The sequence below is a fragment of the Mustelus asterias genome, chromosome 3 (genome assembly GCF_964213995.1).
Source record: "Mustelus asterias chromosome 3, sMusAst1.hap1.1, whole genome shotgun sequence".
Classification (NCBI taxonomy): Eukaryota; Metazoa; Chordata; class Chondrichthyes; order Carcharhiniformes; family Triakidae; genus Mustelus; species Mustelus asterias.
The window spans coordinates 157764614-158052971 of NC_135803.1; the positions used below are offsets into that span (position 1 = coordinate 157764614).

Below are 288358 nucleotides of genomic sequence, written 5' to 3' on the forward strand. Positions count from 1 at the left end.
GTGGAGAGAGCATTAAGACAGGTTGAAGAGATGTGTATTGTCTCCAGACAGGACACCTGTGACTGGAAGCTCCAAAGGACACCTGTCTGGAGGCAATACACATCTCTTTAACCTGTCTTAATGCTCTCTCCACTCACATTGTTTGTACCTTTTAAGACTTGATTAGCTGTAAGTATTCGCATCCCAACCATTATTCTGTAAATTGAGTTTGTGTCTTTATATGCCCTGTTTGTGAACAGAATTCCCACTCACCTGAAGAAGGAGCTTAAGGCTCTGAAAGCTTGTGTGGCTTTTGCTACCAAATAAACCTGTTGGGACTTTAACCTGGTGTTGTTAAACTTCTTACAATGTTGAGATGGACAGATTTTTGATCAGTGAAGGAATCCTGGGTTATGGGGGTAAGGTGGGAAAGTAGAGTTGAGGATTATATCTTCTGTCATATAGTCTATGATGAGTGGCTAAGTAAATTGGGCTTGTATTCTGCGGTGTTTCGCAGAATAAGAGGCAATCTCAGTGAAATTTACAAAATTCAGGATGGGCTTGATCGGGTCGGCGCTGAGATTGTTTCCACAAGTTGGGGAATCTAAAACACGGGCAGTCTCAGGATAAGGGACAGATCGTTTAGGACTGAGATGAGGAGAAACTGTTTCACTCAAAGGGTTATGAATCTTTGGAATTCTCTAGCTGAGGGAGTTCTGTGGATGCTCTATCATTGAATATATTTAAGGCTGGGATAAACAGATTGTCCGTGTCTCAGAATGAAGGAATATGGGGAGCGGATGGGAGAATGGAGTTGTAACCTAAATTAGCCATGATCGTGCAGGCTTAGCAGCCACATGGTCATCTCTCCCTATTGCTTGTGTTCTTGTGTCATTGAAAACAGATGTCCCGAGATTAACTCACTGTTTCTGGGACCTCCCTGTATCCTGGCTGCCATGTTTCCTGTATTACAGCAATGACAGTACTATAGAACATACTCATTTATCGTAGGGTGCTTTGGTCATCCTGAACCTGTGAAGGGTGTTACTGAATTTCTTTTGGAGTCGCATGTAGTGCCAGGTAGGTAATGCACAAAGCTGCAGCAGCCTGTTTGATGCAGCAATTTACAAATTCCTGTATCTTGGAAACTAGGAATGGTCACTATTCTGTGAATCTGTACAGTGGTATGATTTGCCATTCAAGTTATTAAAATCTTGGAAGTGCAGTCTTGTACCTAACCCTGAAATGCTGTTGTAAGTTCCAGCAAGTTTGGAATGGTGATTTTAACAGTTTATAAAGTATTTGAATAAAAGATTCAGTCTAAAGTCTAGGAAATTGAGTTAGGGGAATGTGCCAGAATTTATGCTGCTGTTAGAAGCTGCATCTTTACCCAATGAACAGGGAATGTGGAGACTTGTTTATTCCTTATATAACAGTAGGTGGCAACATTCTGCAAAAATTACTGCTTTAAACCGAGGTAAAGATTTAAAGAACAAATATTTATGCAGAGCCTTTAATGTAGTAAAAAGCACTTCACAGTAGCATCGTAAAACAAAGTGCAACTCCCACCCCCAGAATATTAGGCCAGGTGACTAAAGACTTGGTCAAAGGTGGTTTTAAAGAGTGCGAGAGGGGTTTAGGGAGGGAATTCCAGAAATTGCTGAAGGCACGGCCACCAGTGGTGAGTTTGATTTAAATGAGCGATGCTCAAGAGGTCAGAATTGGAGCAACTCTGAGGATTTGTGGCAGTGGAGGAGGTTTGAAATATGGAGGGATGAGGCATGGACAGATGTGAAAATAAGAATAAATCAAGGCCATGTCTCCTGGTCTACTTCAATTAGTCTTACATCTGGGAGAGCAGAGAGGGGCTTGGTTTAACAGCTCATGCTAAAGGGCAAGCACTTCCTCAGAAGGCAATGTGTCAGCTTGGATTATGGGGTCAAGTGTTGAAATAACTGCAGAGAAGGGCAGAGAATGCAGGGATAGTGATGGAAAGGAGGTGCTGCTTTTTGCCTCAACGGTTCCAAATGATCGAAATTCAAATCAGACAGAGTTGGAAGTTTCCTGGCTGTTAGCATCGCAAGTAAAGTGGGCTTGGGTCAGTCTTTAAAAAAAAAACTGGTGTCAACTGTGATCCAAGTCCCTCCTGCTGAGAGGGCCTGTCAGGGTACATGTGAGAGTTGAGAATATCTTAGCGGTGCAGTGGGAGTTGGGGAGAGGGAGCTTTGCTTTGCAACCTATACCTGACCAAGGAGCACTTAATCCTGCAAACATCAGCAGTGTTGACCATGGCTGTTTTTCCATGGCACGTCTTGAACACCGTGTTGCTGGAGTCTTGTTGCTGTGACTGGAGCGGTCCCTAATTTGATTCAATTATTAGTAAGACTCTCCTCCACGTGAGGCCTCAGTCTCTCGCGTGAATTTGAATGCAGTTTCAGCAGAGAAGGGCCTGTTAATTGAACATCAGAAAACTATGATCAAAGCAAAATATTGTGGATGCTGGAATCTGAAAGAGTATGGCCTGTTTCCACTTGTACTTTTTCCCCCCTCTTTTCTGTCACTCTCTGTTCTCTTTGCCACTCTGCATCTCACCCTCTTTCTATTGTACCCTGACACTTGCTGGAATGCTTCATGTTGTTACTATCTCAGTTGAAAGTTCTGTTTTCCAGGTGTCGATCACGTTCGATCCTTTCCTCTATCTTTCCGTCCCCCTACCGCAGAAGCAGAAGGTGTTGACTGTTTACTTTTTTGCCAAGGAGCCTCATAAGAAGCCAGTAAAGGTAAGGATTGCTAGTTTCTATTAGCTGCTGCAGTCGCTATGTAAGGGACTCGACAAACCCGAGCGGGAGTAGTATCTGCCATTCAGCACACACCCACTCCCTTTGGGTGAGCAATGAAAATCACCCTTATGTTGGAAATTTAAGTAATAAGAATAAACAAAATGTAGGTTGTATTTTCTCTGGGAAAGAGACCGTTTTTAACATTAAGTTGTCAGAATTAGACCGTTATTATGGTTACTAACCACACATCTTCCACCTCCACATCATCATGCAACACTGTTCATATACTTCATATACTTCGAACGTCTCCGAGCGCTTTACAGACACTGAACTTGTTTAATTGTCATCACTTGTAATGAGAGAAATATGGCAGCCAATAAATGCACAGCAAGTTTCCCAAATAATAGTGAAACAAACAGCAGTTTGTATGTTCCCTGTGTTAATGGGAGCAGTTCTGGACAAAACAACAGTAGTGACTATCAACTCTTGGTAACGTGGCGAATGCTGACTTTCCTCCAAAGGAGATTGCCAAACCCAATTTCCAGACCTCCAGTGTTGTGATACTGAGGTCATATTTTTTATAAACCTGTGTTCCATTTTGAGACATCTCCTGAATTGTCTCGTGCTGTGTTCTCCGTAACAATAATCCTGAAACCATTGTTGATTGTCATGAAAAAGGATGTTCACTAATGTCCTTTAGGGAAGGACATCTGCTGTCCTTACCTGCTCTGGCCTGCATGTGATTCCAACCCCACAGCAATGTGATTGCTTTTAACTGCCCTTGGTCCTAGGCGCAAGCTTCTACAGCTGCTTCATCAATGACCTTTCTGCTATCATAAGGCCAGAAGTGGGGATGTTCCCTGATTGCACCATTCGTGACCGACTTGGATACTGCAGCAGTCCATGTCCAAAATCAGCATGACCGAGACAATATCCAGCTTGGGCTGACAAGTAGCAAATAACATTTGTCCCATGCGAGTATCAGGCAATGACCATCTCGAACAAAAAGGAATCTGCCCATCTTTCCTTGATATTCAATGACATTATCATCGCTAAATCCCCTACAATCAACATCCTGGGGTTTACTGTTGATTAGAAAGTGAACTGGACTGGCCGTATAGTGTGGATACAGAAGTAGGTTAGAGGCTAAGAATCTTGCAGCGAGTAACTCATTTCTGAATCCCCAAAGCCTGTCCACCATCGAGAAAGCACCAGTCAGGAGTGTGATGGAATACTGCCCACTTGCCTGGATATGTGCAGCTCCAATAACACTCGAAGCCCAAAATCATCCAATACAAAGCAACTGCTTGATTGACACCATTTCCACAAACATTCACTGTCTCCACCACCGACGCACAGTGGCAGCAGTGAACACCACCTACAAGATGCACTGTAGAAAATCACCAGGGCTCCTTCCAAACCCACAACCATTACCATCTAGAAGGACAAGGGCAGCGGACACATTCCGTTTTGATTTCCTAGGAACCGTGTCTCTGTAATGGCTATAATATCATACCCATTAACCTCAGTTTGTGTTAATAATTCATTTAGTTCATGCTGAATACGACAGAGGCATTAATTTTACCTTATCGTTTTTTTTCTTTCAAACCCTATTTGTTGTTGTTTCTGTAATGCTCCTGCGAAGCACCATAGGGCATTTTAAAGGACACTAAATAATGTAAGTTGTTGTTGAATGGATTTTCCCTTTCTTCTTGCTGCTGCCAGATCTTAGTGAGTGTCAGTAAGGAGAATGCTAGCGCCGGCGATGTCCTTGATGCTATCTCCCGGAATATGAAGGTGAAAGCTGATGCACTGCGACTGACTGAGGTTAGTCTCTCAAACTAACAGGTGGCATGGCTTCGAAACACCAGCAGGACAGGTGGCTGGGGCATGGATTTGAGGCTGGCCTTTACCAAACTGTAATTACAGCCTTGAGTATAGAGGTGCCAACCCACCGAGATTGCCCTGGAGCCTCCAGAAATGAGAGTAATGTCCAGGACACACCTGTGAGTAAAATATCAGAGAGGCTCATTGAAAAATTATTCTCATTTTCTTTGAAGACTTAAAAGGTTGAGTTGAAAAATTCGGCAGTCAGGAGGAAGTGGGAATGAGCGGCAGGAAGTGATGTAATGAAACTTAGTAAAATATGTCCAAACAGAGTTTGAGAGATGGGATAAAAGTCTAAATGGAATTCATTTAAGTAATGTCCTCTTGCTAGTGAGCATGGGATGTTAACACAGCACTGCATTTACCATCTCGCTCATAACGCAGGATAAAAGGGAACAACGGATACCATTGAAGGTCGCAGTTGAGACACATTGGGAGCAATAGAAGGAGCTTTACTCTGTATCTAACCCCGTGCTGTACCTGTCCTGGGAGTGTTTGATGGGGACGGTGTAGAAGGAGCTTTACTCTGTATCTAACCCCGTGCTGTACCTGTCCTGGGACTGTTTGATGGGGACAGTGTAGAGGGAGCTTTATTCTGTATCTAACCCCATGCTGTACCTGCCCTGGGACTGTTTGATGGAGGACAGTTTAGGGGGAGCTTTACTCTATCTCTGTACCATGTTGAGATTAAAAAGGAGGAGGTATTGGGGTTCTTGAGAAACATTAGGGTAGACAAGTCACCAGGGTCTGATGGGATATATCCCAGAATACTGAGAGAGGCAAGGGAGGAAATTGCTGGGGCCTTGAGAGAAATCCTTGTATCCTCACTGGCTATAGGGGAGGTCCCAGAGAATTGAAAAATAGCCAATATTGTTCCTTTGTTTACGAAGGGTAGCAAGAATAACCCAGGTAATTACAGGCCGATGAGCCTTACATCAGTGGTAGGGAAATTATTGGAGCGGATTCTTCGAGACAAGATTTACTCCCACTTGGAAATAAGTGAATGTATTAACGAGAGGCAACATGGTTTTGTGAAGGGGAGGTCGTGTCTCACTAACTTGATCGAGTTTTTCAAGGAAGTGACGAAGACGATTGATGAGGGTAGGGCAGTGGATGTTGTCTACATGGACTTCAGTAAGGCCTTTGACAAGGTCCCTCATGGCAGACTAGTGCAGAAGGTGAGGTTGCATGGGATCAGAGGTGCACTGGCAAGGTGGATACAGAACTGGCTCAGTCATAGAAGACAGAAGGTAGCAGTGGAAGGGTGTGTTTCGGAATGGAGGGCTGTGACAAGTGGCGTTCCTCGGGGATCAGTGCTGGGACCTTTGCTGTTCGTAATATTTATGAATGATTTGGAAGAAAATGTAGCTGGTTTGATGAGTAAGTTTGCGGATGACACACAGGTAGGTGGATTTGCGGATAGCGATGATGACCGTCAGAGGATACAACAAGATATAGATCGGTTGGAGACTTGGGCGGAGAGATGGCAGACGGAGTTTAATCCGGACAAATGTGAAGTAATGCATTTTGGAAGGTCTAATACAGATAGGAAATATACAGTAAATGGCAGAACCCTTACGAGTATTGATAGGCAAAGGGATCTGGGTGTACAGGTACACAGGTCACTGAAAGTGGCAATGCAGGTGGAGAAGGTAGTCAAGAAGGCATACGGCATGCTTGCCTTCATCGGCCGGGGCACTGAGTTTAAAAATTAACAAGTCATGTTGCAGGTTAATAGAACCTTAGTTAGGTCGCACTTGGAATATAGTGTTCAATTCCGGTCGCCACACTACCAAAAAGATGTGGAGGCTTTGGAGAGGGTACAGAAAAGATTTACCAGGATGTTGCCTGGTATGGAGGGCATTAGCTCTGAGAAGAGGTTGGAGAAACTTGCTTTGTTCTCACTGGAACGACGGAGGTTCAGGGGCGACCTGATAGAAGTCTACAAGATTGAGGGACGTGGACAGAGTGGATAGTCAAGCTTTTTCCCAGGTGGAAGAGTCAATTACGAGGGGACGTAGGTTTAAGGTGCGAGGGGCAAGGTTTAAAGGAGATGTACGAGGCATGTTTTTTATACAGTGGGTGGTGGGTGCCTGGAACTCGCTGCCGGGGGAGGTAGTTGAAGCAGATACGGTAGTGACTTTTAAGGGGCGTCTTGACAAATACACGAATAGGATGGGAATGTTGGAAAAAATTATAAGGGATAGGATTTATAGTTATTTGGAGAGTAATGAATTGATAGGTGATAGTCAGCATGGTTTTGTGGCAGGTAGGTCGTGCCTTACTAACCTTATTGAGTTTTTTGAGAAAGTGACCAAGGAGGTGGATGGGGGCAAGGCAGTGGACGTGGTATATATGGATTTTAGTAAGGCGTTTGATAAGGTTCACCATGGTAGGCTTCTGCAGAAAATGCAGATGTATGGGATTGGGGGTGATCTAGGAAATTGGATCAGGAATTGGCTAGCGGATAGGAAACAGAGGGTGGTGGTTGATAGTAAATATTCATCATGGAGTGCGGTTACAAGTGGTGTACCTCAGGGATCTGTTTTGGGGCCACTGCTGTTTGTAATATTTATTAATGATCTGGATGAGGGTATAGTTGGGTGGATTAGCAAATTTGCTGATGACACCAAAGTCGGTGGTGTGGTAGACAGTGAGGAAGGGTGTTGTAGTTTGCAGGAAGACTTAGACAGGTTGCAAAGTTGGGCCGAGAGGTGGCGGATGGAGTTTAATGCGGAGAAGTGTGAGGTAATTCACTTTGGTAGGAATAACAGATGTGTTGAGTATAGGGCTAACGGGAGGACTTTGAATAGTGTGGAGGAGCAGAGGGATCTAGGTGTATGTGTGCATAGATCCCTGAAAGTTGGGAATCAAGTAGATAAGGTTGTTAAGAAGGCATATGGTGTCTTGGCGTTTATTGGTAGGGGGATTGAATTTAGGAGTCGTAGCGTTATGTTGCAACTGTACACAACTCTGGTGCGGCCGCACTTGGAGTACTGTGTGCAGTTCTGGTCCCCACATTACAGGAAGGATGTGGAGGCTTTGGAGAGGGTGCAGAGGAGGTTTACCAGGATGTTGCCTGGTATGGAGGGGAGATCCTATGAGGAGAGGCTGAGGGATTTGGGATTGTTTTCGCTGGAAAGGCGGCGGCTAAGAGGGGATCTTATTGAAACATATAAGATGATTAGAGGTTTAGATAGGGTGGATAGTGATAGCCTTTTTCCTCTGATGGAGAAATCCAGCACGAGGGGGCATGGCTTTAAATTGAGGGGGGGTAGTTATAGAACCGATGTCAGGGGTAGGTTCTTTACCCAGAGGGTGGTGAGGGATTGGAATGCCCTGCCAGCATCAGTAGTAAATGCGCCTAGTTTGGGGGCGTTTAAGAGATCCGTAGATAGGTTCATGGACGAAAAGAAATTGGTTTAGGTTGGAGGGTCACAGTTTTTTTTTTTAACTGGTCGGTGCAACATCGTGGGCCGAAGGGCCTGTTCTGCGCTGTAATGTTCTATGTTCTATGTTCTATGAATAGAGGGATATGGTCCTCGGAAGGGTAGGGGGTTTTATTTCAATTGGGCAGCATGGTCGGTGCAGGCTTGGAGGGTCGAAGGGCCTGTTCCTGTGCTGTAATTTTCTTTGTTCTTTGATCTAACCCCGTGCTGTGTGTGTGGGAGTGTTTGATGGGACAGTGTAGAGGGAGCTTTACTCTGTATCTAACCCCGTGCTGTACCTGTCCTGGGAGTGTTTGATGGGACAGTGTAGAGGGAGCTTTACTCTGTATCTTACCCCGTGCTGTACCTGTCCTGGGAGTGTTTGATGGGACAGTGTAGAGGGAGCTTTACTCTGTATCTAACCCCGTGCTGTACCTGTCCTGGGAGTGTTTGATGGAGACAGTGTGGAGACCCTAAAAGGATTTAAAGCAGTAGGCATCCACTTAAAAGGAGAAATGCATTTTCCAGGCAGATGGGGTTGCAGACCTTGGCTTCAAGGTCTCCAGCCCCCAGAGGACAAGATGAAACTATCTAAGAAGTACCACAGCCTAAGTTTTAAAGTTTATTTATTAGTGTCACAAGTAGGCTTACATTAACACTGCAATGAAGTTACTTTGAAAATCCCCTAGTCGCCACACTCTGGCACCTGTTTGGGTACACTGAGGGAGAATTCAGCACGGCCAGTGCATCTAACCAGCATGTCTTTCAGACTGTGGGAGGAAACCGGAGCACCCGGAGGAAGCCCACGGGGAACGTGCAGACTCCGCACAGACAGTGACCCAAACCGGAAATAGAACCCGGCTGGGTCCCTGGTGCTGTGAAGCAGCAGTGCTTGCCACAGTGCCCCGGGAATGGAACCCGGGTCCCTGGTGCTGTGAAGCAGCAGTGCTTGCCACAGTGCCCCGGGAATGGAACCCGGGTCCCTGGTGCTGTGAAGCAGCAGTGCTTGCCACCGTGCTGCCCAGGACACGACGGAGTTAAAATTGTTCCTAGGGATGGTAAATTATTACGGCCCCAGTACGGTCCAGTGACTCCAGCTTCGACATTGTGCCATTGTGGACATTGAGTAGTGGCCTGGCCTCGGTGAGATGCTTCACGTGTCGAATGACCTACTAATCCTCATTTAATTAGGGTTGCATTTATAAAAAGCCCTGGATTGTATACTGATTTCTGATCTCTGATTTTTCCTTGACTTGTTCGATGATTTTTTCCCTCCTGTAGGTTGTAAGGAGTAGGTTCCATCGGATATTTATATCATCTCAGTCCTTGGATACAGTGACACCCAGTGATACACTCTTCTGCTTTGAGGTGCTGACTAAAGACCTTGCAAAGGAGAAGGTGCTTGAACTGAATGTGCAACAGGTACTTCCTTCACTTCTTGCTGTTTGGCTCTGCCTTTAATACTGGCTGGTCAGCATTCATGAAATGTCTGTAGGTTTGCACTTTGTCAGACATTGCACTCCGTCCCTGGGTTTCATAGGCACCAGTCTGAGGGTGCCATTTAAGCACTTGTATGTCGGCTGGCTGTGGTCATGGTTGTTACTGGACTAGTGATCCAGAGGCTTAAACTGGTAACCAGGAGAATGAGAGTTCAAATCCCACCACGGCATATTGAGAACTCAGTTTTGTGTAAAAACCTGGTATCAGTAAAAACAGTAAGAAGTTTAACAACACCAGGTTAAAGTCCAACAGGTTTATTTGGTAGCAAAAGCCACACAAGCTTTCGGAGCTGCAAGCACCTTCTTCAGGTGAGTGGGAATTCTGTTCACAAACAGAGCATATAAAGACACAAACTCAATTTACATGAATAATGGTTGGAATGCGAATCTGCTTTCTTGCATCTTTGTAGAAACTTGATGTCTGTGTCGATATGCGCGATCTTCTTGGAGATCCTCTCCACTTGGAGCCGGCAGTTTGCGGTGTCTCTGGTAGTCATGATGTGGAGATGCCGGCATTGGACTGGGGTAAACACAGTAAGAAGTTTAACAACACCAGGTTAAAGTCCAACAGGTTTATTTGGTAGCAAAAGCCACCCACTGCCGGCTCCAAGTGGGGAGGGGCTCCAAGTGGAGAGGATCTCCAAGAAGATCGCGCATATCGACACAGACATCAAGTTTCTACAAAGATGCAAGAAAGCAGATTCGCATTCCAACCATTATTCATGTAAATTGAGTCTGTGTCTTTATATGCCCTGTTTGTGAACAGAATTCCCACTCACCTGAAGAAGGGGCTTGCAGCTCCGAAAGCTTGTGTGGCTTTTGCTACCAAATAAACCTGTTGGACTTTAACCTGGTGTTGTTAAACTTCTTACTGTGTTTACCCCAGTCCAACGCCGGCATCTCCACATCAGTAAAAACAGCCATGATGATTTTGGATTGTGATTAAAACCCCAACTGATTTTCCTAGTTAAAATAATTTGTTGAGCTGAGTTGTACTAACCGTGGAACAGATTCAGTTCTCATTGTTAAAGCTTTGTTAAAGACTGTTAACCAGGCTGATTTTTGTCTGCTCTTGTGACCATTCTCAATCTTAATGATTACTGAATATGATACATTTTTTAATCTTGCCCAATAATGACCTTTGAACGCATTAGCTGTTCTCGGTTGCTGTTCTTGTTACTTGTGATTTTTAATTGTGTATTGAGTGTCTCCCCAGCTGGGATACATGTCTGACTTGCTGCCTCTTTCTGTCTATAGCGGCTGTTAATCCCCAACATCCCAATCAACAAGTGTGCCGCCTGTCAGAAACCACAGCAGCCCGATGAAAAGCTGCGGCGTTGCACCAGTTGTTACCGCGTCGCCTACTGCAACCAGTGAGTCAGCTCTTCAAATCCACACGATACTGATATAAGCACCAAATGTGGCCGCGGATTTTCTTTCTCATTTTCGTGTCTGCTCACTCTTCTCTGGTGGAATAGCGATCGCTTGACCCCAGTGATGGCAGCTCTCACAATGCAAAACTTCTGCACAGGACTGTGCTCAAAATAGCATAAACCTCCTTCCCATTCTTCCCCTGTGAGCACTACCAGCAAGGCTAGCATTTATTGCCCATATCTAGTTGCTCTATATAAGTTTGGTACAACTTGCTAGATTGAATCGAGGACAGTTAAAAGAGTAAATCGCTAAACGTTGTGGGGATGGAGTCAGACTGGGGAACGAAGCAGGGCAAGTTTCCTTCACTAAAGGACATTAGTGAACCAGTTGGGCTTTTATTGAACAGATTAACAGCTTCTTGGTCACTTTTACAGAAACCAGTGTTTCATACCTGGCTCAGAAGGAGGCCATTTGGCCCATTGTGCTAGTGTCGATTCTATGAAAAAGTTCTTATATTGTGTACAAGATTATGAAGGGGATAGATAGGGTGAACGGTGGGAAGCTTTTTCCCAGATCAGAAGTGACGTTCACGAGGGTTCACGGGCTCAAGATGAGAGGGGCGAAGTATAACTCAGATATTAGAGGGATGTTTTTTTACACAGAGGGTGGTGGGGGCCTGGAATCCGCTGCCAAGTAGGGTGGTGGAGGCAGGCACGCTGACATCGTTTAAGACTTACCTGGATAGTCACATGAGCAGCCTGGGAATGGAGGGATACAAACGATTGGTCGAGTTGGACCAAGGAGCGGCACAGGCTTGGAGGGCCGAAGGGCCTGTTTCCTGTGCTGTACTGTTCTTTGTTCTTTGTTAGTTAAGCTCCTCTCTCTAAAAATAATCCAATTACCTTTTGAAAGTTATTTCCAGATTTTCTTTTTAAAACAGAATTCAAATTCTGAAACTGCACAGTGGGAATTGAACTCCTGTTCACTGGATAAATAATCCAGGTCTCTGGGATGCGGATTCAATAATATAGCCACTACACCACTGAAGCCCCCATGGACAGCCAATTGGGTCAAAGTGTGAGCTGATCTGCCCCGTGAGAAAATACTATCAATCTCCCAACCAAATTAGGGCTCCTTGGAAGAAAAGTTATTTTAAACATTGCAAAGAATTTTTTTGAGTCGCTTGGTAGTGCAGAACTTGAATATTGATGGAATGTTGCCAAAGCTTTTTGCATTACACATCAGGACAAATGCAAGAATGCCAAACTTCAAACGATCACAACAATTTATACAGCAGGAGAAAAGCCTGCTGATTGGTTGGCAAAGCTGGCTGATTGGCTGAGGTGTTGCTTTGGAGAAAGCAGTCAGGAACCTGGCGCTGCTGGGCAATTCAAAAAGGACACGAGGCTTGACCGTGTTCCTTTTGTTTGCAAAGAATGGCTCCCTGCATAATTGAGCCACGTAACAAAAAGCTTTGGCAGCATGACACACTCAGTACTAATTTGGAATGGAAAGCTTTGTGTCAAGACTCTAATGCACTGGCAGTGAGAATTGGCCATTTGGTAACATAGGACTCGTGCTTTAGAAGCCGTTTGGAATTACTTTCTCTCTCTCTCTCTCTTCCCCACCCCACCATACCTGCAGGACTTGTCAAATGAACCATTGGTCAGATCATAAAAACCAGTGCAGAGCAGAGAACATCGGCTGCCCCTTCATAATCAGTGTCCCTGAGTCACGACTCACCTACTCCAGACTCTCCCAGCTGCTGGAGGGATATTCCAGGTACTGTGCTTTTAAAAATGTAAATGAGCTGTACAGATTAACGCAACACTGGCTTCAAGTAACAGCTGCCCCATACTCCCACTGACTCGGGAAACAAAAGTTTTAACACACTCGCATGCCTTTCACATTATCTCAACATTGCTGAGGAGTTTTGTGAATCATTTGGATAGTGACAATACAAGAAGGCTTTTAGTGACTGGGATTTTTTTTTGACCCACTAGTCATGTGGCAGGCTGCTGATTTCATTGTTCCACCAACGCCTGGACTTTGTGGTGTGAATTTAAATGCCCTGTGAACTATGTACGGTCTGTGCTGAGTTAGCTGATCATCATCGATAGAGGAGTGGGTTGCTGTGCTGCCATTGGACTTGGTGTCCCTGGGCTGGGAGCAAATAACTGTGATGTTGAAGAGCAGTGTGTACTGACCAGGATTAAAGATCCGTGCTGATCCTCACCGTCACAATGAAGCAGATGGAAGGAGCTACACTGCATCCAGCTTCTCTCCTGATACACACCTTTCTGGGATTTACTCAGTCTGAAAACAAATATAATGTACTTGCTGTTCTGACATCGCCCTGATTGGTTTATAACCACCCAGCTGGCAGAGTCAGCTTAGTAAGTGACCCCCCTACCCCCCTGCCCCCAGCAATTTGGCTATAGTCCACCCCCACTCTGCATCCGATAAACTCACATGAGCAGCTATACATGCACGTTCAGATCTGTCTGAAGCACTCCAACAACATGGGGCTTATGCCTCCAGCTTCAAACAAACTAAACAGGAGCAGAAGTAGGCCATTCAGCCCCTTGAAGCAGCTGCTCCATTATTCAATAAGATCATGCTGATCTGTACGCTGCGTTCCACATGCCCCCCCTCCCCTGACAATCTTTTGATTCCTTTCCCTAATATGAATCTATCTACCTCCGCCTTAAAAATATTCAGTGATCCCACTTCCACCAGAGTTCCAAAGTCAGAATTTAACGGCACCATTCGGCCCATCGTGTTGGTGCCAGCTATCAAGCACCTATCTATTCTAATCCCATTTTCCAGCATTGGTCTGCAGCCTTGTATGCTATGGCATTTGAAGTGTTCATGTAAGTGCTCCGTGAATGTTGAGGGTTCCCGCCTCCATCACCCTTTCAGGCGGAGAGTTCGCACAACTGAGTAAAAAACAAAAATCTCATCTCTGTCCTATAAGGGTGATCCCTAATTTTAAAACCGTGCCCCTTAGTGCTGGACTCACGCACAAGAGGAATCATCCTTTCAATGTCTACCTTGTCAATACCAATGTGCTAACAAAATAAACCTGTTAGGCTTTAACCTAGTGTTGTGAGACTTCTTACTGTGCTTCAATCCAGTCCGCCCTCACTCTTCCAAACTCCAGTGAAAAGAAGCCCAGCCTTTACAACCTATCCTCAAAACAACCTGCTCATTCCAGGTATCAATTTGCAAACCCCCTTCGAGCAGCCTCCTGCGGTAAATAAAGAGACCAAAACTGCACACAGTATTCGAGGTGCTGTCTCACCAGTGAGGAGGAACTCTCATTTACTTGTAGGACAAGCAAATGTTGCTGGCAGGAAACTGTCCACCTCCCACAGAACACAGCACTGAGGAAATTGAGACTAAATAAGAAATGTTCCTCTGACAGGATGGTGGGCCACCAGAGGGGACAGATTTCAGATAATTAGCAAAAAAACAGACAGGAAATGAAAAATCTTTTTACGTAAATCTGTGATCGCCATAAAGGATGGTGGAAGCTGATTCAATTTAAGGAATAACTAGATAAATACTTAAAAAGAAGAAACTTGCAGGGTTAAGGGAAAAACAGCAGAATGAGACTCATTGCCCACTTGAAAGAGCCAGCAGAAACATGGTGGGCTGCATGACCACAGTGGGTGTGATTACATGTGTCCCTGTTGCACATGGTGAGATTGATATTCTTGTATTCTGTGACAGGTATTCAGTCAATGTGTTCCAGCCCCCGTTTCAGCCAGGCCGAATCTCACCAGACCCACCCCCTTGTAAGATGGAAAATGTTCAGCCCAACCCCGGAAACATTACCAGCTGTGAGACTGGCGATGGAAAGATGTCCTCGGAGGTCCAGGAAAGAGACTTCACGCCCGTGCACCGCACCCACTTAAGCAGCTCTGTTTCTGAGCCACTGCTGGCCTCTGCTTTCTCGAAGGGGATGAGTATGCCAGGCAGAGACAAAGATTCCATTCACAGCTACGACTCCGGATTCTCAGAATTGAGGCCACTGTCACAGGAGGACACTGGAAGTGAGAAGGAAACCTCGTACGAAAAAGCTCCTAAGCCTGAAGGTGATGAGACTTTTCCCTCTTGGTAAAGCAGAATTCTACACACGTCTCAGATAAAAATAATTGGAACCTCTTGTCTATCCATACACGGTTCCACCTCCAGGGTAAGACACAAGAGCGCGAGGAAAGGCTGTTCATGAAGCACTGCTTATCTCTGCAGTGGAGATGGCCAGTTTTTACAATGTTGCTCCTCCCTGAATCTGGGCGCAGAGGTTGTCTTAGTGATTTTTACCATGGGAATATAATGCAAAGTCTTAATTGGGTTTCCTCCAGGTACTCTGGTTTCCTCCCACACTCCAAAGATGTGCGGGTTAGGTTGATTGGCCATGCTAAATTGACCCTAGTGTCAGGGGATTGGCAAGGTAAATATGAGGGGTTATGGGAATAGAGCCTGGGTGGGATTGTGGTCAGTGCAGACTCGATGGGCCGAATGGTCTCCTTCTGCGCTGTACGGATTCTATGAGCCTATGAATTAGTGGGGGAAAAAACCAATGGTCAACCAGTTAGGCACCATCTTTGAAGAGAGAGGGAGAGCACCAATGTTTCCACTCTATATCCTTTCAACAGAAAATGCCAAAATGATTATGATTATCTGAAATTAGCCATGGCATTCAATTTATTACGTTCCTGCACTACACCAACTCAATACCCGCACTACACCAACTCAATACCCGCACTACACCAACTCAATACCCGCACTACACCAACTCAATACCCGCACTACACCAACTCAATACCCGCACTACACCAACTCAATACCCGCACTACACCAACTCAATACCCGCACTACACCAACTCAATACCCGCACTACACCAACTCAATACCCGCACTACACCAACTCAATACCCGCACTACACCAACTCAATACCCGCACTACACCAACTCAATACCCGCACTACACCAACTCAATACCCGCACTACACCAACTCAATACCCGCACTACACCAACTCAATACCCGCACTACACCAACTCAATACCCGCACTACACCAACTCAATACCCGCACTACACCAACTCAATACCCGCACTACACCAACTCAATACCCGCACTACACCAACTCAATACCCGCACTACACCAACTCAATACCCGCACTACACCAACTCAATACCCGCACTACACCAACTCAATACCCGCACTACACCAACTCAATACCCGCACTACACCAACTCAATACCCGCACTACACCAACTCAATACCCGCACTACACCAACTCAATACCCGCACTACACCAACTCAATACCCGCACTACACCAACTCAATACCCGCACTACACCAACTCAATACCCACCCCTGGTATGTTGAAGTAGAATTTTGTACTGTGCTGAATTTGTTGCTCTTGGCTATGGAATTCCCCATATGGACTTGAAGCCTCTGAGGGAATGGTTATCAGTCCAGGGCAAGATCAGCTAAACCAGTTCCTCATTTGACCAGTCACCTTATTCTGCATTTTTTCATTGCAGTATTTAAATGCAATCTGAACCACGTAAACCTTCAGTGCTGACCTGAACACTCTATCTGGTTATAGTATGTAGCAATTGGAGGTGACAAACGTGCCTTCACTCCCAGCACACTCTTGCTGATATAAATCAGAAAGTGCTGGAAGCTGCCAACATAAATGGAGAGAGAAACAGAGTTAATGTTCCAGGTTAATGACTTTTCATCTGGACCCAATGAAAGTCCTCCACTAATTCAATCCCAGTTGTTGTCTATTTTTGATGCCTCTCTAATACTCTACAATTACCAAAAGACTGCACTCATCTGTGCAATTACATATCGTTTTTCACAAATCTTGTGCTGCTTTTATCTGTGTCCAGCTCTCATTTTAGATAGCACATTTTATCAAGTTACTTTTGATCTCTACAACCAACTAATGAAAATAGATTTGTAAATACAGGGTGCAGCACTCACCCTTGGAAACTTTGGCCATCCTCCTAACTCCACAATCACACCAATAACCCTCGCTTGCAGCAACTTTTACTTTGACTATAAGGTTTTTCCTTGAGCTTCAAAACGATATTCGACATAGTTGCACAGTCAATTTTATCTGATGTGTTTGAAACTGAGGTGATTTTTATCAGACCGGCTGCTTTGATAACTAAAAATCTTTATAAGGCAAGCAATTGTACAGTTAATGGTTTTTGCACACTTTAATCACTTGCAGTGTTCTTTTCCCCCCTCCCACCCACCCATAGCGGCAGTTCCTGGTTACCAGCAGCCTGCTGAGTCTGTGCATTTCCACACACCGCAGTTTTACCTCAAGATCATTGACTGTTCAAACAAAGAGCAGAAAATGGAAGACAAAGGTGAGGCTGACACTATGACCAGGTCTGAATCTCGCAGTGAGGCATAGTTTATTTTATTTATTTGCAGTATTGTCAGCTGCTACTCAAAGCCAGGTTGCAAAACAACATTGCCTGTTTTTAAATGTAGGGCAGTTGCAGCTATTTTTGGGGATATTGGCCACTGAGTATCTCTCGATTAATGTAGTTACTTTGAAATCCTTCTGCACAGGTTGCACAGCACCTGGGCCTTGCTGAAACAGTATAACCCTTTCAAAACACGCACTCCGTTATCTGGTATGGTGAGAAGGGGGAAGTAGTGGTGGGCAGGACATTTGCACAATTACTTGTTGTCAGGCACATTATGTAACTGACCACAAGCAGGACTTACTGTCGGCCCGTTGTTGGAAAAATACAAACAAGTAAGGTAGGCTGTCCAAATGGTCAGTGACACCTGCTGCAGCAATCACTGCCAGAACCAGGAAACAGCTTCAGAAGAGCTCTACAATGCAACTGTTCCACAAGGCAAGCCTGCAGTGTACACATTCAAAGGGTGCTGCCATCTGTTAACTGAAGTGTTCTGTGTCTGGCTAAGAACATGAAATAATTCTGAGTAAACTGTCCCTATTTCATCAGAATTTATATGTTGGGAGACTGTGTGATGAGGCAAAGAATAAACCAAGCACCCCCCCCCCCCACCCACCCCCAATCCATGTCCCCATTTACAGCCAGACAGCAGGGAGACAAAAACACAAAATGCTGGAAAATCTCAGCAGGTCTGACAGCGTCTGTAGAGAGGGAATAGAGCCAATGTTTCAAGTCTAGATGACCCTTCATTCCAGCATCCACAGTATTTTGCTTTTATTTTAGACAGCAGGGAGCATTGGCGTGCTGGCAAGTACCTGCATCGTGGCGACGTATTGGAGGATGATGGTATATTCAAATGCATCAAAGATTTAGACGGAACAAGAAATGATTTTTATTTTACTTTTGTCACAATCACAGTGGATGTCATTTGTAACTCTGAAGTACTGAGGGAGCACTGCACTGTCAGAGGGCCAGTACCGCGGGTGCGCTGTGCCGGAGAGTCAGTACTGAGGGAGCAGCGCACTGTTGAAGGGTCAGTGCAGAGAGTGCGCTGTGTCAGAGGGTCAGTACTGAGGGAGCAGCGCACTGTTGAAGGGTCAGTGCTGAGAGTGCGCTGTGTCAGAGGGTTAGTACTGAGGGAGCAGCGCACTGTTGAAGGGTCAGTGCTGAGAGTGCGCTGTGTCAGAGGGTCAGTACTGATGGTGCAGTGTGTTGGAGGTCAGTACTGAGGGAGTAGCGCACTGTCGGAGGGTCAGTGCTGAGGGGGCTACACTAAGGGCATGTTGCACTGTTGGAGAGGCCATCTCTTTGAGTGAGATTTTAAACCAAGGCCTGAACTTCTCCTCAGATCAGTAACTTTGAAAGGGAGCAAGGGGATTTTCCTAAACCAGCTTTAGGTTGAACAGTGAATTTCGTATTGCAAACATTTCATATCAAGCCACTCTGATTTATTGATGGCGTTTCCATCAGGGTGCCTGTCTTTGCAGGGCTACGTACAGCAATCTTTCGGATGTTTGGTATACAACCCAGATCATTTGATATCTTTGGGTCGTTCTGGCTTCTCTCCTGCACAGGTGATGCTCCATTGGAGCTCCCAGATGGTGTGTCTCTGGCAATGGTCTGGAAAAATAATGAGCGACAGAAGGAGTACGTGCTTGTGGAATCCAAGGAGCTGGAATATGTCGAAGATCCCAGTTCAGCCAACGAAGCAGCCAGAGCAGGCTACTTCACACTGGAGCAGTGCCTGAATCTCTTCACCAAACCTGAGGTGCTGGCGCCTGAGGAAGCTTGGTAAGATTTTGTCTCCTCTCCCTCACCACAGCTTTATCTCTCCCTTTCCTGCCCAAACTGAATCTTAACTGTGGGTTAGGACTCTTGCCTCCAAGTCAGTAGGTTGTGGTTTCGAATCTTATTCTGGTAATTTGGGAACTTTATCCATTCTGTCCCAGTGGCAGTGCCGAAGGAATGCTACACTGTCAGAGGATTAGGCATTAGTCTGCCCACTCAGTTGGACATGAAGGATCCCCTGGCTGCTATTCCAGTGTGCTGGCCAATATTTACTCCTCAACCAATATCCCTAAAACAAATTATCTGCACATTTATCTCCTTGCTGTTTGTGGGATTGTGTGGTTTTTAATTGGTTGCCATTTCCCTCTTTTCAGAAAGGGTCATCATTGGCTGTAGCACGCTGTGGGTTATTCCTAAAATACTGGAAGGTGCTGGGTGCTCACCACCTGAAGGGTTAAATGAGGGTCAGTAGTGAATGAGCTCTGCCAGGAACGCCCACATCCCGAGAATTAATTCCTGAAAGTAGTGTTTGATTTCAGTATCCAGAGTTGCTTCACCTGTTTTTATTGAGCTGAACCGAGATGAATGCAAGAGCTGGGTTGGCCAACGCGATCTCCTCTGTCTCCAACACTGATTTATTTTGTGCATGCGGATTTGGAACTGACAGCTGCTTCTGACCCATTGCAGGTATTGTCCTAAATGTAAGCAGCACAGAGAGGCATCCAAACAGTTGATGCTGTGGTGGCTTCCGAATGTCCTCATCATTCAGCTGAAACGCTTCTCCTTCCGGAACTTCATTTGGAGAGACAAGATCAATGATATGGTGGAGTTTCCCATCAGGTGTGCAGCGCAGACTAAAACCTCTCCGCAGTTTATTTTGTTGCATTAGGCGCAGGGTCGCCTGCTTGGATTTGTGTTCTAATTTATCGCCTTGTAAAACCATACAGCACAGAAGCAGGTCATTTAACCTGTTGAGCTTTTTCCAGCTCTTTGGGCGGGGGAGGGAGGGAGGGAATGTAGTAACAAAGGTCAATTCTGACTACTTAACCTGAGAGGAAATCATCTCAGTCCAGTCGGGGCTATATGATAAGTGGTGGGAATGTAGGAATTAAGAGCAGGAGTAGGCCACTCAGCCCTTTGAGCCTGTTCTGCCATTCAATCCATGATGATCTGATTGCAACCTTCTGCTGACCCCTTATAACCTTTCACCCCCTTGTTTATCAAGAATCTGTCTAGCTCTGCCTTAAAAATATTCAAAGCCTCTGTTTCCACTGCCTTTTGCGGAAGAGAGTTCCAAAAACACTCGACCCTCAGAATAAAAAATTCTCCTCATCTCTGTCTTAAATGGGCAACCTCTTATTTGTAAATTCTCCCATAAAAAGAAACGTCCTCACCACAGCCACCCTGTCAGTACTCTTCAGGTTGTTAAAGGATTTGATCAAGTCGCCTCTTACTCTTCTAAACTCCAGTAGATACAAACCTAACCCCGCAAAACTTTCCTCATATCAACCCTTTCATTCCAAGTATTTGTCTGGTAAACTTTCTCTCAACTAACATATTTGCCTCTTTCCTTAAATAAGGAGACCAATCCTGTACACAATACTCCAGATGTGGACTCGCCAATGTCCTGGACAACTTTTCTATTCAGTTCCGCTCGCAGTAAATGATAGTGTTCTATTAGCTTTTCAAATTATTTGCTGTATCTGCGTACTAGTCTTTTGTGATTCATGCACTAGGACACCCAGGTCTCTGAGCTCTGCAAACTCTCGCCATTTAGATAACCTAAAGGAGTGGCACAGTGGTTAGCACTGCTGCCTCACAGTGCCAGGGACCCGGGTTCAATTCCCGACTTGGGTCACAGGCTGTGTGGAGTTTGCACATTCTCCCATGTCTGCATGGATTTCCCCCAGGTGCTCCGGTTTCCTCCCACAGTCCAAAAGACGTGCTGGTTAGGTGCGTTGGCCATGCTAAATTCTCCCTCAGTGTACCCGAACAGGCGCCGGAGTGTGGCAACTGGGGGATTTTCACAGTAACTTCATTGCAGTGTTAATGTAAACTGACTTGTGACACTAATAAATAATCTTCCTTTTTATTTTATGGGGCGGCACGGTAGCACAGTGGTTAGCACTGCTGCTTCACAGCTCCAGGGACCTGGGTTCGATTCCCGGCTTGGGTCACTGTCTGTGTGGAGTTTGCACATTCTCCCCGTGTCTGCGTGGGTTTCCTCCGGGTGCTCCGGTTTCCTCCCACAGTCCAAAGATGTGCGGGTTAGGTTGATTGGCCGTGCTAAAATTGCCCCTTAGTGTCCTGAGATGTGTTGGTTAAAGGGATTAGTGGGTAAATGTGTAGGGATATGGGGGTAGGGCCTGTGTGGGATTGTGGTCGGTGCAGACTCGATGGCCTCTTTCTGCACTGTAGGGTTTCTATGACTTCTATGATATTCTCCCTGCTAAAGTAGGCAATTTCACATTTTCCCACATTATGTTCCATCTGACGGATCTTTGCCCATTCACTTAACCTATCCATATCCCTTTGTAGCCTCCTTGTACCCTCTTCGCAACTTGCCTTCTTATTAATGCAGTTGGGATGAGCTTAATTGAGGCATTCACTCTCTCTACCTGTCTGAGGGGTGTTTAATAATTTGATAACATAAACAGAAACCAGGGTAAACCATTAAGCCCTTGAGTCTACTCTGCCATTCAGTGCAATCCTGGCTGATCCTTGGCTTCCATTTCACTTTCCTACTCTCTCTCTCTCATCCCTTAATTCCCTGTGAGATAAAAATCTATCTTTCCCAGCCTTGGATATTCCTAGCGCTAAAGCATCCACAACTCTTTGGGGTGGAGAATTCCAAAGATTCGCAATCCAATTTCCCTTCATCTCAGCCTCTTATCCTGTGATTGTGTCCCCGTGTTCTAGATTTCCCAGCCTTTGTGTCTACCTTGTCAAGGCCCTTGAATCTTGATGTGGGATAGTGCAAAGGAAACTTTATATCTAATTTGTTTTGTACCTCTCCTGGGAGTGTTTGATGGAGACGATGTAATCATAGAAACCCTACAGTGCAGAAAGAGGCCATTCGGCCCATCGAGTCTGCACCGACCACAATCCCATCCAGGCCCTACCCCCATATCCCTACATATTTTACCCGCCAATCCCTCTAATCTACGCATCCCAGGACACTAAGGGGCAATTTTTAGCATGTAGAGGAAGCTTTGTTCTATATCCAACCCATGCTGTGCCTGCCCTGAAAGCATTTGAGGGGAATCTCAATTTTGAACATTTCCATGAAAATCAGAGAGACGGGATTACTCGAGAATGAGATTTTTTTCATTAAATGCTTTGTTCATCGCTTTTTCCCTTAAAAGAAATCTGGACCTGAGCAAGTTCTGCATTGGTGTGAAGGATGTTCGACAGCCCCCTGTCTACGATCTGTATGCAGTAATCAATCACTATGGTGGGATGATTGGGGGACACTACACAGCCTACGCACGTCTGCCCAATGACAAAAACAGCCAGCGCAGTGATGTGGGTGAGTTGGTATTCGGCAGGCATGCTGCTCGAACCACAAGCTCCTGTTTTCTTCCTGTCCAGGTCGTTGGGTCAATGCGAGAGCAGCAATTGGTTGTCATTGTTATCCCCACCTTTCAACTGCACTTTTAAAAAACTATTCTTTCATGGAATGTGGGTGTCGCTGGCAAGGCCAGCATTTGTTGCCCTAATTTCCCTTAAACTGTGTGACTTGGCCATTCCAGAGCGCAGTTAAGAGTCACCCACAAGTCGCATGTAGGCTAGACCAGGTAAGAATGGCAGATGTCACTCCCTGTTGGGCATTAGTTAACTAGATGGGTTTTAATGACAGGTGATGTTTTCGGGGTCAGCTTCATCAGTTGTGGAGAAATGATGTCGTGGTAATGTCATTGGACCAGTAATCCAGATGCTCATGCTCTGGGGTCACAGGTTCAAATCCCACCATAGCAGTTGGTGGAATTTAAATTCAATTAATAATTCTTGAATGTAAAGATAGTCATAGATCGTAGAATGCTACAGTGCAGAAGGAGGGCACTTGGCCCATCGAGTCTGCACCGACCACAATCCCACCCAGGCCCTATCCCCACAACCCCACCTATTTATACTGCTAGTCCCCTTGAAACTAAGGGGCAACTTACTGTGGCCAATCAACCTAACTGCACATCTTTGGAGTGGGAGGAAACTGGAGCACCCGGAGGAAATTCATGCAGACACCTGGGGGAACATGCAAACTCCACACAGACAGTCACCTGAAGTCAGAATTGAACCCAGGTCCCTGGCGCTGTGAGGCAGCATCACTGTGCTGTCATCGTAATGCTGACCATTACTATCATTGAATGTTATTAAAATCCAGCTGGTTCACTGATGCTTAGCTTTCACTTCCAGATTTTATTAATTGAATTTAAATTCCACCAGTTGCTGTGGTGGGATTTGAACTCATGTCACCTGAGCATTATTAGCCTCTGGATTATGAGTCTAGTGACATTACTACAACGCCACCAACCCCCGTTGCACCAATAATTCAGAAAACGTGAATTTAAATTCCACTAAAGCAGTTTTGAGAATTACAATTTGTTTTTAAAAATCCAGACATAAAAAGCTGGCATTTAAATCATGGAGTGTCAAATTGTTGTGAAATTATAGTGGTGTTGCTAATATCTTTTAGGAATTCTGCCGTCCTTGCTTTGTCTGTGTCTGTTTGAATCCAGTCCTATACCAACTGGTTGACTCTTAACTACCTTCTGAAGTGGCCACTCATTTGTATCAAAATCAGTAGCAGCAGTTCAAGATGAAGCACCATCTTAGGGCAATTAGGGGAGGGCAGGAACTTTTAGCCCAAGCCTTTGACATCCACAAGAGTGACTTTTATTTCAAAATAGGTTGCATAGAAACTTGAAGTTGAGTTTATATTAAATGTTTAAAGGTTAGTCTCAAATCTGGCTAAAGAGTCACATTGCAAGAAGCTAAAGAGTGAGTTAGTTCAGTTGCTGTTAGCTGCTACATCCTCTGGAGACCGGTCGGATATTTTTGACTCCCCGGCTGATAGAATATTTATTAAGGGATTTTGCTTCTAGAAGCTTTCAAAGAAAGGGCAGCTTCCTCACTTGATCAGGGAAAGACATTGATCAATCACGTAATAGGATATACAGACCAGCAGGCTCCAAACCCTGTACTGAGAGAACTGGCCTGGAGCCAGACTTTCCAATTGGAGTGCTACCATTTTCTTTGCAGCTTCTGGGTCAGTGAGGGACATAGAAACAGGAGGAGGTCATTCAGGTATTCGTGCCCATTAGAGGAACAGGAGGAGGCTGTCAGCTCCTCGGGCCTGTTCCCATTCTACTTGTTTGTGGCAAACCTGTATCTTAAATTCAGTTTTCTATCTGTGTGCTCCATCCCTCGACACTCTTAAAATCAAAAATCTGTTGGTGCCTGTCATTAATACTCTTAATTGGTCCCAGCATCTACAGAGGGAAGGGAGATCCAGAGTTCCACAACCCTTTCTGGGAAGAATAGCTTCCTATCATCAGCCTTGAACGGCATGGTTCTAATTTTAATGTGGTGTCCACACCTCCACCTCCCCTTGTCCTGACCTCCCCCACCAGAGGCAATAGTTTCTCTTTATATACCTCTTTTTAAACATCGCAATCCCGCCTCTCCTCCATCGTGTGTATTCAAGGGGATATAAGTTAAGCGTGCCCTTGCATTTTAATCATCGAAACCCCAGCCTAAATAAAAGCAAATTACTGCAGATGCTGGAATCTGAAGCCAAAAGAGAGAACGCTGGAAAATCTCAGCGGGTCTGGCAGCATCTGTAAGGAGAGAAAAGAGCTGACGTTTCGAGTCCGGACGACCCTTTGTCAAAGCTAAAAGGCATCGAAAGTGGGAGATATTTATACTGCAGGGGGAGGGAATGAAAGATGAGTCATAGCCACAGAAACCAGGGAAAGGCTGCTAATGGCTGAAACCCCAGCATCTTTCTGGTGAACTTGCGTTGCTGAAGCTGAACACTGCTCAAGATGACATCTAACCAAGGATCTTAACTACTGAAGCAGCACTTCCTCCCATTTGGGTTCACTCCCCTTGAGAGAAAGGCCAGTGTTTCATTAACCTTCTCTGATTTCTTTTTGTACCTGTCCACTAGATTTTAATGATTTGTGTATTTGGACTCGCATTGTCTGCAATTCATAGTTTCTCACCATTCCAATAAAATCAGCCTGAGTTCCACTTTTAATTGTTGCTGCCGGCCTGCAGGTGCTGCATGTGAAGGAGTCCCTTTATCCATTTACCCCGGAAATTACTTGAAGAATGGTGCAGGAGTGAGCTTTTCTGATCTCTGGAAGTTTGCTCCAGCGGGCATTTAAAGGGCAGGTGAAAATAGAAAACTTTAATAAAATAATAAAAATGTAGTCATTATTTTCCTTGCTTTCCTCATATAATTAGTAAGGGATGTTTACAAAAAGCATAATTTCAGTGTTTTTGCCTGTAAAATAATCACTTTAGTAATGTTGCAACATGCAATAAGGTGAAGGATTCTCATTGCCCACTCCCCCCAACCCCTTCCACCAATCATCCACTGTGTGTTCCTCAGTTCACAATGTCTTCAAATACCAGTTTTTGCTCGGCTCTTCCTCTGCGGTGACCACCACCTTCTTTTGCAGGTTGGCGTCTCTTTGATGACAGCACTGTCACGACGGTCGACGAAAGCCAGGTAGTCGCACGACATGCATACGTACTGTTCTACCGTCGCCGCAACTCTCCGGTGGTCAGGCCTTCGCGGACGAGAGCAGCAACACGTGGAACAGAGTGTACAGCTGATGCAGAAGGAACAGCCTCCCAGGTTTGTAGTGAGGGTGGAGATTCTCGTCCCTAGCTCTTCAGCCTTTCGTAACAGAGAGAGAAACGATGTATTGTTTGCAGTTATCTCTACACTGCTAGAAAAGTTACCAAAGCTCTTGGTGCAATCACTGTTCTCTTCCTCCCTGCATATTCAGGAATGTGCAGATATCTGATTGCCATTTCTGTTGAGTTGCCAGTTGATGCCTCAGCACGAATGCTTCCCCTACCCCCCCCAAAGATGTTGCATAAGAAATGTCTTTTTTCTGGAGTTGGCCAAGGTGCTTGAGGTGACAAGTTCAAATGACATGTGATACACCATCCAGCAATGCCTGTTTTTGGTGACTTGCTCTGCTTCTGAAATTGCCAGCTCAGCTAGTTTTGTGACCACATCACTGAAGCAGTTTCAAATGCACTGGGCTCCCAAAGGGACATGTGCTACATTTCCTGCTGATTTTGTCCTGAAAATACTTCCCCTCTGTATTTTGCCCTGTCTTTCTGGACATGGATTCGTGTCCCAGGAAGGCATGCTGCTTTGTAACAGAAATTCCCATTGGTGGATTGAACTGTTTGTGCACTGCTGCTTGAATCCAGTCCATGGCTTGGAGCATCCCTGCTAACCTGATGCCCTCTCCTCATTCAGTGCACTCATGCACGCACTTTCCAGCAAAAATCACTGAGTTACTAAAGTCCTTTTATTCCCAGCCCGGTGACGGGCAAATCCAGTCTAGTCGCTCTCGCTACCCCAATCTGCAAACCCGGCACAGCCTGGCAAAGTTTCATCTCTCCAACACATTTTTGCTAGTGTCTTAGACTTGGTGCCGTGGTTAACACCTGATGGAGTCAACATTCAGGCCGAGAGTTATAGTTCTGAACTGAGGGGATTAACAGGGCATTTGATCAGTGTTGAAAGGAATGGGAGATGTAAACGGATTATTCTGAAAAGAGAGACATTGCTGAAGCTTTCCGTTTTGCCCTCGTCAGGACAAACGCAAGAATATCAAATTTCAAACAATCAATTTCTACTGTAGAAGAAGAGGGTACTGATTGGTTGGCAAGTCTATTCTGGCTGAGGTGTTGCCATGGAGAAAGCAGCTTTTTAGAAACTACCTTTTCTGAGGCATGGAACCCAAAATTGAACACAGTTACACCAACAGGGCCAACCGGCGCTTATCCGCACTTTAACATAACTCCTGTCCTTTTGTATTTCTTTGAGATAAAGACCAATGTTTCATTTATCTTAATTTTTTAAAGTTATTTCTGTACTTAGATCTCTAAATCTCTTCACTTGTGCACATTTCTTAGCTCCTCATAATTTGGAGAACGCTTTGATAATTTTTTCTTGGTTCAAAGTGGACTGAAGTCCTTTGCCGTAGTTCTGTCCATCCAATCTGTCATTGCTCCCTTGAATCATTCTGCTTCCACCTATGCTGCTTATTGTGCAACAGAACCCTCACCAGCAAGCTTGAACGTTGGTTCGTTATTTCTTCTTCTAAGTCAGTGTCCTGTTACCACTTTGAAACATCACTGCTTGTTTTAAATCTTTCCAATTTGATTTAAGGGTCAGTTTAGCATCTTGCACCTTAATGTGATGTCTGACATTCAACCAGGTGACAAATCAACACAGTTCCCTTTCATGTACCTCCTTTGTTGGGTTGAATTCTCCAGCCAGTCTGCCTAGGAGGCCAAAATGGTATGCCAAGTGTGGTCTTGCCAACGCCCTGTACAACACTAACAAAACAGTTATGCTTTTATATTCCAGTGGGAGCTGGAATGTATAAACCAGATGAACCTAAAACCAAAAGCCAGTTTTGCAACTTTGGCGCGGTTAATAAAGTTAAATGTCTGAAAATGCAGAAATTAAAGTGACATTGTCTGCAAATCTGCTTTAGTATAATTTGAATGACAAAATGGTTCATTGTCATGCTTCTCTCTCTGACATCTTGAATGAATATTCCAAGATAAAGCCTTGAAATGACCTTGCCCTTGAACAGTTGCAATTAGAAATTTAAATTAAACGTTTTCAAATGAAGTTTGGCTCAGTTGACTCGCTATCTTCTTGCTACTCTGAAATTCTTTTGCTGAAATATGAATTCTTGTGTCGCTCTGCTTCTAAAACCATTTCTAACACCACCAGCTGAATGGAAAGGATTCTTTTGGAACAGGTGAAGAGGCAGGAGACGACTGGGGCTGGGTGGGGCGCGGGAGTGTTGAAGGCTTTGGGCTTCAGTGACACCATTTGGAGGTTTTAGATTGTTGGCAAAAGGCAAGACGGGAGCAAGTATGGAGTTGCTGAGAAACTGAGTTGGAGCAATAGATTGCAAAGAGTTTTGATTGCAACAGTGAGAGCAAACAGCCTGAGTGCAAACAGCTTCTTCCCAAAGGTGCATTTTTATTTGTTCCTGGAAAATGGGTCTCTCTGGAAGGCAGTATTTCCCCTTTGTTACACCATGGGCATTAAGAGTGTGGGACCAGAGTTATGTGGTTCCACGACCAGGCTGGCTGACATGCCCTATCCCTGAAGGATCTGTATGAACACATTTGGATTTTTACACTGACCAATTGTCCCTGATTACTAAAAACAAGCACGCCCTGCATTAAAACAAGAGATTTCAGGAAGGCGTTAATAGACCAGTCAGGTGGCTAGAACTGTGGCATATGAAATTCAGTCTGGAGAAGCATAATGCAAACAGGACAGGGACAAATGGGAGGATTCTGAGAAGTCTGGAGAAACAGGGCTTCAAAGTGCATGTCTACAGATTGCTGAAGGTAGCAGGATAGCTGGAGAAGATGTTTAACAAGGCAGACAGGATCTTTTCCTCTGGCTGAGACCTAGACAGGGTGATAAGCTAGAACTGTATTAAACGCCAGTTCGTTCACAGCTAGAGTACTGAGTACAGGTCTGGTCAGTGCATTGCAGGAAGTATGTGATTGCACCAGAGATGGAGCAGGAAAGATTTATAAGAATGTGGCTAGGAGTGGGGAGTTTTAATTGAGGAAAGATTGTACAGGCTGGGGTTGTTTTCTTGCTGTCTTAAAAATATTTAATGATCCTGCCTCTATACCGCTCTGGAGTGGAGTTCCACAGACTCTGGGTCCTCTGAAAGAAGCATTTCTTCTCACCTCCGTTTTAAATGGAAGACCTCTTATTTTTAAATTGTGTGGCCCCTAGATTGAGCGCCTCTCGAGGAGAAACATCCTCGCAGCATTCACTCTGTCAGGTCTCCTCAGGATCTTTTGAGCTCTGACGAAGGGTCATCCAGACTTGAAACATTGGCTCCATTCTCTCTCCACAGATGCTGTCAGACCTGCTGATATTTTCCAGCATTTTCTGTTTTTGTTTCTGATTCCAGCATCCTGAGTATTTTGCTTTTATTCCGTCAGGATCTTGTATGTTTCCATATGATCACCTCTCATTGTTCTAAACTCCAGTGGATACAGGTCCAAGCTTTCTATCCTTTCTTGATAAGACAGCCCTTTAATTCCAGGAATCAGCTGAATGAGTCTTTTCTGCATGATTTCCAATGCAATAATATAATTTAAGTAAGGAGGCCAAAATGGTGTGCCAAGTGCCAACGCCCTGTACAACACTAACAAAACAGCTATGCTTTTATATTCCATTCCCTTTTCAATGAACAATAAATTCCATTTGCCTTCCTAATCATTTGCTCTACCTGCAAACTAACTTCTTGTCCAAAGATGTGTAGGTTAGGAGAATTGGCCATTGTAAATGTGTGGGGTTACAGGGATAGGGTGGGACAGAGGGACTGGTTAAGATACTCTGTCAGAAAGTCGGTGTGGACTCGGGCTGAATGGCCTCTTCTGCACTGTAGGGATTATATGATTCATGTACCAGGCCACCCAGGTCCCCCTCCATTTAAATATGCTTTTTATAATCCCTGCCAAAGTGGACAAGTTCACATTTTTCCCACGTTATTTCCATCTGCCTTCCTCTGTCTAACCTTCCCTCAGAAGATAACCTGGCCATTCCAGGTATTAGTCCAGTCAACCTTCTCTGGACTGCTTCCAATGCATTTATATCCTTCCTTAGATAAGGAGACCAATACTGTACACAATACTTCAGTTGTAGCCTCACCAATGTCCTGGACAATTGAAGTATAACCTGCCTATTATCCTGTTCTGTTCCCCTCACGATAAATTATGTTGTTCTAGTTTTTTTTAATTAATTGCCGTGCCTGTGTATTGGTCTTTTGTGAGTTATGAAGTTGGGCACCCAGATCTCTCTGCATCTCAGCGCTCTGCAATCTCTCATCATTTAGATAATGTGCTTTTTATTCCTGCTAAAATTGACATTTTTGTATTTTCCCAGACTGCCCGATTTGCCAGATCTTCGCCCATTCACTTAGAAACATAGAAACTAGACGCAGGAGTAGGCCATTCGGCCCTTCGAGCCTGCTCCGCCATTAATTTTGATCATGGCTGATCATCGAATTCAATATCCTGATCCCCCCTTCCTCCCATATCTCTTGATCCCTTTAGTCCCAAGAGCTATATCTAATTTCTTCCTGAATTCTCAACATTTTTGCTTTAGCTACGTTCTGTGGTAGTGAATTCCACACATTCACCACCCTCTGGGTGAAGAAATTTCTCCTCACCTCATTTCTAAAAGGCTTAGCCCTTATCCTCAAACTATGACCCCTAGTTCTGGACCCTGTTAGAATTTTATAAGTTTCTATGAGATCCCCTCTCGCTCTTCTAAACTCCAGTGAATATAATCCTAACCGACTTAGTCACTCCTCATATGACAGACCTGCCATCCCAGGAATCTGCCTGGTAAACCTTCGCTGCACTCCCTCTATAGCAAGGACATCCTTCCTCAGATAAGGACAAGAAAACTGCACACAATACTCCAGGTGTGACCTCACCAACACCCTATACAATTGCAGCAAAACATCCCTATCCCTATACTCAAATCCTCTCGCTATGAAGGCCAACATACCATTTGCCTTCTTTACTGCCTGCTGTACCTGCGCGCTTACTTTCAGCGATTGGTGCACGAGGACACCAAGGTCTCGTTGAGTATCCACCTCTCTCAATTTACACCCATTCAAATAATAATCTGTCTCCCTATTATTGCTACCAAAGTGGATAACCTCACATTTATCCACATTATACTGCATCTGCCATGCAGATACCCACACACTCAGCCTGTCCAAATCACGCTGAAGCATCTCTGCATCCTCCTCACAGCTCACCCTCCCACCCAACTTTGTATCATCTGCAAATTTGAAGATAACATATTTAGTTCCCTCTTCCAAATCATTAATATATATTGTGAACAGTTGGGGTCCCAGCACAGACACAGAACCCCACTAACCACTGACTGCCAATCAGAAAAAGACCTATTTATGAAAACTCTCTGCTTCCTATCTGCTAACCAGCTCTCTATCCATCTCAAGACATTACCTGCATGCCCACTCTTGCCGGAAGTATTCATTCTAGCCCTTGTTCTTTCTCTAGAGCTCTGCAACTTTTTCCGTTCCAAATATTTATCAGATTCCCATTGCAAGTTCCTGTTGACTGTGCTTCACTTTCAAGGTGTCCATTCCTGACCACCATAAATTGCCTCTGGTTCTTTTCCCAGTCACTCTGAACCTGTTTCTTCTCATTATTAATATCCAACCTTGGAAACAGTTCCTCCATCTCTACTATGTGGAAATCCTTGCATCTGAGCACACCCTGCTTCTGGCTATCACAGAACATTTCCTTGTTTTAATGGTTGAGCCCCACTAGAGTGACAATTTCCAATAATATCAGAAAGTGCTGGAAATATGCAGCAGCTCAGGCAGCATCTGTGGAGAGAGAAAGAGAACATTTGAGCTTGATGATCTCCCATTGGAACAACATCAGATGAAAGATCACCATCTGGAAAGGTTATCTCTGTTTCTCTGCCAGAGCTGCTGAATATTTCCAGCATTTTCTGGTTTTATTTCAGATTTGCAGCATATGCAGTATTTGCTTTTATACAAACGCTCAAAATGGGACAGCAATAGGCAATTCACCCCTCGAGCCTGCGCTGCTATGCAGCCAGATCATAGGTGATTGGTTTGTCTTTTGAGTTGTACATTCCCATCAACCCCCTGATAATTTCAACTATGCCGTTTAATTGTGGACTGGATTGGCAATGGGCTCTGGGGAGGACAGTGCATCTTTCTAGCACAGCCTGCCCCCAAGGTTTAGTGAGACCATGACCGTCTGAATCTGCAAAGCTCCCAACAGAATAATACTCCGCAGCCAGACAGCGTTGAAATTCCACGCTCGCTGCTTCCAATGTTAACCCCCAGTTTGCTCTTGTTACTGAGTTTGAAAGAGTGACACAGTCTCCTTTTTCAGGGCTCTGTCGTTCCTCATCCATGTGTAGGTGGGGGTGTGCATGCATCCTGCTAACTTGTTTACTGAAGGCTCTTTAAAATTACTCTGTCTGCAACTATCTCCTTTCTGTGTCTGCTGTTTAAAAAAATTATCGCTATTTACAAATAATATTGCTTTTTCCTGAAAACTTCATACTTTGTGCTCAAAGGTGACCTTTCTTTACATAACCTCCTGCTGCTGCTTCCTTTTATTTGATTTGTTTCAGTAATATCCCTGCAAGCACTGCTCCAGCTGTGTGTGCCATAGCTCCTCCAGCATCTAGAGTATGTCAGGGCTGCGGGATGAGGGTGGTTAAATATAGAATCGAGGAAACTGAAATTAAAACAAGAAATGCTGCAACTAAACAGAATAGTCCGTGTGAAGGGAAAAAGAGCATAATTAGGTTCAAATTTCTGAAGAAGCCACCCAAGATTTAACCTGCCTCAACATTCCTTTCCCTAGCATTGGCTGGGTCCCCAGTAACATGATGCAACTCTCTCCCCTCACTCTGATGTAGCCTGAGTCAATCTCCAGGTAATTTGCAGGGCAGCACGGTGACTGTTTTCAAACCACACTCTGCTCCATTTTGTAGAGGTGAATGATCCTTCGTGTAGTCTCGGGCTGAGAGAGGATTTTATCCTGCATGACCTTGGAGGATTTGTAAATGCTTCAGGAAACTCTTGGGCTGAAATTGCGGTGCTCCAAGATGCTCCAGCCTCCCTCTGTTCACTTACAGGATATACGTGTCTCTGGCTAGACCAACATTTATTACCCATCCCTAATTGCCCCTTGAGCAGTGGTGGTGAGCTGCCACCTTGAACCACTGCAGTCCATGTGGTGTAGGTCCACCCGCGGTGCTGTTAGGGAGGGAGTTCCAGGATTTTGATCCAGTGACAGTGAAGGAACGGCGATATATTTCCAAGTCAGGATGGTGAGTGACTTGGATGGGAAACTTCAGCTGGTGGTGTTCCAGGTATCTGCTGCTCTTACCCTACTAGATGGTAGCAGCCATGGGTTTGGAAGGTGCTTCCTAAGGAGCCTTGGTGAATTCCTGCAGTGCATCTTGTAGATGGTACACATGACTGCCACTGTTCATCAGTGGTGGAGGGAGTGGATGTTTGTCGAAGGGGTAGCAATCAAGCGGGCTGCTTTGTCCTGAATGGTATAAAGTTTCTTGAGTGTTGTTGGCGCTGCACCCATCCAGGCAAGTGGAGAATATTTCATCACACTCCTGCCTTGTGCCTTCTGGACGATGGGCAGCTGTTTGGGAGTCAGGAGGTGAGTTACTTGCCACAGAATTCCTAACCCCTTAACCTGCTCTTGCAGCCACTGATTTCTCAGTGACTTTGGTGAAATTGTAATCTGGAAACTTTTCCCCAGGGCAGAAATGGTAATTACAAGGAGGCACAAGTTCAAGATAAGGGGGGAAAGGTTCAGTGGAGATGTGCAGGAGGAGTTTTTTTACACAGAGGGCGGTGGGGGCCTGGAATGCGCTGCCAAATGAGGTGGTTGAAGCAGTTGTGTTAGCGACATTTAAGACTTATCTTGATAGGCACACGAGCAAATGGGGAATAGAGGGATATAAGCAGTTAGTTCAGATAGGTAAACGTGATTGGCGGAGGCTTGGAGGGCCGATGGGCCTGTTCCTGTGCTGTAGAATCATAGAGGTTTACAGCATGGAAACGAGCCCTTCGGCCCAACTTGTCCATGCCGCCCTTTTTTTTTTAAACCCCTAAACTAATCCCAATTGTCCGCGTTTGGCCCAAATCTCTCTATACCCATCTTACCCATAGAACATAGAACAGTACAGCACAGAACCCATGTAACTGCCTAAACGCTTTTTAAAAGACAAAATTGTACCCGCCTCTACTACTACCTCTGGCTGCTTGTTCCAGACACTCACCACCCTCTGTGTGAAAAAATTGCCTTTCTGGACCCTTTTGTATCTCTCCCCTCTCACCTTAAACCGATGCCCTCTAGTTTTAGACTCCTCTACCTTTGGGAAAAGATATTGACTATCTACCTTGTCTATGCCCCTCATTATTTTATAGACCTCTATAAGGTCACCCCTCAGCCTCCTACGCTCCAGAGAGAAAAATCCCAGAATTTTCAGCCTCTCCTTATAACTGTTCTTAAATAAAAATATATATGATTTTACTACAAACAGTCTCACTGGAACTGTGGCCATAATTGGCAGTGCCTGCTCCATAAATATCTATTCACCTGTTCCCTCCCAATCCCTAAAATTGCCAATGGATTGGGCATTAGCTCCATTCTGACACCTGGTGCAAGACCCTCTTTTTTCCCAGATGGTGAGTGTTGTTTATTCAGCAGAAAGAGGGCGTTTGATTCAAGCCCCATGCTGTTCCACCCTGGCATTCAAACACCCGCACTGTCCAGCAGCATTACCCTGTGCTGCTCAGGCTCACCATTTTCCCCACAGTGCCACAGCCCAGGGCCTGCTGCGCATAACCAGAGGAAAGCAGCTGCTGACTAACCACAGTCCTATCCCATCGGACATTGTCCCCTCATTTATCTCTGAGATTAGCAGGCAAATAGAAAACCTTTCAATGACTTTAAGCATGTGTTTAATATTTTAATATTGTGTATATAGTTCTTGTTGACTGAATCACAGTGATAATTGAATATATTTAATCCTGTTGTATTTACAAAGTTCTGTTTTTCTCTGTTTTGATGCAGTGTCTTCTGGTAATTTAAAACAAGCTAACTTGAGAGTAGTGCTGCTTTTTGAACTCTTCTGATTTGGTGTAAGTTGTGGTAGGGAGTGGGGAAAGACTAAACACAACTAGCTCAAAGTAAAAGAAAAGCAGATTATTGCGGATGCTGGAATCTGAAACAAAAACACAAAATGCTGGAAAATCTCAGCAGGTCTGACAGCATCTGTGGGGAGAGAATAGAACCAATGTTTCGAGTCTGGATGTCCCTTCATCAGCTCTGACAGAGTAATACAGACTCAATGTTAGCTCTATTCTCTCTCCAGTTAAAAGTAAACTTGCAGCATCAGCCTGTGACACTTTATTCACTTGGTTCATTAGATGAGCCTGTTCTCAAGTATGCTTGTCCTAAATTTAGTCCGAGCATTTAGTCAGTTGCAACTTGGAATGTGCAAAATGTTCTGGGGTAACAGCTTACATTGAGTATCCTGTAAATTGTCCCATTCATTTAATATGGCCTATATTAAAATTATTCTTCAGAAAACCACTGTTTTTCAGTTTCACCCAGTCTTTGCCAAAGCTACACCACTCTGAAATCTGTGCCTACACCGACTGTGAAAGGCATCTGTTCTGAGGCCAATCCTGTGTCGGTGACAATGTAGCACCCACTCTGATTCTGAAATGCTGGTTAAGAATTTTTAAGCTGCAGAATGGAGATTGCTGTTTTAAAGTAATTCAGTGCATGTCCGGTATTTCACGTTGTGTGAGAGTGCTCAATAAAGAGCAGACATGCTGAAAATGCCACCAGCTGCCTCCCTCTGGGCCAGAGCTGCTTTCTGAGCACAGATTAGAGATGGAAAGTGGAACCTTCTGTACTGCACAGCTCATTACTAACTCTCAGGCAGAGTAGGAAACATTACCTTTATCCACAAAACTCTTCCCCTTCATTTGGTTCAAATGTTAATTCTTCTGGACAGTCTTTAACACCGTCCACCCACCCATCACACTAGTGCGCACACACTCATTCTCACACATATGCTCTCTCACACGCGTGCACATGCAGATGTGCGCACACATTCTTGCGCGCGCACACAGATGTGCACACTCGCGTGCGTGCACACTCACATGCGCACACGCAGATGTGCACACACCCATTTGCGAGTGCGCTCACACAAGTATTGTGTTCACCTACTCATGTTCACATATCACACCTCGTAGTTTACCTATCATTTGCACTTCAACATGAGCGCATGCTCTTCCAATTTTTCCTAAAGTATAAATATTCAACCTCAACCCATCACTTTGTTGCTATTCTTGTCTGTTATTGCCCCAGACCTCTTGCACATCCCTTGCTTACTGGTCCTAAAGGCAGTTTTGTGTTTAATCGGGAGCTTTGAGTTAGAGAAGGCCTGTATTACACTGTTCTTTTGCGAGAGGCTGACGGGAGTTTCCACAAATCGCAGGCTTCTCTAATATGGCAGGAGTTGGAGGCAGAAGAGACTGGGGAAGAGGCACCACGCACACCAGGCAGGCATAATCAGGGACTTAGGCCACTGCAGTCTCGGATCAACGAGGATTTCTCAGGAACTCAGCTCACAGACTACTCAGACCAAGACTGCATCCGATACTTTGTTCTCAGCACTTTAGCTGCAATACTAGCTCTCTTTGTAAATGTCCTGTACCCACTGATCATTTAGGGCATGTAGATCATAGCAGTAGAGGACGACACTGCTTGTACACACAGCTGCCCAACAAATCCGCAAAACTAGTCCTTCATTACTTCTCAATGTGTCTGTTTCCCCCTTTTGGTGTAACCATTTCTTTTTTTAAGATATATGACAGACTCGCCCTGTAAGTGCCTGGGGCTTTTTTTGTGTACTCCATATTCCACAGCACACTGTTATCTTATTCATCAACAAATTATTAACTTTTTTAAAGCAAAACTTTAATGTGAATAAATTGCAGACATTGCATGTTCCATCCAGGATATTTTCCTACGGGAAGGTTGGAGGTAGCGATAACTTTTTACTGCTTCTTAAATCTAATTCCGTATTGGTTCTTACAAATGAAAAATAAAAGTTTAATACTAGTAGTCTTGGACCTCTGGCTGTTGTTTGATCTTAATGCTTCTTTAATTTTGAATAATTTATTTATTAAGAATTTCCAGTTAACCCCAAAAATAAACACTCAAAAGCAATGCAGGTTTTTTGAAATGTCAGCGAACTGGCTTGTTTCTGCTGCAGAGAGACCAGGGCACAGGTACCCTTGCAGTCTGAATCTCACCTATGTAGTTGAAGCAACCAACACGGTTTAATTTTCCAAAGGAAGGGAGGAGTAGTCCAGATAAAGCTAACTCCAACGCTGTCTTCGAGGCAATACAGGCAGTGATTCAGAGAGCAGCATCGCTATCTCTATCTCTTCCTCACTCTTTCTTTCTCTCGAGACCAGGGAAATTTTAAAATGAAGGGATCGAAAATTGAAAACTATGTCAGAACAAGAGAATGCATTAATTATGTCAACTGTGTTTTTGCAAATTGAGCCAGCATTACCCATGTAATCCTTTTGTTATCTTTCACAAACTGAAATGTGTTGACTGTATCTTTGCAGGATGTTACAAATCTAATACTATTAGGATTAAAAATCCTTTGTCCATTCATACCCTGTTGTTTTTTTTATAAAGGTTCTAACATTGTATCTGAAATGTTACTGTGTAAAGATTCTTAGGGTATTGATTTGTTATTGTACAGAGACGAAGTTACAAAGGGCCCTCCCCCTCCCTGCAGACTGTACATTTTTTTAAAAGATTGAAAACATTGCAATGTTCTTGTGTTTTAAATGTGTAAAACTTGAGAGTTTAAACCTCATTTGCAATTTTGAATACTTGAAGATTCATTTGATCTCACTGACGCTTGAGATTTAAATATGATGAGCAGAGTTTACTGGTGCAGTTTTAAAAAGAGAAATATAATAAATTTTTATTGTACTTTTTCAGCCGATTTTGAGTTGAGCGGCACTTTTGTACCTTTTTTTTGTCCTAAATTTTGGGATTGATATATTTGCAGGCTTCTAGTCAGACAGCACGGGGAGCAGATCTGGAGCCCGAAGAAGCTCCCCAGCTGAGTGCGGATTCGGTGTCTAACTTGTTCACATGTCCTGCGGACCACTGCGCTCCAGCCTATGGAAACGTGGAAGAAGTAGACTGATGATTGGTCTGATCATGGGGACTGTGATTAAACTGCATGTCGCAGCAAGAAACCTGGCACTTTGGACAAAAGTTGCATATGTACAACCCCTCAAATCAGAAAACTAATTTATTCCCCACCTCCCTCCACAACACACCTTCCTCCCCTCCCCTCTCCTCTCTCTGCTGGGTCCTTGAATTGTAGTCACTAGGAATGAGATGGCTGGGAACGACGTGTTGGTGTTTTTGTATCATTAATGCCATTCTGGGAGTGACTCTGCTGCTGAAATGGGCTTTTAAAGGTGATGTGAACAAATGTATTTGATTCTGTTGCTGTTGTGAGTATTATGGATCGATGAGCACCTGGATGTACTCATGATTGTGGCAATAACACCTGGGCCACCTGTTTGCAATTGTTGTACCTCCTTATTTTTTAAAATAGATCTCACTCCAAATCTGCTTTATATAAAATAAGTCCTTGGATTTGTGTAACATCTCCTGAATCTTTTCCAGAAAAAATATACAAATGGAAATAAGTTTTTGTCACTTTGCAAATGAAGGTGATGGTAAGTTGTGGGGGAGGAGCTTTGTCACAAGTTCTGTAGTGTTCAGCAGTATCTGCTTCGAGCACTGGATTCACTGGCTGATATCGTAGTGTGAATAAGGAGAATGGGCTCTGAGGAGTCATATCTCTCGGGTGGAGGATGTTGGAGTTGAGAGGATGTATCAATTAAATGACTTGCTGGATGAGGATAAAGTGGAGTGGGGTTTTTTTTGGGCCTCTGTGCTCTGGGAGCTGATATGTTTTGAATGAGAGCTCATTTCTTTTCCATACCCGCCTCGGTAAACTTCATTTACTTTACGCTGGTCACTAACTCAGTGGTGTGTTTGGTATTGGCAATGTCTTGTGTCAGTGGCACAGGGACTGTGTCAGTGTGCCTGTGTGCGTGTGTCTAAGACTGCAACTGATAGATGATTTGAGATCCTCACAATAGACTGACTGTACTCCATATCTCCTGACACTATTCCATGTTTTAACAAATTTTAAATGGAATCATTTAGGGATTTCTTGGAGTGCCGTTACCCCCAAAAATGAGCATGCATCTCTCATGGTCAACATCTCAATGATTCTTGGCTAGTACCCGGAAATCCAACTGGTTGAAAGCTGCTGCCATTATAAAGTCTGTGACATCTTACTGTCTGCTGAAGACCAGGATCAGAAGATTATGAAGTGGAGTGTTTACAGCCGATAAAGACAGCGCCTTCAATAGCTGCTCAGTTTTTGCTCTCTGCTGCTGCATGCAAAGCCCATTAAACCCATACATTCCCCAAACAATAACTCTGTTCATTGAGGGATGTACCCCACACACATCATTCAGTCTACTTCATTATCTATAGGTTATTTTGGAAGGCTAGATTTGGCCAATGGGACAAGCCCTGGATGGGTGAGACCGGTACAGGTAGATCACACTGAACCATTTTGCCTCATTGTTGGAGGCTTCAGGGTCAGAGTTTCTTTGTTGGTAACAATAAACTTGTCCACAAGTTCAATTATTTTGCTCTGAATTGTTTGCTAGTAACCCAATGCTAAAGTAGTTACCAGAATTACTGGAGGGGGAAGCATCAGAAAATCCTGAGATACCTCTTAAATCTGACGCAAAAGCAAATTGTTGCAGATGCTGGAAATCTGAAATTAAAAGTTAGAAATGCTGGAACTCAGCAGATCTGTCAGCATCTGTGGCGAGAGAGTGAATTTTCAAGTCACAGGTTGATGACCATTCATAACAGGTAGAATTTTGTAAGTTAACCTGACGTACCTTATATACTCAAGGAGATTGATCAAGTCAACCGCATTATTGCAGTTTCGTAATGTTACTGATGCAGGAGCTGTACCTCAGAACAACCACAGCCTTAAAAGTGCAGATTATACAGGTTTAACTCTGCCCGAACTGGCATCCTCATAATACGAGCATGGGTTAGCAAGTAACAGACAGAAGCTAAACTCCATAGACAGCAAATCACAGCAACAGAACCTGTGTAGGTGAGCTGGACGTACATACTGACTCTTCAGATCAGGTGTGTACAATTATCTACTGGATCCAAAGCTGTCAGAGTTGAAAATCTGTTCATGAAAACTGCCGGGTGCTGTGGCCAGTATCCCAGTGCAACTGTATCGAGTACAAGTTCCATTTGCATTTCAGTTTTGTTCAACTCCTACCATTCAAAGTTATTCAGTGTGTTGCTGAGTGTGAAAAGCCACTTTATATCCCCCCCCCCCCCCCAGCCCACCTTCAGGTACCACAAAATAAAGGAGTTTCATTTTACCTTGGGGGAGTCTGAACCAAGGAGCAGAAAGCAAGGTGACTCCCGCTAGTATGTGTGCATGTACTGAGCTAGGGTAGATTTAGTTTGGCTTAGACATACTGGTAAAACTTTGCTCTTGTGCCAAAAGGCAAGTAGTGCCAATGGCACCAAACCCAGTCAGAAATCAATATAGCCAGGGACAGAGAGAATACTTCTCCATCCCTTTATTCGAGTGTCCAGCACTCAAGCACATTTCCATTAGATAATCACGTAACTGTCTTCAATACAAAGGCTGAAATAATGGAATAATATGTCAGGATGAGACATGTCAATGTGGATGTGATCAGCACATCATTCTCCCAATGGTAGAAATTTGTCTTTGACGGGTCTCCATTTAACAAGTTCACACCAAGGTGAGGTTTGACTATTTTGCATATGTCTCAGTTTTCTATTGGTGTTTTAAAACTCAACTTTCAGTCACTGTCCATACAGCGGCATCGTATTCTCAGCTGCAGAGAAACTTAATACCTCATCGCTCTATTGGAAACTACACTGTTCACATCACCTTTAAGTGTGTGTTAATACTAAATAGCAGGCTGATTCTACGTATTGCTTTCGCCTTTCTGATATAATTTGGTCCAAAGACCTTTTCCTTCTTTGAGTTGCTTTTCTATTGGATTATTGGAATTGATTTGCCATTAATATATTACACACCAAACTCCAGAGGGTTTGGCTTCTGTCTCATTATTTGTGCCCAGTTGCAATCTGTCTCAGTGAGTGGATCCATTTAAGTCTACTTGACTTCTCCCACTGTTTATCCATTGGGCAGAGGAACGGTATAAACTCGTACAGGTACCATGTCTATGCTGGTCTAAACTGGGTGCCAAAATTAGATTTCACCCTTCCTGCCAACTCTATTATCAGGATGTGGGTGTCGTGTATGCAGGCAACAATTGTTGCCCATTGCCCTAGATGTCCTTGAGAAGGTTCTTGAACCACTGCAGTCTGTTTGGTATGAGTGCTCCCACACTGCCGTCAGGCGAGGAGTTCCAGGAACCTGTCCCTGTCTCAGTTTTCTCTGCGATTGGGAGGGGATTCTTAATATCTTGTATACCATGTATGCACATGACTTACCTGTGAAGACATCATGGGGCTTGGTTGTGATTGTGTCTCCTCTCTTCCAACCTTGCTAATGACCTCATTAATCATTGGGAATCTTCCTGAATGATGAACCAGATCGAATCAATGCCTTTGGGTGAAGCGGGAAAATGGGAAGGCTGGCTGGAGCAATGATGTAGAGCTCAAATATTCCAACATGCTGTGCAGAAACCCACTTGTATGGCTGTGTTTGAAATTGAGAAAGTGAATGAGTGAAATGCTTTTCCATTTTTAAGAAATGCAAGTTTACATTGTTTAAAAATGCTGCAATCTCATAAACTACAGGGCACATCCTGAAGTCTGTCCTCTGCAGACAAGTGATGGAACCTGGGAATGGGTTACAGCTAAGGACCGGCTGACACTATCCCTAAAGTACACTTGGGCTATTAAAAACATCTAACTAAATGTTGCTATTCGAGTTCTTTGAATAGGAAGATTGGTAATCTGAAGGTATATGCTTTAGTGAGTGAATATTTTGTAAGCTTTCTCTCTCACGCCTCTCTTGCCTTTCACTGGCTCACATCATCGCTTTCCCCAGTCCTCTGCTTTTTTTTAAAGTCTCTCACTTTCTCCACTTTCTCTCTTGCTCTGTTCTCTTTCAGTATCTCTCTCTGCCTCTCTCTTCCCCTCTCTCCTTCCACCTAACCATCCCCTTGCTCTCAATCCAGCACCATCTTTGTTGCGACCTTTTTCAATCACTGTCTCAAAACAAATTTGTTGTGAAATGTGAAGTGAAATGATTGCATTTCAGTTTGTTAATTTCACCATAATTAAAAACAAGACCGTTTTGTTTTTGTCTCGGCTGTGCTGCATTTTGTTGGTTGAAGTCCATGCTTTGTAGGAATTTTCTTTTTTAAACCACATCTAGAGGTTCAAGGGTCCTGGTGCTATGTTCCCAACTGCCGTTTGACCCCCCTCAAGTTTCTTAGGTTAATGCTGACACTACCTCTGTCTGGAGCTCCAGTGCAAATCTGCTGGAACTCCAAGGCTAAGTAGGAAGGGTGGTTTCTGTCTGCTGGGATTTTGGTGTAATTGTGGCTGTCCCAAACTGAAAATCAGCCCGAACTGTTCTAATGTCTCTGAACAGTTATCCTGTTCTGTCCTTGCTTACTATCAGCTGCTCTGTAAGTAACAAATGTTTCTTTTAGCTTGAAATTTGGATTTAATCTAAAAACACTGACCTTCAATAATTTCCATTTCTCATTAACTGAATTGTACTTTGATTTGCTCCTTTCCCAACTCCTGTTTCAATATTTCTCACTGTTGATCTTTGGATCTGTTTCTTTGCATATTTTTCCTTCTATTTATTTGTTATTTTTATCTTGCTTAAATTCCATTTTGTGCCCATCGGCCATTCTCCATAGCCTTGCACATTTTCCTTTTATAGCATTTATCCAATTACTCTATGGAAATTACTATCGAATCTTCTCTGGCCAATATTTATTTGTTAATCAACATTAAAGAAATAGTCAGGAGAATGAGGGAGTTGCTTGTTCAGAGAGCTAGCATAGACACAATGGGCCAAATGGCCTCCTGTGCTGTAACAATTCTGAGATTAAACATTAACATTTTATTATTGATGGGATCTTACTGTTTGCATTGGTGACTGTGTTGTCTATATTATAATAGTGTTTAGTCAATGAAGTATATTTTTTAAGCATACAGAGACTGCTGCCTCACAGGGCCAGGGACCTGCCTTCAATTCCAGGCTTGGGTCACTGCGGAGTTTGCACATTCTCCCTGTGTCTGCCTAATTTTAAAGTTTTCTGCTCTCAAATGAATTAACGCAAAAAAGCTAAGAACCAGGACTTGCATTTTCCTAGGATCTTTCACACCACCGGAACATCCCAAACTGCTGTACATCCAATGAATTGTTTTTGGAAGCATAGTCACTTGTAATGAAATGTGGCAGCCAATTTACACACAGCAAGATCTCACGAGCAATGCTCTGATGATGACCTGATAAGACTTCTTTCTCCTGCGCTTTGAACAGTGCTAGATATTTTACATCCCCCTGCAAGGCAGATGATGCCCTTGGCTTATCTCATCTGAAAGATAGCACCTCCACCAGGGCCGTGCTCCCTCAGTATTGTACTGGACTGTTAGCAACTGGAGCGCACAACCCTAGCTGTGTTTGGCAGCTTGAACTTTCAACTTTCCACCTCAGAGACAAGACAGTGCTGCTCACTGAGCCTTGCCTGACATCTCTGCAGTCTGATGCTAATCTCCTGTGGCCACTGCTAAGATCAAATGTCCTGTTCCTCCCATTGCACCAACAACTCAAGTATTTCACTGTCGAGAAAACACCTTGATACTTCTGGTGATAGAACTGGGGCATTCTGCCTAACTCTTGGCACCACATTTCAGGAAGAATATGAAGGCATGGGAGAGATGTGGAAAATATTTTTGAAAATGGTTCCAAGGATAAATTAGGGTGGCTGAGGCTCTTTAGAGAAGAGGGCAAGGGATAATTAGAGGTATTCAAAATCATGAGAAGTCTGAGTAGAGTACATTATGGAGAAACTGTTTGAGTTGGCAGAAAGAGCGAGAATCAGAGGGCAGTGATTTGAGATGATTCGCAAAAGAACCAGAGGACAATCTCTCTCACAGCGGATGGTTAGGACCTGGAATGCACTGACTGATGGTGTGTAGTGAAGCAGATTTAATCATGGCTTTCCAAAGGAAATTGGATAATTATTTGGGAGAAAGCATTTGCAAAACAAGGGAAAGAGTAGGGTGTGGGACTAGCTGAGTTACCCTTGCAGAGAGCTGGCATGGACATGAACGATGGGCTGAATGGGCTCCTGTGTTGCAACCTGTGCAAATGTCAGCACTTTCCCTTGAAGCTTCGACTCTTCACACGGATGGCCACTCTTCCAGTTTACAGAATAACACTGTGTTTTCAGTCACACACTACCAGCTCCAATCTGGCTGAGACACTCCCTTCATCACCTCCATCTTCCACATGTTCATCTTCAAATTGCCTATTGTTATCGGATTTGCTCTTTAAGAGCAGAGTTAGAATAGTCAATACTTTTATATCTGTGGGTGTGTGTATTTTGTTTCAGCTTTACTCCATTTCCCATTGGGAGAGTGTGAATGGTTCCAGATAATAAGATAGCTTAAATACAATCTAACTGAGCTGTCCAAAAACATTCCCTGACAACACTCTGGAGTTTCAGACCTGAATGATAACAAAGTGTTTTATGGCGCCTACCTGAATCATAAGTTCTGCACTTTGAATTTGGTTAGGATAAGCATGAGGTGTTTCACTTCAGATATGATTCAACTGACCCACTAGGGAGCTTTTATCAAATAAAGTTTATTTAAGAATATAATTAACATGTAAGGAAAGAAAATTAGCAGAAACTTTTATCAATTACAAACAAAAAACTACCACGGTAAAGTATAACTCTTAACAAATCTTATCTAAAATGTTCCAATCAAACAAAACCTCCCATAAGCACAAAAAACCCTTTACACAGGATTAACCCAGCAAAGACTAATGTTCATGTGATACTGGGACGGAGTCCTTTGGATGAATGCTGCAGTTCTCTTGAGGCAGACACAAACAAGCTAGGAGTCAGAACAGCTTTCCAGAACCCCAGGGAGAGACTCTGGTCGAGCCACCAACAGCAGATTCTCTACTATAGGAAGGCAAGAAGCCTTGCTTTCAGCTAACCAGCAGAACTTCCAAAACCAGGGAGGGAAAGACTCCTTTTCAGCTTGATGTCCCTTCTAAACTAACACTGCTTACAGCTGCAGAGAACATTTCTTAAAGGTACACTAATGGCACAACTCTCCCAACATTCCCAAATAATCTTGGAATTTGACCATTTTCATTTTAATTCAATCCTCCTGTTAATGATTGATAATTTTACAAGTAAAGTTCTTTTACAGATAACCAGCACTGTAGATAACCAGGGAGTCTGTCTGCAGTTTCTCAGCTTCATAGTCTGAACGCCAATAACCATTTTGATGGCTATTAAATACTTGAAGGAGAAACATTTTCAGGGTTATGGGTAAAGGGAAGTGGGATGAATTGGACTGCTCTTTCAAAAAACCAACAGTGGCATGATGAACCCAGTACATAGAACAGTACAGCATAGAACAGGCCCTTCGGCCCACGATGTTGTGCCGAGCTTTATCTGAAACCAAGATCAAGCTATCCCACTCCCTATCATCCTGGTGTGCTCCATATGCCTATCCAATAACCGCTTAAATGTTCCTAAAGTGTCTGATTCCACTATCACTGCAGGAAGTCCATTCCACACCCCAACCACTCTCTGCGTAAAGAACCTACCTCTGATATCCTTTCTATATCTCTCACCATGAACCCTATAGTTATGCCCCCTTGTAATAGCTCCATCCACCCGAGGAAATAATCTTTGAACGTTCACTCTATCTATCCCCTTCATCATTTTATAAACCTCTATTAAGTCTCCCCTCAGCCTCCTCTGCTCCAGAGAGAACAGCCCTAGCTCCCTCAACCTTTCCTCATAAGACCTACCCTCCAAACCAGGCAGCATCCTGGTAAATCTCCTCTGCACTCTTTCCAGCGCTTCCACATCCTTCTTATAGTGAGGTGACCAGAACTGCACACAATATTCCAAATGTGGTCTCACCAAGGTCCTGTACAGTTGCAGCATAACCCCACGGCTCTTAAACTCCAACCCCCTGTTAATAAAAGCTCTATCCACTTGAGTGGCAACCTTTAGAGATCTGTGGATATGGACCCCAAGATCTCTCTGTTCCTCCACAGTCTTCAGAACCCTACCTTTGACCCTGTAATCCACAGAGTCCCTCTCTGTGCTGTATGATTCTCAAGTACCAAGGAACATGAGGCAATCCATTCATTTCTTCCACTGTCATCTGTCCAGAGTGAGATTTCTGATCCTGATGGCACTATTGCATCCAGCAGATTGCTGTTCTCCACAGCTCTGCTGTTGTGACAGGCTCATTTTATCTCTGGATTGTTTCCCTGAGATTAACAAGTCTTTAGTCTGACTCTCAACGCTGTCTTTCTGGCTTGGGTAGCCCAATCAGGGGTTATACTTCCTAACAACCCAACTCTGTGGGTCATATGGGCCAGACCCGTGCTACGTACACCAACTCCGAGAGTACTTCACACCGGATGGCCAGGTTTTTCCCAGCAATGGAGAGAGAGCGTTGTTCCCACATGCCCAGTTTCTGCTGTACCATGGCAATATGCTCCTCCCAGTTTTTGGCACATGCCGCAGACACTCTGAACCATATCCCCAGCACCTTCAGGTAATCTAACATGATGGTGAAGGGGCCAAAGTATTGGCCAGCCCAGTTTCCAAAGAACTTGTACCTCAAAGTTTTGCAATTTCTCTCCATTTAAATAATGTTCTGCTTTTCTATTTTTCCTGCTAAACTGCGCCACATTACACTCATCTGTCAATGATTTGCCCACTCACAATCTACCTATAACGCTTTGCGGTCTCTATCCTCCTTGACTCCTTTTCTTACCTATTTTTATATCATCGGCAAATGTGGCTACCATACACTTAGTCACTTATTCTAAGTTATGAATGCAGATAGTTCGCCATCACCTACACGAGGACAAGAGAATGGCTGATCTGGTCTAAAGCCACTCTCATCCTGTGAATGAATTTTTAAAAACGACCACAGAAAATTCGACAGCGTTCCCAGGAGGACGAGTGTAATTAAAGGTGAGGAACAGTTATTAGCAGATTTCTTTTCAGATTTGTTCTCTTCCCATCTGCCTTGAAGGTGCTAACTCTGGCAGGGACACTTTTCCAAGTGTGCTAACAGTCTCTGGGTTACCAAGCAACTAATCAGTTTGCCAGTGCTGGGGTGGGGAACCTGATTTTATTCTGTTAACCTGCACTGGGCGGCACTCGACAGCTCCACTTCCAGAGCAGTCCAGCAGAGGGGGGCAGTGTCGCTACCCTGTGACACTGAAAGTGCATTTAGCACAGTCCCTGTGACTTGTCCACATATCTGCCTTTCTATCTCTCCCTGCCTGATTGAGGGTCTAAAGTTCATTCCCAGAAACGTGATCGCCCCATTTTTGTTTTTAAGTTCCACCCACACGGTCTGAATTGAGGAGCTTGCTGAGATACATCCCTTCTCACTGCAGCCATTGACTCTGATCATTATTGCTACACCACCTCCTCTGTTACACCTTGCCTGCAGATTCTATACCTCCAAATATTGAGCTGCCAGTCCTGCCCCTCCCTCAACCATGTCTCTGTGACAGAAATATCATACTCCCATGTGTTTATCAACACTCTCAACTCCTGTGCCTTACTCGCAAAACTCCTTGCATTAAAATAAATGCCATCCAGCCTGGCTATACTACTCCCTTGCGTCTTACCGTGTCTGTAATCACTCTGCCTTCCAGACTCATGAGTTTTGTCTTCTACATTTGGCTGTGAATCACCCCCTACTGGACCTCCAGGCCACATCCCACCCCCCGCCAAATCAGTTTAAACCCCCAACAGCAGTGACAACACTCTGCAAGGATGTTGGTGCCATTCTGGTTTCGGTACAACTTGTACCTTACCCAGAAATGGATCCAGGGAACTAAAGCCCTCCCTCCTGCACCATCTCTTCAGCCACACACATTGATTTGCTCTGCCTTCCCATTCTTATACTCACTGGCACGTGGCACTGGGAGTAAATCCAGAGATTACAACCTATGAGGTGCTGCTTGCAGTCTGCTGCCTAGTTCCCTAAACTCCTGTTGCAGGATCCCATCTTTCCACCTTTCTCATTGGTACCAATGTGAACCATGACCTCTGACTGACCCCTTCAGAATGCTGTACAGCTGCTTAGGAACACCCTTGACCCTGGCACCAGGGAGGCAGTGCACCTTCCTGGAGTCACGTCTGTGGTCACAGAAATGCCTATCTACAGCCCTCATTATCGAGTCTCCGTTCACTATTGCTTTTCCACTCTCCCCCCCCCCCCCCCCCCTCCCCCCCTGTACAGCTGAGCCCCCCACAGTGCGGTGAACGTGGCTCCTGGCTGCACTCCCCACAGGAACCATCTCACTGTTTTCGATCCGTGAATGTTACACCATTATTTAAAAAGAGCGCGAGGAAAGTTATCAGTCAACCTGACAGAGTGGATGGAGCTGCTGCTTCACAGCGCCAGGGACCCGGGTTCGATTCCCGGCTCGGGTCACTGTCTGTGTGAAGTTTGCACGTTCTCCCCGTGTCTGCGTGGGTTTCCTCTGAACATGGTTTGGGTGAAAGCCGTCCCAATGGTACAACACCACTTTCCCCAGGGCTGGTGCCGGTTATTTGTGAATCATTGCTGACCGGAGCTGGGGCTGCAGGAAGGGGGGGGGGTGGTGGATTGGGAATGTGGTGTTTGGAGTTGGGGCTGCAGGAAGGGGGGGTGGATTGGGAATGTGGTGTTTGGAGTTGGGGCTGCAGGAAGGGGGGGGGGGGGTGGATTGGGAATGTGGTGTTTGGAGTTGGGGCTGCAGGAAGGGGGGGTGGATTGGGAATGTGGTGTTTGGAGTTGGGGCTGCAGGAAGGGGGGGGGGGTGGATTGGGAATGTGGTGTTTGGAGTTGGGGCTGCAGGAAGGGGGGGGGGGTGGATTGGGAATGTGGTGTTTGGAGTTGAGGCTGCAGGAAGGGGGGGTGTGGATTGGGAATGTGGTGTTTGGAGTTGGGGCTGCAGGGAGGGGGGGGGGTGGATTGGGAATGTGGTGTTTGGAGTTGGGGCTGCAGGAAGGGAGGGTGGATTGGGAATGTGGTGTTTGGAGTTGGGGCTGCAGGAAGGGGCGGTGGATTGGGAATGTGGTGTTTGGAGTTGGGGCTGCAGGAAGGGGGGGGGGGTGGATTGGGAATGTGGTGTTTGGAGCTGGGGCTGCAGGAAGGGGGGGGGGTGGATTGGGAATGTGGTGTTTGGAGTTGGGGCTGCAGGAAGAGGGGGGTGGATTGGGAATGTGGTGTTTGGAGTTGGGGCTGCAGGGAGGGGGGGGTGGATTGGGAATGTGGTGTTTGGAGCTGGGGCTGCAGGAAGGGGGGGGGTGGATTGGGAATGTGGTGTTTGGAGTTGGGGCTGCAGGGAGGGGGGGGTGGATTGGGAATGTGGTGTTTGGAGTTGGGGCTGCAGGGAGGGGGGGGTGGATTGGGAATGTGGTGTTTGGAGTTGGGGAATTGTTGGGGTTCTGACCCTAACAGCAATGTGGTGACTGACCTGCGTTCCCTGAGCCTGAAGGAAGGATTGAGTGTTTGCCTCAGTGTTAATCTGGTATGAAATGGTTATTGGGTTGTTATAAAGCTCTGAGCTTTACAAGTTGCAGAGGTTTTGTTATCCTGAGTGAGAGACCGGCAGTAAACAGGGTTCCAGAAAGGGTTAAACTCTGCAGCTCGGCGGGGAATGGATTGATTTGAAACAGAAAGGGGAATGTGTGGTCTGGACTGAAATACCTGAAGAGATTGCGTTTGGATTTGAATTTGAATAAAGTCTCGGAGCAGCCGACCGAGATGAATGGCGGTTTGTCGGTATGGCTCGTTGCCATGACGCCGGCTTCCCCACCATTGACTGCTGCTGCCAAAGAAACGCTCATTGTGAAACGACAAAGGACTTGTTCATGGGGCTGTTCAGGTCAGAGTGAAACTGTGCCCAACAGACCCAACTCCCCAATCATCCCGAATCCTCTTTCTGTGGAGATGTGTGGGAGAGAACCAGGATGATTCTACACTCTGTCTCTGTCTGCCTGTCTGTCTGACTCTATCTCACTCTGTCTGACCCTTTCTCTGTCTGAGTCTGCCTGTCTGCCTGACATTGAGTCTGCCTGACTCTGTGTCTGACCCTGTGTCTGACCCTGTCTCTGTCTGACCCTGTGTCTGCTTGTCTCTGTCTGATTGTCTCTGTCTGACTCTGTTTCTGTTTGACTCTGTCTGTCTTTTCATCTCTCGCTCTCTGTCTGCCTCTCTCTCTCTGCGTCCTGTCCTCTCTTTCTCTCTGTCCCCCGTCCTTTATCTCTCCTTCTGTGACTCTGTATCCATCTCTGGGGCAAAATCCTGGAACTCTCTCCCTATCAGCACTGTGAGTGTACCTTCAAGAAGGCAGCTCACCGCCACCTTCTAAAGGGCAGCTATAAATGGGGAATAATTACTAGCCAGCCAGCGACACCCCCATCCCATAAAGAATAAAAATATGATCTATTGGACGCTCTGGCTCACACTGTCTCGTTTCTCCAGCCTCTCTCTCTCCTCCTCCTCCTGTGCCTGTACCCATGTTGCTGGGCTCGGTTTCCGTCAGACCCAACCAATCGCCAGGTTCTGAGGCTGGCCGGTGAGTGATGAAAGCCTATTTGACCATGGAAGCATCACCTGCAGGATCTGCCAGCCCCACACCCACACCTTGAAGTGCCTGGGCAAGTCACAGGAACACAAACCACTATTCACCTCTCTGATTCCCAGCATGGGGTCCGGAGCTGTCCATGACTGGGGAAGCTGAGCAGAGAAGAGGAACAAAGAACAAAGAACAGTACAGCACAGGAAACAGGCCCTTCGGCCCTCCAAGCCTGTGCCGCTCCTTGGTCCAACTAGGCCAATCGTTTGTATCCCTCCATTCCCAGGCTGCTCATGTGACTATCCAGGTAAGTCTTAAATGATGTCAGCATGCCTGCTTCCACCACCCTACTTGGCAGCGCATTCCAGGCCCCCACCACCCTCTGTGTAAAAAACGTCCCTCTGATGTCTGAGTTATACTTCGCCCCTCTCAGCTTGAGCCCGTGACCCCTCGTGATCGTCACCTCCGACCTGGGAAAAAGCTTCCCACTGTTCACCCTATCTATACCCTTCATACTTTGGGACTTTGATCGAGGTGTTCAAAATCATGAAGATTGAGTAAATAAATCTGCTGCTGCCCGGTGGATCCAGAACTGGCTTGCCCAAAGGAGGCAGAGAGTGGGTATATCTATATCTAATGGTCAAAACCGGGTGGCATGGACAAGTTGGGCCGAAGGGCCTTTCTCCATGCTGTAAACCTCTATGACTCTTGATCAGGATAAAACTGTGAGCACACGGCCCCATGGGGCACTCCCTCCTCCACAGGTTAACAGGGATAAAACTGCACAATATACCAGATCACATATGGGATAATCTGCAACTAACCAGGATCTAACTCAACATCCCAGGACCACCCAGTAATGAAAGGATAACCCAGTGAAAGGGGAATCTCAGGATATGGGTACAGAATGCGATGTGGCAATGTACGTTCTCATGCAGAGGAACCAGAAAGCCATGGATTCTTACATCTCGCCTAGCCTCACAAACACAGCCTCTCCAGCCACATCACAGGCACTGATCAGACTCCCCATCATCGGAAAAAACCCAGGAAACCCAACTGACAAGGAGAAGAATTATCAAGACACCCATCGACTGAATATCTCAGGGAGAGATAAGACCCTCCTCCTCCCAAGACAAGACAAGTGAAACTCTCCAAGTTTAACTGTATCAACACCCCACCCACCTGGCTAAAGAAAGGAAACCCCAGAGAGAGAGAAGCATCAGGATTATCCAATCGATGCCAGACATAGTTTGTCCGCCTACACTTTTGCAAGAAGAATACCAAGAGTGGAACAGCACCACCTCAGGAGGAACAGGGCACTACGCCCCCAGGGGAGCCCAAACCTTGAGGTCGGACAATCTGGAAGTCTCCATATAAGATATTTAGAGGAGGTAACCTTCTCCTCCAACCAGCCTAATCTCCAACTGAAGAAAGACTCCATCAACACTGAACTGAAACCCCCAGACCCCCAGCCAGGCCCCGCAGCCAATTGGGCACTAAATCCCCAGGAACCAAATCTCAGTAGAGAGAGCCAGAAGGTCGAACACACAAAGGGCCAAGGATGTGGAGGCTTTGGAGAGGTTACAGAAACGATTTACCAGGATGTTGCCTGTTTTGGAGGGCATTAGCTATGAGGAGAGGTTGGAGAAACTTGGTTTGTTCTCACTGGAACAACGGAGGTTGAGGGGAGACCTGATAGAAGTCTACAAGATTATGAGCGGCATGGACAGAGGGGATAGTCAGAACCTTTTTCCCAGGGTGGAAGAGTCAATTACTAGGGGGCACAGGTTTAAGGTGCGAGGGGCAAGGTTTAAAGGAGATGTACGAGGCAAGTCTTTTACACAGAGGGGTGGTGGGTGCCTGGAACCCGTTGCCGGGGGAGGGAGTGGAAGCAGATACGATAGTGAGTCTTAAGGGGCATCTTGACAAATACATGAATAGGATGGGAATAGAGGGATATGGTCCCCAGAAAGGTAGGGGGTTTTAGTTCAGTCGGGCAGCATGGTTGGTGCAGGCTTGGAGGGCCGAAGGACCTGTTCCTGTGCTGCAAACTATCTTGTCTTTAGGCACCCCAATGGTGCCATTTAGGCCCCGCTATCAATGTGATTCAATGCATTTCCCCCATCAGAGAAACCCCAGCAACCAGTTAATCTGCCCCACCTACATTCCATGTGCTCAGTAATCAAGTTACCAGTGTCACCACCCATGCAGCTAAATCAAAATAGAAGACCAACCTAACAAAGTTCGATGTCCAAGGATAAATCAACCATGCCCGGAGGAATTATGTTCTGATCAACCAGAACATCATTCCTCCGCGCACAACACCAGAGACGCCAACAGCAAAAAAACCCAAGGATTTGGTTTTGGTCCCTTTAAAATCAATCTGCAGAATAAGGGTCACATGATCCAAGGAACCAATCAGGAAGCAGGAAGGGTATCACCTGGTAAGCAAGGAACCTTCTGGGGAGCTGGCTGCAGCCATGAGGCTGCTAGGCTCTGTATAGCCTTTCCCTGTCAATAAATCTTGTTGTTTTTTTTCCTTAAACTGATGAACAAGGATCATTACATAGTCTTTCCCAGGATGAATGATCTGTCTGCACTTTCTCAGGAAACAAAGATTCCTAAATCCCAGAACAGCAAAATTACAAATGAAAAATGTGGTCCCAATGGTTCAAACCTCCACAATGAGGGATAATCAGGCTATACTGACCATCACTGCACCAAACCTCCCTCTCACCACCCTGCTGTGACATTAATCAGCTCAAATATAAAGTGAAGGGTAGTAAAAGTGTCTCCCTCGGTGTAAACCCAAGGTTCACAGCACACAAAAATACAAACCGGGCAATTACTGCACCACCCTCAAGTCACACAACCAACCAGCCTGATCCCCAATGGGAGAAAAGAGACCCACAAACTCCAGCCTCCCTCATTCCATCATTGAAGAAAGCTGGGGGACAAATACTATCAAACAAAATAGACAATCCTGATTTTCACAGTAGCGACAACACGCCTCCGTGTTCATCTATCATCCACCCTCATCAGGACAAAATCAGGATTAGTGTCTCAAGGGAGCAAAGTTCAGGATTAATGATGAACTACAGGAGAATCTAACCTTTCTTGAGAAAGGATATACTGGCACTGGAGGGGGTGCAGAGGAGATTCACTAGGTTGATTCCGGAGTTGAGAGGGTTGGCTTATGAGGAGAGACTGAGTAGACTGGGGCTATACTCATTGGAATTCAGAAGAATGAGGGGAGATCTTATAGAAACATATAAGATTATGAAGGGAATAGATAAGATAGAAGCGGGGAAGTTGTTTCCACTGGCGGGTGAAACTAGAACTAGGGGGCATGGCCTCAAAATAAGGGGGTGCGGATTTAGGACTGAGTTGAGGAGGAACTTCTTCACACAAAGGGTTGTGAATCTGTGGAATTCCCTGCCCAGTGAAGCAGTTGAGGCTTCCTCATTGAATGTTTTTAACGCAAGGATAGATAAATTTTTGAACAGTAAAGGAATTAAGGGTTATGGTGAGCGGGCGGGTAAGTGGAGCTGAGTCCACGAAAAGATCAGCCATGATCTTATTGAATGGCGGGGCAGGCTCGAGGGGCCAGATGGCCTACTCCTGCTCCTAGTTCTTATGTTCTTATGTTCATCCATAGAGCTGGAAAAGGCCAAAGCCATGACAGGATCATCAAGCAATATCCAGGATCCATCCAGAGTTTCACTGAAGTCTCGACATTTCCGCCATGTCATCGTCCTGAAGCCCTGGCAAAGGAAAGCCTCAGTCCCGGGGGGTGGTCACATCCGGCCACCTCCAGCTCTCCCCGACAAGCACCAAGGACAAGACAATGTAAGACCAGCAGTTGGAGTTGTCGACCAACCCCAGGCCTCAATGACTGGATACAATGTGTTCCATCAATCCCGAGACTCACAGCCCTCAGATTGTGAAAGCTTGGCGATCAGTTCTCAAATTCAGGGAATTCATCCCCAGCAATTCCTCGGGAGATCGGACACACGGATATTCCTTCTCCGGCCACTTCTCCCTGAGTCAACCAAGATGTTCGACACACCATGCAGCAGGATTTCCAAGAACACAAGAAATAGAAGCAGGAGGCGGCCACCACGCTCTCCAAGCCTGCCTGCCACGCAATACAATCATGGCTGAACTATGCCGGCCTCAACTCCTTTTCTCTGCCATTTCCCCATAATCCTCTATTCCTCAATCTATCAAATATTTATCCACCTCCACTTTAAATACTCCTAATGATCCAGCCTCCACCACCCTTTGGGGCGCTGAATTCCAGACATGCACCACTCTCTGAGAGAAGAAATTTCTACACACCTCAGTTTTAAATGACCAGCCCTTTATCTTGTAGTTATGTCCCCTTGTTCGCGACTCTCCCATTAGTGAAAATATCTCTCCATCTACCCTGTCAAGCCCCCTCACATCTTATGTTTGGATAAGGTCATCCCTCACTCTTCTAAACGCCAAGGATACGCATCCAGACTACTTAGTCTCTCTCTCAATAGGACACCCCTCTCCTTCCAGGAATTAGCCGTTGGACTGCTTCCAATGCGACTATATTCATTTTTAAGTAAGGGGACCAAAACCGCGCGCAGTATTCCAGGCGGGGACTCACCAACACCTGACTTAACTTAGCTTCCGTCAGCAAAGTGCAGCCAGGACTGTGCAGGAACCTGGCACAGACTGTACACATCAGCATCGGGTAGTTACAGGTTGTGCATTAAGATTAAAAAACAGACTAAAAGATGAGTAGCCCCAGAGCTCGCAGGAACGCAGCCAGTTCTGCACTTACATCACGTGACCCCCTCCCCTCACACCCCCCCCTCACACCCCCCTCTCTTCGATGAGCAGAGAACAGGTCAGGAAGCTGGGAATTCCGATCCTTAGCCTAGTGCAGCATTCAGCAACGTCCCTGCTACATAAATCATTGAAGCTTTCAAATACCTTCCCTTCACTGCTGTATCAAAAGGCTGTATGCATAATCAACATAACTATTCATCAAAGTTCCCAGTTTATGAATCGACTAAAATCAAAACAGGAGGAGTCCATTCAGCCCATCATTCCAACTCTTTGAAAATCTGGTTCTCCCCCCATTGCCTTATAGTCTGTTCCCCCTTCAACTATTTCCCCAATTCCCTTTTGAAAGTTTTTACTCAATCTGCTCCCACCAGCCTTACAAGCAGCGGCTGGGAACGACGCCACTAAGAGCCATGAGGTCGCCTCTTGGAGTATGAGCTCCCTGATTGAGGTCATAATTGCCTGTCCAATCAGGGAGCTTATACTTCAAGAACCCAACCTCATGGCTCTCGGTGGAGTCATTACACCTCCCAGATCACAGCAACTCGCTGGTGAAACATTCTCCTCATCTTCCCTCTGGACCTTTCACTGATTCTCAAATCCATGACCTCTGACCCCCTGCCTCTGGAAACTGTTCCTCCTTCTCTATTTTGTCAAAACCCCTTCTTGATTTTGAACATAATATTCTCTATAATAAAGAGCTTGATCACAGTTTCTCTAATTTCTTTCAACATTCACAGTGAAGGAAACTGTACAGGCCTCTGGGGATCGAGTGACATTAATTGGACAGCTCTCTCAGAGATTGTGTGCATACAATGATGGGCTGAATGGCCTGTGCTGTATGATTCTACCACACCTGGAGCTGGCTGCTGGTTGTTGAGCAGTTAATGCCTTTGGGTGTGACAGTCACAAGGTGTCTCCTTCATGGAGCAATGTATTTTTTTGAATGGTCTATGTTCTGCTCATTAACTGAATGGAGTTAATGAACACACAACTTGACATCTATCCCTGGCCACTGCACTGAAATAACTGCCTCTCTGGAGCAGATTCCTGTCAGCCCTGGTGCAGTTACTGCCCTCCCCTGTTACCATGGCAGCCTGGACTCTATCCCAGCGGTCTCTGTGTGCCCAAGGGTAATACAATCTCAATGCACATGAGCCACAGCTGTTTAATGAAATCACTCTGTGATGCAGCCAAGGCCAACATTTATTGCCCATCCCTCGGTACATTGAAAAGATGATTTGATGCAGCCGAGTGTCTCATTTGGGAACCTTTCAGAGGGTCAGTACGTGTCAAACACATTGACCTGAGGACTGGAGTTACATCCAGGCCTGGATGGGGTAAGGACGGCAGGTTTCCTTCCCTAAAGGGATATTAATGAACCAGTGGATTTTTAAGGTGGTTTTTACTGATCCCAGCTTTTCATTTCCAGATGTTATTCTGGGAATTGCAAAGTTCACGTTGAATAGGAGAGATTTAGGCTCAGGATGATTGGTGCGTCAACTGAAAGACTGCACTGCTGCACACCAGTGTAACATTTCAAACTATAACACGGGGAATTCAGGCAACATCCAATTCTTACATTACCACAGAAACTGACAGCACTGAGGGAGGCCTTTCAGCCCATTGTATCTGTGCTAGCTCTTTGAAAGAGCAATCTAATTAGTCCCACTCCCTGCCTGCTCTTCTCTATAAGTTTACAAATGAGTCCACTCCAAGTAAATGTCCAATTATCTTTTCAAAGTGTTTATGAAATCTGATTCCACCGACTTTTCAGATCCTTTTTGCAAAGGTATCTTTCCACATCTTCCCATATTTGTGTGATAATTATTTTAATTCTGTGAGTACTGACTTGTGCAAGTGGGAACAGTTTCTTAATTGTTTTATCAAAACCCCTTCTAATGTGAACAAATCTATTAAATCTCCTCGTCACCTTCGCTACTCTAAGGAGAACATTCCCAGCTTCTCCAGGCTCTCCAAAGCCCCTGAGACTTGTTCCCATTCCGGTAAATCTCCCTTCCAAACCTTGACATTCTCCCGAAAGTATCCAGCGCGGAACAGGGCCCAGTTCTCATGCTGAGGCCCCGAAATGATTTGTCAAGGTTTAACATAAATTCCTTGTTTTTCTATTTATAAAGTCCAATGTCCCAAACACTTTAACCCCTGCTCTTTCTCAGTATTATCCTCCTCAACGTTTCCAACTTTCCCAACTTCTTCATTGTCCACATTGTGCTCCCTGTGTCCGAGGCCTGATTGTTGATCTAGATTCTAGAACATGTTGGTCAGGTTAATAAACTGGTTTAAACAGCTTTCGAGACACAGAGCTCCTTTAACAGAGGCCCAGAGAACAGCAGCAAGAAATTAATGATGATCCTTAAGCAAACACTGTCCTAGCCTCACCTGGAATATTGTGTCCAGTTTCTGGCAGTGTATTTTGTAGAGGATGTGAAGACTTTCGAGAGAATGCATTAAAAATTCACCAGGATTCTGGGCTGGGAAACTATGGGCCGGATTCTCGGGCCTTGCCTGCAGCAGGGATTCTCCAGTCCCGTTGCAGTGAATGGAGATCAGGATGAGGGCCTGATTCTCCATTCTCGCTGGCAGTAGTCATTGGCTGTGAACGGCCGGAGAATTCCAGCCCACACTTACTGAAGCGACAGCTGTTCTCCCTGGAGAGGAGACGCTGAAAGGAGATCTGATTGAAGAGTTCAAAATAATGAGAGGTCTGGCCGGAGTCGACTGGGAGAAACTGTTCCCATTGGTGGAATGGTTGAGAATGAAAGCATGTGACTTAACAGGAATGGCAAAAAAGCAAAGGCGACTGGAGAAGAAACTTTCACCCAGCGAGTGGTTAGGATCTGGAATGCACTGTCTGAGAGTGTGGTGGAGACAGATTCACACAGTGAGTGGTTAGGATCTGGAATGCACTGTCTGAGAGTGTGGTGGAGACAGATTCACACAGCGAGTGGTTAGGATCTGGAATACACTGTCTGAGAGTGTGGTGGAGACAGATTCACACAGCGAGTGGTTAGGATCTGGAATGCACTGTCTGAGAGTGTGGTGGAGACCAGATTCAATCGAGGTTTTCAAAAGAAATTGGATAAACACCTGGAGAGAAAACAATTTTTGGAGCTACAGGGCTGATTACCCCCCCGAGCTGCCGGTTTCCCCCCCTCTCCCACCCCCAGTTGCTGCCGGTCCCCTCTGTGTCTCTGATGAAACTTTTTTGATAACACGGAGTCCAATGGAATTGGGGATTGTGGAAAATCAGAGTCTATCCCGTTGCTGCCTCATTATGATTGGGGTTCCAGTGCTCTGGAACATTCCATGGAGACCTCCATTCACACACTCAGCCTTTACCCTTCATTCACACATTTACCAAGAAACTGGAGCCAAGACTGTCTGGGCCAGATTGCATTTAGCTCACTCTCAGGGTCCACTTTACCAGCTTGTCTAAACCTAGATAAATCACATCAAAATACTGCAGATGCTGGAAATCTGAAATAAAAACAGAATGTGCTTGAAGCATTTAGCAGGTCTTGCATTTTCATTTAGTGCCCATCCCTAATTGCCCCTCGAGAGAGTGAAGGTGAGCTGCCTTCTTGAACCACTGCAGTCCATGTGGTGTAGGTACACCCACAGTGCTGTTAGGGAGGGAGTTCCAGGATTTTGACCCAGTGACAGTGAAGGAACTGTGATATATTTCCAAGTCAGGATGGTGAGTGACTCGGAGAGGAACCTCCAGGTGGGGTGTTCCCAGGTATCTGCTGCCCTTGTCCTTCTAGATGGAAGTGGTCGTGTGTTTGGAAGGTGCTGCCTAAGGAGCCTTGGTGAATTTCAGCAGTGCATCTTGCTGATGGTACACACTGCTGCTACTGAGCATCGGCGGTGGAGGGAGTGAGTGTTTGTGGAAGGGGTAACAATCAAGCGGGGCTGCTTTGTTCTGGATGGTGTCGAACTTCTTGAGTGTTGTTGGAGCTGCACCCATCCAGGCAAGTGGGGAGTGTTCCATCACACTCCTGACTTGTGCCTTGTAGATGGTGGAAAGGCTTTGGGGAGTCAGGAGGTGAGTTACTCGTCGCAGGATTCCCAGCCTCTGACCTGCTCTGGTAATTGTGGAGATAATGTTTTGGGTTCATTACAACTTTTCTTCAGAGAAGTAGATAATTCAGTTTCAGTAAATTAGTCTCTTCATTCGCACCTTTCAGTTCTGACCTGAACTCTGCCATCGGCTCCGCAAGTCCAATTATCAAATCAACCAATTATTTCCCTGGATTTGCCTGTGAGATTTATTCTTCCTTCTAAACTCTCTCCTCCGCACAGAGCCGCTCTCGTTCCCAAAGGGCATATGTCTTCCAGAGACAAAACCATGTCGGGTTGTTCAGTCCCTGGGAAAATCTGCTTCCACCACATTGCACAGGAGCAGGAAGGGGATGTGAATCAGGAGAATCTCTCGAGTCCTGACCTCCAGAAATATCAGAGGATCAGCAATAGGCCTGAGGATTGAAACCACAATTTCATGTCCTGGAAAGAATTGGCATTTCAGTTTGACCTTTCACAGCCTCAGCAATGACCCAACATCCATCACAGCTGATTATTGACTTTGCAAAGTGCAGCTACTGTCATAATGTGGGAAATATGGCAACACACAGTGCACAGCAGGATCCCACAGACAGCACTATGTTAATGAGTGGACAATCTGTTTGTAGTGATGTTGGTTCAAGAACTCCCCCATTCCTCTTCAAAATCACACTTTGGAATCTCTTCCATCTTCTTAAAATAGAAAAAAGTCATCAGTTCAAGATAAGGGGAGCAATTCTCCCATTTTTCCCATTTTTGAGAATAAAGATGAAATAAATTCTGGGTGCGATCTTACTGGCTGGTTGATCATGCAGTGAGCTGGTAAGATAGGGAGAGAGGTGAAAAATTGGGTTTGTGTCTGGTTTCTCACTCTTGTGGTCTAATCGGCACGGTTTTCCTGGTGAAATCAGCCTTGAACCCAGAAAGGGGCGATGGGGAGGGGAATGTCCATGGCGGTGGGAGTGATGGTGGGGGGGAATGACAGGAGATCTCCCAGTATACTGTGTACATTGCGCACTGGGAGATCAGGGTGCCTGCGCAATGGCGCCCCAAGAGCTCGGCAGCCGGCTTCCTGGTGAAATTAGGCTCTGCCCTGCCCCCTGCTGGCGAGAATTGCATTGTGACTGTTTTTTGGTTGTGTCAACAGATTGCATTTCTCAACTCTCTGAACCAACGATTCTGAAACTCTCCCGATAAAAACAAAATACTGCTGGAATCTGAAACAAAAACAGGAAATGCTGGAAAATCTCAGCCAGCCTGACAGCATCTGTGGAGAGAGAATAGTTATAGTTGGCATGGTGGCACGGTGGTTAGCACTGCTGCTGCACAGCGCCAGGGATCGGGGTTCGATTCCTGGCTTGGGTCACTGTCTGTGTGGAGTTTGCACATTCTCCCCGTGTCTGCGTGGGTTTCCTCCGGGTGCTCCTCTCACAGTCTGAAAGACGTGCTGGTTAGGTATAACAGGCGTCGGAGTGTGGCAATGAGGGGAATTTCACAGTAACTTCATTGCAGTGTGAATGTAAGCCTTACTTGTAACTCATAAATAAACTTTAACTTTTAACTTTAGAACCAAAGTTTCGAGTGAGTCACCCAGGCTCGAAACATTGGTTCCATTCTCTCTCCACAGATTCTGTCAGATCCGCTGAGATTTTCCAGCATTTTCTGTCTTTGTTCCTGAATCTGTCCCATTTACTTGCTCATTCAGCACTTAAAATGTATTTGGTGAGACCGCGCCTTTAGAATATTTTTGAGAGAATTCCACGCTCTAAGTGCCGAATGAGTGAGAAAACGGGAGAGAATTGCGACGGTTTTTTTCGGCGTACTAAAAGTCGCAATCGTATCTGGATGGGTCCCTGAATAGGGAGGGAATAGAGGGATACGGACCCAGTAAGGACAGAAGGTTCTTCTTAGCTTATTGGGGCATCATGATTGGCACAGGCCTGGAGGGCTGAAGGGCCTGATCCTGAGGTGTACTTTTCTTTGTTTTTCTTTGTTCTTTGGCACTCAAAAGTTTATTTATTATTGTCACAAGTAGGCTTACATTAACACTGCAAAGAAGTTATTGTGAAAATCCCCTAGTCGCCACACTCCGGCGCCTGTTCGGGTACACTGAGAGAGAATTTAGCACGGCCAATGCACCCTAACCCGCACGTCTTTGGACTGTGGGAGGAAACCGGAGCACCCGGAGGAAACCCACGCAGACATGGGGAGAACGTGCAGACTCCGCACGGACAGTGACCCAAGCCGGGAATAGAACCTGGGTCCCGGGCGCTGTGAGGCAGCAGCACTGACAACTGTGCCACCGTGCTGCCCACAGTGCAAACAAAAGAGCCAGGGTGTGATTCTTGCCAGAAGTGGGGGCGGAGCCTAAGCTCATTGGTGAAGACACTAACCCTGCCACCTGCCCCCCACCCTGCCGATCTCTCCCTGTGCCCCTCCCCTGGTACAGATATAGTGCCTGGTGGGCAGTGTCAGAGTGCCAGGTGGGCACTGCCTGACTGCACTGTCCCATGGGCACTGCCCAGCTCCACCACGAACCACCCAGGGATTTCAATGGCCCCCAATCCCCCCGTGAGGCCATCATGTCTGGACCCCGTTGGTGAAGATTCTCGCCAATGGGAAGCTGGACAGGGTTAATGCAAGTGACCCCGGACACAAGTGTCTGGGGCTCATTAATGACACGTAAAACATGTGATAAATATTTAAATCTGCTTTGCACCCATTGCCGGCAGAATGGAGCCAGTAAGATCAGGAGAGGTGAGAGAGCAGGCCCCAACCCAATATTCCACCTCTCACCCGATCGCAGCACCTCACTTCACTGATCGATGGCTGGGCTGAGGTTGTAGGATCGCCCCCTAAGAGCCCGTGTGAAAATGGGAGTCTTAATAGTCGGCACCATTGTCCACTTGGGATTCACCCACCTGGAAGATGCTAATGAGTTCATTGTGATCCACACCCTGGCCAGCCCCACCACCCCGAACCCAGGCTGCCCACACTTGGACACAGGCCCTCCCTCCCTCACAAAGAAACGGTGCCCTCCCCCCCCCCACCCCCCGTCCTTCCCCGGCCAGGAGAGTGGCATCAGCCCCTCACCAAAGAGGGGCACCCCCCCCCCTCCCACCACACATACAGGCATGAGGGTGACCCAGCTCAACCCCCTCCACTCAGGCCTCCCCCTCAGCCCCCCTCCCGCCTCAGAGCCCCCTCCCCAGGCTGGCACAGGGTACAATGGGCTGAATGGCTTCCTCATGCTGTCAGATTCTCTGGAATTGTGTGTGAGATTTTCTGAGTCGGGCACCTGCTGTGGTTTCACTGAGCGCAGCTCCCAAAACCCACAGCCCTGAAAGTACATCAAAATCTCACAGCTGTGTTAGATTTGAGTTGGAAGATCAGATAGGTTTATGCTCTGCTGGTTTGTGTTGTGCTGGTTTGTGCGAGGCTGTGCTGGTTTGTGTTGTGCTGGTTTGTGTTGTGCTGGTTTGTGCGAGGCTGTGCTGGTTTGTGTTGTGCTGGGTTGTGTTGTGCTGGGTTGTGCTCTGCTGGGTTGTGTTGTGCTGGGTTGTTCTCTGCTGGGTTGTGTTGTGCTGGGTTGTGCTCTGCTGGGTTGTGTTGTGCTGCTTTTTGCTGGTTTGTGTTGTGTTCTGCTGGGTTGTGTTGTGCTGGTTTTTGCTGGCTTGTGCTGGTTTGTGTTGTACTCTGCTGGGTTGTGTTGTGCTGGTTTTTGCGGTGCTGGTTTGTGCTGGGTTGTATTGTGCTGATTTGTGCTGGTTTATGTTGTGCTGGTTTGTGTTGTGCTGGTTTGTGTTGTGCTGGTTTTTGCTGTGCTGGGTTGTGCTCTGCTGGGTTGTGCTCTGCTGGGTTGTGCTGGCTGTGGATAGTTGTGGCGGGGCAGCTGCTGGGTTTGGGGCTCAGTATCCTTGCTGCTTTTGTTCTGAAGCTGATTCCAGTCTGGGCCAGTCAGAGGGACAGGCTGCCAGTTACGGAGAGCAGCGGAAGCGAATGGGCGGCCCTGGGGGTGGATCCTGAGCCGGGGTTGGTGATATGAGAGGCGGCCTGAGCTGTGTGTGTGTCTGGGGGAGTGAGAGAGCAGTAACAGCGGCTGATGGAGAACAGTAACTGCGGCTCTGCTTCACCTCTGCCCATCCTGAGTGACATTCTCGCTGTGTCGAGCATTCTCTCTCACCCCAGACTCCAGCTTCGATGAGATTCTTCAGGCTCACCTTCAAGTGTTTTGTGGATTGTTTCTGAGATCTCCGGAGCCGCTTGTTTTGTGTGTAAATCATCTCAGACTCATCTTTGCACCATGTTATCACCTCCAAAGCAGCTTCACTCAGGTAGGTGAATGGCAGAGATTCTCAATGTCCCCTCGCTTTGTTTCTGTGGGAGGGGAATGTGTACATTTATAAATCTGAATGTAAGCAGCAATTCTGCAAATACTGCAGCCGAGCTGTGGGTGATTTAACCGGCTGTGGGCAGTGAATCTGCTGCTTAATATGGGGCTGCCTCTGGAGAAATCACAGAGAGGGTGAGTGTGAGAGGGACATTAAAGAGCTGGCAACCCAACCTCTCTCTCTCTGAAATTAATCAAACCAGCAAGCCAGTGAGATCCTGACATTGGGCGAATTTTAATTTGAAAACAATCTCTCCCCATCAGGGCTGCTGTGTTAATGCTGAGAATGTTGCAGCAATTGGGGCTTTATCCATTCCCTGATCTGGGAATGTGGCTGGACCCCCCGCTCCAGGACACAGCAGCACTGGCCGGGCTGCACCGTCTCCCATTCATTCCCTACTCCCTCCTCCCCATTCCCATCTCATCCCCATGGAGATCATTCCCGATTCTTTGGGAGGGAAGGTCCACTGATGATGTCATCAGTCAATGACGCAATTTTCCTTCCAGGAATTTTGGGGAATTGTAGATCTGGAATGTGGGGGTGAGGGTCCATTCTGGAGCTTTGTCTCCAGCTGCTCCTGTGCCTGGAGGGAGTGTCGGTCTCTCAGCTCGGATACCCTCCAAACTCTTCAAAACCCAATTGTTCAGGGACCAAGATTCCAGGATTGCAAATGGTCCATGCTTCCCTACTGCCATCAGACTTTTGAATGGACCTAACTTATAGAATCATAGAATCCCTACAGTGCAGAAGGAGGCCATTCAGCCCATCGAGTCTGCACAGACCACAATCCCACCCATGCCCCATCCCCATAACCCCACCTATTTACCCTGCTAATCCCCCTGAAACTAGAGTTAATTTAACGTGGCCAATCAACGTAATCTGTACATCTTTGGACTGTGGGAGGAAACAGGAGTATCCGGAGGAAACCCGCGCAGACATGGGGAGAACATGCAGACTCTGCACAGACAGTGACCCAAACCGGGAATTGAACCTGGCTCCCTGGTGCTGTGAAGCAGCAGTGCTAACCACTGTGCCACCGTGCCGCCCCTTTAAGTTGATCTTTCTCTACATCCTACATTCTGTAACACTACATTCTGCATTCTCCCCTTTCCTTCTCTATGAACGGTATGTTTTGTCTGTATAGCGCGCAAAAAAACAATACTTTTCACTGTATGTTAATACATGTGACAATAATAAATCAAATCAAAAGCCAGAAACAGAGAGAGGTTGGGCCCAATCACAAATCTTTAACAATGGCAAGACAGAGTGAGAAAGTTGTTTCAGAAACAGCAGGCGGGATCCTCAGTGACGCGGCACCAAGTACAAGACCAAGTTGTGGTGAACAAGACACTGGGTTAGGCCTTCTCTGGAGGAATGTGTCTAATCCTGGGCTCCATGCAACAGGGGGGATATCATGGCCTTGGTGAGGGTGCGAATGGTCTCCAGGGTGAGAGAATGAGGAAGATGGCATTCTTCTCCTCGGGGTGGAGAGATTGGAGGGAAATTGGACAGAGATGTTGAAAATGACACAGGGTTTTGATTGAGTGGAGGAATTGTCGGGAGAGATAACTGGAAAAAAGCACCAGGGCGGGGGGAGGAGCAGAATGTTTTTTAACAGTGAGTTGTGATCTGGGAGGCGCTGCTTGGAAGGGCGGTGGAAGCAGATCCAACAATAACTTTCAAAAGAGAATTGCAGCAATAATGAAAAAGGAAGGATTGACAGGATGATGGGGAAGTCCGAGGGAGTGGGATTAATTGGATAACTTGCTGTCTATGCTTCCACCTCCTGGGCAGTTCAATCTATGATTCATTGTTAAAGATTCTAAATGAGAATTCAGAGAGAGCGAGACTGTTTCCTCTGTGCGGGGGCTGTGGGGAGTCCAGAGGAATTGGAACTTTCTCCCCTAAAAAGCTGTTGATAGTTGGGGAGTCAATTAACGTGTCAAAACAAAGTGTGATGATAAAGATCAAAATAGCATAAACCAACTAAAACTGAGAAACAGAGAGTGAGTTTGACAAATTCACACAGAAACTCCACAGGTTCATGACTTTAGGAAGAAGAAAGTGGAAGGTTAGTTATAGAAAAGAAGACAGAATCAGAAATTAGCAACATTTTAGAGGCATCTGGACAGTGCATGAACAGGGAGGGATACGGACCGAGTCAGGGCAGAAGGTATTTTTTCAGTTTAGTTAGGGCATCATGGTCAGCACGGGCTGGGAGGGCCGAAGGGCCTGTTCCTGTGCTGTACTTTTCTTTGTTTTTCGTTCTTTGTAATTCTACAGTGCAGAAAGAGGCCATTCAGCCCATCGGGTCTGCACTGACATTCCGAAAGAACATCCAACCCAAGCCATTGCTTCCACCCTATCCCTGCACATTTAGCATGGCCAATCCATCGAACCTGCACATCCTTGGAAAGTGGGAGGAAACCTGAGCACCTGACGTAAACCCACGCAGACATGGGGAGAATGTGCAAATTCCACACAGACACTGACCCAAGGCTGGAATTGAACCCAGGTCCCTGGTGCTTTGATGCAGCAGTGCTAACCACTGTGCCACCGTGCCGCCCCACTGTGCCACCGTGCCGCCCCACTGTGTCACCGTGCCGCCCCACTGTGCCACCGTGCCGCCCCACTGTGTCACCCCACTGTGTCACCCCACTGTGTCACCCCACTGTGTCACCCCACTGTGTCACCCCACTGTGGCACCCCACTGTGTCACCCCACTGTGTCACCGTGCCACCCCACTGTGCCACCGTGCCGCCCCACTGTGTCACCCCACTGTGTCACCCCACTGTGTCACCCCACTGTGTCACCCCACTGTGTCACCCCACTGTGGCACCCCACTGTGTCACCCCACTGTGTCACCGTGCCACCCCACTGTGCCACCGTGCCGCCCCACTGTGTCACCCCACTGTGTCACCCCACTGTGTCACCCCACTGTGTCACCCCACTGTGTCACCCCACTGTGTCACCCCACTGTGTCACCCCACTGTGTCACCGTGCCACCCCACCGTGCCGCCCCACTGTGCCACTGTGCCACCCCACTGTGTCACCGTGCCGCCCCACTGTGTCACTGTGCCACCCCACTGTGTCACTGTGCCGCCCCACTGTGCCACCCCACTGTGTCACCGTGCCGCCCCACTGTGTCACTGTGCCACCCCACTGTGTCACCGTGCCACCCCACCGTGCCGCCCCACTGTGTCACCGTGCCACCCCACCGTGCCGCCCCACTGTGCCACTGTGCCACCCCACTGTGTCACCGTGCCGCCCCACTGTGTCACTGTGCCACCCCACTGTGTCACCGTGCCGCCCCACTGTGTCACTGTGCCACCCCACTGTGTCACCGTGCCGCCCCACTGTGCCACTGTGCCACCCCACTGTGTCACCGTGCCGCCCCACTGTGTCACTGTGCCACCCCACTGTGTCACTGTGCCGCCCCACTGTGTCACCGTGCCACCCCACCGTGCCGCCCCACTGTGTCACCGTGCCACCCCACTGTGTCACCGTGCCACCCCACCGTGCCGCCCCACTGTGCCACCGTGCCACCCCACTGTGTCACCGTGCCGCCCCACTGTGCCGCCCCACTGTGTCACCGTGCCGCCCCACTGTGCCGCCCCACTGTGTCACCGTGCCGCCCCACCGTGCCACCCCACTGTGTCACCGTGCCGCCCCACTGTGCCGCCCCACTGTGTCACCGTGCCGCCCCACTGTGCCGCCCCACTGTGCCGCCCCACTGTGTCACCGTGCCACCCCACTGTGTCACCCCACTGTGTCACCGTGCTGCCCCACTGTGCCGCCCCACTGTGCCGCCCCACTGTGCCACCCCACCGTGCCGCCCCACTGTGTCACCGTGCCACCCCACTGTGCCGCCCCACTGTGCCACCCCACTGTGTCACCCCACTGTGTCACCCCACTGTGCCGCCCCACTGTGTCACCGTGCCACCCCACTGTGCCACCCCACCGTGCCACCCCACTGTGCCGCCCCACTGTGCCACCCCACTGTGCCACCCCACCGTGCCACCCCACTGTGCCACCCCACCGTGCCACCCCACTGTGTCACCCCACTGTGTCACCCCACCGTGCCGCCCCACTGTGCCGCCCCACTGTGCCACCCCACCGTGCCACCCCACTGTGCCACCCCACCGTGCCACCCCACTGTGTCACCCCACTGTGTCACCCCACTGTGCCACCCCACTGTGTCACCGTGCCGCCCCACTGTGCCACCCCACTGTGTCACCCCACCGTGCCACCCCACCGTGCCACCCCACTGTGCCACCCCACCGTGCCACCCCACTGTGTCACCCCACTGTGTCACCCCACTGTGCCACCCCACTGTGTCACCGTGCCGCCCCACTGTGCCACCCCACTGTGTCACCCCACCGTGCCGCCCCACTGTGCCACCCCACTGTGCCACCCCACCGTGCCACCCCACTGTGTCACCCCACTGTGTCACCCCACTGTGCCACCCCACTGTGTCACCGTGCCGCCCCACTGTGCCACCCCACTGTGTCACCCCACCGTGCCACCCCACTGTGCCACCCCACTGTGTCACCCCACTGTGTCACCGTGCCGCCCCACTGTGCCGCCCCACTGTGCTGCCCCACCGTGCCACCCCACTGTACCACTGTGCCACCCCACTGTGCCACCCCACTGTGTCACCCCACTGTGTCACCGTGCCGCCCCACTGTGCCACCCCACTGTGCCACCCCACTGTGTCACCCCACTGTGTCACCGTGCCGCCCCAATGTGCCACCCCACTGTGTCACCGTGCCGCCCCACTGTGCCACCCCACTGTGTCACCCCACTGTGTCACCGTGCCACCCCACTGTGCCACCCCACTGTGTCACCGTGCCGCCCCACTGTGCCACCGTGCCGCCCCACTGTGCCGCCCCACTGTGCCACCCCACTGTGTCACCGTGCCACCCCACTGTGCCACCCCACTGTGCCGCCCCACTGTGTCACCGTGCCACCCCACTGTGCCGCCCCACTGTGCCACCGTGCCACCCCACTGTGCCACCCCACTGTGTCACCGTGCCACCCCACCGTGCCGCCCCACTGTGCCACCCCACTGTGTCACCGTGCCACCCCACTGTGCCACCCCACTGTGTCACCGTGCCACCCCACTGTGTCACCGTGCTGACCATTTATATCAGTTTCAGCTGAGATACAAAGTTTGCACAACAAGGGGCTTCCTTCTTCAATAAATTGACACAACTCCCAAGCTGGCAGGGACAGTGTAGAGGGAGCTTTACTCTGTATCTAACCCCGTGCTGTACCTGTCCTGGGAGTGTTTGATGGAGACAGTGTAGAGGGAGCTTTACTCTGTATCTAACCCCGTGCTGTACCTGTCCTGGGAGTGTTTGATGGGGACAGTGTAGAGGGAGCTTTACTCTGTATCTAACCCCGTGCTGTACCTGTCCTGGGAGTGTTTGATGGGGGACAGTGTAGAGGGAGCTTTACTCTGTATCTAACCCCGTGCTGTACCTGTCCTGGGAGTGTTTGATGGGGGACAGTGTAGAGGGAGCTTTACTCTGTATCTAACCCCGTGCTGTACCTGTCCTGGGAGTGTTTGATGGGGGACAGTGTAGAGGGAGCTTAACTCTGTATCTAACCCCGTGCTGTACCTGTCCTGGGAGTGTTTGATGGGAACAGTGTAGAGGGAGCTTTACTCTGTATCTAACCCCGTGCTGTACCTGTCCTGGGAGTGTTTGATGGGGGACAGTGTAGAGGGAGCTTAACTCTGTATCTAACCCCGTGCTGTACCTGTCCTGGGAGTGTTTGATGGGAACAGTGTAGAGGGAGCTTTACTCTGTATCTAACCCCGTGCTGTACCTGTCCTGGGAGTGTTTGATGGGAATGGTGTAGAGGGAGCTTTACTCTGTATCTAACCCTGTGCTGTACCTGTCCTGGGAGTGTTTGATGGGAACAGTGTAGAGGGAGCTTTACTCTGTATCTAACCCTGTGCTGTACCTGTCCTGGGAGTGTTTGATGGGGGCAGTGTAGAGGGAGCTTTACTCTGTATCTAACCCTGTGCTGTACCTGTCCTGGGAGTGTTTGATGGGGACAGTGTAGAGGGAGCTTTACTCTGTATCTAACCCCGTGCTGTACCTGTGCTGGGAGTGTTTGATGGGGACAGTGTAGAGGGAGCTTTACTCTGTATCTAACCCCGTGCTGTCCCTGTCCTGGGAGTGTTTGATGGGGGACAGTGTAGAGGGAGCTTTGCTCTGTATCTAACCCTGTGCTGTACCTGTCCTGGGAGTGTTTGATGGGGACAGTGTAGAGTGAGCTTTACTCTGTATCGAACCCCATGCTGTACCTGTCCTGGGAGTGTTTGATGGGGACAGTGTAGAGGGAGCTTTACTCTGTATCTAACCCCATGCTGTACCTGTCCTGGGAGTGTTTGATGGGGACAGTGTAGAGGGAGCTTTACTCTGTATCTAAACCCGTGCTGTCCCTGTCCTGGGAGTGTTTGATGGGGGACAGTGTAGAGGGAGCTTTACTCTGTATCTAACCCCGTGCTGTATCTGTCCTGGGAGTGTTTGATGGGGACAGTGTAGAGGGAGCTTTACTCTGTATCTAACTCCGTGCTGTACCTGTCCTGGGAGTGTTTGATGGGGACAGTGTAGAGGGAGCTTTACTCTGTATCTAACCCCGTGCTGTACCTGTCCTGGGAGTGTTTGATGGGGACAGTGTAGAGGGAGCTTTACTCTGTATCTAACCCCGTGCTGTATCTGTCCTGGGAGTGTTTGATGGGGACAGTGTAGAGGGAGCTTTACTCTGTATCTAACCCCGTGCTGTACCTGTCCTGGGAGTGTTTGATGGGGACAGTGTAGAGGGAGCTTTACTCTGTATCTAACCCCATGCTGTACCTGTCCTGGGAGTGTTTGATGGGGACAGTGTAGAGGGAGCTTTACTCCGTATCAAACCCCGTGCTGTACCTGTCCTGGGAGTGTTTGATGGGGACAGTGTAGAGGGAGCTTTACTCTGTATCTAACCCCATGCTGTACCTGTCCTGGGAGTGTTTGATGGGGACAGTGTAGAGGGAGCTTTACTCTGTATCTAACCCCGTGCTGTACCTGTCCTGGGAGTGTTTGATGGGGACAGTGTAGAGGGAGCTTTACTCCGTATCAAACCCCGTGCTGTACCTGTCCTGGGAGTGTTTGATGGGGACAGTGTAGAGGGAGCTTTACTCCGTATCAAACCCCGTGCTGTACCTGTCCTGGGAGTGTTTGATGGGGGACAGTGTAGAGGGAGCTTTACTCTGTATCTAACCCCGTGCTGTACCTGTCCTGGGAGTGTTTGATGGGGACAGTGTAGAGGGAGCTTTACTCTGTATCTAACCCCGTGCTGTACCTGTCCTGGGAGTGTTTGATGGGGGACAGTGTACAGGGAGCTTTACTCTGTATCTAACCCCGTGCTGTACCTGTCCTGGGAGTGTTTGATGGGGGACAGTGTAGAGGGAGCTTTACTCTGTATCTAACCCCGTGCTGTACCTGTCCTGGGTGTGTTTGATGGGGACAGTGTAGAGAGAGCTTTACTCTGTATCTAACCCCGTGCTGTACCTGTCCTGGGAGTGTTTGATGGGGACAGTGTAGAGAGAGCTTTACTCTGTATCTAACCCCATGCTGTACCTGTCCTGGGAGTGTTTGATGGGGACAGTGTAGAGGGAGCTTTACTCTGTATCTAACCCCGTGCTGTAGCTGTCCTGGGAGTGTTTGATGGGGGACAGTGTAGAGGGAGCTTTACTCTGTATCTAACCCCGTGCTGTACCTGTCCTGGGAGTGTTTGATGGGGACAGTGTTCCTTTTCCAGTGTTTGTGTTTCCGGGCTGTGGCCAATGGTGCTGTTTTATTATTGTCCTGGGCTGGGGCAGTTGTTTACTGGGATGAGGAGTTTGGTGCCGATGGGCACGGGGTCTCAGATCTCCGTCACTGCGGTGGGATTGCCACCATTGGCTCAGCATCTCAATTCTCAATGTGACATTCCCTATAATCGGCATTGGAGGAAAGAAGCACCATTTGCAGACGTCATGTGTGACGTGTGTTTGTGTGTGTCGCAGTGTTCTGTCTGCTTCTCCCAGTATCTTGCTGCTCTGATTTGAATTCACTCAGGGTAAACCTCTCCATCCATCCCTCTCTCTCTCTCGCTCTGTCCTGCTGCTGCTTAGAAGTGATGTTAATAATGATTACTGGGACATTCTCTGGTAGTCGGGTCAGTCGCTGCCAGGAGGAGCAGCCTCCTTCAGGGAAGCGGCTTCAATTCCAGTCTGGATTCAGACTGGTCTCTGCATTCTCTCCAGACCAGTGAACAGAGCAGAACAATGAGTCAGAGGCTGCCTCTGCCTTCTGTCCATTCACAATGTGGCCTCACAGCTGCCAGACACACTCTGTGAAGCATTCTCAGAGGCCGCAGCACGATAGATTCAGTCTCCAAATCTCTCAATGAATGGACGGCGAGATAGTAAGTGTCTCAGGAAACAAAGATTTGTTCCAATGTCAGGATAGCTCATGCACCCATACAGAGTGAATAAATCCCGATGAATCGCTGAATTATTTATCGAGCAGAGAGTCTCAACAAGTACACTTTCAGTTGAGTGAGAGAGAGAATGGAAAGGAAAGTGGAAGTGAAGGAAACAGTGGGTTGATGCAGACGGTGTTGAGAAGAGATTGGGGTTTCCATTCAGTGATCATTTTACCGGTGGTAACTGTTCCCTGACTGAGATCTTCAATACACCCAGACTCCCCGTGCTGTCTGCTCGTCACCTCTGTAACTTCCTTCTTCATCAGATAAGAAACAAAACCCAGTCCATGGAGGTGTTCAGTGAAACAATGGAACTGTTCCACTCGACTGAGCTATCAACCAACACCTACAGAAACAGAGAGAGAGAGAGAGAGAGAATTACAGAGGGAGAGAACCCTGGGGGGAGACAGAGAAAACAGCGCGGGAACTCAGGGGCAGAAACTTTGCCCTGGTTGAAAATATTTTTGGAATTTAAACTGAAGTCAGCAGCTTTTTAAATCATCGAGTATTCTATTATTTTGGGTAGTTTGAGTGAGGTCAGGTTACTGACTTTATGGATGAGAGAATCACTGCAACTTCTTCATTGTTCAAACAATAAACTCCTGTTTGTGCTGAGATTGCAGCCATAGCCTCAAACTCCAAACCACCCGCACATAGGACAGAGTGATGGGGAGTGGGAGTGGGCGTGTGTGTGGGGGGGGTGTGTGTGAGGGGGGGGGGGAGGGGTGTGGGGGTGTATGTGTGTGAGTGAGTGTGGGGTGTGACTGTGGGAGGGGTGTGGGTGTGTGTGTGTGGGGGGTGTGTGTGTGAGGGGGGGGGAGGGGGGAGGGGTGTGGGGGGGTGTGTGTGAGTGAGTGTGGGGTGTGACTGTGGGAGGGGTGTGGGTGTGTGTGTGTGGGGGGGGTGTGTGTGAGGGGAGGGGGGAGGGGTGTGGTGGTGTATGTGTGTGAGTGAGTGTGGGGTGTGACTGTGGGAGGGGTGTGGGTGTGGGGGTGTGTGTGTGGGGGGGGGAGGGGTGTGGGTGTGTGTGTGTGAGTGAGTGTGGGGTGTGACTGTGGGAGGGGTGTGGGTGTGTGTGTGTGGGGGGGGTGTGTGTGAGGGGAGGGGGGAGGGTTGTGGGTGTGTGTGTGAGTGAGTGTGGTGTGTGAGTGAGTGTGGGGTGTGACTGGGAGGGGTGTGGGTGGGTGTGTGGGGGGTGTGACTGGGAGGGGTGTGGGTGTGTGTGTGTCGGGGGGGGTGTGTATGAGGGGAGGGGGGAGAGGGGAGGGGTGTGGGTGTGTGTGTGGGGGGTGTGTGTGTCTGTGTGTGGGGGGTAGTTGTGCTGTAAGGTTCAATGTTGGCTGGAACAGTCGGGGTTTGACACTGCGTCTCTCCCGCAGTCCCTCTCGATCTGGCACGTCAGCAAGCTGCATGTGACTGCACTGCAGCATTGTTCCACTTCCTGATTTATAATGTTCCCCAAGCAGCTTTCATCACAGACTGATCCGAGAAAGGTTACACTGCAAAGGAGGCCATTCAGCCTACTGTGACTATACTACCTTTCTGAAAAATGTATTTACCAAGTCCCATTCCCCAACCTTTTACCCAGAATCCTGCACGTTCCCTATTTCAAATCACTTGAAAGGCACAATTGAATCTGTCTCCACCACACTCTCAGACAGTACATTCCAGATCCTGACCACTCGCTGTGTGAATCTGTCTCCACCACACTCTCAGACAGTACATTCCAGATCCTAACCACTCGCTGTGTGAATCTGTCTCCACCACACTCTCAGACAGTACATTCCAGATCCTAACCACTCGCTGGGTGAATCTGCCTCCACCACACCCTCAGACAGTGCATTCCAGATCCTAACCACTCGCTGTGTGAATCTGCCTCCACCACACTCTCAGACAGTACATTCCAGATCCTAACCACTCGCTGTGTGAATCTGTCTCCACCACACTCTCAGACAGTACATTCCAGATCCTAACCACTCGCTGGGTGAATCTGCCTCCACCACACCCTCAGACAGTGCATTCCAGATCCTAACCACTCACTGTGTGAATCTGTCTCCACCACACTCTCAGACAGTGTATCCCAGATCCTAACCACTCACTGTGTGAAGACATTTCTCCTCATGCCGCCATCACTTCTTTTGCAAGTGACAGAATTATGGACAGCTAACGCAACTAGCTCTGTGACCCTGCACCCTGTGACCCTGCACCCTGTGACCCTGCACCCTGTGACCCCAGGCTCTGTGACTCCGTGCTTCCTGACCTCACGGTCCATGGCACCACATTCCGTGACTCTAGAGGGTGCTGTGAGGGATGGACATGGTAATCATGAGAGCGTTGGGGCATTGTTCACGAGATGCGAGGGGATGGGGAAGGGAGGTCTGAGACCATAATAGCGGAAGTAGGGGAGAGGGTTCAACATCAATAAAACTTCCAGTTGAGTTACAACATTATCATCTTTCTACTTGACGACTCACTCATTTCAGTTGCACTCAAATTCACCCTGGACACTCTCCGGATCGTTACGCCCGCCTGGAAATACAGGACAAGGGACGTTCCTAAAGGGCCATTGGACCAATAATTGAACTACGAGGCAGTTGGTCACCCTGATCTGAGCAGCAATGACTTGTGGCAAACTTTGGCATCGAATCTGGGGCTTTTATTGAATGAGCTACTGGAGTTTAATTTTGTTCTAATATTTTTTGAACGGAAGCAACAGACGGATTTCCTTAACAGTTTTAGAAATTGTGCTTTTCCAGACGATAAAAGAGTTGCTGCAATCTGAAAGCCGGATAGTCTGGGATGAGGGATGACAAAATGGCCGCCCTAGCAACGCAGAGAGGAAATGGAAGCCAATTAAAAGTTGCTTAGCGAGAGTCACAGTGAGTGGGATGGTGTTCCTTATTGACATGGATTGTTCAGGCAGTGCCTAATATTCACATCCAATCCAGTTTGAGTGATTTTAATTAAACTGTACAGCACCTCAGGCCACTACACCTGCTGGTTTTAGCTGGCTTTGCTCAAGTGACCCAGGACAGCTCTCGGGGGTGGGGGGCACAGCTCTCGGGGGTGGGTGGCGGGGGTGGGGGGCTGCCAGTAAACAGGGAATGGCCTCGTTGCTATGACTTTAAAATGTTTACATGTTTGAACTTGAACAGCATTAGAACTCGCCCCACACTCAGGCATGTGTCATCATTCACCTTGATCCATCCTGAGGGTGCATATTGATGGGGAGAGGTTGGATGATTGGCTCTGGGGAGGGGTGATGGGGCTCTTTGAATGCTTTGCCTTTAACAATCCCCCCAGTCCTTGCTCCTTGTGTATCCCTTTGGTGACTGTGTTTTCAAACTGCTTTGTCTTTAGACTCTGATTCCCTCCCTAAACCTTGCTGAGTAACTTTCCTGCTGTCACCCCCGTTAAAGCCTACACCTTTCACTTGGCCAAACATCTCCTTTGGCTTCATGTAACTGTTTTCCCAGTTATGTTCCTGTGAAGCATCTTGCAATGTTTTTCTATGTCCAAGGCACTATATAAATGCAGATACTTATATCATCAAAGAGTCATTGGGGCTCAGAAATAGGCCATTCAGCCCATTGAATTCATGCTGGCTCTCTGTAGAGCAATCCGATTCCCCCACTTTATCCTCATAATGCTGCCAGTTTATTACCAAACACACACATTGAGTTTCAAGTCTGGTGACCAGATGTGTTAATGAAGGATGACATTAGTATCACAGAGAAAGATTAGCTTTGCCTGGAGATTAAGATTTCGGGCACGTTTCACTTGGATTGTCTCTCGGTGTCCATGCCAGCGGGAAAGCTGGAGCTTTTCACTGTGGGCATTAGCAAGGACTGTGAGCTGGGATTCACCCACCTTAACCATTGTACAGAGTGTGAAACCGCTCTTCAGAGATCGGGGCCTTTTATAAAGGGCCCCCCTCCCCCGCACAAAGGAAATAATGCCCCCCCCCCCCCACCTTTTGAAAAGCCTGGTTTCCATTCAATTTCAGTCCAGTCCGTTTAACTCTCTCTTGATTGACAGCTTCATGTTTTTTAGACAGAATGCAGTCAGATTTAAAGTCATAGAGGTTTACAGCATGGAAACAGGCCCTTCAACCCAACTTGTCCATGCTGCCCAGTTTGTAACCACTAAGCTAGTCCTAATTGCCCGCATTTGGCCCATATCCCTCTATACCCATCGTACCCATGTAACTGTCTAAATGCTTTTTAAAAGACAAAATTGTACCCGCCTCTACTACTACCTCTGGCAGCTTGTTCCAGACACTTACCACCCTCTGTGTGAAGAAATTGCCCCTCTGGACCCTTTTGTATCTCTCCCCTCTCACCTTAAACCTATGCCCTCTAGTTTTAGACTCCCCTACCTTTGGGAAAAGATATTGACTATCTAGCTGATCTGTGCCCCTCATTATTTTATAGACCTCTATAAGATCACCCCTCAGCCTCCTACGCTCCAGAGAAAAAAAGTCCCAGCCTCTCCTTATGGTTCAAGCCATCAAGTCTCGGTGGCATTTGTTTGTTCATCTTTCCCTTCACGGTTGAATGTGGCCCCCACCTCCCCATTGTTCCAAACCTCAATGTTTACACAAAGAGGAACTGAAAGCACTTAGCTGCATTTGAAGTTGCCTGTAGCTGTTTGTGGGATCTTTCTGTGCACCAGTTTCCAACATTACAACAGTGACTGCACAGTAAACGATGCGTGATTGACTGTGAAGCTCTTTGGAAGGCCCTGGGATTGTGATCAATGTTTTACAGATGCGCATTCATTCTTCATCTCCTTGTTGCCCGTTTTTTCCAGGTGGAAATGGCTGTCCCCGTGCCCCTGAAACAGAAAGCACTGAACTGGTTGGTGACCCCGAGTCTGTTCATGAAGATAAATCAGTATTGACTCCTCTTGTTGTGACAAATGGTTGTGTTAAGGATCCAGTGGCAGAACGAGAGACCTGGACACGCCAGATGGATTTCATCATGTCCTGTGTGGGCTTTGCAGTGGGCCTGGGGAATGTCTGGCGATTTCCTTACCTGTGTTATAAGAATGGAGGTGGTGAGTATGACTCGAGCTTCAGCCATTACGACAATTCCATCTAAATTCCGATTGCTCTCAGTGGAAATCCCAGTATTCACACAACAGGATTTTTAACGAAGCCTGAAATTGGAGAACTTTAATGATGAGGAAAGGTCGGACACGCTGGGATTGTTTTCCTTGGAACGGAGGAGGCTGAGATTTATTTGAGGAAAATTATGAGGGGCTTGAAGAGGGTGGATGGGCAGAATGTCATTCCCTTAGCACAGAGGCCAATGACCATGGGGTAGAAAATTGTAAATATTAGTGTAAGGATTGGAGGAGAGGTGAGTGCTTTCTTTGCCAGAGGGTGATAGACATCTGAACCTCACTTCCTGAAAGTGGGAGAGGCAGAAACCCTCAACTCATTTATAAATGACTCAGAAATGTTCCTGTGCTGCAGTAACACACAGGTCCGAAACGGGAGGGTGGGATTAGACTGAGTCATTCTTCAGCTAACACAGACAGGATAGGTGTGAATACCTTCTCTGCCTCCATGCTCCATTTTCCCCAGGTATTAACTCAGAATCAATCCACGTGAATTAGAGATATAATTCTGGGATATCGGGATCTGACCCCGTGCTGTACCTGTCCTGGGAGTGTTTGATGGGTACAGTGTAGAGGGAGCTTTACTCTGTATCTAACCCCGTGCTGTACCTGTCCTGGGAGTGTTTGATGGGGACAGTGTAGAGGGAGCTTTACTCTGTATCTAACCCCATGCTGTACCTGTCCTGGGAGTGTTTGATGGGGGACAGTGTAGAGGGAGCTTTACTCTGTATCTAACCCCGTGCTGTACCTGTCCTGGGAGTGTTTGATGGGGTCAGTGTAGAGGGAGCTTTACTCTGTATCTAACCCCGTGCTGTACCTGTCCTGGGAGTGTTTGATGGGGTCAGTGTAGAGGGAGCTTTACTCTGTATCTAACCCCGTGCTGTACCTGTCCTGGGAGTGTTTGATGGGGTCAGTGTAGAGGGAGCTTTACTCTGTATCTAACCCCGTGCTGTACCTGTCCTGGGAGTGTTTGATGGGGACAGTGTAGAGGGAGCTTTACTCTGTATCTAACCCCGTGCTGTACCTGTCCTGGGAGTGTTTGATGGGGTCAGTGTAGAGGGAGCTTTACTCTGTATCTAACCCCGTGCTGTACCTGTCCTGGGAGTGTTTGATGGGGTCAGTGTAGAGGGAGCTTTACTCTGTATCTAACCCCGTGCTGTACCTGTCCTGGGAGTGTTTGATGGGGAAAGTGTCGCGGGAGCTTTACTCTGTATCTAACCCCGTGCTGTACCTGTCCTGGGAGTGTTTGATGGGGAAAGTGTCGTAGAAATCATCATAGAAATCATAGAAACCCTACAGTACAGAAAGAGGCCATTCGGCCCATCGAGTCTGCACCGACCACAATCCCACCCAGGCCCTACCCCCATATCTACCCACTAATCCCTCCAACCTACGCATCTCAGGACACTAAGGGCAATTTGTAGCATAGCCAATCAACCTAACCCGCACATCTTTGAACTGTGGGAGGAAACCGGAGCACCCGGAGGAAACCCACGCAGACATGAGGAGAATGTGCAAACTCCACACAGACAGTGACCCAAGCCGGGAATCGAACCCAGGTCCCTGGAGCTGTGAAGCAGCAGTGCTAACCACTGTGCTACCGTGCCGCCACGTGGGAGCTTTACTCTGTATCTAACCCCGTGCTGTACCTGTCCTGAGAGTGTTTGATGGGGACAGTGTAGAGGGAGCTTTACTCTGTATCTAACCCCGTGCTGTACCTGTCCTGGGAGTGTTTGATCGGGACAGTGTAGAAGGAGCTTTACTCTGTATCTAACCCCGTGCTGTACCTGTCCTCGGACTGTTTGATGGGGGACAGTGTAGAGGGAGCTTTACTCTGTATCTAACCCCGTGCTGTACCTGGCCTGGGAGTGTTTGATGGGGAAAGTGTCGCGGGAGCTTTACTCTGTATCTAACCCCGTGCTGTACCTGTCCTGGGAGTGTTTGATGGGGGACAGTGTAGAGGGAGCTTTACTCTGTATCTAACCCTGTGCTGTACCTGTCCTGGGAGTGTTTGATCGAGACAGTGTAGAGGGAGCTTTACTCTGTATCTAACCCCGTGCTGTGCAAATGCAGAATTGATCTGGATCAGTCTCCCAGTCTGTGCCTCATTCTCTCTGTCCGGTTTTCCTGGATATCTTTGGTTGTCGGCAATTTTCCAACAGCTGCTGAAATGCAAACCATTCCGTTAATGAAACCACAAACAATGACGGAGATACACCATCCACCAATTCACCCTCCCGGGGTCTGCCTTGATCAGCTTTGTTGTGCTAACTTTTGACCCACTTGTGATTGGCAAAAGCACAGAACATTTCAAATTCCAATCGCGCCTCCCTCTTCAAGGCTGTTATTGACGATGTTTTACTAGGTCAGGAGGTTTGGGAGGTTAGGGAATCCGGATAATGTATTCTCCTCCTGCCTTATCTTTCTTAATTGTTGAGATGGTCTTAACCTTTTTATCAGAAAAGGAGCCGCATTCTGTTCCAATCATTCCTCACTTTCACAAACCCATTTCCTTGTAAACATCGAAAACCAAAAGCCCCACTCGCTTTCCCTCCCACTCGCTCTCCCTCCCCACTCGCTTTCCCTCCCACTCGCTCTCCCTCCCCACTCGCTCTCCCTCCCCACTCGCTCTCCCTCCCCACTCGCTCTCCCTCCCCACTCGCTCTCCCTCCCCACTCGCTCTCCCTCCCCACTCGCTCTCCCTCCCCACTCGCTCTCCCTCCCCACTCGCTCTCCCTCCCCACTCGCTCTCCCTCCCCACTCGCTCTCCCTCCCCACTCGCTCTCCCTCCCCACTCGCTCTCCCTCCCCACTCGCTCTCCCTCCCCACTCGCTCTCCCTCCCCACTCGCTCTCCCTCCCCACTCGCTCTCCCTCCCCACTCGCTCTCCCTCCCCACTCGCTCTCCCTCCCCACTCGCTCTCCCTCCCCACTCGCTCTCCCTCCCCACTCGCTCTCCCTCCCCACTCGCTCTCCCTCCCCACTCGCTCTCCCTCCCCACTCGCTCTCCCTCCCCACTCGCTCTCCCTCCCCACTCGCTCTCCCTCCCCACTGCCCCTTACACACTCCCCTCTATCGCAGACTCGACCCACCCATTCAACCATAGGACATTGGAGCAGGAGTAGGCCATTTGGCCAATCGAGTCTGCTCTGCCATTCAATTAGATTATGACTGATCTAACATCATCCTCAACTCCACTTCCCCGCCTTACACTTCAGTCAGTGAGACACTGCTAACACTTTACCGGAATGACTCAGATGTTGTTAGGATGGTTATGTATGTGTGAGAGAGTGTATTTTATTACAGAATGGCAGTGGCAGACTGGTATTGTCACTGGACGAGTAATCCAGAGCCCAGGTAATGCTCTGGGGCCCAGGTTCAAATCCCACCATAGTAGATGGCTATATTTAATAACTATCTGGAATGAAGGATCTGCTGCTGACCCTGAAACCAGTGTCGATTCTCATAAAACCCATCGGGTCACTAATGTTCTTTAGGGAAGGAAATCTGCCATCCTTACCCGGTCTGGCTTCCACGTGACTGCAGAGCCACAGCAATGTGGTTGGCTCAGCGAGCCACTCTGTTGTATTCAACAACTACAGATGAAATTGGACGAACCACTCAGCATCGACCTGGACACTAGAAAAGACGATGGCAAATCCAGCCTCTGCCGACCCTCCAAAATCCTCCTTGTGCCAAAATTGGGAGAGCTGTCTCACAGACAAGTCAAACAGTAGCCTGACGCAGTCATTCTCATAGAATCATACCGTACAGATAATGTCCCAGACACCATGAGCATCCCTGGGGATGTTCTGTGTCACTGGCAGGATAGACAGTAAAGGTGGCAGCAGCACAGTGCTGTACAGTCAGAAGGGAGTTGCACTGGGAGCCCTCAACATTGACTCTGGATCCAATGAAGTCTCATGGCACCAGGTCAAACATGACCCATCATCCTGCTCTCGATCATCAGTAAAGTGATGGAAGGCGTCATTAACAGCGCTATCAATCAGCACTTAGCAATAACCAGTTCACAAAATTATAGAATCCCTACAGTGCAGAAGGAGGCCATTCTGCCCATCGAGTCTGCCCTCCTGTCTGAGATCATCCCACCCAGGCCCTTTCCCCATTACCCCCAGATTTACCTGGCTAATCCCCCGTAACCTGCACATCTCTGGATCTCATGGCTGATCTTTGCACATTGATGCCACCTGGATGGAATATGAAAGGCCAAAACACGGTGGCTGTGTCAGGAACTGGAGGAATAACATTTCCAATTTTAACGGGTGAACAGAGCAAGCTTGAACTGGTGGTAACACACTGGCAGCGGGATACAATCAGAATGTGACCTTTCAAATTAGACACCGTGAAAAACCTTCATATCATCTTTCTGGGAAAGTATTTGACGAACATTTAGTTTGGGGAGAGAGAAAATAATTTAAAGTCTCTTGAGTCACATTTAAGTTCAAAATAGACAAATTTATTATCTGTTTAAGTTGTCAGCCGTGTCAGAGTGCCGCACTGTCAGAGAGAGAATCAGTACTGAGAGAGTGCCGCACTGTCAGAGAGAGAGTCAGTACTGAGGGAGTGCTGCACTGTCAGAGAGAGAGTCAGTTCTGAGAGAGTGCCGCACTGTCAGAGAGAGAATCAGTACTGAGGGAGTGCCGCACTGTCAGAGAGAGAGTCAGTACTGAGGGAGTGCCGCACTGTCAGAGAGAGAGTCAGTACTGAGGGAGTGCCGCACTGTCAGAGAGAGAGTCAGTACTGAGGGAGTGCCGCACTGTCAGAGAGAGAGTCAGTACTGAGGGAGTGCTGCACTGTCAGAGAGAGAATCAGTACTGAGGGAGTGCCGCACTGTCAGAGAGAGAGTCAGTACTGAGGGAGTGCTGCACTGTCAGAGAGAGAGTCAGTACTGAGGGAGTGCCGCACTGTCAGAGAGAGAGTCAGTACTGAGGGAGTGCCGCACTGTCAGAGAGAGAGTCAGTACTGAGGGAGTGCTGCACTGTCAGAGAGAGAGTCAGTACTGAGGGAGTGCTGCACTGTCAGAGAGAGAGTCAGTACTGAGGGAGTGCCGCACTGTCAGAGAGAGAGTCAGTACTGAGGGAGTGCTGCACTGTCAGAGGGTCAGTGCTGAGGGAGTGCTGCACTGTCAGAGGGTCAGTACTGAGGGAGTGCCGCACTGTCAGAGGGTCAGTGCTGTGGGAGTGCCGCACTGTCAGAGGGTCAGTGGGAGGAAACCGGAGCATCCGGAGGAAACCCATGCAGACACGAGGAGAATGTGCAAACTCCACACAGACAGTGACCCAAGTCGGGAATCGAACCCAGGTCCCTGGAGCTGTGAAGCAGCAGTGCTAACCACTATGCTACCGTGCCGCCCGCCGTGCCATCCTTCCTATAATGTGGTGACCAGAACTGCACACAGTGCTCCAGCTGTGGCCTCACCAAAGTTCTATACAACTCCAACATGACTTTCCTGCTTTTGTAATCTATGCCTCGATTGATAAAGGCAAGTGTCCCATGTGCCTTTTCACCATCCTACTAACATGTCCTTCCGACTTCAGAGATCTGTGGACAAACACGCCAAGGTCCCTTTGCTCCACAGAACTTCCTCGTGTCCTAACATTCACTGAATACTTCCTTGTCAAATTACTTCTTCCAAAGTGCATCACCTCACACTTTTCAGGGTTAAATTCCATCTGCCACTTATCCGCCCATTTGACCATTCCGTCTATATTTTCTTGCAGCCCAAGACACCCAACCTCACTGTTAACCACCCGTCCAATCTTTGTGTCATCCACAAACTTACTAATCCTACCCCCCCCCCATTGTCAATGTCATTTATAATTGGATTCAAAATTGGCTCGATGGTGGGAAACAGCGGGCAATGGTTGAAGGTTGTTTCTCGGACTGGAGGTCTGTGCCTCAGGGTCGGTGTTGGGAACCTTGTTATTTGTTATTTATTTAAATGATTTGGATGTGAATGGTTAAGAAGTTTGCAGCTGATACTATATTATGAGGTGTTGTTGACAGCGAAGAAGGTTATCAAAGATTACAGGGGGATCTTGATCAGTTGGGGAAGTGGACCGAGGGTTGGTAAATGGATTTCAAAACAGATCAGTGTGAGGTGTTACATTTTAGAAAGTCAAACCAGGGTAGGGCAGGTCAGACCCTGAGGGGTGTTGCAGAACAGAGGGACCTGGAAGTACACGTACATAGTTCATTGACAGCGGCGTCACAGGTAGACAGGGTGATGGAGAAGGTGTTTAGCGCACTGGCCTTCATCAGTCAGGGGACTGAGTGTAGGAGTTGGGACATTATGTTACAGTTGTGTAAGTCGTTGGTGAGGCGCTACTTGGAGTATTGTGCACAGTTTTGGTCACCCTGTTATAGGAAAGACATTGCTAACCTGGAAAGAGTGCAGAGATGGTTTATGAGGAGGTTGCCAGGATAGTGAGCCTGAGTTATAGGGAGCAGTTGGCCACGCTGGGGCTTTATTCCTTGGAATGTAGGAGAATGAGGAGTGACCTCACTGAGGTGGATAAAATCATGAGGGACACAGATAGGATGAACGCACATAGCCTTTTCCCAGTTGCCTAAGGGGCAACTTCTTCACGCAGAGGGTGGTGCGTGTATGGAATGAGCTGCCAGATAAAGTGGAAGAGGGAGGTTCAATCGCAACATTTAAAAAGCATTTGGATAAGTACATGGATGGAAAAGAGCGATATGGACCAAACACGGGTAATGGGACTAGCTGGGAGGGCAGCATGGTCGGCATGGACTGGTTGGGCCGAAGGGCCTGTTTGCGAGCTGTATTGCTCTATGACTCTATCACTCTGATAATGTCTGAATGGTTTCTTTGTGTTGGTTGTGTAACAATTCAAGGTCTGGGAGAGCAGGGAGAACTCCTCTGCATCTCCTCAAAGTAATGGCCAAAGGATATTGGAGTGCAGACAGGGTCTCAGTTTCTCATCTCATGTAAAGACAGCCGCTATGGCAGTGCAGCACTCCTCCAGTACTCCAGTGCGACTATCAGCCTGGATTCTTGTGCAATGCGTCTTGAAGCATCGCCACTTTGTTCAGGAGAGAGGGAACAGAAGACATACTCTCCACTGTGTCTTGGGGCAAACTGTAACTCCTTAAATAACATCACTAAAATAGATGATTCTGTATTGATCACATTGCTGATTGTGGGATCTTGCTGTGTGTAAATTGCTTTCTGGGCTTTGCTGTATTACAACGGTGAGTAACTGGACATTACTGGCTCGGTGGGTTGGATTTCCTGAGGTTCTGAAAAGAATTGCAAGAACTTTCCAGCTTTTATTGAGTTGATTCCTGGTTCATCATCAAACTCATCGATAGCGATAGAAATTCTCTTTGAACCGGCTGCTGGTGTGAAGATATTTTCTTATAGTCCGAGATTGTGATCAAACAGGACTGGCTTTGTGGAGCCGAATGTGTTTCTGACAATATGTAAACCTCAACCAGCCCTGAATCACACTGTAAGATATCAATCATGTTGAATTTGAATGAGAATCCAATGATTATTAAGCGAATGACAGGAATCCTTTGAGTGAACAGGTTTGTTAACTCAATACACTCAACGATTTATAAATAACCTATTCACTCGTTTATTGCTAATATCGTAATGGCTGGCGTTAACCCTTTACCCGCTCAGCACATGTTCAAACCAGTGTTTATTACACTTGCTCCATGTGTTGTGAGGTTGTAACTTTACGTTAGTAATGAGTGACTGATCATTACTCCAGGTGCAGACAGGAAACAACAACTATTTCTCCCAAACCACAGAACACATTCCGTCCACATCAAACTCCCTCAGTTATTCAGCTTGGCTTCTGAGGGACAGCAACATTAATCGATGACTCAGATTTCGGCGGATACAACCACCCAAACATGAATCCACAAGTGAATCTAATCTTATTCAGCAAGAGCTCATCTTGTCGGCCGTTGAGCTTATCTCCAATCTCAAAGTGATTATTGAGGATAAAACTCTTGTGTTACATTTCAGAGACCTGCATTTAGTTCCAGCGGGAGTGCAAACTTTAACCCGTGAAATACCCGAGTTCTGACAGTTACTGTGAACCCCACTGATCTTTAAAGTGAGGGAGGGTCCCTAAACCCAGAGGAAGCATCGCTTCTGAGTGGTTTATGTGGATTTTTTAGTATAATGTGAGGAACAATGTACAACCCAGCGAGGAACAGTCCAATCATTGTGTCAACAATTAGTAAAGAATATTTCTTAACTTAAAATAAAAACACCCTTGACAAGAAGGATTCTATTACAATACAACCCTTGCATACACTGACTATACTTAATTTTACATAAAACTAACCCGTGATCTCCAGCTACCAAATCACCTGAATTCTGAGACGCCCCTTTTCCCAAACAACATCCGATATGAAGTAAACTCGGAGCTAAATCCAGGTTAATGTGACCATGTCTGGGAAATAGTTTTTTGGTTTAGGAAAGGCAGACAATGAATTCTTCTTTCAGGAGGATTGTCGCTGAAAATCTCCACCCTCACGTGGCTGGGACTCTCTGATTTTCACCAGAGAATCCCAGAGAATCCCGGCGAGTCCCAGCCAGTCCCGGAGGAGAAGCCAAAGTCGGATGTAGAACATAGAACATAGAACATAGAACATTACAGCGCAGAACAGGCCCTTCGGCCCACGATGTTGCACCGACCAGTTAAAAAAAAAACTGTGACCCTCCAACCTAAACCAATTTCTTTTCGTCCATGAACCTATCTACGGATCTCTTAAACGCCCCCAAACTAGGCGCATTTACTACTGATGCTGGCAGGGCATTCCAATCCCTCACCACCCTCTGGGTAAAGAACCTACCCCTGACATCGGTTCTATAACTACCCCCCCTCAATTTAAAGCCATGCCCCCTCGTGCTGGATTTCTCCATCAGAGGAAAAAGGCTATCACTATCCACCCTATCTAAACCTCTAATCATCTTATATGTTTCAATAAGATCCCCTCTTAGCCGCCGCCTTTCCAGCGAAAACAATCCCAAATCCCTCAGCCTCTCCTCATAGGATCTCCCCTCCATACCAGGCAACATCCTGGTAAACCTCCTCTGCACCCTCTCCAAAGCCTCCACATCCTTCCTGTAATGTGGGGACCAGAACTGCACACAGTACTCCAAGTGCGGCCGCACCAGAGTAGCGGATGTTTTTTTAACTGGTCCTCTGCACCCTCTCCAAAGCCTCCACATCCTTCCTGTAATGTGGGGACCAGAACTGCACACAGTACTCCAAGTGCGGCCGCACCAGATGTTGTTTGAGAAAAGCTCTGCATCGCCAAATTCCCTGTTCTCAGTGACAGCAGGGTGGGCACGGATGAGTTTGGAGAATCCTGCCCAATATTTGCAACTGCTGTAGTTCTGATGTTAGCTGTGTCTCCGCTCCTCCCCTTAGTGTTCGACAGTTATACCGTTTCTTACCCTTTGATGTTACCCACCCTGTAGATTCGGCTTTTGGCAGGTATCTGTCAATTTCCTTAGCTCCCTAGGAGTTACCACTTTCATAGCCCCATTGTTTTCTGCAGTCACATATATAAACACTTGTTTTTCCACTGCTAGGCTAATTCACATCTCATCATTTCTCCAGACATCTCCCTCTAATCAACTCCCTTTTTATTTTCTTTTATCCATTTTCCATTTTGTTTTTAATCTTAATTTTCCCCAATTCTTTACATACTATTCCTCACATTACTGGACTCGTAATCTGGCAGATTTTGAATAACACTTCAGGGAATTGAAGGTTCAAAGCTCATTACAGCAGGTTGACAATTTGAGTTTCCTGTTTTTAAATCTGTTTTTGAGATGTTGGTATCACTGGCTAAATCAGTACTTACTGCCCAACCCTAATTGCCCCTTGGAAAGGTGGTGGTGAGCTGCCTTCTTGAACCGCTGGAGGTCCTGTGGTGTAGGTCCACCCACAGTGCTGTTAGGAAGGGAATTCCAGAATTTTGACCCAGTGACAGTGAAGGAACGGCGATATATTTCCAAGTCAGGACGGCGAGTGACTTGGAGGGGAACCTCCAGGTGGTGGTGTTCCCAGGTATCTTCTACTCTTGTCCTTTATAGTTGGTAATGGTTGTGGGTTTGGAAGGTGCTGCCTAAGGATCTTTGGTGAATTTCTGCAGTGAATCCTGTAGATGGTACACACGGCTGCTAATGTTGGTGGAGGGAGTGAAGGTTGAAGATGGCAAACGGATTGCCATCCTGCAGGGCTGCTTTGTCCTGGATGGTGTTGAGCTTCTCGAGTGTTGTTGGAGCTGCACCCATCCAGGCAAGTGGGGAGTATTCCATCACACTCCTGACTTGTGCCGTGTAGATGGTGGACAGGCTTTGAGGAGTCTGGAGGTGAGTTACTCACCGCAGAATTCCCAGCCTCTGACTGAAGTATCTGGAAATTAAGCTGCTCGAGATAAAAATGACCATGAAAAGCTGTCAGATTGTTATAAAACCCATTTTCATGTCCCTTTATGGAAGGGAATCTCCCATCCTTACCCCACCTGGGCCGAGACGTGACTTCAGACCCACACCAAAGCGATTAAATCTAACTGCGATAAGGACAGCTCGGGATTGGCTTTAAATAACAACGTTTCCCACATCCTGAGAATGAATTTAGAAATGTAAATTAGAACTGAGCATTGGGGTAGGTGTTGCCTCTGCGATTGTATTAAATAAAAGTAAAGATCATGTGATCCACTGACTCACTCACTGCCTTCCCACAATCACAAAATCCAATCCAATCAGACTGAAGCCAGAGCTCGGAGCAAGCAGAAAGTGGATTTAAATGTTTAATAATTGAATATCCGTGCTGCTGGTGATGTGCACGGGAAACAGGAGGAGGCCATTCTGCCCCTCCAGCCTGTTCCACTATTCAGTGAGATCATGGCTGATTCTCTACCTCGAAGCCATTTCCCCACCCTCTCTCTGTGTCTTAAAGATTTGGAAATAATCTGGTAACTTCCCCTGATTATTCAGCAAGTTAAGGCCGTGGGCAGTTGAGATCTCTGAAAAAGCAATGGCCAAAATCCCACGTTAACTCGACTGCCATCTCTGAGGGAGGCTCAAAAATCTCAAAAAGGCTCGCAACAAACTCGATTGGAACTTGCGTGTGGGTGTTGTAATTGACAGCGCAGTTTATTAGCCAGATATTGTCCATAGCAACACCACACAGCAGCAAGGACACGCGAGGAACATGGTTAGTTATCTGAATATCAGCACAGCCCTCACTGTAAACTGAGTGGCATCGATGGAATGAAATACACTGTGAACTTTCCAAACGCTCCCAATGGAAGTGATTGAAGCATCAACAGGATAGGGAGTCAGGGACTGTACCCCAGTGAGAGTCAGTGTGTGTGGGACCCATACCCCAGTGAGAGTCAGTGTGTGTGGGACCCGTACCCCAGTGAGAGTCAGTGTGTGTGGGACCCGTACCCCAGTGAGAGTCAGTGTGTGTGGAACCCGTACACCAGTGAGAGTCAGTGTGTGTGTGGAACCCGTACACCAGTGAGAGTCAGTGTGTGTGTGGAACCCGTACACCAGTGAGAGTCAGTGTGTGTGGGACCTGTACCCCAGTGAGAGTCAGTGTGTGTGTGGAACCCGTACACCAGTGAGAGTCAGTGTGTGTGGGACCCGTACCCCAGTGAGAGTCAATGTGTGTGTGGAACCCGTACCCCAGTGAGAGTCAGTGTGTGTGGGACCCGTACCCCATGAGAGTCAGTGTGTGTGGAACCCGTACCCCAGTGAAAGTCAATGTGTGTGGAACCCGTACCCCAGTGAGAGTCAGTGTGTGGGACCCGTACCCCAGTGAGAGTCAGTGTGTGTGGAACCTGTATCCCAGTGAGAGTCAGTGTGTGTGGAACCCGTACCCCAGTGAGAGTCAGTGTGTGTGGAACCCGTACCCCAGTGAGAGTCAGTGTGTGTGGAACCCGTACCCCAGCGAGAGTCAGTGTGTGTGTGGAACCCGTACACCAGTGAGAGTCAGTGTGTGTGTGGGACCCGTACCCCAGTGAAAGTCAATGTGTGTGGAACCCGTACCCCAGTGAGAGTCAGTGTGTGGGACCCGTACCCCAGTGAGAGTCAGTGTGTGTGGAACCCGTACCCCACTGAGAGTCAGTGTGTGTGGAACCCGTACCCCACTGAGAGTCAGTGTGCGTGTAACCTGTATCCCAGTGAGAGTCAGTGTGTGTGGGACCCGTACCCCACTGAGAGTCAGTGTGCGTGTAACCTGTATCCCAGTGAGTGTCAGTGTGTGTGGAACCCGTACCCCACTGAGAGTCAGTGTGTGTGGGACCCGTACCCCAGTGAGAGTCAGTGTGTGTGGGACCCGTACCCCAGTGAGAGTCAGTGTGTGTTGGACCCGTACCCCAGTGAGAGTCAGTGTGTGTGTGGAACCCGTACCCCAGCGAGAGTCAGTGTGTGTGTGGAACCCGTACACCAGTGAGAGTCAGTGTGTGTGTGGAACCCGTACCCCAGTGAGGGTCAGTGTGTGTGGGACCCATACCCCAGTGAGAGTCAGTGTGTGTGGGACCCGTACCCCAGTGAGAGTCAGTGTGTGTGGGACCCGTACCCCAGTGAGAGTCAGTGTGTGTGGAACCCGTACACCAGTGAGAGTCAGTGTGTGTGTGGAACCCGTACACCAGTGAGAGTCAGTGTGTGTGTGGAACCCGTACACCAGTGAGAGTCAGTGTGTGTGGGACCTGTACCCCAGTGAGAGTCAGTGTGTGTGGAACCCGTACCCCAGCGAGAGTCAGTGTGTGTGTGGAACCCGTACACCAGTGAGAGTCAGTGTGTGTGTGGAACCCGTACACCAGTGAGAGTCAGTGTGTGTGGGACCCGTACCCCAGTGAGAGTCAATGTGTGTGTGGAACCCGTACCCCAGTGAGAGTCAGTGTGTGTGGGACCCGTACCCCATGAGAGTCAGTGTGTGTGGAACCCGTACCCCAGTGAAAGTCAATGTGTGTGGAACCCGTACCCGAGTGAGAGTCAGTGTGTGGGACCCGTACCCCAGTGAGAGTCAGTGTGTGTGGAACCTGTATCCCAGTGAGAGTCAGTGTGTGTGGAACCCGTACCCCAGTGAGAGTCAGTGTGTGTGGAACCCGTACCCCAGTGAGAGTCAGTGTGTGTGGAACCCGTACCCCAGCGAGAGTCAGTGTGTGTGTGGAACCCGTACACCAGTGAGAGTCAGTGTGTGTGTGGGACCCGTACCCCAGTGAGAGTCAGTGTGTGTGGAACCCGTACCCCAGCGAGAGTCAGTGTGTGTGTGGAACCCGTACACCAGTGGGAGTCAGTGTGTGTGGGACCCGTACCCCAGTGAGAGTCAGTGTGTGTGTGGAACCCGTACACCAGTGAGAGTCAGTGTGTGTGTGGAACCAGTACCCCAGTGAGAGTCAGTGTGTGTGGAACCCGTACCCCAGCGAGAGTCAGTATGTGTGTGGAACCCGTACCCCAGTGAGAGTCAGTGTGTGTGTGGGACCCGTACCCCAGTGAGAGTCAGTGTGTGTGGGACCCGTACCCCAGTGAGAGTCAATGTGTGTGTGGAACCCGTACCCCAGTGAGAGTCAGTGTGTGTGGAACCCGTACCCCAGTGAGATGCAGTGGGTGTCGAACTCTACCCCAGTGAGAGTCAGTGTGTGTGGAACCCATACCCCAGCGAGAGTTAGTGTGTGTGGAACCCGTACCTCAGTGAGAGTCAGTGTGTGTGGGACCCATACCCCAGTGAGAGTCAGTGTGTGTGGGACCCGTACCCCAGTGAGAGTCAATGTGTGTGTGGAACCCGTATCCCAGCGAGAGTCAGTGTGTGTGGGACCCGTACCCCAGTGGGAGTCAGTGTGTGTGGAACCCGTACCCCAGTGAGAGTCAGTGTGTGTGGAACCCGTACCCCAGTGAGAGTTAGTGTGTGTGGAACCCGTACCCCAGTGAGAGTCAGTGTGTGTGGAACCCGTACCCCAGTGAGAGTCAGTGTGTGTGGAACCCGTACCCCAGTGAGAGTCAGTGTGTGTGGGACCCGTACCCCAGTGAGAGTCAGTGTGTGTGGGACCCGTACCCCAGTGAGAGTCAGTGTGTGTGGGTTCCGTACCCCAGTGAGAGTCAGTGTGTGTGGGACCCGTATCCCAGTGAGAGTCAGTGTGTGTGGGACCTGTATCCCAGTGAGAGTCAGTGTGTGTGGGACCCGTACCCCAGTGAGAGTCAGTGTCTGTGGAACCCATACCCCAGTGAGAGTCAGTGACTGCAGGAGAGGTGGAAAATATATTTGTGATTAGGTCATCATGGTGGCACAGTGGTTAGCACCTGCTGCCTCACAGAGCCAGGAACCCAGGTTCAATTCCGGCCTCCACACTCTGTGTGGAGTCTGCACGTTCTCCCCGTGTCTGCGTGGGTTTCCTCCGGGTGCAACGGTTTCCTCCCACAGTCCAAAGATGTGCGGGTTAAGTTGATTGGCTGTGCTAAATTGCCCCTTAGTTCTAGGGGATTTAGCAGGGTAAATACGGGGATAGGATCTGGGTGGGATTGTTGTCGGTGCAGGCTCAATGGGCCGAATGGTCTCCCACTGGACTGCAGGGATTCTATGCAAGGCCTTCACTCAGCCTATCCGCTTGTTGCATCTCCTTTAATTGTAATTTGATATGTTTGCTGCTGTTATCTCGTGTTGTCTCTTACCTGTGAGTGTCTCCTTCACTCAGTTTATCAAATGTTTCAAATAATAACTCCTAATCTTTGCTGAAACAATTAGCTTCCGTCTGTTTTGCTGTCAGCCTCTCAAGGTTGCTATGAATAGGACCTGCTCAATCACACATTGTCCTATCATCTGCGCACAGATCAAACACTCACTGATGTTTTTAATTAGCTTTGTGTGTGTGTAGCTTATACAGACCGTTATTGGCAATCTGCACTCACAGCATTACTCTCCATGGGAAAGATTCTGCCAGAATTACAGCTGAAATTCTAACATCTTCACCAATCTCAGACACTCAATAAACAGGTGATTGGATCTTTCCCCCGTCTGTCTGACAGATGTTGGGGGTGTGGTTCTGTGCTCCCTTTTCCTGCCGCAGCTGTTGTGGATTCTTGTTCACAGTACGCTTGCATAACTCTGCTTTCTCCTTCCTGACATCAGCCCCCAGTGTCCTGTTGGAATCGGAAGGTTCTACCTCCCTCCCCTCTCCCGCCATGCTCTGTACACCTTCTCAAGAGGAAGCTGTTTTTCTCGATCTGAACTGTTGTTGATGTTAATCTGGACAAGTCCACATCCCAGGGTGACGCCTGGCTTGATAGGTCCTCACGCTTATTTTATTTTGAAACAATGGAGGAGAGTTACTGAACACATTCACAGGAATCTGCTGATGAATCTTTAACATAAAGAATAAATATTTATTAAACACGAAAAATGAATGATATTACCCCAGACAAAAAGGTTGAAAAGATCTCAATTGAAACACAAGAAAATGATTCTATTTCTTCACCCCAGCTATATCGTTACATAAACATTTGGAGAGATGCACAATTTACCACATCCACCTCATAATCGAAAATTCAGGGTGAATATGAGAGATATGTGAGCTACCTGGTGAACTGCAGTCAGACACGCCACACACCAAAGTAAATGACAGATGCAGCCAAAACATTCCATGAATTTCTCAACAATCCACCCAGACGCTTCTCACACCATCAGCCAACCAGTTTCACTGAAACTTTGTCTTTCGTACCAAAGAATTTGCCTTGGAATTTTCTCAAAATGCCACTCCCACTCAGACAGCATGAACAAGAATCCACCTCCAGGGTTTCACTCTCACCTCCTGAGATTACTTTCCCCTGGTTCTCCACTACAGTCAAGCTTCACCTTCCGAACATAATTTCAGACCTTAAGCTGTGGCAAGCAGGACACCACTGCTCACACAGCCAGCAACACGGAGTCATCAACCTTAGCTGCTCTCTCACATCTTCAGAGCTTCTCTCTTGAGCCTGCTTTGCTTCATGTCTACTCCTCGCAGCTTTCTCTCCGATTAACTGGGAGCCTACTGCTCCTTTCTCTCAACTTTGCTGAACAGAATCTGTTCCTGATCTCCATCCTTGTCCCTTACCTGGAGCTGTCTGCTGGGACCTCTTTCTGCCCCACTCCCTGGTTTGGGACCTTCTCCCTGTCCGCCTTCCCATGCCTTGCTCCCTAAGACACCTCCTCTGCAATGGCGCTCTGCATCAGGTCACCTGACCTTCAGTTTTACGCTGTTTCACTTTCCTACTGTGCATACATTCAGTCTCCTGCCTGATGGACTGAACACATGCCGCCTTTTCCCAACTAGCTCATGTACAAAAGTCCTGAGGCATGCTGGGAACTGTTGTTCTTGAACTCCGAGGTAAGTATTTGAGTTTTGCAAAACAATAAAATACTTTATTCATTTCGAAAACCTCAGTCCGTTCACCTTGTTCTGATATTACAATCCTCGTCTTTACAACCTGTCTTCATAACTTAATCCATTCCAGGAATCTATGCTACCCCCTCCGAGGTCAATCAGTGACCTGGATTCAATTACTGCCACTGGAATCTGAGTAAAGACATATACAATAATCAGGAGAAGGAAACTGGTGGAGACAGTGTGAAAACCCAGCGCAAGGTGAACTCTGGCCCAATGTCATAGCTTTTGGTCAATGTCTATTTTCACTGCTTACACCCGGTGTGATTCAGGACCCAATGTGAAATCCTGTTTCTAATCAACTCTCATTTTTAACTTTAATATGGAAATGACAAAAAACATTGTAAATTGCATTTATAGAACAGCATCAACATAGTAACACATCCCAACGCATTCCACAGGAGTGAAAACACACACATCATGAGATTATTGCATCACAGAATTGTCAGAGTACGGAAGGAGGCCATTTGGCCCATCATGTCTGTGCCTGCTCGCTGAACAATCTGTGCTATTCCCCCACCTTCTCTCCCGAGCTCTGCACATTCTGCCTTTAGTACAGGTCAGCACAAGATTGTTCAGACAGGTATGAGTGTCACAAAGTGAGGAGAGACTGGGAGAGTCCCAGAGTCAGGCGAGTGGCCCGTGTGCCCGTGAGTGAGAACATCAACAGGCCGACAGCTTGTTGTGGGGCTTGTGAGGATCTGGCATCCGCCTGACGTCACCTTAATCCCTGTCAAATGAAAACCTCGTGACAGTTGCCAGTTGTGACGTAGGCTGAACTCAGTAAACCTCTCAGACAGCTAATCTTCCAGGACAACTTAGTGCATTTGCAATGAATCACAGTCCAAACCATCTCCCTGCTCCATCGTCAATACCCTCACAGGCCCTAAATAGTTAATGGGCCTGTGCTAGTGAAAGGGACTTTAACATCAGCAGATCCTACCCTTCTCCTCACTCCCACCCAAACCCCACAGAAACACCTGGCACAGCACATGGTTAGATACAGAGTAAAGCTCCCTCTACACTGTCCCCATCAAACACTCCCAGGACAGGTACAGCACGGGGTTAGATACAGAGTAAACCTCCCTGAACACTGTCCCCATCAAACACTCCCAGGACAGGTACAGCATGGGGTTAGATACAGAGTAAAGCTCCCTCTACACTGTCCCCATCTGACACTCCCAGGACAGGTACAGCACGGGGTTAGATACAGAGTAAAGCTCCCTCTACACTGTCCCCATCTGACACTCCCAGGACAGATACAGCACTGGGTTAGATACAGAGTAAAGCTCCCTCTACACTGTCCCCATCAAACACTCCCAGGGCAGGTACAGCGCGGAGTTAGATACAGAGTAAAGCTCCCTCTGCACTGTCCCCATCAAACACTCCCAGGACAGGTACAGCACGTGGTTAGATGCAGAGTAAAGCTCCCTCTACACTGTCCCCCATCAAACACTCCCAGGACAGGTACAGCACGGGGTTAGATACAGAGTAAAGCTCCCTCTACACTGTCCCCCATCAAACACTCCCAGGACAGGTACAGCACGGGGTTAGATACAGAGTAAAGCTCCCTCTGCACTGTCCCCATCAAACACTCCCAGGATAGGTACAGCACGGGGTTAGATACAGAGTAAAGCTCCCTCTACACTGTCCCCATCAAACACTCCCAGGACAGGTACAGCACAGGGTTAGATACAGAGTAAAGCTCCCTCTACACTGTCCCCATCAAACACACCCAGGACAGGTACAGCACGGGGTTAGATACAGAGTAAAGCTCCCTCTACACTGTCCCCATCAAACACTCCCAGGACAGGTACAGCACGGGGTTAGATACAGAGTAAAGTTCCCTCGACACTGTCCCCATCAAACACTCCCAGGACAGGTACAGCACGGGGTTAGATACAGAGTAAAGCTCCCTCTACACTGTCCCCATCAAACACTCCCAGGACAGGGGCAGCACGGGGTTAGATACAGAGTAAAGTTCCCTCGACACTGTCCCCATCAAACACTCTCAGGGCAGGTACAGCACGGGGTTAGATACAGAGTAAAGCTCCCTCTACACTGTCCCCCATCAAACACTCCCAGGACTAGTACAGCACGGAGTTAGATACAGAGTAAAGCTCCCTCTACACTGTCCCCATCAAACACACCCAGGACAGGTACAGCACGGGGTTAGATACAGAGTAAAGCTCCCTCTACACTGTCCCCACCAAACACTCCCAGGACAGGTACAGCATGGGGTCAGATACAGAGTAAAGCCCCCTCTACACTGTCACCCATCAACAACTCCCAGGACAGGTACAGCATGGGGTTGGATACAGAGTAAAGCTCCCTCTGCACTGTCCCCATCAAACACTCCCAGGACAGGTACAGCATGGGGTTAGATACAGAGTAAAGCTCCCTCGACACTGTCCCCACCAAACTCTCCCAGGACAGGTACAGCATGGGGTCAGATACAGACTAAAGCCCCCTCTACACTGTCACCTATCAAACACTCCCAGGACAGGTACAGCGCGGAGTTAGATACAGAGTAAAGCTCCCTCTACACTGTCCCCATCAAACACTCCCAGGACAGGGACAGCACGGGGTTAGATACAGAGTAAAGCCCCCTCTACACTGTCACCTATCAAACACTCCCAGGACAGGTACAGCGCGGAGTTAGATACAGAGTAAAGCTCCCTCTACACTGTCCCCATCAAACACTCCCAGGACAGGGACAGCACGGGGTTAGATACAGAGTAAAGCCCCCTCTACACTGTCACCTATCAAACACTCCCAGGACAGGTACAGCGCGGAGTTAGATACAGAGTAAAGCTCCCTCTACACCAGGGGTCTCCAAACCTTTCAGTATGAGGGAGTGCCACATCGTATATTTTACACATTTCCGGGGGCCAAAGAAAATAAATTAGTTTTATAAATGAACTGGCGATGATTCAGCCTGTGAGATTGAACAAAATTCACTGTTGAAACAACAGGTTTCAGAACGCAAGACATAGAAACATAGAAAAACTACAGCACAAACAGGCCCTTCGGCCCCACAAGTTGTGCTGAACACATCCCTACCTTCTAGACCTACCTATAACCCTCCATCCTATTAAGCTCCATGTACTCATCCAGGAGTCTCTTAAAAGACCCTATTGAGTTCGCCTCCACCACCACTGACGGCAGCCGATTCCACTCGCCCACCACCCTCTGTGTGAAAAACTTCCCCCTAACATTTCCCCTGTACCTACCCCCCAGCACCTTAAACCTGTGTCCTCTCGTAGCAGACATTTCCACCCTGGGAAAAAACCTCTGAGAGTCCACCCGATCTATGCCTCTCAACATCTTATATACCTCTATTAGGTCTCCTCTCATCCTTCATCTCTCCAAGGAGAAAAGACCGAGCTCCCTCAGCCTATCCTCATAAGGCATGCCACTCAATCCAGGCAACATCCTTGTAAATCTCCTCTGCACCCTTTCAATCTTTTCCACATCCTTCCTGTATCCACATATTTTCCGCACAATGCTTGTTGATGGATAATGCAATGCAGAAACATGGGCTTTGAGAATCCACCAACCTCACAAGCTTTTGTGATTTGTCCAACCAAACCTTTCTTCACCCCAGACATGTTCTTTCCTCCATCAATTGTCACGCATTGCAGTTTATTCCACTCCAGGTTATATTCTAACACAGTTTTTTGCAATTCTTTGAAGATGTCTTCTCCAGTTACTGTGCTGTGCATGCTATGCACTGATGCTAATTCTTGTGTCACATTAAATTCACTGTCGACGCCACGGATGAATACTAGGAGTTGTGATCTGTCACATGTGTCCATTCTGTCAAGCCAGCTTCTTTCTCAAGCTTCCCCAAACTGCAAACCTCCCGCTGCCTGGAGCCCAGGAACCCTCCGGAATCTCCAGCTCTCACTCTCTCTCTCACTTTGCTGCTTAAAACCCACCTCGCTGACTAGGCCTTGGCTGGAAGGTGACTCTGAACCACCTCCTTGGGTAGTTTCCAAATGTCACTTGTCTCTTTGACCAGCCTGGACATGAACATTTTCCTGTCCCGTTAATATCCAGAGTTTAGATTCAGAAATTCCCGTCTTTCCTGGTTTTCATCCTGAGAGCCGATGTTCTGAAGATGAGATTCTCTTCCTGCGAAGATCCGGCACCACCGTGAGTTCAAGGCTCTCGTTCCCAATCACCTTCCGCAGACCAGCAGATAGAACAAAGAACAATACAGCACAGGAACAGGCCCTTCGGCCCTCCAAGCCCGTGCCGCTCCCTGGTCCAAACTAGACCATTCTTTTGTATCCCTCCATTCCCACTCCGTTCATATGGCTGTCTAGATAAGTCTTAAACGTTCCCAGTGTGTCCGCCTCCACCACCTTGCCTGGCAGCGCATTCCAGGCCCCCCCCACCCTCTGTGTAAAATACGTCCTTCTGATATCCGTGTTAAACCTCCCCCCCTTCACCTTGAACCTATGACCCCTCGTGAACGTCACCACCGACCTGGGAAAAAGCTTCCCACCGTTCACCCTATCTATGCCTTTCATAATTTTATACACCTCTATTAGGTCACCCCTCATCCTCCGTCTTTCCAGTGAGAACAACCCCAGTTTACCCAATCTCTCCTCATAGCTAAGCCCTTCCATACCAGGCAACATCCTGGTAAACCTCCTCTGCACTCTCTCTAAAGCCTCCACGTCCTTCTGGTAGTGTGGCGACCAGAACTGGACGCAGTATTCCAAATGCGGCCGAACCAACGTTCTATACATCTGCAACATCAGACTCCAACTTTTATACTCTATGCCCCGGGGATGTGGAGGAGAAGAGGTGAAAGAGGTCACCATCATTCCCAGGGAAGATAGAATGGGTGAGAGGGCAAAGGGCAGAATCACAATTACAATGTTGTTCAAGGAGTTAGGGGTCAGAGTGAATAAATCAGAGACAGGAGAGAGCGGAGGGATTTCAATGAGGAACTATTCGCGATGGGAATGTATCTGGATTACCAGAACGACACACCCAGAGAGCTGTGAGGAGGGTGAGTGAGTGAGGGTGTGTGAATGAGTGAGTGTGGGTGAGTGAGGGTGTGTGAGTGAGGTTGTGTGAATGAGTGAGTGTGGGTGAGTGAGGGTGTGTGAGTGAGGTTGTGTGAATGAGTGAGCGAGGGGGTGTGCGAGCGAGGGTGTGTGTGAGCGAGGGTGTGTGCGAGCGAGGGTGTGTGCGAGCGAAGGTGTGCGAGCGAGGGAGAGTGCGAGCGAGAGAGAGTGCGAGCGAGGGAGAGTGAGCGCGAGGGTGAGTGCGAGCGAGGGTGAGGGAGTGAGTGAGGATGAGTGAATGAGGGTGAGGGTGAGTGAGGGTGAGTGTGTGAGTGAGGGTGAGTGTGACAGTGAGTGTGAGTGAGGGTGAGTGAGCGAGGGTGTGAGTGTGTGCGAGCGAGTGCTAGTGTGAGCGAGGGCGAGTGCGAGCGAGGGTGAGTGAACGAGGGTGAGTGAGTGAGGGTGAGTGAGTGAGTGAGGGTGAGTGAGTGAGCGAGGGTGAGTAAACGAGGGTGAGTGAGCGAGGGTGAGTGAGCGAGGGTGAGTGAGCGAGGGTGAGTGAGCGAGGGTGAGTGTGTGAGTGAGGGTGAGTGTGTGAGCGAGGGTGAGTGTGTGAGCGAGGGTGAGTGTGTTGGCGAGGGTGAGTGTTGGCGAGGGTGAGTGTGTTGGCGAGGGTGAGTGTGAGAGCAAGGGTGAGCGCGAGGGTGAGTGTGAGCGCGAGGGTGAGTGTGAGCGCGAGGGTGAGTGTGTGCGCCAGGGTGAGTGTGCACCAGAGTGAGTGTGAGCCAGGGTGAGTGTGCGCCAGGGTGAGTGTGAGCACGAGGGTGAGTGTGAGCCAGGGTGAGTATGGGCGCGAGGCTGAGTGTGAGCGCGAGGGTGAGGGTGAGTGTGAGAGCGAGGGTGAGTGTGCGCGTGAGGGTGTGTGTGAGCGCGAGGGAGAGTGTGCGAGCGAGGGTGAGTGTGCGAGCGAGGGTGAGTGTGCGAGCGAGAGTGAGTGTGAGTGCGAGGGTGTGTGTGAGCGCGAGGGAGAGTGAGCGCGAGGGAGAGTGTGAGCGCGAGGGTGAGTGTGCGAGCGAGGGTGAGTGTGCGAGCGAGGGTGAGTGTGCGAGCGAGGGTGTGTGCGAGCGAGGGTGAGTGTGCGAGCGAGGGTGAGTGTGCGAGCGAGGGTGAGTGTGAGTGAGTGAGGGTGAGTGTGAGTGAGGGTGAGTGTGAGTGAGGGTGAGTGTGAGCGAGGGTGACTGTGAGCGCGAGGATGTGTGTGAGCGTGAGGCTGCGTGTGTGACCGAGGGTGAGTGTGAGAGCGAGAGTGAGTGTGAGAGCGAGAGTGAGTGTGAAAGCGAGAGTGAGTGTGAGCGCGAGAGTGAGTGTGAGCGCGAGAGTGAGTGTGAGCGCCAGGGTGAGTGTGAGCGCCAGGGTGAGTGTGAGCGCCAGGGTGTGTGTGTGAGCGAGGGTGTGTGTGTGAGCGAGGGTGTGTGTGTGAGTGAGGGTGTGTGTGCGAGCGAGGGTGAGTGTGCGAGCGAGGGTGAGTGTGCGAGCGAGGGTGAGTGTGCGAGCGCCAGGGTGTGTGTGCGAGCGCCAGGGTGTGTGTGTGAGCGAGGGTGTGTGTGTGAGCGCCAGGGTGTGTGTGAGCGCCAGGGTGTGTGTGTGAGCGAGGGTGTGTGTGTGAGCGAGGGTGAGTGTGCGAGCGAGGGTGTGTGTGTGAGCGCCAGGGTGTGTGTGTGAGCGCCAGGGTGTGTGTGTGAGCGAGGGTGTGTGTGTGAGCGAGGGTGAGTGTGCGAGCGAGTGTGAGTGCGAGGGTGTGTGTGAGCGCGAGGGAGAGTGAGCGCGAGGGTGTGTGCGAGCAAGGGTGAGTGTGCGAGCGAGGGTGAGTGTGCGAGCGAGGGTGAGCGTGCGAGCGAGAGTGAGTGTGCGAGCGAGGGTGAGTGTGCGAGCGAGGGTGAGTGTGCGAGCGAGGGTGAGTGTGAGTGAGTGAGGGTGAGTGTGAGTGAGGGTGAGTGTGAGCCAGGGAGACTGTGAGCGCGAGGATGAGTGTGAGCGCGAGGGTGCGTGTGTGACCGAGGGTGTGTGAGAGCGAGAGTGAGTGTGAGCGCGAGAGTGAGTGTGAGCGCGAGAGTGAGTGTGAGTGTGAGTGTGAGCGTGAGCGTGAGAGTGAGTGTGAGCGCGAGAGTGAGTGTGAGCGCGAGAGTGAGTGTGAGCGCGAGAGTGAGTGTGAGCGCCAGGCTGAGTGTGAGCGCCAGGGTGAGTGTGAGCGCCAGGGTGAGTGTGAGCGCCAGGGTGAGTGTGAGCGCCAGGGTGTGTGTGTGAGCGCCAGGGTGTGTGTGTGAGCGAGGGTGTGTGTGTGAGCGAGGGTGTGTGTGCGAGCGAGGGTGTGTGTGCGAGCGAGGGTGAGTGTGAGAGCGAGGGTGTGTGTGTGAGCGAGGGTGAGTGTGAGCGAGGGTGAGGGTGAGAGCGAGGGTGAGTGACAGCGAGGGTGAGTGAGAGCGCGAGGGTGAGTGTTAGAGCGAGGGTGAGTGTGAGAGCGAGAGTGAGTGTGAGAGCGAGAGTGAGTGTGAGCGCCAGGGTGAGTGTGAACGCCAGGGTGAGTGTGAGCGCCAGGGTGAGTGCGAGCGCCAGGGTGAGTGCGAGCGCCAGGGTGAGTGCGAGCGCCAGGGTGAGTGCGAGCGCCAGAGTGAGTGCGAGCGCCAGGGTGAGTGCGAGCGAGGGTGAGTGCGAGCGAGGGTGAGCGCGAGCCAGGGTGAGCGCGAGCCAGGGTGAGCGCGAGGGTGAGTGTGTGAGCGCGAGGTTGAGTGTGTGAGCGCGAGGTTGAGTGTGTGAGCGCGAGGTTGAGTGTGTGAGCGCGAGGTTGAGTGTGTGAGCGCGACGTTGAGTGTGTGAGCGCGAGGGTGAGTGTGTGAGCGCGAGGGTGAGTGTGAACATGAGGGTGAGTGTGTGAGCGAGGGTGAGTGTGTGAGCGAGGGTGAGGGTGAGTGTGTGGGTGAGGGTGAGTGTGTGAGCGAGGGTGAGAGTGAGTGTGTGAGCGAGGGTGAGTGTGAGAGCGAGAGTGAGTGTGAGAGCGAGGGTGAGTGTGAGAGCGAGGGTGAGTGTGAGAGCGAGGGTGAGTGTGAGTGCCAGGGTGAGTGCGTGAGCGAGGGTGAGGGCGTGAGCGAGGGTGAGTGCGTGAGCGGGGGTGAGTGTGTGAGCGGCAGGGTGAGTGTGTGAGCGCAAGTGTGAGTGTGTGAGCGCGAGTGTGAGTGTGTGAGCGCGAGGGTGAGTGTGTGAGCGCGAGGGTGAGTGTGTGAGCGCGAGGGTGAGTGTGAACGTGAGGGTGAGTGTGTGAGCGAGGGTGAGTATGTGAGCGAGTGTGAGCGTGAGCGCGAGGGTGTGTGAGCGTGAGCGCGAGGGTGTGTGAGCGTGAGCGCGAGGGTGAGTGTGAGCGCGAGGGTGAGTGTGAGCGCGAGGGTGAGTGTGAGCGCGAGGGTGTGTGTGAGCGCGAGGGTGTGTGTGAGCGCGAGGGTGAGTGTGAGCGCGAGGGTGAGTGTGAGCGCGAGGGTGAGTGTGAGCGCGAGGGTGAGTGTGAGCGCGAGGGTGAGCGTGAGGGTGAGTGTGAGAGCCAGGGTGAGTGTGCGCCAGGGTGAGTGTGCACCAGGGTGAGTGTGAGCGCGAGGGTCGGTGTGAGCCAGGGTGAGTATGAGCGCGAGTGGGAGTGTGAGCGCGAGTGGGAGTGTGAGAGCGAGTGTGAGTGTGTGAGCGAGGGTGAGTGTGTGAGCGAGGGTGAGTGTGCGAGCGAGTGTGAGTGTGTGAGCGAGGGTGAGTGTGTGAGCGAGGGTGAGTGTGAGAGCGAGGGTGAGTGCGTGAGCGAGGGTGTGTGCGTGAGCGAGGCTGAGTGCGAGCGGCAGGGTGAGTGCGAGCGGCAGGGTGAGTGTGAGAGCGAGGGTGAGTGCGAGCGCGAGGGTGAGTGCGAGCGCGAGGGTGAGTGTGAGAGCGAGGGTGAGTGCGAGCGCGAGGGTGAGTGCGAGCGCAAGGGTGAGTGTGTGAGCGCGAGGGTGAGTGTGTGAGCGCGAGGGTGAGTGTGTGAGCGTGAGGATGAGTGTGTGAGCGCGAGGGTGAGTGTGTGAGCGCGAGGGTGAGTGTGAGAGCCAGGGTGAGTGTGAGCCAGGGTGAGCGCGAGGGTGAGTTTGTGAGCGCGAGGGTGAGAGTGAGAGCGAGGGTGAGTGTGAGAGCGAGGGTGAGTGTGTGAGCGAGGGTGAGTGTGAGAGCGAGGGTGAGTGAGAGCGCAAGGGTGAGTGTGAGAGCGAGGGTGAGTGTGAGCGCCAGGGTGAGTGTGAGCGCCAGGGTGAGTGTGAGCGCCAGGGTTAGGGTGAGCGCCAGGGTGAGGGTGACTGTGAGCGCCAGCCAGGGTGGGTGCGAGCCAGGGTGAGTGTGTGAGCACGAGGGTGAGTGTGTGAGCACGAGGGTGTGTGTGCGCGAATGTGAGTGTGTGATCACGAGGGTGAGTGTGAGTGTGAGTGTGAGCCAGGGTGAGTGTGAGCCAGGGTGAGTGTGAGCACGAGGGTGAGTGTGAACGCGAGTGCGAGCGCGAGGGTGAGTGTGAGCGCGAGGGTGAGTGTGAGCGCGAGGGTGAGTGTGAGCGCGAGGGTGAATGTGAGCGCGAGGGTGAGTGTGAGCGTGAAGGTGTGTGCGTGAGCGAGGGTGTGTGCGTGAGCGAGGGTGAGTGCGAGCGCGAGGGTGAGTGTGTGAGCGCGAGGGTGAGTATGTGAGCGAGGGTGTGTGCGTGAGCGAGGGTGTGTGCGTGAGCGAGGGTGTGTGCGTGAGCGAGGGTGTGTGCGTGAGCGCGAGGGTGAGTGCGTGAGCGAGGGTGTGTGCGTGAGCAAGGGTGTGTGCGTGAGCGAGGGTGAGTGCGAGCGGCAGGGTGAGTGCGAGCGGCAGGGTGAGTGCGAGCGGCAGGGTGAGTGTGAGCGCAAGGGTGAGAGTGAGCGCGAGGGTGAGTGTGAGCGCGAGGGTGAGTGTGAGCGCGGGGGTGAGTGTGAGCGCGGGGGTGAATGTGAGCGCGAGGGTGAGTGTGAGCGCGAGGGTGAGTGTTAGCGCGAGGGTGGGTGTGAGCCAGGGTGAATGTGAGCGCGAGGCTGAGTGTGAGTGTGAGCGCGAGTGTGAGTGTGTGAGCGAGGGTGAGTGTGTGAGCGAGGGTGTGTGTGAGAGCGATGGTGAGTGCGTGAGCGATGGTGAGTGCGTGAGCGAGGGTGAGTGCGTGAGCGAGGGTGAGTGCGTGAGCGAGGGTGAGTGTGCGAGCGGCAGGGTGTGTGTGAGCGCGAGGGTGAGTGTGAGAGCGAGGGTGAGTGCGTGAGCGAGGGTGAGTGCGTGAGCGAGGGTGAGTGCCTGAGCTAGGGTGAGTGCGAGCGGCAGGGTGAGTGTGTGAGCGCGAGGGTGAGTGTGTGAGCGCGAGGGTGAGTGTGGGAGAGCGAGGGTGAGTGCGAGCGAGGGTGAGTGCGAGCGAGGGTGAGTGCGAGCGAGGGTGAGTGCGAGCGAGGGTGAGTGTGTGAGCGCGAGGGTGTGTGTGAGAGCGAGGGTGAGTGCGAGCGAGGGTGAGTGCGAGCGAGGGTGAGTGCGAGCGAGGGTGAGTGCGAGCGAGGGTGAGTGCGAGCGAGGGTGAGTGCGAGCGAGGGTGAGTGTGTGAGCGCGAGGGTGAGTGTGTGAGAGCGAGTGTGAGGGTGAGCCAGGGTGAGTGTGAGCGAGGGTGAGTGCGAGCCAGGGTGAGTGTGAGCGAGGGTGAGTGCGAGCCAGGGTGAGTGCGAGCCAGGGTGAGTGCGAGCGAGTGTGAGTGTGAGCCAGGGTGAGTGCGAGCCAGGGTGAGTGCGAGCCAGGGTGAGTGCGAGCGAGGGTGAGTGCGAGCGAGGGTGAGTGCGAGCGAGGGTGAGTGCGAGCGAGGGTGAGTGCGAGCGAGGGTGAGTGCGAGCGAGGGTGAGTGCGAGCCAGGGTGAGTGCGAGCCAGGGTGAGTGCGAGCGAGGGTGAGTGCGAGCGAGGGTGAGTGCGAGCGAGGGTGAGTGCGAGCGAGGGTGATTGCGAGCGAGGGTGAGTGCGAGCGAGGGTGAGTGCGAGCGAGGTTGGGTGTGAGCCAGGGTGAGCGCAAGGGTGAGTGTGTGAGCACGAGGGTGAGTGTGTGAGCGCGAGGGTGAGTGTGTGAGCGCGAGGGTGAGTGTGTGAGCGCGAGGGTGAGTGTGAGAGCGAGGTTGAGTGCGTGAGCGAGGGTGTGTGTGTGAGCGAGGCTGAGTGCGAGCGGCAGGGTGAGTGCGAGCGGCAGGGTGAGTGTGAGAGCGAGGGTGAGTGTGAGCGCGAGGGTGAGTGCGAGCGCGAGGGTGAGTGCGAGAGCGAGGGTGAGTGTGAGAGCGAGGGTGAGTGCGAGCGCGAGGGTGAGTGCGAGCGCGAGGGTGAGTGTGCGAGCGCGAGGGTGAGTGTGCGAGCGCGAGGGTGAGTGTGTGAGCGTGAGGATGTGTGTGTGAGCGCGAGGGTGAGTGTGTGGGCGCGAGGGTGAGAGCCAGGATGAGTGTGAGCCAGTGTGAGCGCGAGGGTGAGTGTGTGAGCGCGAGGGTGAGTGTGAGAGCGAGGGTGAGTGTGAGAGCGAGGGTGAGTGTGTGAGCGAGGGTGAGTGTGAGCGCGAGGGTGAGTGTGAGCGCGAGGGTGAGTGTGTGAGCGCGAGGGTGAGTGTGAGCGCGAGGGTGAGTGTGTGAGCGCGAGGGTGAGTGTGAGAGCGAGGGTGAGTGTGAGAGCGAGGGTGAGTGTGAGAGCGAGGGTGAGTGTGAGAGCGAGGGTGAGTGTGAGCGCCAGGGTGAGTGTGAGCGCCAGGGTGAGTGTGAGCGCCAGGGTTAGGGTGAGCGCCAGGGTGAGGGTGACTGTGAGCGCCAGCCAGGGTGAGTGCGAGCCAGGGTGAGTGCGAGCCAGGGTGAGTGTGTGAGCACGAGGGTGAGTGTGTGAGCGCGAATGTGAGTGTGTGATCACGAGGGTGAGTGTGAGTGTGAGCCAGGGTGAGTGTGAGCACGAGGGTGAGTGTGAACGCGAGTGCGAGCGCGAGGGTGAGTGTGTGCACGAGGCTGAGTGTGAGCGCGAGGGTGAGTGTGAGCGCGAGGGTGAGTGTGAGCGCGAGGGTGAATGTGAGCGCGAGGGTGAGTGTGAGCGTGAGGGTGTGCGTGAGCGAGGGTGTGTGCGTGAGCGAGGGTGTGTGCGTGAGCGAGGGTGTGTGCGTGAGCGAGGGTGTGTGCGTGTGCGAGGGTGTGTGCGTGAGCGCGAGGGTGAGTGCATGAGCGAGGGTGTGTGCGTGAGCAAGGGTGTGTGCGTGAGCGAGGGTGAGTGCGAGCGGCAGGGTGAGTGCGAGCGGCAGGGTGAGTGCGAGCGGCAGGGTGAGTGTGAGCGCGAGGGTGAGTGTGAGCGCGAGGGTGAGTGTGAGCGCGGGGCTGAGTGTGAGCGCGAGGCTGAGTGTGAGCGCGGGGCTGAGTGTGTGAGCGAGGGTGAGTGTGTGAGCGAGGGTGAGTGTGTGAGCGAGGGTGAGTGTGTGAGCGAGGGTGAGTGAGCGTGAGGGCGAGCGTGAGTGTGAGCGTGAACACTAGGGTGAGTGAGCGCAAGGGTGAGAGTGAGCGCGAGGGTGAGTGTGAGCGCGAGGGTGAGTGTGAGCGCGAGGGTGAGTGTGAGCGCGGGGGTGAGTGTGAGCGCGGGGGTGAATGTGAGCGCGAGGGTGAGTGTGAGCGCGAGTGTGAGTGTTAGCGCGAGGGTGGCTGTGAGCCAGGGTGAGTGTGAGCGCGAGGCTGAGTGTTAGCGCGAGGCTGAGTGTGAGTGTGAGCGCGAGTGTGTGTGTGAGCGAGGGTGAGTGTGTGAGCGAGGGTGAGTGTGTGAGCGAGGGTGAGTGTGAGAGCGAGGGTGAGTGTGAGAGCGAGGGTGAGTGCGTGAGCGAGGGTGAGTGCGTGAGCGAGGGTGAGTGCGTGAGCGAGGGTGAGTGCGAGCGGCAGGGTGTGTATGAGCGCGAGGGTGAGTGTGAGAGCGAGGGTGAGTGCGAGAGCGAGGGTGAGTGCGAGCGCGAGGGTGAGTGCGAGCGCGAGGGTGAGTGTGTGAGCGCGAGGGTGAGTGTGTGAGCGTGAGGATGTGTGTGTGAGCGCGAGGGTGAGTGTGTGAGCGCGAGGGTGAGTGTGAGAGCCAGGATGAGTGTGAGCCAGCGTGAGCGCGAGGGTGAGTGTGTGAGAGCGAGTGTGAGGGTGAGCCAGGGTGAGTGCGAGCGAGGGTGAGTGCGAGCCAGGGTGAGTGCGAGCCAGGGTGAGTGCGAGCCAGGGTGAGTGCGAGCCAGGGTGAGTGTGAGCGAGGGTGAGTGCGAGCGAGGGTGAGTGCGAGCGAGGGTGAGTGCGAGCGAGGGTGAGTGCGAGCCAGGGTGAGTGCGAGCCAGGGTGAGTGCGAGCGAGGGTGAGTGCGAGCGAGGGTGAGTGCGAGCGAGGGTGAGTGCGAGCCAGGGTGAGTGCGAGCCAGGGTGAGTGCGAGCGAGGGTGAGTGCGAGCGAGGGTGGGTGCGAGCGAGGTTGGGTGTGAGCCAGGGTGAGCGCAAGGGTGAGTGTGTGAGCACGAGGGTGAGTGTGTGAGCGCGAGGGTGAGTGTGTGAGCGCGAGGGTGAGTGTGTGAGCGCGAGGGTGAGTGTGAGAGCGAGGTTGAGTGCGTGAGCGAGGGTGTGTGTGTGAGCGAGGCTGAGTGCGAGCGGCAGGGTGAGTGCGAGCGGCAGGGTGAGTGTGAGAGCGAGGGTGAGTGCGAGCGCGAGGGTGAGTGCGAGCGCGAGGGTGAGTGCGAGAGCGAGGGTGAGTGTGAGAGCGAGGGTGAGTGCGAGCGCGAGGGTGAGTGCGAGCGCGAGGGTGAGTGTGTGAGCGCGAGGGTGAGTGTGTGAGCGTGAGGATGTGTGTGTGAGCGCGAGGGTGAGTGTGTGAGCGCGAGGGTGAGTGTGAGAGCCAGGATGAGTGTGAGCCAGTGTGAGCGCGAGGGTGAGTGTGTGAGCGCGAGGGTGAGTGTGAGAGCGAGGGTGAGTGTGAGAGCGAGGGTGAGTGTGTGAGCGAGGGTGAGTGTGAGCGCGAGGGTGAGTGTGAGCGCGAGGGTGAGTGTGTGAGCGCGAGGGTGAGTGTGAGAGCGAGGGTGAGTGTGAGCGCGAGGGTGAGTGTGTGAGCGCGAGGGTGAGTGTGAGAGCGAGGGTGAGTGTGAGAGCGAGGGTGAGTGTGAGAGCGAGGGTGAGTGTGAGCGCCAGGGTGAGTGTGAGCGCCAGGGTGAGTGTGAGCGCCAGGGTTAGGGTGAGCGCCAGGGTGAGGGTGACTGTGAGCGCCAGCCAGGGTGAGTGCGAGCCAGGGTGAGTGCGAGCCAGGGTGAGTGTGTGAGCACGAGGGTGAGTGTGTGAGCGCGAATGTGAGTGTGTGATCACGAGGGTGAGTGTGAGTGTGAGCCAGGGTAAGTGTGAGCACGAGGGTGAGTGTGAACGCGAGTGCGAGCGCGAGGGTGAGTGTGTGCACGAGGGTGAGTGTGAGCGCGAGGGTGAGTGTGAGCGCGAGGGTGTGTGTGAGCGCGAGGGTGAATGTGAGCGCGAGGGTGAGTGTGAGCGTGAGGGTGTGTGCGTGAGCGAGGGTGTGTGCGTGAGCGAGGGTGAGTGCGAGCGCGAGGGTGAGTGTGTGAGCGCGAGGGTGAGTATGTGAGCGAGGGTGTGTGCGTGAGCGAGGGTGTGTGCGTGAGCGAGGGTGTGTGCGTGAGCGAGGGTGTGTGCGTGTGCGAGGGTGTGTGCGTGAGTGCGAGGGTGAGTGCGTGAGCGAGGGTGTGTGCCTGAGCAAGGGTGTGTGCGTGAGCGAGGGTGAGTGCGAGCGGCAGGGTGAGTGCGAGCGGCAGGGTGAGTGCGAGCGGCAGGGTGAGTGTGAGCGCGAGGGTGAGTGTGAGCGCGAGGGTGAGTGCGAGCGCGAGGGTGAGTGTGTGAGCGCGAGGGTGAGTATGTGAGCGAGGGTGTGTGCGTGAGCGAGGGTGTGTGCGTGAGCGAGGGTGTGTGCGTGAGCGAGGGTGTGTGCGTGTGCGAGGGTGTGTGCGTGAGCGCGAGGGTGAGTGCGTGAGCGAGGGTGTGTGCGTGAGCGAGGGTGTGTGCGTGAGCAAGGGTGTGTGCGTGAGCGAGGGTGAGTGCGAGCGGCAGGGTGAGTGCGAGCGGCAGGGTGAGTGCGAGCGGCAGGGTGAGTGTGAGCGCGAGGGTGAGTGTGAGCGCGAGGGTGAGTGTGAGCGGGGGGCTGAGTGTGAGCGCGAGGCTGAGTGTGAGCGCGGGGCTGAGTGTGAGCGAGGGTGAGTGTGTGAGCGAGGGTGAGTGTGTGAGCGAGGGTGAGTGTGTGAGCGAGGGTGAGTGAGCGTGAGGGCGAGCGTGAGTGTGAGCGTGAACACTAGGGTGAGTGAGCGCAAGGGTGAGAGTGAGCGCGAGGGTGAGTGTGAGCGCGAGGGTGAGTGTGAGCGCGAGGGTGAGTGTGAGCGCGGGGGTGAGTGTGAGCGCGGGGGTGAATGTGAGCGCGAGGGTGAGTGTGAGCGCGAGTGTGAGTGTTAGCGCGAGGGTGGCTGTGAGCCAGGGTGAGTGTGAGCGCGAGGCTGAGTGTTAGCGCGAGGCTGAGTGTGAGTGTGAGCGCGAGTGTGTGTGTGAGCGAGGGTGAGTGTGTGAGCGAGGGTGAGTGTGTGAGCGAGGGTGAGTGTGAGAGCGAGGGTGAGTGTGAGAGCGAGGGTGAGTGCGTGAGCGAGGGTGAGTGCGTGAGCGAGGGTGAGTGCGAGCGGCAGGGTGTGTATGAGCGCGAGGGTGAGTGTGAGAGCGAGGGTGAGTGCGAGCGCGAGGGTGAGTGCGAGCGCGAGGGTGAGTGCGAGAGCGAGGGTGAGTGTGAGAGCGAGGGTGAGTGCGAGCGCGAGGGTGAGTGCGAGCGCGAGGGTGAGTGCGAGCGCGAGGGTGAGTGTGTGAGCGCGAGGGTGAGTGTGTGAGCGTGAGGATGTGTGTGTGAGCGCGAGGGTGAGTGTGTGAGCGCGAGGGTGAGTGTGAGAGCCAGGATGAGTGTGAGCCAGTGTGAGCGCGAGGGTGAGTGTGTGAGCGCGAGGGTGAGTGTGAGAGCGAGGGTGAGTGTGAGAGCGAGGGTGAGTGTGTGAGCGAGGGTGAGTGTGAGCGCGAGGGTGAGTGTGAGCGCGAGGGTGAGTGTGTGAGCGCGAGGGTGAGTGTGAGAGCGAGGGTGAGTGTGAGAGCGAGGGTGAGTGTGTGAGCGCGAGGGTGAGTGTGAGAGCGAGGGTGAGTGTGAGAGCGAGGGTGAGTGTGAGAGCGAGGGTGAGTGTGAGCGCCAGGGTGAGTGTGAGCGCCAGGGTTAGGGTGAGCGCCAGGGTGAGGGTGACTGTGAGCGCCAGCCAGGGTGAGTGCGAGCCAGGGTGAGTGCGAGCCAGGGTGAGTGTGTGAGCACGAGGGTGAGTGTGTGAGCGCGAATGTGAGTGTGTGATCACGAGGGTGAGTGTGAGCCAGGGTAAGTGTGAGCACGAGGGTGAGTGTGAACGCGAGTGCGAGCGCGAGGGTGAGTGTGTGCACGAGGGTGAGTGTGAGCGCGAGGGTGAGTGTGAGCGCGAGGGTGAGTGTGAGCGCGAGGGTGAATGTGAGCGCGAGGGTGAGTGTGAGCGCGAGGGTGAGTGTGAGCGTGAGGGTGTGTGCGTGAGCGAGGGTGTGTGCGTGAGCGAGGGTGAGTGCGAGCGCGAGGGTGAGTGTGTGAGCGCGAGGGTGAGTATGTGAGCGAGGGTGTGTGCGTGAGCGAGGGTGTGTGCGTGAGCGAGGGTGTGTGCGTGAGCGAGGGTGTGTGCGTGTGCGAGGGTGTGTGCGTGAGCGCGAGGGTGAGTGCGTGAGCGAGGGTGTGTGCGTGAGCAAGGGTGTGTGCGAGAGCGAGGGTGAGTGCGAGCGGCAGGGTGAGTGCGAGCGGCAGGGTGAGTGCGAGCGGCAGGGTGAGTGTGAGCGCGAGGGTGAGTGTGAGCGCGAGGGTGAGTGAGCGCGGGGCTGAGTGTGAGCGCGAGGCTGAGTGTGAGCGCGGGGCTGAGTGTGTGAGCGAGGGTGAGTGTGTGAGCGAGGGTGAGTGTGTGAGCGAGGGTGAGTGTGTGAGCGAGGGTGAGTGTGAGCGTGAGGGCGAGCGTGAGTGTGAGCGTGAACACTAGGGTGAGTGAGCGCAAGGGTGAGAGTGAGCGCGAGGGTGAGTGTGAGCGCGAGGGTGAGTGTGAGCGCGAGGGTGAGTGTGAGCGCGGGGGTGAGTGTGAGCGCGGGGGTGAATGTGAGCGCGAGGGTGAGTGTGAGCGCGAGTGTGAGTGTTAGCGCGAGGGTGGCTGTGAGCCAGGGTGAGTGTGAGCGCGAGGCTGAGTGTTAGCGCGAGGCTGAGTGTGAGTGTGAGCGCGAGTGTGAGTGTGTGAGCGAGGGTGAGTGTGTGAGCGAGGGTGAGTGTGAGAGCGAGGGTGAGTGTGAGAGCGAGGGTGAGTGCGTGAGCGAGGGTGAGTGCGTGAGCGAGGGTGAGTGCGTGAGCGAGGGTGAGTGCGAGCGGCAGGGTGTGTATGAGCGCGAGGGTGAGTGCGAGAGCGAGGGTGAGTGCGAGAGCGAGGGTGAGTGCGAGCGCGAGGGTGAGTGCGAGCGCGAGGGTGAGTGTGTGAGCGCGAGGGTGAGTGTGTGAGCGTGAGGATGTGTGTGTGAGCGCGAGGGTGAGTGTGTGAGCGCGAGGGTGAGTGTGAGAGCCAGGATGAGTGTGAGCCAGCGTGAGCGCGAGGGTGAGTGTGTGAGCGCGAGGGTGAGTGTGAGAGCGAGGGTGAGTGTGAGAGCGAGGGTGAGTGTGTGAGCGAGGGTGAGTGTGAGCGCGAGGGTGAGTGTGAGCGCGAGGGTGAGTGTGAGCGCGAGGGTGAGTGTGTGAGCGCGAGGGTGAGTGTGAGAGCGAGGGTGAGTGTGAGCGCGAGGGTGAGTGTGTGAGCGCGAGGGTGAGTGTGAGAGCGAGGGTGAGTGTGAGAGCGAGGGTGAGTGTGAGAGCGAGGGTGAGTGTGAGCGCCAGGGTGAGTGTGAGCGCCAGGGTGAGTGTGAGCGCCAGGGTGAGTGTGAGCGCCAGGGTTAGGGTGAGCGCCAGGGTGAGGGTGACTGTGAGCGCCAGCCAGGGTGAGTGCGAGCCAGGGTGAATGCGAGCCAGGGTGAGTGTGTGAGCACGAGGGTGAGTGTGTGAGCGCGAATGTGAGTGTGTGATCACGAGGGTGAGTGTGAGCCAGGGTGAGTGTGAGCCAGGGTGAGTGTGAGCACGAGGGTGAGTGTGAACGCGAGTGCGAGGGTGAGTGTGTGCGCGAGGGTGAGTGTGAGCGCGAGGGTGAGTGTGAGCGCGAGAGTGAGTGTGAGCGCGAGGGTGAATGTGAGCGCGAGGGTGAGTGTGAGCGTGAGGGTGTGTGCGTGAGCGAGGGTGTGTGCGTGAGCGAGGGTGAGTGCGAGCGCGAGGGTGAGTGTGTGAGCGCGAGGGTGAGTATGTGAGCGAGGGTGTGTGCGTGAGCGAGGGTGTGTGCGTGAGCGAGGGTGTGTGCGTGAGCGAGGGTGTGTGCGTGTGCGAGGGTGTGTGCGTGAGTGCGAGGGTGAGTGCGTGAGCGAGGGTGTGTGCCTGAGCAAGGGTGTGTGCGTGAGCGAGGGTGAGTGCGAGCGGCAGGGTGAGTGCGAGCGGCAGGGTGAGTGCGAGCGGCAGGGTGAGTGTGAGCGCGAGGGTGAGGGTGAGCGCGAGGGTGAGTGCGAGCGCGAGGGTGAGTGTGTGAGCGCGAGGGTGAGTATGTGAGCGAGGGTGTGTGCGTGAGCGAGGGTGTGTGCGTGAGCGAGGGTGTGTGCGTGAGCGAGGGTGTGTGCGTGTGCGAGGGTGTGTGCGTGAGCGCGAGGGTGAGTGCGTGAGCGAGGGTGTGTGCGTGAGCAAGGGTGTGTGCGTGAGCGAGGGTGAGTGCGAGCGGCAGGGTGAGTGCGAGCGGCAGGGTGAGTGTGAGCGCGAGGGTGAGTGTGAGCGCGAGGGTGAGTGTGAGCGCGGGGCTGAGTGTGAGCGCGAGGCTGAGTGTAAGCGCGGGGCTGAGTGTGTGAGCGAGGGTGAGTGTGTGAGCGAGGGTGAGTGTGTGAGCGAGGGTGAGTGTGTGAGCGAGGGTGAGTGTGAGCGTGAGGGCGAGCGTGAGTGTGAGCGTGAACACTAGGGTGAGTGAGCGCAAGGGTGAGAGTGAGCGCGAGGGTGAGTGTGAGCGCGAGGGTGAGTGTGAGCGCGAGGGTGAGTGTGAGCGCGGGGGTGAGTGTGAGCGCGGGGGTGAATGTGAGCGCGAGGGTGAGTGTGAGCGCGAGTGTGAGTGTTAGCGCGAGGGTGGCTGTGAGCCAGGGTGAGTGTGAGCGCGAGGCTGAGTGTTAGCGCGAGGCTGAGTGTGAGTGTGAGCGCGAGTGTGAGTGTGTGAGCGAGGGTGAGTGTGTGAGCGAGGGTGAGTGTGAGAGCGAGGGTGAGTGTGAGAGCGAGGGTGAGTGCGTGAGCGAGGGTGTGTGCGTAGCGAGCTGAGTGCGAGTGCGAGGGTGAGTGCGTGAGCGAGGGTTTGTGCGTGAGCGAGGGCGTGTGCGTGAGCGAGGGTGTGTGCGTGAGCGAGGGTGTGTGCGTGAGCGAGGGTGTGTGCGTGAGCGAGGGTGTGCGTGAGCGAGGGTGTGTGCGTGAGCGAGGGTGTGTGCGTGAGCGAGGGTGTGTGCGTGAGCGAGGGTGAGCGCGAGCGAGGGTGAGTGCGAGCGCGAGGGTGAGTGCGGGCGGCAGGGTGAGTGCGAGCGGCAGGGTGAGTGTGTGAGCGCGTGGGTGAGTGTGAGCGCCAGGTGAGTGTGAGCGCCAGGGTGAGTGTGAGCGCCAGGGTGAGTGTGTGAGAGCGAGGGTGTGTGTGAGAGCGAGGATGTGTGTGAGAGCGAGGGTGAGTGTGAGAGCGAGGGTGAGTGCGTGAGCGAGGGTTTGTGCGTGAGCGAGGGTTTGTGCGTAAGCGAGGGTTTGTGCGTGAGCGAGGGTGTGTGCGTGAGCGAGGGTGTGTGCGTGAGCGATTGTGAGTGTGAGCGAGGGTGAGTGTGAGCGAGGGTGAGTGTGTGAGCAAAGGTGAGTGCGTGAGCGAGGGTGAGTGCGTGAGCGAGGGTGAGTGCGTGAGCGAGGGTGAGTGTGAGCGAGGGTGAGTGTGAGCGAGTGAGTGTGAGCGAGGGTGAGTGTGAGCGAGTGAGTGTGAGCGAGTGCGAGTGCGAGCGAGTGCGAGTGCGAGCGAGTGCGAGTGCGAGCGAGTGCGAGTGCGAGCGAGGGTGAGTGCGAGCGAGGGTGAGTGCGAGCCAGGGTGAGTGCGAGCCAGGGTGAGTGCGAGCCAGGGTGAGTGCGAGCCAGTGGGTGAGTGTGTGAGAGCGAGGGTGAGTGTGTGAGTGCGAGGGTGTGTGTGAGCGCGAGGGTGAGTGTGAGCCAGAGTGAGTGTGAGCCAGGGTGAGCGCGAGGGTGAGTGTGTGAGCGCTAGGGTGAGTGTGAGTGTGAGCCAGGATGAGTGTGAGCATGAGTGTGAGCGTGAGCGCGAGGCTGAGTGTGAGCGCGAGGCTGAGTGTGAGCGCGAGGCTGAGTGTGAGCGCGAGGGTGTGTGTGAGTGCGAGCGAGGGTGAGTGCGAGCATGAGTGTGAGCGCGAGGGTGAGAGTGAGCGCGAGGGTGTGTGAGCACGAGGGTGAGTGTGAGCGCGAGGGTGAGTGTGAGCGCGAGGGTGAGTATGAGCACGAGGCTGAGTGTGAGCGCGAGGGTGAGTGTGAGCGCGAGGGTGAGCGTGAGCGCGAGGCTGAGTGTGAGCGCGAGGCTGAGTGTGAGCGCGAGGCTGAGTGTGAGCGCGAGGGTGTGTGTGAGTGCGAGCGAGGGTGAGTGCGAGCATGAGTGTGAGCGCGAGGGTGAGAGTGAGCGCGAGGGTGTGTGAGCACGAGGGTGAGTGTGAGCGCGAGGGTGAGTGTGAGCGCGAGGGTGAGTATGAGCACGAGGCTGAGTGTGAGCGCGAGGGTGAGTGTGAGCGCGAGGGTGAGTGTGAGCGCGAGGGTGAGTGTGAGCGCCAGGGTGAGTGTGAGCGCCAGGGTGAGTGCGAGCGCCAGGGTGAGTGCGAGGGTGAGTGTGCGAGAGTGAGGGTGAGTGTGCGAGAGCGAGGGTGAGTGTGAGCGCGAGGGTGAATGTGCGCGCGAGGGTGAGTGCGAGCGCCATGGTGAGTGCGAGCGCCAGAGTGAGTGCGAGCGCCAGGGTGAGTGCGAGCGAGGGTGAGTGCGAGCGAGGGTGGGTGCGAGCGAGGGTGGGTGCGAGCGAGGGTGAGCGCGAGCCAGGGTGGGCGCGAGCCAGGGTGAGCGCGAGGGTGAGTGTGTGAGCGCGAGGGTGAGTGTGTGAGCGCGAGGGTGAGTGTGTGAGCGCGATGTTGAGTGTGTGAGCGCGAGGTTGAGTGTGTGAGCGCGATGTTGAGTGTGTGAGCGCGAGGGTGAGTGTGTGAGCGCGAGGGTGAGTGTGAACATGAGGGTGAGTGTGTGAGTGAGGGTGAGTGTGTGAGCGAGGGTGAGGGTGAGTGTGTGAGCGAGGGTGAGGGTGAGTGTGTGAGCGAGGGTGAGTGTGTGAGCGAGGGTGAGGGTGTGAGCGAGGGTGAGTGTGAGAGCGAGGGTGTGTGTGAGAGCGAGGGTGTGTGTGAGAGCGAGGGTGAGTGTGAGAGCGAGGGTGAGTGTGAGTGCCAGGGTGAGTGCGTGAGCGAGGGTGAGTGCGTGAGCGAGGGTGAGTGCGTGAGCGAGGGTGAGTGCGTGAGCGGCAGGGTGAGTGTGTGAGCGCGAGGGTGAGTGTGTGAGCGCGAGGGTGAGTGTGTGAGCGCGAGGGTGAGTGTGAACGTGAGGGTGAGTGTGTGAGCGAGGGTGAGTGTGAGCGAGTGTGAGCGTGAGCGCGAGGGTGTGTGAGCGCGAGGGTGTGTGAGCGTGAGCGCAAGGGTGAGTGTGAGCGCGAGGGTGAGTGTGAGCGCGAGGGTGAGTGTGAGCGCGAGGGTGTGTGTGAGCGCGAGGGTGAGTGTGAGCGCGAGGGTGAGTGTGAGCGCGAGGTGAGTGTGAGCACGAGGGTGAGTGTGAGCGCGAGGGTGAGTGTGAGAGCCAGGGTGAGTGTGCGCCAGGGTGAGTGTGCACCAGGGTGAGTGTGAGCGCGAGGGTGTGTGTGAGCCAGGGTGAGTATGAGCGCGAGTGGGAGTGTGAGTGCGAGTGTGAGTGTGAGGGCGAGTGTGAGTGTGAGAGCGAGTGTGAGTGTGTGAGCGAGGGTGAGTGTGTGAGCGAGGGTGAGTGTGTGAGCGAGTGTGAGTGTGTGAGCGAGGGTGAGTGTGTGAGCCAGGGTGAGTATGAGCGCGAGTGGGAGTGTGAGTGCGAGTGGGAGTGTGAGGGCGAGTGTGAGTGTGTGAGCGAGGGTGAGTGTGTGAGCGAGGGTGAGTGTGTGAGCGAGTGTGAGTGTGTGAGCGAGGGTGAGTGTGTGAGCGAGGGTGAGTGTGTGAGCGAGGGTGAGTGTGAGAGCGAGGGTGAGTGCGTGAGCGAGGGTGTGTGTGGGAGCGAGGCTGAGTGCGAGCGCGAGGGTGAGTGTGAGCGCGAGGGTGAGTGCGAGCGCGAGGGTGAGTGCGAGAGCGAGGGTGAGTGCGAGTGCGAGGGTGAGTGCGAGCACGAGGGTGAGTGTGAGCGCGAGGGTGAGTGTGAGAGCCAGGGTGAGTGTGCGCCAGGGTGAGTGTGCAGCAGGGTGAGTGTGAGCGCGAGGGTGGGTGTGAGCCAGGGTGAGTATGAGCGCGAGTGGGAGTGTGAGTGCGAGTGGGAGTGTGAGGGCGAGTGTGAGTGTGAGAGCGAGTGTGAGTGTGTGAGCGAGGGTGAGTGTGTGAGCGAGGGTGAGTGTGTGAGCGAGTGTGAGTGTGTGAGCGAGGGTGAGTGTGTGAGCGAGGGTGAGTGTGAGAGCGAGGGTGAGTGCGTGAGCGAGGGTGTGTGCGTGAGCGAGGCTGAGTGCGAGCGCGAGGGTGAGTGCGAGCGGCAGGGTGAGTGCGAGAGCGAGGCTGAGTGCTAGCGCGAGGGTGAGTGCGAGAGCGAGGGTGTGTGCGTGAGCGAGGGTGAGTGCGAGAGCGAGGGTGTGTGCGTGAGCGAGGGTGAGTGCGAGCGCGAGGGTGAGTGCGAGCGCGAGGGTGAGTGCGAGAGCGAGGGTGAGTGCGAGAGCGAGGGTGAGTGCGAGCGCGAGGGTGAGTGCGAGAGCGAGGGTGAGTGCGAGTGCGAGGGTGAGTGCGAGCGCAAGGGTGAGTGTGTGAGCGCGAGGGTGAGTGTGTGAGCGCGAGAGTGAGTATGTGAGCGCGAGGGTGAGTGTGAGAGCCAGGGTGAGTGTGAGCCAGGGTGAGCGCGAGGGTGAGTGTGTGAGCGCGAGGGTGAGTGTGAGAGCGAGGGTGAGTGTGTGAGCGAGGGTGAGTGAGTGAGCGAGGGTAAGTGTGAGAGCGAGGGTGAGTGAGTGAGCGAGGGTAAGTGTGAGAGCGAGGGTGAGTGAGTGAGCGAGGGTAAGTGTGAGAGCGAGGGTGAGTGAGTGAGCGAGGGTAAGTGTGAGAGCGAGGGTGAGTGTGAGAGCGAGGGTGAGTGTGAGAGCGAGGGTGAGAGCGAGGGTGAGTGTGAGCGCCAGGGTGAGTGTGAGCGCCAGGGTGAGTGTGAGCGCCAGCGTGAGTGTGGGCGCCAGGGTTAGGGTGAGCGCCAGGGTGAGGGTGACTGTGAGCGCCAGCCAGGGTGAGTGCGAGCCAGGGTGAGTGTGTGAGCACGAGGGTGAGTGTGTGAGCGCGGGTGTGAGTGTGTGATCACGAGGGTGAGTGTGAGTGTGAGCCAGGGTGAGTGTGAGCACGAGGCTGAGTGTGAACGCGAGTGCGAGCGCGAGGGTGAGTGCGAGCGCGAGGGTGAGTGTGAGCACGAGGGTGAGTGTGAGCGCGAGGGTGAGTGTGAGCGCGAGGGTGAATGTGAGCGCGAGGGTGAGTGTGAGCGTGAGGGTGTGTGCGTGAGCGAGGGTGTGTGCGTGAGCGAGGGTGAGTGCGAGCGCGAGGGTGAGTGTGTGAGCGCGAGGGTGAGTATGTGAGCGAGGGTGTGTGCGTGAGCGAGGGTGTGTGCGTGAGCGAGGGTGTGTGCGTGAGCGCGAGGGTGAGTGCGTGAACGAGGGTGTGTGCGTGAGCAAGGGTGTGTGCGTGAGCGAGGGTGAGTGCGAGCGGCAGGGTGAGTGCGAGCGGCAGGGTGAGTGCGAGCGGCAGGGTGAGTGCAAGCGCGGGGGTGAGTGTGAGCGCGAGGGTGAGTGTGAGTGTGAGTGTGAGCGCGGGGCTGAGTGTGAGCGCGGGGCTGAGTGTGAGCGCGGGGCTGAGTGTGAGCGCGGGGCTGAGTGTGTGAGCGAGGTTGAGTGTGTGAGCAAGGGTGAGTGTGAGCGAGGGTGAGTGTGAGCGCGAGGGTGAGTGTGAGCGTGAGGGTGAGCGTGAGTGTGAGCGTGAACACTAGGGTGAGTGAGCGCAAGGGTGAGAGTGAGCGCGAGGGTGAGTGTGAGCGCGAGGGTGAGTGTGAGCGCGAGGGTGAGTGTGAGCGCGAGGGTGAGTGTGAGCTCGAGGTTGAGCGTGCGCAAGGGTGAGCGTGCGCCAGGGTGAGTGTGAGCGCGAGGGTGGGTGTGAGCCAGGGTGAGTGTGAGCGCGAGGCTGAGTGTGAGCGCGAGGCTGAGTGTGAGCGCGAGGCTGAGTGTGAGTGTGAGTGTGTGAGCGAGGGTGAGTGTGTGAGCGAGGGTGAGTGTGTGAGCGAGGGTGAGTGTGAGAGCGAGGGTGAGTGTGAGAGCGAGGGTGAGTGCGTGAGCGAGGGTGAGTGCGAGCGACAGGGTGAGTGTGTGAGCGCGAGGGTGAGTGTGAGAGCGAGGGTGAGTGCGTGAGCGAGGGTGAGTGCGTGAGCGAGGGTGAGTGCGTGAGCGAGGGTGAGTGCGTGAGCGAGGGTGAGTGCGAGCGGCAGGGTGAGTGTGTGAGCGCGAGGGTGAGTGTGTGAGCGTGAGGGTGAGTGTGTGAGCGCGAGGGTGAGTGTGAGCGCGAGGGTGAGTGTGAGAGCCAGGGTGAGTGTGAGCCAGGGTGAGCGCGAGGGTGAGTGTGTGAGTGCGAGAGTGAGTGTGAGGGTGAGTGTGAGCGCGAGGGTGAGTGTGAGCGCGAGGGTGAGTGTGAGCGCGAGGGTGAGTGTGAGCGCGAGGGTGAGTGTGAGAGCGAGGGTGAGTGAGAGCGCGAGGGTGAGTGAGAGCGCGAGGGTGTGAGAGCACGAGGGTGAGTGTGAGAGCGAGGGTGAGTGTGAGAGTGAGGGTGAGTGTGAGAGCGAGGGTGAGTGTGAGAGCGAGGGTGAGTGTGAACGCCAGGGTGAGTGCGAGCGAGGGTGAGTGCGAGCGAGGGTGAGTGCGAGCGAGGGTGAGTGCGAGCGAGGGTGAGTGCGAGCCAGGGTGAGTGCGAGCCAGGGTGAGTGCGAGCCAGGGTGAGTGCGAGCCAGGGTGAGTGCGAGCGAGGGTGAGTGCGAGCCAGGGTGAGTGCGAGCCAGGGTGAGTGCGAGCCAGGGTGAGTGCGAGCGAGGGTGAGTGCGAGCCAGGGTGAGTGCGACCCAGGGTGGGTGCGAGCGAGGTTGGGTGTGAGCCAGGGTGAGCGCAAGGGTGAGTGTGTGAGCGCGAGGGTGAGTGTGTGAGCGCGAGGGTGAGTGTGTGAGTGGAGGGGGAGTGTGTGATCACGAGGGTGAGTGTGAGTGTGAGCCAGGGTGAGTGTGAGCACGAGAGTGAGTGTGAACGCGAGGGTGAGTGTGAACGCGAGGGTGAGTGTGAACGCGAGGGTGAGTGTGAGCGTGAGGGTGAGTATGTGAGCGAGTGTGAGTGTGAGCGCGAGGGTGAGTGTGAGCGCGAGGGTGAGTGTGAGCGCGAGGGTTTGTGCGTGAGCGAGGGTGTGTGCGTAGCGAGAGTGAGTGCGAGTGCGAGGGTGTGTGCGTGAGCGAGGGTGTGTGCGTGAGCGAGGGTGTGCGTGAGCGAGGGTGAGCGCGAGCGAGGGTGAGTGCGAGCGCGAGGGTGAGTGCGGGCGGCAGGGTGAGTGCGAGCGGCAGAGTGAGTGTGTGAGCGCGTGGGTGAGTGTGAGCACCAGGGTGAGTGTGAGCGCCAGGGTGAGTGCGAGCGCGAGGGTGTGTGTGAGCGCGAGGGTGAGTATGTGAGCGAGGGTGTGTGCGTGAGCGAGGGTGTGTGCGTGAGCGAGGGTGTGTGCGTGAGCGAGGGTGTGTGCGTGAGCGAGGGTGTGTGCGTGAGCGCGAGGGTGAGTGCGTGAGCGAGGGTGTGTGCGTGAGCAAGGGTGTGTGCGTGAGCGAGGGTGAGTGCGAGCGGCAGGGTGAGTGCGAGCGGCAGGGTGAGTGTGAGAGCGAGGGTGAGTGCGAGCGCGAGCGCGAGGGTGAGTGCGAGCGCGAGGGTGAGTGCGAGAGCGAGGGTGAGTGCGAGAGCGAGGGTGAGTGCGAGTGCGAGGGTGAGTGCGAGGGCAAGGGTGAGTGTGTGAGCGCGAGGGTGAGTGTGTGAGCGCGAGGATGAGTGTGTGAGCGCGAGGGTGAGTGTGTGAGCGCGAGGGTGAGTGTGAGAGCCAGGGTGAGTGTGAGCCAGGGTGAGCGCGAGGGTGAGTGTGTGAGCGCGAGGGTGAGTGTGAGAGCGAGGGTGAGTGTGTGAGCGAGGGTGAGTGTGTGAGCGAGGGTGAGTGTGAGAGCGAGGGTGAGTGAGAGCGCGAGGGTGAGTGTGAGAGCGAGGGTGAGTGTGAGAGCGAGGGTGAGTGTGAGAGCGAGGGTGAGTGTGAGCGCCAGGGTGAGTGTGAGCGCCAGGGTGAGTGTGAGCGCCAGGGTGAGTGTGAGCGCCAGCGTGAGTGTGAGCGCCAGGGTTAGGGTGAGCGCCAGGGTGAGGGTGACTGTGAGCGCCAGCCAGGGTGAGTGCGAGCCAGGGTGAGTGCGAGCCAGGGTGAGTGCGAGCCAGGGTGAGTGTGTGAGCACGAGGGTGAGTGTGTGAGCGCGAGTGTGAGTGTGTGATCACGAGGGTGAGTGTGAGTGTGAGCCAGGGTGAGTGTGAGCACGAGGGTGAGTGTGAACGCGAGTGCGAGCGCGAGGGTGAGTGTGAGCGCGAGGGTGAGTGTGAGCGCGAGGGTGAGTGTGAGCGCGAGGGTGAGTGTGAGCGCGAGGTTGAGCGTGCGCCAGGGTGAGCGTGCGCCACGGTGAGTGTGAGCGCGAGGGTGGGTGTGAGCCAGGGTGAGTGTGAGCGCGAGGCTGAGTGTGAGCGCGAGGCTGAGTGTGAGCGCGAGGCTGAGTGTGAGTGTGAGCGCGAGTGTGAGTGTGTGAGCGAGGGTGAGTGTGTGAGCGAGGGTGAGTGTGTGAGCGAGGGTGAGTGTGAGAGCGAGGGTGAGTGTGAGAGCGAGGGTGAGTGCGTGAGCGAGGGTGAGTGCGTGAGCGCGAGGGTGAGTGTGTGAGCGATGGTGAGTGTGAGAGCGAGAGTGAGTGCGTGAGCGAGGGTGAGTGCGTGAGCGAGGGTGAGTGCGTGAGCGAGGGTGAGTGCGTGAGCGAGGGTGAGTGCGTGAGCGAGGGTGAGTGCGAGCGGCAGGGTGAGTGTGTGAGCGCGAGGGTGAGTGTGTGAGCGCGAGGGTGAGTGTGTGAGCGCGAGGGTGAGTGTGTGAGCGCGAGGGTGAGTGTGAGAGCCAGGGTGAGTGTGAGCCAGGGTGAGCGCGAGGGTGAGTGTGTGAGCGCGAGAGTGAGTGTGAGGGTGAGTGTGAGCGCGAGGGTGAGTGTGAGCGCGAGGGTGAGTGTGAGCGCGAGGGTGAGTGTGAGCGCGAGGGTGAGTGTGAGAGCGAGGGTGAGGGTGTGAGCGAGGGTGAGTGAGAGCGCGAGGGTGAGTGAGAGCGCGAGGGTGTGAGAGCACGAGGGTGAGTGTGAGAGCGAGGGTGAGTGTGAGAGCGAGGGTGAGTGTGAGAGCGAGGGTGAGTGCGAGCCATGGTGAGTGCGAGCCAGGGTGGGTGCGAGCGAGGTTGGGTGTGAGCCAGGGTGAGCGCAAGGGTGAGTGTGTGAGCACGAGGGTGAGTGTGAACGCGAGGGTGAGTGTGAGCGTGAGGGTGAGTATGTGAGCGAGGGTGAGTGTGAGCGCGAGGGTGAGTGTGAGCGCGAGGGTGAGTGTGAGCGCGAGGGTTTGTGCGTGAGCGAGGGTGTGTGCGTAGCGAGGGTGAGTGCGAGTGCGAGGGTGTGTGCGTGAGCGAGGGTGTGTGCGTGAGCGAGGGTGTGCGTGAGCGAGGGTGAGCGCGAGCGAGGGTGAGTGCGAGCGCGAGGGTGAGTGCGTGCGGCAGGGTGAGTGCGAGCGGCAGGGTGAGTGTGTGAGCGCGTGGGTGAGTGTGAGCGCCAGGGTGAGTGTGAGCGCCAGGGTGAGTGTGAGCGCCAGGGTGAGTGTGTGAGCGCGAGGGTGTGTGTGAGCGCGAGGGTGTGTGTGAGAGCGAGGGTGTGTGTGAGAGCGAGGGTGTGTGTGAGAGCGAGGGTGTGTGTGAGAGCGAGGGTGAGTGCGTGAGCGAGGGTTTGTGCGTGAGCGAGGGTTTGTGCGTGAGCGAGGGTGTGTGCGTGAGCGAGGGTGTGTGCGTGAGCGAGGGTGTGTGCGGGAGCGAGGGTGTGTGCGGGAGCGAGGGTGTGCGTGAGCGAGGGTGAGCGCGAGCGAGGGTGAGCGCGAGCGCGAGGGTGAGTGCGGGCGGCAGGGTGAGTGTGTGAGCGCGAGGGTGAGTGTGAGCGCGAGGGTGTGTGTGTGAGCGCAAGGGTGAGTGTGAGCGCGAGGGTGAGTGTGTGAGCGCGAGGGTGAGTGTGTGAGCGCGAGGGTGAGTGTGTGAGCGCGAGAGTGAGTGTGTGAGCGCGAGGGTGAGTGTGTGAGCGCGAGGGTGAGTGTGTGAGCGCGAGGGTGAGTGTGTGAGCGCGAGGGTGAGTGTGAGAGCCAGGGTGAGTATGAGCCAGGGTGAGCGCGAGGGTGAGTGTGAGCGCGAGGGTGAGTGTGAGCGCGAGGGTGAGTGTGTGAGCGCGAGGGTGAGTGTGTGAGCGCGAGGGTGAGTGTGTGAGCGCGAGGGTGAGTGTGTGAGCGCGAGGGTGAGTGTGAGAGCGAGAGTGAGTGTGAGAGCGAGGGTGAGTGAGAGCGAGGGTGAGTGTTAGAGCGAGGGTGAGTGTTAGAGCGAGGGTGAGTGAGAGCGAGGGTGAGTGTTAGAGCGAGGGTGAGTGTGTGAGCGCGAGGGTGTGTGTGTGTGAGCCAGGGTGAGTGTGAGCGCGAGGCTGAGTGTGAGCGCGAAGCTGAGTGTGAGCGCGAAGCTGAGTGTGAGCGCGAAGCTGAGTGTGAGCGCGAGGCTGAGTGTGAGCGCGAGGCTGAGTGTGAGGGCGAGGCTGAGTGTGAGCGCGAGGGTGTGTGTGAGTGCGAGCGAGGGTGAGTGCGAGCATGAGTGTGAGCGCGAGGGTGAGTGTGAGCGTGAGGGTGAATGTGAGCGCGAGGGTGAGTGTGAGCGTGAGGGTGTGTACGTGAGCGAGGGTGTGTGCGTGAGCGAGGGTGTGTGCGTGAGCGAGGGTGAGTGCGTGAGCGAGGGTGTGTGCGTGAGCAAGGGTGTGTGCGTGAGCGAGGGTGAGTGCGAGCGGCAGGTGAGTGCGAGCGGCAGGGTGAGTGCGAGCGGCAGGGTGAGTGCGAGCGCGAGGGTGAGTGTGAGCGCGAGGGTGAGTGTGAGCGCGGGGCTGAGTGTGAGTGCGAGGCTGAGTGTGAGCGCAGGGCTGAGTGTGTGAGCGAGGGTGAGTGTGTGAGCGAGGGTGAGTGTGTGAGCGAGGGTGAGTGTGAGCGCGAGGGTGAGTGTGAGCGTGAGGGCGAGCGTGAGTGTGAGCGTGAACACTAGGGTGAGTGAGCGCGAGGGTGAGTGAGCGCGAGGGTGAGTGTGAGCGCGAGGGTGAGTGTGAGCGCGAGGGTGAGTGTGAGCGCGAGGGTGAGTGTGAGCGCGAGGGTGAGTGTGAGCGCGAGAGTGAGTGAGCGCGAGGTTGAGCGTGCGCCAGGGTGAGCGTGCGCCAGGGTGAGTGTGAGCGCGAGGGTGGGTGTGAGCCAGGGTGAGTGTGAGCGCGAGGCTGAGTGTGAGCGCGAGGCTGAGTGTGAGCGTGAGCGCGAGTGTGAGTGTGTGAGCGAGGGTGAGTGTGTGAGCGAGGGTGAGTGTGAGAGCGAGGGTGAGTGTGAGAGCGAGGGTGAGTGCGAGAGCGAGGGTGAGTGCGTGAGCGAGGGTGAGTGCGTGAGCGAGAGTGAGTGCGAGCGGCAGGGTGAGTGTGTGAGCGCGAGGGTGAGTGTGAGAGCGAGGGTGAGTGCGTGAGCGAGGGTGAGTGCGTGAGCGAGGGTGAGTGCGTGAGCGAGGGTGAGTGCGAGCGGCAGGGTGAGTGTGTGAGGGTGAGTGTGTGAGCGCGAGGGTGAGTGTGTGAGCGCGAGGGTGAGTGTGTGAGCGCGAGGGTGAGTGTGAGAGCCAGGGTGAGTGTGAGCCAGGGTGATCGCGAGGGTGAGTGTGTGAGCGGAGAGTGAGTGTGAGGGTGAGTGTGAGCGCGAGGGTGAGTGTGAACGCGAGGGTGAGTGTGAGCGCGAGGGTGAGTGTGAGAGCGAGGGTGAGGGTGAGAGCGAGGGTGAGTGAGAGCGCGAGGGTGAGTGAGAGCGCGAGGGTGTGAGAGCACGAGGGTGAGTGTGAGAGCGAGGGTGAGTGTGAGAGCGAGGGTGAGTGTGAGAGCGAGGGTGAGTGTGAGAGCGAGGGTGAGTGTGAGCGCCAGGGTGAGTGCGAGCGAGGGTGAGTGCGAGCGAGGGTGATTGCGAGCGAGGGTGAGTGCAGGCCAGGGTGAGTGCGAGCGAGGTTGGGTGTGAGCCAGGGTGAGCGCAAGGGTGAGTGTGTGAGCACGAGGGTGAGTGTGTGAGCGCGAGGGTGAGTGTGTGAGCGCGAGGGTGAGTGTGTGAGCGCGAGGGTGAGTGTGTGAGGGTGAGTGTGTGAGCGGAGGGGGAGTGTGTGATCACGAGGGTGAGTGTGAGTGTGAGCCAGGGTGAGTGTGAGCACGAGAGTGAGTGTGAACACGAGGGTGAGTGTGAACGCGAGGGTGAGTGTGAACGCGAGGGTGACTGTGAGGGTGAGTATGTGAGCGAGGGTGAGTGTGAGCGCGAGGGTGAGTGTGAGCGCGAGGGTGAGTGTGAGCGCGAGGGTGTGTGCGTGAGCGAGGGTGTGTGCGTAGCGAGGGTGAGTGCGAGTGCGAGGGTGAATGCGTGAGCGAGGGTTTGTGCGTGAGCGAGGGTGTGTGCGTGAGCGAGGGTGTGTGCGTGAGCGAGGGTGTGCGTGAGCGAGGGTGAGCGCGAGCGCGAGGGTGAGTGCGAGCGCGAGGGTGAGTGCGGGCGGCAGGGTGAGTGCGAGCGGCAGGGTGAGTGTGAGCGCCAGGGTGAGTGTGAGCGCCAGGGTGAGTGTGAGCGCCAGGGTGAGTGTGAGCGCCAGGGTGAGTGTGTGAGCGCGAGGGTGTGTGTGAGAGCGAGGGTGTGTGTGAGAGCGAGGGTGTGTGTGAGAGCGAGGGTGTGTGTGAGAGCGAGGGTGAGTGCGTGAGCGAGGGTTTGTGCGTGAGCGAGGGTTTGTGCGCGAGCGAGGGTGTGTGCGGGAGCGAGGGTGTGTGCGTGAGCGAGGGTGTGCGTGAGCGAGGGTGAGCGCGAGCGAGGGTGAGCGCGAGCGCGAGGGTGAGTGCGGGCGGCAGGGTGAGTGTGTGAGCGCGAGGGTGAGTGTGAGCACGAGGGTGTGTGTGTGAGCGCGAGGGTGTGTGTGTGAGCGCAAGGGTGAGTGTGAGCGCGAGGGTGAGTGTGTGAGCGCGAGGGTGAGTGTGTGAGCGCGAGGGTGAGTGTGTGAGCGCGAGGGTGAGTGTGTGAGCGCGAGGTTGAGCGTGAGAGCCAGGGTGAGTGTGTGAGCGCGAGGGTGAGTGTGTGAGCGCGAGGGTGAGTGTGTGAGCGCGAGGGTGAGTGTGAGAGCGAGAGTGAGTGTGAGAGCGAGAGTGAGTGTGAGAGCGAGGGTGAGTGAGAGCGAGGGTGAGTGAGAGCGAGGGTGAGTGTTAGAGCGAGGGTGAGTGAGAGCGAGGGTGAGTGAGAGCGAGGGTGAGTGTTAGAGCGAGGGTGAGTGTGAGAGCGAGAGTGAGTGTGAGAGCGAGGGTAGGTGAGAGCGAGGGTGCGTGAGAGCGAGGGTGAGTGCTAGAGCGAGGGTGAGTGTTAGAGCGAGGGTGAGTGAGAGCGAGGGTGAGTGTGAGAGCCAGGGTGAGTGTGAGCGCCAGGGTGAGTGTGAGCGCCAGATTGAGTGTGAGCGCCAAGGTGAGTGTGAGCGCCAGGGTGAGTGTTAGAGCGAGGGTGAGTGTGAGAGCGAGAGTGAGTGTGAGAGCGAGGGTGAGTGAGAGCGAGGGTGCGTGAGAGCGAGGGTGAGTGTTAGAGCGAGGGTGAGTGCTAGAGCGAGGGTGAGTGTTAGAGCGAGGGTGAGTGTTAGAGCGAGGGTGAGTGTTAGAGCGAGGGTGAGTGTTAGAGCGAGGGTGAGTGAGAGCGAGGGTGAGTGTTAGAGCGAGGGTGAGTGCTAGAGCGAGGGTGAGTGTGAGAGCCAGGGTGAGTGTGAGCGCCAGGGTGAGTGTGAGCGCCAGGGTGAGTGTGAGCGCCAGGGTGAGTGTGAGTGCGAGCGAGGGTGAGTGCCAGCGAGGGTGAGTGCCAGCGAGGGTGAGTGCGAGCGAGGGTGAGTGCGAGCGAGGGTGAGTGCGAGCGAGGGTGAGTGCGAGCGAGTGAGTGTGAGCGAGGGTGAGTGTGAGCGAGTGAGTGTGAGCGAGTGACTGTGAACAACTAAGTGTGAGCGAGTGAGGGAGTGGGTGTGAGGGAGTGGGTGTGAGGGAGTGGGTGTGAGGGAGTGGGTGTGAGGGAGTGGGTGTGAGGGAGTGGGTGTGAGGGAGTGAGGGTGAGGGAGTGAGGGTGAGGGAGTGAGGGTGAGGGAGTGAGGGTGAGGGAGTGAGGGTGAGGGAGTGAGGGTAAGGGAGTGAGGGTGAGGGAGTGAGGGTGTGTGTGAGCGAGGGTGAGTGAGGGTGAGGGAGTGAGTGTGAGTGAGGATGTGAGGGTGAGTGAGGATGGAGTGTGAGTGGGTGTGAGGGAGTGAGGGTGAGTGAGGGAGTGAGTGTGAGTGAGGGTGAGGGAGTGAGGGTGAGTGAGAGGGTGTGGGAGTGAGGGTGTGAGGGAGTGAGGGAGTGAGGGTGAGGGGGTGAGGGTGAGGGAGTGAGGGTGAGGGAGTGAGGGTGAGGGGGTGAGGGTGAGGGTGAGGGAGTGAGGGTGAGGGAGTGAGGGTGAGGGAGTGAGGGTGAGGGAGTGAGGGTGAGGGGGTGAGGGAGTGAGGGTGAGGGAGTGAGGGTGAGGGAGTAAGGGTGAGTGAGTGTGAGTGAGTGAGAGTGAGTGAGTGAGGATGGAGTGTGAGTGGGTGTGAGGGAGTGAGGGTGAGGGAGTGAGGGTGAGGGAATGAGGGTGTGAGGGTGAGTGAGTATGGAGTGTGAGTGGGAGTGAGGGAGTGAGTGAAGGTGAGGGAGTGAGGGTGAGTGAGTGAGTGAGAGTGTGAGGGAGTGAGGATGGAGTGTGAGTGGGTGTGAGGGAGTGAGGGAGTGAGTGTGAGTGAGGGAGTGAGTGTGAGTGAGTGTGAGTGAGTGAGGATGGAGTGTGAGTGGGGGTGAGGGAGTGAGTGTGAGTGAGGGAGTGAGTGTGAGTGAGTGTGAGTGAGTGAGGATGGAGTGTGAGTGGGGGTGAGGGAGTGAGTGTGAGTGAGGGAGTGAGTGTGAGTGAGTGTGAGTGAGTGTGAGTGAGTGAGGATGGAGTGTGAGTGGGGGTGAGGGAGTGAGGGTGAGTGAGTGTGAGTGAGTGAGGATGGAGTGTGAGTGGGGGTGAGGGAGTGAGGGTGAGGGTGAGTGAGACTGTCTCACTGTTAACTCCTGGAAGAAGACTAAAAATTGCCCATTGGCATGAGAGAAACGGGGATTGGGATCTTGCTGTGCAGCAGGTTGCTCCCGGTGACTGGTTGCGGGCACTGCACTCCCTGCACCTAGATTGAATTCTGACACCTTTACACTGTCAGAAAATCACCACCTTTAAAAAAAGCTTGAATTTATATAGTGCCTTTCCCATCCTCAGGACTCTTCCAGAGTAGTTCCTGTTCAAAGTGAACCCACTGCTGTTACACAAAGCATCCCATAAACAGCAATGTTAGTCCATTAGAACATAACAGCCCCTCGGTCCTGCTCCATCATTCAGTGAGACCATGGCTGATCCAGTGTGGCCTTAACTCCACTTTCCTGCCTGTTCCCCATAACCCCCGACCCCCTTGTCTGTCTCAGCCTGGAATATATCCAGTGTCCCAGTCTCCGCTGTTTTCTGGGGGAGAGAATTCCAAACACTAACAGCCCTCGGAGAAGAGATTCCTCCTCATCTCTCTCTTAAATGAGAGTCCCTCTGTCATTAAACTGTGTCCCTGGTTCCAGATCCCCCCGTAAGAAGTCTCACAACACCAGGTTAAAGTCCAACAGGTTTATTTGGTAGCACGAGCTTTCGGAGCGCTGCCCCTTCTTCAGGTGAATGGCCTGCACCTGGATTGAATAGATAGATTCCCCCATAAGGGGAAACATTCTCTCAGCATCCACTCTGTCAAAGCACCTCAGAATCTGATAGGTTTCAATAAGATCACCTTTCAATCGTCTAAACTCCAATGAGTACCGGCCTAACCTGCTCAAACCATTCTGTGCTGTGAGGGAGGGAGTTCCAGGATTTTGACCCAGCCACAGTGAAGGAATAGCCAATATAGTTCCAAGTCAGGATGGTGAGTCACTCGGAGGGGAACTTCCAAGCGGTGGAGTTCCCATGTATCTGCTGACCACGTTCTCCGAGATGGTAGTGACTGTGGGTTGGAAAAACTTGCTCACAACCTGTTTCCTATTTTGGTAACATCAGCATATTTGGCCAACATTACAGTCAGGCCATAGAGTCATAGAATCCTGCAGTGCAGAAGGAACCATTCTGCCCATCGAGTCTGCTCCGACACAAGAAGAAACACTTCATCCAAGTCATTGATAGAATCATAAATAGAATCATAGAATCCTGCAGTGCAGAAGGAGCCATTCGGCCCATCAAGTCTGCACCGACCACAATCCCACCCTTGCCCTATCCCCGTAACTCCATGCATTTACCCTAGCTAGTCCCTTGACACTAAGGGGCAATTTAGCATGGCCAATCCATCTAACCCGCACATCTTTGGAGTGTGGGAGGAAACCAGAGCACCCGGAGGAAACCCACGCAGACACGGGGAGAATGTGCAAACTCCACACAGACAGTGACCCAAGCCGGGAATCGAGCCCGGGTCCCTGGCGCTGTGAGGCAGCAGTGCTAACCACTGTGCTACCGTGCCACCCCTAACACGTGGCAGAAACAGAAACTAGAAGCAGGAGTAGGCCATTCGGCCCTTCGAGCCTGCTGCACCATTCATCTTGATCATAGCTGATCATAGAATTCAATATCCTGATCCCCCCCTTTCCCCCCATATCTCTTGATCTCTTTAAATAATAGTGGCCCCGGCATTGATCCCTGAGACACTCCACCAGTTACAGGTTGCCAAGTTGCAAATGAACCATTTATCCCGACTCTATTTCCTGTTAGCTCTCTTCGAGGAGAGGCAATGACCTAGTGGTATTATCGCTGGACTGTTAATCTAGAAACTCAACTAATGTTCTGGGGACCCGGGTTCGAATCCCACCACAGCAGATGGTGGAATTTGAATTCAATTTAAAAAAAATCTGGAATGAGGAATCTACTGATGATCATGAAACCATTGTCAATTGTCGGAAAAACCCATTGGTTCACTAATGTCCTTGAGGGAAGGGAATCTGCTGTCCTTACCCGGTCTGGCCTACATGTGACTCCAGAGCCACAGTAATGCGCTTGAACATAAGAACTAGGAGCAGGAGTAGGCCATCTGGCCCCTCGAGCCTGCTCCACCATTCAATAAGATCATGGCTGATCTTTTCATGGACTCAGCTCCACTTACCCGCCCGCTCACCATAACCCTTAATTCTTTTACTGTTCAAAAATTTATCTATCCTTGCCTTAAAAACATTCAATGAGGTAGCCTCAACTGCTTCACTGGGCAGGGAATTCCACAGATTCACAACCCTTTGTGTGAAGAAGTTCCTCCTCAACTCGGTCCTAAATCCGCACCCCCTTATTTTGAGGCTATACCCCCTCGTTCTAGTTTCACCCGCCAGTGGAAACAACTTCCCTGCTTCTAACTTATCTATTCCCTTCATAATCTTATATGTTTCTATAAGATATTCCCTCATCTGAATTCCAATGAGAATAGCCCCAGTCTACTCAGTCTCTCCTCATAAGCCAACCCTCTCAACTCCGGAATCAACCTAGTGAATCTCCTCTGCACCCCCTCCAGTGCCAGTATATCCTTTCTCAAGTAAGGAGACCAAAACTGTACACAGTACTCCAGGTGTGGCCTCACCAGCACCTTATACAGCTGCACCATAACCTCGCTGTTTGTAAACTCCATCCCTCTCGCAATGAAGGACAAAATTCCATTTGCCTTCTTAATTACCTGCTGCACCTGCAAACCAACTCCTTGAGATTCCTGCACAAGGACACCCAGGTCCCTCTGCACAGCAGCATGCTGCAATTTTTTACCATTTAAATAATAGTCCATTTTGCAGGTATTCCTACCAAAATGGATGACCTCACATTTACCAACATTGTACTCCATCTGCCAGACCCTCGCCCACTCACTCAGACTATCTATATCCCTTTGCAGACTTTCAGCATCCTCTGCACACTTTGCTCTGCACTCATCTTAGTGTCACCTGCGAATTTTGACACACTACACTTGGTCCCCAACTCCATATCATCTATGTAAATCGTAAACAATTGCGGTCCCAACACTGATCCCTGAGGCACACCACTAGTCACTGATCGCCAACCAGAAAAACACCCATTTACCCCCACTCTTTGCTTTCTGTTAGTTAACCAATCCTCTATCCATGCTAATACATTACCCGTAACACCGTGCACCTTTATCTTATGTAGCAGTCTTTGGTGCAGCACCTTGTCGAATGCCTTCTGGAAATCCAGATACACCACATCCACAGGTTCCCCATTGTCCACTGCACATGTAATGTTCTCAAAGAATTTCACCAAATTAGTCAAACATGACCTGCCCTTCATGAACCCATGCTGCGTCTTACCAATGGGACAATTTATATCCAGATGTCTCTCAAATGCCGTTGGGCAACTAGGGATAGGCAATAAACGCTGGCCAGCGATGCCCATGTCCCACGAATGAATAAAAAAAGCCTATCCTCTCTCCACATGCATATATCACTCCCAACACCGCAAACTCTTATTCTGTATGAGTGACCATTTGTATGGCACCTTATCGAATGCCCTTTGGAAATCCAGATGCACTGTATCGACAGGTCCCCCTTTATCCAGCCTATTTTGTTACATCCCCAAAGATCTCGAATAAATTTGTTAAATACTTTCACCATCCCACATTGACTCTCCCTGATTGAATTAGGATTTTCTAAATGTCTTGATATCACCTCCTCGATAATGGATTTGAGCATTCGGGGCAGCACGTTGGCACAGTGGTTAACACTGCTGCCTCACAGCACCAGGGACCTGGGTTCAATTCCGGCCTCGGGTCACTATCTGGATGGAGTTTGCGTGTTCTTCCCGTGTCTGCGTGGGTTTCTTCTGGGTGCTCCGGATTCCTCCCACAATCCAAAGGTTGATTGGCTATGATAAATTAACTCTAGTGTCAGGACTAGTAGGATAAATATGTGGGGTTACGGGAACAAGATCTGGGTGGGATTGTGGTCGATGCAGACTCGATGGGCCGAATGGCCTCCTTCTGCACTGCAGATTCTATGATTCTATGATTTGTCTTTGGCAGATGTAGGGCTAACTGGCCGAGAGATTCCAGTTTTCTGTTTCTCATCTTTCTTTGAGAGAGGTGTTACATTTTGCATTTTCCATTCCCTGGGCCTTTCCCAAATGGAGGGAATTTTGGAACCACAGTCTCCAGTTTCTCTGCAGCCATTTGTTCTCAGACCTGAGGATGCCGGCGTCAGGCCCAGCTTCCAGAGCCGTGAATTTTCTGGTTGAAGGGACAGTATTGGCCGAGACATCAGGGAGAGGTTTGCTGCTGTTCCCCCAATAGCAAATCCACCAGAGAGGGACGATTGGCCTGAACCTCTCCTCGAAAGTGACTTGCTTCTTAATTCCTGGAGCTGGAGATAGTTGATTCTTACTGAGGATTGTGATTATACAGAGTATCTGGCGAGCATTGTGTAAACTAATCCTGCGCACAGAGTCATGACAACCAGAAGCTGAGCCTGACACCATTGTGAAGCAGCCAGTAGATCTCCCTCAGTTGCTGCCTGACTTGGCTTCACTTGCTAAACCTGATCCCTGTTAATCTCTCTCTCTGCCTCTCGGAGGCCGCGACCCGATTGTTGCAGCAGCTGTGGTTACAGACTGACGCTGCTGCATCGCAGTCACTTTGCAGTGACTCACTGACATTAGATTATTGTAAACCGACTCTATATGACAAAAGGGAGAGGCTTCTCACTAACTCAAACAGCCTTCCTCATTTACCTGGAAAGTAAAACCTATCAGCCTGAACTAAAGGAACCTAGATTTCACTTCTAACAGTACTCTTCTAACAGCCCTCCCTCAGCACTGACCCTCTGACAGTGCGGCACTCCCTCAGCACTGACCCTCTGTCAGTGCGGCACTCCCTCAGCACTGACCCTCTGACAGTGCGGCGCTCCCTCAGCACTGACCCTCTGACAGTGCGGCACTCCCTCAGTACTGACCCTCTGACAGTGCGGCACTCGAAAAGTAATGACCCTCTGACAGTGCGGCACTCCCTCAGCACTGACCCTCTGACAGTGCGGCACTCCCTCAGTACTGACCCTCTGACAGTGCGGCACTCCCTCAGTACTGACCCTCTGACAGTGCGGCACTCCCTCAGTACTGATCCTCTGACAGTGCGGCACTCCCTCCGCACTGGCCCTCTGACAGTGCGGCACTCCCTCAGCACTGACCCTCTGACAGTGCGGCACTCCCTCAGTACTGACCCTCTGACAGTGCAGCACTCCCTCAGCACTGACCCTCTGACAGTGCGGCACTCCCTCAGCACTGACCCTCTGACAGTGCAGCACTCCCTCAGTACTGACCCTCTGACAGTGCGGCACTCCCTCAGTACTGACCCTCTGACAGTGCGGCACTCCCTCAGTACTGACCCTCTGACAGTGCGGCACTCCCTCAGTACTGACCCTCTGACAGTGCGGCACGCCCTCAGTACTGACCCTCTGACAGTGCGGCACTCCCTCAGTACTGACCCTCTGACAGTGCGGCACTCCCTCAGTACTGACCCTCTGACAGTGCGGCACTCCCTCAGTACTGACCCTCTGACAGTGTTTTTAGTTGATGCTAACCATTGATGTACAAGTGGTGCAGAGTCTGATTGGTCAGTAAGATTCCAGCAAGGAACCGGTTCTGAATTGAATCTTTTTTCCCCACTTTAGTGCTTGACATTTTCATCCGAGTGACTGTGAAAGGGTGAATGGGAGGCACTTTCCAGAGCGGGTGGTGGGGCGGGGCGGGGGGGGGCAGGGAGGGGAGCGTGTGTGGGGCGGGGCGGGGGCAGGGGGGTGCGTGTGTGTGGGGCGGGGCGGGGGCAGGGGGGGTGCGTGTGTGGGGCGGGGCGGGGCGGGGGCAGGGGGAGCGTGTGTGTGGGGCGGGGTGGGGCAGGGGGGGAGCGTGTGTGTGGGGCGGGGCGGGGCAGGGGGGGAGCGTGTGTGTGGGGCGGGGCGGGGGGTGCGTGTGTGAGGGGCGGGGCGGGTCGGGGCAGGGGGGGAGCGTGTGTGTGGGGCGGGGCGGGGGGGGTGCGTGTGTGTGGGGCGGGGCGGGGCAGGGGGGAGCGTGTGTGTGGGGCGGGGCGGGGGGGTGCGTGTGTGTGGGGCGGGGCGGGGCAGGGGGGAGCGTGTGTGTGGGGCGGGGCGGGGGGGTGGGGGCAGGGGGTGGAGCGTGTGTGTGGGGCGGGGGCGGGGGGGCAGGGGGGGAGCGTGTGTGTGGGGCGGGGGCGGGGGGGCAGGGGGAGAGCGTGTGTGTGGGGCGGGGCGGGGGCGGGGGCAGGGGGGGGACCGTGTATGTGGGGCGGGGGGGGCAGGGGGGGGAGCTGGTGTGTGGGGCGGGGGAGGGGGAGGTGGCCGGCACCGTGGGGCCACAGACAATCACATTTTTTAATTTATTCACAAAAGTGCCCAGGGTCTGAAATCTGTAGCTTTGATTTTGTTGGATTATTTCTCAAGGTAGATCCTCTGAGGCGATTACTTGTTGGTTGTGCAAGTTAAAAATCAGATGAAAGGATGGGATTAAGATGAATTAAAATTTTCCCTGTAATAATGGGCAGCCAAAGCTGTTAACCCTTCACAGTCTCTGGGCGAGTCTGGGCTTCAGTCTGAGTCAAAAGCATTGGGAATTTAGTAAGAAGTCTCACAACCTCAGATTAAAGTCCAACAGGTTTGATTCCTCAAGTCACCAGATTCCAAATGAACCTGTTGGACTGTAACCTGGTGTTGTGAGACTTCTTACTGTGCCCAGCCCAGTCCAACGCCGGCATCTCCACATCATTGGGAATTTAGTGAGCAGGATAACTGAGCCTTCCATAGCCTCCCATCCATTGACTCTGTCTACGCTTCCCACTGCCTCGGCAAAGCAGCCAGCATAATTAAGGACCCCACGCACCCCGGACATTCTCTCTTCCACCTTCTTCCATCGGGAAAAAGATACAAAAGTCTGAGGTCACGTACCAACCGACTCAAGAACAGCTTCTTCCCTGCTGCTATCAGACTTTTGAATGGACCTACCTCGCATTAAGTTGATCTTTCTCTGCACCCTAGCTATTGCTGTGACACTACATTTTGCACTCTCTCCTTTCCTTCTCTATGAACGGTATGTTTTGTCTGTATAGCGCGCAGGAAACAATACTTTTCACTCTATGTTAATACATGTGACAATAATAAATGAGGATCTAATGAAATGAGCTGGCGAATGATTGGTGCAATGGGGCGGACCCGGTTTTTCATCTCTGGATTCCACCAGAGTTCAGAGATCGGGCGATTACTCCATGGGATAAAGTCAGAGAGCTTGTGGTGAGGCTGAGAATACTGGAGACAAGGTTTTATTTATAAAGTCCCAAATTACAATCTTACTGAGAACAGCCAGCCAATCGTGTACCTTGCCAGCTCACTGACTTCCTCTGCATTTAATCTTGGAGCGATTGCCATGTCAAACTGTGGCTGCCGAACCACAACCCACAGCCACAGGGTGCAGGTTCAGTGGATTGGCCATGGTAAATGTGTGTAATGACGGGGAGAGGGCGGGGCAGGGGGCCTGGGTGAAATACTCTGTCAGAGAGGCAGTGCTGACTCAATGGGCCAAATGGCCTCTGCTGCACTGTAGGGATTCTGTGATTCTGTGAAGTTTAACAGACCACCACCTCTGAGATAAAAGGCTGTTAAATGAATGACATTGCATATTGTGAATGGCAGACAACAAAACACCTTTCGCTCTGAGCGATATCTCTTTATGGTAATTGCCCCTTTAAGGGGAACACAGCAGAGTAAGGGTCACCTGGCCAGGGTGACCAATCAGGACTCAGAGCAGGGAAACACCCCAGGGGAGGAGTTCTCTTAGGCAGAGTCTTGCCTGAACTGGCTGCAGACATGATGCTGCTCCTGTAGATCCTTATAAACAAATCCTTTATTGTTCACTTGTGAATTCTCTGAAAGTGCATTGTTACAGTTTTCTTTGTAAGAAGTCTCACAACACCAGGTTAAAGTCCAACAGGTTTATTTGGTAGCAAATACCATAAGCTTTCGGAGCGCTGCTCCTTCGTCGGATGGAGTGGAAATATGCTCTCAAACAGTGCACAGACACAAAATCAAGTTACAGAATACTGATGAGAATGCGAAACCCTACAACCAGCCAGGTCTTAAAGGTACAGACAATGTGGGTGGAGGGAGCATTAAACACAGGTTAAAGAGATGTGTATTGTCTCCAGACAGAACAGCTAGTGAGATTCTGCAAGCCCAGGAGGCAAGCTGTGGGGGTTACTGATAATGTGACATAAATCCAACATCCCGGTTTAGGCCGTCCTCATGTGTGCGGAACTTGGCTATCAGTTTCTGCTCAGCGACTCTGCGCTGTCGTGTGTCGTGAAGGCCGCCTTGGAGAACGCTTACCTGAAGATCCAAGGCTGAATGCCCGTGACTGCTGAAGTGCTCCCCCACAGGAAGAGAACAGTCTTGCCTGGTTATTGTCGAGCGGTGTTCATTCATCCGTTGTCATAGCGTCTGCATGGTTTCCCCAATGTACCATGCCTCGGGACATCCTTTCCTGCAGCGTATCAGGTAGACAATGTTGGCCGAGTTGCAAGAGTATGTACTGTGTACCTGGTGGATGGTGTTCTCACGTGAGATGATGGCATCCATGTCGATGATCCGGCACGTCTTGCAGAGGTCACTGTGGCAGGGTTGTGTGGTGTCGTGGTCACTGTTCTCCTGAAGGCTGGGTAGTTTGCTGCGGACAATGGTCTGTTTGAGGTTGCGCGGTTGTTTGAAGGCAAGAAGTGGGGGTGTGGGGATGGCCTTGGCGAGATGTTCGTCTTCATCAATGACATGTTGAAGGCTCCGGAGGATCTGGAGACAATACACATCTCTTTAACCTGTGTTTAATGCTCCCTCCACCCACATTGTCTGTACCTTTAAAACCTGGTTGGCTGTAGGTATTCGCATTCTAATCAGTATTCTGTAACTTGATTTTGTGTCTCTGTGCACTGTTTGAGAGCACGTTTCCACTCCATCTGACGAAGGGGCAGCGCTCCGAAAGCTAGAGGCTTGTGCTACCAAATATACCTGTTGGACTTTAACCTGGTGTTGTGAGACTTCTTACTGTGTTCACCCCAGTCCAACGCCGGCATCTCCACATCACAGTTTTCTTTGGCAGGCCCCTGGGATTGAGGATGCTTTTACTCCGGTTCAGTGGCTCTGAGATGGTGATATTCCTCTGCACAATCTGTAGATTCTAGCACGCGTTTGAAGGATTGGGTCAATGGGGAGTTGGGAGGTTGCAGGGATGTCTGGTCTTTTACGGGATGCTTTGAGGACGTCCCAGAGCATTTTGACTGTCCTCTCGCGGCAGAGCTCCGCCCAGAGTGGATATTTTGGGATTCTGGTATCAGGGATGTGAGCGACGGGTCACGCCCACTGGAATTGGCTCTTGGGATCAGCTTCTCATTGCTGGACAGGTTGGTTGGGAGAGGGCAATGCGATTGGACCATTTTTCTTGCCAGTGTATTTGGTGGGTCTTGCTCTGGTGACGGTGCTGGTTTAGGTCAGGCCTGCCGACACCATGCACGCGCTGTCACCTTATTCTGTCACATCACTGCGAGTGACAGAGTTCCTCACTTTACTGATTGGCCCTCTGGTCACAGTCTTCACAGATTAGCACAAAATAATCACAGCAAATTAACTGGGACACACACCGACAGCCGGGTTAATATTGCAGACTGCCCCCTGCTGCTTAAACACCAAGAACTAATGGGGAGGATCCCATTGATCACAATGTTGCTACTGACCCACTGACACAAATCAATATAGATTCATGATTTGGATGAGGGAACAAAATGTAACATCTCAAAGTTTGTAGACGATATTAAGTTGGGTGGGAGGGTGAACTGTGACGAGGATGCAGAGATCCTTCAGAATGATCTGGACAGGCTGGGTGAGTGGGAAAATCAATGGCAGATGCAGTATAATTTGGATAAGTGTGAGGTTATTCACTTTGGAAGCAAAAACTAGAAGACAGATCACTACCTGAATGGCTATAAATTGGGAGAGGGGAGTGTGCAGCGGGATCTGGGTGTCCTTGTGCACCAGTCACTGAAGGTAAGCATGCAGGCGCAGCAGGCGGTAAAGGCGGCAAATGGTATGTAGGCCTTCATTGCGAGAGGTTTCGAGTACAGGAGCAGGGATGTGTTGTTGCGATTATACAGGGCCTTGGTGAGGTCACACCTAGAGTATTGTGTGCAGTTTTGGTCTCCTTTTCTGAGGAAGGATGTTCTTGCTCTCGAGGGAGGACGGCGAAGGTTTACCAGGCTGATTCCGGGGATGGCGGGACTGATGTATGAGGAGAGATTGACTAGGGTTAGGATTGTTTTCGCTGGAGTTCAGACGAATGAGGAGGGATCTCATAGAGACTTATAAAATTCTAACAGGACTGGACAGGGTAAATGCAGGGAGGATGTTCCCGATGGTGGGAGTGTCCAAAACCAGGGGTCACAGTCTGAGGATTCAGGGTAGGTCATTTAGGATGGAGGTGAGGAGACATTTCTTCACCCATATAGTAGTCTGCAGGGAGCGGTCGGAGGGCGGAGCTGAGTGTAACTGTGAGTATAAAACTAACTTACCGGCGAAGGTGATTGGTGGTTGCAGGTCACATTTGCGTAAGTGCAGTCACTGTGACCAGAAGGTGGTTTGTGGAGGAGCTGCTGTGAAGGGACAGTTAAACCCCAAACACTACTTCAGTGTTTCCCTCCCTCACTCCTCCTCTAACCAAAAAAAAAGTCGGCAGGAGGACCACAAGCAAGGGAGAGGTGAGTTGCAATTTTTTTTATCCGTATAAGGGCAATATGGCAGCGAGGGCAGTGGCATGCTCCTCCTGTCAGATGTGGGCAATGAGGGAGCAATCTAGTCTCCCTGACTGTCTGCAGGAAGTGTGTCCAGCTGCAGCTCCTCACAGACTGCATTGTTTGGTTGGAGCGGCAGGTGGATGCACTGCGGAGCATACAGGAGGCAGAGAGTGTGATAGACACTAGATACAGGGAGGTTGTCACACCACAGGTTCAGACAGGTAGATGGGTGACTGCCAGGAGAGGCAGGCAGGTGGTGCAGGAGTCTCCTGTGTCTATTCCCTTTTCAAACAGGTATACCATTTTGGATGCCGTTAAGTGGGATAGCCTGTCAGGGGGAGATACCAGCAGCAGCCAGGCCTGTGAAACCACAGCTGTGGGACAGGATCAGTCAAAGAGCAAGCGAGCAGTAGTAATAGGGGACTCGCCAGTTAGAGGCACAGACAGGCGTTTCTGTGGCCACAATCGAGACTCCAGGATGGTGTGTTGCCTCCCTGGTGCCAGGGTCAAGGACGTCTCTGAGCGGTTGCAGGACATTCTTAAGGGGGAGGGTGAGCAGCCAGAGGTCGTTGTACATATTGGTACCAACGACATAGGTAGGAAAAGGGATGAGGTCCTGAAATGTGAATATAGAGAGTTAGGCAGAGGGCTGAAGTGCAGGACCTCGAAGGTAGTAATTTCAGGACTACTACTGGTGCCATGTGCTAGTGAGAGTAGGAATAGGAGGATTAGGCAGATAAATGCGTGGCTTGAGAGCTGGTGCAGGGGGCAGGGATTTAGATTTTTGGATCATTAGGATCTTTTCTGGGGAAGGGCTGATCTGTTCAAGAGGTGGAGATGCCGGCGTTGGACTGGGGTAAGCACAGTAAGAAGTCTCACAACACCAGGTTAAAGTCCAACAGGTTTATTTGGTAGCAAATACCATAAGCTTTCGGAGCGCTGCTCCTTCGTCAGATCTGACGAAGGAGCAGCGCTCCGAAAGCTTATGGTATTTGCTACCAAATAAACCTGTTGGACTTTAACCTGGTGTTGTGAGACTTCTTACTGTTCAAGAGGGACGGGTTACACCTGAACTGGAGGGCGACTAACATCCTGGTGGGGAGATTTGCTAGAGCCACTCGGGAGGGTTTAAACTAGTTTGGCAGGGGGGTGGGACCCAAAGCAGTAGGGAGACTGAAGAGAAGTTTGAGGCCAGCACGGAAGTTAAAGAGAGCACATTAAGTAGTAAAGGCAGTGTCAGTAATCCTAGTACCAGACAGATCAGGCAAAAGCAAGACAGAGAGCAAGGGAAGTCCAGATTAAACTGCATTTATTTCAATGCAAGAGGCCTGACGGGCAAGGCAGATGAACTCAGGGCATGGATGGGTACGTGGGACTGGGATATTATAGCAATTACTGAAACATGGCTAAGGGAGGGACAGGACTGGCAGCTCAATGTTCCAGGGTACAGATGCTATAGGAAAGATAGAACAGGAGGTAAGAGAGGAGGGGGAGTTGCACTTTGGATTAGGGAAAGCATCACTGCCATACTGAGAGGGGATATATCCGAGGGTTCGGCCACTGAGTCTATATGGGTAGAACTGAGAAATAAGAAGGGGGAAATCACTTTGATAGGGTTGTACTATAGGCCCCCAAATAGTCAGCGGGAAATTGAGGAGCAAATATGTAAGGAGATTACAGATAGCTCCAAGAAAAATAGGATGGTAATAGTCGGAGATTTTAACTTTCCCAACATTGACTGGGACAGCCATAGTATTAGAGGGTTGGATGGAGAGAAATTTGTTGAGTGTATTCAGGAGGAATTTCTCATTCAGTATGTGGATGGCCCGACGAGAGAGGGGGCAAAACTTGACCTCCTCTTGGGAAATAAGGAAGGGCAGGTGACAGAAGTGTGAGTGAGGGATCACTTTGGGACCAGTGACCATAATTCTATTAGTTTTAAGATAGCTATGGAGAATGATAGGTCTGTCCCAAAAGTTAATATTCTAAATTGGGGCAAGGCCAATTTTGATGGTGTCAGGCAGGAACTTTCAAAAGTTAATTGTGGGAGTCTGTGGGAAGGCAAAGGGATGTCTGGTAAGTGGCAGGCTTTCAAAAGTGTGTTAACCAGGGTTCAGGGTAAACACATTCCTCTTAGAGTGAAAGGCAAGGCTGGCAGAAGTCGGGAACCCTGGATGACTCGGGATATTGAGGCCCTGGTCAAGAAGAAGAAGGAGGCACATGACATGCATAGGCAACTGGGATCAAGTGAATCTCTTGAAGAGTATAGGGGGTGTAGGAGCAGAGTTAAGAGAGAAATCAGGAGGGCAAAAAGGGGACATGAAATTGTTTTGGCAGATAAGGCAAAGGAGAATCCAAAGATCTTCCACAAATACATAAAGGGCAAAAGAGTAACAAGGGAGAGAGTAAGGCCTTTTAAGGATCAACAAAGTCATCTATGTGTGGATGGACAAGAGATGGGTGAGATCCTAAATGAATATTTCTCATCAGTATTTACTGTTGAGAAAAGCATGGATGTTAGGGAACTTGGGGAAATAAATATTGATGTTTTGAGGAGTGTACACATTACAGAGAAGGAGGTGCTGGAAGTCTTAAAGCGCATCAAGGTAGATAAATCTGCGGGATCTGATGAAGTGTATCCCAGGACATTGTGGGAGGCTAGGGAGGAAATTGCAGGTCCCCGAGCCGAGATATTTGAATCATCGATAGTCACGGATGAGGTGCCTGAAGATTGGAGAGTGGCAAATGTTGTGCCTTTGTTTAAAAAGGACTGCAGGGAAAAGCCTGGGAACTACAGGCCAGTGAGCCTCACATCTGTGGTGGGTAAATTGTTGGAAGGTATTTTGAGAGACAGGATCTACAGGCATTTAGAGACGCAAGGACTGATTAGGGACAGTCAGCATGGCTTTGTGAGTGGAAAATCATGTCTCACAAATTTAATTGATTTTTTTGAAGGGGTAACCAAGAAGGTAGATGAGGGCAGTGCAGTTGATGTTGTCTACATGGACTTTAGCAAGGCCTTTGACAAGGTACCGCATGGGAGGTTGTTGCATAAAGTTAAATCTCACGGGGATCCAGGGTGAGGTATCTAAATGGATACAAAATTGGCTTCTTGACAGAAGCCAGAGGGTGGTTGGAGAGAGTTATTTTTCAAACTGGAGGCCTGTGACCAGTGGTGTGCCTCAGGGATCAGTGCTGAGCCCACTGTTGTTTGTCATTTATATTAATGATTTGGATGAGAATATAGGGGGCATGGTTAGTAAGTTTGCAGATGACACCAAGATTGGTGGCATGGTGGACAGTGAGGAAGGTTATCTCCAAATGCAGCGGGATCTTGATCAATTGGGCCAGTGGGCTGACGAATGGCAGATGGAGTTTAATTTAGACAAATGCGAGGTAATGCATTTTGGTAGATTGAACCAGGGCGGGACTTACTCAATTAACGGTAGGGCGTTGGGGAGGGTTACAGAACAAAGAGATCGAGGGGTGCATGTTCAAAGCTCCTTGAAAGTGGAGTTCACAGGTGGACAGAGTGGTGAAGAAGGCATTCGGCATGCTTGGTTTCATCAGTCAGAACATTGAATACAGGAGTTGGAATGTCTTGTTGAAGTTGTACAAGACATTGGTAAGGCCACACTCGGAATACTGTGTGCAATTCTGGTCACCCTATTATAGAAAGGATATTATTAAACTAGAATGCAGAAAAGATTTACTGGGATGCTACCGGGACTTGATGGATTGAGTTATAAGGAGAGGCTGAATAGACTGGGACTTTTTTCTCTGGAGCGTAGGAGGCTGAGGGGTGAACTTATAGAGGTCTATAAAATAATGAGAGGTATAGACAAGGTAGATAGTCAATATCTTTTCCCAAAGGTGGGGGAGTCTAAAACTAGAGGGCATAGGTTTAAGGTGAGAGGGGAGAGATACAAAAGTGTCCAGAGGGGCAATTTTTTCACACAGAGGGTGGTGAGTGTCTGGAACAAGCTGCCAGAGGTAGTAGTAGAGGCGGATACAATTTTATCTTTTAAAAAGCATTTAGACAGTTACATGGGTATGATGGGTATAGAGGGATATGGGCCAAATGCGGGCAATTGGGATTAGTTTAGGGGATTAAAAAAACAGGGTGGCATGGACAAGTTGGGCCAAAGGGCCTGTTTCCATGCTGTAAACCTTTATGACTCTGTGACTCTAGTGGTGAGTCTGTGGAATTCGTTACCACAGGAAGTAGTTGATGCCAAAGCATTGAATGTATTCAAGTGGCGGCTGGATATAGCACTTGCGGCGAATGGGATCAAAGGTTACGGGGAGAAAGCAGGATTAGGCTATTGAGTTGGACGATCAGCCATGATCGTAATGAATGGTGGAGCAGGCTCAAAGGGCCGAATGGCCTCCTCCTGCTCCTATCTTCTATGTTTCTATGATACACTGCCACAGAGTCAGTACTGAGGGAGTGCCGCACTGTCAGAGGGCCAGTACTGAGGGAGTGCCGCACTGTCAGAGGGTCAGTACTGAGGGAGTGCTACACTGTCAGAGAGTCTGTACTGAGGGAGCGCCGCACTGCCAGAGGGTCATTATTGAAGGAGTGCCGCAATGTCAGAGGGTCAGTACTGAGGGAGTGCCGCACTGTCAGAGGGTCAGTACTGAGGGAGTGCCGCACTGTCAGAGGGTCAGTACTGAGGGAGTGCCGCACTGTCAGAGGGTCAGTACTGAGGGAGTGCCGTACTGTCAGAGGGTCGGTACTGAGGGAGTGCCGCACTGTCAGAGGGTCAGTACTGAGGGAGTGCTGCACTGTCAGAGGGTCAGTACTGAGGGAGTGCCGCACTGTCAGAGGGTCAGTACTGAGGGAGTGCCGCACTGTCAGAGGGTCAGTACTGAGGGAGTGCCGCACTGTCAGAGGGTCAGTACCATTGGTCAATAAATCAAATCCAAATACTCCTCAAGCTACAAGATCTTCACGGGTCATCAGCATTGCACTCCTGGCAGGCTGGAGCTGAGCCATTTGATGTCATTGGCTTTCTGCACATGTACAGGTGGGTCTTGGCTTCCATCTTGCATTGACGAGTCTGTGGAAAGTACAGGTGAGTTCACTCTACTCAGCAACTATTACAGAGCAGAGAGGCTTCCAGGAGTTTTAATCAAAGCTTCTCAAATGACAAAGATTTCAAGCAGTGATTTGGGCAAGATTATTTCCAGTGTTTGGACTAGAGGTTGGTTAATATAAAATGGTCATGTATCGAGAGAGAGACAAATGAAAGAGTGGCAGAAAATTATTTGCGCTAAACTATTGGAACATGAAAGGATTTTCCACAGAGTGTCTGAGATTCAGATTATTCAAATCTTCAGCAAATAACAGGAAATAAAAAGCAGTAACACATTTCAGAAGGACATTCGCATCAATGTTTGAGATTGGGAATGATACAGAGTTCTGATTTATTATACACACCACCTGGCGGTTCGCCTCCCAGTCACTCACCATCCTGACTTGGAAATATATCCCCGTTCCTTCCCTGTCACTGGGTAGAAATTCTGGAACTCCCTCCCTAACAGCACTGTGGGTGTACCTACACTCCATGGACTGCAGCGGTTCAAGAAGGCAGCTCACCACCACCTTCTCAAGGCGCAACTAGGGATGGGTAATAAATGCTGGCCTAGCCAGCGACACCCACATCCTGTAAAACAAAGCACTGAAGGTTTTTGAGTGCTTCTTGTTCAAAGCCAGGTGGTAAATGTCCTCACCCCCTCCACCTCAAGGAGCAGAAATAGAACAGCTTCTACTAAAATATCAGCCAGTGACTGCAGGCAGCTAATTGACCAGTTTAATTGGGTTATTCTTAGAATATGAATGAACAGAAAGCAGTTTTCACCTGAAATTAAACTATTTAACCCACAAAACCAGACCTCTTCCCGTTTACTGACTGAATCACTCTCTAAATTAAGACGAATATTTGAATGTAATGAAGCAGTGATTTGTTGAAGCTGTGAGGGGGATTTAACCCAATAGGTTGCAGTAAAACTCCTTGCCAGAGTTCCCAGCTTCAGCTGCATTCTAGCCGAGAGGCAGCCAATGAAGATAAGAAATCCGATGGATTCCTGCTCACGCCTGATTGAACAGGAGCAGCCGCTGCAACCTATCACATATTGATGTGGTTGCTGTGGAAACGGCCAGGAACGTGGGGCCTCATTCAACTGGGCCCTTTTTTATATTGGGTGGAAATTGGAAGAGGATTGAACACCTCCATCACTTTGTCGCCATGTCTGAGAGTTACTGCCAGTGATTCATGTCCTGAAATTAAACAGTCACATTACTCTGAGGGAGAGTAACTCCTGGATTCTCCTCCATATCGTTTCTCACAGGCTGTCCCCTTTTAGAACATAGAATATAGAAAAGCTACAGCACAAACAGGCCCTTCGGCCCACAAGTTGCGCTGAACATGTCCCTACCTACTCGGCTTAACTATAACCCTCTATCTTACTAACTTCCATGAACTTATCCAAAAGTCTCTTAAAAGACCCTATCGAATCTGCCTCCACCACCACTACCGGCAGCCGATTCCACGCACCCACCACCCTCTGAGTGAAAAACTTACCCCTAACATCTCCTCTGTACCTACTCCCCAGCACCCTAAACCTGTGACCTCTTGTGGCAACCATTTCAGCCCTGGGTAAAAGCCTCTGAGAATCCGCACTATCAATACCCCTCAACATCTTATACACCTCTATCAGGTCACCTCTCATCCTTCACCTCTCCAAGGAGAAAAGACCTAGCTCTCTCAACCTATCCTCATAAGGCATGCCACCCAATCCAGGCAACATCCTTGTAAATCTCCTCTGCACCCTTTCTATGGCTTCCACATCCTTTCTGTAATGAGGCGACCAGAACTGGGCACAGTACTCCAGGTGGGGTCTGACCAGGGTCCTATACAGCTGCAGCATTATCTCACAATTTCTAAACTCAATTCCTCTCTTGATGAAGGCCAGTATTCCATACGCCTTCTTAACCACAGCCTCTACCTGCGACGCTGCTTTGAGCGTCCTATGAACCCGGACCCCAAGATCCTTCTGATCTTCCACACTGCCAAGCGTCTTACCCTTAATATTATATTTTTCCATCCTATTCGACCTGCCAAAATGAACCACGACACACTTATCTGGGTTGAAGTCCATCTGCCACTTCTCCGCCCAGCCTTGCATCTTATCTATGTCTCGTTGCTGACATCCCTCTACACTATCCACAACTCCACCAACCTTTGTGTCATCAGCAAACTTGCCAACCCATCCTTCCACTTCCTCATCCAGGTCATTTATAAAAATCACAAAGAGCAAGGGTCCCAGAACAGATCCCTGGGGGACTCCACTGGTGACCGACCTCCATGCTGAAAAAGACCCATCTACAACCACTCTTTGCCTTCTGTGGGCAAGCCAGTTCTGAATCCACAAAGCAATGTCCCCTTGTATCCCATGCCCCTTCGCTTTCTCAATGAGCCTTGCATGGGGCACCTTATCAAATGCCTTGCTGAAATCCATATAAACTACATCTACCGCTCTTCCCTCGTCTATGTGTCTAGTTACATCTTCAAAAAATTCAATTAGGCTCGTAAGGCATGATCTGCCTTGGACAAAGCCGTGCTGGCTATTTCTGATCATACTATTCCTCTCCAGATGTTCATAAATCCTGCCTCTCAGGATCTTCTCCATCAACTTACCAACCACTGAGGTTAGACTCACCGGGTCTATAATTTCCCGGGCTATCTCTTCTCCTTTTCTTGAATAACGGAACCACATCCGCAATCATCCAATCCTCCGGAACCTCTCCCGTCTCCATTGATGATGCAAAGATCATCGCCAGAGGCTCAGCAATCTCTTCCCTTGCCCCACACAGTAACTTGGGGTACATCCCATCCGGTCCCGGCGATTTATCTAACTTGATGCTTTTCAAAAGCTCCAACACATCCGCTTTCCTAATGTCCCACATGCTCAATCTTCTCAGTCCACTGCAAGTCTGCACTGCAACTACCAAGATCCTTTTCCACTGTGAATACTGAAGCAAAGTATTCATTGAGTACCTCTGCTATTTCTACCGGTTCTATGCAGACTTTCCCACCGTCACATTTGATAGGTCCTACTCCTTCACATCTTATCTTCTTGCTCTTAACATACTTGTAGAATGCCTTGGGGTTTTCCTTTATCCTGTCTGCCAAGGCCTTCTCATGACCCCTTCTTGCTCTTCTAATTTCCCTCTTAAGTTCCTTCCTACTAGTCGTACACTCTTCTCGGTTTCTAACATTACCTAGCTCTCTGAACCTTTTGTAGGCTTTTCTTTTCTTCTTGACTAAAATCGTTCCAGCTTTCGTGCACCATGGTTCCTGTAACCTACCATAACTCCCCTGTCTCATTGGAACGTTGCTGTGTAGAGCTCCAGACAAATTTTCCTTGAAAATTTGCCACATTTCTTCTGTACATTTCCCTGAGAAAACCTCCTTCCAATTTATGCCTCTAATTTCCTGCCTAATAGCCTCATAATTGCCCTTACTCCAAATAAACACTTTCCTAGCTTGACTGATCCTATCTCTCTGCAATGCTAATGTAAAGGAGTTATGATCACTATCCCCAAAATGCTCTCCCACTGAGAGATCTGACACCTGCCCAGGTTCATTCCCTAATACCAAATCAAGTACAGCCTCTCCTCTTGTAAGCTTATCCACATACTATGGCAGGAATCCCTCCTGAACACACCTAACAAACTCCTCCCCATCTAAACCCCTTACCCTAGGGATATTCCAATCGATATTTGGGAAATTAAAATCTCCCATCACGACCACTCTGTTATTATCACATCTCTCCAGGATCTGCTTCCCAATCTGCTCCTCCACATCCCTGCTACTATTGGGCGGCCTATAGAAAACACCCAGTAAAGTTATTGACCCCTTCCTGTTGCGAACCTCCACCCACAGAGATTCCGTAGACAATCCCTCTGTGGCGTCCATCTTTTCTACAGCCGTGACACTATCCCTGATCAACAGTGCCACTCCCCCACCTCTTTTCCCTCCTTCCCTGATCGAAGGCAGAGGGTGGTGGTGGATGGAAAATTTTCGGACTGGAGGCAGGTTGCTAGCGGAGTGCCACAGGGATCAGTGCTTGGTCCTCTGCTCTTTGTGATTTTTATTAATGACTTAGAGGAGGGGGCTGAAGGGTGGATCAGTAAATTTGCTGATGACACCAAGATTGGTGGAGTAGTGGATGAGGTGGAGGGCTGTTGTAGACTGCAAAGAGACATAGATAGGATGCAAAGCTGGGCTGAAAAATGGCAAATGGAGTTTAACCCTGATAAATGTGAGGTGATTCATTTTGGTAGGACTAATTTAAATGTGGATTACAGGGTCAAAGGTAGGGTTCTGAAGACTGTGGAGGAACAGAGAGATCTTGGGGTCCATATCCAAAGATCTCTAAAGGTTGCCACCCAAGTGGATAGAGCTGTGAAGAAGGCCTATAAAGTGTTAGCTTTTATTAACAGGGGGTTGGAGTTTAAGAGCCGTGGGGTTATGCTGCAACTGTACAGGACCTTGGTGAGACCACATTTGGAATATTGTGTGCAGTTCTGGTCACCTCACTGTAAGAAGGATGTGGAAGCGCTGGAAAGAGTGCAGAGGAGATTTACCAGGATGCGGCCTGGTTTAGAGGGTAGGTCTTATGAGGAAAGGTTGAGGGAGCTAGGGCTGTTCTCTCTGGAGCGGAGTAGGCGGAGGGGAGACTTAATAGAGGTTTATAAAATGATGAAGGGGATAGATAGAGTGAACGTTGAAAGACTATTTCCTCGGGTGGATGGAGCTATTACAAGGGGGCATAACTATAGGGTTCGTGGTGGGAGATATAGGAAGGATATCAGAGGTAGGTTCTTTACGCAGAGAGTGGTTGGGGTGTGGAATGGACTGCCTGCAGAGATAGAACATAGAACATAGAAAGCCACAGCACAAACAGGCCCTTCGGCCCACAAGTTGCGCCGATCACATCCCCACCTCTAGGCCTATCTATAGCCCTCAATCCCATTAAATCCCATGTACTCATCCAGAAGTCTCTTAAAAGACCCCAACGAGTTTGCCTCCACCACCACCGACGTCAGCCGATTCCACTCACCCACCACCCTCTGAGTGAAAAACTTACCCCTGACATCCCCCCTGTACCTACCCCCCAGCACCTTAAACCTGTGTCCTCTCGTAGCAACCATTTCAGCCCTTGGAAATAGCCTCTGAGAGTCCACCCTATCCAGACCCCTCAACATCTTGTAAACCTCTATCAGGTCACCTCTCATCCTTCGTCTCTCCAGGGAGAAGAGACCAAGCTCCCTCAACCTATCCTCATAAGGCATGCCCCCCAATCCAGGCAACATCCTTGTAAATCTCCTCTGCACCCTTTCAATGGCTTCAACATCTTTCCTGTAATGAGGTGACCAGAACTGCGCGCAGTACTCCAAGTGGGGTCTAACCAGGGTCCTATAGTGGAGTCAGACACTTTAGGAACATTTAAGCGGTTATTGGATAGGCACATGGAGCACACCAGGATGATAGGGAGTGGGATAGCTTGATCTTGGTTTCAGATAAAGCTCGGCACAACATCGTGGGCCGAAGGGCCTGTTCTGTGCTGTACTGTTCTATGTTCTATGTTCCCTGTCCCTCCTGAAACATCTGAAACCCGGCACTTGAAGTATCCAGTCCTGTCCCTGAGATAACCAAGTCTCTGTAATGGCCACCACATCACACTTCCAAGTAGTGATCCACGCTCTAAGCTCATCCATTTTGTTCACTACACTCCTTGCGTTAAAATAAACACATCTCAACCCTTCGGTCTGAGCGCTCCCCTTCTCCGTCACCTGCCTATCCTCCCTCTCACACTGTCTACAAGCCCCTTTTATTTTTACTCTAACCTCCTCTCTCCCAGTCACCTCATTTTGATTCCCACCCCCCAACCATTCTAGTTTAAACACTCCCCAGTCGCCTTAGCAAACCTTCCCGCCAGGATATTGGTCCCCCTGAGATTTAAGTGAAACCTGTCCTTTTTGTCCAGGTCGCACCTGCCCCTAAAGAAATTCAAGCAGATTTCTTCCCTCCAACACAATCCAGAACACAATCATCCTCCCCTCAGCCGCCCCCTCAGCCAGTGCAAAGCACTTGTCCCCTCTCAGCAATGCCAGTGGGCCAGAGGAGATGGACAACAGAAACTGCTGTCATTGATCCTCCAATACCTCAATACCCAGAGAGTGAGGAGAGAGGCCATTCAGCCCAATAGGCCTGTGCTAATTCCATGAAATAATTGTCCAGTTAATCCCTCCCCTCAATCTTTCCCTTCAGCCCTTTATAGTCAAATCTGGTCCGTTTGTGAAAGCTTGGATTGGCACCTTCCATTTTGACAGGGTGGTATGTTGTGTGTATAATTTTTAAAAATTCATCCATGGGACATGGGTGCCGCTGGCCAGCATTTACTGTCCATCCCTTAGTTGTCCTTGAACTGAATGGTTTGCTAGGTCATTTCCGAGGGCAGTTGAGAGTCAACCACATTGCTGTGGCTCTGAAGTCACATGTAGGCCAGACCGGGTAAGGACGGCAGATTTCCTTCCCTAAAGGACATTAGTGAATCAGATGGGTTTTTCCGACAATCGACAATGGTTTCATCGTCATCAGTAGATTCTTAATTCCAGATTTTTAAAAATTGAATTCAAATTCCACCAACTGCCGTGGCGGGATTCGAAGCCAGGTCCCCAGAACATTAGTTGAGTTTCTGAATTAGTCACCTAGCGATAATACCATGAGGCCATCACATCCCCGATGTAGGGGAGTTATATTGTTGGTGTATAATGTCAGAATGTAATGTTGTACAGCTGTAATTTTATGTAATATATACAATATTGTCTAATATTGTAGGGGTGTAATATTTTAGGGATTAAAATTTGTAGGGATGTAATATTGTACAGTTCAGATATTTTAGGAGCAAAATGTAGGGATGTAATACGGGGTGTAATGCTGCCGGGGTGTAATGCTGCAGGGTGTAATGCTGCAGGGTGTAATGCTGCAGGGTGTAATGCTGCAGGGTGTAATGCTGCAGGGTGTAATGCTGCAGGGTGTGATGCTGCAGGGTGTAATGCTGCAGGGTGTAACGCTGCAGGGTGTAATGCTGCCGGGGTGTAATGCTGCAGGGTGTAATGCTGCAGGGTGTAATGCTGCAGGGTGTAATGCTGCAGGGTGTAATGCTGCAGGGTGTAATGCTGCAGGGTGTAATGCTGCAGGGTGTAATGCTGCAGGGTGTAATGCTGCAGGGTGTAATGCTGCAGGGTGTGATGCTGCCGGGGTGTGATGCTGCCGGGGTGTGATGCTGCCGGGGTGTAATGCTGCCGGGTGTAATGCTGCAGGGTGTAATGCTGCAGGGTGTAATGCTGCCGGGGTGTAATGCTGCCGGGGTGTAATGCTGCAGGGTGTAATGCTGCAGGGTGTAATGCTGCAGGGGTGTAATGCTGCAGGGTGTAATGCTGCAGGGTGTAATGCTGCAGGGTGTAATGCTGCAGGGTGTAATGCTGCAGGGTGTAATGCTGCAGGGTGTAATGCTGCCGGGGTGTAATGCTGCAGGGTGTAATGCTGCAGGGTGTAATGCTGCAGGGTGTAATGCTGCAGGGTGTAATGCTGCCGGGGTGTAATGCTGCCGGGGTGTAATGCTGCAGGGTGTAATGCTGCAGGGTGTAATGCTGCAGGGGTGTAATGCTGCAGGGTGTAATGCTGCAGGGTGTAATGCTGCAGGGTGTAATGCTGCAGGGGTGTAGTGCTGCAGGGTGTAATGCTGCAGGGTGTAATGCTGCAGGGTGTAATGCTGCAGGGTGTAATGCTGCAGGGTGTAATGCTGCAGGGTGTAATGCTGCAGGGTGTAATGCTGCCGGGGTGTAATGCTGCCGGGGTGTAATGCTGCAGGGTGTAATGCTGCAGGGGTGTAATGCTGCAGGGTGTAATGCTGCAGGGTGTAATGCTGCAGGGTGTAACGCTGCAGGGTGTAATGCTGCAGGGTGTAATGCTGCCGGGGTGTAATGCTGCAGGGTGTAATGCTGCCGGGGTGTAATGCTGCCGGGGTGTAATGCTGCCGGGTGTAATGCTGCAGGGGTGTAATGCTGCAGGGTGTAATGCTGCAGGGTGTAACGCTGCAGGGGTGTAATGCTGCAGGGTGTAATGCTGCAGGGTGTAACGCTGCAGGGTGTAATGCTGCCGGGGTGTAATGCTGCCGGGGTGTAATGCTGCCGGGTGTAATGCTGCAGGGGTGTAATGCTGCAGGGTGTAATGCTGCAGGGTGTAATGCTGCAGGGTGTAATGCTGCCGGGGTGTATCGGCCCCCATATGGTCGGGGCAATGTGAAATAGCGGGTATGTCAGTAAATCTCTGTCACCATCCTCTGTTTCATCCATCAGACATCTCATTTTCCAATATTAATTCCCCAGACACTCTTTCTACAGCATCAATGATCACTTTGTTAACTCTTTTCTTATTCAAAAATCTATCGAAACTCTGATTACCGAGTTTATATTTTTTGCGAGCTTCCCCTTGCCCTTTCCTCCTTATTCATCTTTTAGTTAAGTTTAGATGGTCATTATATTCTGTCCAAAAGTCTGACCTGCCACTCATCTTTGCTCAATTATCTGCTTTTTCTTTAAGTTTGATGCTATCTTTAAGTTTTTGAGTGAACCACAGATGGTGGATCTTCCCTTTTGAATGTTTCTTTCTCATTGGAATGCATCTATTTTGTATATTCTGAAATAACTGTTTAAATATCTGCCACGGTCTCTCCATTGACCTATCGCTTAACCCCATTTACCAATTCACTTTATCGAGCTCTGCTTTTATGCCCTCATAATTGCCCTTATTTAAATGGAAACGACTAGTCTTAGACCCACTCTTCTCTCCCTTAACCTGAATGTAAAATTCAATCACATTATGATTGCTAGTACCGAGGGACATCTTCACAATGAGGCCAACTCTCACCAACTCTTACAGATGCGCCATAGGAACATAGAACATAGAACAGTACAGCACAGAACAGGCCCTTCGGCCCACGATGTTGTGCCGAGCTTTATCTGAAACAAAGATCAAGCTATCCCACTCCCTATCATCCTGGTGTGCTCCATGTGCCTATCCAATAACCGCTTAAATGTTCCTAAAGTGTCTGACTCCACTATCACTGCAGGCAGTCCATTCCACACCCCAACCACTCTCTGTGTAAAGAACCTACCTCTGATATCCTTCCTATATCTCCCACCACGAACCCTATAGTTATGCCCCCTTGTAATAGCTCCATCCACCCGAGGAAATAGTCTTTGAACGTTCACTCTATCTATCCCCTTCATCATTTTATAAACCTCTATTAAGTCTCCCCTCAGCCTCCTCTGCTCCAGAGAGAACAGCCCGAGCTCCCTCAACCTTTCCTCATAAGACCTACCCTCCAAACCAGGCAGCATCCTGGTAAATCTCCCCTGCACTCTTTCCAGCGCTTCCACATCCTTCTTATAGTGAGGTGACCAGAACTGTACACAATATTCCAAATGTGGTCTCACCAAGGTCCTGTACAGTTGCAGCATAACCCCACGGCTCTTAAACTCCAACCCCCTGTTAATAAAAGCTAACACACTATAGACCTTCTTCACAGCTCTATCCACTTGGGTGGCAACCTTTAGAGATCTGTGGATATGGACCCCAAGATCTCTCTGTTCCTCCACAGTCTTCAGAACCCTACCTTTGACCCTGTAATCCACATTTAAATTAGTCCTACCAAAATGAATCACCTCACATTTATCAGGGTTAAACTCCATTTGCCATTTTTCAGCCCAGCTTTGCATCCTATCTATGTCTCTTTGCAGCCTACAACAACCCTCCACCTCATCCACTACTCCACCAATCTTGGTGTCATCAGCAAATTTACTGATCCACCCTTCAGCCCTCTCCTCTAAGTCATTCATAAAAATCACAAAGAGCAGAGGACCAAGCACTGATCCCTGCGGCACTCCGCTAGCAACCTGCTTTCAGTCCGAAAATTTTCCATCCACCACCACACTCTGTCTTCGATCAGACAGCCAGTTACCTATCCAATCGGCCAACTTTCCCTCTATCCCACACCTCCTCACTTTCATCATAAGCCGACCATGGGGGACCTTATCAAACGCCTTACTAAAATCCATGCATATGACATCAACTGCCCTACCTTCATCAACACACTGAGTTACCTCCTCAAAAAATTCAATCAAATTTGTGAGGCACGACTTGCCCTTCACAAATCCGTGCTGACTATCCCAGATTAATCCGCATCTTTCTAAATGGTCGTAAATCCCATCCCTAAGGACCTTTTCCATCAATTTACAAACCACCGAAGTAAGACTAACCGGTCTATAATTACCAGGGTCATTTCTATTCCCTTTCTTAAACAGAGGAACAACATTCGCCATTCTCCAGTCCTCTGGCACCATCCCCGTGGACAGTGAAGACCCAAAGATCAAAGTCAAAGGCTCTGCAATCTCATCCCTTGCCTCCCAAAGAATCCTAGGACATATTTCATCAGGCCCAGGGGACTTATCGACCTTCAGTTTATTCAAAACTGCCAGGACCTCCTCCCTCCGAACATCTATTTCCTCCAGCCTATTAGCCTGTAACACCTTCTCTTCCTCAAAAACATGGCCCCTCTCCTTGGTGAACACTGAAGAAAAGTATTCATTCATCACCTCGCCTATCTCCACTGACTCCATACACAAGTTCCCACTACTGTCCTTGACCGGCCCTAACCTCACCCTGGTCATTCTTTTATTCCTCACATAAGAGTAAAACGCCTTGAGTTTTTCCTTGATCCGACCCGTCAAGGACTTCTCATGTCCCCCTCCTAGCTCTCCTAAGCCCCTTTTTCAGCTCATTCCTTGCTAACTTGTAACCCTCAATCGAGCCATCTGAACCTTGTTTCCTCATCCCTACATAAGCTTCCCTCTTCCTTTTCACAAGACATTCCACCTCTTTCGTGAACCATGGTTCCCTCACTCGGCCATTTCCTCCCTGCCTGACAGGGACATACCTATCAAGGACACCCAGTATTTGTTCGTTGAAAAAGTTCCACTTTTCATTAGTGCCTTTCCCTGACAGTTTCTGTTCCCAACTTATACCCCCTAATTCTTGCCTAATCGCATCATAATTACCTCTCCTCCAATTGTAAACCTTGCCCTGCCGTACGGCCCTATCCCTCTCCATTGCAATAACAAAAGACACCGAATTGTGGTCACTATCTCCAAAGTGCTCTCCCACAACCAAATCTAACACTTGGCCCGGTTCATTTCCCAGTACCAAATCCAATGTGGCGTCACCTCTTGTCGGCCTATCCACATATTGTGTCAGGAAACCCTCCTGCACAAAAACTGCCCCATCCGAACTATTTGACCTACAAAGGTTCCAATCAATATTTGGAAGGTTAAAGTCCCCCATGACAACTACCCTGTGACCCCCACACATATCCATAATCTGCTTAGCAATTTCTTCCTCCACATCACTATTACTATTTGGGGGCCTATAGTAAACTCCTAACAACGTGACCGCTCCTTTCCTATTTCTAACCTCAGCCCATATTACCTCAGTTTGCAAATCCCCCTCGAAGTGCCTTTCCGCAGCCTTTAAACTATCCTTGATTAACAATGCTACTCCTCCACCTCTTTTACCAGCTTCCCTACACTTACTGAAACATCTATACCCCGGAACGTCTCATAACCATTCCTGTCCTTGTTCTACCCACGTCTCCGTAATGGCCACAACATCGTAGTCCCAAGTACCAATCCACGCCCCAAGGTGAGGAAGCATTCTTTCTGGTTGTATCACATCTTGGTTTGGCTCCTGCTCTGCCCAAGACCGCAAGGAACTACAAAAGGGCGTGAATGTAGCCCAATCCATCACGCAAACCAGCCCCCCATCCATTGACTCTGTCTACACTTCCTGCCGCCTCGGCAAAGAAGCCAGCATAATTAAGGACCCCATGCACTCCGGACACTCTCTCTTCCACCTTCTTCCATCGGGAAAAAGATACAAAAGTCTGAGGTCACGTACCAACCAACTCAAGAACAGCTTCTTCCCTGCTGCTGTCAGACTTTTGAATGGACCTACCTCGCATTAGGTTGACCTTTCTCTACACCCTAGCTATGACTGTAACACTACATTCTGCACTCTCTCCTTTCCTTCTCTATGAACGGTATGCTTTGTCTGTATAACGCGCAAGAAACAATACTTTGCACTGTATGTTAATACATGTGACAATAATAAATTAAATCAAATCGAATCACATCAAATCAAATCGAATCATTAATTAACCCGATCTTGTTGCAGAAGACCAGGTCAGTCATCTGAAAGAAAGATGATCTCAGACCTGCAAATTGATGATTTGAAGAATAACCCAGTGTTTTCTCTGTTCTTTATATCTTCACAGGAGTCTTCCTTATCCCTTATTTACTGATTGTTCTGGTGGGAGGAATCCCGGTGTTTTTTTTAGAGATTGCACTGGGGCAATTCATGAAACAGGGGGGCATTGGTGCATGGAACATCGCGCCTCTCTTCAAAGGTGAGGAAGCAATTGTATAAACTGTGTGTTTTATTTCATTCAGGGTTTTATTTGCGTGCATGAGACAGAGAGATGATCAGACAGAAAGGGAAATTAGGGATGGGAAGATGGAGATTTAGACCAGGGAGTCAAAGAGAAAGGAAGGAGACAGAGATTGAGAGAAAAAACAGAGAAGCAAGGAGAAGGGGAGAGAGACAAACACAGGGAAAGTGAGAGAGAGAGAGATTTGTTAACGGCTCCCAATCTTTCAACCCCATCCCTACATTCATCCCGCTGTTCTTTCTGATCAGTCTTCTAGAATATTCCAAAATGTCTTGTTGATATCATGAATGCTGAATAAATATAACTTGATATGGTTTGTGCGTTAGGATGTTATGGCTTGTATGTTATAGAGTCATAGAGGTTTACAGCATGGAAACAGGCCCTTCGGCCCAACTTTTCCATGCCGCCTTTTTTTAAAAATCCCTAAGCTAGTCCCAATTGCCCGCATTTGGCCCATATCCCTCTATACCCATCGGACCCATGTAACTATCGCAATACTTTTTAAAAGACAAAATTGTACCCGCCTCTACTACTACCTCTGGCAGCTTGTTCCAGACACTCACCACCCTCTGTGTGAAAAAATTGCCCCTCTGGACATTTTTGTATCTCTCCCCTCTCACCTTAAACCTATGCCCTCTAGTTTTAGACTCCCCTATCTTTGGGAAAAGATATTGACTATCTAACTGATCTGTGCCCCTCATTATTTTATAGACCTCTATAAGATCACCCCTCAGCCTCCTACGCTCAAGAGAAAAAAGTCCCAGACTATCCAGCCTCTCCTTATAACTCAATCCATCAAGTCCCAGTAGCATCCTAGTAAATCTTTTCTGCACTCTTTCTAGTTTAATAATATCCTTTCTATAATAGGGTGACCAGAATTGTACACAGTATTCCAAGTGTGGCCTTACCAATGTCTTGTACAACTTCTACAAGACATTCCAACTCCTGTATTCAATGTTCTGACTGATGAAGCCAAGCATGCCGAATGCCTTCTTCACCACATGCTCTTCACCACATGTTGTCTGTTAGGATGTTACGGTTTGTATGTTGTCTCTTGGGAAGTTATGGTTTGTATGCATTATGTTCCCTACTGGTAGAAGTAGGGGACCCTGGATGCCTCGGGATATTGAGGCCCTGGTCAAGAAGAAAAAGGAGGCACATGACTTGCATAGACAGCTGGGATCAAGTGAATCCCTTAAAGAGTATAGGGGGTGTAGGAGTAGAGTTAAGAGAGAAATCAGGAGGGCACAAAGGAGACACGAGATTGCTTTGGCAGATAACACAAAGGAGAATCCAAAGAGCTTCTACAGATACATAAAGGGCAAAAGAGTAACTAGGGAGAGAGTAGGACCTCTTAAGAATCAACAAGGTCATCTGTGTGCCAATCCACAAGAGATGGGTGAGATCCTAAATGAATATTTCTCATCTGTGTTCACTGTTGAGAAAAGCATGGATATTAGGGAACTTGGGGAAATAAATAGTCATGTCTTGAAGAGTGTACATATAACAGGGAAGGAGATGCTGGAAGTCTTAAAGCGCATCAAGGTAGATAAATTCCCAGGACCTGATGAAGTATATCCCAGGACACTGGGAGGAAATTGCGGGTCCCCTAGCAGAGATATTTGAATCATCGATAGTCACAGGTGAGGTGCCTGAAGATTGGAGGGTGGCAAATGTTGTGCCTTTGTTTAAGAAGGGCCGCAGGGAAAAACCTGGGAACTACAGACCAGTGAGCCTCACATCTGTCGTGGGTAAGCTGTCAGAAGGTATTTTGAGAGACAGGATCTACAGGTATTTAGAAACGCAAGGACTGATTAGGGACAGTCAGCATGGATTTGTGAGTGGAAAATCATGTCTCACAAATTTGATTGAGTTTTTTGAAGGGGTAACCAAGAAGGTAGATATTGTCTACATGGACTTTAGCAAGGCCTTTGACAAGGTACCGCATGGTAGGTTGTTGCAGAAGGTTAAATCTCACGGGATCCAAGGTGAGGTAGCTAAATGGATACAAAATTGGCTTGATGACAGAAGCCAGAGGGTGGTTGTAGAGGGTTGTTTTTCAAACTGGAGGCCTGTCACCAGCAGTGTGCCTCAGGGATTGGTGCTGGGTCCACAGTTATTTGTCATTTATATTAATGATTTGGATGAGAATTTAGTAGGCATGGTTAGTAAGTTTGCAGATGACACCAAGATTGGTAGCATAGTGGACAGTGAAGAAGGTTATCTAGGATTGCAACGGGATCTTGATCAATTGGGCCAGTGGGCTGATGAATGGCAGATGGAGTTTAATTTAGATAAATGCGAGATGATGCATTTTGGTTGATCGAACCAGGGCAGGACTTACTCAGTTAATGGTAGGGTGTTGGGGAGAGTTATAGAACGAAGAGATCTAGAGGTCCAGGCTTATAGCTCTTTGAAAGTGGAGTCACAGATGGACAGAGTGGTGAAGAAGGTATTCAGCATGCTTGGTTTCATTAGTCAGAACATTGAATACAGGAGTTGGGACGTCTTGTTGAAGTTGTACAAGACATTGGTAAGGCCACACTTAGAATACTGTGTGCAATCCTGGTCACCCTATTATAGAAAGGATATTATTAAACTAGAAAGAGTGCAGAAAAGATTTACTAGGATGCTACTGGGACTTGATGGATTGAGTTATAAGGAGAGGCTGGATAGACTGGGAGTTTTTTCTCTGGAGCGTAGGAGGCTGAGGAGTGATCTTATAGAGGTCTATAAAATAACGAGGGGCACAGATCAGCTAGATAGTCAATATCTTTTCCCAAAGGTAGGGGAGTCTAAAACTAGAGGGTATAGGTTTAAGGTGCGAGGGGAGAGATACAAAAGTGTCCAGAGGGGCAATTGTTTCACACAGAGGGTGGTGAGTGTCTGGAACAATCTGCCAGAGGTAGTAGTAGAGGCGGGTACAATTTTGTCTTTTAAAAAGCATTTAGACAGTTCAATGGGTCCGATGCGTATAGAGGGACATGGGCCGAATGCGGGCAATTGGGACTAGCTTAGGGGTTTAAAAAAAGGGGCGGAATGGACAAGTTGGGCCAAAGGGCCTGTTTCCATGCTGTAAACCTCTATGACTCTATAACTCTATGTTTGCATGTTAGGATGTTACGGTTTGTATGTTAGTGTGTTAAGATGTTACAGTTTGTATGTTGTATGTTAGGATGTTATGGTTTGTATGTTGTATAAAGAACAAAGAACAATACAGCACAGGAACAGGCCCTTCGGCCCTCCAAGCCCGTTCCGCTCCCTGGTCCAAACTAGACCATTCTTTTGTATCCCTCCATTCCCACTCCGTTCATGTGGCTATCTAGATAAGTCTTAAACGTTCCCAGTGTGTCCGCCTCCACCACCTTGCCCGGCAGCGCATTCCAGGCCCCCACCACCCTCTGTGTAAAATACGTCCTTCTGATATCCGTGTTAAACCTCCCCCCCTCACCTTGAACCTATGACCCCTCGTGAACGTCACCACCGACCTGGGAAAAAGCTTCCCACCATTCACCCTATCTATGCCTTTCATAATTTTATACACCTCTATTAGGTCACCCCTCATCCTCCGTCTTTCCAGTGAGAACAACCCCAGTTTATCCAATCTCTCCTCATAACTAAGCCCTTCCATACCAGGCAACATCCTGGTAAACCTCCTCTGCACTCTCTCTAAAGCCTCCACGTCCTTCTGGTAGTGTGGCGACCAGAACTGGGCGCAGTATTCCAAATGCGGCCGAACCAACGTTCTATACAACTGCAACATCAGACCCCAACTTTTATACTCTATGCCCCGTCCTATAAAGGCAAGCATGCCATATGCCTTATTCACTACCTTCTCCACCTGTGACGTCACCTTCAAGGATCTGTGGACTTACACACCCAGGTCCCTCTGTGTATCTACACCCTTTATGGTTCTGCCATTTATCGTATAGCTCCCCCCTACGTTAGTTCTACCAAAATGCATCACTTCGCATTTATCTGGATTGAACTCCATCTGCCATTTCTTTGCCCAAATTTCCAGCCTATCTATATCCTTCTGTAGCCTCTGACAATGTTCCTCACTATCTGCAAGTCCAGCCATTTTCGTGTCGTCCGCAAACTTACTGATCACCCCAGTTACACCTTCTTCCAGATCGTTTATATAAATCACAAACAGCAGAGATCCCAATACAGAGCCCTGCGGAACACCACTAGTCACAGGCATCTAGCCGGAAAAAGACCCTTCCACTACCACCCTCTGTCTTCTGTGACCAAGCCAGTTCTCCACCCATCTAGCCACCTCCCCCTTTATCCCATGAGATCCAACCTTTTGCACCTTATGTTGTGATGATGGGATTGGCACAGGGATGTCCTGCAATGGGACATTTTGCATCAAACCTATTGGCTGAGTCTCAGTGTGTGAAAATGAGTAACAATTAGTGCCAGAGTTTTCAAGATTGAAACAATGAAATTAAAAGGTTTGGAACTTTCACCTGAATTGATGATACTCGGTCAATTATTCATTTTAAATCTGAGGTTTTGGAAGCTGTTGTTAACCAATGGTATTCAGGGAAATGGGGAAGAGGCTTGCCTATGGAGTTAGGTCACAGATCAGATCGGATCTTGAATGACAAAACGGGCTTGTGGGGCCAAATAGTCTCTTCCTATACTGATGTCCCAAACATTGACTCCAAGTTTAATGTCTCGACCATATTATGTGTTCATACTGGGCATTGAGTTGGACGGTGAAATCTGTGTGCGAATCACCACAATCTCCCTGTATTGCCTCTCAAAATCTAGATTAGGAATGACACCCACATACTTCCATTGAACTGTCTCCTGGATGGTTGGTTGTCCTGGAGATGGTGTTAGTGTCTATCTCCCACAGAGTCAAACCCTGATACATCAGTCAGATTCCTGGGTGAGAATTTACTGGAACTGAGCCCACTTTGCCATGGGGCGATGTGTTCACTGACAGCCAGAATCCCGACATGGGAAAGGATTCAAACAATGACAGCGAGGGGGAGAAAACAGAAAAACCAAAGGAAAGAAGCTTTTGGAGCATTACATAAAATCAGGAAAGTTGAACAAATTCCAAATCTGTTTAATGATCAGTATTCCCACAGCAGGGAAGGAGGCCATTTGGCCCCTTGTGTCTGAGATGATGCTAGCTCTGCTCCAATAGAGAGTGACTCTGCCCTTGCTTCCAATACTGGCTAATCCCATTATCCTAACCCTCTCCCTGTGTCCTGGAACAAACAAAAAGAACAAAGAACAGTACAGCACAGGAAACAGGCCCTTCGGCCCTCCAAGCCTGTGCCGCTCATTGGTTCAACTAGACCATTCATTTGTATCCCTCCATTCCCAGGCTGCTCATGTGACTATCCAGGTAAGTCTTAAACGATGTCAGCGTGCCTGCCTCCACCACCCTACTTGGCAGCGCATTCCAGGCCCCCACCACCCTCTGTGTAAAAAACATCCAGACACATCCGCACTAATTCCTTTCTTCCACAGGCCTGCCGAATTGTGGAAACCTCCCACTCACTCACCCTACAAGCTGCAGGATTGGAGACGTTTTGCATCCTTTAAAGATCATATTGCCTTTTCCATTCCGTGATGCTGTGTTGCATTGTGGGGCCGACAGGCAGCATTGGGCATCTTACACAAGATTAGCCTCATCAACCAATCATGGGATTAGCTTGGTTTCTGAAAGAATTCTTCACCTGTCTTTCATCTTTTGCAGGTTTGGGCTTTGCGTCAATGGTGATAGTGTTTTTCTGTAACACGTACTATATCATGGTGCTTGCATGGGGCTTATATTATCTCATCCATTCCTTCACCAATAATCTTCCTTGGGCAACATGTGGAAACTCATGGAACACTCCAGAATGCACCGAAGTCTTCCGGCATGATCAGTGCCACAACGGGACCATCGTGAACTCCACCGCCTCCAACATTAGCTGTAGTGAGCTGGTGGATAAGCGTTCCCCCATCATTGAATTCTGGGAGTAAGTCTGAAAACTCCATGTTCAACTCAAAGTGAACTCGCATATCATCTCCAAACATCACTCTGCTTTCTTCATCAGTTCAATTTATAACAAAATTATTAATGCAAAGAAAATAATTTATCATCAATAAACATTCAGGGCCATTGATAACACTCCCAGGGCAGGTACAGCACAGGGTTAGATACAGAGTAAAGCTCCCTCTACACTGTCCCCATCAAACACTCCCAGGACAGGTACAGCACGGGGTTAGATACAGAGTAAAGCTCCCTCTACACCATCCCCATCAAACACTCCCAGGACAGGTACTGCATGGGGTGAGATACAGAGTAAAGCTCCCTCTACACTGTCCCCATCAAACACTCCCAGGACAGGTACTGCATGGGGTTAGATACAGAGTAAAGCTCCCTCTACACTGTCCCCATCAAACACTCCCAGGACAGGTACAGCACGGGGTTAGATACAGAGTAAAGCTCCCTCTACACTGTCCCCATCAAACACTCCCAGGACAGGTACAGCACAGGGTTAGATACAGAGTAAAGCTCCCTCTACACCATCCCCATCAAACACTCCCAGGACAGGTACTGCATGGGGTTAGATACAGAGTAAAGCTCCCTCTACACTGTCCCCATCAAACACTCCCAGGACAGGTACAGCACGGGGTTAGATACAGAGTAAAGCTCCCTCTACACTGTCCCCCATTAAACACTCCCAGGACAGCTACAGCACTGGGTTAAATACAGAGTAAAGCTCCCTCTACACCATCCCCATCAAACACTCCCAGGACAGGTACAGCACGGGGTTAGATACAGAGTAAAGCTGCCTCTACACTATCCCCATCAAACACTCCCAGGACAGGTACAGCACGGGGTTAGATACAGAGTAAAGCTCCCTCTACACTGTCCCCCATCAAACACTCCCAGGACAGGTACAGCACGGGGTTAGATACAGAGTAAAGCTCCCTCTACACTGTCCCCCATCAAACACTCCCAGGACAGGTACAGCACGGGGTTAGATACAGAGTAAAGCTCCCTCTACACTGTCTCCATCAAACACTCTCAAACACATGGTTGCTATGTACTGAGATATTATAGAGATCGCAGGTTCAAGAGATTAATAAATTGCCTGTTAATCCTTCCAACAATTCCTTGGTATTAGCACAGGAAGAAACAATGTGTGGAGATATAGAACCAACAGAAATCATTAATGTTAGTGCATCAGCCAATTATAATTTAGATAATTTGACTTTACCTCCAGAAGCAACAAAAATAAAGAGATAAAAAGATAGTAGAGTAAAGGAATTTATTTATTAGTGTCACAAGTAGGCTTTCATTAACACTGCAATGAAGTTACTGTGAAAATCCCCGAGTTGCCACACTCCGGTGCTGTTCGGGTACACTGAGGGAGAATTTAGCACGGCCAATGCACCCTAACCAGCATGTCTTTCGGACTGTGGGAGGAAACTGGAGCATAAGAACATAAGAAATAGGAGCAGGAGTAGGCCATCTAGCCCCTCGAGCCTGCCCCGCCATTCAATAAGATCATGGCTGATCTGACGTGGATCAGTACCACTTACCCGCCTGATCCCCATAACCCTTAATTCCCTTACCGATCAGGAATCCATCCATCCGCGCTTTAAACATATTCAGCGAGGTAGCCTCCACCACCTCAGTGGGCAGAGAATTCCAGAGATTCACCACCCTCTGGGAGAAGAAGTTCCTCCTCAACTCTGTCTTAAACCGACCCCCCTTTATTTTGAGGCTGTGTCCTCTAGTTTTAACTTCCTTACTAAGTGGAAAGAATCTCTCCGCCTCCACCCTATCCAGCCCCCGCATTATCTTATAAGTCTCCATAAGATCCCCCCTCATCCTTCTAAACTCCAACGAGTATAAACCCAATCTCCTCAGCCTCTCCTCATAATCCAAACCCCTCATCTCCGGTATCAACCTGGTGAACCTTCTCTGCACTCCCTCCAATGCCAATATATCCTTCCTCATATAAGGGGACCAATACTGCACACAGTATTCCAGCTGCGGCCTCACCAATGCCCTGTACAGGTGCATCAAGACATCCCTGCTTTTATATTCTATCCCCTTCGCAATATAGGCCAACATCCCATTTGCCTTCTTGATCACCTGTTGTACCTGCAGACTGGGCTTTTGCGTCTCATGCACAAGGACCCCCAGGTCCCTTTGCACGGTAGCATGTTTTAATTTGTTTCCATTGAGATAGTAATCCCATTTGTTATTATTTCCTCCAAAGTGTATAACCTCGCATTTCTCAACGTTATACTCCATTTGCCATATCCTCGCCCACTCACTCAGCCTGTCCAAATCTCTCTGCAGATCTTCTCCGTCCTCCACACAATTCACTTTTCCACTTATCTTTGTGTCGTCTGCAAACTTCGTTAACCTACACTCCGTCCCCTCCTCCAGATCATCTATATAAATGGTAAATAGTTGCGGCCCGAGTACCGATCCCTGCGGCACGCCACTAGTTACCTTCCTCCAACCGGAAAAACACCCATTTATTCCGACTCTTTGCTTCCTGTCGGATAGCCAGTCCCCAATCCACTTTAACACACTACCCCCAACTCCGTGTGCCCTAATCTTCTTCAGCAGCCTTTTATGGGGCCCCTTATCAAACGCCTTTTGGAAATCCAAAAACACCACATCCACCGGTTCTCCTCCATCAACCGCCCTAGTCACATCTTCATAAAAATCCAACATGTTCGTCAAGCACGACTTTCCCCTCATGAATCCATGCTGCGTCTGATTGATCGAACCATGTCTATCCAGATGCTCTGCTATCTCCTCTTTAATAATGGATTCCAGCATTTTCCCTACTACAGACGTTAAGCTGACCGGCCTATAGTTACCCGCCTTTTGTCTCCTTCCTTTTTTAAACAGCGGCGTAACATTAGCTGTTTTCCAATCAACCGGCACTACCCCAGAATGCAACGAGTTTTGATAAATAATCACTAACGCATCCACTATTACCTCTGACATTTCTTTCAAGAGGGAGCACCCAGAGGAAACCCACGCAGACACGGGGAGAACGTGCAAACTCCACACAGACAGTGAACCAAGGCAGGAATTGAAACAACTGCACCAATCTCTTATACCCTTAATAACACACCCAGTCTAATCCCACTCTCTCCCTCACTCCCCTCACCCTTTAATATCCCACCCAGTCATAGAGCATGGAAACAGGCCCTTTGGCCCAACTTGTCCATGCCGCCCTTTTTTTTTCAAACCCCGAAGCTAATTCCAATTGCCCGCATTTGGCCCATATCCCTCAATATCCATCATACCCATGTAACTGTCTAAATGCTTTTTAAAAGACAAAATTGTACCCGCCTCTACTACAACTCTGGCAGCTCGTTCCAGACACTCACTGTGTGAAACAATTGCCCCTCTGGACACTTTTGTATCTCTCCCCTCTCACCTTAAACCTGTGCCCTCTAGTTTTAGACTCCCCTACCTTTGGGAAAAGATATTGACTATCTAGCTGATCTGTGCCCCTCATTATTTTATAGACCTCTATAAGGTCACTCCTCAGCCTCCTACACTCTAGAGAAAAAAGTCCCAGTCTATCCAGCCTCTCCTTATAACTCAATCCATCAAGTCCCGGTAGCATCCTAGTAAATCTTTTCTGCACTCTTTCTAGTTTAATAATATCTTTTCAATAGTAGGGTGACCAGAATTGCACACAGTATTCCAAGTGTGGTCTTACCAATGTCTTGTACAACTTCAACAAAACACCCCAACTCCTGTATTCAATGTTCTGACCGATGAAACCAAGCATGCTGAATGCCTTCTTCACCTCTCTGTCCACCTGTGATTCCACTTTCAAGGAGCTATGAACAGGTACCCCTAGATCTCTTTGTTCTGTAACTTTCCCCAACACCCTACCATTAACTGAGTAAGTCCTACCCTGGTTCAATCTTCCAAAATGCATCACCTCGCATTTATCTAAATTAAACTTCATCTGCCATTCGTCAGCCCACTGGCCCAATTGATCAAGATCCCGTTGCAATTGGTGATAACTTTCTTCACTGTCCACTATGCCACCAATCTTGGTGTCATCTGCAAACTTACTAACCATGCCTCCTATATTCTCATCCAAATCATGAATATAAATGATAAATAACAGTGGACCCAGCACCGATCCCTGAGGCACACCGCTGGTCACAGGCCTCCAGTTTGAAAAACAACACTCTACAACCACCCTCTGGCTTCTGTCAAGAAGCCAATTTTGTATCCATTTAGATACCTCACCTTGGCTCCCGTGAGATTTAACCTTATGCAACAACCTACCATGCGGTACCTTGTCAAAGGCCTTGCTAAAGTCCATGTAGACAACATCAACTGCACTACCTTCATCTACCTTCTTGGTTACCCCTTCAAAAAACTCAATCAAATTTGTGAGGTATGATTTTCCACTCACAAAGCCATGCTGACTGTCCCTAATCAGTCCTTGCATCTCTAAATGCCTGTAGATCCTGTCTCTCAAAATACCTTCCAACAACTTACCCACCACAGATGTGAGGCTCACTGGCCTGTAGTTCCAAGGCTTTTCCCTGCAGCCCTTTTTAAACAAAGGCACAGCATTTGCCACCCTCCAATCTTCAGGCACCTCAGTTGTGACTATCGATGATTCAAATATCTCTGCTAGGGGACCCGCAATTTCCTCCCTAGCCTCCCACAATGTCCTGGGATATACTTCATCAGGTCTTGGGGATTTATCTACCTTGATACGCTTTAAGACTTCCAGCACCTCCTTCTCTGTAATATGTACACTCCTCAAGACATCACTATTTATTTCCCTAAGTTCCCTAACATCCATGCTTTTCTCAACAGATAATACCGATGAGAAATATTCATTTAGGATCTCACCCATCTCTTGTGGATCCGCACATAGATGACCTTGTTGATCCTTAAGAGACCCTACTCTCTCCCTTGTTACTCTTTTGACCTTTGTGTATTTATAGAAGCTCTTCGGATTCTCCTTTGCCTTATCTGCCAAAACAATCTCGTGTCCCCTTTTTGCCCTCCTGATTTCTCTTTAACTCTACTCCTACACCCCCTATACTCTTCAAGGGATTCACTTGATCCCAGCTGCCTATGCATGTCATGTGCCTCTTTCTTCTTCTTGACCAGGGCCTCAATATCCCGAGTCATCCAGGGTTCCCTCCTTCTGCCAGCCTTGCCTTTCACTCTAAGAGGAATGTGTTTACTCTGAACCCTTTTGAAACACACTTTTGAAAACCTCCCACTTACCAGACATCCCTTTGCCTTCCCACAGACTCCCCCAATCAACTTTTGAAAGCTCATGCCTGATACCATGAAAATTGGCGTTGCCCCAGTTTTGAATTTTAACTTTTGGGCCAAACATTTCATTCTCCATTGCTATCTTAAAACTAATAGAATTCTGGTCACTGGTCCCAAAGTGATCCCTCACTAACACTTCTGTCACCTGCCCAGTCTAATCCCACTCTCCCCAACACTCTCTGTACCCTTTAATATCCCACCCTGTCAAATCCAACTCCCCCGTCACTCCCCGCTCCCTTTAATATCCCACCAATCTAACCCCACTCTCCATCTCACTCCCCGCACCCTTTAATATCCGAACTAGTCTAATCTCACTCTCCCCCTCACTCCCTGCACCCTTTAATATCCCACCCAGTCTAATCCCAATTGTCCCCTCACTCCCGCACCCTTTAATATCCCACCCAGTTTAATCCCACTTGTCCCCTCACTCCCCGCACCCTTTAATATCCCACCCAGTCTAATCCCACTCTCCCCTCCCCGAACCCTTTAATATCCCACCCAGTCTAATCCCACTCTCCCCCTCACTCCCCGTACCCTTTAATATCCCACCCTGTCTAATCCCACTCCCCCATTCACTCCCCAATCCCTTCAATATCCCACCAATCTAATCCCACTCTCCCCCTCATTCCTGCACCCTTTAATATCCCACCCAGTCTAATCCCACACTCCCCCTCACTCCCTGCACCCTTTAATATCCCACCCAGTCTAATCCCACTCTCCCCCTCACTCCCTGCACCCTTTAATATCCCACCCAGTCCAATTCCACACTCCCCCTCACTCCCTGCACCTTTTAATATCCCACCCATTCTAATCCCATTCTCCCCCTCACTCCCTGCACCCTTTAATATCCCACCCAGTCTAATCCCTCTCTCCCCCTCACTTCCCACACCCTTTAATATCCCACCCAGTCTAATCCCATTCCCCCCTCACTCCCCGTCCCTTCAACATCCCACCCAGTCTAATCCCACTCTCCACCTCACTCCCCGCACCCTTTAATATCCCACCCAGTCTAATCCCACTCTCCCCCTCACTCCCCGCACCCTTTAACATCCCACCCAGTCTAATCCCACTTTCCCCTTCACTCCCCGCACCCTTTAATATCCCACCCAGTTAAATGCACCCTTCCCCTCACTCCCCGCACCCTTTAATATCCCACCCAGTCAAATGCACTCTTCCCCTCACTCCCCGCACCCTTTAATATCCCACCCAGTCTAATCCCATTCCCCCCTCACTCCCCACACCCTTTAATATCCCACCCATTCTAATCCCATTCTCCCCCTCACTCCCCGTACCCTTTAATATCCCACCTAGTCTAATCCCTCTCTCCCCCTCACTTCCCACACCATTTAATATCCCACCCAGTCTAATCCCATTCCCCCCTCACTCCCCACACCCTTTAATATCCCACCCAGTCTAATCCCATTCCCCCCTCACTCCCCACATCCTTTAACATCCCACCCAGTCTAATCCCACTCTCCCCCTCACTCCCTGCACCCTTTAATATCCCACCCAGTCTAATCCCACTCTCCCCCTCACTCCCCGCACCCGTTAATATCCCACCCAGTCTAATCCCACTCTCCCCCTCACTCCCCGCACCCTTTAATATCCCACCCAGTCTAATCCCTCTCTCCCTCTCACTCCCCGCACCCTTTAATATCCCACCCAGTCTAATCCCTCTCTCCCTCTCACTCCCCGCACCCTTTAATATCCCACCCAGTCTAATCCCACTCTCCCCCTCACTCCCCGCACCCTTTAATATCCCACCCAGTCTAATCCCTCTCTCCCTCTCACTCCCCGCACCCTTTAATATCCCACCCAGTCTAATCCCACTCTCCCCCTCACTCCTCACATTTGTTGAAGGGATTTTTTGGAGGATTGAAACTGTTTCATTCACATTTTCAGGAGGAAAGTGTTGAGAATCTCAGTTGGAATTGATCACCTCGGAACCATCAACTGGCAGATGCTCCTGTGTGTCCTCGCCACCTGGATCATTGTGTATTTCTGCATCTGGAAAGGTGTGAAGTCAACAGGGAAGGTATGAACCAACCCAGATCGCCTGAAATCCCACTCACTGTGTCTCTTCGTCAAGGTGATGGCAACTGTACAGCAGTGTGTGTAGGACTCGTAACCCAGTGAGAGTCAGTGTGTGTGGGACCTGTACCCCAGTGAGAGTCACTGTGTGTGGGACCCGTACCCCAGTGAGAGTCACTGTGTGTGTGGGACCCGTACCCCAGTGAGAGTCAGTGTGTGTGGGACCTGTATCCCAGTGAGAGTCAGTGTGTGTAGGACTCGTAACCCAGTGAGAGTCAGTGTGTGTGGGACCAGTACCCCAGTGAGAGTCAGTGTGTGTGTGAAACCCGTACCCCAGTGAGAGTCAGTGTGTGTGGGACCCGTACCCCAGTGAGAGTCAGTGTGTGTGGGACCCGTACCCCAATGAGAGTCAGTGTGTGTGGAACCCGTACCCCAGTGAGAGTCAGTGTGTGTGTGAAACCCGTACCCCAGTGAGAGTCAGTGTGTGTGGGACCCGTACCCCAGTGAGAGTCAGTGTGTGTGGGACCCGTACCCCAATGAGAGTCAGTGTGTGTGGAACCCGTACCCCAGTGAGAGTCAGTGTGTGGGACCCGTACCCCAGTGAGAGTCAGTGTGTGGGACCCGTACCCCAATGAGAGTCAGTGGGCCCGATTTTGCCATTTTCATTCTCAGTGCTGAATCTGGGCGTGGTACAGATCCGACTTAGAAATCCGCTTTCAGGCGCTCCCATACGCTCTCAGCCATCTCCAGTCCGATTCACGCTGTGGGCGGGGCTTAGCGTGGTCGGAACAACCGGAGTTCTGAACCGCGCATGCGCAGTTAGAAAAAAGTTTGAAAAAAGCGCGCCCGTGTCGGATCGCACCCGAGCCGCAGAAAGCGGAGAAAGCGGCCCGGCAGTGACTAGCAGGAGCGAGGGTGTATCTCGGGGCTGGGGGGCGGGGGTGGGGGCGCAGATGGATCTTGGAGTGGGGGGGGGTGCAGATGGATCTCTGGTGGGGGGGGCAGATGGATCTCTGGTGGGGGGGCAGGGAGGTCCGCTGCCACTCTGCGGGCGATTGGTGGGGGGGAGGGGGGCAGGGGTGGCGATCGGTCTGGGTAGCAGGGGGGTGGTGGATAAGGGGGACAGTGATGTGTATGTGTGTCCCTTATTCACCCCCCTCACTACCCAGACCGATCACCACCCTTGCCCCCCTCCTCTCCCCACCGATCGATCGCAGAGTGGCAGCAGACCTCCCTGCCCCCCCCCACCAGAGAACTATCTGCCCCTCCCCCAGAGATCCATCTGCCCCCATCCACCAGAGATACACCTTACCTGCCTCCCTCCACCCCCCACCCCCCGAGACAACGATCCGGCCTTACTCCCCCCCGCCAAGAGACGTTTCTGGCCTCACTCCCCCCCCCCCCCCCCCCCCCCCCCCCCGACGACGATCTGGCCTCACTCCCCCCCCTCCCCCAAGAGAATGGTCTGGCCTCACTCCCCCCCCCCCACCCCCGCAGATGACGATCTGGCCTTACTCCCCCCCCCCCCCCCCCCCGAGAATGGTCTGGCCTCACTCCCCCTCCCCTCCAGAGGACCATCTGACCCACCTCCCCCCACCCCCCCCCCACCCACCACCCCCCACCAGACAACAGTCGCCCCCCCACCACCAGAGGTACACCTGACCTGCCTCCTCCTCCTCCCCCCCCCGCCGCCCCCGCCCCCAAACAGACAACGATCTGACCTCACTCCCCTCCTCCCCCTCCAACCAGAGAATGATCTGACCTGCCTCCCTCCTCCCCCCCAACCACTGATCTGAGTCAGGGAGCCGGTGGAAACACTGAACGCGCTCTTCAGCAGCTGGAGCGCCCGATTCAGACTTTTATTTAGCAGGTCGCTCAAAGCGCGGTTCTGGAGCGGCAAAGGCGGTCGTAAAGGGGGAAATGCTGATAGAGTTGAGTGGGCAGTTCATTAATTCAATTTAAATGCACGATTTGGGCACGGAACGGAACCCGCCATTCACGGGTCTTGGTAAAGTGACGATCCGCGCGTTCGCGGCTGCAGATCATGATAAAGGCCTCACACCCGACTTTACCCCGATTTTGTGCCCGAAAACTGGCACAAATTGTTGGTAAAATCGGGCCCAGTGTGTATGAGACCCGTACCCCAGTGAGAGTCAGTGTGTGTGGAACCCGTACCCCAGTGAGAGTCAGTGTGTGTGGGACCCGTACCCCAGTGAGAGTCAGTGTGTGTGGAACCCGTACCCCAGTGAGAGTCAGTGTGTGTGGAACCCGTACCCCAGTGAGAGTCAGTGTGTGTGGAACCCGTACCCCAGTGAGAGTCAGTGTGTGTGGAACCCGTACCCCAGTGACAGTCAGTGTGTGTGTGGAACCCGTACCCCAGTGAGAGTCAGTGTGTATGAGACCCGTACCCCAGTGAGAGTCAGTGTGTGTGGAACCCGTACCCCAGTGAGAGTCAGTGTGTGTGGGACCCGTACCCCAGTGAGAGTCAGTGTGTGTGGAACCCGTACCCCAGTGAGAGTCAGTGTGTGTGGAACCCGTACCCCAGTGAGAGTCAGTGTGTGTGGAACCCATACCCCAGTGAGAGTCAGTGTGTGTGGAACCCGTACCCCAGTGACAGTCAGTGTGTGTGTGGAACCCGTACCCCAGTGAGAGTCAGTGTGTGTGGAACCCGTACCCCAGTGAGAGTCAGTGTGTGTGGAACCCGTACCCCAGTGAGAGTCAGTGTGGGACCCGTACCCCAGGGAGAGTCAGTGTGTGTGGAACCCATACCCCAGTGAGAGTCAGTGTGTGTGGGACCCGTACCCCAGTGAGAGTCAGTGTGTGTGGAACCCGTACCCCAGTGAGAGTCAGTGTGTGTGGAACCCGTACCCCAGTGAGAGTCAGTGTGTGTGGGACCCGTACCCCAGTGAGAGTCAGTGTGTGTGGGACCTGTACCCCAGTGAGAATCAGTGTGTGTGGAACCCGTACCCCAGTGAGAGTCAGTGTGTGTGGGACCCGTACCCCAGTGAGAGTCAGTGTGTGTGGAACCCGTACCCCAGTGAGAGTCAGTGTGGGACCCGTACCCCAGGGAGAGTCAGTGTGTGTGGAACCCGTACCCCAGTGAGAGTCAGTGTGTGTGGAACCCGTACCCCAGTGAGAGTCAGTGTGTGTGGGACCTGTACCCCAGTGAGAATCAGTGTGTGTGGAACCCGTACCCCAGTGAGAGTCAGTGTGTGTGGGACCTGTACCCCAGTGAGAGTCAGTGTGTGTGGAACCCGTACCCCAGTGAGAGTCAGTGTGTGTGGAACCCATACCCCAGTGAGAGTCAGTGTGTGTGGAACCCGTACCCCAGTGAGAGTCAGTGTGTGTGGGACCCGTACCCCAGTGAGAGTCAGTGTGTGTGGAACAGTACCCCACTGAGAGTCAATGTGTGTAGAACCCGTACCCCAGTGAGAGTCTCCACCACACTCTCAGACATTACATTCCAGATCCTAACCACTCACTGTGTGAATCTGTCTCCACCACACTCTCAGACAGTGCATTCCAGATCCTAACCACTCACTGTGTGAATCTGTCTCCACCACACTCTCAGACAGTACTGTTATTTGTTATTTATATTAATGATTTGGATGAGAATATAGGAGGCATGGTTAGTAAGCTGCCAGATGACAACGAGATTGGTGGCATAGTGGTCAGTGAAGAAAGTTATCTCAGATCGCAACGGGATCTTGATCGATTGGGCCAGTGGGCTGACGAATTTCAGATGGAGTTTAATTTAGATAAATGCAAGGTGATGCATTTTGGTAGATTGAACCAGGGCAGGACTTACTCAGTTAATGGTGGGGCATTGGGAAGTGTTACAGAACAAAGAGATCTAGGGGTACATGTTCATAGCTCCTTGAAAGTGGAGTCACAGGTGGACAGAGTGGTGAAGAAGGCATTCAGCATGCTTGGTTTCATTTAGAACATTGAATACAGTGGTTGGGACGTCTTGTTGAAGTTGTACAAGACATTGGTAAGGCCACACTTGGAATATTGTGTTCAGTTCTGGTCACCCTATTATAGAAAGGATATTAAAGTAGAAAGAGTGCAGAAAAGATTTACTAGGATGCTACTGGGACTTGATGGATTGAGTTGTAACGAGAGGCTGGATAGACTGGGACTTTTTTCTCTGGAGCGTAGGAGGCGGAGGGGTGATCTTATAGAAGTCTATAAAATAATGAGGGACACAGATCAGCTAGATAGTCAATATCTTTTCCCAAAGTTGGGGGAGTCTAAAACTAGAGGGCATAGGTTTAAGGTGAGAGGGGAGAGATATAAAAGTGCCCAGAGGGGCAGTTTTTAAAAACAGAGGGTGGTGAGTATCTGGAACATGCTGCCAGAGGTAGGATTAAAGGCAAGTACAATATTGTCTTTTAAAAAGCATTTAGATAGTTACATGGGTATAGAGGGATATGGGCCAAATGCGGGCAATTGGGACAAGCTTCGGGGTTAAAAAAAAAAGGGCGGCATGGACAAATTGGGCCAAAGGTCCTGTTTCCATGCTGTGAACCTCTGTGACTCTAGTACATTCCCGATCCTAACCACTCACTGTGTGAATCTGTCTCCACCACACTCTCAGACAGTACATTCCCGATCCTAACCACTCACTGTGTGAATCTGTCTCCACCACACTCTCAGACAGTACATTCCAGATCCTAACCACTCACTGTGTGAATCTGTCTCCACCACACTCTCAGACAGTACATTCCAGATCCTGACCACTCGCTGTGTCTCTTCACTGGACACAGGTGAGGTCCCAGAGGATTGGAGGATAGCAAATGTGGTCCCGTTATTTAAGAAGGGTAGCAAGGATAACCCGGATAATTATAGGCCGGTGAGCTTGACGTCCATGGTAGGGAAATTGTTGGAGAAGATTCTTAGAGATAGGATATATGCGCATTTAGAACTGAATAATCTCATTAGCGATAGACAGCATGGTTTTGTACGATTGACGAGGGAAGGGCCGTCGATGCCGTCTATATGGATTTTAGTAAAGCGTTTGACAAGGTCCCTCATGGCAGGCTGGTGCAAAAGGTTAAATCTCACGGGATAAAAGGTGAGCTAGCTAGATGGGTGGAGAACTGGCTTAGCCAGAGAAGACAGAGGGTAACAGTGGAGGAGTCTTTTTCCGGTTGGAAGTCTGTGACTAGTGGTGTTCCGCAGGGCTCTGTACTGGGACCTCTGCTGTTTGTGATATATATAAATGATTTGGAGGAAGATGTAGCTGGTGTGATCAGTAAGTTTGCGGACGACACGAAGATTGCTGGAGTTGCGGATAGTGATGAACATTGTCAGAGAATACAGCAGGATATAGATAGGCTGGAACATTGAGCGGAGAAATGGCAGATGGAATTTAATCCAAATAAATGCAAAGTGATGCATTTCAGTAGATCTAATGTAAGGGGGAGCTATACAATAAATGGCAGAACCATCAGGAGTATAGACACAAAGAGGGACCTGGGTGTACAAGTCCACAGATCCTTAAAGGTGGCAGCACAGGTGGAGAGGGTGGTGAAGAAGGCATATGGCATGCTTGCCTTTATTGGACGGGGCATAGAGTATAAAAATTGGCATATGATGTTGCAGCTGTATAGAATGTTGGTGAGGCCACATTTGGAATACTGCGTCCAGTTCTGGTCGCCACACTACCAGTAGGACGTGGAGGCTTTGGAGAGAGTACAGAAAAGGTTTACCAGGATGTTGCCTGGTATGGAGGGTCTTAGCTATGAGGAGAGATTGGGTAAACTGGGGTTGTTCTCCCTGGAAAGATGGAGAATGAGGGGCGACCTAATAGAGGTGTACAAAATTATGAAGGGCATAGATAGGGTGAACAGTGGGAAGCTTTTTCCCAGGTCGGAGGTGAAACACAAGGGGTCACGGGTTCAAGGTGAGGGGGGCAAGGTTCAACACAGATGTCAGGGGAACGTATTTTACACAGGGGGTGGTGGGGGCCTGGAATGCACTGCCAAGCAAGGCGATTGAGGCGGACACGCTGGGATCGTTTAAGACTTATCTAGATAACCACATGAACAGACTGGGAATAGAGGGATACAAATGAATGGTCTAGTTGGGCACATGACCGGCGCAGGCTTGGAGGGCCGAAGGGCCTGTTCCTGTGCTGTATTGTTCTTTGTTCTTTGAATCTGTCTCCACCACACTCTCAGACACTACATTCCAGACCCTAATCACTCGCTGTGTGAATCTGTCTCCACACCACACTCTCAGACAGTGCATTCCAGATCCTAACCACTCACTGTGTGAATCTGTCTCCACCACACTCTCAGACAGTGTATTCCAGATCCTAACCACTCGCTGTATGAATCTGTCTCCACCACACTCTCAGACAGTGCATTCGCGATCCTGACCACTCGCTGCGTGAGAATGTTTCTCCTCGTGTCTCCGTTGCTTCTTTTGCCAATTACCTAAAATCTGTGTCGTGTCTTTCTCGATCCCTCCACCAATGGGAACAGACTCTACTTCTCTACTTTGTCTGGAACGCTCATGGTTTGAACATCCGTATCAAGTCTCCTTGCAGCCAAAGAAAATCGTCCCAATTTCTCCAATCTGTCTTCATAACTGAAGTTCCTCATCCCGGGATCCATTCTGTGAATCTTTCCCGCATTCTCTCCATTTCCTTCACATCCTTCCTAAAGTGTGCTGCCCACAACTGGGCACAACACTCCGACTGAGGCTGAACGAGTGACTTATACAAATTCACCATCATCTCCTTGCTCATTTTTTCTTCATTCGTGGGACATGGGTGTCGCTGGCCGGTCAGCATTTATTACCCATCCCTAGTTACCCTTGAGAAGGTGGTGGTGAGCTGTCTTCTTGAATCGCTGCAGTCCATGTGCTGTGGGTTGACCCACAATGCCGTTAGGGAGGGAGTTCCAGGATTTTGATCCAGTGATTGCAAAGGAACGGTGATATATTTCCAAGTCAGGATGGTGAATGACTTTTAAGGGAACATAGAAAAACTACAGCACAAAACAGGCCCTTCGGCCCCACAAGTTGTGCCGAACATATCCCTACCTTTTAGGCCTACCTATAACCCTCCATCCTATTAAGTCCCATGTACTCATCCAGGAGTCTCTTAAAAGACCCTATTGAGTTTGCCTCCACCACCACTGACGGCAGCCGATTCCACTCGCCCACCACCCTCTGTGTGAAAAACTTACCCCTAACATTTCCCCTGTACCTAATCCCCAGCACCTTAAACCTGTGTCCTCTTGTAGCAGCCATTTCCACCCTGGGAAAAAAACCTCTGAGAGTCCACCCGATCTATGCCTCTCAACATCTTATATACCTCTATTAGGTCTCCTCTCATCCTACGTCTCTCCAAGGAGAAAAGACCGAGCTCCCTCAGCCTATCCTCATAAGGCATGCCACTCAATCCAGGCAACATCCTTGTAAATCGCCTCTGCACCCTTTCAATCTTTTCCACATCCTTCCTGTAATGAGGTGACCAGAACTGAGCACAGTACTCCAAGTGGGGTCTGACGAGGGTCTTATATAGCTGCATCATTATCCCCGGACTCCTAAACTCAATCCCTCGATTGATAAAGGCCAGCACACCATACACCTTCTTAACCAACTCTTCCTCGAGGTGGGGGTGTTCCCATGTATTTGCTGCCCCTGTCCTTCTAGACGGAAGTGGTTGTGGGTTTGGAAGGTGTTGCCTAAGGAACCTTGGTAAGTTCCTGCAATGCATCTTGTAGATAGTACACACTGCTGCTACTGAGCGTCGGTGGTGGAGGGAGTGGATGGGGCGCCAATCAAGTGGCTGCTTTGTCCTGAATGGTGTCGAGCCCCCAAATAATAATGTTGAGGTAGGGAGGGCTATAAACAAGCAGATAAGGGATGCGTGTAAAAACGGAACGGCAGTAATCATGGGGGACTTCAACATACACATTGACTGGCAGACTCAAGTCGGTAAGGGTGGAATGGAGGAAGAGTTCTTAGAATGCTCTCGGGATAGTTTCCTTGAACAGCATGTTACGGAACCGACGAGGGAACGAGCTATTTTGGATCTGGTATTGTGTAACGAGATAGGTAGAATTAAGGATCTTATTGTGAAGGACCCTCTTGGGTCTAGTGACCACAATATGGTCGAATTTCTGATTCAGATGGAAGAGGAGAAAGTTTGGTCTCAAACCAGTGTCCTCTGTTTGAACAGAGGGAAATATGATAGGATGAGGGATGAATTGGCTAAGGTAGACTGGGAGAGCAGGCTGGCAGGTAGGATAGCTGAGGAACAGTGGAGGATTTTTAAGGAGATCCTTTTCAGTTCTCAGCAAAAATATATTCCAGCAAAAAACAAGGATTGTAAGAAAAGGGAGAACCAGCCGTGGATAAGGAAGGAAATAAAGGAGAGTATTAAAATAAAAACAGCTGCATACAGAGTGGCCAAAAATAGTGGAGAAACAAGTGATTGGGAAAAATTTAAGAAACAACAAAGAGAGACTAAGAAAGCGATAAAGAAAGGAAGGATAGACTATGAAGCTAGGCTAGCAATTAATATAAAAAATGATAGTAAAAGTTTTTATAAATATATAAAAAGGAATAGAGTGGCTAGAGTGAATGTTGGACCCTTGGAGGACGAGAGGGGGGAGTTAATAGTGGGAAATGAGGATATGGCTGAGTCTTTAAATAAGTTTTTTGTGTCGGTCTTCACGGTGGAGGACACAAATAGTTTGCCAAATATTAACGATAGAGGGTTGGCAGCAGGAGAAATACTTAATACGATTAATGTTACCAGAGAGGCAGTGCTGGGTAGACTAATGGGACTGAAGGTGGACAAGTCCCCGGGTCCGGATGGAATGCATCCCAGGGTATTGAAAGAAATGTCAGAGGTAATAGTGGATGCGTTAGTGGTTATTTATCAAAACTCGTTGCATTCTGGGGTAGTGCCGGTTCATTGGAAAACGGCTAATGTTACGCCGCTGTTTAAAAAAGGAAGGAGACAAAAGGCGGGTAACTATAGGCCGGTCAGCTTAACGTCTGTAATAGGGAAAATGCTGGAATCCATTATTAAAGAGGAGATAGCAGGGCATCTGGATAGAAATGGTTCGATCAATCAGACGCAGCATGGATTCATGAGGGGAAAGTCGTGCTTGACGAACATGTTGGATTTTTATGAAGATGTGACTAGGGCGGTTGATGGAGGAGAACCGGTGGATGCGGTGTTTTTGGATTTCCAAAAGGTGTTTGATAAGGTGCCCCATAAAAGGCTGCTGAAGAAGATTAGGGCACACGGAGTTGGGGGTAGTGTGTTAAAGTGGATTGGGGACTGGCTATCCGACAGGAAGCAAAGAGTCGGAATAAATGGGTGTTTTTCCGGTTGGAGGAAGGTAACTAGTGGCGTGCCGCAGGGATCGGTACTCGGGCCGCAACTGTTTACCATTTATATAGATGATCTGGAGGAGGGGACGGAGTGTAGGGTAACGAAGTTTGCAGACGACACAAAGATAAGTGGAAAAGTGAATTGTGTGGAGGACGGAGAAGATCTGCAGAGAGATTTGGACAGGCTGAGTGAGTGGGCGAGGATATGGCAAATGGAGTATAACGTTGAGAAATGCGAGGTTATACACTTTGGAGGAAATAATAACAAATGGGATTACTATCTCAATGGAAACAAATTAAAACATGCTACCGTGCAAAGGGACCTGGGGGTCCTTGTGCATGAGACGCAAAAGCCCAGTCTGCAGGTACAACAGGTAATCAAGAAGGCAAATGGGATGTTGGCCTATATTGCGAGGGGGATAGAATATAAAAGCAGGGATGTCTTGATGCACCTGTACAGGGCATTGGTGAGGCCGCAGCTGGAATACTGTGTGCAGTATTGGTCCCCTTATATGAGGAAGGATATATTGGCATTGGAGGGAGTGCAGAGAAGGTTCACCAGGTTGATACCGGAGATGAGGGGTTTGGATTATGAGGAGAGGCTGAGGAGATTGGGTTTGTACTCGTTGGAGTTTAGAAGGATGAGGGGGGATCTTATGGAGACTTATAAGATAATGCGGGGGCTGGATAGGGTGGAGGCGGAGAGATTCTTTCCACTTAGTAAGGAAGTTAAAACTAGAGGACACAGCCTCAAAATTAAGGGGGGTCGGTTTAAGACAGAGTTGAGGAGGAACTTCTTCTCCCAGAGGGTGGTGAATCTCTGGAATTCTCTGCCCACTGAGGTGGTGGAGGCTACCTCGCTGAATATGTTTAAAGCGCGGATGGATGGATTCCTGATCGGTAAGGGAATTAAGGGTTATGGGGATCAGGCGGGTAAGTGGTACTGATCCACGTCAGATCAGCCATGATCTTATTGAATGGCGGGGCAGGCTCGAGGGGCTAGATGGCCTACTCCTGCTCCTATTTCTTATGTTCTTATGTTCTTATGAGCTCCTTGAGTGTTGTTGGGGCTGCACCCATCCAGGCAAGCGGGGAGAATTCCATCACACTCCTGACTTGTGCCTTGTAGATGGTGGATAGGCTCTGGAGAGTCAGGAGGTGAATTACTCGCTGCAGTATTCCTAGCCTCTGACCTGCTCTTGTAGCCACTGTGTTTGTGGTGAGTCCAGTTGAGTTTCTGGTCAATGGTAACATCCAGGATGTTGACAGTGGGGGATTCAGTGATGGTTACATCATTGAACATCATGGGGCGGTGGTTAGAATTGGTGATGGTCATTACTGGCATTTGTGTGGTACGAATGTTATTTGCCACTTGTCAGCCCAAGTCTGGAGATTGTCCAGGTCTTGCTGCATTTGAACATGGACTGCTTCAGTATCTGAGGCGTTGTGAATGGTGCTGAACATTGTGCAATCATCGGCGAACATCCCCACCTCTGACCTTATGACGGAGGGAAGGTCATTGATGAAGCAGCTGAAGATGGTTGGGCCGAGGACACTCCCCTGAGGGACTCCTGCAGAGATGTTCTGGAGCTGAGATGACTGACCCTCCACAACCACAACCATCTTCCTATGTACCAGGTATGACTCCAACCAGTGGAGAGTTTGTCCCCTGATACCCATTGATTCCAGTTTTACTCGGGCTCTTGATTCCACACTCAGTCGAAAGCTGCCTTGATGTCAAGGGCACTCACTCTCACCTCACCTTGTTGGCGCTGGTGATTCCCTGGCAATTGTGTCGCGTCACACACTCACACACTCACACAATGCTGAGGCATTGAACAGGTATTTTGTGTCGGTCTTCACAGTGGAAGATACAAATAACATGCCAAAAATTGATGACAGGAAGGTTATGGCAGGTGAGGACCTAGAAACTATCATTATCACGAAAGAAGTAGTGTTGGGCAAGTTAATGGGGCTAAAGGTAGACAAGTCTCCTGGTCCTGATGGAATGCATCCCAGGATATTAAAAGAGATGGCAGGAGAAATAGCAAATGCACAAGTGGTAATTTACCAAAATTCACTGGAATCTGGGGTGATTCCCGCAGATTGGAAAACAGCAAATGTGATGCCACTGTTTAAAAAAGGAGGGAGACAAAAGGTGGGTAACTATAGGCCGGTTAGCTTAACTTCTGTAGTCGGGAAAATGCTTGAATCTATCATCAGGGAAGAAATAGCGAGACATCTGGATATAAATTGTCCCGTTGGTAAGACGCAGCATGGGTTCATGAAGGGCAGGTCATGTTTGACTAATTTGGTGGAATTCTTTGAGAACATTACATGTGCAGTGGACAATGGGGAACCTGTGGATGTGGTGTATCTGGATTTCCAGAAGGCATTTGACAAGGTGCCGCACCAAAGACTGTTACATAAGATAAAGGTGCACGGTGTTACGGGTAATGTATTAGCATGGATAGAGGATTGGTTAACTAATAGAAAGCAAAGAGTGGGGATAAATGGGTGTTTTTCTGGTTGGCGATCAGTGACTAGTGGTGTGCCTCAGGGGTCAGTGTTGGGACTGCAATTATTTACGATTTACATAGATGATTTGGAGTTGGGGACCAAGTGTAATGTGTCAAAATTCGCAGATGACACTAAGATGAGTGGCAGAGCAAAGTGTGCAGAGGATGCTGAAAGTCTGCAAAGGGATATAGATAGTCTGAGTGAGTGGGCGAGGGTCTGGCAGATGGAGTACAATGTTGGTAAATGTGAGATCATCCATTTTGGTAGGAATAACAGCAAAATGGACTATTATTCAAATGGTAAAAAATTGCAGCATGCTGCTGTGCAGAGGGACCTGGGTGTCCTTGTGCAGGAATCTCAAGGAGTTGGTTTGCAGGTGCAGCAGGTAATTAAGAAGGCAAATGGAATTTTGTCCTTCATTGCTAGAGGGATGGAGTTTAAAAACAGCGAGGTTATGTTGCAGCTGTATAAGGTGCTGGTGAGGCCACACCTGGAGTACTGTGTACAGTTTTGGTCTCCTTTCTTGAGAAAGGATATACTGGCACTGGAGGGGGTGCAGAGGAGATTCACTAGGTTGATTCCGGAGTTGCGAGGGTTGGCTTATGAGGAAAGACTGAATAGACTGGGGCTATTCTCATTGGAATTCAGAAGAATGAGGGGAGATCTTATAGAAACATATAAGATTATGAAGGGAATAGATAAGATAGAAGCTTGGAAGTTATTTCCACTGGCAGGTGAAACTAGAACTAGGGGGCATAGTCTCAAAATAAGGGGGAGCAGATTTAGGACTGAGTTGAGGAGGAACGTCTTCACACAAAGGGTTGTGAATCTGTGGAATTCCCTGCCCAGTGAAGCAGTTGAGGCTACCTCATTGAATGTTTTTAAGGCAAGGATAGATACATTTTTGAACAGTAAGGGATTAAGGGTTATGGTGAGCGGGCGGGTAAGTGGAGCTGAGTCCACAAAAAGATCAGCCATGATCATATTGAATGGCAGAGCAGACTCGAGGGGCCAGATGGCCTACTCCTGCTCCTAGTTCTTATGTCCACTCACACACTCACTCACACGTACACACACACACACACTCACTTATTCACTCACACTCTCACACTCACTCAGACACACTGACAGACACACTCACTCATTCACTCACTCACACTCACAGACGCACTGACACACACTCACTCATTCACTCACACACTCACTCACAGACATACTCACATGTACTCACACACTCACACACTCACAGTGGCTGGAATTTTACTGGCACCCGCGACGATTCTGGGGACGGGCGAGGCTCGGGGAAGGGTATTCTCCGTCGACTGGTCCAGTCGTATCCTTCACTCTTTCACCTTCACACCAATGGATTTTGTTCAGTGATTCATTGCTGTCACGAGGTGCTGCCTCTTTCACCTGAGCTGCTGCTGTCTGGAGCTAGCGGCCGTTACGGAGCTTGTCCAGTCTCACGCCGCTTTGGGGCTGTTAAATCTCAGCTTGGACAGTTCAAGAATTGGACTTCGCTTTTTTAAAAATTCCATGAATGAGGCAGCTGGTGTCAGCGATGGTAACCACGGCGATGTTGAATTTCCAAGAATCCCAGCTTCTTCACCAATGTTTCTATATTGACAGGAAGCTGCCCTGGGCCGTGGGTGACTCCAGTCCCACACGACAGAGGCTCAGTGAAACTCCCAGTACGGATTGTGGGAGATTCGGGATTGGTTCAATCAACGCTGATATTCACCTATAGATAATGTCAGCAACATCTAAAAAACAGTAAATTAAAAGCAAAACGCTGCAGGTATTGGGAATGGGAGAAGGAGAGGTCCTGGAGAAACAGCAGCGGTTCGGCAGCAATCACGGACAGAGGTGTTGGGGTGGGATTTTACAGCCCAGCTGGTTGGTGGGATTATCCGGGTCCGGCTAAAGCCAGGCGTGTTCCAGCCCCACCCTCGGCGCCGCTCCGGCACGGCTGGAACATTCCCGTAACACTTTGAGCCGAAAGTGACTCTTAGAAACATAAAAACACAGAAAATAGGAGCAGGATGAGGCCATTCAACCCTTCCAGCCTGTCCTATCATTCAACATGGCGGATCTCTGGCAGTCAGCCTCTCGCCAGAGATGGGAGAGACTCTCGTTCATTTATTTAAATTTTAATTAATTTAAATGTATTTAAATGGTGTTTTGCATGTGTTTAACGAGCTCAACATTCAATCATCCGGTCCCGCCTCCCTTTATAACCTCACCGGGAAAGGTTCTCTCCGGCGAGGAAAACCTCTGCTCCCCAGGAACGGGGGGCAGTCGACTTGGCCTCACTGGTGGAACCGGAGGCCATTGAGGCCCACTGGGGAGGCCGAGGGCAAGGGAGGGATGCCCCTTGGGCAGTGCTAGACTGGCAACTGGGCACTACCTACCAGGCCATGCCAGGCATCAGAGTCAAGGGGGAAGGGAGGGAGGGGGGGGGGAGGCCAGTAGGGGCAGTGCCTATGGAGCGGGGCCTGTGGGGCAAGGCCTGTGGGGTGGGGCTTGTGGGGACAGGGTCTGTGGGGCAAGGCCTGTGGGGTAGGGCCTGTGGGGGTAGGGCCTGTGGGGGTAGGGCCTGTGGGGTGGGGCCTGTGGGGGCAGGGCCTGTGGGGGCAGGGCCTGTGGGGGCGGGCCTGTGGGGGCGGGGCCTGTGGGGGTAGGGCCTGTGGGGGTGGGGCCTGTGGGGTAGGGCCTGTGGGGGCGGGGCCTGTTGGGGGGGCCTGCTGCCACTGGTTGCTGGTTGAGGCTGCCTGCAGCAGCAGGGGCCTGACAGCTCTCTCTCTCTGACTGTCAGGCCCCTGCTACTGCAAATGCACGTGTGCAGCATCAGAGGTCCGCACATGGCAATACCTCCCTCTACACAGAGGGTGGTGGGTGCCTGGAACTTGCTGCCAGGGGAGGTAGCGGAAGTGGATACGATAGTGAATTTTAAGGGGCGTCTGGACAAATACATGAATAGGATGGGGTTTTAGTTCACACAGGCAGCATGATCACAGGCTTGGAGGGCCGAAGGGCCTGTTCCTATGCTGTAATTTTCTTTGTTCTTTGTACAGGCTGTCTGGCGAGTTAAGCCTGCCCACAGCCTCTCTGGCTCCAAACTGACTAAATTCCAGAGACATGAGAATGCTTGAGATTGGTCATGAAAAACTCACGCAAAAACGGATCAGCAACTCTCCCATTTCCAGACTAACTGGAGACTTAGAGAAAAAATCTTGTAAAGTTCCGCCCTAGATCTCAACACCACACCCCTGCGCTCTCCCCAAACCCCTTGACGCGTTTAGAGTGTAGAAATCTGTTTGTTTCCTTTGATAGGGTGTCAGACCAGAAACCCAAAGGTATATTCTGAAGCCAGACTGGGCCCAGCAATTTTTCTATTTTGATATTAATGTTTTACCTCAGGGGTGATTCCACGGACAAACTGAGGATCTTTTTATCCTGTGATTCTGGATGGTACGCAGTTGATTTAAATTGTTTTATTCCTAAGCTATCCATAACCTCGCTGAATAACTTTGATGTAAAATTTGACTCTTGATCTGGTTGTATTTCTGTGCGTAGACTATATCTCAGAGAAAATTTAAATAACTCCTCGACAACAATATTACGCAATGGAATGGCCTCCGGAAACTAATAGACACATCAATTATGGTCAAAAGATATTGATTTCCACTTTTTGTTTTAGGGTGGGGTCCCAAGCAATCAATTAGGATCTTTGTAAAAGGTTCCTCCAACGTTGGAACGGATATTACGGGTGCTGTTTTGATATCCGCTTGAGGTTTTCCGATTGTCCGACATGTGTGAAATGAATGGCCACATTCCACTATACCTAGGCCAATAAAAGTGTTTTTGTATTTTAGCTTGAGTTTTTCTTACTCCTAAATAACCCCCTCATGTGCTATTCTCAACACCCCCTTTCTATAACCCACAGGTAATACCACTTGATGAACGTCTGCCCATTTTTCATCCGCCTGAATGTGTAAAGGTCTCCACTTCCTCATTAAGGCATTATTTCTAATGCAATAACACTCTGGTATACACTCAGATTCTTCTTCTCAGCATGCTTTTGGATACAACTACTTCATCTCTGCATCTTTCAGTTGTAATTCCGCCAACTTTCCTGAACCAAAGATATCCACTTCACCCTCCAACTATTCTTGCTCTTCGTCAACTATCTGGTCAAAGCTCTGACAAAGTGTCATCCAGACTCGAAACCTTGGCTCCATTCTCTTTCCACAGATGCTGTCAGACCCACTGAGATTTTCCAGCATTTTCTGTTTTTGGTCAAAGATTCTTTCTAATAACTGAACCTGAGTCTCCTTGTCTTTACTTTTTGATTCCTCCTCCTGCCTCAGCTTGTGGCATTGTCATCTTATTACCACACAGTCGGGATTTGTTTCCTGCAACCCCCCCGTTGTTTGATTTTCCACTGGCTTTTCAACCTAATTCAAAATCAGCTGCCATTTTGCCGCCAGTCTCGCAGTTTTAACCCTTTGCTCTCTGATCACTTTAAGTTGAAGTTTTCTTTTCAGTTCCTGAAGTCCGAATACTCTGTTTCTTTTGCCTCTGTGATTGCCGCTGTCTCTCTTTATTGCTTCTATTTGCAACTCAAGCTGTCTCAGTTTTCTTTATCTTGTTGCATCTATTTCAGTTTTAATTTAATTCTAGCTATTTCCAATGATTCAAACTGTGTCTCAGGCAATTTTTAAATGCTGATCTATCGCTGAAATTATCTCCGCCTTCCTCAGCCTTTCAGGCAGAGTCAACTTCAGCTGGTTCGTCAAATCCAAAAGCGTTGTTTTATCCACCTTTTGTAAATCACTCCGAGTGATCTCTTTCACACCCAGGAAATCTTTAGCCACTGAAAGAGCCATTTTCCACAAGGCGCTCCCTATTTAAACACCTGAAAAAAACACCCACTGCCTTTAAGTTCAATGATCTCAAGCTACACAAGGAATTACAGTTTTTTAATACCGGATGAGCCCCCAATTTTTGTTAGGGTGTCAGACCAGAACCCAGGGTATATTCTGAAGCCAGACTGGACCCCAACAATATTTTGTTTGGCATAAATGTGAGGAAAGGACGTTTCATCTTCGGAGTAATTCCACTGACAATTAAGGGATCACTTTATCAAAACAAGCTTTATTCATAACACAGTTTAAATATAACTAACAAAATGAAACAGTTTAACTCTTAACAATTGAACAATCTTTAAACATGGAAAAAAACTACTCTTAACTTCTAACTTATCACTATTTCACTTCCAGTTAAGCAATATTTCTCTTACAATTTAAAATGCAGCCTCACATCCCCAAGCGCGCCCGACTCCAAGTCATTCACTGAGATAGATGAATTGGTGAAAACACGACCACCCGAAGCCAGCAGTAATATTGCAGCAATTTAAGTTTAACTCAACTGAGAAGGCCCCTGGGAAACTATTGCAACTTATATTACCAAGTTAAGACAGATCTCAGAGCACTGTGACTTCACAGCCACTCTCAACGATATGCTGCAGGACCGTTTAGTCTGTGGGGTAAATAATGAAACCATCCAAAGGAAGCTGTCAGCAAAGGCAGATTTAAATTTTAGGAAGGCGCTGGAGATAGCGCTGGTGATGGAGAACACTGAGAAGGGTGCACAGGAACTTCAGAGCGTGCACACGGGCACAGCTCAGCAGTTCGGGTGGGAAACTGCAGTCAGCAGTGGCAAAACAAAGAGAAAATATAGGCCAGAATTTTACTGTCCTGCCCACAACGGGAATCGAGTGGACAGGGGACGGGCCATGGAAAGGTCCATTGGACAGGGGACGGGCCATGGAAAGGTTCATTGAACTTGGGTGGGATTTTACAGTTTCGGGATAAGCGAGGCCATAAAACCCCGTCCATAATTTTAAAACAGGAAGTATATGCTGCCACAAATAGAGCAAGAAGGTTTAAAAAAGCCAATCAATCGCCTACGATTGAGGCAGAGTGTGACTGGTGTGGGGTACTCACTCCCCTGAAGCCTGCCGGTATAAAGAGGCCGAATGTTTTTTCTGCCCCAAGAAAGGTGACATAAGTAACTGATGTAACAATTAGTCGAGTCTACCCAGTAACAGGGTCAGTAATACATCACAATGCATAATATGGATGATTGCAGTACTAAGGTTTTAAACGTTCACTCAGTGTTCAGCGTGAAATCGGGCAAGATAGCCCCCATCACTGTGAGGCTTTTGGTAAATGGGAGGCCATTAAAGATGGAAGTTGATACGGGGGAGCCTCTGTCACAGTGACAGGAGAACACACCTTTCCATACTTACAAGGAGTCCAGTCATTGAGTTTGAGGGGTACCGCAGCTAAACTAACAACTTACACATGAGAAGCCATCACATTAAAGTACCCGTGAGCTATCAGCCGCACTCCCCTCAGCTCCCAGTAATAAAAGCATCAGTCCAAGGGCCATGATTGGCTCAAGATAATCAAGTTAAACTGGATGGAGTGCGGGCGGGGAAGACTGCCTGAGCTCACGAGGGAATATGAGAATATTTTGCGATGAGTTAGGTGAAATAAAGGGCCTCCAGGTGAAGATCTATCTAGATCCAGTGGCAACCCCTCATTTTGTTAGAGCAAGACCAGTACCATACGCCTTGCGAGAGAAGCGAGACACGGAATTGATGAGACTGGAAGAACTGGGCATTATCCAGCCAGTTCAATTCTCAGAGTGAGCAGCGCCTATAGTTCCTGTGATAAAGCCTGACAAGACCGTCTGCATCTGCGAAGACCAATTAACAATTAATCGGGCTGCCAGGTTAGATAAGTAATCCTTTCAGCCTATGAATATACCTTCAGGCACCAGCCTGGGACACACACAGCGAATGTGGATGCATTTAGTCACCTGCCTTTGCAAGAGGGTATTGCATCTCTTTGAGTACCACAGGAAAATGATGTTGAACTTCTTGAATACATTGTCAGTTTTGGTGCAGCAAACCAAGTATTGGACCAGCAGGGATCCATTTTTGTCCAAAGTGAGGCACAGGATACTAATAGGTTGGGCCAGCGAGCCAGTTTCTGAAGAGATGAAACTATTCTATATGCAGAAGGATGAACTAAGTTGCGAAGACGGCATCATAATCCGGGGAGTAACAGTAATCATTCCTGTACCAGGCAGAGAGCTGTTCCTAACTGAATTACTTATCCTCGCATCTCTCCAGTGAGGATGCTTGCCAGGAGTTGTGTGGCGGCCTGGTTATTGACGCTGATATTCGGAAGCGAGTCAAGCACTGTCAACAGTGCCAACTGCAGCAAAGCTTGCCTGTTACACCCCACTGCCCCCTGGGAATGTCCTGACCGGCCATGGGTACAGATCCCTATCAGTCATGTTGGTCTATTCTTGGGGACTGTTTTTGCTCCTTGTCAATGCACATTCAAACTGGATGGAAGTGTTTGAGGTGAAGTCTCTTCAATTGAGAAATTACACCAGTGTTTTACAACCCACAGGATTCCTGATGTCATATTGTTGAATAATGGAACAGCCTTCATGATGCTGAATTTCAAAATTCCACCTCCTTAGAATGCGCTGCCAAGTAGGGTGGTGGAGGCAGGCACGCTGGCATCGTTTAAGACTTACCTGGATAGTCACATGAGCAGTCTGGGAATGGAGGGATACAAACGAATGGTCTAGTTGGACCAATGAGCGACACAGGCTTGGAGGGCCGAATGGCCTGTTTCCTGTGCTGTATTGTTCTTTGTTCTTTGTTCTTAAATGGTATCAAGCACATCAGGACTGAGCCTTGCCACCCAGCGTCCAACAGGCTGGCTGATCGAGCTGTTCAAACCTTCGCCGAGGGCTTTAAGAAGCAGTCAGGGTGACGCTGGAGACCAGAATCTCATGATTCCTGCTGGGTTATAGAACCACTCCACACTCGACAATGGGAGTGCTGCCTGCAGAGTTGTTGATGGGTCAGAGTCTCAGGACCAGGCTAAGCTTGGTGTTTCTGAGTTTGCCGGGGAGGATGGAGGCCACTCAGTGCAGTCAGAAGACAAGTCATGATTCAGGCAAATTAGCAAGGCCGTGTTCAGTGGAAGAAGTCGTGTGTCAGAAATTTTGGAAATGGCTCGAGTTGAAGATCTTATATCATAAACTGGACCTTTGTCTTATGAAGTGGACATACAAAGAAGAATCATCCGGAAGCACGTAGACCATTGACAAGCACGTCCCAGCAGTCAGTGCTGCCGCCTGAAACCACTTTACCAATGACTACCCAAGCAGTGAACCTGGGGTCAGCCTGTGACAGGCGAGTCTGTCGTCCCCATGGAAATGGGTGAAGCTGAGTTACCGGATAGCTGAGATGAACCTGGTGTAGTGGTTTCTGCAGAAAACACCCCAGTGGAAGCACCGCCCACAGAGGAGTTACACCACCCACTAGAAATCAGAAAAACCCCATTTACAATGGACTGCATCCATGTGTTTAATGTTCTAATTATTGGGGACTGAGTAACTTAATTATTATCGATGTGTAAAAGAGCTTATGGGGGAGGGATGTGGTGTTTATCCCTTTTATGGGACGACCTGCTGAGGAGGTCATGTGACCGGGGATACCAATCAGGCACCAGGGGGGGGATTGCCCTCCTGTAAGAGTGTAATCCTGGGGTTGACTGCGAGCCATGAGGCTGTAAGCCTCTGTATATAGTTACATGCAAATAAACATTACAGTTGTTATTTACCTAACTGGTGAACCAGAATTATTATACTATCCATGATTTCCCTTTGTTCAGGACCAGACCAGAAACTCCAAGGTATATTGGGAAGTTAGCCTAGACCCTAAGTTTTACATTTGATTTGAGCACGATTGAGTATAAAGTATTTCACTGCAGGTATGATTAAAGTGACCCACTAGGAAGCTTTGATCAAAGCAAACTTTATTTAAGGACACAGTTAGAATGTAACACAAAGAATTAGCATAACTTTTACCAATTAAAATACTTAAACATGACAAAATATAATTCTTAACAGCTAGCTATCGCTATTGTTCCAATTTAGCAGTATCTCCCATAGACATAAATCCCTTCTTTAGAACCAGTGAGCTCAGAAACCAAAGATGCTGAAGTGGGTGCCAGATTTCCAGCCTTTTGACACTTCTGGAGAATATTCCAATCAGAAACCTGTCTTCTAATTCTCATGATGTGGAGATGCCGGCGTTGGACTGGGGTAAACACAGTAAGAAGTTTAACAACACCAGGTTAAAGTCCAACAGGTTTATTTGGTAGCAAAAGCCACACAAGCTTTCGGAGCTGCAAGCCCCTTCTTCAGGTGAGTGGGAATTCTGTTCTGTTTTGTGAACAGAATTCCCACTCACCTGAAGAAGGGGCTTGCAGCTCCGAAAGCTTGTGTGGCTTTTGCTACCAAATAAACCTGTTGGACTTTAACCTGGTGTTGTTAAACTTCTTACTGTATTCTAATTCTCACACAGCAACTTCGAGAGAAAGCTCCACCCCCAAACAGTGGAATCTCAGAGAAAAAAGGTAGATGCCAGTCTCCACTTCAGACTGACCAAGAGAGACAAAGAGAGCAACCTCTCTGTAAAAATCACAAAAGCAGATTGCCTTAAGTTCTCTGTGAAAGCTGAGCTGTACCCAGTCATATGACCATACTAGTCAATCAACCTAATCAAGCTTACTCTGCAATATCCCAGGGGAAAACACAAAACAACAGAACTCTGCATTAGTTCAGATCAAAACAAACATTGTATCAATTAAGATCAATTATGCTGCAGCAAAAGCAATCCAGTACTGCTGGATCCAGACAAAATAGCTGTGCTAATACGGAAGAGATTAGTAAACACATTCAGCACAGAAACCTGACTAAAATACATTTCTTAAAGGCACACTATCATCACATCTCCCCTTAAGAAAAAACATGAACAATTAACATTCAAAGATGGCTTCATTTTTCAAAACCTCTAGTTTCACACTATTAGTATTCTACAATATATACACCCATTTTATTAAATCTAAACATGAAAATATAACAGTAGTACAGTCCATTTCAGTTCTTCCATCATTGAAAAGTCTTTCTTCTTTTGACTCATTTCCTCCTTTTTCCTTTCCAAAAGCCCCCTTCAATTCTCAATCCACGGTGGTAGGTGCTGCTGCCTCACAGGGCCAGGGACCTGGGTTCGATTCCCAGCTTGGGTGACTGTCTGTGTGGAGTTTGCATGTTTTCCTCATGTCTGTGTGGGTTTCCACCCACAGTCTAAAAGCCATACTGGTTAGACGCATTGGCTGTGCTAAATTCTCCCTCGGTGTACCTGAACAGGCGCCGGAGTGTAGCGACTAGGGGATTTTCACAGTAACTTCATTGCAGTGTTAATGTAAGCCTATTTGTGACACTAATAAATAAATAAACTTTAAACTTTAATCCTGCTTTGTTTCCAAGTCTGAGCTCAATTTCGTCGATATTATTATAGATTAACTCTGGTAATGTCCTCAGAGAGCTAGGCAGGATCAGGGGGATAAAATGCTACATTGGATACAAATTGGCACAAACCACGCCATGTTTGCTTTTTACTTTCCTTTGCTGAGACCAACCAGTTCTTTGAATCTTCAGAGTCCCAAAACATCAAAACGAGAAGTGGGAATCAATATCTATTGACCATAATGGAGGTGTCCTTCTAGATTTCCAGAGGCCTTTCCATTATGCAATATTACGCTAAAAGGATTGTAGAGGAATTACTTCAATTCTTTATGAGATACGGTCTACCCACAGAAGTACAATCAGATCAAGGATCAAATTTTACACCAAAGTTATTCAAGGAGGTTATGGATAGTTAAGGAATAAAACAATTTAAATCCTTTAATCTGCGGTAGTAACTATTTCTGTTCCTCACTCTCCATTTTGAGATCACACGTGACTTACTGTATCAACATTCCTCTCTTCGTACAGATGATGAGCTGTTTCTGACAATCCTGCAATTTATATTCAGGCAATTTCAACAACTCAGGGATAGGTTCCAATTCAGTCAATTTGTCTTGTACCTGTCTCCGCACCTGCTCAATGTCTTTACTCACATCATTGTACACTAACTGGTTCTCCTTCTCCACCTTCACCAGTTTTACACGATTGAGCAAGACTTTCGGCTCTTGCATCTCAAAGCAAATAAACATCTGCTTCTCCTTCTGAACCTCTGCCAAGTTCAGAGGATGATATCTACAACGATATTGCTCAATTGGAACAGAATTTTCTACAACTACCTCATTCACAATTATTTTAGTATTTCCCAGCCTGTTCCCACATTTCTCTCCGTGTGATTTTAATAACTCAGGCCATTTTGATTTTCCTCAGGAATGTAACTCAATAATTTATTCAAATTTTTAATAATATCCTCATTATCCAATTTAATTTGAGGAACGACAAATTCAGAATCATCTGGATTTGGTTCTTCTGAGTTGTAACCATTAACACGTCATCCTTCTGCTTTCCTTCCCTTTTAACAAACCATTTGAGCATATTCACATGATGCACTCGATGACTTTTCCTTCTATCTGGCATTTTTATCAAATAATTCACCTCACTCAATTTCCTTTCAATTTGATAAGGCCCACTAAATCTTGCTTTTAAAGGTTCACCTGCCACTGGTAGCAATACTCAAACTTTATCCCCACTAGCAAAATGTCAATTTTTTTGATTTCTTATGTGCTTCCTGTTTATCACACACTGTGCCACTTTTAAACGCTGTCCAGCCAATTCACCTGCTCTGTTTAATCTCTCCCTACATTTTGACACATAGTCCAATAACGTAGTCTCAGAATGCTGACTCACCAATTTCGCGTTATTTAATTTAATTGGTCCTCTTACCTCATGACCAAAAATCAATTGAAGTGGTCTGAATTTAGTTGATTCATCAGGTGCACCCGAATTGCAAAAAGTACAAATGGAATTCCTTTATCCCAATCTTCCAGATAATCTTGACAATAAGCTCTCAATATTGTCTTTAAAGTTTGATGCCACCGCTGTAATGCTGCCTGCGATTCTGGATGGTACGTAGTTGATTTAAATTGTTTTACTCCTAAGCTATCCATAACCTCCTTGAATAACTTCGATATAAAATTTGATCCTTGATCTGATTGTATTTCTGTGGGTGGTTCATATCTAGTAAAAAATTTAGGTAATTCCTCTACAATCTTTTTAGCTGTAATATTGTATAATAGAATGGCCTCTGCAAATCTACATCTATTGTGGTCAATAAACATTGGTTCTAACTTTTCATTTTAGGGAGGGGTCCGATGGTATCAATCAAGACCTCCTGTATTTCTTTTGTTGGTCTGGACTGCATAAAGATGTGGTTAAATGTTGTCAGTCATGTGTTGGAATGGGTATTAAGGTGCTGGTTATATCATTGTTTGAGGTTTCCCTATCACTTCACGTGTGACATGACCGACAAAATTTAACCGCATCTTTATGCAGTCCAGGCCAATAAAAATGTTTTTGTATTTTAGCTTGAATTTTCTGACTCCCCAATGACCTTCGACTGGTGCCTCATGTGCTCCTCGCAACATCTCCTTTCTATACCCGACCAGCAATACCACTTGGTGAACTTCCTCCCATTTTCATCCCCCTGAATATACAAAGGTCTCCATTTCCTCTCCAAGACATCATTTTTAATGTAGTAACATTCTGGTATATCTGAGATTCTGTGTACGCTTTCTGATCTCTCTGTTGTAACTCTGCCAACTTTCCCAAACTAAAAATATCCACCTCATCCTCCACCTGTTATTGTTCTTTCTCAACTATCTGATCAAAAATTGTTCCTGATTAATGAGCTTCAGTTTCCTTTTCTTCCTTTGTAACCCGAGTCTTTGTTATCTTCACTTTTTGATTTCTCCTCTTGTCTTAACCTATGGCTTTGTGACCTTGTTACTACACAATCAGGAAAAATCCCAGGATATGCATACCTTAACAACTCAGTGGTTTGATTTTCCACTGGCTTTTCAACCACAGTAGGCATCACTCCCACCTGTGATCCAGCTATATCATTACCCAAGATAAACTGTATTCCTGGATCAAATAATATCTCTATTACTCCTACTACCCCTTCACCACTCTTCACTGGACTCTCCAACATCACCTTGTATAATGGAACACTCCTCTTCTCACTCGGAAATCCACATTTTACCACATTTTCTATCAATGCTGTTTCAAAACTACAAAACTCCTCATCTCTTACCATCAAAGATTGACTTACTCCTGTATCTCTTAAAATTTTAACCTCTTTACCTATTCCTCCTGGTACACATGAGTAAACTTTACCCACGCAAGTAAATTCTTTAAAGAGGCACTTTCTTATCAATCAGCCCCTGACCAGGTGTACATTCTTTTGCATCTCTTTAGCTTCAGCTGGTGTTTCCTTTGCCACTTTAACAAACCTCACCTGCTTACCCTGTTTACCACATCAATCTTCCCAGTGCTTTTCTTAAAACCACCAACACTGCAACTTTGCTTGGCCTAATTTTATGACAGTGAAAACAGCTGAGGCTTTTCATTTCTCTTCCACCCTCCTGTATTTCCTTTGTAACCTGAGATACATGGTCTTTATTATCTCCCACAAGACCTCCTTTACCATTACGACCTGAGGTTTTCTCTTTCCCCAATTCAGATCCCTTACCGGCTGAAATTGATGTCAGAAACCAAACTTTGATTTATGAACTAATTCATAATCATCTGCCATTTCTGCTGCCAGCCTCACAGTTTTAACCCTCTGCCGTTCTATAAGAGTTCTCACTACATTCGCAAGTGAATTTTTAAACTCTTCCAAAATAACTGTTCCTCTAAGAGCTTCATACGTCTGGTCTATTTTCAAAGCCCATATCCACCTGTCAAAATTACTTTGCTTGATCCTTTCAAATTCTCTCTATGTTTGACCAGGTTCTTTCCTTAGATTTCTAAACCATTGTTTGTAGGCTTCTGGCACTAGTTCATATGCACTTAAAATGGCTTTTTTAGCCTCATCATAATCCCCAGATACCTTCTCTGATAGTGATGCAAACACTTCACTCGCTCTACAAAGAACAAAGAACAATACAGCACAGGAACAGGCCCTTCGGCCCTCCAAGCCCGCGCCGCTCCTTGGTCCAAACTAGACCATTCTTTTGTATCCCTCCATTCCCATTCCGTTCATGTGGCTATCGAGATAAGTCTTAAACGTTTCCAGTGTGTCCGCCTCCACCACCTTGCCCAGCAGCGCATTCCAGGCCCCCACCACCCTCTGTGTAAAATACGTCCTTCTGATATCTGTGTTAAACCCCCCCCCCCCTTCACCTTGAACCTATGACCCCTCGTGAACGTCACCACCGATCTGGGAAAAAGCTTCCCACCGTTCACCCTATCTATGCCTTTCATAATTTTATACACCTCTATTAGGTCACCCCTCATCCTCCGTCTTTCCAGTGAGAACGACCCCAGTTTACCCAATCTCTCCTCATAACTAAGCCCTTCCATACCAGGCAACATCCTGGTCAACCTCCTCTGTACTCTCTCTAAAGCCTCCACATCCTTCCGGTAGTGTGGCGACCAGAACTGGGCGCAGTATTCCAAATGCGGCTGAACCAACGTTCTATACAACTGCAACATCAGACCCCAACTTTTATACTCTATGCCCCGTCCTATGCCCCGTCCTATAAAGGCAAGCATGCCATATGCCTTATTCACTACCTTCGCCACCTGTGACGTCACCTTCAAGGATCTGTGGACTTGCACATCCAGGTCCCTCTGCGTATCGACACCCTTTATGGTTACATAGAACATAGAACAGTACAGCACAGAACAGGCCCTTCGGCCCACGATGTTGTGCCGAGCTTTATCTGAAACCAAGATCAAGCTATCCCACTCCCTATCATCCTGGTGTGCTCCATGTGCCTATCCAATAACCGCTTAAATGTTCCTAAAGTGTCTGACTCCACTATCACTGCAGGCAGTCCATTCCACACCCCAACCACTCTCTGCGTAAAGAACCTACCTCTGATATCCTTCCTGTATCTCCCACCACGAACCCTATAGGTATGCCCCCTGGTAATAGCTCCATCCACCCGAGGAAATAGTCTTTGAACGTTCACTCTATCTATCCCCTTCATCATTTTATAAACCTCTATTAATAAAGTCTCCCCTCAGCCTCCTCCGCTCCAGAGAGAACAGCCCTAGCTCCCTCAACCTTTCCTCATAAGACCTACCCTCCAAACCAGGCAGCATCCTGGTAAATCTCCTCTGCACTCTTTCCAGCGCTTCCACATCCTTCTTATACTGAGGTGACCAGAACTGCACACAATATTCCAAATGTGGTCTCACCAAGGCCCTGTACAGTTGCAGCATAACCCCACGGCTCTTAAACTCCAACCCCCGTTAATAAAAGTTAACACACTATAGGCCTTCTTCACAGCTCTATCCACTTGAGTGGCAACCTTTAGAGATCTGTGGATATGGACCCCAAGATCTCTCTGTTCCTCCACATCTTCAGAACCCTACCTTTGACCCTGTAATCCACATTTAAATTAGTCCTACCAAAATTAATCACCTCACATTTATCAGGGTTAAACTTCATTTGCCATTTTTCAGCCCAGCTTTGCATCCTATCTATGTCTCTTTGCAGCCTACAACAGCCCTCCACCTCATCCACTACTCCACCAATCTTGGTGTCATCAGCAAATTTACTGATCCACCCTTCAGCCCCCTCCTCTAAGTCATTAATAAAAATCACAAAGAGCAGAGGACCAAGCACTGATCCCTGTGGCACTCCGCTAGCAACCTGCCTCCAATCCGAAAATTTTCCATCCACCACCACCCTCTGTCTTCGATCAGACCGCCAGTTACTTATCCAATCGGCCAACTTTCCCTCTATCCCACACCTCCTCACTTTCATCATAAGCCGACCATGGGGGACCTTATCAAAGGCCTTACTAAAATCCATGTATATGACATCAACTGCCCTACCTTCATCAATACACTTAGTTACCTCCTCAAAAGATTCTATCAAATTTGTGAGGCACGACTTGCCCTTCACGAATCTGTGCTGACTATCCCGGATTAATCCGCATCTTTCTAAATGGTCGTAAATCCCATCCCCAAGGACCTTTTCCATCAATTTACCAACCACCGAAGTAAGACTAACCGGTCTATAATTACCAGGGTCATTTCTATTCCCTTTCTTAAACAGAGGAACAACATTCGCCATCCTCCAGTCCCGCGCACAGCGAGGACCCAAAGATCAAAGCCAAAGGCTCTGCAATCTCATCCCTTGCCTCCCAATGAATCCTAGGATGCATTTCATCAGGCCCAGGGGACTTATCGACCTTCAGTTTATTCAAAACTGCCAGGACATCCTCCCTCCGAACATCTATTTCCTCCAGCCTATTAGCCTGTAACACCTTCTCTTCCTCAAAAACATGGCCCCTCTCCTTGGTTCTGCCAAAATGCATCACTCCGCATTTATCTGGATTGAACTCCATCTGCCATCTACCTACCAACTTTGAATCAATAATACCCTATGGTCTGTGGCCATTTAATTTGTTTAGCCACTTTCTCAAATGAAATGAAAAAGGCTTCTACATCCTTCTCATCAAACCTTGGTGATGCTTGGAGATTATTTAAACAGATCCCACCTAGCCTTTGACTACGTTGGGTTGCTTACTATCCTTATCACTATTCCCCGACTTGAACTTTACCTCTGCCAGTTTACGCAGACATTCATTTTTCAGTTCCAGTTTCAGAAGTTCAACTTCTCCATGTTTTACCCTATCTCTCTTTTACTTTTTGTTCCTCCAGGACTATTTTTCCTTCCTTTTTCCCTTGCCAGTAATTCAAGCAGTTTCAATTATTTTGCTTTTTGTTCCTCTCTTTCTCTATCTCTCTCTTGCTTTTGCTTCTAATTCCAGCTGTTTCATTTGTAATTGAATTCTAGCCATTTCCAATGATTCTGAATATGTTTCTGGCACTTTTAATTGCTGAGCTATCACAGGAATTCTCTCCGCCTTCCTCACCCCTCTCAGGTAATGGCAACTGCAGCTAGTTTGCCCATTCCAATAGCTTTGTTTTAATCACCTTTTGCGAACCACCCTGAGTGACTTCTTCCACCCCCAGGAAACTTTTAGCCTCTGAAAGAGCCATTATTCCACAAGGCACTCCCGAATGCAAGACATGAAAAGAAAACACAAATAAACTCACCACTCACTCTCTTTGAATCCAATAATTCCAAACCAGACAAGGAATGTAGATTTTAATCCCACAAAGAGCCTCCAATTTGTTAAGGACCAGATCAAAAACTCCAAACTTTATTATGAAGTTTGCCTTGACCCTCAGTTTTTACATTTGATTTGTGCATTAGGGTGATCAGAAGGTGTTTGATTCCAGTGACCCACTAGAATCATAGAATCCTTTGATCAAAACAAACTTTATTTAAAAACAATTAGGATATAACAAATAGAATTAGCATAACTTTTACCAATTAAAATACTTAAACATGACAAAGTATAATTCTTATCAGCTAGCTATCGCTATTGTTCCAGTTTAGCAGTATCCCCCACAAACAAGAATCACTTCTTTAAAACCAGTTAGCACAGAAACCAAAGATGCTTACATAGGTCCTAGATTTCCAGCCTTTTGACACTTCCAGAGAGTGATCCAGACAGAAACCTGTCTTCTCATTCTCATGTAGCAACTTCCAGAGAAAGCTCCACCCCCAAACAGTGGAATCTCAGAGAAAAAGGACGATTCCAGTCTCCACTTCAGACAGAGCAAGATATACAGAGAAAGTAGTCTCTCTCTAAAGATCCCCAAAAGCAGACTGCCTTCAGTTCTCTGTGAAATCCTAGCAGCACCCAATCGCATGACCTTACCAGTCAATCAACCTAATCTCTGCAATATCCCAAGGGAAAACACAAAACAACAGAACGCTGCATTAATTCAGATTAAACAAACATTGGAGCAATTAAGCTGAGTTATGCTGCTGCAGTGACCAGTGCCGCTGCATCCAGAGATGAACAGCTCCAATAGAATGGAAGGGACGAGTTAACACATTCAGCACAGAAACATGACAATACATTTCTGAAATGCACAGTATTGTCACACCATTCATTAATCGATGCTGACGTTGTCTAATCCCATTCATACTTTCAAAATATCCTGTTATCATGTCCCTAATAATACATTCTCACATTTTCTCTACTACTGATGCCAGGCTAAACAATCTGCAATTCACTGTTTTCTCCCTCCCGCTGTCTTTAACAGAGGAACGCTTCCTGGGTACTGACCCTCTGACAGTGCGGCACTCCCTCAGTACTGACCCTCTGACAGTGCGGCGCTCCCTCAGTACTGACCCTCTGACAGTGCGGCACTCCCTCAGTACTGACCCTCTGACAGTGCGGCACTCTCTCAGTACTGACCCTCTGACAGTGCGGCACTCCGTCAGTACTGACCCTCTGACAGTGCGGCGCTCCCTCAGTACTGACCCTCTGACAGTGCGGCACTCGCTCAGTACTGACCCTCTGACAGTGCGGCACTCCCTCAGTACTGACCCACTGACAGTGTGGCACTCCCTCAGTACTGACCCTCTGACAGTGCAGCACTCCCTCAGTACTGATCATCTGACAGTGTGGCACTCCCTCAGTACTGACCCTCTGACAGTGCGGCACTCCCTCAGTACTGACCCACTGACAGTGTGGCACCCTATCTAATCCTCTGATCATCTTGTATCCCTCTATTAAGTCAACTCTTAACCTTCTTCTCTCTAACGAAAACAACCTCAAGCCCCTCAGCCTTTCCTCATACGATTTTCCCACCATACCAGGCAACATCCTGGTAAATCTCCTCTGCACCCTTTCCAACACTTCCACATCTTTCCTACAATATGGTGACCAGAACTGTATGCAATACTCCAAATGCGGCCGCACCAGAGTTTTGTACAGTTGCAGCATGACCTCCTGGCTCCGAAACTCAATCCCTCTACCAATAAAAGCTAACACACTGTACGCCTTCTTAACAACCCTATCAACCTGGGTGCCAACTTTCAGGGATCTATGCACATGGACACCCAGATCCCTCTGTTCATCCACACTACCAAGTATCTTACCATTAGCCCAGTACTCTGTATTCCTGTTACTCCTTCCAAAGTGAATCACCTCACACTTTTCCGCATTAAACTCCATTTGCCACCTCTCAGCCCAGCTCTGCAGCTTATCTATGTCCCTCTGTAACCTGCCACTTCCCTCCGCACTGTCCACAACTCCACCGACTTTAGTGTCATCCGCAAATTTACTAATCCATCCTTCCAGCCCTCATCCAGGTCATTAATAAAAATGACAAACAGCAGTGGCCCCAAAACAGATCCTTGCGGTACACCACTAGTAACTGAACTCCAGGATGAATATTTCCCATCAACCACCAGCCTTTATTTTCTTACAGCTAGCCAATTCCTGATCCAAACCACTAAATCACCCTCAATCCCATGTGTCTGTATTTTCTGCAAAAGCTTACCATGGGGAACCTTATCAAACGCTTTGCTGAAATCCATATACACGACATCAACTGCTTTACCCTCATCCACCTCTTTGGTCACCTTCTCAAAGAACTCAATAAGGTTTGTGAGGCACGACCTACCCTTCACAAAACCGTGCTGACTATCCCTAATCAAATTATTCCTTTCTAGGTGATTATAAATCCTATCTCTTATAATCCTTTCCAAAACTTTGCCCACAACAGAAGTAAGGCTCACCGGTCTATAATTACCAGGGTTGTCCCTACTCCCCTTCTTGAACAAGGGGACAACATTTGCTATCCTCCAGTCTTCTGGCACTGTTCCTGTAGACAATGACGACACAAAGATCAAAGCCAAAGGCTCTGCAATCTCCTCTCCAGCCTCCCAGAGAATCCTAGGATAAATCCCATCCGGACCAGGGGATTTATCTATTTTTACCCTTTCCAGAATTGCTAACACCTCCTCCTTATGAACATCAATCCCATCCAGTCCAACAGCCTGCATCTCAGTACTCCCCTCGACAACACTGTCCCTCTCCAGTGTGAATACCGACGAAAAATATTCATTTAGTGCCTCTCCTATCTCTTCAGACTCCACGCACAACTTCCCACTACTGTCCTTGACTGGCCCTAATCTTACCCTAGTCATTCTTTTATTCCTGACATACCGATAGAAAGCTTTAGGGTTTTCCTTGATCCTACCCGCCAATGACTTCTCATGTCCCCTCCTGTGCGGCACTCCCTCAGTACTGACCCTCTGACAGTGCAGCATTCCCTCAGTACTGACCCTCTGACAGTGCAACACTTCCTCAGTACTGACCCTCTGACAGTGCGGCACTCCCTCAGTACTGACCCTCTGACAGTGCGGCACTCCCTCAGTACTGACCCTCTGACAGTGCGGCACTCCCTCAGTACTGACCATCTGACAGTGCAGCACTGACCCTCTGACAGTGCAGCACTCTCTCAGTACTGACCCTCTGACAGTGCGGTACTCCCTCAGTACTGACCCTCTGACAGTGCAGCACTCCCTCAGCACTGACCCTCTGACAGTGCAGCACTCCCTCAGTACTGACCCTCTGACAGTGCGGCACTCCCTCAGCAATGACCCTCTGACAGTGCGGCACTCCCTCAGCAATGACCCACTGACAGTGCGGCATTTGAATCTATGACTCTTTATCTGAGTGCTGGGTGTGCGTCTGAGCCACAGAGATATATTTGTTGGCTGTGACTTTCACACTCTCCTGAGCAGCTGTGGTGTCCATCAGGAAAGGTTATCCTGATGATCTGTGAGTTGCTTCATTAACTTTCTGTGATGATATATTCTGATGTTTCTCATCGGCAATATCAGGTTCTTTGGTGTGAGCGGGCAGTGATATTGAAGTCTCGGAAGGTCAGAGAGTTGGGGAAAGGATCATTTACTGTGCTGATTGTTACATCAAAATAGAAGTTTGCAGTTCTGCAGCCTCACCACGTGGTAACACAGAGAACATTTTATCCGTCTCTGACTCAGAATCACATTGAGCCAGCCTCTGTTTGTTATTTCATTCTGTCCCACAATCAGACTGATCCTCATCACCGACACACCCACTTTACGGGAGGATTATTGGATCAGGATCAGGAGTAAACTCAGTTCCTGATTCAGTGTTATTGCTGAACTCTGTCCCAATTCTCCCAGAGCCAATGATCATCTGTCTGCGTTAATGTCAGGGGTGGAACTTTGCATCAAATCACACTCTATTCACAGCACAGAAAGAAGCCATTCTGCCCATTCAGTCTGTGCTATTGATAATACTCCAGACAAGCGTCTTCGCATGTTGACATCCCTGATGGTATTTTTTGAGCATCATAGAATCCTTATCGAGTCTGGACCAACTCTCTGCCCTATCCCTGATATTTACCCCCCAATCTACACATCTTCGGACATTAGGGGCAATTTAACATGGCCAATCGACTTAATCTGCACACCTTTGGAATGTGTGAGGAAATCAGAGCATCTGGAGAAAACCAACGGACACACGAGGAGTGTGTGCAAACTCTACACAGACAATCACCCACGTCCAGAATTGAACCCAGGTCCCTGGTGCTGTGGGGACACCAGTGCTAACCACTGTGTATAGGATGTAACTAGTAGAATACATAAGGGGGAAGCAGTGGATGTGGTGTATTTGGATTTTCAGAAGGATTTTGGTCAGATTCTACACAGGTGGTTAGAAAACAAAATTAGAGCACATGTCCTTTCGGGAAGGAAATCTGTCGTCCTTACCCGGTCTGGCCTACATGTGACTCCAAATCCACAGTAATATGGTTGACTCTCAACTGCCCTCTAAAATGGCCAAGTGAGCCTCTCAGTTCCAGGGTAATTAGAGAGGGCTAATAAACGCTGGTCCAGCCAGCGACGCCCATATCCCATGAATTAATTTTTAAAAATCCCCTCAATTTCTTTCTCTGCGATGCCTACCTTTGGTTAGTTACTGACCTTTGCCCTCAGGAGAAAACCAGAACGCAGGAAATAGAATCAGGAGGAGACCATTCGGCCCATCAAGCCTGCTCCACCATTTAATACCATCATGGCTGATCTTGGGTTTCAGCTCCACTTCCCCGCCCACTCCCCATATCCCAATATTCCTTGAGAGACCAAAAAATTCTCTTTATCCCAGCCTTAAATATATTCAGTGATGGAGCATCCCCAACCCTCTGGGATGGGGAATTCCAAAGATTCACAACCCTTTGAGTGATAAAATGTCTCCTCACCTTGGCCCTAAGCGGTAACCCCTTTATTCTGAAATTGTGTCGACTGATTCTAGACTCTCCAACTATGGGGCAACATCTTACCCACATCTACCCTGTCTGGTCCTTTAAGTATTTTGTATGTTTCAATGAGATCACCTCTCATTCTTTGAAACTCCAGAGAAAACAGGCCCAGTTTGTCCATTCTCCCTTTATAAGACAGTCCCACCACCCTTGGAACAAGTCTGGTGAACTTTGTTGCACTCCTCCTACGGCAATAATATTCTTTCTGTGATACGGGGATCACAACTGCACCCACTGCTCCAGGTGCAGTCTAATAAAGCTCCTATACAATTGAAGCAAGACCTCTACTCCTGTACTCAAATCCTCTTGTGATAAAGGCTAACATTCCATTCGCCTTCCTCATAGCTTGCTGCGCCTGCATGTTAGCTTTCAGTGACTTATGGACAAGGGCACACAGGTCGCCTTGTACATCCACACTTTCTAATTTCTTACCATTTAGGAAGTACTCTGCACATCTGTTCCTTCTGCCTAAGTGAATTAACTCACATTTTTCCACATTATATTCCATCTGCCATGTTCTTGCCCACTCACTAAGTCTGTCCAAATCCTCCTGTAACCGCTTTACATCTTCCTCACAACACACCTAGCTCTGTATCATCTGTGAACTTGGAAATATTACACCTGGTCCCCACATCCAAATCATTGAAATATATTGTGAACAGCTGGGGCCCAAATACTGATCATTGTGGTCCCCCACTAGCCACAGGCTGCCAGAGTGAGAATGACCCATTTATTCCTACTCTCTGTTTTCTGCCTGTTAGTCAATCCTCAATCCATGCCAATATATTACTGCCTATCCCTTTTAATTTCTTATCAACTTCTAATTCTGATATTTTCATTAACACATTATCAGATCATTAAATAAAGTGAAGGAACTTTGCAATAAGGAGAGATGGATTAACATTAGCGTGGATTTTAACGCTCAAATACGATTGGGTTGGGATTGGATGAGACCTAAATTTGTTTAAAATCTCAAACCTGAAAGCAGCCTGGCCAGTTCTGGATGAAATGGAGGCGGGTCAGGGGCCAGCCAACCTGCTGCAAGGATTGAACTTCTATTGAAATATTTCGAGAGATGGAGCCTCACATTGGTCTTCCTGATATGTCAAACCCCAGATAGCCGAATTTCCCAGCCTATGGGAAGCCTGTAGGCCGAGAGAAGGTGTGGACAGATTTGGGTAACCGACAATTGCCTATCTCACACTGCTTGTGGGCCAAGAGAAGCATGATGCCCCCGCACCCCCCCCCCCCCCACCGCACCCCCCCTGCCCCCCCCCGCACCCCCCCCCACCCCACCCTCCCGCAGCCCCCCCCTGCCACTCAGCCTCCCTCCATTCAAAGGTCCTCTCAAGAGCAGTGATTGGAGCTCTTGCCCCACAGTTCTGCTATCCCTCAAAATATTAAAGCTGTAGACCATTCAGCCCCTCAAGCCTGTTCTGTTATTTCGTTAGATGATAGCTGATACTCTACTTCGATTGCATGTGACCATGTTGCTCCATATCCCCGGGCTTTTGCCCAACAGAAATCTATTGATCCCAATTCCAATTGGCATCTTTGTCTCCATGAAGAGAGTTTGCATCCTGGTTATCTCATTGGTTGATAGTTGCCTAGCTACACAAATGAAGCTTATTCTGGTCTTTTATGTACAGTTCTGAAGACGCTTCTTAGAGACACAAAACCTTAACTCTCTTCCTCCATCCACAGAGGCTGTCAAACCTGCTGAGTTTTTCAAACAATTTTCTGTTCTTATTTCAGATTTCCAGCTAGTATTCTATATACTGGTGTGTGTATTGGTGATGCATATGCTAGTATATAAACTGATATATGTACTGGTGTATATACTGGTGCATATACCAGTGTATGTACTGGTGTATATACTGTTCTATATACTGGTGTATATATCGGTCTATATATCGGTGTATATGCTGGTGTATATAAAGGTGCACATACTGATGTATATACTGGTGTGTATGCTGGTGTATATACTGGTGTGTATGCTGGTGTATATACCAGTGTATATACTGGTGTATGTACTGTTTTATAAACTGGTGTATATACCGGTATATGTACTAGTGTGTATACCGGTGTGTATACTGATGTATATACTGGTGTGTATACTGATGTATATACTGGTGTGTATACTGATGTGTATACTGGTGTATATACTGGTGTATATACTGGTGTATATACCAGTGTATATACTGGTGTATATACTGGTGTATGTACTGGTGTATATACTGGTGTGTATACTGGTGTATATACTGGTGTGTATACTGGTGTATATACTGGTGTATATACCGGTGTATATACTGGTTATATACTGGTGTATGTACTGGTGTATATACTGGTGTATGTACTGGTGTGTATGCTGGTGTATATACTGGTGTGTATACTGGTATATGTACTGGTGTATATACTGGTGTGTATACTGGTGTATATACTGGTGTATGTACTGGTGTATATACTGCTGTAGATATTGGTGTATGTACTGTTCTATATACTGGTGTGTATACTGATGGATATACTGGTGTGTATGAACTGGTGTATGTACTGGTGTGTATACTGGTGTATATACTGGTGTGTATGAACTGGTGTATGTACTGGTGTGTATACTGGTGTATATACTGGTGTATATACTGATGGATATACTGGTGTGTATACTGATGGATATACTGGTGTGTATACTGGTGTATATACTGGTGTGTATGAACTGGTGTATGTACTGGTGTGTATACTGGTGTATATACTGGTGTATATACTGGTGTGTATACTGGTGTATATACTGGTGTATATACTGGTGTGTATGAACTGGTGTATGTACTGGTGTGTATACTGGTGTATATACTGGTGTATATACTGATGGATATACTGGTGTGTATACTGATGGATATACTGGTGTGTATACTGATGTATATACTGGTGTGTATACTGATGTATATACTGGTGTGTATACTGATGTGTATACTGGTGTATATACTGGTGTATATACTGGTGTATATACCAGTGTATATACTGGTGTATATACTGGTGTATGTACTGGTGTATATACTGGTGTGTATACTGGTGTATATACTGGTGTGTATGAACTGGTGTATGTACTGGTGTGTATACTGGTGTGTATACTGGTGTATATACTGGTGTATATACCAGTGTGTCGTAACAAATTACCGTTGCAATATCCTACACTGAGTAGTCACTGACCCGCTCACTGCAGATACACCTTTGAAATGTAACTTGCATCAATTTTAAATGTTTGTTATTCACCAGCTCACAGACCTCAACTGAAATATAATCAATAAATGATTCTCTGCAGAATGTACTCCCCTCCTGGTCAGGCATTTCACCGAAGGGCATGTCTGGGGACTTGTACTGCTTCATCCTTCATATCTTAACATCTATATTTTCCTAAGCTCATAAAGTCCACGGGGATGGGGATTGGTGGTGGTGACCCTCAGTACTGACCCTCTGACAGTGCGGCACTCCCTCAGTACTGACCCTCTGACAGTGCGGCACTCCCTCAGTACTGACCCTCTGACAGTGCGGCACTCCCTCAGTACTGACCCTCTGACAGTGCAGCACTCCCTCAGTACTGACCCTCTGACAGTGCGGCACTCCCTCAGTACTGACCCTCTGACAGTGCGGCACTCCCTCAGTACTGACCCTCTGACAGTGCGGCACTCCCTCAGTACTGACCCTCTGACAGTGCGGCACTCCCTCAGTACTGACCCTCTGACAGTGCGGCACTCCCTCAGTACTGACCCTCTGACAGTGCAGCACTCCCTCAGTACTGACCCTCTGACAGTGCGGCACTCCCTCAGTACTGACCCTCTGACAGTGCGGCACTCCCTCAGCACTGACCCTCTGACAGTGCGGCACTCCCTCAGTACTGACCCTCTGACAGTGTGGCACTCCCTCAGCACTGACCCTCTGACAGTGCAGCACTCCCTCAGTACTGACCCTCTGACAGTGCAGCACTCCCTCAGCACTGACCCGCTGACAGTGCAGCACTCCCTCAGTACTGACCCTCTGACAGTGCAGCACTCCCTCAGTACTGACCCTCTGACAGTGCAGCACTCCCTCAGCACTGACCCTCTGACAGTGCGGCACTCCCTCAGTACTGACCCTCTGACAGTGCGGCACTCCCTCAGTACTGACCCTGTGACAGTGCGGCACTCCCTCAGTACTGACCCTCTGACAGTGCGGCACTCCCTCAGTACTGACCCTCTGACAGTGCGGCACTCCCTCAGTACTGACCCTCTGACAGTGCAGCACTCCCTCAGTACTGATCCTCTGACAGTGCGGCACTCCCTCAGCACTGATCCTCTGACAGTGCAGCATTCCCTCAGCACTGACCCTCTGACAGTGCGGCACTCCCTCAGTACTGACCCTCGGACAGTGCTGCACTCCCTCAGTACTGACCCTCTGACTGTGCAGCACTCCCTCAGTACTGACCCTCTGACAGTGCGGCACTCCCTCAGTACTGACCCTCTGACAGTGCAGCACTCCCTCAGTACTGACCCTCTGACTGTGCAGCACTCCCTCAGTACTGACCCTCTGACTGTGCAGCACTCCCTCAGCACTGACCCTCTGACAGTGCAGCACTCCCTCAGTACTGACCCTCTGACTGTGCAGCACTCCCTCAGTACTGACCCTCTGACAGTGCGGAATTCCCTGAGAGAGTGTGTGCTGTGTTCCCAATGGTTAAAAAGGTTAGACCACGAGACTGGGTGACATAATTCTTGTAAACGCTTTGAGTTGGAGGTTGAGTTGTGATCGAATCAAATGTTTGAAGCAAAAGAATTTTATCCGGGAGAGCGATGGAGACAATTTCCTCTGAGGGAAATGGGAGGTGAGAGATTGATCATGTGAAGATTGTCCTGTTCTTGAAGGCCAAGGAGGTGACTCCATGCTTCTGTTTCTCTCTGTGTTTCTAGGTTGTCTACTTCACTGCTTTGTTCCCGTACCTCGTGCTGATTATCCTCTTGGCTCATGGAGTATCGCTTCCGGGAGCTTTGAATGGCATCATTTACTATCTGAAACCTGATTGGTCGAAGCTTGGTGAAGCTCAGGTAACAGATGAATTTTTACCCTCCTCCCGGTGTAGTTATTGTTTGTGAATTTCCCGCACACCCTCTGATTCCTGCAGAATTTCCTGTAAATCATTGACATCGGCTGAAAACTTTCCTCTTTTATATTTTGCTATTGGCCAGTTTGCTATTGGTGAAGATGTGAAGTGCTGTTGAGGAATAACTAGGAGCAAAGCCTCTTTGTTCTAATTTAATCCAGTTTGTCGGAAATAAGTACTTTGTTGTTGTTGTTGTTGGATTCTTTAGGTTTCTTTAATCTGAACCCTTCAACCCCATGGATGGTCCCATTTACTTCCAAGCATTCTGCTGTTGCCTTTATAGAATGTTTTATTTTACTTGATTTCTCTTGAAGGTTTGGATTGATGCAGGAACCCAGATCTTTTTCTCATATGCGATTGGATTAGGAGCACTTACAGCACTAGGCAGCTACAATCGTTTTCACAACAACTGCTACAGGTAACCTAGCAACGCAGGAGATACACTTTAATCATTTCTTTTTTTTTCTCCACAAAAAACATTTTGGGTATTTTCGCAAGCAGCAGGGAGTTCTGCTGTGAGACGGGGTCAAACTCCCTGGTATCAACAACTTTGTTCTTGTATCTGTGCTTGGTGGAACTCACAGAGTGACCTCTGACTCCTGACACGCAAACCCCCTCCGCAGCCAATCAGTGGGGTCCATCAGCCAGTCATGGTTGTGAGCTTTGCTATGAATGAGTGACTGGCAGCTACAGATACCTGGCCAGTACTATTGGGGTGGGGGTGTGGGGGGGGGTTCAGGGAGGGCAGGGTGGTTGGACCTCACCCATGGATAGACAGATATCCGCAGTGGGAACCTGCACTGGAAGCTTTAGAGTCCAGTCAGTGGTGACAAACAGAAGCTGGAGATTGATGGGAAGCTGTGAAGCAAATATAAAAGCCAGGATGGTTCGGATCAGCAGCAGGAGCCAGCCATTAGAACCATTCACTCTTCTTCAGTCACCCATCACTGCCTCACCCTCAGCTGCTGGATCAGGTCGAATGCTCTCAGAGTGTCGCTCAGCTGTTCAGGACCACAGGCCCAGGCATCGGTCGGGTGTCAAGGCTCCCACAGGTTGTCAGTAACCACTTTGGGGGTTGAGGTATCAGAGGGTGCTCAGCCCCTGTGGAATGGACCCCGATTAAAGCGGGTGGCCAATGTCCTTCGGAGGGGAGAAGGGGCCAGAAAAGAGAGGACAAAGTGAAAATGAACACACACCTGGGTACTAATCCTTTACTCATGAGTATAGGAGGGCCAAGTATCACTGTTTTAGCTGCCAGTCACTGCGCAGATGGAGCAGGGTCTAGTTTATGGATATTCCGGGGTCCGCGCATTATTCTACACAACCCTGAACCAGATCAATGCTACTAGAAAATGCCAGCACTCACCTGGCCATATCTGGCATGAACATTGATTAAGAGTGAGCACTGACAGGAAGTTGGTCTATATTCCTTTTCCTGTTGGTGGATTAAATCCCAGAGCTTCTAACTGTGGCTTAAAACTGGCATTGTGACTAACCCCGTCAGCTGGGTTACAGAGCAACTCATCAGCAACAGTGTGGGTAACTCCCGGTGTGTGGGCCAACAGGACCAGCCTGGACCAGGGATGTTCATGCCCATCGAACGCACACCTCAGCAATGCTGCTGCAGTGCCAATTGCCTTATACTCATAAACTGAGTGCCAAACATCTGATTAAATATGTTTGTAATTAGCCTTACAATCTTACAGCACAGGAGGCCATCTGGCCCATCATGCCTCTGCCAGCTCTCTGAACACTCTATCCAATCAGTCCCCTCCTCTCTCCCCATTGCCTTGTATTTTTTTCTTTTCCAAGTATTTCTCCAACTACCTTTTGAAAGTTATTATTGAATCTGTTTCTTCTCCCTCTGACTCCTAACCGTGGCATTTGGAGATTTCTGATGATTTGCCTAACCCTCTGCAGTCAATGAAACTCCCTCACTCGGTATGTGCTGTTCTCTGGTGCTCGGGCAGCCATACTTCATTGAAATTGTGCATCCTTCCTGTGGTCCTGTTGCTGGATCCTGGAAGCTCCCAGGTGATGAAGTGATGCACACTGCCCAGGTACGCCATTGCTGATATTGTGTCCTAATCAGCTCAATTTTCACCTCTCTACAAGAAAGTACATTTCCAGCTTGGTTAATCTCATCTGTAATTATAGTTTTCTCCAGGATGTGCCCTGCTTTCCTGTTGGGTTCTGCACTTTCACACCCTTGATGGTGTCAGTAACAGGAGCGAACACTGCTGTGTGATAAGTGTGAAGCAACAACAGATGCCAACCTGTCCCCTCTATCTTCCGGGATCCTCTTCTGCCAAGTGCAGGGGTTGAAGGGATGGTAATGATTTGATAATAAGTTATAGAACCACTCTTCTATGTGTTTACAAGTCTAATGTTCCACTTTACCAACCTCACTAGCTGCTATATTTTATTAGTTAAGATCTAGTGTACATGCAAAACCCAGGAACCTGAAATTCACCCGCAGGTAAGATGATCGGGAGATAGAGGAAGATGTCATCTCCACCCACTTCCTCATCCTCCTCAACCTCCTCCTCACTCACTTCCTCACCCTCCTCACCACCTCCTCAATCTCCTCCTCACTCACTTCCTCTTCCTTCTCACTCACTTCCTCACCCTCCTCCTCATCCTCCTCAACCTCCTCTTCAACCTCCTCCTCACTCACTTCCTCACCCTCCTCACCCTCCTTCTCATCCAACTCAACCACGTCTAAGCAGTGCAAACTCAAGAAGTTTCACCTCTATCTTTGAGTTGCCTCTTCACATCCTAGCCCAATGGTAACATCCCCCTACCTTTCTCAGGCTTTTGTTAATTCCTGGAACATTCCTGTGAGGAACAGTGAATAATTATTATCCATGTGTGGCCAAGAAGCTTCAGGATGTCGTTTCCCAGAGAGCTCTTGTCCAATGAGAATCTAGAGGCCAATGTGAGTCCACTTTGAGGAGAGATATTTCCCCTTTCCTTGGAAGTGTTGTTGGAAGTAGTGAACTGTATTGCTTCAATCCGGTCGATTCCATTCGCTCCAACTACAATGTTGTCTAGTTCCTCAGAGACTTTTCCATATAATTGGAGCAGAGCAGGAGACTGTCAGTGAAGCGAAGCTTTAGTCTTGACAACACACAGTAACAGTCCTGGGAATTCTCCATTCGATCTCGTTAACATGCATGAATGCTGATTGTCTTATTAACCAATTATTGCCGACTATTTTTCCTCACCGTGTCACTTTATCCAGTAAGTTGATCATGTTCCAATCGAATTCACACAAGGTCTCTTCCAACCCTCATCATTTCAGCTGCTGCTTCAGAAACTGGGCACCTCACCGCCATCTCTGTTACCCCACACTGTCCCTTCAGTTTGTGTCCCTCCCCTCACAGCTACAGCCTGGTACTTTACCCATCTGTGTGATACCACCGCTATGAACTGCCTGGCAAGAGGCGGAGTTTAATTTTGTCACAGGTGGACGTTCACAAAGGTAGTGGGGGGAGTGGGTGGGGGGAAGTGCTGGAGGGCGGGAATGTCTTCACTAACTATTCATCAGGAGCGGTCCAGGAGTCACTGAGGCTGAAAGTAGCATTCTTCCTGCTGACCTCAGCACCTGCTACTGTGTCTGATTTGGAAGCAGCCAGTAAATGTTTGAGAATCTGTGTTAGCCTCAAAAAACTCTGAAATGAAACTGACCAAGAAACTTCCTTTCAGGAAGGAAATCTGCCATCCTTACCCAGTCTGGCCTAGTGGTTCTAGCCCCACACCAATACGGTTCATTCTTAACTGCCCTCTGGGGTGACACAGCCACCCACCCAGTCACACGCAATATTGCCAGTGGTTTAATAAGGTGAGCCAGAACCACTGGGGGTGCCTCACACTCCCGAGCCCAGTAGATTACAACTCAATCCCAGCTCTGCATAACTCTGGGAGGCTTTGTCAAAGTTTGTCGTCTCTAGAAATTTCAAGTCACATCATGGAATTGACTCTGCCCTGGCATTAATACACACGGATCCTTCCAGAACATTCATTTCATGCCTTTGGAGATAAAGAACAAAGAACAAAGAACAATACAGCACAGGAACAGGCCCTTCGGCCCTCCAAGCCCGCGCCGCTCCCCGGTCCAGGATTGAATCCTGAATCCAGGATCCCCGCCCAATTTTCCAGCCTATCTACATACCAATATCCTATCCACCGAGCTGTCCCCCACAGCTACGATGCTTTGTTCATTACAACCTATTAACTCACCCCCACCCCCCCATTCCAGACCATGTGATCTCCAGGGAGAGGCGAAAACCCAGAGTGAAAAACCCCAGGGCCAATATGGGGAAAAAAAAATCTGGGAAATTCCTCTCCGACCCCCTGAGGCGATCGAAACGAGTCCAGGAGATCACAATGGCCCTGATCGGAAAATGCTTCCCAACCCTAGTCATTTCCACTTCCACGAGAAACAAGGAACAATTAGCCCGCGCTGCTCCCTGGTCCAAACTAGACCACTCTTTTGTATCCCTCCATTCCCACTCCGTTCATATAGCTGTCTAGATAAGTCTTAAACGTTCCCAGTGTGTCCGCCTCCACCACCTTGCCCGGCAACACATTCCAGGCCCCCACGACCCTCTGTGTGAAATATGTCCTTCTGATATCTGTGTTAAACCTCCCCCCCTTCACCTTGAACCTATGACCCCTCGTGAACGTCACCACCGACCCGGGGAAAAGCTTCCCACCGTTCACCCTATCTATGCCTTTCATAATTTTATACACCTCTATTAAGTCTCCCCTCATCCTCCGTCTTTCCAAGGAGAACAACCCCAGTTTCCCCAATCTCTCCTCATAACCAAGCCCCTCCATACCAGGCAACATCCTGGTAAACCTCCTCTGTACTCTCTCCAAAGCCTCCACGTCCTTCTGGTAGTGTGGCGACCAGAACTGGACGCAGTATTCCAAATGCGGCCGAACCAACGTTCTATACATCTGCAACATCAGACCCCAACTTTTATACTCTATGCCCCGTCCTATAAAGGCAAGCATGCCATATGCCTTCTTCACCACCTTCTCCACCTGTGACGTCACCTTCAAAGATCTGTGGACTTGCACACCCAAGATGGCAGATACTCTTACAAAGAGTTGCTCAGTAAGTCAATTGGAGCAAAGCTGCACCTTCGAAGGTTTTCAATCTGTCTCGATACTAGTGAGACCTGAACACGTTCACTCACTCACAATCTCACAGTGTGATGTCTCATTCAACCATCTCACCATTGGAAAGCTGAGCCTTAGCTTTGGCACACAAAACATTCAATCAAAATCTCAAGTACAAACCCAATGTACCTGAAGTGAGAATTCAGGAGTCAATGAGGGCTGAATTAGCGATGAGCGAATATGTCCCGGCACAGAGGCAGCAACGCGAAACTGGTTCTGTAAGAAATTCCTAATGGAAAGCAGTCCTCACTCTCCAACACTTGGATTTGACGATTTGCATTGTTTAAGTTTCCATTGTCGAAGATCGATACATTTAAGAGGAATCTTTACAGACAACACAGTTCTGAAGAGGTTTACAACTCCTGTAATGATTCACCTGTGGATTTTACGGTTAAGATCAGCATTTATTGACTAGGATCAGCTGTGTACACCAAATTATTCAATGGTTTCGGCAGGGAGAAGGTGACCTGCGTTTTTAATCAAGTGTCTCTACTGCTCATTCCTCTTAGTGCACACTATCCAATCAGAATCAGGGGCTTTCAATCCATGGAGATCACACATTCAGCCCATGTGTCAGTGGGGAGTTACCTGTAAACAGGTGTGTGCTGGGTAGGAGTCACCTGTGGACAGGTGTGTGCTGGGTAGGTGTTACCTGTAGACAGGTGTGTGCCAGTGGGGAGTTACCTGTAGACAGGTGTGTGCTGGGTAGGAGTTACCTGTAGACAGGTGTGTGCTGGGTAGGAGTTACCTGTAGACAGGTGTGTGCCAGTGGGAAGTTACCTGTAGACAGATGTGTGCTGGATGGGAGTTACCTTTAGACAGGTGTGTGCCGGTGGGGAGTTGCCTGTAGACAGGTGTGTGCCAGTGGGAAGTTACCTGTAGACAGATGTGTGCTGGGTGGGAGTTACCTGTAAACAGGTGTATGCCAGTGAGGAGTTACCTGTAGACAGGTGTTGCTCAGTGGGGAGTTATCTGTAGACAGGTGTGTGTTGGGTAGGAGTTACCTGTAGACAAATGTGTATCTGTAAGGTGTTACATAGACAGGTGTTTCCGTGGAGTTACCTTTAGACAGGTGTATGCCAGTAGGGAGTTACTATAGACAGGTGTGTGTTGGGTAGGAGTTACCTATAGACAGGTGTGTCTGTAAGGTGTTATGTGTAGACAGGTGTTTCCGTGGAGTTACCTTTAGACTGCCAGTTTATGTATGCCAGTGGGGAGTTACCTGTAGACAGGTGTATGTTGGGTCAGAGTTACCTGTGGACAGGTGTATGTTGGGTCAGAGTTACCTGTGGACAGGTGTATGTTGGGTCAGAGTTACCTGTGGACAGGTGTATGTTGGGTCAGAGTTACCTGTGGACAGGTGTATGTTGGGTCAGAGTTACCTGTGGACAGGCGTATGCTGGTGGGGAGTTATCTGTGGATAGGTATGTGTCAGTGGGGAGTTACCTGCAGATAGGTGTGTGCCGATGGGGACACAGGTGTGTGCTGGGCAGGTGTTACCTGCAGACAGGTGTGTGCCAGTGGGGAATTACCTTTAGGCAGGTGTGTGCTGGTCGGGAGTGGCCTGTAGGCAGGGGCATGCTGGCAGGTTACCTGTGTGTGTCAGTAAGGTGTTACCTGTAGACAGGTGTTTCCATGGAGTTACCTGTAGACAGGTGTGTCAGTAAGGTGTTACCTGTAGACAGGTGTTTCTGTGGAGTTACCTGTAGACAGGTCTGTGTCAGTAAGGTGTTACCTGTAGACAGGTCTGTGTCAGTAAGGTGTTACCTGTAGACAGGTCTGTGTCAGTAAGGTGTTACCTGTAGACAGGTGTGTGCTTGTTAGGAGTTATCTGTAGACAGGCATGCGTCAGTAAGGTGTTACCTGTAGACAGGTCTGTGTCTGTAAGGTGTTACCTGTAGACAGGTCCGTGTCAGTAAGGTGTTACCTGTAGACAGGTGTGTGCTTGTTAGGAGTTACCTGTAGACAGGTGTGTGTCAGTGAGGTGTTATCTGTAGACAGGTGTGTGCTTGTTAGGAGTTACCTGTAGACAGGTGTGTGTTTGTTAGGAGTTACCTGTAAACAGGTGTGTGTCAGTAAGGTGTCACCTGTAGACAGGTGTGTGTCAGTAAGGTGTTACCTGTAGACAGGTGTGTGTCAGTAAGGTGTTACCTGTAGACAGGTGTGTGTCAGTAAGGTGTTACCTGTAGACAGCTGTGTGCATGTTAGGAGTTACCTGTAGACAGGTGTGTGCTTGTTAGGAGTTACCTGTAGACAGGTGTGTGTCAGTAAGGTGTCAGGGGAAATGTGCTTGTGTTTCCCCTCCAATGGTATCCATCCACGTGCTGGTAAAATCCTCCCTCTCTGACTCCTCGCTGCTAGTTCAGCTGTCTGTTTGGCAGAGTGTTTACCTCACCTTGCTTCAGTGTTCCTTCAGCTGTCTCTGCACCTGAACGGTAGCCAGTTTTATTTCAGCCAATTAAACTAAAATTCCAGAGAGATTTTGTGTATTTGTCACTGCTTCTAGTATCAGCAGCTGAAAGGTCTCTTGCCAATATCAAATGATGTGTGTGTTAATAACTTGCTCTTGTATGTATCCAATCCTTCCTGTACCCTTGACTGCGTCGTGCCTTTGCATCCAAAGAGTATGTTTTCCTGAGTGTCTCCAGAGACTGTCGTTGCATCAGAATAAGCCGGTAACATCTTCAGTTCTGATTGTTCGTGTCTCGGGTTGTAGTCAGGTTTGGAGGTGCTGATTAACGAGGCTACGTACTGATGGGGAGGGTGCGATTTCTGTACTTCTCTGGGCTAAATATTTGATAAAGTTTCGAGTTTGGAGCTTGCTTTGTGTTTGAAGACATTGGGCGGTGGGTAAATGCTATAACGGTGTGTTTGTCTTGGTGCTTTGTTTACAGAGATGCTTACCTCTTGGCACTGATTAACAGCACAACCAGCTTCTTCTCAGGATTTGTTGTCTTTTCTGTGCTCGGATTTATGGCCTCTGAACAAGGAATGGACATCTCAAAGGTGGCAGAATCTGGTAAGAATTCATCCAACCAGGAATATTAATGACATGAGACAGAGGGTGGTTGTAGAGGGTTATTTTTCAAACTGGAGGCCTGTGACCAGTGGGGTGCCTCAGCGATCGGTGCTGGGTCCACTGTTGGCTTAGTGGTAAAAAAAGGGTGGCATGGACAAGTTGGGCCGAAGGGCCTGTTTCCATGCTGTAAACCTCTATGACTCTATGTCTTGTACAACTTCAACAAGACGTCCCAACTCCTGTATTCAATGAAACCAAGCATGCTGAATGCCTTCTTCACCACTCTGTCCACCTGTGACTCCACTTTCAAGGAGCTCTGAACCTGTACTCCTAGATCTCTTTGTTCTGTAACTCTCCCCAACGCCCTCCCATTAACTGAGTAAGTCCTGCCCTGGTTCAATCTACCAAAGTGCATCACCTCGCATTTATCTAAATTAAACTCCATCTGCCATTCGTCAGCCCACTGGCCCAATTGATCAAGATCCCGTTGCAATCTGAGATAACCTTCTTCACTGTCCACTATGCCACCAATCATCTGCAAACTTACTAACCATGCCTCCTAAATTCTCATCCAAATCATTAATATAAATGATAAATGGACCCAGCACCGATTCCTGAGGCACACCGCTGGTCACAGGCCTCCGGTTTGAAAAACAACCCTCTATAACCACCCTCTGTCTTCTCTCATCAAGCTAATTTTGTATCCAGTTGGCTACCTTATCCTGGATCCTGTGAGATTTAACTTTATGCAACAATCTACCATGTGGTACCTTGTCAAAGGCCTTGCTAAAGTCCATGTAGACAACATCAACTGCACTGCCCTCATCTACCTTCTTGGTGACCCATTCAAAAAACTCAGTCAAATTCGTGAGACATGATTTTCCACTCACAAAGCCATGCTGACTGTCCCTAATCTGTCCTTGCATCTCTAAATGTCTGTAGATCCTGTCTCTCAAAATACCTTCTAACAACTTACCCACTGCAGATGTGAGGCTCACTGGCCTGTAGTTCCCAGGCTTTTCCCTGCAGCCCTTTTTAAACAAAGGCACAACATTTGCCACCTTCCAATCTTCAGGCACCTCACCTGTGACTATCGATGATTCAAATATCCCTGCTGGGGAACTGGCAATTTCCTTCCTAGCCTCCCACAGTGTCCATTGATAAGGCCACACTTGGAATACTGTCTACAGAACTGGTCACCTTGTTACAGAAAGGATAATATTAAACTAGAAAGAGTGCAGGAAAGATTTGCTACTGGGGCTTGATGTTTTGAATTATAAGGAGAGGCTGGATAGACTGGGACTATTTTTCCTGCAGGCTTAGGAGTGATCATATAGCGATCTATAAAAAATAATGAGGGGCATAGATAAGATAGATAGATAGTCAACATCTTTTCCCAAAGGTAGGGGAGTCTAAAACTAGAGGGCATAGGTTTAAGGTGAGAAGGGAGAGATACAAAAGTGTCCAGAGAGGCAATTTTTTCACACAGAGGGTGGTGAGTGTCTGGAACAAGCTGCCAGACGTAGTAGTAGAGGCGGGTACAATTTTGACTTTAAAAAGCATTTAGACAGTTGCACGGGTGAGATGGGTATAGAGGGATATGGGCCAAACGTGGACAATTGGGACTAGCTTAGTGGTAAAAACTGGGCGACACGGACAAGTTGGGCTGAAGGGCCTGTTTCCATGCTATAAACCTCTGTGACTTTAATATTGATAAAGAGCGATAGGAATTAGCCAGAAACATTTCACCAGCTTTGGTGTCAGTAGTTTGTGTCGAATCAATGTGGGGAACAACACTTAGAGAGATTGTGAAGCTGGAGTGAGTTCTTCCATTAAATCTTCTCTTCCTTCTCCATCAGATAAGTAACAGGATTGTAAGACTTGTCCATTCCCCCTCACACTGTCCCTGTAAATCCTGTCCCATAGCCTCCTCCCTGTAAACCGCTCCGCACTCCAAAAAACTCCCCATGGCCCCCTGTCTATAAATCCTCTCCATACCCCCATCCCCCAACACCCTGGCCCCTCCCCCCCTCGATATATTCGTTCAATTCCCCGTGATGCAGCCATTTGCTAAGTGAGTTTTGCAGATTTCCGCCGTTGTTATTTTAGAGAATTGGATTGTGAGTAGAGGTGAGGAGAACAGAAAAGAGCCAATGAAACGGCCTCCTGACAGGACTCTGATTTTCCTCCTTTAGGACCGGGCCTGGCCTTCATCGCTTACCCAAAGGCGGTCACCCTGATGCCCATCGCCCCTCTCTGGGCCGCCCTGTTTTTCTTCATGCTCCTGGTCCTCGGCTTGGACAGTCAGGTACGCGGTTAATCTCACTGCAGAATGTTTCCTTGGTTCAGTTCCAGGTGTGTGGGCAACACTGGCATTCACTGCCCATCCCTAATTGCCCTGGGTGAGCCCCTGGTAACAGTTCGAATGCAGCTCTGTAACTTGTTTGTTCACTCGGGCAGTTAATAGTCAACCACATTGGGTGATTGGACTGGAGTTACATCTTAGCCCAGACCAGGTAAGGTCCAGTTGGGTTTTTAATGACAACCAGACAACCTAATGGTCTTTTTTACAGAGAAAACTCTTCAATTATCTCACAGGAGGTGAGTTCAGAGTGGACTTGATTCTGAACTATTTGAACCAGATGCTGCAATGTTATCTCAGAGCCAGAAACAAGCTCTCTCTCATATCTCTCTAAACCCTCACCAACAAATATTAAATTGCCTTCTCTTCTCATTATCCTATTGCTCCAGGTGGGATCTTACTGTGTGAAAATTGGTTTCCAAGTTTCCTATGTCACAGCAGTGAATCCTTTTTAAAAACACTTCATAGTCTGTGAGGACTTTGGAAAATGTCATTCATGGTCCTATAAAAATACAAATTTTTCTTCATTCTGTCACATTCACCATCTGAATTATTTAACACTTTGTCTCCGTTCAAATATTGTTTGGAAGAGTCATACAGTACAGAAGAGGCCCTTCAGCCCATCAAATCTGCACCAATAAAACTACAGTAAATCTACACTAATCCCGGTTTCCAGCATTTGGCCCACAGCCTTGAATGTTATGACATTTCAAGTGCTTTTTAAAGTTTGTGAGGATTCCTGCTTCTCCCACCCTCCTAGGCAGTGAATTCCAGACTCCCACCAGCCTCTGGGTGATAAAGCTTTTCCCCAAATCTCCTCCAAACCTTCTCCGCCCCTCACCTTCAAACTATGCCCCCACATGATTGACCCCTCAACCAAGGGGAACAGCTGCTTCCATACCCCTCAAAATCTTACACACTTCAATCATTTCCCCCTCAGCCTTCTCTGCTCTAGAGAAAACAACCCATGCCTTTCCAGTCTCTCCTTATAGCTCAAATGAGCTGCTCATCCTGCCCCATTCGTCCTTCCTCAACCCGTATCATTGGGCAGAGTATTAAACATCTTCAAATCTAAATGAAACTCAGAACAATTTCTATGTCGATTGCTCACTTGGCAACATTACCACTCGTGAGATCTTCCAAAGCAACCTTCTAACCAGAGGACCCATAGCCTTAGCAGGGTGACAGCTCCACAGGCAGAGTTGGGCACTGCCACTATGGGAAGGGCACTGTGAGGAAAGTTCCATCTTGAGGAACTCTTTGAAGATGTCCTAATTTTATTAAAATGAACTCTGACAACAGGTACCGGGGCACCAGAGTGAAGGGGGAAGCCTTCCTCAGGATGGGCCTGGCTGCAGCCACTAGCTCTGGTGGGGAGACAGGGAGGGGTGAGTTCTGGATACCTCATGGGGGTGTTCCACCCCCTCCCGTTACACACACCTCCGGTAAAATCAGGAACTCATTCACTCACTGACCCAACAACCTTCCTTCTGAGCTTCTTCCCAATCCCAGCACCAAAATCCCCTCAGCAACAGCAGGAAGATGTTTCCCCATTGTTAAGGATGATGACCCCCATGCTAGGCAGTGATAGGTCTATCCAGCCCCCCAAGCTAGGCAGTGATAGGTCTATCCAACCCCCCATGCTAAGCAGTGATAGATCTATCCAACCCCCCATGCTGGGCAGTGATAGGTCTATCCAGTCCCCCATGCTAAGCAGTGATAGGTCTATCCGACCCCCCATGCTAAGCAGTGATAGGTCTATCCAACCCCCCATGCTAGGCAGTGATAGGTCTATCCTACCCCCCCATGCTAAGCAGTGATAGGTCTATCCGACCCCCCCCCCCCCCTCCATGCTAAGCAGTAATGGGTCTATCCTACCCCCCATGCTAAGCAGTGATAGGTCTATCCAACCCCCCATGCTAAGCAGTGATAGGTCTATCCAGCCCCCCATGCTAAGCAGTGATAGGTCTATCCAACCCCCACCCTCCCCACCCCCCTCCATGCTAAGCAGTGATAGGTCTATCCAACACCCCCCCCCCCCCCCCCCCCCCCCCACACCCCTCCCTCCATGCTAAGCAGTGATGGGTTTATTAGATTCCTCAGCCTGGCTTACAGACTGGACTTGAACTAAATTCTACCTGCTGTCCAATCAACTTGCAGAGGCCTATGGGGAAAGATCAGGGGTGATGAAACTCTTTCAAAGAGCTAGCACAGGTAAGATGGGCTGAATAGCCTCCTGTTCTGTAAGATTCTGTGATTCATTCAGACGTTGGTGAATTTGATTTTTTCTTGTTTGCAGTTTGTGGGAGTGGAGGGTTTCATCACTGGGATCATGGATCTCTTCCCAACATACGTGTCTGGCGGTCTGCGAAGAGAGGTGGTTGTTGCTGTTTGTTGTCTGGTCTGCTTTATCATCGACCTGTGCATGGTGACGGACGTAAGTAAGAGCAAATTGTGGGGAACCTGGGGGTAAATGCAAATAGCAGTGAAGCTGGAGGTGATGGGAGGGGAATATGTAAACAGTACCCTGCGTGGGCCAATGGAGCTAATGGAGTAAGGAGAGAAAGAAGCGAGCTTTCAGTAAGGATGGAAGTTGACGCTGGGGCAGCAGTCTCGCTGGTGCCAGAAACTGTTTACAAGGAGAAACTTAAACACATTTCCTTGAAGCCATCAAGGATAGTGCTGAAGACGTACACAGGAGAAGTGGTTCCACTGAAGGGCCACACTGAAGGAGCTGTGCAATTCAATGGGCAAACAGTAGATTTGCCTCTACACGTAGTGAAGGGAAACGACCCAGCACCGATGGTCCGTACGTGGCCGGAGAAGCTTCGACTGAACTGGGCTGAAGTTAACATGATAACCAACGCAGAATCCAGCCTCACAAAAATCTTTAAAAAGCACACCGGTGTTTTCGATGGAGAATTAGGGAGCAGGCAGGACAGTATGAGGAGGCAATGGCCTAGTGGCATTATCGCAAAGACTATTAATCCAGAAACTCAGCTAATGTTCTGGGGATCCGGGTTCAAATCCCGCCACGGGAGTTGATGGAATTTGAATTCAATAAAAATTGTCTGGAATTAAGAATCTACTGATGACCATTGAAACCATTGTCGATTGTCGGAAAAACCCATCTGGTTCACTAATTTCCCTTAGGGAAGGAAATCTGCCGTCCTTACCCGGTCTGGCCTACATGTGACTCCAGAGCCACAGCAATGTGGTTGACTCTCAACTGCCCTCGGGCAACTAGGGATGGGCAATAAATGCTGGCCCGGCCAGCGACACCCATGTCCCACAAATGAATTTTTAAAAATGGTCAAAATGTCAATAATAGAAGCCAAGCGAAATGCTTGAAGGTACGGTCTATACCACATAATATTAGACCAAAGATGGAGGCTAACTTGGAGCAGCTGGTGAAGACTGGAGTTTTGGAACCTGTCAGCATCAGTGAATGGGCCACACCTATTGTTCCATTCATCAAGAAAGATGGATCTGTAAGGATTTGCGGAGACTTCAAGGTCACCATAAATCCAGTGGTGTGTGTTGAACGGGACCCATTATCCTCGCATTGAAGACCAGTTTGAGTGATAGGCAGGAGGCCAACATTTCAGCAAATTTGACCCGAGTCAGGCCTATTTGCCAATACATGTGGATAAGGAGTCACTTTTGACAATCATGTCACACGGAGGCTTGTTCTGGTACCGAAGAGTGCCGTTTGGGATCGCATCTGCTCCTGCATTATTTCAAAGTGTAATGGATCAGATCCTGAGTGGACTGAGTGAAATCCAGTGCGATCTGGATGACCTCCTAGTCACTGGAAAAGAAGAGGAACAGCTTCGGAACTTTGTTGCCACTCTCCAGGGATCGGAAAACTCAGGTCTGAGAATCCGTAAGGACATGAGTCTTTCCAATCTTCCGTTGGGTATTTGGGACATGTGATTGAAGCCACTGGCTACACAAATCTCCTTCTAAGGTTAACGGCATTACAGAGGCTCCTACACCTCAGAATATAAGCCAGTTACATTCCTTCCTGGGATTGTTGAATTATTATGGAAGATTTGTCCCAAACTTGGCATCAATTCTGAAACCGTTAAATAACCTCTTGTGCCAGAGCAAGACGGCACTACAAGGGGGCGGCACAGTGTCACAGTGGTTAGCATTGCTGTTTCACATGGACCTGGGTTCGATTCCCGGCTTGGGTCACTGTCTGTGTGGAGTTTGCACATTCTCCCTGTGTCTGCGTGGGTTTCCTCCCACAGTCTGAAAGACATGCTGGTTAGGCGCATTGACCTGAATAGGCGTCGGACTGTGGTGACTAGGGGAATTCCTCAGTAACTTCATTGCAGTGTTAATGTAAGCTTTACTTGTGACTAATAAATAAACTTAAGATGTGGAAGTGGTCAGATCAATGCAATAACGTCTTCACGTAGGCCAAAGAAACATTACTTAAGTCTGAAGCTCTCAAGCACTTTGATGCTACTGTTCCCGTACAGTTAGCTGGTGATGCATCTCCTTGTGGTCCAGCAGAGTGGTCTCCCACATCAGGTGAAGAAAGACCCATTGCTTTTGCTTCTCGAACCTTGAGCAAAGCTGAAAGTAACTATGCCCAGATTGAACCAGAAGCATTTGAGATCATTTTTGGAGTAAGGAAATTCCATCAATTCCTGCTTGGGAGAGAGTTTACATTGCTGACGGACCATCATCCGCTAACAACCATTTTTGGATGACAAACTGGAATTCCGTCACTTGCAGCAAGTAGAATGCAGACGGGCATTGCTCTTGGCTGAAAATAGAGGTTTACAGCATGGAAACAGGCCCTTCGGCCCAACTTGTCCATTCCGCCCTTTTTTTTAAAACCCCTAAGCTAATCCCAATTGCCTGCATTTGGCCCATATCCCGCTATACCCATCGTACCCATGTAACTGTCTAAATGCTTTTTAAAAGACAAAATTGTTTCCGCCTCTACTACTGCCTCTGGCAGCTTGTTCCAGACACTCACCACCTTCTGTGTGAAAAAATTGCCCCTCTGGACACTTTTGTATCTCTCCCCTCTCACCTTAAACCTATGCCCTCTAGTTTTAGACTCCCCTACCTTTGGGAAAAGATATTGACTATCTAGCTGATCTGTGCCCCTCATTATTTTATAGACCTCTATAAGGTCACCCCTCAGCCTCCTACGCTCTAGAGAAAAAAGTCCCAGTCTATCCAGCCTTTCCTTATAACTCAATCCATCAAGTCCCAGTAGCATCCCAGTAAATCTCTTCTGCACTCTTTCTAGTTTAATAATATCCTTTCTATAATAGGGTGACCAGAACTGCACACAGTTTTCCAAGTGTGGCCTTACCAATGTCTTGTACAACTTCAATAAGACGTCACAACTCCTGTATTCAATGTTCTGATCAATGAAACCAAGAATGCCGAATGCCTTCTTACTGACACCATTAACCATCGACAGTCAAGTCAACATTGTAACATGGATGGACTTTCAAGATTGCCACTACCGGAAGGGTAGGGGGTTTTAGTTAAGTCCAGCAGCATGGTCGGTGCAGGCTTGGAGGGCCAAAGGGCCTGTTCCTGTGCTGTAATTTTCTTTGTTCTTTGTACCAGGCAGTTCTTTGGAATATTTTCTACTTTCAACAAGTAGCCAACACACCTGTCGCTTTTAGGCACAGGAAAAAACACACTCGGAGCGACCCTGTGCTCTCAGATGTGATGGATGTGGTTTCAGGAGGAAAGGCTTTGGAACTAACCTGAAACCCGACTACTCCAGAAGAATGGAGCTGTCAGTACAGTCAGGATGTCTTCTATAGGAGCTCAGAATGATTCTTCCGCCACCATTGAGGAAACGGGTGTTAGAGAAGCTACATGACGTCCACTGTGGAGTTGTACACATGAAGGAAATAACAAGAAGTTATTTCTGGTGGCCTGGACTTGATGTGGAAATTGAGGAGAAAGCCAGAACATTTTCCTCTTTGCGAGTGAGAGTCAGTGTGTGTGGGACCCGTACCCCAGTGAGAGTCAGTGTGTGGGACCCGTACCCCAGTGAGAGTCAGTGTGTGTGGGACCCGTACCCCATTGAGAGTCAGTGTGTGTGGGACCCGTACCCCAGTGAGAGTCAGTGTGTGTGGGACCCGTACCCCAGTGAGAGTCAGTGTGTGTGGGACCCGTACCCCAGTGAGAGTCAGTGTGTGTGGGACCCGTACCCCAGTGAGAGTCAGTGTGGGACCCGTACCCCAGTGAGGGTCAGTGTGTGTGGGACCCGTACCCCAGTGAGAGTCAGTGTGTGTGGGACCCGTACCCCAGTGAGAGTCAGTGTGTGTGGGACCCGTACCCCAGTGAGAGTCAGTATGTGTGGGACCCGTACCCCAGTGAGAGTCAGTGTGTGGGACCCGTACCCCAGTGAGAGTCAGTATGTGTGGGACCCGTACCCCAGTGAGAGTCAATGTGTGTGGGACCCGTACCCCAGTGAGAGTCAGTGTGTGGGACCCGTACCCCAGTGAGAGTCAGTGTGTGTGGGACCCGTACCCCAGTAAGAGTCAGTGTGTGTGAAACCCGTACCCCAGTGAGAGTCAGTGTGTGGGACCCGTACCCCAGTGAGAGTCAGTGTGTGTGGGACCCGTACCCCAGTGAGAGTCAGTGTGTGTGGGACCCGTACCCCAGTGAGAGTCAGTGTGTGTGGGACCCGTACCCCAGTGAGAGTCAGTGTGGGACCCGTACCCCAGTGAGAGTCAGTGTGTGTGGGACCCGTACCCCAGTGAGAGTCAGTGTGGGACCCATACCCCAGTGAGAGTCAGTGTGTGTGGAACCCGTACCCCAGTGAGAGTCAGTGTGTATGGGAACCTGTACCCCAGTGAGAGTCAGTGTGTGTGGGACCCGTACCCCAGTGAGAGTCAGTGTGTGTGGGACCCGTACCCCAGTGAGAGTCAGTGTGTGTGGGACCCGTACCCCAGTGAGAGTCAGTGTGTGTGGGACCCGTACCCCAGTGAGAGTCAGTGTGTGTGGGACCCGTACCCCAGTGAGAGTCAGTGTGTGTGGGACCCGTACCCCAGTGAGAGTCAATGTGTGTGGGACCCGTACCCCAGTGAGAGTCAGTGTGTGTGGGACCCGTACCCCAGTGAGAGTCAGTGTGTGTGGGACCCGTACCCCAGTGAGAGTCAGTGTGTGTGGAACCCATACCCCAGTGAGAGTCAGTGTGTGTGGGACTCGTACCCCAGTGAGAGTCAATGTGTGTGGGACCCGTACCCCAGTGAGAGTCAGTGTGTGTGGGACCCGTACCCCAGTGAGAGTCAGTGTGTGTGGGACCTGTCACCCTTAGCACTACTGCATCCATGGGAGTGGCCTGAAGAGTGTTAGCAATGTGTGCAGGTGGATTTTGCCAGACCTTTCCAAGGAAACGGGCGGCACGGTAGCACAGTGGTTAGCACTGCTGCTTCACAGCTCCAGGGTCCTGGGTTCGATTCCCGGCTTGGGTCACTGTCTGTGTGGAGTTTGCACATTCTCCTCGTGTCTGCGTGGGTTTCCTCCGGGTGCTCCGGTTTCCTCCCACAGTCCAAAGATGTGCAGGTTAGGTTGATTGGCCATGCTAAAAATTGCCCTTAGTGTCCTGGGATGTGTAGATTAGAGGGATTAGTGGGTAAAATATGTAGGGACATTGGGGTAGGGCCTGGGTGGGATTTGTGGTCGGTGCAGACTCGATGGGCCGAATGGCCTCTTTCTGTACTGTAGGGTTTCTATGATTCTATGATTCTATGAAACGTTCTTGGTAATGGTCAGTGCTCACGACAAATGGCCAGAGGTTGCTGTGATGACATCTACCTCATCCGAGAAGATTATTGAGAAACTAGGAGAAATATTCAGTCACTTTGGATTTCCTGAACAGTTGGGAAGCAACAACAGACATCAACTTGTCTCACAGGAATTTGAGAACTTCCTCCGAGACGACGATATTCAACACATTAAATCCACACTGTGTCACCCGGCTATTAATGGACTAGCAGAACACATTGTCCAAACTCTGAAACACACTTTGAAAACAACCCAGGGACAAGGTTCGCTTAACAAACACCTTAAATTCTTGCTGTTCTAATGGAATACCACACATTCCATGACCAAGGCCTCTCCTGCCTTATTCATAGAATAGAATCCTACAGTGCAGAAGGAGGCCATTCAGCCCATTGAGTCTGCACCAACCAGAATCCCACCCAGACCCTATCCACGTTACCCCATGCATTTACCCTAGCTCATCCTGCTGACACTGAGGGGCAATTTAGCATGGCCAATCCACTGAACCCGCACATCTTTATTCATGATGAAAAGGCAGCTGCTTTCCACATTTGCTCTTTTAAAACCTCTAAAAACTAAGGCGAGTTTGCGACAGCAACAATGAGCACGAGTGGAATGGTGGGAAGGCAAGGCGAAACATAGAGGTTTCTACCCAGGACAAAGAATATTGGCTCGGAACTACACCATAGGGGAGGAATGGGTTCCTACCACCGTACTCACGCAGACCAGACCGGTCTCTTGCACTGTCCAGATCAGAGATGACATTATCTGGAGGAGACATGCAGACCAGTAACTGGCTGGAAGAACAGATCCACCAAAAATGGAGCCTATTGAAAATTCAGGACCGGAGTCACTAAGTCCTGACTTGAACCTTCCTACAACCCCCACACTGCCAGACAGCATTGAGGAAAGCAACACCTCACGTTCTGTTCAGATGCAGAGACAACCTCTTGTTCCTACATCAATGCCAGTTAAACCAGCCACCAATGGTGTCAGTGGAAAGACGAAGACCCCAGTGGTTTCCATCAGTGTGAAGAAGAGAACGGCAGAGGTTTCACCGCCAACCGTTCTGAGAGTGACGGCCTCCAGACCGACTGACTCACTGATTATTGAACTTGTTTGTGAACGTTCAGTTTAAGGGGGGTGGAAATGTTATATATTTGTATTTATTCCTATTGGCTCGCTGGAACCATGCTGTATTGATGTTTGCACCGGAAATGATGGAATGGACCGAGCATGGGAAAGAGAGAGAGAAGAAGCAGCCATGAAAGAGATCACACACCATTAATAAAGCTCCCTCCATCTTTAACCAGAGTCTGTCCCGCCCATCACATCTCCAATACACAACAGACACATTTCATTTTATTTCAGTCACCACCTCAGGATCTTTATCCTGAAAATATTCCACCTGGTGTTAAACACGACAATAACTCATCAAGTTCAATGTGACTTTCAGAGTTTGTACTGTTAGACAAATTAACCATGATCTAATTGAATGATGGAGCTGGCTTGAGGGGCTGAATGGCCTCCTCCTGTTCCTAATACAAGCTGGGTGTCTAATTCTTCCTTTGTTGTGTTCCAGGGTGGAATGTACATCTTCCAGTTGTTTGATTATTACTCTGCTAGTGGCATTACCCTGCTGTGGCAGGCGTTCTGGGAGTGTATTGTTGTTGCCTGGGTTTATGGTAAGTGCTCTGAATGTTTGAGCTTTTGTCTCTGAATGGTCTGAAAATGATACCAAACAGGTCTTGCAGCAGCTCCCCTGACAACTCCTGGAGGTCACAGTTCCCAAATCATTGGATAAAATAGCACATGCTCTGTCTGTCTAATCTGTCAGTGAGCAAACCTGGTTCATCATCACAAACTAAAGCCATTCCACACGGTGGTATAGAATCTTACAGTATCGAGATTGTTCAACCAATCCCTGTGCCAGCTCTCTGAAAGAACCATAGAATGTACAGAATCCCTATTGGATTTGATTTGATTTATTATTGTCAGATGTATTAACATACAGTGAAAAGTATTGTTTCTTGCGCGCTATACAGACAAAGCATACCGTTCATAGAGAAGGAAAGGAGAGAGTGCAGAATGTAGTGCTACAGTCATAGCTAGGGTGTAGGGAAAGATCAACTTAATGCAAGGTAGGTCCATTCAAAAGTCTGACAGCAGCAGGGAAGAAGGGAACAGGGAAGGGAAGAGAGTGCAGTGCAGAAAGAGGCCATCTGGCCCATCGAGTCTGCACTGACTCTCCAAAAAAGCATCTTACCCAGGCCCTCCCCATCCTTGTAACCCTGCACTATTACCATAGATAATCCACCTAATTTACACATCTTGTGATACTCAGGGGCAGTTTACCATGACCAATCCACCTAACCAGCACACCTTTGGACTGTGGGAGGAAACCAGAGCACCCGGAGGAAACCCACACAGACATAGAAACATAGAAGATAGGAGCAGGAGGAGGCCATGTGGCCCTTCGAGCCTGCTCCTCCATTCATCACAATCATAGCTGATCGTCCAACTCAATAGCCTAATCCTGCTTTCTCCCCATAACCTTTGATCCCATTCACCCCAAGTGCTATATCCAGACACGGGGAGAACATGTAGAGCGAGATTTTTATGGCCTCGCTCTTCCCGAAACTGTAAAGTCCCGCCTGAGGTCAACAGACCTTCCCATGCTCTGCCCCTCGCACGTCCCCATTCCCGGGGGGGGTGGGGGAAGGGGGGGGGGGTGGTAAAATTCTGACAGCAGACGCCACACAGTCACCCAAGGCGGGACTCGAACCCGGGTCCCTGGCGCTGTGAGGCAGCAATGCTAACCACTGTGCCACCGTGTTGCCCAATCCAATTAAAGCCACACCCCCAACATTTTCCCTCGTAGGCTGCCCAATGTTTCTCTCTCTATTTCCCCAATTCCCTTTTGAAAGTTACATTTATTTTTAATTGTGGAGACATTGGAAATTGGGGAAATTGATGGACAAAGAGTTTTGTTTTCCTGATTGGGTTGTGAAGGTGGAGAACTCAAGGATGGACATATCAAATAACCAATGACAGAATGATGGAGGTGGGACTGTGTGATGATTGATGTTCTGAAGAAGAATCCGATTGGATTGGAAATGTTAACTCTGGCCCCGGGAATGGGAGTGGGCGAGGGGAGAGCGTGAGGAGGTCCATTAACCTCTGGCAGGATTTTACGGTTTCGAGACGAGTGAGGTTGTAAAATCCCACCCAACATGTTCTCCCCCTGTCTGCGTGGGTTTCCTCCCACAGACGCTGCCAGACATGCTGCATTTTTCCAGCATTTTCTGTGTTTATTTCACATTTCCAGAATCCGCAGTATTTTGCAGTTATTTCAGTGCTGGGATAGCAGGGAGTGTTGGGGCAGAGTGGTTGGGGATTGTGTGATAAACTCCAGGAAGGTGTCCTGAGTTAGCAACACTCCAGAGACAGAAACCTGCTTTATCTAAATTCCAGTTATTTTCTTAAACTGCACCCGTCCCAATCCCCTCCATCCCCCTCTGCTCACTCCATCCCCCTCCATCTCCCCGCACCCACTCCGCCCCTTCCATTCCAATCCACTCTATCCCCCTCCATCCCCCTCTGCCCACTCCAACCCCCTAAATTTCCCCCCTGCCCTACTCCGTCCCCCTCCACTCCATCCTATGCCACTCCAGTCCACCCAACTCTGCCACTTGTAGCCCAATAACTATGCTGGGAGCACAGCCTGAGCCCTCGTGGGGAGGGTCAGGATTGAGTTACAGAGTTGAGTTACAGGGTTGAGTTACAGGGTTGAGTTACGGGGTTGAGGTACAGGGTTGAGTTACAGGGTTGAGGTACAGGATTGAGGTACAGGATTGAGGTACAGGATTGAGGTACAGGGTTGAGGTACAGGGTTGAGGTACAGGGTTGAGGTACAGGATTGAGTTACAGGGTTGAGGTACAGGATTGAGGTACAGGGTTGAGTTACAGGGTTGAGGTACAGGATTGAGGTACAGGGTTGAGGTACAGGGTTGAGGTACAGGGTTGAGGTACAGGATTGAGGTACAGGATTGAGGTACAGGGTTGAGGTACAGGGTTGAGGTACAGGATTGAGGTACAGGATTGAGGTACAGGGTTGAGGTACAGGGTTGAGGTACAGGGTTGAGGTACAGGATTGAGGTACAGGGTTGAGGTACAGGGTTGAGTTACAGGATTGAGTTACAGGATTGAGTTACAGGATTGAGTTACAGGATTGAGTTACAGGATTGAGTTACAGGATTGAGTTACAGGATTGAGTTACAGGGTTGAGGTACAGGGTTGAGTTACAGGATTGAGTTACAGGGTTAAGTTACAGGGTGTCCAGTGAGTCAGTGTCAGTTGTGAAATGAACCAACACACTTTTGCTTTTCCCATAAACCAGGTGCAGACCGTTTCATAGACGATATTGCGCGAATGATTGGCTACCGTCCCCTCGCCTGGATAAAGTGGTGTTGGCTCTTTATCACTCCGTGTGTCTGTGTGGTAAGTCCCAAAGCTTCAGACCAGCGTTGTTTTTTAAATATGGGGATACTTTTTACATGGTTCGTTGGTCTGGACATGACCTCCCCTTAACAAAACCACGCTGACTGTCCTTGATTAACCCCTGCCTCTCCAAATGCAGATTCATTCTGTCTCTCAGAATTGCTTCCAATAGTTTCCCCACCACTGAGGTTAGACTGACTGGCCTGTAGTTTCCTGCTTTATCCCTTCTTGAACAATGGTCCCACATTGGCTGTCCCCCAGGCCCCCGACACCACTCCTGTGGCCAGAAAGGAATTGAAAATTATTGCCAGCACCCCTGCTATTTTCTCCCTTGCCTCGCTCAACAACCTGGGGTACATTTCATCCGACCCTGGAGATTTATCTACTTTTAAACCTGACAGACCACACAGACCCGCCTCTCTGTCTGTGTTAATTTCTTTAATTGTATCACAGTCTCTCCCTGATTAGTAAGTTTGCGGATGACACAAAAGTTGGTGGAGTTGCCGGGGATTGTCAGAGGATACAGCAGGATATAGATTGGAGACTTGGGCACAGAAATGGCAGATGGAGTTTAATCCGGACAAATGCGAGGTGATGCATTTTGGAGAATCAAATTTAGATGTGAATTATACTGTAAATGGCAGAACCCTGAGGAACATTAACATACAGAGGGATCTGGGCGTGAAGGTCCGCAGTTCCCTAATAGTGGCAACACAGGTGGCCAAGGAGGCATCTGGCATGCTTGCCTTCATCAAGTATAAAAGTTGGCAAGTTATGTTACAACTGTGTAAAATGTCAGTTAGGCTGCATTTGGAGTATTGCATGCAGTTCTGGTCACCACACTAGCAGGAGGGCATGGAAGCTTTGGAGCGAGTGCAAAGAAGATTCACTGAGCTGTTGTCTGGTCTTGAGGGTGTTGACTATGAGGAGAGGTTGAATAAACTATGATTGTTTTCACTGGAAAGACGGAGGCTGAGGGGAGACCTGATAGAGGTCTACAAAATGATGAGAGGCACAGACAGGGTGGATAGTCAGACTTTTTCCAAGGGTGGAAGTGTCAATTACAGGGGGGCACAGGTTCAAGGTGAGGGGGAAGTTTTTCACGCAGAGAGTGGGGGGTGCCTGGAATGTGCTGCCAGAGGAGGTGGTGGAAGCAGGAACATTAACAATGTTCAAAGTGTATCTTGATTGATACATGAATGGGAGGCGAACAGAGAGATAGAAACACAGTGCAGGCTTGGTGGGTGAAGGGCCGGTTCCTGTGCTGTATGATATCAAATAGGATCAGAATGCTGCAGAATATTAAAAAGGCAAAGTTAAGGGCACTCTATCTGAACGCAAACAGCATTCACAACAAGGCAGGTGATTTGAAGGCAACAATAGAGGGGAATGTGTTTGATCTAATTACTGTTACAGAGCTTTGATTACAGGGTGACCAGGGACTGAATACTCAGGGGATGTTTATCATTTAGGGAGGTCAGGCTGAGGGGAAACGGGGTGGGGTAGTGCTGTTAATAAGGGGCAAGATCAGCACGTCTATGAGAGGGGATCTCAGGTTGAAGGATCAAGATGCAGAATCAGTTTGGGTGTAGCTAAGAAACAGCAAGGAGCAAAGATTGTTTATCCATCAGCAAACTGCGGTGGAAGTGTTGAGCACAGAATAATTCAGAGCTGCTGGAACGTGGGTAACACAGTGAATGGGTGAATTCTGAACCAGCCAACCTGACTGTAGAGAAAGGAAATGATAAAGTGTGAGGGGTGGATTGGGAGAAGACTCTGACAGGAGACAGACAAGGGCGAGTATCTAAAGAAGGATTTACATTGGTCTCGAATCAATGCCAGATTGCCTGATTACCCAACCCAGCTCCTGCTTGTGGAGTCTTGCTGTGCATACATTGGCTGTTAAGTTAGCTGGCAGAACAATGAGATGGCACTTTGACCCGTGGGGGGGGTGTGACCCGTGGGGGGGGTGTGACCCGTGGGGGGGGTGTGACCCGTGGGGGCTGTGTGACCCGTGGGGGCTGTGTGACCCGTGGGGGGTGTGTGACCCGTGGGGGGTGTGTGACCCATGGGGGCTGTGTGACCCGTGGGGGGTGTGTGACCCGTGGGGGGTGTGTGACCCGTGGGGGGTGTGTGACCCGTGGGGGGGGGGTGTGACCCGTGGGGGGGGGGGCGTGACCTATGGGGGGGGTGTGACCCGTGGGGTGTGTGTGACCCGTGGGGGGGGTGTGACCCGTGGGGGCTGTGTGACCCGTGGGGGCTGTGTGACCCGTGGGGGCTGTGTGACCCGTGGGGGGGGGTGTGACACGTGGGGGGGGGTGTGACCCGTGGGGACTGTGTGACCCGTGGGGGGGGTGTGACCCATGGGGGGGGTGTGACCCGTGGGGGCTGTGTGACCCGTGGGGGGGGGTGTGACCCATGGGGGGTGTGTGACCCGTGGGGGCTGTGTGACCCGTGGGGGGGGGTGTGACCCATGGGGGGTGTGTGACCCGTGGGGGCTGTGTGACCCGTGGGGGGGGGTGTGACCCGTGGGGGGGGTGTGACCTGTGGGGGTGGTGTGACCCGTGGGGGCTGTGTGACCCGTGGGGGCGGTGTGACCCGTGGGGGTGGTGTGACCCGTGGGGGCTGTGTGACCCGTGGGGGCGGTGTGACCCGTGGGGGTGGTGTGACCCGTGGGGGCTGTGTGACCCGTGGGGGCGGTGTGACCCGTGGGGGTGGTGTGACCCGTGGGGGGGGGGGGGGGTGTGACCCGTGGGGGGGGGGGGGGTGTGACCCGTGGGGGGTGTGTGACGGGAGCTTTGTAAATGCAGGTTGGGTGTGAAGCTGTGAGGGTGTGAGCACCGGCTGACATTATGCTCTTTGTTTCAGGGGATTTTCCTGTTCCATGTCGTCAATTACAAACCCCTGACTTACAACAAAACCTATGTGTACCCGTGGTGGGGCGAGACGATTGGCTGGATCCTGGCCATAGCCTCAATGATCTGCATCCCCCTCACTGTCATCATTAAAATGCTTGGTGCTGAGGGATCACTGCAACAGGTCAGTACAGACTGGGATTCTCCCCAAGTCCTGGGGATCAACAATGTGATCCAGTGGAAATGGCAGTAGGCTCTTTCTGTCTTTCTCTCTCTGACTCTCGCTCTCACTCTCTGCCTTTGGTCCTCATGGTCCTGGGACCTAGTTAACCCCTCGCAGGGAAAAGAGTATTTCACCTGAATGCTTCTCTGAAGTTCCAAAAGAAATACATCCAATGACCAATCACTCCCAGAGAGGCCAGTCCTGCCTACAATCCAGAACATGGATTTTAACATACCCACTACATGGGGGAGTGGGAGGGGGAATGGGGGGGAGAGAGTCAGTGATGGGGGGGTGTGGGAGGGGGAATGGGGGAGAGTCAGTGATGGGGGGGTGTGGGAGGGGGAATGGGGGAGAGTCAGTGATAGGGGAGAGTGTACATGGGGGAGTGGGAGGGGGAATGGGGGAGAGTCAGTGATGGGGGAGAGTGTACATGGGGGGTGTGGGAGGGGGAATGGGGGGGAGAGTCAGTGATGGGGAGAGTGTACATGGGGGGTGTGGGAGGGGGAATGGGGGGGGAGAGTCAGTGATAGGGGAGAGTGTACATGGGGGGAGTGGGAGGGGGAATGGGGGAGAGTCAGTGATGGGGGAGAGTGTACATGGGGGGTGTGGGAGGGGGAATGGGGGGGAGAGTCAGTGATGGGGAGAGTGTACATGGGGGGAGTGGGAGGGGGAATGGGGGGGGAGAGTCAGTGATAGGGGAGAGTGTACATGGGGGGAGTGGGAGGGGGAATGGGGGAGAGTCAGTGATGGGGGAGAGTGTACATGGGGGGTGTGGGAGGGGGAATGGGGGGGAGAGTCAGTGATGGGGAGAGTGTACATGGGGGGTGTGGGAGGGGGAATGGGGGGGGAGAGTCAGTGATGGGGGAGAGTGTACATGGGGGGTGTGGGAGGGGGAATGGGGGGGAGAGTCTCTTTCCGCTCTCTCAGTTTTGTAAAATATCCGTCAATCATTCTTTATTCTTCTCGATTCCTGGGAAAATAAGCCTTGTTTAAATATTCTTTTCTCATCCACTGACCTTTGGCTCCTCACAGTTGAAGAAGGAAACCCGGTCTGGCCTCAAACATTCACGGATTTGAATGGAGTTTTGAAGGTTCATTGCAGGTTTTAGATGTTTATGAAGAGGTGGGACAGAGAGGAATCTGGCAAAGGGACTCTCAATGATTTGGACACAAAACAAAGTCGATTTTGAAATGTGTAGATGACACCAAATTGGGGTAGAGTTAATACTGGGGAAAAGTGTATCAAAATCATCGAATGCATCGAATCCCGACAGTGCAGAACACAAGACAGCAGGAATATAATGGCAGAATCGAGGAGGAATCAGCCAATGAAGCTCCAACTCGACAATAACTCAGAGACGGGACGTTTCGCTAAAAGAAATTAACAATCTGCACAACGTTCGGAAAATGAGGAACAGAGAGATCCGGGATAAAGGAACAGAGAGATCCGGGATAAAGGAACAGAGGGATCCGGGATAAAGGAACACAGGGATCTGGGATAAAGGAACAGAGAGATCCGGGATAAAGGAACACAGGGATCCGGGATAAAGGAACAGAGGGATCCGGGATAAAGGAACACAGGGATCCGGGATAAAGGAACAGAGAGATCCGGGATAAAGGAACAGAGGGATCCGGGATAAAGGAACAGAGAGATCCGGGATAAAGCAACAGAGAGATCCGGGATAAAGGAACAGAGGGATCCGGGATAAAGGAACAGAGAGATCCGGGATAAAGGAACACAGGGATCCGGGATAAAGGGACAGAGGGATCCGGGATAAAGGAACAGAGGGATCCAGGATAAAGGAACAGAGGGATCCGGGATAAAGGAACAGAGGGATCCAGGGTTGAAGAGTCACAAAACCCTGGGATTAGTGATAAAGAACAAACAACAAGGAACAGCACAGGAAACAGGCCCTTCGGCCCTCCAAGCCCGTGCCGCTCATTGGTCCAACTAGACCATTCGTTTGTATCCCACCATTCCCAGGCTGCTCATGTGACTATCCACGTAAGTCTTAAACGATGCCAGCGTGTCTGCCTCCACCACCCTACTTGGCAGCGCATTCCAGGCCCCCACCACTCTCTGTGTAAAAAACGTCCTTCTGATATCTGAGTTATACTTTGCCCCTCTCACCTTGAGCCCGTGACCCCTCGTGATCGTCACCTCCGACCTGGGACAAAGCTTCCCACTGTTCACTCTATCTATCCCCTTCATAATTTTGTATACCTCTATTAGGTCTCCCCTAATTCTCCATCTTTCCAGGGAGAACAAGGCCAGTTTACCCAATCTCTCCTCATAGCCAAGACCCTCCATACCAGGCAACATCCTGGTAAACCTTCTCTGCACTCTCTCTGAAGCCTCCACGTCCTTCTGGTACTGCGGCGACCAGAACTGGATGCAGTACTCCAAATGTGGCATAACCAGCGTTCTATACAGCTGCAACATCAGACTCCAGCTTTTATACTCTATACCCCGTCCTATAAAGGCAAGCATACCATATGCCTTCTTCACCACCTTCTCCACCTGTGCTGCCACCTTCAAGGATTTGTGGACTTGCACACCTAGGTCCCTCTGTGTTTCTATGCTCTTGATGGCTCTGCCATTTATTGTATAACTCCCCCCTACATTAGTTGTTCCAAAATGCATCACTTCGCATTTATCTGGATTAAATTCCATCTGCCATTTCTCTGCCCAATTCTCCAGCCTATCTATATCCTGCTGTATTGTCCAACAATGTTTATCGCTATCCACAAGTCCAGCCAACTTTGTGTCATCCGCAAACTTGCTGATAACACCAGTTACACCTTCTTCCAAATCATTTATATATATCACAAATAGCAGAGGTCCCAGTACAAAGCCCTGCGGAACACCACTGGTCATAGACCTCCAGCCGGAAAAAGACCCTTCGACTACTATCCTCTGTCTCCTGTGGCCAAGCCAGTTCTCTATCCATCTAGCCACTTCTCCTTGTATCCCATGAGCCTTAACCTTCTTAACCAACCAGCCATGAGGGACTTTGTCAAATGCCTTACTGAAATCCATATAGACGACATCCACGGCCCTTCGTCAACCGTTTTTGTCACCTCCTCAAAAAACTCCACCAAATTTGTAAGGCACGACCTCCCTCTTACAAAACCATGCTGTCTGTCACTAATGAGATTGTTCCGTTCTAAATGCGCATACATCCTGTCTCTAAGAATCCTCTCCAACAACTTCCCTACCACGGATGTCAAGTTCACTGGCCTATAATTACCCAGGTTATCCCTGCTACCCTTCTTAAATAACGGTACCACATTTGCTATCTTCCAATCCTCAGGGACCTCACCTGTGTCCAATGAAGAGACAAAGATTTCCGTCAGAGGCCCAGCAATTACATCTCTCGTCTCCCTGAGCAGTCTAGGATAGATGCCATCAGGCCCTGGGGATTTGTCAGTTTTAATGTTACCTAAAAAACCTAACACTTCCTCCCTTGTAATAGAGATTCTCTCTAACGGGTCAACACCTCCCTCTGAGACACTCCCAGTCAACAAGTCCCTCTCCTTTGTGAATACCGACGCAAAGTATTCATTTAGGATCTCCCCTATTCCCTTGGGTGATGAGGCACAATGAGGCTTTTAAATGTTCCAACTAAATACTGAGGGTCATTTCTCAAGACGGAGAATGGAAGAGCAGGGAGTTCTGTTTAATTTGTGTGGAATCCTGGGGGGGGGGTCATGTGACCAGTTTCAGTCTCAATATTCTAAACAGATATGCAGGCATTCGAGAAACCACAGGAAGAATTATAGCAGACTCTGAAGCTTTAACATTCAGGGAATATTGAACAAAAGAGAAGGTTGAGCAGGGTTGATTGGGATATTTCACACAAGGAGTTCAAAGGCTAGATGTAGAGAAGGGATTTCTGTTTCTGTGAGTTCAAAACATGAGATCATTAATTATAAAATAGTCACTCATAAATCCGCTAATGAATTCAGGGGAAACGTCTTTACCAGGGATTGGGGAGAATGTGGAACTCGCTCCCACAGGGAATGGGGATAATGTGGAACTCTCTCTCACAGGGAGTGGCGAGAATGGGGAACTCGCTCCCACAGGGAGTGGGGATAATGTGGAACTCTCTCCCACAGGGAGTGGCGAGAATGGGGAACTCGCTCCCACAGGGAGTGGGGATAATGTGGAACTCTCTCCCACAGGGAGTGGCGAGAATGGGGAACTCGCTCCCACGGGGATTGGGGATAATGTGGAACTCGCTCCCACAGGGAGTGGCGAGAATGGGGAACTCGCTCCCACAGGGAGTGGGGATAATGTGGAACTCTCTCCCACAGGGAGTGGCGAGAATGGGGAACTCGCTCCCACGGGGATTGGGGATAATGTGGAACTCGCTCCCACAGGGAGTGGCGAGAATGGGGAACTCACTCCCATAGGGAGTGGCGAGAATGGGGAACTCGCTCCCACGGGGATTGGGGATAATGTGGAACTCGCTCCCACAGGGAGTGGTTGAGGTGAGGAGTATCATTGTCTAAATGTTGTGCTGATTGTGTAGTGAGTCTGGTTTTACAAACTGCCTGATCACAGCAATCGTGGATAACGTCATTTTTGGAGTTGTGTTGTGCCAGGCTGTAAAGTTATTTGCAGTTCATAAGAACATAAGAACTAGGAGCAGGAGTCGGCCATCTGGCCCCTCAAGCCTGCTCCGCCATTCAATAAGATCATGGCTGATCTTTTTGTGGACTCAGCTCCACTTACCCGCCCACTCACCATAACCCTTAATTCCTTTACTGTTCAAAAATGTATCCATCCTTGCCTTAAAAACATTCAATGAGGTAGCCTCAACTGCTTCACTGGGCAGGGAATTCCACAGATTCACAACCCTTTGTGTGAAGAAGTTCCTCCTCTACTCAGTCCTAAATCTACTTCACCTTATTTTGAGCTATGCCGCCTAGTTCTAGTTTCACCCGCCAGTGGAAACAACTTCCCTGCTTCTATCTTATCTATTCCATTCATAATCTTATATGTTTCTATAAGATCTCCCCTTATTCTTCTGAATTCCCATGAGTACAGCCCCAGTCTACGCAGTCTCTCCTCATAAGCCAACCCTCTCAACTCCGGAATCAACCCAGTGAATCTCCTCTGCACCCCCTCCAGTGCCAGTATATCCTTTCTCAAGTAAGGAGAACACCTGTTCCAGATGTTGGCACAAGTGGTGCCAATTCCACCCAATTGTTCTGACCATTGAGCTGGTTTCTTGCTGGCCTCCCCGTGTGTGGTTGAAGAGGAACACTAACCTCTTCCCAGAGGATCTCCTGTCTGGTACCAGTCAGCCATTGCTCTCTTAGATTGTAACTCACCATCATAGAATCCACTGGATCCTCCACTGAACATCACCGGTAAAGCCAAGCTCCGGAACCTTCCAGGTACTACCAACCAGGCCAGCTGTACCCGGGGCTCAGGGTCCACCACATCCTGGGGTCATTCTGGTTCCCCGTCCAGCCCCAATAATGGAGATGCATTTCAGGGGAAACTGGGATAAACAGCGGCTGGAGGAAAGGATATTGTGATTGGGTGAGATGGAGAGGCGAAGCTAGGAATGTCAATGGAACAGTTGTACCATTGGGCTGTTTCTGTGGCCCTGCATTCAGGGTCATTTGATGAATGATGTATAAAGGAGCACAGTTCTGACAGTGACTGTTTTCCCACAGCGATGGCGGCATCTCACCACCCCTGTGTGGGGCCCACACCATCTGCAGTACATGGCAAACGACGCAGCATCAAAGTTTCTGTCAACAGACAGTCAGAGCCAGGGACATAAGGAGAAGGAGACAGCGATATAGCAATCGTAGAGAGCAGAGTCGCTCCAACCTTCACTCCGAATAGCCTAGCAGCCCTGCCATGTTCTGTGCGTGACTGTGACATATCATCTGTTCCAGTTCAGATTCTACATGCAAATTCCAAAGTGTTTTGTACAGAATGTGGCTGCAAATGTAGATGTAACGATTGGGTCTATTTTTTCAGACATGTTTGTCTTTGCTTTGTAAATTCGCACAGATTAGAAAACTGCTCTCAGCTCCAGTAACTCCGTCCGATAGTAGATATTGAGGTTAAAATTCTCAACAATCAATACTCTTGATGCCAGATTGATCGACACAATCTCTTTCCGTCTTGTTGGTCTTGGCTGAGTAATGAACAAAACTTGAAGGTGACATTGATTAGCCCTGAGACAGGTGATGCTCAAACCTTCTTCGGATCGAGCAAGCCAGGTACATGGGTGAGAATGGAGGGTCAGCGGATGAAGGACTGAGCGTCAGGAAGAGATTCTTTACACCGAGGTTCAGGTTAGCGGGAAAAGTGATTGAGGCAAAGAACACTCACCGAAATCTCACCACCATTCACTCCGGTGGGAACTTGCTGTCCCGTTGATAGCGCACTCTCACCACAGGTTTCCCAGCAGTGAGGGTGTGTTCAACAGGAGACCCCATTGACAATGACAGGACCGTAAGTTCCCACCACTAGCGAGTGCGCATCCCCTTCCACCAAAGCAGAGAGGGGGAGGATCCCAGCCATAGAATTCATTTAAATTGCAACAAGACGTAATAAGGAGATAGCATCACCAAATCACATTGAATAGTTACAGTACAGAAAGAGGCCATTCGGCCAGGCCTGTCTGTACTGGCTCTCCAGATGAGCGATTTCCCAGTGCCATTCCTTTCCCTTTTACAGATAGTAAATAATGGCAGGGTTGATATTCAGTGAGGGTGAGACTGGATGGAAGAACAATTCTTTGCTGATTCACTCTTGAATATCTTCAATTTTTCACAGGAACTGCAATGTCTAAATTTAATTTAATTCTCTCACTTGCTCAATGCCAGGTTGATATGGGGAGCAGTATTGTGTCCACTCAGTCTATTCCCAGTATTACACTTCACTCACAACTCCCAGCACCAACTTCACTGATTTGTACCCAACCCGGGAGAGTTGAAAAAAGTTAACTTTTGGATAACACCATTTATAATCTCAAGACATTTCAAAGAACTTCACAGTTAACAAAGTATTTCAACATCAGTTTGACCCCAGCAAACCCTCACAATAGGAGCATGAGGATGAACCAAGAATGTGTGTTAGTTGAGGGATAAATGTTGAGCAGGACTTCTCTGAAATGCCAAGAGATCTTTTCCAGATTATTGTCTTGATGATGGACCCAAGTCTGTGGAGTGAGACTTGAATCCACCACAACCTTCTGACTCAAAGGAGAAAGTTCTCCCCAGAGGGACAGAGTTTACAAATTATAATCATCACTCTCGTCCCTAAGGTTTCTTCAAACTAGAATGTTTCATTATTGATCAAGTTACCTGTCAGGAATTGAAGTCAAATCCATTCTCTCTCTAATGACTCAAGTTCTCCCTCACTAGGCAATCAAAGAGTGAGCAGTTTTAGTAGCACTGAGTTTCTGCAGGAGTTAAAGATTTTTGTGGTTGGTTCACTGATCAATGTGCCAAAATTCATCAAGACCTCAGTTGGTGAAATGAAAGGACTTTCTGACGGAGCATGATGGGTTGTCTGAGAATGTGGGACACGCGGGAGGCATGCACGATTGTATCAGATTGGAAACCATCATCTCAGTCAGAAGTGGATATTTTGCAGTGTGATGTTGTAAAGACTCTTGCTGTGGAGGATAAACGAGAAGATTCCTACTCCGTTACAGAGTTCTCATTTTCACATGTCTGCGGGTTATTAACTGAACAAATCAAACTTGCTGCAGCTTATAAAATGCAATAAATTTTAAAACATTGATGTGAATCTGTTTCCTGTTTTTATCAAGATTTGCACACCGTGGCTGGGCCAGCACTTATTCCCCAACCCTAGTTGCCCTTGAGAAGGTAGTAGTGAGCTGCCCGGAAGTGTAGGTGCACCCATGGTGCTGCTGGGAGGGAGTTCCAGGAGGTTTTCCAGTGTTGGTGAAAGAACAGCGATATAATTCCAGGTCAGGATGGTGAGTTGCTGGGACTGGAATTTGAAAGGTTCCTGATGGTAGAAGTTGCAGGGTCATCAAGTAATATTCTGAGTTCAGAGTTCAAAGAACACAGAAGGTCATTTGACCCAGAATACCTGTCCCTCAGTCCCATAACCCAGCTCTGGAGTCACATTTAGGCCAGACCGGGTAAGGACGGCGGAATTCCTTCCCTAAAGGACATTCGTGGCCCAGATGGGTTTTTCCAACAATCGACAATGATTTCATGGTCATCAGTAGATTCTTAATTCCAGATACTTTTCATTGAAATCAAATTCCACCATCTGCCGTGGCAGGATTCGAACTCGGGTCCCCAGAGCATTAGCTGCGTTTCTGGATTAATAGTCCAGTGATAATAGCACTAGGCCAGCGCCTTCCCTGAATCTGCATCCACCGCCCTTTAAGGCAGCGCATTCCAGCTCACAACAACTCACTGGGTGAAAGATTCCCCTCATCTCCCCCTCTGAATCAGTTCCCGATTCTCTGTTACCCTCAGATTACCCGGCCTCCTGTCACTTCCTCCTCATTGAGTCAATGAAAAGCCTTCATGATTTTGAATGCCTGATTAAATCGCTCCATAACCGTCCTCTGCTCCAAGGAGAACAATCCCAGCTTCTCCGGTCTCTCTGCATTCACCGGAGTCACGCAGCCCTGGCACCAATCCAGTGAATCTTGTACGTGGCCTGTGCACGGTGGTTAAACTGTGAGCCCAGTGGCAGGGACACGGTTCAAGGTAATAGTTTGATCTTGGATTGTTGCTCCTTATTCTCGGTACAGAGATTGAAGGGAGTTATTGGAAACAGCCAATCAATACTAACTGAGTTGTAAGATGTTGCTCTGTTAGAACAAAGTGCATGAGAGGGCTCCTGGGAGCTCACTTGCTTCTCTCTATGTTACAAGCTGTGATTTTCTGTGAGATTAGAGGAAGGTCCTTGCCCTTGGAAGCTCATCACTCCCCGCTCCTTCCAGCCATGTTTCCCAGTGTGTGTGTGTGTGTGTGTGGCATGAGGCAGCACTGGGGTGGAAATGGAGCTGTGCGTGTGGCTGGAAATCCTCAGAGAAGTGAAATTTTCCCATTTCAACACAATGGGAATCAAAGAACAATACAACACAGGAACAGGCCCTTCGGCCCTCCAAGCCCGTGCCACTCCCTGGTCCAAACTAGACCATTCTTTTGTATCCCTCCATTCCCACTCCATTCATGTGGCTATCTAGATAAGTCTTAAATGTTCCCAGTGTGTCCGCCTCCACCACCTTGCCTGGCAGCGCATTCCAGGCCCCCACCACCCTCTGTGTAAAATATGTCCTTCTGATATCTGTGTTAAACCTCCCCCCCCTCACCTTGAACCTATGACCCCTCGTGAATGTCACCACCGACCTGGGGAAAAGCTTCCCACCGTTCACCCTATCTATGCCTTTCATAATTTTATACACCTCTATTAAGTCTCCCCTCATCCTCCGTCTTTCCAGTGAGAACAACCCCAGTTTACCCAATCTCTCCTCATAACTAAGCCCCTCCATACCAGGCAACATCCTGGTAAACCTCCTCTGTACTCTCTCCAAAGCCTCCACGTCCTTCTGGTAGTGTGGCGACCAGAACTGGATGCAGTATTCCAAATGCGGCCGAACCAACGTTCTATACATCTGCAACATCAGACTCCAACTTTTATACTCTATGCCCCGTCCTATAAAGACAAGCATGCCATATGCCTTCTTCACCACCTTCTCCACCTGTGACGTCACCGTCAAGGATCTGTGGACTTGCACACCCAGGTCCCTCTGCGTATCTACACCCTTTATGGTTCTGCCATTTATCGTATAGCTCCTCCCTACATTATTTCTACCAAAATGCATCACTTCGCATTTATCAGGATTGAACTCCATCTGCCATTTCTTTGCCCAAATTTCCAGCCTATCTATATCCTTCTGTAGCCTCTGACAATGCTCCTCACTATCTGCAAGTCCTGCCAATTTTGTGTCGTCTGCAAACTTACTAATCACCCCAGTTACACCTTTTCCCAATCGTTTATATAAATCACAAACAGCAGAGGTCCCAATACAGAGCCCTGCGGAACACCACTAGTCACAGGCCTCCAGCCGGAAAAAAACCCTTCCACTACCACCCTCTGTCTTCTGTGACCAAGCCAGTTCTCCACCCATCTAGCCACCTCCCCCTTTATCCCATGAGATCCAACCTTTTGCACCAGCCTACCATGAGGGACTTTGTCAAACGCTTTACTAAAGTCCATATAGACGACATCCACGGCCCTTCCCTCGTCAACCATTCTAGTCACTTCTTCAGAAAACTCCACCAGGTTAGTGAGGCATGACCTCCCTCTCACAAAACCATGCTGACTATCGTTAATGAGTTTATTCCTTTCTAAATGCGCATACATCCTATCTCTAAGAAACTTCTCCAACAACTTCTCCAAGCTCATTGTTCCACAGGACCAGGCTGAGGAGAAGGCAGTTGGTTTGTTCACTACATTTATTTATTTATTTTAAGTTAAATTTGTGTAAAAAAATCGGAGGTTTTTTTAAAACAGGAAGTGGGCCCAGCAGGAGTCTGGGAAGGTTTTTGGAGGGTTTAAAAGTAGGCCGCACTTTTGAGCGGGCAGCGTCGTTAGTGGGCAGCAGAGTGAGCAGGAGGCAGAGTGAAAGCTGTAGGGCTTTGGCTCACAGGGCTTGGGCGAGCAGGGGTGAGTTAATTCATTTTTTGCTGTTTCTACCTGGTACTGGCAAGGTATCTAGAGGGGATGGGTGTGAAGGCAGTGCAATGTTCCTCTTGCACTATGTTCGAGGTGAGGGACGACGTCAGTGTCCCTGCTGATTATACCTGTGAGAAGTGCATCCATCTGCAGCTCCTCCAAAACCGTGTAAGCGAACTGGAGCTGGAGTTGGAGGAACTTAGAATCATTAGGGATGCAGAGATGGCCACAGACAGAAGCTTCAGGGATACAGTTACTCCGAGGAATGAAAATAGATGGGTGACGGTGAGAGGGGCTGGGAAGAAGCAGTCGGTGCAGGGATCCCCTGTGGTCGTTCCCCTTAGCAATAAGTATTCCGCTTTGGATACGGTTGAGGGGGGACGACATACCAGTGGTGAGCCGCAGTGAGAGGATCTCCGGCACTGAGTCCGTCCCTGTGGCTCAGGAGGGTAAGGAGGAGAGCGGGAGGGCAATAGTTATTGGGGACTCATTAGTTAGAGGGATAGATAGGAGGTTCTGTGGCAGCAAAAGAGACTCGAGGATGGTTTGTTGCCTAGCGGATGGCAGGGTCCGTGACGTCTCGGACCGTGTTTTCCGGATTCTTAAGGGGGAGGGGAAACAGTCACAAGTCGTGGTACACATTGGTACCAACGACATAGGTAAGAGAAGGGACGGGGATTTAAAACAGGAATTTCTGGAGCTGGGCTGGAAGCTGAGAGCAAAGACAAAACATGTGGTCATCTCTGGTACGCTACCGGTGCCACGTGATAGCGAGTTGAGGAACAGGGAGAGAGTGCACTTAAACATGTGGTTGCAGGGATGGTGCAGGAGGGAGGGTTTCAGATACGTGGATAATTGGAACACGTTCTGGGGAAGGTGGGACCTCTACAAACAGGACGGGGTGCACCTGAACCAGAGGGGCACCAATATCCTGGGAGGGAAATTTGCTACGGCTCTTCAGGGGGATTTAAACTAATTTGTCAGGGGAGTGGGAAAAGGAGTTGTAGTCCGGAAGTCAGTGTTGAGGGTGGTGAGATATTGGGGAAGGTATCAAGGTCAAGGGTGGGTACCGGTAGACAGGAAGATGGGTTGAAGTGTGTCTACTTCAATGCAAGGAGCATCCGGAACAAGGTGGATGAACTTGGGGCGTGGATTGCTACTTGGGACTACGATGTTGTGGCCATTACGGAGACATGGGTAGAACAAGGACAGGAATGGTTGTTGGACGTTCCGGGGTATAGATGTTTCAGTAAGTGTAGGGAAGCTGGTAAAAGAGGTGGAGGAGTAGCATTGTTAATCAAGGATAGTTTAACGGCTGCGGAAAAGCACTTTGAGGGGGATATGCACACTGAGGTAATATGGGCTGCAGTTAGAAACAGGAAAGGAGCGGTCACATTGCTAGGAGTTTACTATAGGCCCCCAAATAGTAATAGAGATGTGGAGGAAGAAATTGCAAAGCAGATTATGGATACGTGTGGGGGTCACAGGGTAGTTGTCATGGGGGACTTTAACTTTCCAAATATTGATTGGAACCTTTGTAGGTCAAATAGTTTGGATGGGGCACTTTTTGTGCAGTGTGTGCAGGAGGGTTTCCTGACACAATATGTGGATAGGCCGACAAGGGGTGAGGCCACATTGGATTTGGTACTGGGAAATGAACCGGGCCAAGTGTTAGATTTGGTTGTGGGAGAGAACTTTGGAGATAGTGACCACAATTCGGTGTCTTTTGTTATTGCAATGGAGAGGGATAGGGCCGGACGGCAGGGCAAGGCTTACAATTGGGGGAGAGGTAATTATGATGCGATTAGGCAAGAATTAGGGGGCATAAGATGGGAACAGAAACTGTCAGGGAAAGGCACTGATGAAAAGTGGAACTTTTTCAAGGAACAAATACTGGGTGTCCTTGATAGGTATGTCTCTGTCAGGCAGGGAGGAAATGGCCGAGTGAGGGAACCGTGGTTCACAAAAGAGGTGGAATGTCTTGTGAAAAGGAAGAGGGAAGCTTATGTAGGGATGAGGAAACAAGGTTCAGATGGCTCGATTGAGGGTTACAAGTTAGCAAGGAATGAGCTGAAAAAGGGGCTGAGGAGAGCTAGGAGGGGACATGAGAAGTCCTTGGCGGGTCGGATCAAGGAAAACCCCAAGGCTTTTTACTCTTATGTGAGGAATAAAAGAATGACCAGGGTGAGGTTAGGGCCGGTCAAGGACAGTGGTGGGAACTTGTGTATGGAATCAGTAGAGATAGGCGAGGTGATGAATGAATACTTTTCTTCAGTGTTCACCAAGGAGAGGGGCCATGTTTTTCAGGAAGAGAAGGTGTTACAGGCTAATAGGCTGGAGGAAATAGATGTTCGGAGGGAGGATGTATTGGCAGTTTTGAATAAACTGAAGGTCGATAAGTCCCCTGGGCCTGATGAAATGTATCCTAGGATTCTTTGGGAGGCGAGGGATGAGATTGCAGAGCCTTTGGCTTTGATCTTTGGGTCCTCGCTGTCCACGGGGATGGTGCCAGAGGACTGGAGAGTGGCAAATGTTGTTCCTCTGTTTAAGAAAGGGAATAGAAATGACCCTGGTAATTATAGACCGGTTAGTCTGACTTCGGTGGTTGGTAAATTGATGGAAAAGGTCCTTAGGGATGGGATTTACGACCATTTAGAAAGATGCGGATTAATCCGGGATAGTCAGCACGGATTTGTGAAGGGCAAATCGTGCCTCACAAATTTGATAGAATTTTTTGAGGAGGTAACTAGGTGTGTTGATGAAGGTAGGGCGGTTGATGTCATATACATGGATTTTAGTAAGGCCTTTGATAAGGTCCCCCATGGTCGGCTTATGATGAAAGTAAGGAGGTGTGGGATAGAGGGAAATTTGGCCGATTGGATAGGTAACTGGCTATCTGATCGAAGACAGAGGGTGGTGGTGGATGGAAAATTTTCGGACTGGAGGCAGGTTGCTAGCGGAGTGCCGCAGGGATCGGTGCTTGGTCCTCTGCTCTTTGTGATTTTTAGTAATGACTTAGAGGAGGGGGCTGAAGGGTGGATCAGTAAATTTGCTGATGACACCAAGATTGGTGGAGTAGTGGATGAGGTGGAGGGCTGTTGTAGGCTGCAAAGAGACATAGATAGGATGCAAAGCTGGGCTGAAAAATGGCAAATGGAGTTTAACCCTGATAAATGTGAGGTGATTCATTTTGGTAGGACTAATTTAAATGTGGATTACAGGGTCAAAGGTAGGGTTCTGAAGACTGTGGAGGAACAGAGAGATCTTGGGGTCCATATCCACAGATCTCTAAAGGTTGCCACTCAAGTGGATAGAGCTGTGAAGAAGGCATATAGTGTGTTAGCTTTTATTAACAGGGGGTTGGAGTTTAAGAGCCGTGGGGTTATGCTGCAACTGTACAGGACCTTGGTGAGACCGCATTTGGAATATTGCGTGCAGTTCTGGTCACCTCACTATAAGAAGGATGTGGAAGCGCTGGAAAGAGTGCAGAGGAGATTTACCAGGATGCTGCCTGGTTTGGAGTGTCGGTCTTATGAGGAAAGGTTGAGGGAGCTGGGGCTGTTCTCTCTGGAGCGGAGGAGATTGAGGGGAGACTTAATAGAGGTTTATAAAATGATGAAGGGGATAGATCGAGTGAACGTTCAAAGACTATTTCCTCGGGTGGATGGAGCTATTACAAGGGGGCATAACTATAGGGTTCATGGTGGGAGATATAGGAAGGATATCAGAAGTAGGTTCTTCACGCAGAGAGTGGTTGGGGTGTGGAATGGACTGCCTGCAGTGATAGTGGAGTCAGACACTTTAGGAACATTTAAGCGGTTATTGGATAGGCACATGGAGCACACCAGGATGGTAGGGAGTGGGATAGCTTGATCTTGGTTTCAGATGAAGGTCGGCACAACATCGTGGGCCGAAGGGCCTGTTCTGTGCTGTAATGTTCTATGTAACTTCCCCACCACGGACGTCAAGCTCACCGGCCTATAATTACCCGGGTTATCCTTCCTACCCTTCTTAAATAACGGGACCACATTAGCTATCCTCCAATCGTCTGGGACCTCACCTGTGTCCAGTGACGAGACAAAGATTTGCGTCAGAGGCCCAGCGATTTCATCTCTCGTCTCCCTGAGCAGCCTTGGATAGATTCCATCAGGCCCTGGGGATTTGTCAGTCTTTATATTCTCTAACAAACCTAACATTTCCTCCCTTGTAATGGAGATTTTCTCCAACGGTTCAACACTCCCCTCCGAAACACTCCCAGTCAACACATCCCTCTCCTTTGTAAATACCGACGCAAAGTATTCATTTAGGATCTCCCCTACTTCTTTGGGCTCCAAGCATAATTGCCCACTTTTGTCCCCGAGAGGTCCGATTTTTTCCCTGACAACCCTTTTGTTCCTAATGTATGAATTAAATGCCTTGGGATTCTCCTTAGTCCTGTCTGCCAAGGACATTTTGTGACCCCTTTTTGCCCTTCTAATTCCCCGTTTGAGTTCTTTCCTACTTTCTTTGTACTCCTCCAGAGCTCCCTCTGTTTTTAGCTGCCTGGACCTAACATACGCCTCTCTTTTCTTTTTGACCAATCCCTCAATTTCCCTGGTTATCCACGGTTCTCGAATCTTACCCTTCCTATCCTTCTTTTTTACAGGCACATGCCTGTCCTGTAGCCCTAACAACTGTTCCTTAAAAGACTCCCACATGCCAGATGTGGATTTACCCTCAAACAGCCTCTCCCAATCAAGAGCTGCCAATTTCTGCCTAATCCCACTAAAGTTAGCCTTCCCCCAATTCAACACCTTACCCTTGGGACACCACTCATCCTTTTCCATCATTATCCTAAAGCTAACAGAATTGTGGTCACTATTTGCCACATGTTCCCCTACTGAAACTTTGAAGACCTGACCGGGCTCATTCCCCAGTACTAGGTCCAGTATAGCCCCCTCTCTAGTCGGGCTGTCTACATATTGTTCCAAAGAACCCTCCTGTACGCATTTTACAAATTCCTCCCCGTTCAGAGTCCCAGCTCTCAGCGATTTCCAGTCTATACCAGAAATTGAAGTCTCCCACTACAACAACCCTATTTTTGCTGCACCTATCCAGTATCTCCTGACATATCCGTTCTTCCACTTCCCTTGGGCTGTTGGGGGGCCTGTAGTATACCCCCAACATAGTGACTGCGCCCTTCCTGTTTCTAAGCTCCACCCAGAGTGACTCGTTACACGACCCCTCTGAATTGTCCTCCCTCTGCACCGCTGTAATATGCTCTCTAACTAATACTGCTACTCCCCCACCTCTTTTGGCCCCTCCTCTGTCTCGCCTAAAACACTTGTACCCCGGAATATTCAGCTGCCAGTCCTGTCCCTCTTTCAACCAAGTGGTAGCACGGTAGCACAGTGGTTAGCACTGCTGCTTCACAGCTCCAGGGACCTGGGTTCGATTCCCGGCTCGGGTCACTGTCTGTATGGAGTTTGCACATTCTCCTCGTGTCTGCGTGGGTTTCCTCCGGGTGCTCCGGTTTCATCCCACAGTCCAAAGATGTGCGGATAAGGTTGATTGGCCATGTTAAAAATTGCCCCTTAGTGTCGTGCGATGCGTAGGTTCGAGGGATTAGTGGGTAAATATGTAGGGATATGGGGGGAGGACCTGGGTGGGTTTATGGTCGGTGCAGACTCGATGGGCCAAATGGCCTCTTTCTGTATTGTAGGGTTTCTATGATTTCCAAGTCTCTGTCACCGCAACCACATCCAAATTCCTCGTGAGCATTAAGGCCCTAAGTTCGTCTGTCTTACCTGCTACGCTCCGTGCATTGAAGTATCAGACCTCCAGGCCCAGTGAGGTCATCCTCCCCCAGAGTGCTCTTCTTCTTTGCCAGCCTTGACCCAGCCCCAAGCTCGTCCCCAGCCTCTACACTTGTAGACCTAATATTTTGATCCCCACCCCCCTGCCATACTAGTTTAAACCCCCCCGAACTGCACGAGCAAAACTCCCAGCCAGGATATTCGTGCCCTTCCAACTTAGCTGTGACCCGTCCTTCTTGTACAGATGCCATCCTCTCCTAAAAACGTCCCATTGATCTAGGAAAATGAAGCCCTCCCTCCTGGACCAGTCCTTTAGCCAAGCGTTCAATTGTACTAACTCCCTATTCCTAGCCTCACTGGCCCTAGGCATTGGGAGCAGCCCAGAGATTGCCACCCTGGAGGCCCTACTTTTTAGCCTATTTCCCAACTCCCTGAATTGCTCTTGTAGGATCCCCCTGCTCTTCCTATCTACGTCATTTGCACCAATGTGTACAATGACATCCGTTTCTTTATCTTCCCCTTTTAAGATGCCTCCTATCCGCTCGGTGACATCCAGTACCCCAGCACCAGGTAGGCAGACTACCATCCTGGAGTCCCGTTCGCACCCACAGAATCGCCTGCCCGTGCCTCTAACCGACGCGTCCCCCACCACTATTGCTCTCCTAATCCCTCTCTTTCCTTTCCGGGCCACAGAGCCTGACTCTGTGCCAGTGACCTGGTCACTGTGGCTTACCCCTGGAGAGTCATCCTCCTCCACACTATCCAAAACAATATACTTGTTTTGGAGTGGGACAACCACAGGTGACCCCTCCACTAATTGCTCACTCCCCTCCCCTCTCACACCTGTCGCCGAGCCCTTCCTATTATGAGAGACAGCCACTGGAATACTCTCTGGTACGTTATCCTTATGACCTTTACTCCTCCTAACTGTGACCCACGTGTCATCCCCCTGAGGCCCCGGTGTAACTAGTTGCCTATAACTCGTGTCAATTATTCTCTCATTCTCCCTGACTAGACCAAGGTCAGCAATCTGCAGCTCCAGTTCCGTGACGCGGTCCCTCAGGAGCTGCAGTTCCACGCACCTGGCGCAAATGTGGTCCTCTGGGTGGCTAGGTGTTTCCAGGAACTCCCACATCCCACACCGGAAGCACCGAACTGGCCTATCACTCATAGTTAACCTTATCCTATATAGGTTTGGATAAAAATAACTTACCCTGCTTCACCCTTTCCCCCGAAGCCCTGTGAGCCAAAGCCCTGGCAGCTCTCACTCTGCTTCCCCACTCACTCCGCTGCCCGCTCCCAACGCTGCCCGCTCCCAACGCTGCCCTCTCCCAACGCTGCCCTCTCCCAATGCTGCCCGCTCCCAACGCTGCCCGCTCCCAACGCTGCCCACTCCCAACGCTGCCCGCTCCCAACGCTGCCCGCTCGTAAGTGCTGCCTGCATTTTAAAGCCAGCAACAAGAGTCCCCAGGCCTACTTCCGGTTTTGAAAAAAAACGTCCGATTTTACACACAAAATTAACTGAAAAATAAATAAATAAATCTCCACTAAAAAACACTCTGAAGAATCAAAGTGTCTGCAGAGGAATGTGAGGCAGGTGGAACCAGCAAGAGGGCAAACCGGAGGCTTTGTGTTTAACATCCATTTCTGCTGATTTAGTTCACCAGAATTAAATGACAAGACGCTATATTGTAACCAGGATCATGTTGAATGGAGCTCCAAGCACAAAGGGCCGAATGGCCTCCTCCAGCACCTATTTCCAGTGTTTCTGTTCCGATGCAAGAGTTTCTTATGGGAGGTCATCACCCCCATTAAATTCACCAGAGAAAACAGCTGAGAGAGCGCTGCACTGTCAGGGGGTCAGTGCTGAGGGAGTGCTGCACTGTCAGAGGGTCAGTACTGAGGGAGTGCCGCACTGTCAGAGGGTCAGTACTGAGGGAGTGCTGCACTGTCAGAGGGTCAGTACTGAGGGAGTGCTGCACTGTCAGAGGGTCAGTACTGAGGGAGTGCCGCACTGTCGGAGGGTCAGTACTGAGGGAGTGCTGCACTGTCAGAGGGTCAGTACTGAGGGAGTGCCGCACTGTCGGAGGGTCAGTACTGAGGGAGTGCTGCACTGTCAGAGGGTCAGTACTGAGGGAGTGCCGCACTGTCGGAGGGTCAGTACTGAGGGAGTGCTGCACTGTCAGAGGGTCAGTACTGAGGGAGTGCCGCACTGTCGGAGGGTCAGTACTGAGGGAGTGCTGCACTGTCAGAGGGTCAGTACTGAGGGAGTGCCGCACTGTCGGAGGGTCAGTACTGAGGGAGTGCTGCACTGTCAGAGGGTCAGTACTGAGGGAGTGCTGCACTGTCAGAGGGTCAGTACTGAGGGAGTGCCGCACTGTCAGAGGGTCAGTACTGAGGGAGTGCTGCACTGTCGGAGGGTGTGGTCTGGATATTTTGGGTTGTGGGGGTTGGTGTGGTGAGTTTGGGGTGGGGGCAGATGTTAGGCCGTGTCTCAGTCGATATTGTGATTGATGAGTGACTGCAACATGTTCAATCTGCCGCCTGGCCTCAAATCCACCCTGACCCGGGATTCACCCAGGATTCATCCTGGATGTGGAGATGCCGGCGTTGGACTGGGGTAAACAGAGTAAGAAGTCTCACAACACCAGGTTAAAGTCCAACAGGTTTATTTGGCAGCATAATCCACTAGCTTTCGGAGCGCTGCCCCTTCGTCAGGTGAGTGGGAGTTCTGTTTACAAACAGGGCACAGAGACACAAACTCAATTTACAAAATAATGGTTGGAATGCAAGTCTTTACAGGTAATCAAGTCTTCAAGGTACAGACAATGTGAGTGGAGTGAGGATGAAGCACAGGTTAAAGAGATGTGCATTATCTTCAGCCAGGACAGTTAGTGAGATTTTGCAAGCCCAGGCAAGTTGTGGGGGTTACAGATAGTGTGACATGAACCCAAGATCCCAGTTGAGGCCGTCCTCATGTGTGCGTAACTTGGCTATCAGTCTCTGCTCAGCGACTCTGCGCTGTCGTGTGTCGTGAAGGCCACCTTGGAGAATGCTTACCCAAAGATCAGAGGCCGAATGCCCGTGACCGCTGAAGTGTTCCCCAACGGGAAGAGAACACTTCAGCGGTCACGCTGATTGGTGGAGTAGTGGATGAGGTGGAGGGCTGTTGTAGGCTGCAAAGAGACATAGATAGGATGCAAAGCTGGGCTGAAAAATGGCAAATGGAGTTTAACCCTGATAAATGTGAGGTGATTCATTTTGGTAGGACTAATTTAAATGTGGATTACAGGGTCAAAGGTAGGGTTCTGAAGACTGTGGAGGAACAGAGAGATCTTGGGGTCCATATCCACAGATCTCTAAAGGTTGCCACTCAAGTGGATAGAGCTGTGAAGAAGGCCTATAGTGTGTTAGCTTTTATTAACAGGGGGTTGGAGTTTAAGAGCCGTGGGGTTATGCTGCAACTGTACAGGACCTTGGTGAGACCACATTTGGAATATTGTGTGCAGTTCTGGTCACCTCACTATAAGAAGGATGTGGAAGCGCTGGAAAGAGTGCAGAGGAGATTTACCAGGATGCTGCCTGGTTTGGAGGGTAGGTCATATGAGGAAAGGTTGAGGGAGCTAGGGCTGTTCTCTCTGGAGCGGAGGAGGCTGAGGGGAGACTTAATAGAGGTGTATAAAATGATGAAGGGAATAGATAGAGTGAACGTTCAAAGACTATTTCCTCGGGTGGATGGAGCTATTACAAGGGGGCATAACTATAGGGTTCGTGGTGGGAGATACAGGACGGATATCAGAGGTAGGTTCTTTACGCAGAGAGTGGTTGGGGTGTGGAATGGACTGCCTGCAGTGATAGTGGAGTCAGACACTTTAGAAACATTTAAGCGGTTATTGGATAGGCACATGGAGCACACAGGATGATAGGGAGTGGGATAGCTTGATCTTGGTTTCAGATAAAGCTCGGCACAACATCGTGGGCCGAAGGGCCTGTTCTGTGCTGTACTGTTCTATGTTCTATGTTCTATGTTCTAACACTCTTGCCTGGTGATTGTCGAGCGGTGTTCATTCATTCGTTGTCGTAGCGTCTGCATGGTTTCCCCAATGTACCATGTCTCGGGACATCCTTTCCTGCAGCGTATCAGGTAGACAACGTTGGCCAAGTTGCAAGAGTATGTACCGTGTACCTGGTGGATGGTGTTCTCGCGTGAGATGATGGCATCCGTGTCGATGATCCGGCACGTCTTGCAGAGGTTGCTGTGGCAGGGTTGTGTGGTGTCGTGGTCACTGTTCTCCTGAAGGCTGGGTAGTTTGCTGCGGACAATGGTCTGTTTGAAGTTGTGCGGTTGTTTGAAGGCAAGTAGTGGGGGTGTGGGGATGGCCTTGGCGAGATGTTCGCCTTCATCAGTGACATGTTGAAGGCTCCGGAGAAGATGTCACAGCTTCTCCACTCCGGGGAAGTACTGGATGACGAAGGATACTCTGTCCACTGTGTCCCGTGTTTGTCTTCTCAGGAGGTCGGTGCGGTTTTTCGATGTGACTTGTCGGAACTGTCGATCGATGAGTCGAGCGCCATATCCTGTTCTTATGAGGGCATCTTTCAGCGTCTGGAGATGTCTGTTGCAATTCTCCTCATCTGAGCAGAAGACAAACACGGGACATGGCGAACAGAGTACCTTTCGTCGTCCAGTACTTCCCACACTGATTCCACATGCATTCACATCTCACAGTGAGTTGAGTTGGACACCTTTGACTCCACTCTGCATCAATTTTCTCTCGAAGAATAATCACTGGCAATGGTTCCTCTTCCTGCTCCTTAATCCTGGTGTCCCTGGGGATCTATCCTTCACCCCATTCCTATTTCGTCCCCGGGGATCTATCCTTCACCCCATTCCTATTTCTATCTACTCGCTGTCGGTCGGGAAGGCTGTCTGAAGACAGTGAGTTTTCACCTCTTCACTGAGCTCTTGTTCACACCCACCTCTCAACACAGTCACTGTCACTAAATTATCCGACTGATTATCCAACACCCGCGACTGGATGAGCAGAAATTTCCTCTAATTAAATATTGGGAAGACTGGAGCCATTGTTCCTGGTTCCTGCTCCAAGCTCTGTTCCCTAGCAACAAGCTCTATCCGTCTCCATGACAACATGCTGACATTAAGTCAGTCTGTTTATACCTTGGTCACATTTGATTCTCAGAGGAGATCCTGACCTCATTTTTACACTGACATTGGGTTGACCTGCTTTCCTCTCTGTGACGACACAGACCCTGCTCAGCTGATCCGCTGTGGAAACCCTCGTCCATGGCTTTGTTACCTCTGCACCCAACCAATCCACTCAACCAATCCAAGCCAACTCACTCTTGGCTGCTACCCCACAATCCACCCTCAATAAACACAGGAACAGTAACTGGGAGCAAGGAGAAGGCCATTCAGCCCTGTGAGCCTGCCCCATCATTCATTATAATCATGTCGGATCACTGAACTCAACAGCCTGACCCCACCTTCCCCTGTATCCTCTGATCCCCTTCATTCCATGAGTGATATCTAATCGCTTCTTGAAAACAAACAGTGCAGAACTTTGTCCAAAAAATTCTAAGTGTTGAACGGGTGAGAAAATGGGAGATTTCCTCACCAGCTTTCTCAGCGAGGGAGGAACTGGGGATTTATGGCCCTCTGTGCGATACAGATGCTGTAATGTGATTCTCACTAGTGGCGAGTGGACAGGCGGGGGGTGGGGGGGGGGGTGGTGGGGCTGGAGTCTCAGCTCAGCTGGGAAGCCGGCTGCTGAGCTCTAGGGGCACCATTGTGCAGGCTCCCCAATCTCTCAGTGCACTGTGCACACTGTATACTGGGAGGTCTGTAACTCCCACCCACCCTCCCCCATGTTCATCACCCCCACGCACCCTACCCCATGGACATCATTCCCCCACCCCCCCATACGCATCCTCCCCCATGGGCATCACCCCCATGCACCCTCCCCCATGGACATCACCCCCTCCACCACCCCCTCCCCCATCACGGCATCGGCCAATTGCCCAACCCCCCAATCGCCGCCCCTAATGATCAATCCCCACTCCCTACAGAATTCCCTCCCCCCCCTCCGCTCCTACGACCTTCCCCATGCCCCACCCCCCCCTCCCCCACCCCCACCGCCTTCCCCCATCAGGCCCCTTTGACTTGGCACTGCCCCGTGCGCACTGCCCACCCCTGCCCCCAATCACTGGGGTGGGGGGGTAGGGAGAGAGGGGCTTCGATGGCCTCCAGTCCCAGTGGTGAGGCCATCACATCAGGTCCCCGTGGAGACCTCGATCGTCAACCGGCGACGGGGCTGAGGTAAGTGAGCTCAGACTATAAAGCCCGGGGCTCGTTATTGACATGTTAGCCCTCCTGGGCTGATGTCGCCGGCAAAATGGTGGCCAGCAAGATCGTGAGAGGTGAGAAACAGGGCGTAAAGCCAATTTTTCCCCTTAGATCACGCCCACAATGTTTTGGCCTCAGTTACATTCTGTGGGAGTGAATTCCACACATTCACCACTCTCTGGGTGAAGAAATTTCTCCTCACCTCAGTTCTAAAAGGTTTACCCCTTATCCTCAAACTATGACCCTTAGTTCTGGACTCCCCCCACCACTGGGAACATTCTTTCTGTCCAACCCGGTTAGAATTTTATAAGTTTCTCAGTCATTCTTCAGAACTCCAGTGAATAGAATCCTAACAACTTAATCTCTCCTCATACGTCAGTCCCGCCATCCCAGGAATCAGCCTGGTAAACGTGAGTTCGCCCACGCAGGGATGTGAAGAACTAATAAGAAATCAGGAAACCCAATACTAAAATTTCGCAAAATTCGTCAAAAGCATTCCAATAATTGTCAGACTCCCGTGGGGCGGCACGGTAGCACAGTGGTTAGCACTGCTGCTTCACAGCTCCAGGGTCCTGGGTTCGATTCCCGGCTCGGGTCACTGTCTGTGTGGAGTTTGCACATTCTCCTCGTGTCTGCGTGGGTTTCCTCCGGGTGCTCCGGTTTCCTCCCACAGTCCAAAGATGTGCGGGTTAGGTTGATTGGCCAGGTTAAAAATTGCCCCTTAGAGTCCTGAGATGCGTAGGTTAGAGGGATTAGCGGGTAAATATGTGGGGGTAGGGCCTGGGTGGGATTGTGGTCGGTGCAGACTCGATGGGCCGAATGGCCTCCTTCTGCACTGTAGGGTTTCTATGATTCTAAACTTCACATCGGATGTTATATCTGTAAATGGGCAGCAGAGGGCAGCGGTGTACTGAATATGAACATTGCAGCAAATCCAGTGCAGCCAATGGGTGAAATTGTCCTAATTTCCGGCTGTTGTTTTGGGCGGGAAACGCAGCGATGAGGTTGTCGGGGGAGGGGGGGGGGGGTGTTAACACGAGGGGTTCACTCTGCCCCTGTGGCTGCTGGACTTTAATTCACAGATCCCACAATCAGCTCAGTCAGGGTGGGTCCCATTTAAACACCTCCTGGTACCAAGTCCAACAAAGTGAAGCCTCACCTGCATGATGTCCCTGCCGTGTGCTGATGTCATCTCCCTCCTTCTCCTCCACGTCCGGGGAGCAGCCCCGTGCCTCCAGCTCCCAGGCAGAGCTCAGACGGAAAGCCAGCGAGGGTGGTTTCTCAGGCATGGAGTTCGAACAGTCACAGCTTTCACCCGAACCCGTCACCAGTGCAGACACCTCGGTGGGATCGAGGCCTTTGGGTGACAAACTGGTGAGCACCCCACTCTCTGGTCCCCAGCAGGCGGAGGCAGGGATGTCTCAGGGTGCCAACACTCGGAGACAGACTAAAAAAGGTGGGGGAGTAGCGGTATTAGTTAGGGAGCATATTACCGCGGTGCAGAGGGTGGACAATTTAGAGGGGTCGTGTACTGAGTCGCTGTGGGTGGAGCTCAGAAACAGGAAGGGTGCAGTCACTATGCTGGGGGTGCACTACAGACCACCCAACAGCCCACGGGAAGTGGAGGAATGGATATGTCAGGAGATTCTGGATATGTGCAGAAAAAATAGGGTTGTTGTCGTGGGAGACTTCAATTTCTCTGGTATAGACTGGAAAGTGCTTAGAGCTGGGGGTCTGGACGGGGAGGAATTTGTAAAATGGATACTGGAAGGTTCTTTGGAACAGTATGTAGATAGCCCAACTAGAGAGGGGGCTATACTGGACCTAGTTCTGGGAAATGAGCCCGGTCAGGTCGTCAAAGTTTCGGTAGGGGAACATGTGGCAAATAGTGACCACAACTCTGTTAACTTTAGGATAGTAATGGACAAGGACGAGTGTTGTCCTCAGGGTAGGGTGCTAAATTGTGGGAAGGCTAACTATAACCGGATTAGGCAGGAATTGGTGGATGTTGATTGGGAGAGGCTGTTCGGGGGTAAGTCCACATCTGGCACGTGGGAGTCTTTTAAGGAACAGTTGATAAGGCTGCAGGATAGGCATGTGCCTGTAAAAAGGAAGGATAGGAAAGGTAGGATTCGAGAGCCGTGGATAACCAGGGAAATTGAAGATCTCATCAAAAAGAAAAGGGAGGCGTACGTTAAGTCCAGGCAACTGAAAACAGATGGAGCTCTGGAGGAATACAGAGAGAGTAGGAAAGAACTCAAACAGGGAGTTAGAAGGGCAAAAAGAGGTCACGAAATGTTCTTGGCAGACAAGATTAAGGAGAACCCTAAGGCATTTTATTCATATGTTTGGAACAAAAGAGTTGTCAGGGAAAAAGTCGGACCTCTCAGGGACAAAGGAGGGGAATTATGCTTAGAACCCAAGGGAATAGGGAAGATCCTAAATGAATACTTTGCATCGGTATTCACAAAGGAGAGGGACTTGTTGACTGGAAGTGTCTCAGAGGGAGGTGTTGACCCGTTAGAGAGAATCTCCATTACAAGGGAGGAAGTGTTAGGTTTTTTAGGTAACATTAAAACTGACAAAGCCCCAGGGCCTGATGGCATCTATCCTCGACTGCTCAGGGAGACAAGAGATGAAATTGCTGGGCCTCTGACGGAAATCTTTGTCTCTTCATTGGACACAGGTGAGGTCCCTGAGGATTGGAGGACAGCGAATGTGGTCCCGTTATTTAAGAAGGGTAGCAGGGATAACCTGTGTAATTATAGGCCGGTGAGTTTGACGTCCGTGGTAGGGAAGTTTTTGGAGAGGATTCTTAGAGACAGGATGTATGCACATTTAGAACGGAACAACCTCATTAGTGACAGACAGCATGGTTTTGTAAGAGGGAGGTCGTGCCTTACAAATTTGGTGGAGTTTTTTGAGGAAGTGACAAAAACGGTTGATGAAGGAAGGGCCGTGGATGTCGTCTATATGGATTTCAGTAAGGCATTTGACAAAGTCCCTCATGGCAGGTTGGTTCAGAAGGTTAAGGCTCATGGGATACAAGGAGAGGTGGCTAGATGGGTGGAGAACTGGCTTGGCCACAGGAGACAGAGGGTAACAGTCGAGGGGTCTTTGTCCGGCTGGAGGTCTGTGACCAGTGGTGTTCCGCAGGGCTCTGTTCTGGGACCTCTGCTATTTGTGATATATATATAAATGATTTGGAAGAAGGTGTAACTGGTGTTATCAGCAAGTTTGCGGATAACACGAAGATTGCTGGAGTTGCGGATAGTGATGAACATTGTCGGGCAATACAGCAGGATATAGATAGGCTGGAAAATTGGGCGGAGAAATGGCAGATGGAATTTAATCCAGATGAATGTGAAGTGATGCATTTTGGAAGAAATAATGTAGGGGGGAGCTATACAATAAATGGCAGAGCCATCAAGAGTATAGAAACACAGAGGGACCTAGGTGTGCAAGTCCACAAATCCTTGAAGGTGGCAGCACAGGTGGAGAAGGTGGTGAAGAAGGCATATGGTATGCTTGCCTTTATAGGACGGGGTATAGAGTATAAAAGCTGGAGTCTGATGATGCAGCTGTATAGAACGCTGGTTAGGCCACATTTGGAGTACTGCGTCCAGTTCTGGTCGCCGCACTACCAGAAGGACGTGGAGGCTTTAGAAAGAGTGCAGAGAAGGTTTACCAGGATGTTGCCTGGTATGGAGGGTCTTAGCTATGAGGAGAGATTGGGTAAACTGGGCTTGTTCTCCCTGGAAAGTTGGAGAATGAGGGGAGACCTAATAGAGGTATACAAAATTATGAAGGGTATAGATAGGGTGAACAGTGGGAAGCTTCTTCCCAGGTCGGAGGTGACGATCGCGAGGGGTCACAGGCTCAAAATGAGAGGGGCGAGATATAACTCAGATATCAGAGGGACGTTTTTTACACAGAGGGTGGTGGGGGCCTGGAATGCGCTGCCAAGTAGGGTGGTGGAGGCGGACAGACTGACATCGTTTAAGACTTACCTGGATAGTCACATGAGCAGTCTGGGAATGGAGGGATACAAACAAATGGTCTAGTTGGACCAATGAGCGGCACAGGCTTGGAGGGCCGAAGGGCCTGTTTCCTGTGCTGTACTGTTCTTTGTTCTTGCTGGAGGCCAGGACTCTGCTGAGCCTGTCAGCTGTCGTGTCTCTGGACTCCGTTCCTGGAACTACAGAACCACAGCTGGGAACAGCAGGAAGAGATGTCAGCTACACTCCTTGGATTGAAAGACAGAATGGAGCAATCCTCCCGTCTTCTGTCTGAGGAGATGGAGCCAGAACTCCAAGGCAACCAGGTTAACACTGCGAGAGGGGCGGCCACACTGGAGACTTGGGCACGACGCTTCACCCTACACTGCGGGAGGTCATGAATTCTGTGGGCAATGAGGGCCAACATCAGAGGGAAGTGGGGGCTTCTCAACCTCACTGCAGGGGCACCTGTATCCCGAGGCGAAACCAGGGGCCCTCGAGGGCCCACACTGAGGGGAGGGGGCAAGGCTGGTCCACAGCCAGGAGACTCCGGGATTATCCAACCCACCTTGTGCCTGTGAGTGAATCAGTTCCATCCCCGCAGGCTGAGGAGTGAGGCACAGCCCCACAGCAGCACCAGAGACAGATTGTCAGCATCCCGATGGGTTGATGCACCATCCGGATCGCAGCACAAGCCCCACCCTCTCAGCAAATGGTGATGGGAAACCACGGCACGCACAGAATGGGGAGGTCAGAGGATGAGCTGCTGACCAGTAATCAGTGACCTTCACACACATCAGTCATGATTACATTGGCTCAGCTGTCAGAGTGCAGAGAAGGTTCACCAGGTTGATACCGGAGATGAGGGGTGTTGATTATGAGGAGAGGCTGAGGAGATTGGGTTTGTACTCGTTGGAGTTTAGAAGGATGAGGGGGGATCTTATGGAGACTTATAAGATAATGCGGGGGCTGGATAGGGTGGAGGCGGAGAGATTCTTTCCACTTAGTAAGAAAGTTAAAACTAGAGGACACAGCCTCAAAATAAAGGGGGGTCGGTTTAAGACAGAGTTGAGGAGGAACTTCTTCTCCCAGAGGGTGGTGAATCTCTGGAATTCTCTGCCCACTGAGGTGGTGGAGGCTACCTCGCTGAATATGTTTAAAGCGCGGATGGATGGATTCCTGATCGGTAAGGGAATTAAGGGTTATGGGGATCAGGCGGGTAAGTGGTACTGATCCACGTCAGATCAGCCATGATCTTATTGAATGGCGGGGCAGGCTCGAGGGGCTAGATGGCCTACTCCTGCTCCTATTTCTTATGTTCTTATGTTCTTATGTCAGAGTAATATTTGTAAATTTAATCATGAGATGTGAGTGTTCCCGAGAGAAGTTGAGAGTCAACCACATTGCTGTGGCTCTGGGAGTTACGTGTAGGCCAGACCAGGTAAGGACGGCATGGAGGTCAGTGACCAGTGGAGTGCCCCAGGGATCTGTTCTGGGACCCTTGCTGTTTGTCATTTTCATAAATGACCTGGATGAGGAAGTGGAGGGATGGGTTGGTAAGTTTGCTGACGACACCAAGGTAGGTGGTGTTGTGGATAGTTTGGAGGGATGTCAGAAGTTGCAGCGAGACATAGATAGAATGCAAGACTGGGCGGAGAAGTGGCAGATGGACTTCAACCCGGATAAGTGTGTGGTGATCCATTTTGGCAGATCCAATGGGATGAAGCAGCAGTATAATATGAAGGGTACCATTCTTAGCAGTGTAGAGGATCAGAAGGACCTTGGGGTCCGGGTCCATAGGACTCTTAAATCGGCCTCGCAGGTGGAGGATGCGGTCAAGAAGGCGTACGGCGTACTGGCCTTCATTAATCGAGGGATTGAGTTTAGGAGTCGGGAGATAATGCTGCAGCTTTATAGGACCCTGGTTAGACCCCACTTGGAGTACTGCGCGCAGTTCTGGTCACCTCATTACAGGAAAGATGTTGAAGCCATTGAAAGGGTGCAGAGGAGATTTACAAGGATGTTGCCTGGATTGGGGGGCATGCCTTATGAGGATAGGTTGAGGGAGCTTGGTCTCTTCTCCCTGGAGAGACGAAGGATGAGAGGTGACCTGATAGAGGTTTACAAGATGTTGAGAGGTCTGGATAGGGTAGACTCCCAGAGGCTATTTCCAAGGGCTGAAATGGTTGCTACGAGAGGACACAGGTTTAAGGTGCTGGGGGGTAGGTACAGAGGAGATGTCAGGGGTAAGTTTTTCACTCAGAGGGTGGTGGGTGAGTGGAATCGGCTGACGTCGGTGGTGGTGGAGGCAAACTCGTTGGGGTCTTTTAAGAGACTTCTGGATGAGTACATGGGATTTAATGGGATTGAGGGCTATAGATAGGCCTAGAGGTGGGGATGTGATCGGCGCAACTTGTGGGCCGAAGGGCCTGTTTGTGCTGTGGCTTTCTATGTTCTATGTTCTATGTTCCTTCCCGAAAGGGCATTACTGAACCAGATGAGTTTTTCCGACAATCATTCGATTTAAAGTCCAGATTTCAATTGAACTCAAATGTGACCATCTGGCACGGTGAGGTCAGGACCCGGGTCCCAGAGTCGCCAGAGTCTCTCAATTACTAGTCCAATGGCAATACCACTGAGTTCCCCTGAATGTGGCTTGCGTCTCAATCATCTGGCAGTCAAAGTGATGCTTCTTGATGTGACACCTCTCGATTTGTGTTAAGATGCTTCGTGACAAACTCACCGCACCCCCTCCCCCTCTCCATGATCTCAGGGGATCCGTCGGGCCCTGCCACATCCACCTGGCCCAGCAGCACAGGCTTCCAGCCCAGTGTCAGGGCCCTTTGAGAGGCAGAGACCCATCAGCCTCAGGCTGTGTCAGAATTAAAACTGTCTCCCTTCCCCTCTCATCGCTGAGTCTTTCCTCCGAATGGAGCCAAACAAGTCCCCCTTGTCTCAAGGAGCCTTTGCCCCTCTGACCCCGGTGTTGCCTCTGCTCCCAGACTTCAGCGTTCCCCTCTGTCATCTCAAACCTCCCAAACAACCTCCCCACCACCAATTAACTCTCCTTTTGCCCCCACCCTCCCAATCCTCATACACAGCTCAGTGTGTGTGGAACCCGTACCCCAGTGAGAGACAGTGTGTGTGGGACCCGTACCCCAGTGAGAGTCAGTGTGTGTGAAACCCGTACCCCAGTGAGAGTCAGTGTGTGTGGAACCCGTACCCCAGTGAGAGTCAGTGTGTGTGGAACCCGTACCCCAGTGAGAGTCAGTGTGTGTGGAACCCGTACCCCAGTGAGAGTCAGTGTGTGTGGGGCCCGTACCCCAGTGAGAGTCAGTGTGTGTGGGACCCGTACCCCAGTGAGAGTCAGTGTGTGTGGAACCCGTACCCCAGTGAGAGTCAGTGTGTGTGGAACTGTACCCCACTGAGAGTCAGTGTGTGTGGAACCCGTACCCCAGTGAGAGTCAGTGTGTGTGGGACCCGTACCCCACTGAGAGTCAGTGTGTGTGGAACTGTACCCCAGTGAGAGTCAGTGTGTGTGGGACCCGTACCCCAGTGAGAGTCAGTGTGTGTGGAACTGTACCCCACTGAGAGTCAGTGTGTGTGGAACCCGTACCCCAGTGAGAGTCAGTGTGTGTGGGACCCGTACCCCACTGAGAGTCAGTGTGTGTGGAACTGTACCCCAGTGAGAGTCAGTGTGTGTGGGACCCGTACCCCAGTGAGAGTCAGTGTGTGTGGAACCCGTACCCCAGTGAGAGCCAGTGTGTGTGGGGCCCGTACCCCAGTGAGAGTCAGTGAGTGTGGGACCCGTACCCCAGTGAGAGTCAGTGTGTGTGGAACCCGTACCCCAGTGAGAGTCAGTGTGTGTGGGACCCGTACCCCAGTGAGAGTCAGTGTGTGTGGAACCCGTACCCCAGTGAGAGTCAGTGTGTGTGGGACCCGTACCCCAGTGAGAGTCAGTCTGTGTGGGACCCGTACCCCAGTGAGAGTCAGTGTGTGTGGGGCCCGTACCCCAGTGAGAGTCAGTGTGTGTGGGGCCCGTACCCCAGTGAGAGTCAAAGTCTTCATTGGGGAAGGGAGATACAGTTGATGGAAAAGTGTTCAAACATTGTTTTGTTTCTATAGTCTGTCTGATTGTCCACTGGATGAGTGAGTGATTTCTTTGTGTTTAGTTGATTGTTGGATTTATTATTTTCTGACTACAGAAATTCCTGCAGCTCTGATGTGTTCAATGAAGAATCCTCTTCACTGTTATCGCCTCTCTGATACACTTCATTCAGAATGATTAACCGCTGCAAATGGCATCAATTAAACTGGAAACGACTGGAGTTAATGAGAATGAGCTGAGTGCTGAGGGGAATTGTCTGGGTTTTTATGAATAGAACATTTTCACACAGTCGGGAGGATGAGGATTGCCATCAGCTTTCCAATCAATCAGTGTCAGGAAGAGAATTCCTCACGGCACCAGCATCCAACCCAGCCTGTTCCACATCAATGACTGAGCACAGGCTCATCTAGAACCATCCGTAACACACGATGCCTCTGACACTCACTGATCAATCTAATTGGGAATTCAGGAGAAACCTCTTCACCCAATGTGGGACTCACTCCCACGGGGAGTGGGGGAGAATGTGGGACTCACTCCCACGGGGAGTGGGGGAGAATGTGGGACTCACTCCCACGGGGAGTGGGGAGAATGTGGGACTCACTCCCACAGGGAGTGGGGAGAATGTGGGACTTGCTCCCACAGGGAATGGGGAGAATGTGGGACTCACTCCCACAGGGAATGGGGAGAATGTGGGACTCGCTCCCGCGGGGAGTGGGGAGAATGTGGGACTTGCTCCCACAGGGAGTGGAGAATGTGGGACTCACTCCCACAGGGAATGGGGAGAGTGTGGGACTCACTCCCATAGGGAGTGGGGAGAATGTGGGACTCACTCCCATAGGGAGTGGGGAGAATGTGGGACTCACTCCCACAGGGAGTGGGGAGAATGTGGGACTTGCTCCCACAGGGAGTGGAGAATGTGGGACTCACTCCCACAGGGAATGGGGAGAGTGTGGGACTCACTCCCACAGGGAGTGGGGAGAATGTGGAACTCGCTCCCGGGGGGAGTGGGGAGAATGTGGGACTCACTCCCATAGGGAGTGGGGAGAATTTGGGACTCACTCCCACAGGGAGTGGGGAGAATGTGGGACTTGCTCCCACAGGGAGTGGAGAATGTGGGACTCACTCCCACAGGGAGTGGGGAGAATGTGGGACTTGCTCTCACAAGGAGTGGGCGAGGTGTATAGTATCGAGATATTTAAGCTGGCTAAACATGAGTGAGAGAGGAATGTATAGAAATATAGAAAATAGGAGCAGGAGGAGGCCATTCAGCCCTTCAAGCCTGCTCTGCCATTCATTATGGTCATGGCTGATCATCCAACTCAATAGCCTGATCCCACCTTCCCTCCATATCCTTTGATCCCCTTCACCCCAATGCTGTATCGAACTGCCTCTCAAAAACATGTTTTGGCCTCCACTGCTTTCTGTGGTAGTGAATTCCACAGGCTGACCACTCTCTGGGTGAAGAAAGTTCTCCTCATCTCTGTCCTAAACGCTTTACCCCGTATCCTCAGACTGTGACCCCTGGTTTGGACATCCCCACCATCGGGAACATCCTTCCTGCTTCCACCGTGTCTAGTCCTGTTAGAATTTTATACGTTTCTATGAGTTCCCATCTCAGTCTTCTGAACTCCAGTGAATATAATGCTTCATGACTTATAGAATCATAGAATCGATCAATGCAGAAGAGATCCTTCAGCCCATTGAGTCTGCACTGATACATTAGAAACGCCTGAATGTTATGGCGTGCCAAGTACTCATCCAGGTACTTTTTAAAGGATGTGAGGCATCCCGCCTCCACCACCCTCCCAGGCAGCGCATTCCAGACCATCACCACCCTCTGGGTAAAAAAGCTTTTCCTCACATCCCCCCTAAACCTCCTGCCCCTCACCTTGAACCTATATCTCCTTGTGACTGAACTTTCAACTAAGGGGAAAAACTGCTCCTTATCTACTCTGTCCATGTCCCTCATAATCTTGTACATCTCGATCAGGTCGCCTCTCAGTCTTCTCTGCTCCAGAGAAAACAACCCAAGCCTATCCAACCTCTCTTCATAACTTAAATGTTCCATCCCAGGCAGCATCCTAGTGAATCTCCTTTGCACCCCCTCCAGTGCATTCATGTCCTTCCTATAATGTGGTGACCAGAACTGCACACAGTGCTCCAGCTGTGGCCTCACCAAAGTTCTATACAACTCCAACATGACTTTCCTGCTTTTGTAATCTATGCCTCGACTGATAAAGGCAAGTGTCCCATGTGCCTTTTTCACCATCCTACTAACATGTCCTTCCGCTTTCAGAGATCTGTGGACAAACACGCCAAGGTCCCTTTGCTCCACAGAACTTCCTAGTGTCCTATCATTCATTGAGTACTTTCTTGTCAAATTACTCCTTCCAAAGTGTATCAGCTCACACTTCTCAGGGTAAAATGACTGTTATCTTCATGGACTTTAGTAAAGCATTTGACAAGGTCCCTCCATGGCAGGCTGGTGCAAAAGATTAAATCTCACAGGATCAGGGGTGAACTAGCCAGATGGATTCAGAACTGGCTTGGCCATAGAAGACAGAGGGTAGCGGTGGAAGGGTGTTTTTCTGAATGGAGGTCTGACTAGTGGTGTTCCGCAGAGATCAGTGCTGGGACCTCTGCTGTTTGTGATATATATAAATAACTTGGAAGAAAACGTAGCTGGTCTGATTAGCAAGTTTGTGGATGATACTAAGATTGGCGGAGTTGCAGATAGTGATGAAGATTGTCAGAGAATACAGCAGGATATCGATAGGCTGGAAGATTGGGCGGAGAAAAGGCAGATGGAATTTAATCCGGACAAATGTGAGGTGATGCATTTTGCTGGATCCAATTCAGGTGGGAGCTTTAAAATAAATGGCAGAACCATCAGGAGCAGAGACACACAGAGAGATCTGGGAGTACAGGCCCACAGATCCTTATAATGGCAGCACAAGTGGAAAAGGTGGTGAAGGAAGCATACGGCACGCTCGCCTTCATCGGCCGGGGCATCGAGTATAAAAGTTGGCAAATTATGTTCCTGTTCTATAAAACGTTGGTGAGGCCACATTTGGAATACTGTGTCCAATTCTGGTCACCACACTACCAGAAGGATGTGGAGGGTTTGGAGAGAGTGCAGGAAAGGTTTACCAGGATGTTGCCTGGTATGGAGGGTACTAGCTATGAGGAGAGATTGAATAAACTGGGATTGTTCTGCCTGGAAAGATAGAAGCTGGGGGATGGCCTGATGGAAGTTTATAAAATTATGAGAGGTACAGATAGTTGGAAACTTTTCCCCAGGGCAGAAATGGCAATTACAAGGAGGCACAAGTTCAAGGTGAGGGGGGAAAGGTTCAGTGGAGATATGCGGGGGAAGTTTTTTACACAGAGGGTGGTGGGGGTCTGGAATGCACTGCACTGCGACCTGCCACACTAGCTTAAACCCTCCCGAACAGCAGTAGCAAATGTCCCGCCCAGGATATTGGTGCCCCTGCAGATCAGATGCAACCCGTCCTTCTTGTACAGGTCCCACCTTCCCCAGAAGACATCCCAGTGATCCATATATGTAAAGCCCTCCCTCTGACACCAGCTCTTTAGCCACCTGTTCACCTGCACTATCTCCCTGCTCCAAGCCTCGCCAGCATGTGGCATGGGGAGTAATCCTGAGATTACTATCCTACAGATCCTGCTTTTTAGCTCCTGACCTAATTCCCTGAATTGTCTTGGCAGGGACCTCTTCCCTTTTCCTGCCTATGTCATCAGTGCCAATGTCATCTGTCTGTTTCCCCTCCCTTTCACGATGCCCTGTACCCGCTCAAAGGCACCCAGCACCCTGGCAGCAGGGAGGCAAAACACCATCCTAGAGTCTCATTCACGGCCACAGAAACACCTGTCTGTGCCCCTGACTATCGAGTCTCCGACTGCTTTCACTCGCTTGGACTTAACACGACCCTGCTCTACAACAGAACCAGCTGTGGTGCCACAGGCCCAGGCTGCTGCTGGTATCTCCCCTGAGAGGCTATCCCCCTCAACAGTATCCAAAATGGGACATCTGTTTGAAAGGGGAATAGCCGCAGGAGACTCCCGCACCACCTGTCTGCCTCTCCTGGCGGTCACCCATCTACCTGTCTGAACCTGTGGTGTGACAACCTCCCTGAAGCTAGTGTCGATCACACTCTCTGCCCCCTGTATGCTCCGCAGTGTGTCCAGCTGCTGCTCCAACTGAACCACGTGGTTCAGTTAGCTAATCACAGCTCCCGCAGACATAGTCATCACGGATGCTAGAATGCTCCCTGATCTCCCACATCTGGCAGGAGGAGCACATCACTGCCCTAACTGCCATCTCTGTCCTTGTACACTTAAGAAAGATATAAGAATATGAATCTTACCTTGCTTGTCCTCCTCAAAGTGCTTTTTTAGTGAGAGGAAGAGGGAGGGAGGGAAACAGAGCGTAATATCTCAGGCAGAACTGCTCCTTGACATCAGTTACTCCGCTATCCACTGTTCAGTTGAGGCGACTAAACCGACTTCTCCCAGAATGCTCCTCTGCTGGATGTTCCGAATGTCTAGCCTTACCTGCTGATTTACTCAGGGTATGTTTATCATTTTCCATATTTATTTCTTCCTCTCTGACCTTGTCTCCACTCTTTGGTTTACATATCTTCCTGAATCTGATCCCATGTCCCCACTACACAGGCTATTCATACATATATAAAGAGCAAGAGGGTAGCCAGGGGAGGGTTGGCCCACTCAAGGACAAGGGAGGGAATCTATGCATGGAGCCAGAGGAAATGGGCGAGGTATTAAATGAGTACTTTGCATCAGTATTCACCAAAGAGAAGGACTTGGTGGATGATGAATCTGGGAAAGGGTGTGTAGATAGTTTGAGTCATGTTGAGATCAAAAAGGAGGAGGTATTGGGGTTCTTGAAAAACATTAAGGTAGACAAGTCTCCAGAGCCTGATGGGATATACCCCAGAATACTGAGAGAGGCAAGGGAGGAAATTGCTGGGGTCTTGAGAGAAATCTTTGTATCCTCACTGGCTACAGGGGAGGTCCCAGAGGATTGCAGAATTGCCAATGTTGTTCCTTTGTTTAAGAAGGGTAGCAAGAATAATCCAGATAATTACAGGCCGGTGAGTCTTATGTCAGTGGTAGAGAAATTATTGGAGAGGATTCTTCGAGACAGGATTTATTCCCACTTGGAAATAAGTGGACGTATTAGTGAGAGGCAACATGGTTTTGTGAAGGGGAGGTCGTGTCTCACTAACTTGAGCGAGTTTGTTGAGGAAGTGACGAAGATGATTGATGAGGGTAGGGCAGTGGATGTTGTCTACATGGACCTCAGTAAGGCCTTTGACAAGGGCCCTCATGGCAGACGGGCGCAGAAGGTGAAGTCGCATTGGATCAGAGGTGAGCTGGCAAGGTGGATACAGAACTGGCTCGGTCAAAGAAGACAGAGGGTAGCAGTGGAAGGGTGCGTTTCTGAATGGAGGGCTGTGACAAGTGGCGTTCCTCAGGGATCAGTGCTGGGACCTTTGCTGTTTGGAATATATATAAATGATTTGGAGGAAAATCTAACTAGTTTGATTAGTAAGTTTGCGGACGACACAAAGGTTGGTGGATTTGCGGATAGTGATGAGGACCATCAGAGGATACAGCAGGATATAGATCAGTTGGAGACTTGGGCGAAGAGATGGCAGATGGAGTTTAATCTGGTTAATGTGAGGTAATGCATTTTGGAAGGTGTAGTACAGATAGGAAATACACAGTAAATGGCAGAACCCTTAAGAGTATTGATAGGCAGAGGGATCTGGGTGTACAGGTACACAGGTCACTGAAAGTGGCAACGCAGGTGGAGAAGGTAGTCAAGAAGGCATACGGCATGCTTGCCTTCATCGGCCGGGGCACTGAGTTTAAAAATTGGCAAGTCATGTTGCAGCTTTATAGAACCTTAGTGAGGCCGCTCTTGGAATATAGTGTTCAATTTTGGTCACCACACTACCAGAAGGATGAGGAGGCTTTGGAGAGGGTACAGAAAAGAAAAGCATGGTCAGTGCAGGCTTGGAGGGCCGAAGGGCTGTTCCTGTGCTGTAATTTTCTTTGTTCTTTGTTCTTAAAACTCTCTCGCCTTCCCTACTTATTTGCCTTCTTTACTGCCTGCTGTACCTGCGCGCTTACTTTCAGCGACTGAAGCACGAGAACTCCAAGGTCTCACTGAGTATCCGCCTCTCCCAATTTAAAATTTCAAATAATAATCTGTCTCCCTATTATTGCTACCAAAGTGGATAACCTCACATTTATCCACATTATGCTGCATCCGCCATCCAGATGCTCACACACTCAGCCTGTCCGAATCACACTGAAGCATCTCTGCATCCTCCTCACAGCTCACCCTCCCACCCATCTTTGTATCATCTGCAAATTTGGAGATGATACATTCAGTTCCCTCTTCCAGATCACTGATATAGAATGTGAACAGTTGGGGTCCTAGCACAGATCCCGAATCTCCTCATATGACAGTGACACATGACGATGCAGTGAAAATGTGATGTTGATACAATAAATACTCAAAAGTGATTTTTATCTGGTTCCTTTCTGCTACTATCCTTTCAGAGTGACAGTGTGAACATCAGAACTGTACTCGCTGGTTTATGCCCCAACTCTGAGCCCGATCCTTCTCTCCATTCACAAATGCCCCAAATCTTTATTACTGATGGGACTAGCGACTTCAGCTGGTTCAATAGTTATTAATGGACTTTTTCAATCTCTCCTCATATCAATCCCTTCACTTTTTACATTCTGACACAACTCCCAGATCACCATTTGATTCAGATCAGAACTCTGTACTTTGAATTAAAGTCGCACTGTATAATTTATAAACTCAAGCTTGATTTGCATATCAAAGGAAGGTTGAAGTTTGTAAATGTTGGAATGATGTATTGCTGACTCACAGTGTGCCCTTCTATAATCCTGTTTCTGTCAATGTCACAACAAGAATACTACAGAGAGAAAGCTGGATAGGTGCTAAACTATCCACCCACTGATAGCAGAATTATAACCATCAGAAAGATTGTGCCTGGTTTCTTCAGGAATGAGAATATTGTGGGATTATCTGATAAAAATCCTGTAAGGGAATGTAGGTCAGATGTAGAGAAGATGATTCCAGTTGCAGGGTAGTCATTAAGGCAGTCACTAGTCAATCCAATCAGGAATTCAGGACAAACCTCTTTACCCACAGGGAGTGGGGAGAATGTGGGACTCGCTCCCACAGGGAGTGGGGAGAATGTGGGACTTGCTCCCACAGGGAGTGGGGAGAATGTGGGACTCGCTCCCACAGGGAGTGGGGAGAATGTGGGACTTGCTCCCACAGGGAGTGGGGAGAATGTGGGACTTGCTCCCATAGGAAATGGGGAGAATGTTGGACTCGCTCCCGCGGGGAGTGGGGAGAATGTGGGACTCGCTCCCACAGGGAGTGGTTGAGGTGAGTAGTATCGATATGTTTAAGGGGGAAGCTGGATAAACAGGATAGAGAGAGGAACAGAAACAATGCTGGGGGTAGGGTGAGATGAGGAGGAGACGGAAGGAGGTGTGTGGAGCAGAAACACCAGCACAGAGCATCTGGGCCGAATGGCCTGATTCTGTACACTTGACACTGCCAGCCTGGCAGCTTGAGCTGAATTTCAATCCTGACCCCTGGATGTCCTTGGTTCCTAATGTGTGATAACATTTCATCCAATTCAGTATTTTTGAGCTGAGAGAATGCGAGGTGCCGTTCACGGTGGAGTAAGTGCGTCGGTGAAGAGTTATTGTATTAATACAAAAAACACAAAGCATCAAATTTTACCCGGGTCCCACACACAGTTTGGAGTTTGTACCTTCCTGAGATGATCGGGACATACAGACATCCTTCAACACCTCCTTCAACCTCCAGAAGTAGCAGCTCCAGAGGTTAATGAGAGGCTTTGAAAATCAGTCACGGGTACGGGAACCGTGGTGCACGAAGGTTGTGATGAACCTGGTGAATAAGAAAAGAGAGGCGTACAGAAGGTTCAGAGAGCTAGGAGGTGTTAAGGATTTAGAGGAGTATACGGGATGTAGGAAGGAGCTTAAGAAGGAAATTAGGAGAGCGAGAAGGGGTCATGAGAAGGCCTTGGCGGGTAAGATTAAGGAGAATCCCAAGGCTTTCTACAAATATGTCAAGAGTAAAAGGATGAGATGTGAAGGCATAGGACCCTTAAAAGGTGAAGGGGGAAAAGTTTGTGCGGAACCGTTAGAAATGGCGGAGCTGCTTAATGAATACTTTACCTCGGTATTCACGGTGGAAAGGGATCTGGGTGGTTGTACTGCTGGTTTGCGGTGGACAGAAAGGATCGAGCATGTGGACATAAAGAAAGAGGATGTGTTGGAACAATTGAATGGCATCAAGGTTGGTAAGTCGCCGGGACCGGATGGGATGTACCCCAGGTTACTGTGGGAGGCGAGGGAGGAGATTGCGGAGCCTTTGGCGATGATCTTTGCATCGTCGATGGAGACGGGAGAGGTTCCGGAGGATTGGAGGATTGCAGATGTGGTCCCTATATTCAAGAAAGGGAACAGGGACAGCCCGGGAAATTACCGACCGGTGAGTCTAACCTCAGTGGTTGGTAAGTTGATGGAGAGGATCCTGAGAGACAGGATTTATGATCATCTAGAGAAGTTTAGTATGATCAAAAGTAGTCAGCACGGCTTTGTCAAGGGCAGGTCGTGCCTTACGAGCCTGGTTGAGTTCTTTGAAAATGTGACCAAACACATTGACGAAGGAAGAGCGGTGGATGTGGTCTATATGGACTTCAGCAAGGCGTTCGATAAGGTCCCCCATGCAAGACTTCTTGAGAAAGTGAGAGGGCATGGGATCCAAGGGGCTGTTGCCTTGTGGATCCAGAACTGGCTTGCCTGCAGAAGGCAGAGAGTGGCTGTGGAGGGGTCTTTCTCTGCATGGAGGTCAGTGACCAGTGGAGTGCCCCAGGGATCTGTTCTGGGACCCTTGCTGTTTGTCATTTTCATAAATGACCTGGATGAGGAAGTGGAGGGATGGGTTGGTAAGTTTGCTGACGACACCAAGGTAGGTGGTGTTGTGGATAGTTTGGAGGGATGTCAGAAGTTGCAGCGAGACATAGATAGAATGCAAGACTGGGCGGAGAAGTGGCAGATGGACTTCAACCCGGATAAGTGTGTGGTGATCCATTTTGGCAGATCCAATGGGATGAAGCAGCAGTATAATATGAAGGGTACCATTCTTAGCAGTGTAGAGGATCAGAAGGACCTTGGGGTCCGGGTCCATAGGACTCTTAAATCGGCCTCGCAGGTGGAGGATGCGGTCAAGAAGGCGTACGGCGTACTGGCCTTCATTAATCGAGGGATTGAGTTTAGGAGTCGGGAGATAATGCTGCAGTTTTATAGGACCTTGGTTAGACCCCACTTGGAGTACTGCGCGCAGTTCTGGTCACCTCATTACAGGAAAGATGTTGAAGCCATTGAAAGGGTGCAGAGGAGATTTACAAGGATGTTGCCTGGATTGGGGGGCATGCCTTATGAGGATAGGTTGAGGGAGCTTGGTCTCTTCTCCCTGGAGAGACGAAGGATGAGAGGTGACCTGATAGAGGTTTACAAGATGTTGAGAGGTCTGGATAGGGTAGACTCTCAGAGGCTATTTCCAAGGGCTGAAATGGTTGCTACGAGAGGACACAGGTTTAAGGTGCTGGGGGGTAGGTACAGAGGAGATGTCAGGGGTAAGTTTTTCACTCAGAGGGTGGTGGGTGAGTGGAATCGGCTGACGTCGGTGGGGGTGGAGGCAAACTCGTTGGGGTCTTTTAAGAGACTTCTGGATGAGTACATGGGATTTAATGGGATTGAGGGCTATAGATAGGCCTAGAGGTGGGGATGTGATCGGCGCAACTTGTGGGCCGAAGGGCCTGTTTGTGCTGTGGCTTTCTATGTTCTATGTTCTATGTTCTCATACATTACATGTTAGTTCAAAGGAGCTGGGAGCCTGAGGGACAGAAACCAGGGAGTTGCCCAAAGCACATGTCAGATTCCAGCTGGAATTTGCAGTTTGGATAATTGTACTTCCACAAGCCCAGCCAAATCATTTGGAGATTGATCAATCGTGACTTGGTGGATAAGAACCTTCGCACACATCTCTGCATTGAGTCCCGCGAGAGAGAACTCAGCATTATATTTCACATTCCCTGTTTTCCCAGGGTGGAAGAGTCAATTACTCGGGGGCACAGGTTTATGGTGCGAGGGGCAAGGTTTAAAGGAGATGTACGAGGCAGATTTTTTACACAGAGGGTGGTGGGTGCCTGGAACTCACTGCCGGGGGAGGTAGTGGAAGCGGATACGATAGTGACTTTTAAGGGGCTTCTTGACAAATACATGAATTGGATGGGAATAGAGAGAGATGGTCCCCAGAGGGGTAGGGGGTTTAAGTTAAGTCGGGCAGCATGGTCGATGCAGGCATGGAGGGCCGTAGGGCCTGTTCCTGTGCTGGAATTTTCCTTGTTTCTTGTTCTATTAACACATAGACTGCGGTACTGAGGGAGTGCTGCACTGCCAGAGGGTCAACAAAGAACAAAGAACAATACAGCACAGGAACAGGCCCTTCGGCCCTCCAAGCCCGCGCCGCTCCCCGGTCCAGGATTGAATCCTGAATCCAGGATCCCCGCCCAATTTTCCAGCCTATCTACATACCAATATCCTATCCACCGAGCTGTCCCCCACAGCTACGATGCTTTGTTCATTACAACCTATTAACTCACCCCCACCCCCCCATTCCAGACCATGTGATCTCCAGGGAGAGGCGAAAACCCAGAGTGAAAAACCCCAGGGCCAATATGGGGAAAAAAAAATCTGGGAAATTCCTCTCCGACCCCCTGAGGCGATCGAAACGAGTCCAGGAGATCACAATGGCCCTGATCGGAAAATGCTTCCCAACCCTAGTCATTTCCACTTCCACGAGAAACAAGGAACAATTAGCCCGCGCCGCTCCCTGGTCCAAACTAGACCACTCTTTTGTATCCCTCCATTCCCACTCCGTTCATATAGCTGTCTAGATAATTCTTAAACGTTCCCAGTGTGTCCGCCTCCACCACCTTGCCCGGCAACACATTCCAGGTCCCCACTACCCTCTGTGTGAAATATGTCCTTCTGATATCTGTGTTAAACCTCCCCCCCTTCACCTTGAACCTATGACCCCTCGTGAACGTCACCACCGACCCGGGGAAAAGCTTCCCACCGTTCACCCTATCTATGCCTTTCATAATTTTATACACCTCTATTAAGTCTCCCCTCATCCTCCGTCTTTCCAAGGAGAACAACCCCAGTTTCCCCAATCTCTCCTCATATCCAAGCCCCTCCATACCAGGCAACATCCTGGTAAACCTCCTCTGTACTCTCTCCAAAGCCTCCACGTCCTTCTGGTAGTGTGGCGACCAGAACTGGACGCAGTATTCCAAATGCGGCCGAACCAACGTTCTATACATCTGCAACATCAGACCCCAACTTTTATACTCTATGCCCCGTCCTATAAAGGCAAGCATGCCATATGCCTTCTTCACCACCTTCTCCACCTGTGACGTCACCTTCAAAGATCTGTGGACTTGCACACCCAGGTCCCTCTGCGTCTCTACACCCTTTATGGTTCTTCCATTTATCGTATAGCTCCTCCCTACATTATTCCCACCAAAATGCATCACTTCGCATTTATCAGGATTGAACTCCATCTGCCATTTCTTTGCCCAAATTTCCAGCCTATCTATATCCTTCTGTAGCCTCTGACAATGTTCCTCACTATCTGCAAGTCCTGCCAGTTTTGTGTCGTCCGCAAACTTACTGATCACCCCAGTTACTCCTTCTTCCAGATCATTTATATAAATCACAAACAGCAGAGGTCCCAATACAGAGCCCTGCGGTACACCACTAGTCACAGGCCTCCAGCCGGAAAAAGACCCTTCCACTACCACCCTCTGTCTTCTATGACCAAGCCAGTTCTCCACCCATCTAGCCACCTCCCCCTTTATCCCATGGGATCCAACCTTTTTCACTAGCCTACCATGAGGGACTTTGTCAAACGCTTTACTAAAGTCCATATAGACAACATCCACGGCCCTTCCTTCGTCAACCATTTTGGTCACTTCTTCAAAAAACACCACCAGGTTAGTGAGGCATGACCTCCCTCTCACAAAACCATGTTGACTATCGTTAATGCGTTTATTCCTTTCTAAATGCGCATACATCCTATCTTTAAGAATCTTCTCCAACAACTTCCCCACCACGGACGTCAAGCTCACCGGCCTATAATTACCTGGGTTATCCTTCCTACCCTTCTTAAATAACGGGACCACATTGGCTATCCTCCAATCCTCTGGGACCTCACCTGTGTCCAGTGACGAGACAAAGATTTGCGTCAGAGGCCCAACGATTTCACCTCTCGTCTCCCTGAGCAGCCTTGGATAGATTCCATCAGGCCCTGGGGATTTGTCAGTCTTTATATTCTCTAACAAGCCTAACACTTCCTCCTTTGTAATGGAGATTTTCTCCAACCGTTCAACACTCCCCTCCGAGACACTCCCAGTCAACACATCCCTCTCCTTTGTGAATACCGACGCAAAGTATTCATTTAGGATCTCCCCTACCTCTTTGGGCTCCAAGCATAAGTCCCCACTTTTGTCCCTGAGAGGTCCGATTTTTTCCCTAACAACCCTTTTGTTCCTAACGTATGAATAAAATGCCTTGGGATTCTCCTTAATCCTGTCTGCCAAGAACATTTCGTGACCCCTTTTTGCTCTTCTAATTCCCCGTTTGAGTATTTTCCTACTTTCATTGTACTCCTCCAGAGCTCCCTCCGTTTTTAGCTGATTGGACCTAACATACGCCTCTCTTTTCCTTTTGACCAGTCCCTCAATTTCCCTGGTTATCCACGGTTCCCTAATCCTACCCTTCCTATCCTTCTTTTTTACAGGCACATGCTTGTCCTGTAGCCCTAACAACCGTCAGTACTGAGGGAGTGCCGCACTGTCAGAGGGTCAGTACTGAGGGAGTGCCGCACTGTCAGAGGGTCAGTATTAAGGGAGTGCCGCACTGTCAGAGGGTCAGTGCTGAGGGAGTGCCGCACTGTCAGAGGGTCAGTGCTGAGGGAGTGCCGCACTGTCAGAGGGTCAGCACTGAGCGATTGCCGCACTGTCAGAGAGTCAGTACTGAGGGAGTGCTGCACTGTCAGAGGGTCAGTACTGAGGGAGTGCCGCACTGTCAGAGGGTCAGTGCTGAGGGAGTGCCGCACTGTCAGAGGGTCAGTGCTGAGGGAGTGCCGCACTGTCAGAGAGTCAGTACTGAGGGAGTGCTGCACTGTCAGAGGGTCAGTACTGAGGGAGTGCCGCACTGTCAGAGGGTCAGTGCTGAGGGAGTGCCGCACTGTCAGAGGGTCAGTACTGAGGGAGTGCCGCACTTTAAAAAAGACCAAAGAACAGTACAGCACAGGAAACAGGCCCTTCGGCCCTCCAAGCCTGTGCCGCTCCTTGGTCCAACTAGACCATTCGTTTGTATCCCTCCATTCCCAGAATGCTCATGTGACTATCCAGGTAAGTCTTAAACGATGTCAGCGTGTCTGCCTCCACCACCCTACTTGGCAGCGCATTCCAGGCCCCCTCTGTGTAAAAAACATCCCTCTGATATCTGAGTTATACCTCGCCCTTCTCACCTTGAGCCCGTGACCCCTCGTGATCGTCACCTCCGACCTGGGAAAAAGCTTCCCACTGTTCACCCTATCTATACCCTTCATAATTTTGTACACCTCTATTAGGTCTCTCCTCATTCTTCATCTTTCCAGGGAGAACAAGGCCAGTTTACCCAATCTCTCCTCATAGCTAAGACCCTCCATACCAGGCAACATCCTGGTAAACCTTCTCTGCACTCTCTCTAATGCCTCCACGCCCTTCTGGTAGTGCGGCAACCAGAACTGGACGCAGTGCTCCAAATGTGGCCTAACCAGCGTTCTATACAGCTGCAACATCAGGCTCCAGCTTTTATACTCTATACCCCGTCCTATAAAGGCAAGCATGCCATATGCCTTCTTCACCACCTTCTCCACCTGTGCTGCCACCTTCAAGGATTTGTGGACTTCCACACCTAGGTCCCTCTGTGTTTCTATACTCTTCGTGGCTCTGCCATTTACTCTTGATGGCTCTGCCAGAAGTTCAGTACGGAGGGGGCGCTGCATTGTCAGAGGGTCAGTGCTGAGGGAGTGCCGCACTGTCAGAGGGTCAGTGCTGAGGGAGTGCCGCACTGTCAGAGGGTCAGTACTGAGGGAGTGCTGCACTGTCAGAGGGTCAGTACTGAGGGAGTGCTGCACTGTCAGAGGGTCAGTACTGAGGGAGTGCTCCACTGTCAGAGGGTCAGTACTGAGCGAGTGTTGCACTGTCAGAGGGTCAGTACTGAGGAGTGCTGCACTGTCAGAGGGTCAGTGCTGAGGGAATGCTGCACTGTCAGAGGGTCAGTACTGAGGGAGTGCCGCACTGTCAGAGGGTCAGTACTGAGGGAGTGCCGCACTGTCAGAGGGTCAGTACTGAGGGAGTGCCGCACTGTCAGAGGGTCAGTACTGAGGGAGTGCCGCATTGTCAGAGGGTCAGTGCTGAGGGAGTGCCGCACTATCAGAGGGTCAGTACTGAGGGAGTGCTGCACTGTCAGAGGGTCAGTGCTGAGGGAGTGCTCCACTGTCAGAGGGTCAGTACTGAGAGTGTGCCGCACTGTCAGAGGGTCAGTACTGAGGGAGTGCCGCATTGTCAGAGGGTCAGTGCTGAGGGAGTGCCGCACTATCAGAGAGTCAGTACTGAGGGAGTGCTGCACTGTCAGAGGGTCAGTGCTGAGGGAGTGCTCCACTGTCAGAGGGTCAGTACTGAGGGAGTGCTGCACTGACAGAGGGTCAGTACTGAGGGAGTGCTGCACTGTCAGAGGGTCAGTACTGAGGGACTGCCGCACTGTCAGAGGGTCAGTACTGAGGGAGTGCCGCATTGTCAGAGGGTCAGTACTGAGGGACTGCCGCACTGTCAGAGGGTCAGTACTGAGGGAGTGCTGCACTGTCAGAGGGTCAGTACTGAGGGAGTACCGCACTGTCAGAGGGTCAGTACTGAGGGAGTGCTGCACTGTCAGAGGGTCAGTACTGAGGGCGTGCCGCACTGTCGGAGGGTCAGTGCTGAACTGTCAGAGGGTCAGTACTGAGGGAGTGCCGCACTGTCAGAGGGTCAGTACTGAGGGAGTGCCGCACTGTCGGAGGGTCAGTGCTGAACTGTCAGAGGGTCAGTACTGAGGGAGTGCCGCACTGTCAGAGGGTCAGTACTGAGGGAGTGCCACACTGTCAGAGGGTCAGTACTGAGGGAGTGCCGCACTGTCAGAGGGTCAGTACTGAGGGAGTGCCGCACTGTCGGAGGGTCAGTGCTGAACTGTCAGAGATTCAGTACTGAGGGAGTGCCGCACTGTCAGAGGGTCAGTGCTGAGGGAGCGCTGCACCGTCAGAGGGTCAGTGCTGAGGGAGTGCTACATTGTCGGAGGGTCAGTACTGAGGGAGTGCTGCACTGTCGGAGGGTCAGTACTGAGGGAGTGCCGCACTGTCAGAGGGTCAGTGCTGAGGGAGTGCCGCACTGTCGGAGGGTCAGTACTGAGGGAGTGCCGCACTGTCAGAGGGTCAGTGCTGAGGGAGTGCCGCACTGTCAGAGTGTCAGTACTGAGGGAGTGCCGCACTGTCAGAGGGTCAGTGCTGAGGGAGTGCCGCACTGTCGGAGGGTCCGTACTGAGGGAGTGCCGCACTGTCGGAGGGTCAGTGCTGAGGGAGTGCCGCACTGTCAGAGGGTCAGTACTGAGGGAGTGCCGCACTGTCAGAGGGTCAGTACTGAGCGAGTGTTGCACTGTCAGAGGGTCAGTACTGAGCGAGTGTTGCACTGTCAGAGGGTCAGTGCTGAGGGAGTGCCGCACTGTCAGAGGGTCAGTACTGAGGGAGTGCCGGACTGTCAGAGGGTCAGTACTGAGGGAGTGCCGCACTGTCGGAGGATCAGTACTGAGGGAGTGCCGCACTGTCGGAGGCGCTGTTTTTTGGATGACAAATTACTTGAGGCCTCGTCTGCCTCTCAATTTGAATGGATTCCCTGGAATTATTTTGAAGGAGTGCAGAGATTTTGGCTGGAATTCACCCAAAAAAATTGTAAGTGTCAAATCGATGTGAAAACTGGAGTAATGCAAGCTGATTTTTCAGTGTGAGTTCAGAGCAGAATGTCCCACACTCTGTGCACTGAGGCCACCAGCGTGGATATCATTAAAAATTGGGGGGGCGGGGTCTATTCCTACTGGAGATGCTGAAATCAGCCAGGGATACACCATCACTGATACACCATCACTGGTACACCATCACTGGTACACCATCGCTGGTACACCATCACTGGTACACCATCACTGGTACACCATCACTGGTACGCCATCACTGGTACACCATCACTGATACACCATCACTGGTACACCATCACTGGTACACCATCACTGGTACGCCATCACTGATACACCATCACTGATACACCATCGCTGGTACACCATCACTGGTACACCATCACTGATACACCATCACTGGTACACCATCACTGGTACACCATCACTGGTACACCATCACTGGTACGCCATCACTGGTACACCATCACTGGTACACCATCACTGATACACCATCACTGGTACACCATCACTGGTACACCATCACTGGTACACCATCACTGGTACACCATCACTGGTACGCCATCACTGGTACACCATCACTGGTACACCATCACTGGTACACCATCACTGGTACACCATCACTGGTACACCATCACTGGTACACCATCACTGGTACACCATCACTGGTACGCCATCACTGGTACACCATCACTGGTACACCATCACTGATACACCATCACTGGTACACCATCACTGGTACACCATCACTGATACACCATCACTGGTACACCATCACTGATACACCATCACTGGTACACCATCACTGGTACACCATCACTGATACACCATCACTGGTACACCATCACTGATACACCATCACTGGTACACCATCACTGGTACACCATCACTGGTACACCATCACTGGTACACCATCACTGGTACACCATCACTGGTACACCATCACTGGTACACCATCACTGGTACACCATCACTGATACACCATCACTGGTACACCATCACTGGTACACCATCACTGGTACACCATCACTGGTACACCATCACTGGTACACCATCACTGGTACACCATCACTGGTACACCATCACTGATACACCATCACTGGTACACCATCACTGATACACCATCACTGGTACACCATCACTGGTACACCATCACTGGTACACCATCACTGATACACCATCACTGATACACCATCACTGGGACACTACCAGCCACAGATTACTCTTCCCTGCAGGGGCAAGAGAGTGGGAGAGATGGCTGTGGCTGGTAGTGTACCAGTGATGGTGGATCCCTTTACAGGCCCAGCTTGGTCCTTCTCCAGTGTCTCCTCTTGGACTTGTACTGATCTTGTAGCCGGTTTTCATGTGGATCCACTGTGGAATCGGCCGGTTCTGCTTCATCTTCTTAGCGAGGAATCGCTTCATCCTGAAGGTTTTGTGGGATGACATGGCCGCACGTCCACTCCGGCAGGAGGGATTCGTTCCTCCGGTGGGGAGGAGGGATCGCCCGCAGAGTGGCGGCGGACCCCCCTGCCCCCTCCCTCCCCACCGATCGGCCGCAGACTGGCAGCGGACCGCCACCCCCCCACCCCCCCCCCCCGACCAGAGGATGATCTGGGTCCCAGCCCCCCTTGTCCCACCATCCCCCCCTCCTCCCCCCCCCCCCCCCCCCCCCCCCCCCCCGCCACCCCGCTCCCCCAACCAGAGGATGACCTGGGTCAGAGAGCCGTTGCAGGCTCTGAGCCCGCTCTTCGGAAGCTGCAGCGACGACTTCGGACTTTTATTTACCAGGTCGTTAAAAGCGCGGATCCGGATCAGGCCAGAAGACGGTAAAGAGGGATTTGGCGGTAGGGTTGGGCGCGCGGTTCATTCAGTCAATTTAAATGCATGCAAATACATTTAAATCGTCGGGCCGTGAAGTTTTGGTAAAATCAAGTCCATGAAGAACACACTCCAGCTTTCTTATTAATTTCCGCGGCCAATCCAGGCCACCAGAAATAACTCCTGGTTATCTCTTTCATTCTCACAATCTCATGAGGTTGATTTTGCTAAAATGTTGGCCTCCTGCCAATCCCGCAAACAAAACCATCAATATGGGCTAGTGGGTTTTGTTCCGCACACAACACTGGGTTAAGGGTGACTTGGAAATCTCCACAAATCCGTACAGATCCATCCATCTCAGTGACTGGGACTATTGGTGTGGCCCAGTCACTAATGCTGACAGGGTCCAAAACTCCCACCTTCACAGCTCATTCCAAATCAGCTTCTACTTTCAGCCTGATATCAGCCTGCAAGCATTTTGCTTGGCTTCCTCCTTTAATCTTCAATTTAACTCTGATATCTTTCATACTCCCCGATTCCCCGTCAGACACAACAGGGGGTTTCTTTCCAATTTTTCTAAGGCCTGATTCTCCATTGGTCATCAGGCTGACTTCAGGCCAGTCCAGTTGAATCTCTAACCATGTTTGACCCAACAATGCTGGATAAAGGCCCTTTACTACACATTGAGACAAATCTGCTGTTTATCCGTTAAGTTGCACAGAAACTTCAATGCAGCTCTTCAGTGGAGTGACTTCCCCCGTGTACGTCTTCAACACAATTCCTGAAGCTTTCAAGGGAATATGACTGAGTTTTTCCTTATAAACAGTTTCTGGCACCAGCGAGACTGCTGCCCCAGCATCAACTTCCATCCTTACTGACTGTCTATCCAGCAGTGGAGTGGCCCAGTATCTATTCATAGCCCCAGCAATGGCTGGCACGCTCAGTGATAATTCATCCTCAAACTGCGAGTCACTTTGTTTCTCTTGACCCTTTTGAACAGCACAAACACTTCTTTTATTCTGTTTACATGCTGTTTTGGTTTGTTCTGGCTTCTTATTACTTTTACTTGTAGTTTGCTTTTTCTTCCAGTGGTCACATAAGAACATAAGAACATAAGAAATAGGAGCAGGAGTAGGCCATCTAGCCCCTCGAGCCTGCCCCGCCATTCAATAAGATCATGGCTGATCTGACGTGGATCAGTACCACTTACCCGCCTGATCCCCATAACCCTTAATTCCCTTACCGATCAGGAATCCATCCATCCGCGCTTTAAACATATTCAGCGAGGTAGCCTCCACCACCTCAGTGGGCAGAGAATTCCAGAGATTCACCACCCTCTGGGAGAAGAAGTTCCTCCTCAACTCTGTCTTAAACCGACCCCCCTTTATTTTGAGGCTGTGTCCTCTAGTTTTAACTTCCTTACTAAGTGGAAAGAATCTCTCCGCCTCCACCCTATCCAGCCCCCGCATTATCTTATAAGTCTCCATAAGATCCCCCCTCATCCTTCTAAACTCCAACGAGTACAAACCCAATCTCCTCAGCCTCTCCTCATAATCCAAACCCCTCATCTCCGGTATCAACCTGGTGAACCTTCTCTGCACTCCCTCCAATGCCAATATATCCTTCCTCATATAAGGGGACCAATACTGCACACAGTATTCCAGCTGCGGCCTCACCAATGCCCTGTACAGGTGCATCAAGACATCCCTGCTTTTATATTCTATCCCCCTCGCACTTTATATGATCTTTTTTCCACAGTTTCTGCATATTATGTCCTTTCGCCAGCATTCCGCAGCTGAATGCCTGACATTCACACAGCAGTGACATGTACGAGTTTCAAAACTTTTAGGTGTTGATGCAGTCGCCATTTTGTGTATTCAAGTGTTCAAATTCAGTTGCTGAGCTTCTTTCGCAGCCGGTTCCATAGAAACAGCGATTTCCGTGGCCTTTTCTGGAGTAAGGCTACTCTCGATTAGCAACCGTTTCTGTATTGCTTCACTTCGCAGACCACAGACAAATCTGTCCCGGATTGTATCATTCAGGACATCACCATCCTCACAATACTTTGCAAATCTTTTTAATATAGCCATAAATTGAGCAATCGACTGCCCCTCTTGATTTATTTTGTGGAATCTAAAGCTCTCTGCAATCACCAAAAGCTTCAGTGAAAAACGTGCTTGCAGGATCTCCACAATCTGTTCATATTTTTTAGTGCCTGGCTTCTCCAGTTGCACTAAACTTCTGAGGAGATTAAACATTTCTCCCCCATCATGCTCAGGAACGTGGGCACCCTGGTATCTTCCGTTATTTTGTTCACCTGCGTAAAATAGTCAAAATGTTCAGTACAGGAGCCCCATCGCTCCACATTTTTATTGAAAGGACCCACAGCGCTGACAGCTCTCATCATTTTCTTCCTGATCGAGGTTCCCCGTATGCACGCTTCACTTGTTTCCAGCAGCTCCCTTGCTTTTCTCGCTTAAACTACCCGAGCTCCAGCCGCTTTTTCAACACCCCCAGCTCTATAATCCTCTGCAGAGGATCGTTACTCACACTCACTTCACCCGTGATGTCTGGGACACATGCTAGAACATTTCTTCTCAGTCTTATTTCGCTGCGTTTTGTCAGTTTTTCCCCGCCCGGGTGGTTAGCAGGCACTGTTCCATGTCCTCGTCGCCAGTTTGTATGTTGTGTATTGTGGCACTAACACTAAGAGGCACAGAGACTTCAAAACTAACAGAGCTTTATTTCCCGGGTGGGGTTCGCTCCAGGCTGCTTCTTCACTCTGGCAGCTTCCTGCGCTGGCAACCTGGGACATCACTTCCGGTAACAACATGCATTTATTAATACACTGTGCTCACTGCAGCTTCTGGAAACCGATAAAAATAACACTAGTATCTGTGTGATGTTCTGCTTTTTGCACTCTGTCCCTCTGACTGAAGATTCTCCTTAGTTTATCTGAACTAATTGTCACGGTGACAGTAATACACACACTAACTCTTTTTCATTGCTTCACCTGTGATGGTTCATTGCTCAGATACAAATGATACAAGAGCTTTTTCATTCCAACAAATTGCAGGAAGAAAACGTGTTCTGAGAAAATAATAGTAATTTTCGTAGAGTTGCAATAAAAAGTCAGCAATCTGTCAGAATCAGTGTCTCCAATTCTGTGGCTAGGAAATAATATTTTCTTCCTTCAGATTAAAGGTCATATTGACTAGTTGCTCCTGATAACATTCCTCCACCCCCAGGTTCCCCCCTCCCCCACTCTCCGACAAACTCCTCAACTGAATCCTTGTTCAAGGATTCATAGAATCTCACTGCACAAATGGAGACCATTTGACCCATTGTACCTATGCTTGCTGTTTGAAGGAATGATCCAGATTAGCCCCACATCCCCTGCTCTTTCCTTGTTGTGTTTTGTTGGCGGGAAAGATTCATTCTCTAAAGTCTTTGTCCCTCACTCTCTGTCTCTTTCCTTACCTCCTGACTCGACTATGCTGAGGAAGAATGTTCTCGCTCTCGAGGGAGTGCAGTGAAGGTTTACCAGGCTGATTCCAGGGATGGTGGGACTGACGTATGAGGAGAGATTGACTGGGTTAGGATTGTTTTCACTGGAGTTCAAACGAATGAGGGGGGATGTCATAGAGACTTATAAAATTCTAACAGGACTAGACAGGGTAGATGCAGGGAGGATGTTCCCGATGGTGGGGGGAGTCCAGAACCAGGAGGATTCAGGGTAGACCATTTAGGACGGAGGTGAGGAGACATTTCTTCACCCAAAGAGCGGTGAGCCTG

At 49.7% G+C, this 288358-nt stretch overlaps 2 protein-coding genes across 2 annotated transcripts in view; both read left to right on the plus strand.

Moving 5' to 3' along the window:
- The window catches only part of usp19 (ubiquitin specific peptidase 19), a 111617-nt gene extending 73854 nt beyond the window's left edge, over nucleotides 1-37763 (plus strand). The window contains exons 16-27 of the mRNA XM_078203740.1: nucleotides 2649-2759; nucleotides 4485-4586; nucleotides 9356-9496; nucleotides 10831-10946; nucleotides 12592-12729; nucleotides 14683-15047; nucleotides 17240-17350; nucleotides 18988-19204; nucleotides 19889-20041; nucleotides 22567-22730; nucleotides 25888-26066; nucleotides 36573-37763. Of these exons, the coding sequence (XP_078059866.1) occupies nucleotides 2649-2759; nucleotides 4485-4586; nucleotides 9356-9496; nucleotides 10831-10946; nucleotides 12592-12729; nucleotides 14683-15047; nucleotides 17240-17350; nucleotides 18988-19204; nucleotides 19889-20041; nucleotides 22567-22730; nucleotides 25888-26066; nucleotides 36573-36806 (2031 nt within the window). The 3' untranslated portion in view covers nucleotides 36807-37763. The remainder of the gene's footprint in view (nucleotides 1-2648; nucleotides 2760-4484; nucleotides 4587-9355; nucleotides 9497-10830; nucleotides 10947-12591; nucleotides 12730-14682; nucleotides 15048-17239; nucleotides 17351-18987; nucleotides 19205-19888; nucleotides 20042-22566; nucleotides 22731-25887; nucleotides 26067-36572) is intronic.
- Nucleotides 37764-63948: 26185 nt separating this feature from the next.
- On the plus strand, nucleotides 63949-243311 carry LOC144491764 (sodium- and chloride-dependent creatine transporter 1-like). Its single transcript, XM_078210022.1, has 14 exons — nucleotides 63949-64294; nucleotides 77684-77929; nucleotides 156750-156881; nucleotides 162646-162910; nucleotides 170143-170275; nucleotides 209409-209543; nucleotides 209914-210017; nucleotides 217684-217808; nucleotides 220004-220116; nucleotides 222470-222607; nucleotides 229532-229634; nucleotides 232349-232449; nucleotides 235318-235488; nucleotides 241219-243311. Exons 1-14 carry the CDS (start codon nucleotides 64264-64266, stop codon nucleotides 241348-241350), a joined length of 1929 nt encoding a protein of 642 aa, XP_078066148.1. The 5' UTR covers nucleotides 63949-64263; the 3' UTR covers nucleotides 241351-243311.
- The last annotated feature ends 45047 nt before the right edge of the window (nucleotides 243312-288358 follow it).

Excerpts from the sequence above, each read along its gene's own strand:
- LOC144491764 (XM_078210022.1), top strand. The coding sequence starts at position 64,264 with ATGTTATCACCTCCAAAGCAGCTTCACTCAG. Across the intron at positions 209,544-209,913 it reads CGAAGCTTGGTGAAGCTCAG|GTTTGGATTGATGCAGGAAC; the intron begins GTAACAGATGAA and ends TTTCTCTTGAAG. Across the intron at positions 235,489-241,218 it reads CTGAGGGATCACTGCAACAG|CGATGGCGGCATCTCACCAC; the intron begins GTCAGTACAGAC and ends GTTTTCCCACAG.